Below are 288,358 nucleotides of genomic sequence, written 5' to 3' on the forward strand. Positions count from 1 at the left end.
CCTTGCACCCTTTCATTAAATTCCCCCTTCGTTTTTCACCTCTTCTTCTCTCTCGATCCTACCGAGAGATAAGATGGCGGCCGCTCCGGACTGTTTAGAATGTTGACAGACACCGGAGAGCCAATCAGCTTTCTGCGCGCAAAGTTCTGTTTCGCGAAAAGTAAGCGAACCGGAGCGCAGCCCGGAGCGCTGTTACAGATATATATCTTGTTTTGAACGTTAATTTCTCAAAAACTACTGGAGCACATATATTGAGACCTAGCAAAGGCACATCGGGCTAACAGTCCCTACAATTTTGCCAAGTTTCATGCAAATCCATTCAGCCGTTCGAGCTAAAAGTGAGTCCAACCGCCCTATGGAAATTAACATGGGAAAAACGCGTTTTGGGACCCCCCTTTTTTCTCGGCCCCCCTCGACAAAACCCCCCCAAATTTTCAAGGGCTGCTCAGAAACAAAATGTGCCATTTTCCTGAAAATTTCAGCCGATTCCGTCCACAAACGCCAAAGTTATTAGACATAGAATTTTCAAAAATCCCATAGGGAATAAATCCTAACTATATATACCTACTGGCGATAGCCAGTAGGTAATATATATATATATATTCACTGAAAAAACCATAGGTATAGACCATATATAGTTAGGAATTAGCATTTACAAAACCTTGAAAATTCACTGAAAAAACCATAGGTTATAGACCATATATAGTTCGGGATTAGCATTTACAAAACCTTAATTTACTCGCACAAAACCATTGAAATTCGCATATATAGTTAGTTGCACTAACTATATATCGCGCACCCGCAATCCACTGCTGATGATGTCACATATTACATCATTCATGACATGGTCAGTGACATTACTGATGACATCACTGTTGACAACTCAAATGACATCACTGACAACATCACTGAAGACATCATTCCAGTGATAATATGATGAACCTCTTCAGACTCTAATATAACCTTAGATACACTCAGTGCAAACAGACACTCACAGATTGTCACTCATCCATGGAGTTACTCATACACCTAGTCAGTCATGCAAAGAATCAATCACACCTCCATTTCCTCAACTACACAGTTATACACACCTTACTTATTCAAACATATTCTAACACATATTTACTCTCTTATACAATCACTGATACACGTTTTCAATGATCCATGCAGCCACTCACACATTCACTAGCTCTTATACACAGTAATGTATATATGTCAACTCTCACATGTACTGTGTTTTACAAATGTACTTAGTTTGACATATAGCACTGAGATATCCATTCACTCACCAATACACTCATGCACACAGTCAACCACCCATACAGCTGTTTCCACATGCAGTTTTGAACCCATACATCTAGTGAATCAACTGTTCACACATCTATGCACAGAGGCATACACCTCCCAGCCACCCACACACACACACTCACTCTCCCATACAAATACTTGGGCAACCAATCAATAACCCATATAGTTACTCATATAGCTACTGATCAACATATGCAGCAGTTTACAGAACAACAGACATAATGATGCACAAATTAAGACAGTTTAGTCACTAACCCATGCACTCAGTGAGACACATCTAATCACTCACTCATACAGTCAGTCATGCACCTACTAAATCCTTCATCCAGACACTTATACATCCACTCATTCTTCAATATGTAAGACATATTTTCACTTTACAGAAACATACAGTCACTGGATGTTGTCATCAGTGATGTCATCAGTGATGTCACTGACCATGTCATGAATGATGTAATATGTGACATCATCAGCAGTGGATTGCAGGTGCGCGATATATAGTTAGTGCAACTAACTATATATGCGAATTTCAATGGTTTTGTGCGAGTAAATTAAGGTTTTGTAAATGCTAATCCCTAACTATATATGGTCTATAACCTATGGTTTTTTCAGTGAATATATATATATATATATATATATGGGTCTGACATTGGCAGCATGGTATGTGGATTGTGAATGGAGGTAAGTGAAGAAATGAGGTCACACTTGTTAGGGCCTATATCATGAGCTTTTTTAAGTATGTCTAAGGGTCCCTATATGTATGTTTCTGTGTGTATATGTGTACGTGAGAACTAATATGTGAATGTGTGAGTGGTTTGAGGAAGAGGAGTTTATTGTAAGGGTCCAAGACTACAGAGGTAGAGACAAGGGATAATGTCTAGTGGTTTGAATGAGTTTCTAGGGCCTTGGTGGTTGATTGAATTGTCAAATAGCAGCTGCCTAAAGAGAGTAAATTGGGGTGTGTCTGTAATCTGATGTTGAAGACACTGTGGATAATGAGAGAGTAAAGGGAGGTACAGAGTCTTGAAAAAGCTGCATTCGACTCAGGGGTTGGGGGTGGTGTATAATTGTGTGTACAAGTAGAATCTTTATGACTGCGGAGTAACCAAGCGAGTGGCAGAGACTCTGTAAAAAGAAAGTACAGCCTATGTGCAAAGTCTCAACCACAAATCCGGAGATTCTGCAGTCGTAAAGATTGAAAATGGTAAACTTACACAAAAGTGTGAGTTTATCTCTATGAAACAGGCCCAGAGTGCCGCACAATGCTAGGTTCAAGTATATACAATTTATCATCTTTCACATATTCTATCTCATGCCCAGTAAATGCAATAAAATATTTTCCAGTGCCGGCGGTCTTGAAAGCCCCAGTGACTAAACGGTAATTCCAGAGATTCAAAATATGCTACGGTATTGTGCTTGTTTCTCTGACTACTGTCCAGGGGTTATGGATAGCTTGGTGGCCATCATGGAAAGGGATGAGCTACACACCAAGGAGAGTTGAATACAGAGCCTTGGCAGTATTCCCAGAGCTTATAGGGAAAAAAAATCAAGTTTCTAGACTTAACACCGATTGTTGCAACAAGAACCATTCACTAAGAAGTGGAATGTTGCTGCCTGTCTGATACTGTTGACCTGCAGGCTATCAGCTCTTCGATGGATTGAGGCAGATAGTACAGAGCTACACAGGGAGGAAGCAAAAGGCATTGCAAAGTCCCCCATAAAGCCCCAATGTGAAGAGATGGTGCAGTCTTTGAAAGATCAGGCCAGTGAGGACATCAGACCGCCCTGAATATATATACACATGCAACTCCACATGCTGGGACCCTCAGACAAACAGAGTTCAAATGGCTCTTATTTCAACAGAGAAAAAGCTTAGACAGTGGAACCCCATAGAACACAGCACCTCACCCACTATCCTTAATTTAATATGTCTATCTATTGGGGATACCCAGAGATCTGTGTGCAGACTCTCAATGCACCCACTGCCACAATGCGATCCAATACAGGAACATCACAATTAAAACAAAAGCAAAGGTGCACTACAAAACAAGGAAAAGTATTCAATCCATGTCCAAAATATATTCTTCAAAAGTTCTACTTTTATTTAAACAGAGTTAAAACAATGAACTCTGTTTAAATAAAAGAATAATTTTTTGAAGAATATATGTTGGACACAGATTGAATACTTTCCCTTGTTTTGTAGTGCACCTTTGCTGTTGTTTTAATTAAAATGGCTCTTAGTCTCTTCTGATCTGTCATTCACAGCCACTCACAGCCAAGTATTTTTTTGTTAAAATCTGTTTATTGAATATAAATTTAACAGAGAGAAAATAAAGGAAGATACATTACAAATAGCACATTACATTGGTGGGGACTTGCAAATATTATGCTTTAGAGCAAAAACCAGGGAAGGATGGGGGTATGACAAAAATATAGCAACATACTTCACAATTAACTTAATACACTGGTAAGGACTTGCTAATATTACACTTTGCACCTAAAACCAGGAAGGGACAAGGGTACAAATAAATGTGAAGGTCTATTAAACATCTTTATTAGAAGAAGCTCACTCCAGGTGACCAAATGTATGGGGATCTTGAATATGCAGACCCGTAGCATGTGTTATGTAAAAAAAAATTGTGCATGCCAGTGTGGCAAGATTAATATGTGTTAGGAATTGTGAGATGTCGCTAATGGGAGTTGATGTTAATAAACACTTAACCCAACCAGATATCGGGGGGAGGAGAAAAACCCGGGTAGTGGTGTCACGTAGAAGAAGATGCACTCAGAGTGTCAATGGGGGGGGAATTGTTGAAACATATTAGGAGCGGGAGGAGATCCCATCAGAATGTTGTGGTGAAGGACAGTGTTGGCAAGTTCCTCTTGAATAAGGTAAGAGGGAGTCCTCAAAGAGCTGCAGAACTCGAAGGCACAGGGCTGCAAAGCGAGAGTTCTCTATCTGAGCTAGGTGTTGAATAAGTGGCTGCCAGGTGTAAATATGTTGTTTGTATGTTTTTATTTATTTATTTATTTATTTAATGCGATTTTCTATAGCGTGAACATTGCCCGAAGGGGTCAGAGCACTTTCCATAATAACCAGTTGTGATACATAAGGATTTAGGATTACATGAGTTACATAAAAGATACAAACAGAAAAATTGCAAATGCACAAGTTGTAAAGTCACACAGGGAAGAGATAGAAACAGGAAAAAATTGCAAATGTACAAGTTGTAAAGTCACACATGGAAGAGATACAAATGAATAAACTCTAAGAATCACATAGGAATGGTAGTGAGTACAAGGGTCTACTGCATATACTAGTGGTTAGAGTTATCTCTATATTCACTGAAAAAACCATAGGTTTCACACCAGTTATAGTTAGGAATTAGCATTTAAAAAACCTATTAAATTCACTGAAAAAACCATAGGTTTCACACCAGTTATAGTTAGCTGGAAATTTTACTGATATAAAACCATTGAAATTCCCACGTTATAGTTAGTCGGACTCACTATAACTTGCGCGTGCAATGCACTGCTGATGACATCACATATTACATCACTCATGACATGGTCAGTGACATCAGTCATGACATCACTGATGACACCATCCAGTGAATATGTGTCTTAATGAAAAATAAATATTAGTGAGTTATGTTTAAATATTTAAATTCATTTATTAGTGTTTCACTTTGTGTATAAGTGGCTACATGTGTTGGTAAGTAGCTACATGCGTATGTATATGGGTTATTAGATGTTTCTCTTAGTATCAGTATGAGTGTCTATATGGTTTGGTGGGGGTATTACTTAGCACATAGATGCATGAGTGACTGACTCGCTGTTTGTATGTGTTTTGAAGACAGCATATGTGCAGGACTGTATGGATGGATGAGTGTGTATATGTGTTTGTTAGTGAGTGAATGACTGTCTCACTAGTGTCTTTATCAGTAACTACATATGTTTTAATCTAGTATATGTGAATATTGATGTATATAAGTGAGTATATGTGAGAGTAAGAGATTGTAAGAGTTCCTGTTTAAATAAGTATGTGTTTCTATAAGTGATTGTTTAAGTGAATAAATATGTGTAATTTTCAATACAAGTAAGGTGGAAGTGTGTGTATAACTCTATATTCAAATAAATGGATGTTCAATAGTTTATTTGCACGTGTGAGTATGTGTGTGAGTAACTTTTGGATGACTGTCGGTGTGTAACAGGATGTATAGGTGTATCACTTCATATGATAAGTGAGTATATGTATGAGTGACTATATAGAACTGTTGGTGAATGACTGGATGTGCATATAGATGGTGGAAGTACAGAATTGCTTGTTGTAACTGATATAGGTATATCCACTTTTTGGAAAATATTAGTTTCTATTTTTGAATATGTGTTTCAAGGGTTACATTATAGTGAAAGAAGGTCTGTCACTGTGTCACAAGGATGGTGTCATCAGTGATGTCATGACTGATGTCACTGACCATGTCATGAGTGATGTAATATGTGATGTCATCAGCAGTGCATTGCACGCGCAAGTTATAGTGAGTCCGACTAACTATAACGTGGGAATTTCAATGGTTTTATATCAGTAAAATTTCCAGCTAACTATAACTGGTGTGAAACCTATGGTTTTTTCAGTGAATTTAATAGGTTTTTTAAATGCTAATTCCTAACTATAACTGGTGTGAAACCTATGGTTTTTTCAGTGAATTTCATAGGTTTTTTAAATGCTAATTCCTTACTTTTTATTCATACTCATACCTATGTGTTTTTTAGTGAATTGCTAAAGTATGTTTTTGTAAAAATGAACACTAAATGTATATTGAGATAATATTTTTAATTTACAATATTTTTTTTATATTTCGCTTTCGGTGCGCGCACGGGTGCGCGTACCGTCAGCGCACTCACAAAAAAAAAGAAAAAAAAAATGAAGGAGGGACTGTGTAATAGATAGTAAGACAGATAAAAAGTGTAAAAGGAAGTAACTGAGAAAAGAAAAATGAATAAGGGAGCAAAAGAAAGAAGAAATAGGAAGAAGACTAAAGCAGAGGTTAAGGGAGATTGTAAATGGATGTTGAAAGTAAAAAGAAGGACAGTTAAGTATGGGAATGACAGGTAGTGACGGAATCAGAGGAAAAGAATAGTAGTGATTGAGGGAAAGTAAATATCAGTGTATATAAGTAAAGAGGGGTGAAAGAGGGTACATGTAAGTGAATAAGGGTAAGACATGGGGAGTAATAGAGACAAATAAGAGAGAGAGTAAAAGTAGGACTGTCACAAAGGGACTAAGTGAACCAGTAAAAAAGGTAAGTGAAGGAGTGTGCATAGGCAGAAGTACTGAAAGAAATTGAATGTGGTCGGAAGTGAACATGGAACAAAAGAATAAGTGAGGGAAGCAAAGTAAGGAAATAGAGGTGCGGTAGGGTGACAGAAAAATAGTGAAAATAAAACAAAAGGTGATAACAAAAAAGATTTTGAAAACACACTTACCATATAATCAATGCAAACTTGTATCTATGAAAGATAAAAGAAAAAACACGTTATAATTTCTTAAAAATATATAATAAAATAGAAGCAACAGTTCATGAGGTTTAAAAATCTACAAAAGTTTACTAAGAAATGATGCAATAGTGAAGGATACAAAAACAGAAAGAAAGTAATGTAGAAAGAGAAAAAAAAGGAAAAAGAAATAGAAAGAGAACAAATTCCTAAAGGTAAATAAGATACTAAAAGAATGTAAGATATCAAATCAAAATCAGTAAAGATAAGAAAATAAAAGAAAAATGAGTGAAAAGGAGAGAAGTCTGATTGAGAAACTATAAATAAAAAAGAGGAATAGAAGATGATTGAGAGTGAGTGAAGTAAAGTAACAGAGTGAAGGGATGAAAGGAATGAAGTTAGTATAGAACGATGGATAAAACAGGAGTGAGAGAGTAAGTACACAGAAAGACAAAAGGAAGAACTAAGTGAACTACAGTACAATGGATGCAAAAGAAAAAAAAAGGAGAAAAAGAAAGAGAGGGTTAGGAAACTAAAGCAGTGGTACTGTGAGAATATGAAAAAGATAAAAAGTGGTGGAAGGAACAGAGGAAATGCAGACAGTTCCTATTAGATTAAGAAGTTGTGAATGAAGTGCATTAAAGAAACAGCGATGAAAAAAGAGTGTAAATTAGTAAAGAGAGGTAAATAAGGTTGAAAAAGAAAATGAGTATAAGACAATGTGAACACAATATAAATTACACAATTCAAACTACACAATAACTTCTACAATATGTTACATTATTTATTTTTGCTGTTCTCAGAATATATTGAATTTCACTTAAATTAGTGAGATCAAAGTCTTCATCAGATAACAGCGGGGAAAAAAAAACACAATCTAAAAGATTGTGTTTAAAAAAACCCATTCAAACATACATCTCATATAAGTACACTAATCTTTGATTCACTTACTTTTCCGTGAGACCAAATTGCAGATAGTGAAGGTCCTTTTGGTGGAAAAAAGTCTGCTGTGCTCTATAACTTCCATTTCATCGACTTCCTATGAAAAAAGATCTAACAACATCATATGTTACACTTTCCTCACGGCCAATTTGTGTCAGATATATCAGTATTTTTTACTTTGAGATCCACTTAAAGTATCTACATGAGATTGCAGATAGTGAAGGTCCTTTTGGTGAAAAAAGTCTGCTGTGCTCTATAACTTCGATTTCATCAACTTCCTATGAAAAAAGATCTAACAACATCATATCTTACATTTTCCTCACGGCCAATTTCTGTCAGATATATCAGTATTTTTTACTTTGAGATCCACTTAAAGTATCTACATGAGATAAATAATTTCAAATATTAGATTAACTAACTAACTAACTTTTATTAACTATTCCCGTCTTCAAAGGCCAATTCCCTTTACTAAAACTTTGGTTTTAAAAACACTAGATAAGAATTTGTAGAGTCATAAGGCAAACGTTGTTTATAAGTTAAATGAGAATCATTGCAGTAACTCCATCCATTTTCAGATTTTAAGTAGCATGTATAATGTCCTGAGGTGGTCGAAGGTCCATCATGATAAATAATAGCTTCAGTTGTAAAGGTCCTTCCAGAAATTGATAACTGAGAAGCCACAAAATTTTTGATAGAAGTTGTCAATTTAGTTCCATCAGGTCTACATCGTTGGAAAACTAAAATGATATACTGCCCATACCTTTGTATAAATAATGTGGACAGCATTGTACAGTTACATTGGGTACACACCATATTATGATCTGCTGCTTTAACTAGATTTTTAAAAGACACTGATTTACAGTCTGGTAAAGTCAAATATATAAATCTTTCAGTGTCTATTGTAGTAGTACTTGATAAACTACAATTGTGGCAGTCATGCTGCCATTGATAAGAAAGACTGAAAAGATTATCTACATCTACACCTTCATCTTCCAAAACACCAAACATATACATTAAAAATTCCTGACAATCCTGCTGAATGTTCTGTGAAAATTTATCTTGACCAGAACACAAATCTAAAATATTTCGAATTTCTGTTACACTTTCTATTTGTGCTGTAACACTGCTACATTTCTGAAACACAGAATTCAATAAACCACACAATCTTTGATCCCGATTTTCAACAATCTGTTCTTGTAAACTTTTAAGAAAAAAAACAACATTAACCACTACATTAGCATAGCAGTTGACACCAGAACTGTTTTCAAACTGAAATCCAACAACATTTTCTCCACAATTCTTTTTCTTCCTGTTTTCAATTACAGTTTTCTCTACTTTTTGTCTTTTTGCAACTACCTCACTACAATTATCCTCATTTCTTCTTTTTCGGCCTACCACACGTTTTTCAAACAGAGGATATTGAGGCAAATGTGGAGCATACTCTCTTCTTAACCTATTGTATTCTTTAACACAATCTAGATCTGCAGAAATCTTTGTCTCATCACACGCAATCAAATACAATCCTGATAAAGTTCTGACTCGAGATAATGCCACATATGCCATACCCTCTTTAAACACAGATCTTCCAATGTTCACCAATGCACTATCTACACTTAAACCTTGAGATTTATGAATTGTCACTGCATACGCCAAACAAACAGGAAACTGTTTTCGGCGAACATATAAGTCTTTTACAAGTAAAAATCTAGCAGAACAACGACTTATTTGTTGTACTTGTTCAATGCCATCAAATTTTATTTTTAAAAATTCAATTTCATCTCTATTTCTGTAATTCACAAAATCAACAACATAACCCATTGCTCCATTTACCAGACCGCTTTCAACATTTAAATTCCTTCTCAAAATGATACGACAATTTAAACACACATTCAGAGTCTTTTCAAAACCAGCTGTTTTTGAAATACTTTTCTCCAATGAATGCAATTTAATTTTCAAATTTTCTGACAAAACAATTGTTGCACCCATATGCTCTATTTTATCTATTGCTTCTAGTTTCACAATCTCTTCATTTTCTAAGTCTAACATTTTTTGGTTGAAGATGGAACATTCTTGCAGAGTTGGCATCAAACATATCCCAGATTTCTTCTCAGTCATTTTTTTAAAAATATTCTCTGGAAGAATGTTTTCATTTGGATACAAATTTGAAATTAATCGACTATGCAAAGCTTTTTTCCCTTTCTCAGTCATTTTTCCAATTCTTACATCTTGTAGAATATTTTTATAATCTTCATCCTTGGCCTGTCGCATATTTTGAAGCAGTTCAGCATATTTAAAATTTAGCCATATATTAACATTTCCAATGCTTCCAAGGGACTTCCTGGTATCTTCATGCGTGAGCATTTTAAACACTGGTTGTCCTTTTACTGGAGTCAACTGCAATAGATCTCCAAAAACAATAATGTGTTTTCCTCCAAATAACACATCATAGTCTGTTTTAAGAATTTCTTGCATTCTCAAATGCACAAAAGCAAGCATTAGATTTGAGACCATGCTTACTTCATCTATGATAAGAAGTTTCATTTTCTTCAAGACTCTTGAAACTTCAGAACACGCATCTCCAGATAGCTTGTTGTAATGCAATTTATTATCATGTTCAACTGGCAGCATCAATAAACGATGTAGAGTAATCCCTTTAATGTTATGTGCTGCCAGACCAGTTGGAGCAGTTACAACACAAGACAGTGGTGAATCAGTCCTTTTCTGCAGATAACTTGCAACGGCTTTAATTAGAAAACTTTTTCCTGTCCCCGCTTCTCCACTTACATACAGTCGGACAGGGTCAAATAATATACATGAGCACTCTTTTTTGTCATGTCTGAATCCATGTTCAATCTGCTCTGTGACTTCATCATATATCTTTTTCTGCTCAATGTTTAGTTGCCTTACCAAATCTTCTAAGTTAACTCCATCCTCTTGAGCTTGTTCCATAGCTCTTTCCACCTCATCCATGGCAGTGGCAGCTTCATTTTGGATAATTGGTCCTCCTAGTGGATCCTGGCTCAATGAAGTAGAACTCTGACTATCTTGAGAACTGTTTCTAGCTATCTCTTCAGCAATTGTGGTTTCTTGCTCCATTTCTTCATTCAACATTTGCAGATAATTTAGAAAAATAGGACATTCTATGGTATCCTTAGTTGCATTAAAAGAGTCTTCATAACAGAGAAAATCTCCAAGTAGTTCCTCTTCTGTACGCCATGGCTTAAAGAGTTGCAAAAGAGCTAAGTAGTAAAATTCTCTTTTGTCTGGAACTTCACAACTCAATTTTCGATGATTAATCAAATGGCTTTTTTTCTGCTTCACTAGACATCCTTCGTAGCCAATGAGTGCATATTTTCCATTATTGATATCTTCTGTGATGTTCCTCTTATAACTGTAGTTTTGAAGAACTTCATACAAACATGTGTTCTCAAGGTGAGTACTTCTATTTGGATAGTATGTATCCAACATATTTGTCTTCAAAATATCTGTACTGTTTGGTTCTTTTTCCGCCAAATATTCAATTTCTTGTACAGATTTCAAAACTCGGTTTCGTGTAGCAGCAAGACCAAGACTCACCCAAATGATTGTTCTTGATTTGGCATAGAGACTTGCTGATGATAACCGATCAGAACATTCATATGCTCCAATTTCTCGATGCGACAACATCTTCAGACTGAAACTGTATAATTTCTTGCTTAGACTCTTTTCATGTGAAATGTCCTCCCACATTTCCTTCAGTTCTGTCTTTTCTTTTTTGGTGATGTAAGATGTCACATATCGAGCCACAGCAATAGAGTTGTCAGCAACGAACTGAATATCCATGTTAGCATTCCACATGGACAAAATCACTGGGTTGTAATCGTTGATGTACTTAGATTCTTCATTTCTTTTCAAATTATATGTGTTTTTGGGAGATTTTCTCGTCACAGTATGTCGTAGAGATGACATCAAATTATTTACTCTTCCCTTAGAAATCACTGGTCGAGGAAATGCAAAACGACATTTCGTGTAGTACTTTTCCTTGTTTTTAAATTTTCGACGACAGTACTTTCCACAACGATGAGATTGAAAACGTAAAACTTGTTGCCTTAAATTGTTTTCTTCAGTAGATTTTGGAACAGCACATGTTGAATATTCTTCAATGAAACTCATCACTGTTTCATCTGAATCTGTTCCAAATTTGGGTGCATCTTTAATCCACAACAACATATGTATATGAGGAGCACCTCTCGCTTGATATTCCTTCCTCCAAAAGAAATCCAAAACCTCTCCAAGGGGAGGATTTTTTTTGTTGGTAATAAAAGACATCATAGCTTCAAATCTATGATTAAAATATCTGCAAACATTCACTGGATCTAAAGAACACAGTTCTCCTGGTGTTTTCAATTCTATATTTGGTATGTTTTCATTTGCCTCTCGTAGAAATTGAAGTAAATCGTCCCATGCATACTCAGCACAGCTAAGAGTGAGGAACCATGTAGGAGTTCCTAAGTTTCTTAGCATACATTTCAATTCTCCATGACGACGAAACCAATACTCATTGGTTCCACGTTGACATGCCATGAGATTGATTAGCTGAGATTCCAAAATACTGTCTTGCAGATTAACTTTCTCCATAAAGTCCCTTGCACATACATTTTGCAAATGAGGTCCACTTTTTAATATATGATTAACTGCATAAGAAAGCCCAGACAAATCACTTTCAAACAGTAGATGAAATAAATATGGAATGCATTGACGAAACCTTGGATCTTCTGCATATAATCTTAGAGTCCGGTATTCAGCTGCAGGAATTTGAACTGGTCGATCATCATATCGTCCACCACAACCTGTTGGAAATAATTGTGGAAAACAACGAGCTTCCAAACTTTCTTCCCATACACTAATGGGACTTCCTTTTGCTGCCTTCATTTGAAACAAGTCAATTGCATTTCCCATTACTTCTTTGGAATGCAAAGGATGAACAGTATAATGTTCATATATTTCTTCAGTTCTAGACACATCAACTTTTTCAATTTGACCAACTGAAGAATCACTATCTTCTTCTGTACCTGTTTCCTCAACTCCAACACTTACATGTTTGTAGTACTCATTGTTTTTAACTAAATACAACGTTGCCTTCTTGACTTTTTTAACATCCACTAAATCTTGCCAAATTTTCTTACTCTTTGTTGGAACCCCATTAACTAGAATAACTAAAGGATCTTCTTCTACTCTTTCTACACCAATTGTATTAATATTTTTCTTTACATCTAGAGGCAAATAAACAACTCTTCCCTTTAATCCTCTCACTAAATCTGATGGAGGCAATTTCCCTGTCTTAGGCTCCATGCGTACAATAGCCTGAAAAGGATGGACACATTGAATCAAAATAGATTCATAAGTATTTAGATCCATCAATTCAGAAGGAATATCTATCAACTGAAGATTATTATAAATTGCTCTTGCAGGCATTCTATTTTCATTTAATTTTTTCAAACAATAAGTGCAAATACGCTGATCCAAACTCAAATCAAAAGAATTCTCCACCAACAAATAACTTACAAAATCCTCCCATTCACTATTATTTTCCAATTCACTTTTTGCATATAAATCAACTAACCTAGTCTGAATTTTATAATGAGTCCGTCGACAACACACACAAGTTACATTAGGCCTCTCACTTGATTTCACCTTAAACTTGATAATTTCCTCATCAAACTTTTCAATACTTGAAATTTGTCCATTATCTTCTGCATTACCATCCATTACTATATCTATTTCTACACTGTCCTCTTTGTTCCCAAAATAACAAAACTCAATTTCTTCACAAATAGTCTTCACATCCACTTCAGATCCATGCAAAAGAGCACTATTTAACTGTTTAAGCTTAAGTGCAGGACTTTTTGCATAATACAACTTCCTCACTAATTTCCTTACGTTATTATGATGCACTGCTAACATCCTAAAATGATGAAAAACACTCCGACAAACTTTTCTAGAAAGACATGCTAGTGAATGCCCTTGCAAACCTGTGCTTTCTCTCACTCTGCAAGGATCTAACTCTTGCAGGATCTTCATTTTTTGTTTGAGACTTTTTTTACTATATGTACGTAAGAAATTTCGAAGCAAATCAATTGATTCCTGTCGCACACTACAAATACTACTGCATTTCCATGTGTACACTGGACCCTTAGTACGTCTCCCTAAAACTTCATCAGCTAACACCTCTTCTGCATCTCTAGGTACAAGTTTCTCTTTTTCCATCACACAACTATCTTTCACCTCATAGGCACGACCACTGGTGTCAACCGCATGCACCAAATCATTTTCCTGAAAGTAACTCTCCTCATTAAAAAAAGGCTCAGAACTTGAACTATGCATCCATTCACCAGAAAATACTTCACAAAAATTACTCCGATTAATAATTCTTTTCCATCTACTGTTCGATTTGAAAACATCCATTGCCTTATTAAGTATCCTAATTCTATTGATTATTAAAATAAATAATTTTTTCTTAACTTCAAAAGCCTGATCAACAATCTTTTCTACACTTTTCTTTTTCTTGTAAAAAGCAGCTTTTAGTTTACTTTTCTTTTCATTTTTTAGCAAATTTAAAACTACCCTATTGCGAAACATTCGCCTACGAATGTCCCTAAAAACATTTACCCTTCTATTGCTAACCATTCTCTTCTCTCCTGGTCCAATGGAAACATTTTTTGTGGGCTTCTCTTTCCTTTTTAGATTTGTTGACTTTTTCTGTATATTCACATTAGCAATTTCATTTTTTTTCCTACGACATATGTTACGAAGAAAAGACTTAATTGGCTTACCAGAAACTTTTCTGGTGTTTTTTGAAGTAGTTGTTGAAGAGGATTCCATAAACTCTGTTGTTGATGTTCTCCTTTTCCGTATGGTATTTTTAATATTTCTTTGCCTTGAAGGCATTTTTGCTTGCTTTTCAGAAGTTGATTTGAATCTGTTGTTCTGTTAAAAAAACACATGAAAGACCACTATTAGCAAACAACAAAGTAATGTTAAAAAGCAAACAATATAAACAATAAATTGCAACATATTTAAGTTTATACAATAGCAAATCATGGCTTTATTTTTAAAGGCCTTGCGCCACCAATGCGTCACGTATTACCCATGTTTAAAGTCAAGCATCAGCTGCACATGGCATTCATAAATAAGGGCCAAATACATATACCAATCAATTGCACCCAAAAATCGATTTTTCAATAACATGTAAGGAACACTGCGCAGAACCTATGTACAACCAATCAATATCATCAAACAAAGTCAGGGCCTTATTTATGAAAGCCTTGCGCCACCAGTGCGTCACTTATTACCCATGTTTAAAGTCATGCATCAGCTGCACATGGCAATCATAAATAAGGGCCAAATACATATACCAATCAATTGCACCCAAAAATCGATTTTTGAATAACATGTAAGGAACACTGCACAGAACCTAAGTACAACCAATCAATATCATCAAACAAAGTCAGGGCCTTATTTATGAAAGCCTTGCGCCACCAGTGCGTCACTTATTACCCATGTTGAAAGTCATGCATCGGCTGCACATGGCAATCATAAATAAGGGCCAAATACATATACCAATCAATTGCACCCAAAAATCGATTTTTCAATAACATGTAAGGAACACTGCGCAGAACCTATGTACAACCAATCAATATCATCAAACAAAGTCAGGGCCTTATTTATGAAAGCCTTGCGCCACCAGTGCGTCACTTATTACCCATGTTTAAAGTCATGCATCAGCTGCACATGGCATTCATAAATAAGGGCCAAATACATATACCAATCAATTGCACCCAAAAATCGATTTTTATTTAACATGTAAAGAACACTGCACAGAACCTATGTACAACCAATCAATATCATCAAACAAAGTCAGAGCCTTATTTATGAAAGCCTTGCACCACCAGTGCGTCACTTATTACCCATGTTTAAAGTCATGCATCAGTTGCACATGGCAATCATAAATTAGGGCAAAATACATATACCAATCAATTGCACCCAAAAATCGATTTTTCAATAACATGTAAGAAACACGGCGCAGAACCTAAGTACAACCAATCAATATCATCAAACAAAGTCAGGGCCTTATTTATGAAAGCCTTGCGCCACCAGTGCGTCACGTATTACCCATGTTGAAAGTCATGCATCGGCTGCACATGGCAATCATAAATAAGGGCCAAATACATATACCAATCAATTGCACCCAAAAATCGATTTTTATTTAACATGTAAGGAACACTGCACAGAACCTAAGTACAACCACTCAATATCATCAAACAAAGTCAGGGCCTTATTTATGAAAGCCTTGCGCCACCAGTGCGTCACTTATTACCCATGTTTAAAGTCATGCATCAGCTGCACATGGCATTCATAAATAAGGGCCAAATACATATACCAATCAATTGCACCCAAAAATCGATTTTTATTTAACATGTAAGGAACACTGCACAGAACCTATGTACAACCAATCAATATCATCAAACAAAGTCAGAGCCTTATTTATGAAAGCCTTGCGCCACCAGTGCGTCACTTATTACCCATGTTTAAAGTCATGCATCGGCTGCACATGGCAATCATAAATTAGGGCCAAATACATATACTAATCAATTGCACCCAAAAATCGATTTTTGAATAACATGTAAGGAACACTGCACAGAACCTAAGTACAACCAATCAATATCATCAAACAAAGTCAGGGCCTTATTTATGAAAGCCTTGCGCCACCAGTGCGTCACTTATTACCCATGTTTAAAGTCATGCATCAGCTGCACATGGCATTCATAAATAAGGGCCAAATACATATACCAATCAATTGCACCCAAAAATCGATTTTTATTTAACATGTAAGGAACACTGCACAGAACCTATGTACAACCAATCAATATCATCAAACAAAGTCAGAGCCTTATTTATGAAAGCCTTGCGCCACCAGTGCGTCACTTATTACCCATGTTTAAAGTCATGCATCAGCTGCACATGGCAATCATAAATAAGGGCCAAATACATATACCAATCAATTGCACCCAAAAATCGATTTTTGAATAACATGTAAGGAACACTGCACAGAACCTAAGTACAACCACTCAATATCATCAAACAAAGTCAGGCCTTATTTATGAAAGCCTTGCGCCACCAGTGCGTCACTTATTACCCATGTTTAAAGTCATGCATCAGCTGCACATGGCATTCATAAATAAGGGCCAAATACATATACCAATCAATTGCACCCAAAAATCGATTTTTGTTTAACATGTAAGAAGCACTGTGCAGAACCTATGTACAACCAATCAATATCATCAAACAAAGTCAGAGCCTTATTTATGAACCCTTGCACCACCAGTGCGTCACTTATTACCCATGTTTAAAGTCATGCATCAGCTGCACATGGCATTCATAAATAAGGGCCAAATACATATACCAATCAATTGCACCCAAAAATCGATTTTTGAATAACATGTAAGGAACACTGCACAGAACCTAAGTACAACCAATCAATATCATCAAACAAAGTCAGGGCCTTATTTATGAAAGCCTTGCGCCACCAGTGCGTCACTTATTACCCATGTTTAAAGTCATGCATCAGCTGCACATGGCATTCATAAATAAGGGCCAAATACATATACCAATCAATTGCACCCAAAAATCGATTTTTATTTAACATGTAAGGAACACTGCACAGAACCTATGTACAACCAATCAATATCATCAAACAAAGTCAGAGCCTTATTTATGAAAGCCTTGCGCCACCAGTGCGTCACTTATTACCCATGTTTAAAGTCATGCATCAGTTGCACATGGCAATCATAAATTAGGGCAAAATACATATACTAATCAATTGCACCCAAAAATCGATTTTTCAATAACATATAAGAAACACGGCACAGAACCTAAGTACAACCAATCAATATCATCAAACAAAGTCAGGGCCTTATTTATGAAAGCCTTGCGCCACCAGTGCGTCACTTATTACCCATGTTTAAAGTCATGCATCAGCTGCACATGGCATTCATAAATAAGGGCCAAATACATATACCAATCAATTGCACCCAAAAATCGATTTTTGTTTAACATGTAAGAAGCACTGTGCAGAACCTATGTACAACCAATCAATATCATCAAACAAAGTCAGAGCCTTATTTATGAAAGCCTTGCACCACCAGTGCGTAACTTATTACCCATGTTTAAAGTCATGCATCAGCTGCACATGGCATTCATAAATAAGGGCCAAATACATATACCAATCAATTGCACCCAAAAATCGATTTTTCAATAACATGTAAGAAACACTGCACAGAACCTAACTACAACCACTCAATATCATCAAACAAAGTCAGGGCCTCATTTATAAAAGCCTGGCGCCACCAGTGCATCACTTATTACCCATGTTTAAAGTCATGCATCAACTGCACATGGCAATCATAAAAAAGGCCAAATAAAAATACCATTCATTTGTACCCAAAATCGATTTTTAAATAACATGTAAAAAACACTGCGCAGGACTTATATACTAACATACAATTTCACTTCTAAAACATAACTATCTGCTTCCAAATATTCTCCATAGAGAAAATAAATCTCTATCTAAATTAAATGAATCATTACTTACCTTTAGAAATGCTTTTGGAGATTGAAAACAGTGTCAGACACACACACCAATTTTTCTTTAGCAGAGGAAAAGGTGTGCTCTCAATACACTGAAACCAAGACTGGCATAGAAAATCTCTATCTTTGTACACATATGCCTTAATTCAACCAATGAAAACTCTTCCCTCACTATTTTCAAACCAACACCCATCCCCCTCTCAAACCTTTCTATCTGTTACCATAGCAACTCCCTCCTAACTGAACTCTAAGGTTCAAAAGTTTATCTTACAATGTTGCAAATTAACTCAGCAAGGATGTTTGACCTGTCAATACAGCAGCCTATACAGGGTATTTTTGCTTTTGGTGACTTTTTTTAAACCATTCAAATTGCTTCTTTCACACAACATAACCATACACCCTAACTTTCAGTTTTCAACTATCTGAATCCACCAATCATTGCTAGTGATTCAAGAGCACAGAAACTCCACAATTATTTTTTTGTGAACTCCTACTGTTCCAACTGCCATTTCATTCCCACACTTCATCTGACTGGACCAGAACCAACACACATCATGTACTCTGTTTGGATTATTGGACATAGCTACATCCACTGGGCTCAAAGGTATGCAGCTAGCAGAAATTTTCATAACCTTGATTTATCAAATGTGGAAATCAAGTGGATTGGCCACAGAGGATTAAAATGTCACCAATTGATACCATTGGTGAAAACCTTTTTGCATCTGCCAGAACCTGACCTTATAATTGTGCACTGTGGTGGAAACGATCTAGGCACATTAACTGGGGTAGGTCTGGAAATGCTATTAAAGGACACCTTTCATCAATTGATGATACTTTTTCCCCACACTGCCTTGGTATATTCCAATATATGCCAAAGACAGAAATGGAACTGGTCCAACCAATTTGGTCCACAATTTGAGAAAGCACGGAAACATGTAAATAAATCTGTTTCTGCTTACATGAGAGACTATGGAATGGGTTCATTATACAATAATAACTTGCGTTACAACATGCAAGACATCTACAGAGGAGATGGAGTGCACTTCTCAGATGAGGGGAATAGAATATTCCTCCTGAATTTAAGAATGTGTATTGGAACCTACTTGTAGGTACCTAAATCAACCACAGAACCCAAAAGCTCTTTTCAGAGCTACCCTAACTCTGATCATTCAAAGCGTTTATTTTTTTCTAACTTTTTTCACTATTTTTCACCAAAGTACGCGTACGAGTACGCTTAAAAGTGCGCGCACCAGGCGCTTCCCCCGCGAAAAATTAATTTTTTTTTTTTTTTTTTTTTACGTTTATGAGCCTCCTAAGCCCCCCTCAGAAAACCTAGAGGGTCAAGAACTCTCTACAGTTCCCCCTTCTATCCATTCCGAACATTGTTTACCCTCCATCTTGTGTCTCGATTGTTCCGAAACACAAAATGGATGACTCCCGTTACGCTGCCCGTGCGCGTACTAGAGCGCGCACTAGTAAGCGCAAAATAAAAAAAGGTGGGAAAATAATTTACGGAAAACCCAATGGAGACACTTTCATCAAATATAGAATACGCCCTACTACATAGCAGTCCCTACCATTTGCCCAAATTTGGTGAAATTCCATTGAGACATTTAGGCTACAGGCCTGTCTAAATATCCTGAGGTAAATTACATGACAAAAACACACTTGTAATGTTAGAATTTACAACCAATTAAAAAGTATCTCTCATTTTCTACGATTTTTTCCTGTCGTTTGATTGGTTAAGTACAACAATATATATAAAAGAAGAGAGGGAAACACAGCCATTTTGACTACTGCTTCCTGAAGTACACTTGAAAACAAATTTCACTGTCAACTTCAACTAATTTCTCTAAGGTAACTTCTAATTATGGAAGTATATTGTACACGTTAAGTTTATTTCTTAAAAAATATTCTGTTAGTGATATGCTATCCCTCTTTAATAGTTAGAGATAGACATAGACTTCTCTGTAATAGTTATGGATTGAGTTAGGCTTCTCTGGTATACTAGCTCTACTAATATAGTTAATTTATATGCAATTTTCAGAAAGAAAATGGAAGGAGAAAATAAGGCAAATGATACTTCTATCAAAGTAAAGGTGGAAAAACCAGAAGATGAAAAAAAAGAAGTTGATTTCATGGATGACTCTTTGGATGAACAGTTTATAGGATGTTTGGAAGAAATTGAATCATGTACATATAATTATGAGGAAATTCCGGACAATATTATGTTAGAAATTTTATTAAATTATGAAAAAGAATCAGAGGAATAAATTTATCTTTAATAATTTCAATTGTTTCAGACAATATTCTTTTTTATATGTAATTCATGAAGTATTACCAAAAATGTTTAAAATATAAAGTGAGACTTATAGTATACTGTTCAACTATTTTTCTGTTACATAGTAAGTTTACTCATACTTACTACCTTTCTCCCACTATATTATCTCATATGAATATTTTACACCTCATTTTCATAAGTGAACAGGACAGACTACTCATGATCCCCTAGAAATTCTCAGGGAGTGCTTAAAAGATCTTTTTCACCAAAGTACGCGTACGAGTACGCTTAAAAGTGCGCGCACCAGGCGCTTCCCCAGCGAAAATCGAAAAAAAAAAAAATTTTTTTGAGGCCCCGCGGGGCCCTTTAATGACCCCCATATCAAACCTAGGGGGTCAGGGGGGGTCTACCCTGCCCCCTTATGGTCAATTCCACCCTTTGTTTTTGCCACCTCTTATGACTAGATTTTACCGATAGACAAGATGGCGGCCGCTCCGGACTGTTTAGAATGTTTACAGACAACTGAGAGCCAATCAGCTTTCTACGCGCAAGTCGCGTGTCGCGCCGGGAGCGCTCACGGGTGCGCGCACGGGAGAGCGCCTATAGATATATATATTTTTTTGAACCTAAATTACTCAAAATCCACTGGAGCACATATCTTGAGACATAGCAAAGGCACATCGGGCTACCAGTCCCTACAATTTTGCCAAGTTTCGTGCAAATCCATTCAGCCGTTCGGGCTAAAAGTGAAATCGACCGCCCTATGGAAATTAACATGGGGAAAACGCGTTTTGGGACCCCCCTTTTATCTCGGCCCCCGCTTGACGAATCCCCCCCAAACTTTCTGGGAAGGACCGGACCGCCATGAGACCATTTTCCTGAAAATTTCAGGCAGATTCGACAACCGGCGCCAAAGTTATTCAAAATAGAATGTTGAGATTTAACATTGAAAATTATCCTAACTATAACTACCTACTGGCGACCGCCAGTAGGTAATACATATATATATATTCACTGAAAAAACCATAGGTTAGAGACCATATATAGTTAGCTGGACATTTTATTGACATAAAACCAATGAAATTCCATATATAGTTAGTTGCACTAACTATATATCGCGCACCCGCAATCCACTGCTGATGATGTCACATATTACATCATTCATGACATGGTCAGTGACATCACTGATGACATCACTGATGACATCTCAAATGACATCACTGATGACATCACTGATGACATCTCAAATGACATCACTGATGACATCTAGTGTCTGTGTGTTTTTGTAAAGTTTAAATATGTTTTACATATTGAAGAATGAGTGGATGTATGGAAGACTGAGTGTGTGTGTGGCTGGCTGGGAGGTGTGTGACTCTGTGCATATCAATGTGTACTTGTATCAGTGATTGTATAAGAGAGTAAGTATGTGTTAGTATATGTGTGAAAAGTATGGTGTTCTGTGTTTAACTGTATAGATGAGGAAATCGAAGTGTGATTGATTCTTCACAGGACTGACTAGGTGTATGAGTGCATATGATAGTGTTGTAATAATGAGTGACTGTATGTATGAGTGATTGTATGGGTGAATGAGTGAATGTGTGTGTAGACGTAGGAATCAGTGAGTGCGTATGTAGTAACTGGTATTGGTGTGTCATGATGTCATCAGTGATGTCATTTGAGATGTCATCAGTGATGTCATTTGAGATGTCATCAGTGATGTCACTGAAGTATGGTGTTCTGTGTTTAACTGTATAGATGAGGAAATGGAAGTGTGATTGATTCTTTACAGGACTGACTAGGTGTGTGAGTAACTCCATGGATGAGTGGCAGTGTGTGAGTGTCTGCATAGGTGTATGAGTGCATATGATAGTGTTGTAATAATGAGTGACTGTATGTATGAGTGATTGTATGGGTGAAAGAGTGAATGTGTGTGTAGACGTAGGAATCAGTGAGTGCGTATGTAGTAACTGGTATTGGTGTGTCATGATGTCATCACTGATGTCATTTGAGATGTCATCAGTGATGTCATCAGTGATGTCATTTGAGATGTCATCAGTGATGTCATCAGTGATGTCACTGACCATGTCATGAATGATGTAATATGTGACATCATCAGCAGTGGATTGCGGGTGCGCGATATATAGTTAGTGCAACTAACTATATATGGAATTTCATTGGTTTTATGTCAATAAAATGTCCAGCTAACTATATATGGTCTCTAACCTATGGTTTTTTCAGTGAATTTTCAAGGTTTTGTAAATGCAAATTCCTAACTATATATGGTCTATAACCTATGGTTTTTTCAGTGAATTTCATTGGTTTTTTAAAAGCTAATATCTATAGCTGTAAAATATATTCTTTATTACGTGACGTATCACGTAGCCGCGTGAGATGCCTCATGACGCGTCGCATAACCGTGACGTATCGGTTCTGCAGCGCAAACAAAACCCGTAACGTAAGCGTGCCGGAGCACGCTTACAGATATATATATTTTTTTTAACCTTAATTAGACAAAATCCACACGTGCACATATCTTGAGGCCTTGCAAAGGCACATCAAACAAACAGTCCCTACAATTTTGCCAAGTTTGCTGGAAATCTATTCCCTTAATTTTTTTTTTACTGTTTCTCTTGGTTTTCCCCTTGTTACGCTTACCGGGACGCTACCCGGTACGCGAACCGGACGCTCCAAAAACACAAGATGGCGGACTCCCGTTACGCTGCCGGTTAGCTGCCCGGTTCGCGTACCGGGAAGCGCCTCTACCGCGAAAAATCGCGGGGGACTTTAATATCCCCCTCATCAATCCTAGGGGGTCAGGAGGGGTTTACCTTGCCCCCTTTCCTTCATTTCCCCCTTCTTTTTTCACCACATCTTGTCTCTCGAACCTACCGAGAGACAAGATGGCGGCCGCTCCGGACTGTTTACAATGTTGACAGCTACGCTGCCGGTTAGCTGCCCGGTTAGCTGCCCGGTTAGCTGCCCGGTGAGCTGCCCGGTTCGCGTACCGGGACGCGCCTCTACAGCGTAAAATTGCAAAATTTTTTGCCCCGCGTGGCACTTTATTATCCCCCTCATCAATCCTAGGGGGTCAGGAGTGGTCTACCTTGCCCCCTTTCCTTCATTTCCCCCTTCGTTTTTCACCACATCTTGCCTCTCGATCGTACCGAGAGACAAGATGGCGGCCGCTCCGGTTTGTTTAGAATGTTGACAGACACCGGAGAGCCAATCAGATTCGCTTTGCGAAGTTCCGTTACGCGTCAGGTATGCGAACCGGGGCGCTAACCGGAGCGCTGTCACAGATATATATATTTTTTTAAACGTTAATTTCTCAAAATCCACTGGAGCACATATATTGAGACATAGCAAAGGCACGTCGGGCAAACCATATCTACAATTTTGCCAAGTTTCATGAAAATCTATTCAGCCGTTCGAGCTAAAAGTGAGTCCAACCGCCCTATGGAAAAATGAATGGGAAAACGCGTTTTGGGACCCCCTTTGTTCTCGGCCCCCCCTTGACGAAACCCCACCAAATTTTCAGGGGCTGCTCAGAAGAAAAATGTGCCATTTTCCTGAAAGTTTCAGCCAATTCCGTCCACAAACGCCAAAGTTATTAGACATAGAATTTTCAGAAATCCCATAGAGAAAAAACTCCTAACTATATATACCCACTGGCTATCGCCAGTAGGTAATATACATATATAAACATATGTAATCTGCATATCTATATAAATATAAATGCATGCATACATATACATATATGCATACATATGCATGTTATTTACATGAAAGTTTTAAAAACACTAATAAAAGCAAAGCTAAAAAGCCACCTCATTACAAACAGAATGGCTTTAACTTAAACGAGGGCGAGATCTATTGCATTTTCAATGCTTGTTTACTTTGGTTCTATCAAGAAGGCATTCAGATGTGTCACACATTTGCCATAAATTTTGAATGTTAGCACTCTAGTTGCTCATTAGATCACTGTAGTAAAGCTAGTGCTCACCAGGGAAGTCTGCTGCTAATCATGGTTTGCAGCCATTTTCCCGCATTTTTTATCCCGCAGACTTTCAGTCCGCATACCATTATCCCGCAAGGTCATTGAGCTCGCATACCATTATCCCGCATTTTTTCAAAACGCATGTGCATTTATCGCGCATGCCTTTACAAAGAATTACGTTTTAAAGGCATGTATGGTAAATGCATTTGCGTTGTGAAAACCAGGATGACGAGAGAGGTAAGTGGGTTTGTGTTAATTTTTTCGTGGGTTAGTGATTGTGTAGTGTAGTGTAGTGTTGTGTAGTGTAGTGTTGTGTTAGTGTAGTGTAGAGTTGTGGTGGTTGTTTAGTGTAGGGTCATGCTGGGGGTAGTGTTTTAGGGTTTAGGGTTGTGTTGTAGTGTTTGCGTAGTGTAGGGTCATGCTGGGGCTAGTGTTTTAGGGTTTAGGGTAGTGTTGTAGTGTTTGCGTAGTGTAGGGTCATGCTGGGCGTAGTGTTTTAGGGTTTAGGGTAGTGTTGTAGTGTTTGCGTAGTGTAGGGTCATGCTGGGGGTAGTGTTTTAGGGTTTTGGGTAGTGTTGTAGTGTTTGCGTAGTGTAGGGTCATGCTGGGGTGTAGTATTTTAGGGTTTAGGGTAGTGTTGTAGTGTTTGAGTAGTGTAGGGTCATGCTGGGGGTAGTGTTTTAGGGTTTTGGGTAGTGTTGTAGTGTTTGCGTAGTATAGGGTCATGCTGGGGGTAGTGTTTTAGGGTTTTGGGTAGTGTTGTAGTGTTTGCGTAGTGTAGGGTCATGCTGGGGTGTAGTGTTTTAGGGTTTTGGGTAGTGTTGTAGTGTTTGCGTAGTGTAGGGTCATGCTGGGGGTAGTGTTTTATGGTTTTGGGTAGTGTTGTAGTGTTGGCGTAGTGTAGGGTCATGCTGGGGGTAGTGTTTTAGGGTTTTGGGTAGTGTTGTAGTGTTTGCGTAGTGTAGGGTCATGCTGGGGGGTAGTGTTTTAGGGTTTTGGGTAGTGTTGTAGTGTTGGCGTAGTGTAGGGTCATGCTGGGGGTAGTGTTTTAGGGTTTTGGGTAGTGTTGTAGTGTTGGCGTAGTGTAGGGTCATGCTGGGGGGTAGTGTTTTAGGGTTTTGGGTAGTGTTGTAGTGTTTGCTTAGTGTAGGGTCATGCTGGGGGTAGTGTTTTAGGGTTTAGGGTAGTGTTGTAGTGTTTGCGTAGTGTAGGGTCATGCTGGGGGGTAGTGTTTTAGGGTTTTGGGTAGTGTTGTAGTGTTTGCTTAGTGTAGGGTCATGCTGGGGGTAGTGTTTTAGGGTTTTGGGTAGTGTTGTAGTGTTTGCGTAGTGTAGGGTCATGCTGGGGGGTAGTGTTTTAGGGTTTTGGGTAGTGTTGTAGTGTTTGCGTAGTGTAGGATCATGCTGGGGGTAGTGTTTTAGGGTTTTGGGTAGTGTTGTAGTGTTTGCATAGTGTAGGGTCATGCTGAGGGTAGTGTTTTAGGGTTTAGGGTAGTGTTGTAGTGTTTGCGTAGTGTAGGGTCATGCTGGGGGTAGTGTTTTAGGGTTTAGGGTAGTGTTGTAGTGTTTGCGTAGTGTAGGGTCATGCTGGGGGTAGTGTTTTAGGGTTTAGGGTAGTGTTGTAGTGTTTGCGTAGTGTAGGGTCATGCTGGGGTGTAGTGTTTTAGGGTTTTGGGTAGTGTTGTAGTGTTTGCGTAGTGTAGGGTCATGCTGGGGGTAGTGTTTTAGGATTTAGGTTAGTGTTGTAGTGTTTGCGTAGTGTAGGGTCATGCTGGGGGTAGTGTTTTAGGGTTTAGGGTAGTGTTGTAGTGTTTGCGTAGTGTAGGGTCATGCTGGGGGTAGTGTTTTAGGGTTTAGGGTAGTGTTGTAGTGTTTGCGTAGTGTAGGGTCATGCTGGGGGTAGTGTTTTAGGGTTTAGGGTAGTGTTGTAGTGTTTGCGTAGTGTAGAGTCATGCTGGGGGTAGTGTTTTAGGGTTTAGGGTAGTGTTGTAGTGTTTGCGTAGTGTAGGGTCATGCTGGGGTGTAGTGTTTTAGGGTTTTGGGTAGTGTTGTAGTGTTTGCGTAGTGTAGGGTCATGCTGGGGGTAGTGTTTTAGGATTTAGGTTAGTGTTGTAGTGTTTGCGTAGTGTAGGGTCATGCTGGGGGTAGTGTTTTAGGGTTTAGGGTTGTGTTGTAGTGTTTGCGTAGTGTAGGGTCATGCTGGGGGTAGTGTTTTAGGGTTTAGGGTTGTGTTGTAGTGTTTGCGTAGTGTAGGGTCATGCTGGGGGTAGTGTTTTAGGGTTTAGGGTAGTGTTGTAGTGTTTGCGTAGTGTAGGGTCATGCTGGGGTGTAGTGTTTTAGGGTTTTGGGTAGTGTTGTAGTGTTTGCGTAGTGTAGGGTCATGCTGGGGGTAGTGTTTTAGGGTTTAGGGTAGTGTTGTAGTAATTGCGTAGTGTAGGGTCATGCTGGGGTGTAGTGTTTTAGGGTTTTGGGTAGTGTTGTAGTGTTTGCGTAGTGTAGGGTCATGCTTGGGGTAGTGTTTTAGGATTTAGGTTAGTGTTGTAGTGTTTGCGTAGTGTAGGGTCATGCTGGGGGTAGTGTTTTAGGGTTTAGGGTAGTGTTGTAGTGTTTGCGTAGTGTAGGGTCATGCTGGGGGTAGTGTTTTAGGGTTTAGGGTAGTGTTGTAGTGTTTGCGTAGTGTAGGGTCATGCTGGGGGTAGTGTTTTAGGGTTTAGGGTAGTGTTGTAGTGTTTGCGTAGTGTAGGGTCATGCTGGGGTGTAGTGTTTTAGGGTTTTGGGTAGTGTTGTAGTGTTTGCGTAGTGTAGGGTCATGCTGGGGGTAGTGTTTTAGGATTTAGGTTAGTGTTGTAGTGTTTGCGTAGTGTAGGGTCATGCTGGGGGTAGTGTTTTAGGGTTTAGGGTTGTGTTGTAGTGTTTGCGTAGTGTAGGGTCATGCTGGGGGTAGTGTTTTAGGGTTTAGGGTTGTGTTGTAGTGTTTGCGTAGTGTAGGGTCATGCTGGGGGTAGTGTTTTAGGGTTTAGGGTAGTGTTGTAGTGTTTGCGTAGTGTAGGGTCATGCTGGGGTGTAGTGTTTTAGGGTTTTGGGTAGTGTTGTAGTGTTTGCGTAGTGTAGGGTCATGCTGGGGGTAGTGTTTTAGGGTTTAGGGTAGTGTTGTAGTGTTTGCGTAGTGTAGGGTCATGCTGGGGGTAGTGTTTTAGGGTTTAGGGTAGTGTTGTAGTGTTTGTGTAGTGTAGGGTCATGCTGGGGGTAGTGTTTTAGGGTTTAGGGTAGTGTTGTAGTGTTTGTGTAGTGTAGGGTCATGCTGGGGGTAGTGTTTTAGGGTTTAGGGTAGTTTAGTTGTTTAGTGTATGCTAAAGGCATATTCGTTCTAAAAGTTTTCGTTATTTTAATTTGCGGCCTAATAGTACATGCGGGATTTTTTTTGCGGACTGATGGTATGCGGGATTTCGTCATATATTCACTAATCATACTTTCTATGGCAAAATGAACCCCCTCATTTTGTTCCTTTTTAAATTAAATGTTTTAAGAGTTACCACTTTATTCCAATCAAGATGGCTTCAGGTGTGCCATACCTTTGTAATAAGTAGGACTGTTAGCACTCTAGTTGTTCTTTAGAACACTCTGGGACAATCTGTCATTGGGCTATAGTTGGGCTACATCTGGCTGATATTTGGGCTACATTTGTTTTTTTTTGTCTCTGGTGGCCATCTTTGGGCTACATTGGGCTACATTGGGCTACATTGGGCTACATTTGGGCTCCAACATATATATAGCCCAATGTTGCCCAATATATATTTTTCAAAGTTAATTTTATTTTCGTAAAAACCACTGGAGCCTATATCTTGAGACATAGCAAAGGCACATCGGGCTACCAGTCCCTACAATTTTGCCAAGTTTGGTGTAAATCCATTAAAGCCGTTCAGGCTAAAAGTGAGGCCAACCGCCCTATGGAAAATTGCATGGGAAAAACACGTTTTGGGACCCCCTTTTTTCTCGGCCCCCCCTTGACGAAACCCCCCCAAATTTTCAGGGGCTGCTCAGAAACAAAATGTTCCATTTTCCTGAAAATTTCAGCCAATTCTGTCCTCATAAGCCAAAGTTATTCGACATAGAATTTTCAAAAATCCCATAGGAAAAAAATCCTAACTATATATACCTACTGGCTATCGCCAGTAGGTAATACAAATAGATTTGCTTAGGATTACATTTTACCAGCGATTTGTCTTGGACAAGTATATATCACATATTTACAGAGTGAAAAGAGAAATAAAAAGAAGAAAAAAATATCAAAAGAGGTAGAGAGCGGTAGGTGGGGGAGAAGAGTTGGAGGCTGAGATTGGTGAGAGGAGAGAGGGAGACCTGAGGGGTAGAAAGAGATAAGGCAGTCCAGCAAAAGAGAAATGTCTGAAGGTCAGCAGGATGGAATCCAAGGGACCAAAGGAAAGCACAAGAATCAACAAGATGGCGGACCCTCTGGCTCCAAATCAAATCCTGCTAATATCCTGTTCCTCCTTGCTTCTTCATACCTGTGCCGATGATCGGAAGGCGTGAGTAAGCTGTGGTGTGCCTGGTGGGGAGTCCAGAGGTGTTTTTCTGGACGAGACTGAGACTTTTCCGGTGCGGCGGTCGGCGCGCGGTCTCCCAAGATGGCAGCCGGGGCGGACTGATCAAAGCTGAGGGCCAGAGCTGCGGAACCTCTGTCTAGCGTGCCGGCTGTGGGTCCGGGTAGGCGCCCATTGCGGTGATGATTGAGGCGGGAGGAGAGTAACCCCAGGGCCAGAACATGTCATTGGTGAAAAAAACATGTCGCGATAGGTGGAAGTCCAGTAGGAGGCTATGGACTGTGGTGCTGCCTCTAGCATTTGTGCAATTAAAAGGCAAACTGAGTGAGTCATGACTGCTAATTGTGTGGGTCTAGTACTTAACAGGGTCCTTATTGGAGAGCTGGGTATGAGGAGTCCCACTTTGGGGAGAGGAGTTGGCCTAACGGCTTGGGCGTTCGACCTCAAATCTTGTGAACTGGGTTTTGAGTCTCTGCAATGAATCTGAACATCCTGTGATTCTCGGCAAATCACTTAATCTCCCCGTGCCTAACAAATATGAAGGTGTCCTCATGTAACGCAACTGGTGCTATGTAAAGTGCTCTAATACCTTCAGGTCAAGTTTGCGCTATATAAAACTCCATAAAAAAAATCTATATATATGGCTAAGTACCTCCTTCCAGAAGAGTGTCAGATTTGGGCAGGACCACCTGATATGGATAAATCCAGGTACCATTTTCTGGATACGAGCGGGAGTGAAGTGCCACTGCATCATGAGTTTGTAGTCTGACTCGCATTGGGAAATGCTTTGATAGATATCTGACCAAAGCCCATCCCAGCTCTCTGGGGGAACGTCCCTGTCAGTATCTATATTCCATTGGTTTTGGTATGTGTGGGGTTGAAGCTGCTGTGAGTGTTGTAACACTTTATATGTGTGAGAGATCAAACCTCTCAAACCCTCAAAAGCCCGGACCAGGGACTCAAAGGGGGTAAGCGACCTAGTCGCTCCCTGCATGTATGTGGGGAGAGCAGCCAGTGCCGAAGTTGATAGTATTGAATCCTTGAAGTGTCTGTGAAGTGAAATTACTTTTTGCACTGTTCAAAAGTAATGAATGTGTCCCCATTAAATAAGTCTTGGATAGTGTGACAGACAACCCCTGTCCAGGGCGTGAAGGTGTGAGGCTGCAGTGCAGGTGAAAAAAATGGGATTATCTACTATAGGGGTATTGGGGGATGGGAAGGAGGTCAGGCCATGAGAAGTTTGTCCCATTTGTCCAGGACCGTTTTTGTGGGGGTGGCTATGTATGCACTATGGGAGCGGGCCACTCGGGGAAGCCAAGCTAAGTCCCATTAGGGCCTACATGAGACTGCATGGTCCATTTGGAACCAGTGTTTTTCACTTTCACAGACCACCCATTTCGAGATGTGGTGGAGATGACAAGACCAATAGTATTCAAAGAGATTATGGCACGCTAATCCCTCGAGGCCGCATCAGGACTTTATTGGAAAAGCGCAGGCGGCCCTTACCCCATATGAAGGTGGTTAAATCTTGTTGGAGAGATTGAATATCTCCTTGAGGGATTGGGCTAGGTAGGGTTTGAAATAAATATAGGACTTTTGGGAGGAGAGACATCTTAACTGTGTTAATTCACCCAAGCCAGTAGAAAGGGAGATTTCTCCAACTACGAATATCCTCCCGTATGATGGCATTTGGTTTTGGTCTAGGAAGATAGGGAGAGAGTCTGGTCAAGTTCTAAATATCTTATCTAACTCTCAGACCATCTCAAAGGGATCAGATTCTTTAATTCTTGAGTCTCTGAGGGTGGAAGGGTGATTCAGGTAGTAGAATTTGGCTATGTTGATTTTAAAACCAGAGGCTCTCTTTGAAAGAGTGCAGAAGTGAAGCTAGTGCTGGTAGAAATGAGGTCAGGGTGGTGAGAGAAAGTAGAAGGTCATCTGCAAATAAGGAGATCTTATGCTCGTACCCCCTAAAAGGATTACTAGAGATGGTGGGTGATCGGCGTACTGCAATCGCTAGAGGTTCCATCACCACTGTGAATAGGAGCGGGGATAGCAGACACCCTTGCCAAGTTCCCCGAGTATAGGATTGTGGGGGTGAGACGGCCATTGACACGGATACTCGTGGTCAGTCGCATGTAAGGGGCCATCACTCTGGAGATCATAGTAGTGCCTAAGTCTATTCGATGTAGGACCTCCCGTAGAAAGCACCAAGCCACCTGATCAAACACCTTCTCTGAGTCTAATGATACCAGGCAGGCAGGTATAGCTCTATGCCATACTTTTATTGTCTGCACCCTGATGATGACAAATAAATCCGACTTGGCCCGGGTCGATAATACTGGGTAAATAAGGCTCCAGACGGTTCACAAGGTTCTTTGTATAAATCTTTGTGTAGGTGTTTAAGATGGCAATGGGCAGATAAGATGTGCAGAGAGAGGGGTATTTTCCTGGCTTTGGGACGAGCACCACTTCTGCTTCTAACATGGTGGGGGTGAGGCCTGTAATGTCAGTAAAATTACAAAAAAGATGTAGGAGGTGGTTCTGAAGCTAAGGGAAAAAAGGTACGATAGAAGACAACAAAAAGTTCATCTCGCCCAGGAGTTTTCCCTATCGGGAGCTGTTTTAGTGCTTTCACTAACTCTTCCAGTGATATTGGCTCATTTAAAAGGCCCGGATGATGGGAACTGATAGATTCCCTGGGGCAGGAATTAAGGAAGGAGGTGATGTTCTCTGAGGCATGGGGTTCATCCCCGTAGAGATCTTTATAGAAGTTTGAGAGAGTTAGGCCCTTGTTGAGTTCCAATGTGGCCCAGGAGCCATCCGCCGGCTTCAGCTTAGAAATGTGAGCTTGCCTAGCTTGGGCCCGCAGGCGCAGCGCAAGGCACGTGCCCATGTGATCCTCTTCCATGTAAAAAAAAATTCAAGCGCTAGCAGGTAGCATTCTGCTTTTTTGGTGCGGTGTAGGTGCAACTGGCCCTGCAGTGCAGCAAGATGCTTTTTGATTTGTGGTGGGAGTTGTTGGTGATCTTTACGTTCTAGTCCCTTAATGTCAGCAGAAAGAGTCGATTCAAGGAGGTGAGCCTCCCAGGAGTGGGCTATAGCAATGGAGGAGATACCTCCCTCATAATCGCCTTGAAAGCATACAATGTGATAAATTTGGAAATTTCGGATGTATCATTTGCGATGAAGAAGGCCTCAATCTCCCTACGCATATCTACCATATGGACTGGGTTATGCAGGATATGGGGACGGAGACGTCATCGAGGGTGGGCAATACGCTGTAGGTTGGGAGGCTGAAGAGAAATCGATACATGGCCATGATCAGAGATTGAGAAGTCAGACGTCTTAGCAGCTGTTAAAAGGTGGACCAGGGAGAGGAAGAAAAAGCAGTAATCAATTTGTGAGTATGAACGATGGACAGTGGAGAAGAAGGAGTAGTCCTTGATGTTAGGTGTAGGTATCTCCATGCATCCGATAGACCTAAGTCAGTGATGACATCCTGGAGGGACACCAACATGGCACCAGTGCCCTGATATGCTTGCATGCTACGGTCCCATTCTGGGTCCCAAACCAGATTAAAGTTGCCCCGAGAACAGTTGCTTCTTCTGAAGGGTTTAGTAGATCTTTTAGGTGGGATCACAGGAACATGTCCTGGGCTTGATTAGGTGCATACAGATTTAGGAGAGTCAAAGACTGTGTGCCCCATTGTATTTGGAGTTTATGATAGTGACCCTCTGTGTTCTGAAAATACCCTGGAGTTTTCCCACCCAGTCCAACCTTCAGTTATATGGCCACTTCAGCGGTTTTAGAAGAGGAACAGGCCCAACATTGCATTCGATATTTAGGGTGTGTCATAAGGCGAGTGTCTGCAGAGATAAGGTGAGTTTCCTGGAGGAATATAAATCAGGGTCCTGTAGGAGTAGGTAGCACCAAATCTGGTGTCTCTTGTTAAGGGAGTTAAGTCCTTTAACATTAAGCAAAAGAAACTTAAAGGGAGATATCGTTGTCATCCTGTTTGGGCCATACTCACGAGGCAAGTTTGGCAAGGTCGCATATGCAAACACTAGAGCATATTTGGGGTCTGCCTGATGTGGGGATATGTGTAAGAGTGTATTGTATGTGGCTTAAATAACAGGGGTACCTCAAGATACCTACTAGGCTAGAAAAATCAAGCTGTGTCCCCCACTCTAAAGAAGCATCTAGAGAATAGTGAGGGGGGAAGAAAGGGAGGAATAAGGATAATATTATCAATAGCAAACGGCCAACAGGGCCACCAAAGTTCAATGTCTAAGAGGAATATCCCATAGTTTACAGAACGGGCCATTCTGAAGAAGTCACTCCTCTATTAGACACTGTAGTTGTGGGGGGAAGTGGCAGGTGAAAGCATTTATCCAAGTCTCCACTTCCGCAGCCCTACGCTCAGAACACAGCAGGAGCCGCCAGCCGCCGATACATCTCATAAAGATGAGACAGAATGGATCTCATCTTTTCTGTCCACCCGGTCCCAGGCAGTGTTCACTCCCCCATTTACCTCAGAAAGTTGTCCGCTTCGGTGGGGAGTCCCTCAGGGCTCCTCGCTGAGTCCCCTTCTATTTAATGTTTATTTCTCCCCCTTTTTGATATCATCGCTCAAACTGGCATAAAGGTTACCTCCTATGCTAATGATATCCAGCTTTTGTTTTCATTTAATAGTATTTCCCCCACAACCTTTGATCCCCTAAAAAAACTGCCTCCGCACAATTGCCCTGTGGATGGATAATAATTTCCTAAGACTGAACGCAGGAAAAACTGAGGTTCTCTTTTTCCATCAGCCGACCCCACTTGACCCTAACAGTTGGTGGCCTCTTGACTTGAGTGCCACCCCTCTCCCTAAAGAATCTGTGAAAAATGTAGGAGTTAGATGGGATTCCAACCTCACACTTCACCATCAAGTTCAGACAGTCTCCGCTGCATGTCTAACTAAGATTAGAATGGTAAAAAAGTTCATCCACTTTCTGCCCATTAATACCAGGAAGATCGTAGTCCAGGCGCTAATTACTTCACACCTGGACTACGCCAACGGTCTTTATACTGGCCTGTCTGTGGGTCTTTGTCATCGCCTCCAGACAGTCCAGAATGCTGCGGTCCGACTGGTTAGAGGTATTCCTTTACGTGAGCACATCTCTCCACACCGTCGTGAACTTCACTGGCTGCCGATACACAAAAGGGCAGAATTCAAAGCTCTGGTATTGGCTCATCGAGCGTTGAGAGGCAAGGGCTCTGCTTATCTCTCCACCTGCTTGATTCCCTATAATAACATCAGGACCTTACGCTCTTCCTCCAAAAATCTCCTTACCGTTCCCAGATTCAGGAAAACTCGCTCAGGCGGGGAAAATTTTACTGTACTGACTTCGGCCGTCTGGAATAAACTACCAAATGCCATCCGGCTGATCCAGGATGAACAACCCTTCCGGAGAGCCCTAAAAACCTACCTGCTCTGCTGATCCTTTCTCTTTTGTAAATAAACATCTCAGCCAGCATGTATTCACGCAGGAGCGCCGGGACACCCCGTTGGGGTAGCTGTGCGCAATACCAAAAATACACTAAATAAATAAATCTCTGCAGATCATAGAGGCAGGTGTTGAAGTAGTCGACTGTGAGGCTGGAAGTCCCATTTCACAAATATATTTATCCGTGATTCCACAGTAGCGAAGACATAACCAGACAGTGCCTCAGGGTATCTGATTATGTAGTGTATATTTAGACGTCAAAGTTCAAAAATCAATGTACCCTTTGGAGACACTCTAGGTAATATTGGAATGCACAATTTATGCAACCGCATTCATACTACACACAGATATTATTCCACTCAGGATGTTTAAGGCACTTATGTACAAATGTAATCAAATTTTAAAATCACAAATAAAGATAAAAAATACACAATATTCAATTCGAATCAATTAAATATACAATAGATCCTGATAGGAATTCATTCACATTAAAAAAGGAGAATTTATCAAGACATCTGTATTAGTCATACAATTTCTTAGTTTGGAAAAATAGACAGCACTATGCACGGACATCAGTTCCCTGTCTAATTCTGACTGCTGACTTTGTACTTTGTATGAGTCTGTCCAAAAGTTTCCGTGCCTGAAGTAGTTTGAGGTGGGTAGCGTCCATGTGCCAGGCAGGGTCAGGGGGAGCCCACAGGAGTAACTCAGAGAGCTGGGGACCCCCACCACTCAATCCTTGCTGCTTGCCAATTACCTCTCGCCTAGCCTCATGTGGCACAGAGCTTGCTGGACTCGCGGCAGGCCCCTCTTTCCACACAGGTCCTCTTCTGTCCGCCCGGGTCGCCAGGTGATCTCGCAGCCGGTCGGCCCAGCAGGGGGGGTAGAAGACACATAGGTGATATCAAGGGCTCTCCCAAGCACAGGGGGGCCTCCATCAAGGTTGCCCCAGTCAGCAGCATCCGGGAAGGCCAGGCTTCCAAGCCATAGCCCCTCAGGCGTGGGGAGCAGCAACGCCGGGAATCCATTCGATTCTCCTGTCTGACTCAGTCGCAAGCCTGACAGTCGGCTAGTTAGCTTTAGAATGTCGCTACAGTGAGGAGACCCAGCGAATCATGTCTCATTCCATTTGCGGCCTGACCACCACCCCACAACCAAGTTTTAAAATATTTTCTATGATGAGGAGGGGCTTCATGCCAGACAATAAACACCATATGCAGGGGCCCAAAGTATTTGTTTTAGCTGCAATATGTTATGACCAATCTCAAACACATAGCCATAGAAGATGACCTGAACCACCTGAGTTTGACAGTTATTGTGCATTATTGTTCCTCATTTTACTTTTTTTTCTTACACTAAGACATTAACTGCCTATAGAGTGCAGCTTTGCTTTGTAATGTGCTTTGTTACATGAATAAAAAAAGGAATGAAAACTTACCTACAGTCAGTATCTCCTAAAACTGCTAATAAATATGATTCTTTTTTATTGGGGGAGTAGTAGATGAATTTATAAGGGAAGTAAATGCTCAGTAAAAAATTATTGTTTTCCCAATCCAGGTCAAAAGGTACTTTCTGAACATAATAGGTATGGTTAATAGCATACATGCAGTGTTACACTCAGGACAGCAACCGAAAATTGAGAGAACTACCAAAGAGTGGTTTTGAATACTAAGTGAGTAGCCTGTTACCATAGGGGTGTCGATATTGGATTTGGGTAACTGGAGAATATCAAGAGTTCAGTGATCCTAAGGAAGGACAAGCAGATGATGTGCACCGTAGTTAGGGGAAAGCATGATGGCAGATGTTAGAGAATTTACACACGAGTGTCCAGAACAATGTAGTATTAAAGGGCACTTGGTTGCAGATTGTTCACTAAGCAAGCAGGTACAGAGCAATACAATGTCGGGACATCAATACTCAACAATTGTGATGGGGGTATAAATTGATGTTAGCCACAAGGGGCGTCCCCCACTCAATTGCTCAGGATACAGTTGTAGGCATTGCCTCACAGTTCAATGGGAATGGCGAGCCTATAGAGTTCTCAGCTCAGTTTCAATACAGAAGCCACTTTGCCTCAAAGTTGTGTGTGTTTGTCATTTCCATTTGTCATCATTGTCATCTTGCCTTTTTCTCCTGGAGCAGATTGGTCTGAAAGGGTTAGAGTACTGTTTAAACTCATCAAGCTGTCCTTGGGAAACACAGGTCTTCTTTTGTGGCAGATGAATATCAGGATCAGGTGAACCAGGCAGAAGACAATTGTCAAACTCAAAAGGAAGGCTGCAGGAGACACAACATAAAGCTAGCAGTTAGTTAATGTTCAAGAGATTTCCTCATTTCTTTTTTCTCAAAATCATGTTAAAATCACTTATGATGGACTTCTAGACATGCTATATTTCATATTGTCTAACCAGCCCAGAATCAAATTAGTGCTTTTGTTAAACTGAACTATTACTGTATTCATCTTGAAGGTCTATTTCTTTTTCATAAATGCAAAGTAGATAAGAAAACAACTAGTAAGGGTAGATTCTGTGCTTAGTCAACAATGTTTTGTTGATCTCTATTGGATTTGCTTTTTTTTTTTAAATAAAACGTACGTGATCTACGGAAACTGGGAAGTTGGCTGTGCTATGTTTTTATGCCATGCGATTCAGTAGGCTATTTCTAAACACAGTATTATGATGTACGAGAACCATCACATAAATTCTGTAAGGCATAATCATTGCTAAAAGCCTGGCCTGTGCCTTACAAATCTTGTATCGTTTGGGATCAATAACTTTTAAACCAACTGAGTAAATGTAAACCATGCTAAAAAAAGCTCCACTTAGTCCTAACAAGAGCATCTGACATTGATCTCCCCACCCTGTTATTCACTAAAGTTAGAAACAGTGCTATGACTAACATAGCCAAGAGCTGGTTCTCAAACTACTGTTAAAGTTTTGAGTATCATCTTGAAGGATAATGTGGGATAATTTAAATTCTCCATTTTTTAATGTTCATCCTTCCAACTAACCTAACATATTTAAATGATTTATAGATGTAATTAGCTCTTATGTATCCCTTTGTGTCTGCAGAATTCACTAAAATACATTGTATTGCTTTTAAATCAAATCTAGCAACTCACACAAAAATCTACCAAGATATCCTCTTGAAATCACAACTAAAAATCCCTGAGTAGAGCCCTGTATCCGTGGGTTGATTTCTTATTCGCATGTCAGAGATCAAATATATATTTATCATTAAAAGAAAGTAGACCAAAGGCCTAGCAGTTTTTTTAACTGAAACCTACATTATTTTATGTATAACATCTTCTTTAGATCTACAAATGTGCCATGGAAACCTTTGAATTCACGTTCTTTATCGGCCATACACCGTTCTTAATACACAATGTGCCTGAGGACATTGCAGCCATTTTCATGACAAGGATCTCCTATAGTTAAAGGATTCTATTGACAACACACTTTCCTCTGTGCATCACTAAGAGTTGTTCTTTTAACATAAACACTGCTTTCAGAAGGCAGAGGAGTTAATTCCTGTGTAGGAAAGCCTATGCAATTGGCATATAGCAATTTCTATCTCGCTATTTTATTAATAGGCCTTGATAATGACCTCGACTGCCTATATCAAGAGGCTCAGCCAACTTATATATCAAGACTTGGTACTCTCCCAACCAATGTTTATTTGACTAAATGGAACAGCAAGGTGGGGAATAATGATTTTTGCAATTCTGGCTTTGGTGTTTACAATTTTACGTTATCCTTGTTTTGCGAAATAACATTAGTTGCTCGCCGTACATGGCTTATTCCTTCCTTATTATTTAAATCTTGCTCTATACCATCTTGTGCTGAAGGTAAGGTATTCACTAATGGAAGGCAAAGAGCCCCAGACATCCACATAAATACTATATATTATTAAATTCCACAATTCTGTTAGTCATTGTTTCAGCAGTAATTTTCAAGAAACAAATTAGCAGTTTCTTTGAGTGCCCTCATAATGTTCTTGAGGTCTCCATTGCCTTACTCGACATGCTTCATTTTCGTATTTCTTTGGGTAGCAGGGCACCTTAGAGGTACTTTTCAGCGGCCAACTATCTCTCACTAGCTGACATTCAATCATTAAGCTTTATTAGGTTTTACAAAGAAAAAACATAAAAGAACATAGTTTAAAAACATTACATAAATAAAACATGATAGTAAATTCATCTTTAAATGACTGACGTAAAATCAGCATTACCAATAAAAATATTTAAATCTATTCAAAAATACATAAAGTTCAGCCCATTTCAAAATCATTCAGACCTCCTGACTGCCTAATGTTTACGTAGCAGTATGGCAGACCATAAAAACTTGGACATGACACAGCAAATTTCCAAAGTGCATACCTGTTGGAAGAAGATCATTGCTGGTCCACATTGTCTAAAATTATATTTTCACAGCACAGGTATTAACAGTTGTTTTCGGGGTTCCAAGTAACAGTTACAAAAAAGAACAAAGTGCAATGTGCAATGTTATTGTACAGAGACTCCATCACATAGTCATCTTCATGTGTAGGAGACCAGTCGTTCTCGTTGGGGAAGGTCACAAGACAATGAACTATATTGCTCCTGAAACAAGATAATGCAAATCTACATTGCGTATTGTGCATGTGCTCCTGATAAAACTGTATGCCTCCAGTAGTTAGAAGAGTCTTGTGAGATAAAACACTTGCCTTCCCACATTCATTATCTAATCTCTCTCTTTCTACCAAGTTAATAGGGATTAGTTTAATTTCTATATTGGATACTCCTTGCAGAGTATCCAAGGTAAATCAGGATGTTCTAATCAAATACAAAAAGTTTTAATGTATTTGTCAGCATACTAAGCAGTGTAAAATAATGTTCCTGCTTAAGCCACTCTCCAATTGTGACCATATTCCCTGCTAAATCAAAAAACTGGCAAATTCAAATTAGTTCTTCTAAAAAGGGAAGACCCAATCCCTTATGACCAACATTTGTAGAAACAGATTGTGGTAATTACAAAAATTTCCTCAAGCAGGAAGTTTTGGTTAACTGGAGTTTTTCTAAATTAGTGTAGCCCCAGACGCCCGCTCCATATGTGACCAGAGAAACACACTGCACTCTATATATTGTGCATCTCCCTTTCATAGGTCTCTTCCCCAATTTTGCTGTGAAAATGTTAATCGCAGCAATTTTATTATTGAGTTACAGTGTTCTAGGTGTAACCATGTAAGAGGACCTTTCTTAGCCAGAGTGTATTTACCAATAATAAAGACTTAAGATGAGGCACTGTAAACTGATCCAATGCTCTTTTTAAAGTTGAACTGAAACTCCAAAAGCACTTTATTCTCCTCGGCCCAATTCTCCAATCTGGGTAAGTAGTATTCTACTTGCTACTTAAGTAGAGAGTCTAAAAGTGAGATCAGGCGGTGGCATTTATGATCTTTATGATTTCTTTTTTAGGTCTTGCTGAGTCAGCGCGCATGCGCTGTTCGGAGAGACATTTAGTAGGCTTTTGGAAGTGTTCCCAAAACAGCGACCAGCTTGCTAGAACGCGCACAAGCACATGCGCTTGCGCGCGCATCCCTTGCGTGTTTTAGCACGTCATCGCGATCACTTTTGCTGTCTCAGCGATCGTGATCGCGATTGCGATGACTTTCGTGGCAATGCTTGTTTTTCTTTGTCTAATAGCCATTCATATAAGCGAGTGCGCTGTGTTTTCACTTGATCCGAGCTTTTATATAAACTGCTGTAATTATTATCACGTTGCATCTGCTGTTTGTCAGGAAACACACCATTGCCTCAGTCCAGCACCTTCATATGCATAAACCACAACAAAAGACACACGTGATTGTTAAACCCAATATGGTTAATCTTTGGTATTATATGAAGTAGGGTTTTACACACCTAAGATGGCCGCCGCTATGGCAGTAATTGTTGTAGAGAGAACGCAAACACACTGCCTAGTGGATCTACGAAGTGCGCGAGATTCTATCTGCGCTCTTCAACTGAAGTTCGTTTGAGGCAACAGCTTAGTCCGTAACTCTGCATCTATTCTCATGACGGGAGATACGATAAATTTGGGTATTTGCAGCATAGCGGTATTTACAGTTTAGAGTAGAGATTCTGAGGAGGTATCTATCGCCAGAGTCATATGAAAAGAACTTGAGGAGTATTTTAAAATAAGACCTCTTCAGGCAGCAGAACGGAAGAAATTCATTGCGCCATAGCAAAGAGGTATTTGCTTACTGGGCAGTAGTCTTCACTACCGAGCAGTGGAAAACACGAAGCTGGCAGAAGTCTTCACTATAGAGCAGCGGAAACCACGAAGCTTGAATTGGTACTGTAAAATAACTACAGAGCGTTTTCTAAAGGCAATTCTATTCAATCCAGTCCCTATCCTTTTACCTCGCAGCGCTTCTCCTTATGTTTCCCTTTCCCTCTTTTTCCTACCTTGTTCCTTTTTGCGTGTTTCATACAAGGATAATAAACTGGTTAAACACTATTCATCTGTAAATATTTAGTGCGCCTTCACAAGGAATTGACGGAAATATTCAACTCAGAATTGAGGAGATAACAGGTATTAGTTGTTAGGGTTACCTGCTTAGAATAATAAGCGACTAGAGAGGTTCCTTGCTAAATATTATTTCCTTTGTTGTAGAAAGCTGACTTCTCTTCATGTAACCACATTATACATACATATATAGAAGAGGGGCGAATACTTCGAACACAGCTGGTAGGATTATTCCTAATAAGAGTTATTGTAGAGAGTGTTGGAAATTGCTTATGTCCCTTTCCTCTGTGCATTAGGCATCTGTTAAGCAGTAGAAGTACAGATACAGAAGTATCCTGCAACACTGCCTGGTGGTAGCTGTGGACGGAGTGTCTCTTCTCTCTCTCCCATTCCCCTTTTCCCCCCTAATGTTTACGTTGCTTTCATAGCGGCGGCACAGGTGGGCGGGCATAGGGAAGAGCGTTGATTCTGCTCCTGCAAAGAACATTGGGACTGAGAGAGCGCAAAACCGAGTTAAAAATTGTAGGGGTGCAACATATTCACAAGTAGTCAGCACCCACATATGTAGAGGACTTACTAACTGTGTTCAAATATAATGTAGGGTTGAGAACTAATGTAGATGGTATTAGAATTACACTAAGGGCTAATGTAATGTGCTTTAAAAATCAATAATGCTGTTTTAACATAGAGATGCCGTTTGCTGTGGAGAATTTCACTAATAAGAGTGTGTTTAATAATTCACCATTTTGCCTTTAGCCTTGCTTATTAAACTCACAGTTGTAATGATAAATGTGATTAAATGGCTTAGGTAGAGATTTGTATTTTGCATTAAAGATTGGTGTTAACCCCTTCCACGCTGATGACGAGCTGGGCTCGTCATGGAGTAGCCTCCTCCCAGGCTGATGACGAGCCCAGCTTGTCACGTAAAGTGCGGTTTTCGAAATCTCAGCACAGGAGCGGAATTCCGCTAGCGCGCATGCGGTTAAGGAACGTAAATGTATTGCTTATGTTAGCCTGTTGGTGCACATAAACGTGCAGAGGCCCATTTCATGGAAATTGTGTAGGCCTGATTTGAAATGCCTTTCAGCATTAAAATCGTAGAAATGTTTTTGGAGAAAGCTGCCTCAGCTAAAGTCATTTGCAACATTCAGAATTTGTGAGCCGATTCACATGCGTTCCCTTGCAGGTGCAGAACCAAGTAGATAAGGTAGTAGAAGGGCCCATTGTGTATGAGAGTCAGGATCCTAGGCTCAGACGTGGAGGAGTAACTGAGGAATTCAAGAAAGCAACGTGAAGCGAAGAAGAGCCTGGGATCCAAGGACGTTTTAACGGACAAGGATGGAGAGGTGCCATAGTGGAAAATTCTGGAAACCAACACCTTCTCGAGGGGCGTACCTGAAGGCGTGTCGAGCACATTGTGGGGTTTTGTATTAGGGACAGCACCCCGAGGGTGGAGGTAGAGCAGATGGGCCGAGGAGTCAGAGAGAGAGGTTGGTCAGGCAGAGAGTTTAGCTATGACTGAGTAGCCTGAAGATTGAGCTTGGAGGAAAGTGAGTGAACTCTTTAAGAGTCACCACTGCTGACACCTTTTTCTGAATGGGACATTGTTGAGTAGAGATGTCACCAAGAATAGTGTAGGGACAGACTAACCTGAATTTTATTCCTTTTATAAAGGCTTACTAAAACTCAGGTTTTTGCAATTCTTGTTAGCCTGATGATTCTTGAATTGATCTTGTTATTATTTCTGAGTTGTCTGAGATTCTTCCGTAGAATTATGTTTGTATTAGTTCCTGTTTATCTTTTGAACCTTTTGCTGAGATCTTTATACATTCAGTTGTTTTTGGCTTTATAATAAATCTTTGAACTTAGTTCCTAGTCAGTGGTTCTTTGGGGATTCAGGGTGATTGATTGAAATTGATTAACCATTGTTCAAATAGATTTCCCAATTCGCTCTATGACAGGTAAAAAGGTCTAGTCAACCTGTGTCTGGGATTCTGGAGAATAGTAAACCAACTCTAGAAATAAAATCCCGCCCCAGCAGTTGGTAGCAGAGTAGGATGGTTTCCTTCTAGAGTGAGGGTAATCTAGATTAGGTTGAGATTTCCCCAAGGTCCATAGAGATCTAGTGATGAGCGTCCAGAGAATCGCGGACGGAGGACGGCGTTCCATGGAAACTGACGGAGAGTGACGGTGCGGCGGAAAGCAGCAGGTCATAAGAGAGTGAGTATGAAAAGGGTCATGCGTTGTTAGATTGCGGTTACATTGAATTGTTGTGTTGTGTTGTATTGTCTTGCGGAGTTGAGTGCCTGTAGTGTGAAAGGAGATCAGGTTGTGAGCGCGCGCAACCGGTGAAAATCTTAGGCTCAAGGAGAGTTTAAGTGGTTCGGGTGTATCGAACACTCATAGTAATTGTCGACCATTGTAAGGGGGTCATGAGGTACCATTGATCGCCTGCAGGACCGAGATAGGGGGAATGTATGTGTGAGTGTGTGGGTAACGGATGCTGGTCGGAAGTTGCCATGTGTTTGTAACCTATCAGTTGAGGGGATTGTCCGGTCGTTTCGTGGACAGACATTTGCCAGTTCGGTGACAATTACAGTCAGACTGTGGACGTACAGTCAAGGAAGTGGTTGCTTGGTCGGAAGTGATCATTTCAAGTGTATGATTGGGACGCATGCGTGACCGGGAGACGAGCTGAGAGAGGATGGGAACTGCTGCGAAGCGGAGTCGAGTGACGTCAGAAAGAGCCGCGCTGGGATAGGGTGGTTAGTGTGAAGCCGCGCTGGGATAGGTGGAGTGACGTCTGAAAGAGCCGCGCTGGGATAGGGAGGTTAGTGTGAAGCCGCGCTGGGATTGGTGGATTGTCATCGAGAAGTAAAGGAGCGCTGTAAACAAAGAAACGTTGTGGTTTTCATCATGAAATGTTTAAAAGTGTTGCAGAATTGTTTCAAAGATGAAAAGAAGTTAGAACCTCGGGGTGGGGAAGAGGCTCCCCCCGAGGATACTCCAGCCCATTACATGGCTATGAATGTTGGGTTGCACACCATATTGTGGCTTGAGAACTGGTGTAAGATGACTGACGGAAGCGAGGAATTGACCTTTCCTAGATACGGAACGTTTAAATTGAAAGTGCTGTATCAGTTAAAAGCGACTATGGCCTCTTTGCGGCCTTTGCCCAGACCAACACAGTTTGAAGCGTTGAATGCGTTGATCAGGGCAGCCCATGAAAAGAACAGAGATAGGAGACAAGAAAGAGTGAAAAAATCAGTTAGGGCGGTCCAGGATGCACGGTGGGATGCACTGGCTAAGAGGTGGAGAGTGCAGACCATCGAGGGGGACAGGTTGTACCCGTTGTTGGTCAATGCAGGGGATGCGCAGAGAAGGAGTACCGAGGATGACGACAGTGAGACAGATGATAGCCTGATAGAAAGGCTGTTGTCGGAGAGACCACCTCCATATAATCCTGAGATAGAGGGAAGACCCGCATCAGCAATGGACAGGGAAGCTTCTGTCGTGGACGGTGGCATCCCACTGGCGAGCGGTTTGGGCCCCTTAGGGAACAGGTCCGGCTCGTGGAGGGAGAAAGGGCACCTCAAATTTCCCCAGAGGCGAGAGTAGTGGGAAGATTTACTGTACCAAATGTACAAAACGAAGAGGGTGTCGATTCTCAGAGATTGCCAGATGCTCTTACGGTACCCGTTACAATAGGTCCCATAGTATCAGTGTACAATCCAGAACAGAGACAAGGCGAGGGTCTGCCACAGACCGACAGGGAAAGAAGTGTCAGCGAAGGGAGGAGTAATGTGGCGGACGAATGGAGCCAATTACCAAGGCCTGTGGAAAGGAGCACCCCTTTGGCAGCATCGGCAGACTCATCTAGAGAGCTGGGGGGTTTGAGAGGACCGATGGATCTTAGAGGACCACGGCCAAGGTCGCTTAGGGAATTAAGGCCTGATTTGAGAACTTGGGAGACGGTTGTGGATACCCAGAGCGACAGGTCGAGGGATGATTTTGGCCACGGAAGTCAGGGAAATAGGGGGTTGTCTCACTGCACGACTAGCGGAAACAGGCAGGGATGGGATCGCGGGAGTGTGGAAAGTAGGGTAGTGTCCAACCACGCACCTAGCGATAACAGGTCGGATTGGGACCGCGAAGGTTGGGAAAACCGAAGGCTTCCCCATAACACACCTGAAGAGGAGAGACAAGTGAGTCAGGACTGTGGCAGAGGGGACTCTAATGGAACCTCGAGTCAGGGTACATTGAGGGCAGCAATAAAGGCAAGAAGGATTGATGTGCTGAGACTCAAATCGGAAGTGGAGGAAATAGTGGAAGGCACATTACCACTACAAAGGATCGAACTTTACGAACCAGATGAACTGTTGTTTGTGGCGAAAGGTGTTACTCGAAGGGCTAGGACAGCTCATGAGAAATTGTCTGAATTAGCGAACAAGTATGCTGTGGATTTGACAAGGACTAAAGCATTACAGGGTGGCCATAGATTGCAGTACTTGGACCATGATCTAGAGGAAAAGAGGGTGATTGGATTAAAAACCCACATCAGGGAACTGATTGTGGGACTCCGAACATGGGTCCAATTGGACAAATGGGAAGAAAGGTGGTCAAAGAAAAAGAATGTTAGGCGGAGCGCTGTTGAGACATCTCCGGGAGGAGGGTTGATGCATATGGAGGCGTACCCCTTGCGGGAGGTGGCTCACGGGGGATATGTACATGTACCCTGGAGTAGGGGAGATTTGGCTGCCTTTACAAACTCATTTCCGAAGTTGCGTGAGAGTCCGGTGGAATGGTACAAACAGGTATAGAGGTTCGTTAAGATCTCAAAGGTATTGTGGATTGATCTGAATACTCTGTTTGACATTGTGGTTCCAGGAGACCTGTGGATAGCATGTAAGGTCAGTGTTGAGTGGCCCACAGTGGAGCCAGAACGAGACCCCGCCACAAATGGACCCTCACCCAGGGTGATGGTAAAGTATGAGCAAGTGATCACGTGGTTGAAAACTAAGGTGCCACCACAGGACATCGACTGGGTGAAGATAGATCAAACTAGGCAGAAACCAAAGGAGACAGTTCACGAGTACTATGAGCGATTATTGCAGATATTTAAGCAGTTCAGCGGATTGGATGTGATGGATCCAAAGGACATGGGACAGTTTGTATCTAAGTTTGTTCTAGGACTGAGACCCGATATTTGTCTCATGATACAACAACATTTGATCTGTTGACAGAACAAGCCCCTAGATGAGATCTTGAGGTACGCCAGGTACTGCAGTGACGAGATAGACTCTAAGTCCAAGAAGCTCAAAGATAAGCTGATGCTAGTTCAAATGCAATCGGGAGGACAGGGTCAGTCAGGGGGTGGAACATTAGGGAGAAAATCAGGTGGTCAGAAAAGAGACAATGAGGACGGTACGAGACCGAGGATAGATCCGGCGACTCTGAAGAAGACGACTAAGTGAGATTAGACATTGGATACGCGAGTGTCCCCATAACCCAGAAAATCAAGTACAAGAAGAGGAAGAGGAGGAGGTTCAGGCCCCTACAGTGCAGAAGGTAGCAATAGCGAAAGTTAAGACGGCTAAAGGGGGGACTTCAGCTCCTAAAGTTCCGGTTCCCCAGCCACCGAAGATTTCGGCAGGGAACAAGGTTTACAAGCAGATACCTTTCATGGTCGAAGGGGACGAGTGTTATTACTTTGACCCAGTGACAGGAAGACGCCTGAGTGGGGGGGAGGATTGTACCCTCGGGGCAGTTCTGCAGGTAGATCAGAGAGGAACATTCGTAGAGGCGGATGTGGATGGCCGCCCTCCACCTTTCTGGTTGATACTGGTGCTACCCGGTCTACTGTACGATCTGCAGTGGTCCCCAACCTACCCCTTTCAGGACAGACCATCCAATTTGGATGCGTTGCAAACAGGAGAATGACGAATCCACTGACTGAGCCAGTCCCCGTGAAGATAGGAAGTTTTAGGGATAAACACCAATTTGTAGTGTGTGATTCCAGTCCTGTGTGCCTGTTAGGGAGGGATCTCCTGTGCAAACTCAATTGTACTATCTACTGTACCCCCAAGGGAGTGGAGTTGCAGACAAACAATGATGATGCTGCCTTTAAGGTTGCAAATGCGCATGTGTGTATAGAACTGTATCCAGCTTTGACTGTGGAGGAACTCCCTTGGGATTTGCGAGACACAGTCTCAAAGGAAGTGTGGGACTTTACAGGAAAGGAGGTTGGTCTGATCAAAGGAGTAGAGCCAGTTAAGATTCACGTGAAACCGAATGCTGAGTTCCCAAGAACACCCCAATACAATCTGACTCCGGAAACGATTGCAGGGATAAAACCTGTAATCGAATCCATGATTAAACAGGGAATTCTGAAGGAAGTTATGGGCAGTCCATGCAACTCCCCGATCATGGGTTTGCAGAAGCCTAGCAGGAAGTTCAGGATTGTGCAGGATTTAGGAAAAGTGAACAACATAGTTGTTCCATGCTGTCCAGTGGTACCGAATCCATCAGTGATACTGTTTCAGATACCGTTCCAAGCTGAGTGGTTTACTGTGATTGACCTTTGTCAGGCTTTCTTCTCGATTCCATTGCACGAGGAGAGCCAATATATTTTTGCATTTAAGCTGGAAAATTGTGTATTAACGTGGTGTCGTATCCCTCAGGGGTATACAGAGAGCCCATCGATCTTCAATCAGCTGCTTAAAAAGAATCTTGAGAATCTAGTACTGCCGCAGAACTCCGTTCTTGTACAGTACATAGACGATCTCCTTGTTGGATCAGAGACAGAAGTTGCTTGTAGGATTGACACCATTGCCTTGTTGAACCATTTAGCAGAAAATGGACACAAGGTGTCCCCCAGCAAGTTACAGTACTGTTTGCCTGAAGTACAGTATCTGGGTCACAGGCTGGAGAAGGGAAAGAGGAAAGTGTCGCCTGACAGGATTGAGGCGATCATGAAAATGATGGTGCCTTCGACCCAGAGAGAGGTTAGGATGTTCTTGGGGATGGTTGGCTACTGTCGCCAGTGGATTGTCAACTTTTCCCTGAAGGCGAAGCCATTGCAGAAACTGACGCACAAGGATGTAAGTGATCCGGTACCATGGGACAAAGACTGTATGATGGCTTTTCTTAAGCTGCGAGAGGACTGGTGTTGCGCTCCGGCTCTGGGAATGCCTGATTACACCAAATCATTTTCATTGTTTTGTTGTGAGCGAGAGGGATGTGCTTTGGCAGTTTTAGCACAAGATCATGGAGGTGTCCGTAGACCAGTTGCTTATTTCTCGGCTACCTTAGACCCAGTAGCCGCAGCATTGCCCGGATGTCTCAAATCCGTTGCCGCAACAGGTCTCAGCATTGAAAGGTGAGAAAGCATTGTGATGGGTCATCCACTGATGGTACATGTTCCTCACTCAGTAGAATTGTTGATGACCAGGACCAAGACACAGCACTTGACAAATAATAGGCTCACACGCTACGAGCAGGTTATACTTGCTGTGGAGAATGTGACCCTTAAGAGGTGCTCGGTTTTAAATCCTGCTACCTTAATGCCATTACCAAATGCTTTAGACGATGATTGTGAAGACCATGATTGCCTTGATGTGACTGAATTGTGTACCAAACCCAGACCGTATATTGTCGATGAGCCAGTGGTAGACCCCGATGAAATTTTCTTTGTTGATGGTTCATGTGTAAGAGACAATACTGGTCAGTTAAGAGAAGCTTTTGCTGTTTGTACGATTTCTGGAATTGTGGAAGCGGCTTGCCTGGAAGGAGTACACTCCGCTCAGTTGCCTGAGATAATTGCGTTGACGCGTGCCTGTTTGGCAGCCAACAAGATTCGGATTACCATATACACTGACAGCCAATATGGGTTCGGTGTGGTTCATGACTTCAGGTAGTTATGGTCTCAAAGGGGTTACATGACATCATCAGGTTCCCCTATCAGGAATGGAGAATTTGTCAGATTACTGCTGGAAGCTTTGCAGGGTCCAGCAGAGATAGCCATTGTGACATTCACTGCACACAGCAAGGGTACTGACTTTGTGTCCCTGGGAAATCGTTATGCTGATGAAGTTGCACGTTACTGTGCCGAGCAAGGATACTCGTTTAGTGAACACACTGTTGAAGGGACGCAGGGAAGGACCGAGTTAAACATGATACTGGAAGGTGGCCGATACTTGGGATGAGATGAGGTGCATGCAAGAGCAGGCGTCGGACTATGAGAAAAAGGTGTGGGAGACAGCTGGTTGTGTCAAAGGAGAGTTGGATTTGTCGGTTTCGGCTGATGGGAGAGCTGTGTTGCCGAATGAGCTGGTGAGTCCGATGGCACAACAGATACATGGTCCTGCACATATGGGAAGGGATGCGATGATGCGAGTATTCAGACAAACGTGGTATAACCCAAAATTTAGAACGGCTACGGAAGCGGTATGTCAGAGGTGTGTTACATGTCCACAATTGAATGTTGGGAAAAGAACACCAGTCACCCTGAGTCATATTGGGAGGTCCGGCGGACCCTTTAATAGGATGCAACTGGACTTCATTGAGATGCTGAGGTGTAATCGCCTCAGGTATGTCTTGGTGATCGCGTGTGTGTTTTCCAGGTGGGTTGAGGCATACCCAACACGTAGGTGCGATACGCTCACAGTAGCAAAGTTATTGTTGAGGGAGCTAGTGCCACATTTCGGGGTTCTGACCTCTTTGGAATCAGACAGAGGGATGCATTTTAATAGTGAGATCTTGAAAATGCTCTGCTCTGCACTGAACATTGACCAGAGACTGCATTGTAGCTATCGACCAGAGGCTTCTGGCATAGTGGAGCAAGTAAATGGAACACTCATGGCCCGAATGGCGAAAGTGTGCTCATCTACGTCCCTGAAATGGCCAAATGCTTTGCCGTTGGTGCTACTGAGTATGCGCAGTACACCAGACAGGAGAACAGGTCTCTCACCTCACGAGATATTGATGGGGAGGGCTATGAGGCTACCCTCTGTTCCTTCAACAGCCTTGCTGAATATCACAGATGATTTGATTCTTGACTACTGCAAGGGACTTTCTGATGTCATCCATTCTGTGTCTCTTCAGGTGCAGACTGCTGAAATCCCGGCTTCTAGAGACCTTTGGCACGACCTGTGTCCAGGTGACTGGGTCCTGGTGCGGAAGCACGTGAGGAAAAGCTGCCTGGATGTGCGCTGGCGAGGTCCGTTTCAGGTTATCCTGGTGACGAACACTGCTGTGAAGTGTGGAGGATTGCCGAACTGGATCCATGCTTCTCACACCCGACGAGTTCCAGCACCTATGGAAGAAACAGTTCCTCTCTTAGATGAAAATCCAGCTGTGGAGGAAGATCCACTAGAGGGGACAAGTCAAGCTGTGAGGGTGTCTGAAGAAGCTGGTAGCTCATCCGATCGAGCTTAAGGAAATCACGACGACAGCGACTCTGAGTCTACCACTGAATGGGGAAGTTGCTGGGAAGGTGATTCGAACACAGAGCAAACTGAAAGTAGTGATGAGCAGGGTGTGCGAACGAGAAGCAGAAGAGTGAAAAGCGCAGAGACACGTTGGCCTGAGAGGCGGAAGTGGTTGAACCTAAGACTGGCTTCCGAAAGAGATCTTGCCCCTGTTTCTGAAGATTCTGACCAAGAGGAAGGTAAACAGGAAATAGAGCAAGGAGGCCCAAGAAGATCAAGGAGGGTGAGAGCACCTTGTCGAAGATACGCCACTCCTGAGTGGACCTACCCAGTGGCAGATGCCCGGTGTACTGATATCAGGGAGGGCGAGGGCTGTGACAGTGACTAGTACGAACCCAAATGTTAAGTTGGATGTGGTGTTGCTGGTACCAGGACTTGAGATCGAAGGAATACTAACACTCACCGTTCCTAATCCACCTTATCTAAGCAAGATACGTGATTTAATCCTGAATAGACTGATTTTTCCTACATTTGGCCCAGAGATACCAACTCACAAATCGATTGTGCTTCGCATGGAACTTTTGGAATACGTGCTAAGTGCAGTTGGAGCAAGTGTGATCATCGATTATTAAAGACTTTTGTAAATAGCTGTTGAACTAACCTAGAGCCGAGTGGAAGAAGAAGAAATTTAGGGACTTTCCACAGAGGACGGAGAAGGGTCAGGGTTGTCTGATGTTGATGTAAATAACAAAAAAATAAAAAAAATAATAATAATAAAATAAAGACTACAAGTGGATTTCTGCTTCCAGGTGTGGTTCGAGAACTTTCAAAAGCCAAGAAAGAGACTTTGTGTTGTTGCTGAGGACGAACTACACTGTTCTGAGACCATGGAGGCTGGAAATACAACTCGTAGAGCAAAGTGCATTGTAGGCACACTTGTAGGAGGAGTGATACTTTTTATTTTCTTAGTAGTTATAGTTTCATATTTAGTGCCACACGAGCAGGCAGTGGAGGAGTAGGGAACACCGACACCTACCACTCCTAGCAAGAAAGAGGTTAACGTAGGAGCTGAGAAAGCTTTGCTATTAGAAGAGAGCCGTAGGTTACATGTAGATCTGTCTAAAGGCAATTATAAGCAGAATGCGTATGCAAAATTGTTGTATGAGTACATTGATGCGATGGATGCGAAAGACTGTTATGTGTGTATGCAGTTGCCGGCTTCAGTAGAAGAGGGTATTAAATACCATCACCTTCCATTAACATATGGAATTTCATGTAGTTTGCTGCTTAGCATATTTTATGGGCGAAATCATTTTGAGTATTTCTTTTTCGAATTATGACGCTGTGCTTCCAGAAGTCCCTGCTTATAAGCACCTGAATAAGTTTGATTATTATAAGTCAGAGGACAGACTTGGATATTTTTTCATTCCAACACAAGAGTTAGACACCACATATGCTCACCAACACAATTTGACATGTTTGCTATCAGAGACAGAGAAAAGGTTCATAGAACAAGTAGAGGATGGATACACGAAGCAAAAGCAGTTGCGAGATTCAGGACAAGGTAAAGTCGATTGGACGGATGAGGAGAAGTTGCAGAAGATAAAAGGGAGTTATGGTCCGATAGCTCTAGATGCGGTACAGAAAGGGAAGTTGTGCCTTCACAGACCACAGACGTATTATGAGAATGTGTATGTGGGTCATACTACATGTGAGCACACTTTCACATTGGAGTATTACACAAAGGATTTCTTGCAGAGCGTGGTGCAGGTGATTCCTACTGTGTATTTTGCCTGCGGAAAGAATGCGTATGTGCGATTGCCAGAGAAATGGTATGGGACTTGTTATCTAGCGATTATTTTTCCCAAGATATACCATACTGAGGATTTTGCTCTCTTGGAGGGAGGACACCAGACGAGAGTAAAGCGAGGAGAAAGTGCTGGTGCGATAATTGGAGATGTGTTTGGAGCAGCGATACCCATGTTGGGAGTGATTCTGAATGACGTGAAGCTACGGAGGTTGGCAACTGTGGTGGATGAACTGTCAATGTATACAGCTAAGTCATTAGTGCTGGTTGAGGGTGAGATGTTGTCGATAAGGACGATGGTTTTACAAACTGTCTTGCCTTAGATGTCCTGGCAAAAGAGGGAGGAGTCTGTAAACTTTTGAAGGTCCAGGAATGTTGCACATATATTCCAGACCATTCTAAGGATCTGGAGAAATATATAAGTAACATTACTGCCATTCATTATGAAATTGAGGATTTGACGCAAGAGAATGTGTGGGAGAAGGTTAGCAAAGGATTTGGAAAAGTTGGAAACTGGTTTGCAAACCTGGGAAAGAGTTTCCTTGGATTTGTACTGAAACCCCTCATCATAGTTGTGGCATGTGTGATCGGGTTGTGGGGTTTGGTAAGAGTGTGCAAGTGGTATAGATCAACTAGGTTGAAGAGATCGATGAGAGCGCAAGAGCAAAGAATGGAGAGACTGCAGGACAGTCAATATCAGAGCTTGAGAGCGATGGAGATGTTCAAGCGAGGGAAAGTGGCGACAGGCTCTGTATAACTCGGTTCTTACCTTTAGGGATGGTGTGGTGATGGTGATGACACAGGTCATCAAAGGGGGGAACTGAGAGAGTGCAAAAACGAGTTAAAAATTGTAGGGGTGCATCATGTTCACAAGTAGTCAGCACCCACATATGTAGAGGACTTACTAACTGTGTTCAAATATAATGTAGGGTTGAGAACTAATGTAGGTGGTATTAGAATTACACTAAGGGCTAATGTAATGTGCTTTAAAAATCAATAATGCTGTTTTAACATAGAGATGCCGTTTGCTGTGGAGAATTTCACTAATAAGAGTGTGTTTAATAATTTACCATTTTGCCTTTAGCCTTGCTTATTAAACTCACAGTTGTAACGATAAATGTGATTGAATGGCTTAGGTAGAGAATTGTATTTTGCATTAAAGATTGGTGTTAAGGAACGTAAATGTATTGCTTATGTTAGCCTGTTGGTGCACATAAACATGCAGAGGCCCATTTCATGGAAATTGTTTAGGCCTGATTTGAAATTCCTTTCAGCATTAAAATTGTAGAAATGTTTTTGGAGAAAGCTGCCTCAGCTAAAGTCATTTGCAACATTCAGAATTTGTGAGCCGATTCACATGCATTCCTTTGCAGGTGCAGAACCAAGTAGATAAGGTAGTAGAAGGGCCCATTGTGTATGAGAGTCAGGATCCTAGGCTCAGACGTGGAGGAGTAACTGAGGAATTCAAGAAAGCAACGTGAAGCGAAGAAGAGCCTGGGATCCAAGGACGTTTTAACGGACAAGGATGGAGAGGTGCCATGGTGGAAAATTCTGGGGCCCGATTCACAGAATGAACTTAAGACTCAATCCTAAATTTACTACTATTTTGGTATTCACAGAATGCACTTACTACTTTTGGCATCCACAGAATGCACTTACTACTTTTGGCATTCACAGAATGAACTTACTACTTTTGGTATTCACAGAAGTTACGATTTTGTCTTAAGACAGACTTAAGACAGACTTAAGACAAACTTAAGACAGACTTAAGACAGACTTAAGACAAAATCCTAACTTCTGTGAATACCAAAAGTAGTAAGTTCATTCTGTGAATACCAAAAGTAGTAAGTGCATTCTGTGAATGCCAAAAGTAGTAAGTGCATTCTGTGAATACCAAAATAGTAGTAAGTTTAGGATTGAGTCTTAAGTTCATTCTGTGAATCGGGCCCCTGGAAACCAACACCTTCTCGAGGGGCGTACCTGAAGGCGTGTTGAGCGCATTGTGGGGTTTTGTATTAGGGACAGCACCCGGAGGGCGGAGGTAGAGCAGATGGGCCGAGGAGTCAGAGAGAGAGGTTGGTCAGGCAGAGAGTTTAGCTATGACTGAGTAGCCTGAAGATTGAGCTTGGAGGAAAGTGAGTGAACTCTTTAAGAGTCACCACTGCTGACACCTTTTTCTGAATGGGACATTGTTGAGTAGAGATGTCACCAAGAATAGTGTAGGGACAGACTAACCTGAATTTTATTCCTTTTATAAATGCTTACTAAAACTCAGGTTATTGCAATTCTTGTTAACCTGATGATTCTTGAATTGATCTTGGTATTATTTCTGAGTCGTCTGAGATTCTTCCGTAGAATTATGTTTGTATTAGTTCCTGTTTATCTTTTGAACCTTTTGCTGAGATGTTTATACATTCAGTTGTTTTTGGCTTTATAATAAATCTTTGAACATAGGGGCATATTACCAACAACTAGCGATAATTTTTGTCTCTAACTTGTTTAGAGACAAAAATTATCGCCGCACATCGGCGATTTTTATCGCAGATAAACCTTGCTAGCGCAAATATCTCCAAAAGTTGGTAATAGGAGATAGCGATGTTAGGGACTGTTTCCAGTCTCTAACATCTTGGCACGCCCACTTTGCATGTCATTAGTGATAAATATCACTGACATGCAAAGCGGAGCCCAAGATGGTCGCTATCTCCTTTTAGCTGTCACTAACTGGTGTTAGCGACAGCTTGGTAATAGGGAGATAATTTTATCTCCGCTTTCTTGGCTTTTAAAGCCAAAAAAGCGGAGATAAACCCCCTTGATAATATGCCCCTAAGTTCCTAGTCAGTGGTTCTTTCAGGATTCAGGGGGATTGATTGAAATTGATTAACCATTGTTCAAATAGATTTCCCAATTGGCTCTATGACAGGTAAAAAGGTCTAGTCGACCTGTGTCCGGGATTCTGGAGAATAGTAAACCAACTCTAGAAATAAAATCCCGCCCCAGCAGGACCCTGACACTGTTCATGCAAAGACTACCCCTTTAATAATCCTGTGCTCCGCTTCACCTTTAACTCTGCCCTCTTTAATTTCCTCAAGAGCGGTTGTGCTTTGATCAGAGCTGCTGTAACAGGGGTGCTCTGCACCTCGGCTCGATCCCACTTGCCGCTGGGTTACAAAGAGAAGGGTTTTGGTGCTTCACTGTAAACCGCACTTGCAGGTCCCGCTCCTCCGACTACAAATGTTTTAAATGTTATGCTTGATAAAACGGACCACTCTGAAACAGCTGCATGTAATCTATGCCCCTTAAGTAGGAAGTGGAGCAGAGAAGTCAAGTTGTGCCGTTTCCTCCTTGTTTACAGCTCCAAGCGGCTCCTCTGCCATAAATCTTGCTTCTGGCCCACAGAGATTCGGTTTGCACTATCTCTTTACTATCAGAGTGTGCGGGCTGTTTGTTTGGGAGTACGGGATTTCTATCTCTTTTGTATTTATGACTCACATAGCTGGTACATTTTCAGGATGCTTAAACATAGCCTACTAATTCAGAAAGTTATGGGCTTTTTGTCATAATCAGTTTCATCAGTTAATGGAGTCCGATCACAATAATGTTGTAATCAAGGACTACTAATCCCAGAATGCACTAGGGTGTCATTCACCTTTCACGTTAATATCCAGAATGGATATTGCAGTGTTGGCACATGGCGAGTCACTGTAAGCTTCACCTGACCTTCCTGCTATGCCTTTTAAATTCATAAAGATAGAATGCGCTTTAAGCAAGCATCTGTTCGCTACAGAGCCCATTCCTTCCTACGAGGCCTCTCTCTAGCTTTCAATCCAGTGCTCTCCATCCCCATTGTTTAATCGCTCCTTCTTCTGGAGTCCTCGCAGAAGAACCTTCACTTCAGGATTGTACTCTACCTTTCTCCATTCACACATTCCTGGGCTACTTCTGCGCCACATGCCGCCTTTTTTTTTTAATCACAAAAACAAAACAACTGCCAGTACTGGAAGTAATTTTTCCTTTATTTTTCAAAGATCAGCTATGAATAAAGCATAGACTGCTATGCTTTATTCATAGCTGATCTTCGAAAAATAAAGGAAAAAGTACTTCCAGTACTGGCAGTTGTTTTGTTTTTGTGATTTAAATAGGCTTAGCCTTACTGTGGAGGAGCCTAGACCCTGTTCTGTGCCTTTTTTTTTTAAAGAGCTTCAGAGAGAATGCGGGGTTGGGATGACGCCAGCATCCTAAAAACAGACCCTAAAATGATAGCTTTCTGTTTTGTGGCCAAGGCCTACTGGTTTGCATGAAAAAGCCTTGTGGCCTTTAATGAGTGGCTGGGCTCGCTGGGATGCAGCAGCCATTCATTGGTAGGCTGTTGAACCCCCATTGAGCACATACATCTTGTGGGGGTTAGTGGGGTGGGGGTCGAGGGCTGTTCTCTTCTCTGTGGAGAGGATACAAATGAACTCTCCAAACCAGAACGTGTGTTTGAGACATCTTATCTTCCTATATAGCGCCTTGTCATCGTCACATGATACGTTGCGAGTAATTTCACAGAGGATTCAATTACATTAATAACATTTTGAATGTTGCAATGCGGCTTTAAGCCCTATATCTTTTCCGAGGGCCATTTCAGAGCAGTGCTTCCTGAGTGGGTACTACTGTACATGCCACTTGTGGTCACCCAGCAGTGATGTGTGTACTCCCTGTTTCGACCATGACAGCCCGAGTCAACCTGTACTGTAGAATTTCTATAGTGCTTGATTTAATGCACACAAGAGCGGCAGAGCACTTACATTCCCATCATAGTGCAGTGAATGGATACCTGCATCGAAGCATGAGGTGCGGCAGAACATGTGAATAGGGGTAGGGGGTGCCTACCTGGAGCTGACCCTACAATATGAATGCTGGTTATACATGCATCTTTGCAGCAGGTAGATTATCAGATAAGCTGTCTTATGTCCTCATGGAGGTAAAGATGTTCATATTTTTCAGACGAAACTGTAACTTATTGTAAAGTGGTTTAGTTCTCGAGGTGAGGAGGCCACAATTACCTCACCATCCCAGTGCACACCTGCCCCTCATTTGCTACATACATATACAGCCCAGGCTATTTCTACAAGACTCATGTGTATTTACTTCATCAGCCTCTAAAGGATGAAAGGCTGCGCTGGCCTTGTTAAGAATCAGACCTGTGACCTTGGGCTCCACATGAATAGCTGAGCAGTCATGGTGTTTCCTTTTACTGTTTGTATGAAAAATAGAGTTGGTGTGATGTTCTTATAGCAGTTCTAGTTTGTTGAGGTCTCTGTCGAAAACAAGCAACATGTAGAGAGGTGATACATAGTATTCAGCAATAAATTATTTGTGGAATGATGTTAAAACCGTTTTTCACTCGTAACAGCAGGAAAAGTATTGTAAAAATATGATTAGACGAAACACGTGTTGGCAAGGACTGTGGCTGTTGGTTGTATCATTGAAGAACTGAAGTGTGTTTTGAGATCAAAAAAAGTCTTCCCAAGATACAAGTTACAGAATAAAGATCAAGGACAAAGACTTGGAAAAAAAATACTGCATTGACTTATGCTTTGGATTTTATATAATTTACTCAGAAAATTGAATTTGTGTTTATACTTATAAATATGTCCAATTACCATCTCCTGATTGCTAAAATTGGAAGGCCTTAAATTGACAGACCAGCCGTGTAATACCTTTCCCTCATTCATTCATTGATGAATGACCTGTTAAAGCAGTGAATTAATTAATATTGGAAAGATCCAAATTACCCAAAACATTACCCCATAGACAATGAAACTATTGGTCTGCCATCAATATCCTAAGCCACCTGTCAATCATTCTCATCAATTGTTTGCAGTGGGGCGAAACAATTCATGGTAGGAATGTTATACTCATGAATCAACCTTTTCCACTTTCCCTCAAAAACCAACTGGACTGATCCTTTACATCCTTCAGGCTTAAAGAAATAGCCCAGTTGCCAAACTGAAATCGTGGAGGCCAAAGGACTAACAACATTCGTGCAATTCAGAATTGTTCTTACCAATTTAAGTGTCCTAAAATGTATAACAATACAATCTCCAGGATCATCCTTGAGACTCTTGCCCACCCAACTTGTTCTACCTGGTTAGCCCTGTTTTTTGCCCTATCCAATGAACGGATTTGGTGTTAACAGTCTCCCATGTCTCTGTCTGCCCTGCTAATAAGGGGGAACATGCTTTAATACAAATACATTAGATGTGGCCTGCAGATGGTGTTCCAAATTGTGCTGAGGACCTGTAGGGCTTGTGGGTTGCTGCTTATCCTAGAGTGGAACAATAGAGAGATTACACTTATAAGTAGTGATTCTTCTTACTCCACTATGCCTATTGAGTTCTGTATTAGGACCACCAACTGTGAGAGAATTTCTCCTCACATCCTAAAGGATGTCCATAGATGTTAACAATAAGTTTCTTGATAAATACTTGTCTTTTGAAATATAAGCCTCTTCCGCCCAACGGCAAGCTGATTTTTTTACATCCTTCTTTCATTCAAGGTAGTTGGTCGCAATACTTTTGACTGGCTGTAGTCTGATTACCATAGGATCTAGTACATTTTTAAGTAATGGCTCTAGTCCCTTTAAATTGTCTGTTGATCTACCTCCTGTACCTGGATCGGGCCAATTTATAGCTGAAATAGGATCCCTTCTGACTGCACAATTTGCCATGTTCTTGTCAGACAATAAGGCCCCCGTCTCTTATTACCTTTGGAGCTTTATCTGTGATTTTGGTCACTGTTTTACTTTTTAGGTCTCGGCCAGGCAGCGGATGCATGCGCTGTCTCTTCCAGACATCAAGTAATTAGTACATGTGGTGAAACTCCACCTACTCCACCTAGTGGCTTTTTATTGGTTTGTGTGCTTGTCTGCTTCAATCTCTTCCTCTTCACAGGCTAATGTGGTTTTTAGTTCCTCCTTTATTTGTTTGGTAACGCCTATGCAGCACAGCCGAACTACTGTAAACATGCTGCTAGTGGTATTAAGTGTTTGTCTTGTAACTCTTTCGTTTTTCGTTGTTTGGTATTCCTCCCTCAGTCCGATTGCTGTGCTCGGCTCTGCTTTCTGTGCCGATGGGCCCCGCCCCCAAGGACATAATACCTAGCCTCAGTCACTTTACCAGCCTTGTTTTGTGTGAGCAGTGGTGACACACACTCAGTTTGGAGCAAAACACCAAATCTGCCAAAAATTATGTGTCCGGATTAATTCCGCTCCAGAGTCCAGCGCAGTACATAGCCTGAGACATTGCAACCCATCCCACTCCTCCGTCTGCCTGGTGCTCCCGTCCCTCACCCCTCCCACCATGTTACTTGTGTCATTAAGCGGTCGCTTCGGGAGCCCCCAAATCGGCACGCCTTAAAAGAGGAATGCAAAACATTCTCGGCTGACATCAGGGCAGCATTCCTCCTCCTATCTACCAGAAGTCTGGAAACTTCATGCGCTCCCATTCCAGGCAGATAAGGGAAGTGACTTATGGAATCACAGAACATGCCCAAGCGGCGGAGCCAGGATTCCCTGCATAAACATGGCTATAAATAATACTTAGAAGCAAGCACTCACAGCGCGTTGAAACTGCGCAACTAGTAGAAACCACGTTTTTTTACAACAGTAAGTAGGATATGAATTTGGATACAAGATGTCTCATACACTGATTTCAAAACCTCTGTCAAAATGCACACCCTATAATACAAACAGCGCTAGCTATCACAGTTTGACCTTTCTTAGCACCCGAAAACACTGGCAATATTACCTAATTTAACTGCATTGATTTTATCGAGCTCTGAAGTATGAATGGTTCATATGGTCTTCTGAGCTGTAGGTCTCTTCAGCACATCTGTAAACTGGAGACATCCACAGCCAGGCCTGGGAGACATCCAAAGGGACAGTTCCTGATATCTGGCAGGACTCAGATTTAGTGGGCAGCAGTGTGCGGGTGGTGTGCTTTCTGAACAGCAGAATAAGATTTAAGTGTCCAGGTCGTGGAACCAAAAACATGTTGAGTATCTGCCAGGAATGATGCTCCTCTGAACCAGAGGACACACAGGTTGGTGGCACACATAAAGCTATGCCTCATGAAGAGTATCCCAGCTGCAAGCCCCCCTTGCCCATGGGAAGTGTTTTATCAAGCACGTATGTTCTAAACCACAAAAACATGTTCAATCCCAAAGACACGTTCACGACCACGTGAGGCACACACATTGCTTTATCGAGTCAGGTGCTTTGTAAAATGCCTATTGCCACTGTAGATAACTGCGGACCTACGTGTAACAAAAAGTCGAATTTTCAAAGGAAACCTTAACTTCAATAAGATAACAAACAACCAAGTGCTGTTTCGCTTACAAGCTTTAAGCGTGTTCTAGTGCACTACAAAAGTGATGTTTTTTCATTGCATTTACCACCCCCAGCAGCTGATGTTATCATGGTTGGTAATCCCTGTCCTGCATGGGTGGATGAGGGGATTTGTAGTTAGTGCCACCAGGCTGCATGAAGATTACTACAGCATGCACATGAACCCACCCAGCCATCCAACCAGAAAAAAGCGTGGTACCTGCCAATGGGAGTGTTGTGGGTGTACATATTTTGAACATTTTAGTAGAATTCAGTGTCTATTCATAAACCCTTCGGAGCCTTTCTAACAATCCATATATTTTACAAATAGTTTTAACTACGGGTTTTAAAATACATATGAGTATACGTGACTGCGTGCAAGTCATAATTATCGTGCATTTCTTAACCTTCCCAAAAAAAGTCTAGTATCACTGCAGCCCCCCACCCTCCGATCCAAGTGCTGATCCTCGCTGTCTTCAATTAAACATGGACTTTTAAGTGACATCAATTTGTTGAGAAAGTGTTGGGTGTTCCTTTCTGCCTCTCGTTTTTGGAAGTCAAACCGCACAGCAGCAGGTGCCCGCGTCTCAGTGTTGAGGCATATGTAACCAGCAAATAGGCAAGGTTGGGTTGCAAAAAAATTCTTGCTTTCCGGCAATAGCGAGGCCCTACAGAAGCTTTAGAAGGCCTCATGTTTATAAAACAAAAAATTATTTCCAGAGAAAAGGAAGGAACTTTACCAGCAATGTAGTCTTTAGTGCCACTTTTTCTATTTTCTTTTTCAGTTGCCTCCCCAGATTGTTCTGAAGACTTGGCCTCTTTGCATAGTGCAAAAACCACAGGTTATGGACAGAATGCAGAACAATGTCATACATTCACCCCAGTACAGAGATCTGGGCCCAAATTCATCGTTTTTTTGCACTCCACACCACCCCAGTTCAGACATGGCCATATGCAAATCAGTCTGACCCTGTGCCTTATGGGAACAGTCCAGCCCGAACTGCCAAGCCATGCCTTCCCTGGAACGGAAACAAGCTTCCGAGGACCGGTTTCTGGCATTCCAGCCGTCTTCAGCCCGGCTTGCTTGAATCCAGTGGTGTGGAGAGCATGGGACTCACGTCTGAGCATACCCATCCCACTCGGGGTGACAAATGCAAAAAACACAGTTGATGGACAGAATGCAGTACAATGTCATACATTCACCCCAGTACAGAGATCTGGGCCCAAATCCATCGTTTTTTTGCACTCCACACCACCCCAGTTCAGACATGGCCATATGCAAATCAGTCTGACCCTGTGCCTCATGGGAACAGTCCAGCCCGAACTGCCAAGCCATACCTTCCCTGGACCGGAAACAAACTTCCGAGGACCGGTTTCTGGCATTCCAGCCGTCTTCAGCCCGGCTTGCTTGAATCCATTGGTGTGGAGAGCATGGGACTCACGTCTGAGCATACCCATCCCACTCGGGGTGACAAATGCAAAAACCACAGTTGATGGACAGAATGCAGAACAATGTCATACATTCACCCCAGTACAGAGATCTGGGCCCAAATCCATCGTTTTTTTGCACTCCACACCACCCCAGTTCAGACATGGCCATATGCAAATCAGTCTGACCCTGTGCCTCATGGGAACAGTCCAGCCCGAACTGCCAAGCCATGCCTTCCCTGGACCGGAAACAAAATTCCGAGGACCAGTTTCTGGCATTCCAGCCGTCTTCAGCCCGGCTTGCTTGAATCCAGTGGTGTGGAGAGCATGGGACTCACGTCTGAGCATACCCATCCCACTCGGGGTGACAAATGCAAAAAACACAGTTGATGGACAGAATGCAGAACAATGTCATACATTCACCCCTGTACAGAGATCTGGGCCCAAATTCATAGTTTTTTTGCACTCCACACCACCCCAGTTCAGACAAGGCCATATGCAAATGAGTCTGACCCTGTGCCTCAGATCAGTTGACTGGGGGTGAGTGTTTGATTTGCTCAAACGCTCCGTCCATCATCCCCTTTTGTATCGCTTTCTTCGCCCTAAGTTTGCAGGGTATGCTCAGACGTGAGTCACTTGCTCACTCTGCCATTGGATTCAAGATAGCCTGGCTGATGAGGATTATGAATCCGAAACCAGTCCCAGGATGCTTGTTTCCGGTCCAAGGAAGACATGGCTTGACAGTTCAGGCTGGACTGTTCCCATGAGGCACAGGGTCAGACTGATTTGCATATCGCCATGTCTGAACTGGGGTGGCGGAGTGAGCTAAAGAATGGTGATGGATTAAACCCAGATCAGTTGACTAGGGGTGAGTGTTTGATTTGCTCAAACGCTCCGTCCATCATCCCCTCTTGTATCGCTTTGTTCGCCCTAAGTTGGCAGGGTATGCTCAGACGTGAGTCCCTTGCTCACTCTGCCACTGGATTCAAGATAGCCTGGCTGATGAGGATTATGAATCAGAAACCGGTCCCAGGATGCTTGTTTCCGGTCCAGGGAAGACATGGCTTGGCAGTTCGGGCTGGACTGTTCCAATGAGGCGCAGGGTCAGACTGATTTGCATATGGCCATGTCTGAACTGGGGTGGCGGAGTGAGCTAAAGAATGGTGATGGATTAAACCCAGATCAGTTGACTGGGGGTGAGTGTTTTATTTGCTCAAACGCTCCGTCCATCGTCCCCTTTTGTATCGCTTTGTTCGCCCTAAGTTGGCAGGGTATGCTCAGACGTGAGTCCCTTGCTCACTCTGCCACTGGATTCAAGATAGCCTGGCTGATGAGGATTATGAATCCGAAACCGGTCCCAGGATGCTTGTTTCCGGTCCAGGGAAGACATGGCTTGGCAGTTCGGGCTGGACTGTTCCCATGAGGCACAGGGTCAGACTGATTTGCATATGGCCATGTGTGAACTGGGGTGGCGGATTGAGCTAAAGAATGGTGATGGATTAAACCCAGATCAGTTGACTGGGGGTGAGTGTTTGATTTGCTCAAACGCTCCATCCATCATCCCCTTTTGTATCTCTTTGCAGAGTGACAGTCCTCTCAGCAGGGTAGTCTCCAGCCTGGATTTCCCATAACAGAGACCCAAAGAGGTGTCAACTGTCCACACTTGGGTGCAAACAGTGACACAGATAGTGATCAGGAAAAGAAACAAAAGGTTGCCCTCACCTAAAAGACCCTTCTCACTCTTGTGAATAAAGATTGCAGTCCCACCCTTCACTCCAACCATCTAAGAAGTGTCTGCGTTTGTGTGCTATGAAAGGCAGTACTCAACAGCAAACAACATCATTAAACTCCACTACATACCACTCCAAAATACAATCCAACTCCACATAATTCCAGTTTACTCAATACCACATAATTACTATCCACATATTTCCACAGCATATCATGCAACATAATGCCAATTCACAAATCCACACCACAAAACTCCATGCCACACAATTAGACAACTAACTAATCCAATCCAACCTACATACTTCCACAACGCACCACATACATACACATAAGTAAAAAACATTGCCATTTCCAATGCTAATAGCTCCAACTCTTACAAATGTGAGACCTATTGCATTTCCAATGCTTGTTGGTATTGTAGGTTGTCAGTGAGTATGTGGCTAGTTGGGATCTGCATGGTGACCAGCAGTTTATTACAGATCTCTTTGATCCAGGCAGGCCTGTCTGGTTTTTATTAGGCCTGGGCTGAGTTGAACTCCACAAAGTGACCAAAAAACGTTCGTGGGGTTCCGCAAGTGGCATAGTGTCTTACGTCGCGACGTGCGTGCTGATTTGTTTGCCCGGGTGTTTGTACCGAACCATAAAATCAGTATGTACAGCACCATGCACAGCACAAGAGGGCGCTGCTTCACTCTGCCGCTCAAATTAGATTTTCTACACGAGGGGAGCTTCCTTAACGCGAACGGAAGGTTTCTCAATGTGGGAGGTATCAACAATCCGCGACCGCCCGCGTTGAGAAATATCGCTGATAGATGGTCTGGAGTAAGATTTTCCTCGCTCTCCAACTTGTCATTGGGGAGCATGGGCGGAGTTTTTTGGAAACCTAGTTTGTATTGAGCATTTATTTGAGTGTTCTGAAATAACCCGTGTCTGTGCCGTTCATTTGCCTCCAAGATTCACCAGGATCTGTCATACATTATACACCTGTTCCAGTGATGATGATGGATCAGGTACCAAATGTGCATATCATATGGTGACATGGATTTGATCAAATTGACACTGTGAGGACTGTCAAAGTCTAGAAGAAGCCTTCTTCATCTTATGGTTAGAGGTAGAAGGTAGGATAGACATAGTTTACTATGCCTGGGAAGTCTTGAGGGGGTGTGAGATATAGTTAGAGTCCCATATGGTATTAGGCAGGTTGCAGGTCTTCATGGGCAGGATGGCAGTGGGTACTTCTGGTGTTGATTTGAGAGGCATAGTTACTATATAGCATCCATATTTTGAGGTTGTTGGGTGGGCTTCCCAGTTTGGGTTGAGTGTCTGTTCTCTTGATATGGAGTGCTGGCAGGGGCGTAGCTTGGTTAGGCAGATTAGGGCAGTGTTGGCTTCATATTTTCTGACAATCAAGCTGCCACATCATATCAATCCTTATATGAGAAGTAACGCATACGCATATTTTAAGGAGCAGGGAAAAGGAGTGAAGACTTTGAGGGGTACTTAAAACACACTAAATAGGCATGTTTTAAGACCTTCCAAACAGAGACAAGGGTGTATTGTGTGTGTGGGTGTGTTTTTGACTGAGTGATATTTAAAAATCACAGGTTAAATCCAACAGACACCTTATTGTTCCCGTCTGAAAGCTACTTTATCCCAGCTACCTAATAAATAATACATTTATTGGGAGGGTGTAACACCCAGCCCCCCCCCTCCCACAAAGCTAGCCCTCTATGTGCTGGTCTGTGCTGTCAACAGCTCTCAACTATGCTTATATTTGTAGAAGGATAATAGTTCTGGGTTGTATCCAAATACGGAGGCAAGGAAGAATGAATTTGGAAGGAAGATCAAGAGGCAGGGTTATGCATCTCTTCTGAATATAGAGGGCAAGCCCTTGAATTCTCTGTTGATCTCTCTTCCAGGCGCAAAACTATTCCTTCTACAGGTCATGCTGTACTGTTATTAATAGTCAGAAAAACGTTCTATACATTAACATACAACAAGTGAAATTTGAATTGGTAGTCCATTGGGGGAACTTTGGGGCATATTACCAAGGGCCTTATCGCCGGTTTAGCGGGAATTTTTCCCGCTAAAGCGGCGATAATTTTATCGCCCTATTACCTGCCTGTCGCTAACACCAGTTAGCGACAGCTCTAAGGAGATAGCGATCATCTTGGTGCCCACTTTGCATGTCAGCGATAATTATCGCTAATGACATGCAAAGTGGGCGTGCCAAGATGTTAGCGACTGGAAACAGTCGCTAACATTGCTATCTCCTATTATCTACTTTCGGAAATATTCGCGCTAAGCGCGAATATCTCCAAAGAGCTAACGCCTGCCAAAAGCAGTTCTTAGCCATGTTATCCAATGGTAGGTGGATAACATGGCTAAGAGCATTGTCACGATAATACATGAATATCGCTGATTTTCCAGCGATATTCATGCATTTCGCAGGATTTTTACCGCTTTTGAGATAAACCTTGATAAAATCAAGGTATCTCAGCGGTAAAAATCGTCGGTGTGCGGCGATATAATTTTCCCGCTAACCAAGCAATAGCGATAATTATCGCTATTGCTTGGTAATATGTCCCTTTGTTCATCATTCCTCAGGATGTCTTTACTAGATGTTTGATGGGCATTCTATCCAATTTACAAAGCGTTCTTCATTTAAAGAGAGCTATAAGTATGTCGTTGAGGAGTGTCAGCTGTGGGAGTCTGTAGTGGGTGACACTGGAACTTAATCCTTATGTGGCCTTTCTGGGCCTCTGAGAAAGTCTCTGGGCGAGCTCCTCAAAGGAGTGTCGTTGTGAGGGATTTAGATAGGGACTTTCAGGATTTCCAGAAAAAAGAAGGTGATTTTAGGCAATATTTGTGGCAAGCGTTGGATCGGTCCTTGGAACCGCAGGAGTCAGGTACTACTGCAAACTCACCAAATAAGTACTTCCACATTGGGTGATAATGTTCTCTAATCCCCTAGGATGGAATAGCTCCGTTATTGAAGCTCAACATTTGAAAACTATGGGAATAAGCACAACAATTAACAGTATTGATGCTAAAGAAAGCAAAGTCTAATTTAAAGAATCTTTGGTACTGAAGTATAGTTAGTACCTCAACTGAAGCAGGTGGGAGGGAATGACATATTCACTTCAGGAAAGAGGTAGCCATCGGTTCTTACCTTGTGTGGCTGAAATCACATTTTAAGACCCAGTCTAAAATGAAGAAGCTCTCTACTGGAAACTTATAAGGATAAATGTTAAGCGCTTTATTAACAACACCCCCAGCAGGGTCCAAGAAGAGCTACAACTGAATTGTTAATCATATCATAATATTCTAGAGCACAAAGATATTCCTTACAGCACATGGCCAGGAACTACTAAGAGTCTCTAATACACCTATGAAATAAGAAAAGAGGCACCACACCTCTCCCTCTGTACACTAAGCAACCTAGAAGAAAACAATTGAAGCACAAAGGCTGCATACTGCTACTTAGTTATATACAAAGACACATAGCATTGAAATAGTGATTGATTTGAAACTTCACATCTCACTTCTTGGCAAAAATATTCAGATAGCTTGGCTGCTTGCGTATTCAAAGACTCTTTCGTTTACCAACATTATTGTCTTGTGCATTAGCACATTAAGTAAATGAACCATTTTTATTATTATTATCATCACCTGTTGTACAACTATTTATTTATTTATTTATTTAAGGTTTTGTAAAGCGCGTAGTAACGGTAAGCATCCCAGCGCTGAGATCAGGACAGTCAAGAGGATGAACGTACGGGAGGAGATTAGGGGAACAGGTGAGTTTTCAGAAGTTTTCTGAACCGGAGGTAGTCTGGTTCCATCCTAAGATTACGGGGGAGGGCGTTCCACAGGCGGGCTGGGTTCACATAAAAGCGCCGTCCGCCAGTGCGTGCCCTCTTCACTCTGAAAGTAGTGATAAGGTGTTCGTGGTCAGAGCGAAGGGATCTTGTGGCTTTGTATGGCCTGATGAATTTCTTGAGGATGGGGGGCCTTTGTCCTGCAGGATTTTGTGGGACAGGCAGAGAGCCTTAAATTTGACTCGCTCTCTCACTGGGAGCCAGTGAAGATACTTCAGAGCTGGTTTGACCGATGATCTGGCCGGAGTGTTGGTAAGGATCCGGGCCGCGGCGTTCTGGATCCTTTGCAATTTGTTGAGGGTTGCTTCAGGGGCACCCAGATAGATGGCATTGCTATAGTCCAGCCTTGAGAGGATGAGGCCTTGGATGAGCAATTTCTGGGATACAGGAGGGAGCAGGGGCAGAATTTTCCTGATAGATTTAAGGAGCTCGAAGCAAGTCCCAGCGATTTTTTTGGCTTGGGTCTTGAAGGACAGGTCTTTTTCTATCCAGATTCCCAGGCTCTTAATCTCGGTTTTGGGGACTGGAGGTTCACCCAAACAGGGGTTTGGGTGAATGTGACTGTGGTTTGACAGCTACAACATGATTCAAAATCCAAACCCTTTCATCCTCTGTTTCTATTGTATTCCTGAAGAACTTAATAACTTTATGTACATTAGTGAACTTGGACCACTGTGAGCTACCAACAGGTGCTCTAATTTTGACTGTCACCTACTTGAACCAAGATAATTTTCACTCCTTTTGTGTTTGTCTAATGATACTTTCCCCTCTCTTGATGATCAATTTCCTTTTATTATCATTCATTTGGGCCATTTAACTTCACACCTTTATCCAGACCATCCAACTTGGACAAAGTAAGGTATTGCATGATCTACCCATAGCAAGTTCAGAAAGTGTTTTCCCAGAAGAAGTGTGAGGAGTCATTCTATACACTGTAAATATTTCTTGTAATGCACATCTCCAATCTATTCTGCTAGTTCTAGCAACTTGTATACTTTCTTGTAAGGTTGTATTCAACCTCTGTAGTTTGTGGGTGATAAATAGAGCTTTTCTTGTGGAAGGTACCACGTTCTTTAATGAACTGTTCAAATTCCCTCGGGCAAAATTGAGGTCCATTATCAGACAGAAGTGACTGAGGGAAACACTCACTCTTGAAAACTTCTCTTAAAAATCTCATAACACTTGATGATAAATTATTACATACACATGTCACTTCAACCCTCCTGGAATAGAGATCCAGCAAAGCTATGAGAAAATGTGTGTGATGTTCATCTTCAAAGGTCCAACTATATCTGTAGCACCTTCATCCCATGGATGACTTGGAGGTTCCCTAGACACCATTGGTGTGTGTTTTGTAATTAAAATCTTGCCAGTATCTATGCACTCACAGACTGTATGTTCTGCCTCAATGCTCGTTCCGAGCCAGCAAAATTTGAATCTCAACCTTTCTTTTGTTCTTACTATGGCCATGTGACCTTCATGAGCAAGCAAAAGCAATTTATTCTTGGGGACTGGAGAAATGAGTCTGGTGCCCCTCAACACTATCAACAGCAGATTAATCTTTCACCAGAGACCACAACTTATTTAGGGCGTAAATATTTCTTGTTCTAGCTAAATCAGCCACCTTCCTCAACATGTTATCCTTTAACAATTCTGTCTGCATTTCTTCCACTGTTAGTGTGTCATATGTTACTTTGCACACATGTAGTTTCTCTTCAACCAAGTCCTTTTGATCACATCCAAATAATACATTCTCACCCATGGTTTCAACTAAATGGGACAAATAATCAGCAGGCTTATTAATTTATTTTTTAGTCCTAGGTAAGTATTCCCCTGTGAAATTAAAATCCTGTAAAGAGATTATCCACCACCTTATTTTTTAGGGCATTGCGTCTAATCCTTTGTTCATGAAAACCTCTTTCAGAGGTCTGTGATCTAGTCATCCCCTGTATCAAATTCCAAAACTCTCTCTCGATCACTGAGTAATTCACTTCCACACCCTACAGACAATTAGAAGCACATGTAATCAACTATTCTTCACCTCTCCTCTTTTGTAGTAGAACAGCACCCAGACTTTTTGAGCTGGCATCAGTGACAACAATGATCTCATTACCAGGAATGGACGCTAGTAAATTAGGGACAGTCTTAAGCTCATCCTTAATGGCAACAAACTCTTCTATAGACTGTTAAGTCCACTGAAATTCATCCTTCTTGTTCAGCAGTTTCCTTAATCAGTCATACCTCTCAGCATACCCATTAATAACATTATTATACATTTCACCATTCTCAAGAAAGTAAGCAACTCTTCTTTATTAGTTGGTTCTTTCAAATTAATGATCGCATCAACCAGATCCTTCTTAGGTGATGCTCCTGATCCAGAAATGTGATGACCAGGATAGTAGATCTCAGTGACCCCAAACTTGTGTTTGTCTTTTCTCATAGTTAGACCGTGTTCAGTTAGCCTCTGTAGCATGGAACAAACCCTAAAATAATGCTCTTCCCTACTTTCACCAAAGATTAGGAGATCATCTTGATAGCAGTGAACAACATGCAACGCTGCAACACTTTTGGCATCACCCTGTGAAAAACAGAGGTAGCAGATATGAGTCCAAAAGGCATCCTTTAACATGTAACTGCTCTCACCTTCGTTATGTAAGCCGTTAGCTCCTGTGAATCACAATCTAGTTCAATGTGATGATATACGTAGGCTAGATCAGGTGCCATGAAATACTTAGAACTCGTGTGTCATAATAATCTAGGGGCATATTATCAAGGGGGTTTATCTCCGCTTTTTTGGCTTTAAAAGCCAAGAAAGCAGAGATAAAATTATCTCCCTATCACCTATCTGTCGCTAACACCAGTTAGCGACAGCTAGTAGGAGATAGCGACCTTCTTGGGCCCCACTTTGCATGTAAGTGATATTTATCACTAATGACATGCAAAGTGGGCGTGCCAAGATGTTAGCGACTGAAAACAGTTGCTAACATCGCTATCTCCTATTACCAACTTTTGGAGATATTCGCGCTAAGCGCGAATATCTCCAAAAGCTAACACCTGCCCTGAGCAGTTCTTAGCCATGTTATCCAATGGGAGGTGGATAACATGGCTAAGAGCATTAGCTCGGTAATGCATGAATATCGCTGACTTTTCAGCGATATTCATGCATTGCGGCAATTTTTATCGCATTTGCGATAAACCTTGGTAATACCAAGGTTTATTTGCGGTAAAAATCGCCGCAGCTCAGCGGTAACTTTTTCACGCTAACCAAGCAATAGCGATAATTATCGCTATTGCTTGGTAATATGCCCCCTAATCTGTATTGGGCAGTGGAAACCTATCTACTACAGCTTTGCGATTAAGAGCTCTTAAATCAGTGCACAATAGTGGATGTATGACGTTACCACGCATACCATTACCACGCATACCATTACAACGCGGTATTTACAACGCATACCGTTACAACGCATAGCGCTTTGAGGTGCTGGATAGTGGTAAGTATAATTTTATATTCCAACTCCAGTCCCCGTGGATACTAGGGAAGGTGTTGGATATAAAATTAAACTTATTCCCTATCCTAGAGCGCCCCCAGCGCAATGCGTTGTAATGGTATGCGTGGTAATGCCTGCGTTGTAAGTGTAGTGCGCGGTAAAAAATGCGTGGTAAACGTTGTATACCCACAATAGTATATCTCTATACCTGATTGCTTGCAGGTTTTCAAAACATATAAATAAAAGGCATTGTCATTTACAATGCCAATAGCTCAAACTCTCACAAATGCGAGACCGATTGCATTGCAAATGCTTGTTCTTTTTGGCAGTGGAGTAGACCCCGAAATGCTGTAAGTAAAAGTTCCAATTATAAAGGAATCATCGCACACACATGGATTTGGTTTAGCAGGTTTGGGATTTCCCCTCCCGACTCCACCTGTTTTAATGGTATATTCTGTGGAAGAGGCAGTGGCGAGATTCCACAGCGAGGGTACATGTCATGGGTATGGGGCCTCCCACGCCCTTCAATCGTTGTGTGCACCCAGAGGTCCCCCTGCCTATTGGGCCATTTAAACCACGCTGCCCAATCAGCACCTGGTGATTTCCCGGGCTTACCGGCTGCCCACTTAGTGTCCTTCCCCCCAGTAGGGGTTTGTCGCTGGCCCCTCACCGGTCCAGCTTTGCCTCCCCGACCCGCGCACTAATCGTTTCATGAACATTTACCGTTCTTTACTCTGTGTTACATATCTCCCTTTGTATAACACCCATCCAGCTTGTTAGAAAAGTGGTAATTTAATTTGACAAATTACCTCTTGGACTATTCGGGTGTACGGTTTTCTTCCTTTTACTCATATTTCAAAGCCAGTTGTATATAGCTTATCACAAAGATGCCAGAACTAAGAGAGGTGGCGTGCGCATGTTCTGGCACGTGGAAATCTTCAGTGATTTTAATGCACCCACTCAGTGCAGGAAATAATGTCTCCACTTCATTGCTTGAAATGGAAAAATAGAAGTGCAGGGACTCTGTACCAGAGTACCTGCTTGTTTCTGAGAAGTGCCAGTAATCTCTGTAACTAAAAGTAATACATCTCTCTTGAGAAGTGCCTGTACTCTCCCTCTCAAAATAAAAAAGTGCCGGAACTCCGTACCGATTAGTACCAGCCCATTTAAAGCACTGCTCCACTTCCAAACAGCAAAGAGGTCTGGGGCAGATAGTCTGGGCCCCCAGTGGGGCCATACCATGAAGCATTCCATGCCATGGAAATCAGCAGCAATTTTAATGCAGCGACTTGGTACAGGAAATTGCGTCTCCACCTCCATACAGCAAGGAGGTCTAGAACGGGTAGTACGGTCCTCAATTTGTCTAAAAACTGAAGGATCCCATCACTTATCAGTCTTCAACAATGGATTTAATCAAACAGCAGTTAACAGTGGACTGAGGAAAACAAAGCTCTCAAAATGTAATTCTGATAGTTCTGATCTGCTTCTGCTCTGACCTTGATCCTTCAGTGTTAATAAAAACAGCATCAAGGTCTTTGTCTTCTTGAAATAACTGCTTTAGAGAAAAAAGCAATTGTCTGAGTTCTGGGAAGGTGGAGTTACTGAGTTTTTCAAGGACAGTGGAGTGTGCAGGATGTGACGGCTTCCTTCCTCTGCTGAGAGGATGGAGGAAGGCTTCAAGCTCATCTCACTGCTCACGGTGGGGTGGCAAAGTCCAGGTGGCTGCTGTTGCTCGCCAGTTGCAGGGTGCAGCCTTCCAACTTTAGTGGAGTTTCTAAAAGCTGGAGCTGTCCTGGGTTCGGTTCACTCAGGAAGGGGGGGGGGGGGGCGCTCAGTAAGAGGTTTTGCACCAGTGGCCACCGCAGCTCCAGGAAATTGGTGGTCCCAAGTTTGTCAATGCAATTTTAATTCACTGTGAACTGCAGAACGCATCCAAAGATGCTTCCATCTCAACAGTCATTCCGCACAATCTTGTAATATCTTCTTATCCACAATGTACAGCGTGTTGGCGATCACAGCTAGATTAGCTAGGTGAATATAAATGTCATGACAAGAGATAGGAGTCAAAATGAGTGTTTCAACCCAACTTATGACACAATGAGAATCCCACCAATTCAAATGCTATATCTAGAGCACATAAGAGGCATATTATTAAGGGCCTTATCGCCGCTTTAGCGGGACTTTTTCCCGCTATAGCGGCGATAATTTCATCGCCCTATTAGCAAGCTGTCGCTAACAGCAGTTAGCGACAGTTTGTAGGCGATAGCGAGCGGTTTGGGGCCCGCTTTGCATGTCAGCGATACTTATCGCTAATGACATGCAAAGTGGGTGTACCCAACCTGTTAGCGACTGAAAGCAGTCGCTAACATCGCTATCACCTATTATCAACATAGGCACAGCGATAAAAAAATTTGCGCAAAGCGCGAATATCGGCAAAAACTAATGCCTGCTCAGACCACTTCTTAACCTGTATATCCAATGGGAGTTGGATATTCAGGTTAAGACCCTATTGGCGTTAATGCCTGAATATTGCTAGATTTCCAGCGATATTCACGCATTGGGCCACTATCGCCGTATATTTTATCGCATTTGAGATAAACGTTGCTAATAGCATGTTATCTCTGTGATAAAATCCAGTGATGCCCAGCATTAAACAAAATATCGCTAAGCTCATTTAGCGATAAATATCACTAGTTGTTGATAATATGCCCCTAAATTCTTCCAAAAGCCGCTCCAAGTTTCTTCTCTTGTTTATAACACAAAAGACAGGTATAAGAAAGCAGTCCTGAAAAGAGCTTTCTCCCTCCGAGGGTCTTCTCGGAACACAGCTCCAGTCTGTTCAAATCAAGCCGCTGGCACTTGGAAAATGGCCAGCTTCACACTACAAGCTGGCACCAGATCTGCCCAAACGTGCTTCCATCGTGCGTCTTCCTCAGCCATCTGACAGTGCCAGGGACACCACTTGCATGGATTCTCTTCTCTGGCTCTCCTGCTAATTTCTGCCAGTGATTTTTGCCTCACTAGGTCCAGGGCTCCAGAAAGAATGTTCCCAGAAGGTAGCTCTCGATTATTTGGTCTTGACCTAGATGACCGTCATTGGCTTTTAGTGTCACAATTTCGGAGTCAGGTTCACACCAAGTCTGGGTGGACTTCCTTTGTGAATCCATACATCTGCAATCACAGACTTTTGTAAGTGTCCCTCACAGCTCCACCCACAAATGATCTATGTTAACAACAGATTATTTTCCAAGATCATCCCTGCCAATGGTTGGTGGGGAAATGGCTATGGCTTCTGACCGGCACAGCAATTTGATGCATATGAGCAGGCAAAGTAGAAAACAGGGGCGCCGTTGCTCAGCAGACATCCACAAAGCAATAAAACAGGGGGCACCAAATAACCTGGTGCAGGTGAAAGAATGCAGAGACACCACCTCTAGCATGACACATTTTACGAGTAAAGCGGTAGAAATTGCAGCTAATGCAAAAATATTCTGGATGTGAATTCTTACCACTTTAACATACTTGCATAAAGCTATGCAATAGAGCTTACCTGTTAGTATTCCAGTTGTACTTAGCCCCTGAGAGATGTCTTTGCTGGTCAAAACTCCAAATAAAGCCACAATTCCTACTGGGTAGATAGTGAATGTGTAGCGTACATATTTCTCAAAGATGAATGTTTCCAGAATAAACCTAAGTAAAGATAAGGGCAAAAAAAAAAACGGCAGTTGTTTCACCGGCTTAATTTGTTACTAAAACAAGGAATTGAAAAGTAGCATCGAGTAAAGAGGTGGTACGAGTCACATACTACATAAAAACACCACAAACAATATATCCAATATAACTAGGTCTAAGTCAAATTTAAAACGTGCATTCTTTATAGAGACGATAACTCCTCAATCGATGTAATAATTTGTTCTTGTTTTGAATGAACATTCCGTGGCTTTGATATCAAGCTTTAACTTTCCAGCACCATCTGTGTTTTCGTTTCTACAAAACCAATAAAAAATGTTTACAATAAGAAAATGGTTGATAATATGACCATAAATATTTTAGCTTGATGAGGGAGGGTGGGTGGTGGTGGGGGGTGCATTAAGCAAGTAAGTAAGGAAGGAAACAGAGCCGGAGAGTTGGAGACTTATACTGTTGGGTAGAAAAGAAATTGAGATAAGGAGGGCGCCAGGAAGGTCTGTGCAATACCTCTTGTGCATGGTGTTCTGTATCCCTTCCTCAAACAGCACGTCTCTGATTGTGAGTGGGTCGGTGTTTTCTGATTCCTGCAGAAACCCTTACTTGTGCAGGGGTCGGAATTATAATTTGGGTTGAAATTACAGTATCTGTGAATACCTCACCTTTCATCAATTTCGGCCGATCCAACCTGCCGGAATTTAACTGGGGAAATGAACACATGATTTACTGTACAGTGCAGTTTCTGGTGCAGTGCAATAAATAGTTTGCACCAGAATAGACTCCACCTCTTTTCAGTGGCAACATGTTTGGGTTAATAAATCATCTACTCCAAGAGTTGATGAATGCGTGCAAGTATGCTTAATATGTAACAGAAAGGGACATTTGGGGAGCGGAGCTGTGCCGCGAGCGAAGATGGCAGCTCCCATGTGAAGCTCAAGAGATTCACAGTCCCGATGGCAACCTACCTTGTCCCAGGGGAAGGTGTCCCTACCTACCTCCCAATTCTGGTGTGTTTGCCCACTCACCTAATCTCCGCAGCCACCTGAGGGCTCCTCCAGGATGTGGAGGGATCTATGCGGCATACAGGGCCTAAGCCGCATCGCACTCCTGCAAAGTGACAGACCATGCCCTCCTACCTATGCCTCTCACCGTCTGACGGCCCCGGTGGTGCTGGTGCTGCCAAATGACTCCTCTTGGCAAGCCGCCAACCAGGCGCAATATCCGACTGTCATCTAGCCCTTGGTGGAGCAAATCTGGTGCTGCCGAATTTCCTATCTGACTAACCACCACTCCTAAGCGTCTTCCATCGTCTTTCTGCCTCCTTCTGCGGTGATGGGGTGAGACCTCTGGAGGCGATAAGGACCTTGGCCTGTATCTGTGTGCCCAAGACCCTGGGCAGCCCATTTGGTGACTTTCATATAGGCTGCACAGCCCCGGGCACTTCTCTTCCATTCTCACCTCCTCCATTGCAGTGATGCTGATTCTGCCTGGCAAGCTGCCTCTTATAGAATCTACATCTGAACCCTGCTGTGCAGGTGCTGCGGGGTGTGATTCCCGGTAAGCTGCTGCCTGGCACCTTTGGAGCCTCAACTGCCTTGAGCTACTGGGATCTTTGAACCACCTTCTGTTCCTTGGGACCCCTTCTCCTGCTGCGCCCAGCCGCCTTCTGGATGCTACCTGCGACAACCCAGATTGGGAGTCCATTATGGGTGCTGGTGCTGTCAGTGTGCTTAGCAATGGCAAGCCGACCCTTGGGTGTCTCTTTCAGGTCCCCTCTTCTCTGGACTTACCAAGCCAATATTCTCAGCATTTTTTCCTGTTTTCAGAAGGCTTCCTCCTGGGGTTTTCCTGCACTTCCACCACCCGGGAGTCCAGCTGTGAAGCATCCTGGTGAGGATACCAGTGAGCTTTGGCATTCTAGCACTTCTTTCGCCTCCCACCATCTCAGGTCACTCATGGATTCTTGAAAAGCAGCATGTCAATTGACATTCGGGGAGGCTACTCAGGCCCCCAAATCTTCTCCGATCCTATTGGACGTTTCCCTAGAGTCTATCATGAGCACCTTGAAAGCTATACAGGCCTCCATTGCCATGGTTGACTCTGCCATTATGGAAACAAATGTCAAACACAAACTCTTGTAAGGTAATTTGACACAATTGTTACACTGCATAGATACTACAGAACATAAGGTTGATGACCTTGACCTACAGGTGGCAGAGACCATGACCTGGAACCACGACCTCTGAACACCCAGAAGAAGCTGACGGACCTGGAGGATCACAGTTGTAACAATAATGTTTGTATTTTTGGAGTCCCTGATTTGGCTGATCCGCAGGGTGTCCCCCTCTTCCTCCATTCTTTCGTCCCGCAGCTAATGGACTTCCAGCTAGAGTTTGAACAGGCTCATTGAACTGCTTCTTATTACACCTCTTCCCACCTGGGGCACGCCTGATTATAGCCTGTTTTCTCCACCATCAACAGGTGTGGGTGGTCCTTTCAGAAACCTGCACACATGGCTCATATTCTTGCAATGGCAAACAGATCATTTTCTCAACTGGCTTCTCCTACGAGACTCACATTTTACAGAAGGATCTTTGGCCCTGCGGCCGATGCTCCAGAAACTGAACCTATGATTTGGTCTGCTGGAGCCGGCCCTCACGTTGGTGACAGTTAGTGGTAAGGTCCAGGAATTCCGGAAATTGGATATTTGGATGGAGGATATGGACACCCAACAACACCAATTTCATTTCTTTCTCTTTGATCATAGGTATCGCAGAAGGAGGTGGCTACCAGGGCCAGAGACTTGGACATAGATTCTTGGTTGTATCGTTGCCATGATAGCGATAAATCCAGGTCCCCTCACAACCCATGACACTTACCCATATCTGCATCGATACTGAAGGTTATCTTGCCCCCCCCATCCCCTTCTTTCCCACTTGTGGTGACCTAGCACCTCTACCAAAAGTCAGGTTGACCTTTCTTTTTGTACTCATTCATTCTTTGCCTTCTACTGTTTATTTCCCTGTGCCTCATCATAGTGTTGCTCACCTATATCTTTGGTCGCTAAATGTGAATGTCATGAGCTATTTAACCAAACATAAAAATACTCTGTTCTTCTTAGGTTCTAAACATCTGGCTATTGTCTTTATGCTGGATATGCATCTTATGGCAGATTATTGACTTATTTATTTATTTATTTATTTTTAACATTTCTAAAGCGCGAACAAATGCCCGCAGGCGTCTCGGCGCTGTAATGTCAACAATCTCCTGAGATAAGAAGCGGGGACTAAAGGTTAAACAGCCATGTTTTCAATTTCTTTCTGAAAACAAGAAGGTTAGGACTGGATCTGATGGATTGAGGGAGTGTGTTCCATAGTCTTGGAGCCGCAACCAGGAAACGTCTGTCTCCCCAGTTGACTCGCTTGGTCCGTGGAACAATCAGATCATTCTGTTTAGCTGAACGGAGTGGGCGAGAAGGAACGTATGGAACCAGATGATTTCTCAGAAATTGAGGTGCTTGGTGATGTAGGGATTTGTAGACAATACACAAGGTTTTGAATTTAATTCGATTTCTGATGGGCAGCCAATGATAGCTTCTCAAGACTTCAGTTATTGGTTCAAATTTGGGAACGTTAGCAAGCAGTCTTGCTGCAGCGTTCTGAACTGTCTGCATTTTCTTGATAACTCTAATTTGAGTATTAGCGAACAGGCCATTGCAATAGTCCAATGCTGACAGAACAAGAGCGCTGACTAACGTCTTGCCTACATTTTTAGGGAGGAAAGGCAGAACTTTCTTTACCAAGCGTAATTTATAAAATGCTGTTGCAGCTATTTGGTTGGCATGTGTCATGAAGTTCAGATTATCATCAAACATGACGCCCAAATTTCTCACCTTCATAGAGGGTTTCGGCAAGGTTCCAAAAGATGACGGCCACCATACCTGGGACCAGGTGGGGCTGAGTTGGCCGAAAGTGACCACCTCGGTTTTATCGGAATTCAATTTTAAGCAGTTTGCCTACATCCACTGTCCGATAGCCAACATACCTGCCCTAAAATTCTCCGCTACTCTGTCCCCATCGTCTCTGACAGCCAGGACCAGCTGAGTGTCATCCGCATATGAGGTAAGGTTCATCCCATGTGCTTTGATGGACTTAGATGTGACTGGGTGGGCACAGTCCTCTTCGCCACAGCATCCAATAAGGACCTGCCTGCAACTTGCACTGACAGGTCCCCTTCCCCAAGAAAAATGGAGTTGCACTCCAGTTCCACAAAAAGCTCCCAGTTCAAGTCCTGAAATCATGGTCAGATGACCGCGTCGCTACATTTTTGCAAGAATCAAAATTGTGGACCAAATCCAATTGTCGGCTCCGTATATGTCCCTGTAGAAGGTGAAGCACCCTTGGCTGTCTAATCTTCATAACATTCTTGTGGACTTTGACTCCCATGAGTTTATGGGAGTCAAAGTCCGCATGAATCTTAAATGCATCATTGCAGGTAACCAGAATTTGTTTCTGGATTCTCTCCTGGATAAGTCAGGGATGCCTGACCGGCAACATGACAATGACCAGGCCATGCTCCATGATGTAATGGATTACCACTCCTTACATGAGGTGTGGCGCCTCTTCCATCCCACAGACCGAGACTGTGGGCCTGATTTAGATCGCGGCGGACAGGTTACTCACTCACTACGTGACGAGTATTCCGTCTGCCAGAATATAAATCCCTTAGAATATAATGGGATTTATATGTTGGTTGACCATTCTGATGCGGTCACCGTTCTGTTGCTGTAACCAATCCGCCGAGATCTAAATTAGGCCCTATATTTACCTTTCTCCAGCCCACGGTTCAGAATTGTGGCTAGACTTTTATTTGATGACACCTGCAGCCTTATCACTAACCTCATGTGCCATATTGATGTTAGTGTTGTTTCAGATCAAGCCCTCGTTGTCCTCACTTTGAATCTACAGTCGATGCTGCCTGTGTCCCGCACCTGGTGCTTGAATATCCTGCAGCTCATATTGTCAGCGGATAAGTGACGGTTACAGACTTTACTCCAGGACTAACTCAAGCGTATTGTGCTGATAGGCATTCCTAAACAGCTCCTCTGGTTGGCAGGGAAGGTGTGCCTGAATGGCATGTTAACAAGGGAAGCTGGTATAGCACGCTCCGAAGCTACTGCTAAGAGGACTACATTGGAAAAGGACACTCAAACCCTTCTGGAGGAGTACTGAGCCTGCCCCACTCGCTCGGGTCTGCAAACCCTCATGACAAACAGGCTTGAACTCAATAGCATGTACACTTTGACAGTGGAAAATACACTGTCCCGCATATGACAGACCATCTACAAACATGGTGAGAAATCAGGGTGCCTATTAGCAATGCAATTGAGACAGCAGGAGGGGCAGCAGGTGGTCGCAATCCTCTGGTCGGATGTTGGCACTCTCTTTACTCATCTGCTGGAGATCCTGCAGGAATTTCCTATTTTTTATAAGGCACTTTACACAACAGACTGTTCGGCTGATACCACATGGGAACAGGCTTTCATGTAGACTCTACGACTTCCTGTCCTCCGTGAGAGTGACTGGGAGGCCCTGGACTCGCCCATATCACAGGAGGAAGCTGCATAGGCTATCCATCATATACTTGAACAAAGCCGAAGCAACCAAGGAGGATGGTTTCCCCCTGGAATTCTACAGGGCTACTTGTGGCCTGACCGTCTCCCCCCTTACAGCCATGTTTTAGGAAGCTACGTCTGTGGGCTTGCTTCATCCTAAATTCAATAGAGCCCTTATCTTCCTCATTCCAAATCCGGGAAAGACCACCTCCATTGCATAAATGGCCACCTCATTTCACTTCTTAATTGTGATGTGAGAATATTGGCCAAGGTCTTGGCCACCAATTTGGGATGGGTGATCACATTACTGATATATGACAATCAGGTGGGTTTTGTCCCATATCCATCACCTGCGTATGATGGTACGTGTAATATGGTCAACCAAGTCAGCCCGGGAGGAGAATCTGCTGCTCTCCCTTGATGCAGGGAAGGCCTTTGACCAGGTCGAATGGCCCTACCTCATCCGCACTATGGCTAAATTCAGAATTGGCCCAAGTTTATAAAAATGGTTTGTTGTCTGTATCAATCCCCTGTGGCAAAGATCAACTGTAACAGCATCCTTTCTGACCCGGTCTCCACCACCTAGGCACCAGGCAGAGATGCCCACTGTCACTGTTCCTCTTCCTTCTAGCACTGGATCCCCTGGCAGTGGCCTTTAGATCTTCACGCACATTTTGGTGATCCAGACAAGAGCAGGAGAATTAAAACTCCTGCAAAATGCAGATTATGTACTCTTGGCATTGGCCAATTTGGGAGAGTCAATTCCAGCTCTTATAGATTTTGTAGACTCCTTTGCCCACTTTTCCAGCTTTAAGTTCAACTAGGCCAAGATGGAGGCCATGCCATTGACCCCCGTAGACCTCAGAACACTCTGTGGCTCAACTTCCAGAGATCTGGCTCCACAACGGACTCCGATACCTAAGCATTTTCCTACACAGGACTTTCGTGCAGTTGTGCAGAATAATTTCTGCCTGCTACTGGACTAGAAGAAACTGGACTTTTCCTAGTGGTCAGCCCTCCGGCTGTCTCTCTGGGGCAGAGTCCAGGCAGTTAGAAATGGTGTCGGCCCAAGATACAATTATCTGTTTGAAATGCTTCCTTTCGACGTACCAGCTGGACTTCTCCTGCAGATTGACTCTATGGTCCATAATATGCTTGAGGCTGTCTGTCCCGAGACTTGCTCCTGCCAAGCTCTATGTCACCACGTCCTCTGGAGGACTCAGAGTTCCCCACTTTCAGTCCTTTTATATGGCCCAACATCTATCTCAGATGGCGTACCACCTTCTATCACACAGCAAACATTTCCTTGTGGATCAAGATTGAACTGAGCCTTCTTGATGACACCCCGGCCTGTGGGCCTCTACGTGGACCACAGACATCATACGACCCGTGCAACCCCATGTTGCTAGAAATGCATGCGGTCTGGAAATCCGCTAACGCTCTTCTGAAGGAAGATAGCTTCTTACATCTGAAAGCACCTGTGTGGCACAACGGATGATCGACCGTCTACCGTTGTGTGGGCCTGATTGGTCCTAAGAGGGAGTAGCTCTATCACCCCTTGACTGACGATAAATACCCATGTCTTTTGAGAGCCCTGTAGCGGATTACCATATCTCGTATTCCCATTTCTAATGATCCCTCCAGCTTCAACATTGCTTTCACTCACAAGAGCGCGAAAAGAGCTGCCCTCCCTCTTCCCTCCACACTTACTTGGTTCGCTGGGGCTCCAACAAAAAAAAGGTCCCTGGACTTTATGGACTGTTGGTGTTTAAATTGTTCTTTGTATCGCTGGAACACCTCCTCCTAACTCAATGGCAGACTCGTTTTCAAATTGGCTGTTCTCCAGAGCGATGGTCACTCCTCTTGGCCTCCCATGGTAGTAGATTGCGAGAGCTCGCAACAGGCCGAGAGGGCTGGGGGTCTTGCAGGGACATCATGGCGGAGGGAATACAGAGGAGTAATAGATGGCTCACGTGTGAAGGGCAGCAGGGGCAGCGAATGGAAGGATGGTGAGGAATGAATGTTTGAATGATGGCTTGGAGACTGTTCTTGTTAGGGGGAGGTTTAAGGGTGCAAGGGTCAGGAAAAAAGACTATTGGTGAGGTTTTGATCAATTGTTATAATGTTAATACATTTCCAATCTGCGTGCCTGTCCTAATAAAGTAATAATGAACAATATAATTGCCTATGTCGCTATTTCTGATAAAGACAATGTTTTGTCAAAACATCCGGGTGAGACAGTATGTTTTGTTGATTGAATCTTTATTCTTTATATTCTTTTTTAAATTTTAGTTGATCACTTCTATTTTGGGTGATTTAACTTATTTGTACTAATTTTTAAAATCTGATGTACACAACAAAAGTTGATTTGTATCAAAATCCACAACAAGTATTTACAAACAATTACATTTGTGTGACCATTCAAAACACATTCATTCGTGACTCAAACAATTACACACAACCACAACAAAACAAATAATGCACAAAATATTGGAATTGCAATATTCACAACCACAAGCCTAATATTTTTCGCACCAATATATATATACAATTTATATTTCTCTTACTTTTAACTTATTAAATTTGGCTTGAAAATTAAACAGGTCTACGCGTTTCGAACTCTCATAATTTTGGAGTTCTCATCAGGACCAATATCTGAAATGAAAGAACAAAGGTTGTTTTAATTTTTAAATTTTTAAATTTTTGGATGGCTGCTGGTATGCTGCCTAACCCCTAAACTGCAAGTCTCCTCACCTGCCTCGTGCTCATCAGAGCATGGTTGGAGTATTCTTGGGATTACGTCTGCAAAACATGCAGGCAACCAAAATCAGAAAACGGATCACACTATTGAACACTAATTCAACACCACATTTGTCAACATTCATGCCCACTTACTTGTGAGTATCTCTAATCGGTTATATATGTGCCTGGCTCACCATTTCTAGAAGAAAAGGGGGGAATGGCAAGGTTTTATTACTGTGTTGGTGCTCTGGGGTAAAGTTTTTAACTGTGCGTAAGGGGCTTGCTAGCGCTTACCTCTAAAGGCGGGTCAGGCGCATTGTATCGCATGTGCTCAATTATTTCGAGTTGTGCTCTGTGAACAAACAGGGAGGTGTATATTAGATCAGAGCCTGTATTAGACTTTTCCATAACAGTTTGCGAGTTGTTCATAGAGGCGTGTGCTGGCGCTTACCTCTGAGGGCGGATCGTTAAATCCCCTGTTCTCCTTTTCTCTCTCGTTGCGTTCTGTAGACAAACGGGGAGGTCTGGGTTAAATCGGTGCCTATTTTAGAATGTCCGTACAGGTCTACGAATTATATGGCCGTTGCGTTTCTGTTTAGAGCAAGAGCACTCTTCTTACTTGTGTCGAGCGGTGTCCTCGTCTCTCGGCGCCGAATGCTAGGTTAGTTGTATTCACTTCCTGGTCCGCATAGGATCATGGGAAGTGTGGTTCTGGCGATATTTGTAGTCCACGAACCATTTTTAAAGGGATTCTTTCAACTTTAAAAAGTGAAGTGTTGAGGATTCCCCTCGTTGATAATAATTTGTTGCTCCCATTAATATTGATAATTGCCACGGACACTCGCCGCATGTTCCGTCCTCCGAGTACTCTGCAATCATGGCACCTCGCAATCTAAACATTTTAATGTATATATCTCTCCTCTTGAAGGGGGAACTTCTCTTAATTACAATGAGTTGCTCTGCCAAGGCCGATGGTATGGCTCCCAATGCACTTGTGTTAAGTGGTGGATTTGTGTTGCTACCCCTGGCGCCAGTAGTGATATGAGCCAGTCATATAACACGGTGGTTCTGAATGCGAGGGGTTGAATGAATACAAGCTAGGTGGTCATGTTGTTTATAGTTTGAACATTTCTGACAGTTCGTTCAAACCTGTGAATGCCGTATTAAACTTAACTATGAGCATTGCTTCTCTCTTGGTAAGTTTGGCATCTAGATCTCCACCTCTTATATCATTGTCGACCTTTGAGATGACTGTCCAGGTCGGGTGACGCAGAAAATCTCACTGTCAATCTAAAACAACGTGGATACCCTAAAAAACTGCTCAAAAAATCAATGAAAAGAGCGTGGTGGACACATGATTTTTTGAGCAGTTTTTTAGGGTATCCACGTTGTTTTAGATTGACAGTGAGATTTTCTGCGTCACCCGCGTAGCTTGAGGGAAAACCTGCCCTATGGGCAGTACCTTCGCATTCGGCGCAATTGTACAGACAAGGAAGAATATTTTCGACACGCAGAAAATCTCACTGTCAATCTAAAACAACATGGATACCCTAAAAAACTGCTCAAAAAATCAATGAAAAGAGCGTGGTGGACACCCAGAGAATGTTTACTGGAGAGAAGATCTAAAAAGGTAAGTTTAGCATCTAGATCTCCACCTCTTATATCATTGTCGACCTTTGAGATGACTGTCCAGGTCAAGTCAGTATCTTTGTGATTTTTTTCTTTCCAATGGTTTAACAGTGGTGCACTGATGACGTTATTTTTTATTCTTGATCTGTGTTGTTGTATCCTCACACGTACCTCTTGGTTGGTTTTGCCAATATACAGTAAGTTGCATGGACACAAAATTCCGTACACTACATACCGAGTTTTGCAGTTGGAAAAAGTTTCATGTTTCCAATTCATTTGGTTGTATGTGAAAACTTTCCCTTTTTGTGTAGAATCACAGCAGGAACACGTGCCACATTTATGGTGACCTTGGACTGGAGGTAAACGTAGCATAGTACGTAAATCCGGATTTTTGACTTCTGGTAAAGCCGCCCTTACTAGATAGTTTGAAATACTGTGGGGTTTTTTAAACGCAAACAGTGGTTCACTATGGAAGGATGGATCCAAATTTTTCAACAAATGCCAATTTTGCTTAACCACTTTTTTAAGAGCATTGGAATCAGGACAAAAGGTTGATACAAATACCATTCTCTCAATTTCCTTTTTAGATCTTCTCTCCAGTAAACATTCTCTGGGTGTCCACCACGCTCTTTTCATTGATTTTTTGAGCAGTTTTTTAGGGTATCCATGTTGTTTTAGATTGACAGTGAGATTTTCTGCGTGTCGAAAATATTCTTCCTTGTCTGTACAATTGCGCCGAATGCGAAGGTACTGCCCATAGGGCAGGTTTTCCCTCAAGCTACGCGGGTGACGCAGAAAATCTCACTGTCAATCTAAAACAACGTGGATACCCTAAAAAACTGCTCAAAAAATCATGTGTCCACCACGCTCTTTTCATTGATTTTTTGAGCAGTTTTTTAGGGTATCCACGTTGTTTTGGATTGACAGTGAGAGTTTCTGCGTCACCCGACCTGGACAGTCATCTCAAAGGTCGACAATGATATAAGAGGTGGAGATCTAGATGCCAAACTTACCAAGAGAGAAGCAATGCTCATAGTTAAGTTTAATACGGCATTCACAGGTTTGAACGAACTGTCAGAAATGTTCAAACTATAAACAACATGACCACCTAGCTTGTATTCATTCAACCCCTCGCATTTAGAACCACCGTGTTATATGACTGGCTCATATCACTACTGGCGCCAGGGGTAGCAACACAAATCCACCACTTAACACAAGTGCATTGGGAGCCATACCATCGGCCTTGGCAGAGCAACTCATTGTAATTAAGAGAAGTTCCCCCTTCAAGAGGAGAGATATATACATTAAAATGTTTAGATTGCGAGGTGCCATGATTGCAGAGGACTCGGAGGACGGAACATGCGGCGAGTGTCCGTGGCAATTATCAATATTAATGGGAGCAACAAATTATTATCAACGAGGGGAATCCTCAACACTTCACTTTTTAAAGTTGAAAGAATCCCTTTAAAAATGGTTCGTGGACTACAAATATCGCCAGAACCACACTTCCCATGATCCTATGCGGACCAGGAAGTGAATGCAACTAACCTAGCATTCGGACGCCGAGAGACGAGGACACCGCTCGACACAAGTAAGAAGAGTGCTCTTGCTCTAAACAGAAACGCAACGGCCATATAATTCGTAGACCTGTACGGACATTCTAAAATAGGCACCGATTTAACCCAGACCTCCCCGTTTGTCTACAGAACGCAACGAGAGAGAAAAGGAGAACAGGGGATTTAACGATCCGCCCTCAGAGGTAAGCGCCAGCACACGCCTCTATGAACAACTCACAGACTGTTATGGTAAAGTCTAATACAGGCTCTGATCTAATATACACCTCCCTGTTTGTTCACAGAGCACAACTCGAAATAATTGAGCACATGCGATACAATGCGCCTGACCCGCCTTTAGAGGTAAGCGCTAGCAAGCCCCTTACGCACAGTTAAAAACTTTACCCCAGAGCACCAACACAGTAATAAAACCTTGCCATTCCCCCCTTTTCCTCTAGAAATGGTGAGCCAGGCACATATATAACCGATTAGAGATACTCACAAGTAAGTGGGCATGAATGTTGAAAAATGTGGTGTTGAATTAGTGTTCAATAGTGTGATCCGTTTTCTGATTTTGGTTTCCTGCATGTTTTGCAGACGTAATCCCAAGAATACTCCAACCATGCTCTGATGAGCACGAGGCAGGTGAGGAGACTTGTAGTTTAGGGGTTAGGCAGCATAACAGCAGCCATCCAAAAATTTAAAAATTTAAAAATTAAAACAACCTTTGTTCTTTCATTTCAGATATTGGTCCTGATGAGAACTCCAAAATTATGAGAGTTCGAAACGCGTAGACCTGTTTAATTTTCAAGCCAAATTTAATAAGTTAAAATTAAGAGAAATATAAATTGTATATATATATTGGTGCGAAAAATATTAGGCTTGTGGTTGTGAATATTGCAATTCCAACATTTTGTTCATTATTTGTTTTGTTGTGGTTGTGTGTAATTGTTTGAGTCACGAATGAATGTGTTTGAATGGTCACACAAATGTAATTATTTGTAAATACTTGTTGTGGATTTTGATACAAATCAACTTTTGTTGTGTACATCAGATTTTAAAAATTTGTACAAATAAGTTAAATCACCCAAAATAGAAATGATCAACTAAAATTTAAAAAAGAATATAAAGAATAAAGATTCAATCAACAAAACATACTGTCTCACCCGGATGTTTTGACAAAACATTGTCTTTATCAGAAATAGCGACATAGGCAATTATATTGTTCATTATTAGCTTGTGGCAAGCTGTGTCGTTGGGAGCCCAGACCCAGTGGTATTGTTCGAAATGTCCTAATAAAGTGGCAATTTGCTCTTGCTTTGGACTGGTTACTCTGCACCATCTTGCCCGATGTGTGGTTGCAGGCTGGGAACTCTTGTGCCCAATCTGTCGCCTGAAGAATCTTTTCCCCGGCCTGTATAAACAAAGCAAGCAGTCCACCAGCCTGTTGCTGACATCATACATCCCACGTTGGGTTGGTAAATAATGTTGGCGGGCTGTACTGTCAGTCCCATTACGATATTCCAGTCTGACCCACTCCAATTCCCTAACTAAGGATGCCACAGGGGGAGCCAACTTTTACTGTTTTTCTCGCAAACAACCATCCTTTTTTTGTGTGGTGGAACATATTTTATTACTTATCCAATGCTGCCTCCCTGTGGCATTTATATGGAAATGCTAGGAAAAAGTTCCTTAGTCGCAGATTACTTTTGTATGATGATAAAGGAGTGTATGATCGCATAAATCCTGCTTACTGAATGTTACCTGTTGAATGTAATTTTACTGTGTCTTCCAGCATACACTTTTTCACTTACCTTTCATCCATGGGAAGCTGGTTAGAGCAGAAAATGCGTCAGAGGTACCGTGAAACTGGACGTGTGCTATGGCCACATGCTCTGATCTAACCAAGTTCACCATGTTACTGTAGAAACTTATGGGAAATACAACGAGCAGTTATTTTATGTGGTTTTCGCAAGCAGGAGCATATCTTACATACAATTTTCATCCAGAAGACCACTTAAGCGCATTTAGAGCCATATGTCTAATTTTCATGAAAATTACCAGTGTTAATAATGGGGAAACCTGCAAAATCACCCTCCCCAGATTTACATTAAATGTTACTTTAGTTAGCTCTGAAGGGCAACCGAAGCTGCGAATGGGAAAAATGGCAATTTCACCCACCCCAATGAATATTAAATGTTACTTTATCGCTGGAGGACAACCAAGCAATACCTTGCAATCCAATGGGAATTGGAAAAAGCGTCCATTAGTTTCAATCATTTCCTACTGTTTTATGTTAAATAATAAACCGCCTTAAATCAGATTTGATCGTACATTATTATAGCTATGTGAAGTTCAAGGTATTTAAAAAACCTGCTGTAATAGCAATGTTTTTTATTATTATTTATATAGCTTTATATACATTTTAATTGCAGGTTGAAGTCCTACACTGACACTACGGATGGCATGTTTACTGCAAAAATGACACACACGTGATGAAAATGTTTTAGATAATTGGCACGAATTTCACAAGAAGAAACTGTTCAGGACGGTGCTGTTACAATGTCATCAGCCCCTCCATATAGTGCCCTTTTTTAGGTCCAAATAGAAACAGGTTTTACAACAATTGTCATCAACAGAATATAATATAGACAGAATGGCGCAACGGCTCACTGAATATACTTCGGTTGGTCTAGAGAGAATGTTCACGGTTGAGGAGATAATGGCATCAACACAAAATAAATGCAGAGGGAGGGGCAATGGACTGTCATTCAAATTTTGGAACAACCCACACACCCGCCAGGTGAAAGTGCCAATACATGATGTATGGAATACTGCCTCCTTGTGAAGGCTCACCATTGGCATTTGTTTGGCAGTGGTTGCATAATAGTGAATAGGGATGGTTCTTCTATTTTTTAACATGCTGCATTACATCTTAGGCATTGACATTGAAGCCTCCATGTATTTTAAAACAGGCAGACCATCTTTAAAACACAGCAAACATGGTGGGTGAGGAGACACCAGAAGATGGTGGCGTTGGCTTCCCAGTTATCCACTGGCCTATGCTCACATCTAGGGCCTTATTTATGAAGCACTTGCGCCGCCGGTGCGTCACTTTTAACATGGGAAAAAGTGACCCACCGGCAGTGCAAGGTCTTCATAAATAAGGCCCCTAGAGTTTAGATTTAGAATAGTAGTTATAGGTCGTCGCTAGTTGTAAGAGAAGCCACACAGGAGTAAGAAGAGAAGCTGAGTGGAAGCATTCTGAACAGCACCAAGAAACTCCCTCCTCGTTGAGCTGCCACAGTGCAGGATGGACACCGGGGCAGGGGACAGCAAGCTAGGTGTTTCTGTTTATCTATTTATCTATTGAATGGGTCTGAAGAAAGTGGTTGGTGGTGGAAAGCACTGAGTTGCAATTGAAAGGGCAGAAGCAGAGGCCGGAAGTAGCTGGCCTGAGTGAAGCCCATCAATTCAAAGTTAAGGATCCTGCCTATGTTCTACCATAAGTTACCCCTCCTTGGCTAAGGAGGCTTGCAAAATGTTTTGTTTCCTAACATTCATCTTCCTGCAAAAAGTCATAAGGAACAGACTGCTCTGGAATGGATTTCTCACTTCAGCAGTGTATGCATCAGGCCAGCAGCAATATAGTCTGAGTGTTCTGTGCAGCCTCACTCATATTGGTGCTGCCCCACTTCAAGCTTGACACCACCGCCTCAGTAGTGTATGCTCCCTAGAATGGTGCACTAATTCCAGAGCCTTCTGATAAGGTCTGTCCAGGCTGAGCTCATTAGCAGCCATCGTGTTTCAATGGCAGTTCATCGCTTCTTTATGGTAGAGAGTTTGCAACCCAATCAGAAACCGTCGGCCCAGGTACACTAGCGAATCCAATGTTGGTAGCTATCTCCTCATTTTGAAGGCAGCAGGTTCCAGCTCTCCGGTGCCTGCAGACATTGCTTCCTTTTTAGGTTGCTGTGACAGGTCGGGCATGGCTGACACTGGGTGGGACCCCCAGGGGCACTGAGGAAATGCGCCCCCTCCTCTATTGCAGCAGGCTCTGGGGCTTGCGGAACAAGGGCAGGATGTATGTGATCCGGAAGGAAGACTGAGGTACCATTGTGATGTGAGGACGTAGATGAGGAACGAGTTGGACAGGGACATGGAGAAGAGCAACCGGAAGTAGCTGAGTTAGAGACCGTGGCCAGCGTGGCTAGGACCCCAGGGTCAGATGCATCAGGTGGAGGCTAGGAGAAGCGATTCCTATGAACCGACGATATCTTCAGGTACCCGGGGAAAGGCGAGAAGGACGATGCAGCCGAGAACCTGCAAAAGAGTTGCGGCTTCAGGCAAGTGACCCATGAGGGGGCACGCTCTTTTGCATGGTGGTTGAAAACACGGACACACTTGGTAGCAGTATAACAATCTCTTGGCATGCACTGCAGCCAAGTCTGAGAGATCTTTCAGGACCGTTTTATTTTCTACATTTTGACTGACGTAATTAGACTTTCCCTTTTGGGCACAAAGTTGTTTAAAAATCCTCATCCGTGAGGGAAACTGCTATGAACATCACAGGCCTGAGGTATGTGGGTCACTGCTGAACGGAGCAGGTGCACCATCCATCTCTGCCGCCCCTCCCACCCCGACCCGCCATCCAGAGAGGTGAGCTACCCACAAGCTCAGCCTCCTCACAACCCCCCACCCTCGGTCCAACTGAGACGAGACCCTCAGCCCGAGCCTATACTCCCCCTACCCAGGAGCCCCCCCAGAAACAATCTGGGCAGCCCCTCCCCCATTAACCATCCTGACCGGACCCCACTCCTCCCCTCTCCAGGTATTGATACCCCCGCCTCTCTCCCTCCACCCTCGGATAACTTAACGCATCACCTCAACCTACTGGAATCCCAGCTCGAAATCTTAACACGAGGCTTGAACGAACCCCTTTCCACCCTGGCCACAATCCGAAAACCCACTCAACACTCTGCCACCCCGCCAATCACCTCCCAGCCAAGAAGGAGTAAGATAACACCCCCATGGGGACAACATACCCCCCTCAGTTCTCGACCCTTGACCAACATTTCGGGGAATGAGACCCATTCAGACAGACCCAGAAGGGCAAAACTATCAGTCTCCTCCCAGGAGGCGACACTTCTAGCCGCATCCGATGTCCCACAAGGGAACTCCTCCACCAAATCCTTACTTCCCGTCTCAACCTATGATCCACCTTGGAACTCCTCCCCCAAAGCTAAGATCCAAGTAATCACGGGAGTCAGAAGGGAATATCCCCTGCCAAGAGCCCCAAGAGCCCCAGCTCACCTAACCTCCCTACCCAGAGCCCAACCCTCAAAGATCAAGAACGAAGAAGGTCCTCCCATCCAATGCATGCTCATAAACTGTAGATCGGCCCATAAGCATGCATCAGAACTAGCAGAAGCCATCCTCACCCATGACTTAGACATAGCCTTCATCACGGAGACCTGGGTAAACAATCTCTCCTACCCTATTATGGACATGTTGATACCTCCCGGATTCAATTTGATCAACAAAGATAGACAAGCTCATAAGGGCGGGGGCATAGCAATTATTCACAAGAGTAACATCTCCATCACGGAAATGACCTCTTGCGAGTACAGCTCCTTTGAATGCCTCTCAGTCAACATCAAGACAGAAGCCAAAAGACCATTACTCTGACACCTCCTATACCACCCACCAGGCAACTCCAAGGATTTGGGGGAATACCTTTCCGACCTGATTGCCCACTGTGCACTAAGCAACTCTAACAACATAATTCTTGGCGACCTCAATCGCAGATGGAATGAAAGTCAAAACCCGCTCATTCAATCCTTAAATAGCCTCCTGCTGGAAAACAATCTAACCCAACACTGCTCAGAAGAAACACACCATAGAGGAGCAACCCTGGATGCAATCATTTTCGAAAACAAAGCAATCTCCATTGACCACATCATTCCCGTCGACTGGTCAGACCTCCACATCATTCTCTTTCACATCGACCAAATGGTCCAAACTCAACCCCCTACTCAGGTCCCCCCCAAATGGGTCAGGAACACAGCTCAGATCCCCCGGTCTGACCCTGAAGAACGAAGTAGCTCGCTCCTTCCCAGCACGACTGATCACCTCTCAACTACTGAACTCACCTCCCTCTACAACATCAATTTGACGCTCACCCTGCCCCCCTGAAACAAAAAAAAAACAAGACCATCCCTTCCAGATCATGATTCTCCACTGACATTAATGAAGAAAGAAGGCAGCTCAGAGCCTTAGAAAGAACCTGGAGGAACAATTCCTCCTCCCTCCATCGCGACCAACTTAATGAAGCCTGCAGGAATTACAAAAAGCACATTAAGAACAAAAAGTCAGGTTTCTTCTGTTCCGTGCTAAACACCACAAAAAACCGTCCTAAAGAACTCTTCAATATCATCAGGAATCAAACATCCAAGCCTTCGACTTCCTCAATACTGGCATCCAAAGAACAATGCGACAACTTCGCCGTCTTCTTCAATGACAAAATCGACAAGATTGACCTCTCACTTGGCGTGGATCTCCCCCCCGCCACAGAGAGCAAGGCGTATGAAACTAAGGATGGTGCAGCCGTGAACTCTTCAAAACAATGGTCCTCCTTCATCCCTATTCAGGAAGCGTAAATAGTCTATCTAATCTCCACGGCTAACCCGTCTTCCCATGCTCAAGACCAACTGCCCCCACGTATGGTCAAGGACCTGAAGCACACCCTAGCCCCGAATTGCCGCAAAATCATTAACAGCTCTCTGAGCTCTGGAATTGTACCAGACTGTCCCAAAGTTGGCCAAGTCACACCTCTACTGAAAAAACCAGGACTGGACACAGAAGATATGAACAACTTTAGACCTGTATCGAACTTACCCCTTCTGTCCAAAATCCTGGAAAGATGTGTACTCCCTCAGCTGACTCATCACCTGGATAACATCAATCTCCTAGATTCCCATCAATCTGGCTTCAGAAAAGGCTGCAGCACAGAAACAGCAATCATCAATGTCCTAGACAATCTCCACAAGTCACTGGATTCGGATCAATGCTGCCTTCTCATCCTCCTAGACTTATCGGCCGCGTTCGATACAGTCGATCACTCTCTGCTCCTTAAGGTCCTCCAAGAAAGAGCCGGTCTTGAAGAGACAGTCCTCCACTGGTTCTCCGTCCTTCACAACCGCTCACAAAGAATAAAAATCTAAAACTTTGAGTCCGACCTCCAGCCAGTTAATGGAGGTGTCCCCCAAGGGTCAGTGCTCTCCCCCCAGCTTTTCAATATCTAAATGGAACAACTCACCACACTGCTCAGGAACTCCAACATACCTTTCAACCTATTTACAGATGATACGCAACTTTATCTGTAAACCACCTCCGTCAACGACATCCGAAGATTAAATACCATGCTCAGGGATGTGCAACACTGGCTCACAATCAACCACCTGAAACTCAACCAAGAGAAAACTGAAGTACTCCTCATCTCCAACAGACGAAAACCCCCAAATTGAAGAATGGCTGAAAGCCATCGATGTCCTCAATGGTACCCTCACCCCAGCAGACTCAGTAAGGTTTTACCCTAGACCCTAAACTGAACTTGAAAAAACACATTTTGAGATCCGCCAAAGTGCCTTTCTCAACCTGAAACTACTATATAAAATAAAACACTTCCTTCCTCCTAAAGATCTCCAACAAGCCACCAAAGCATTGGTACTCTCCAGAATCGACTATGGGATCGCAGCTCTGACCGGAACAGCAAAATCTCACCCAGCACCCCTAAAAACAAGCTTCAATGCTGCAGCAAGAATGGTTACAGGAACTAAGAAATTCGACCACATCTCTCCTGCACTCTGGGAACTTAAATGGCTTCCAGCGGATCTTCGAACCAGCTTTAGAACAGTTTACCTCACGCATAAAGCCCTACACACTGGCAAACCGGAATACTTAGCCACTAAACTCAAAGGAGCTGGCCAGTCCAGGAACCTTAGGAGATCCAACACTCTATTGCTCATCCCCCTGAAAACTCGCAAGCAAAAACCCGCAGCCAAATCTTTCGCTGGTAACGCCCCTAAAATCTGGAACTCCACCCCCCCCCCCCCATCAGAACGATCCCTTCATTCCCTAAATTCAAGAACCTGCTCAAAGTCCTCTTCCTTGACCACTCTTGAGCGAAACGATAAATTTCAAGGTTGCTCCTGTCACGGCTCTCCATCTTTCCATATTCTCTTGACGGTAAACTTTGAATTGGACCCAGAAAACCTCTCGGTCTCTCCGACTTGGCTAAGTATAGAATCGGGTTAGACGCTCGTCCAGAAGGATCGTCACCCTACCCACTCCACGCTTGCCCGCGCTCCTATCTGAACTATACACGGCTCGATCCTCCATGGACTATCATAATATCTGTACCGCATAACTGCATCTGACTCTACATGTTGTTAAGCGCTCTGATACCCTCGGGTCCAGCTAGCGCTATATAAAACTCCTAAAATAAAAATAAAATACAAAAATACTTTCCCCACCATTGATGCAAAGGCGAGTTATGAGATGTATCAGAGTTGCCTTCAAGAGGTGAAGTTGTAGCAGTGACAAACACTTTGTGGTGACATTGGTGAAGTTTTTTTACTGTGTCTGTCAGATATCCATAGCATCAACTTCTTTTTGCCTGAGGGCGCTATTCAACCATTAAGAGAGGACCAAGGAGAAGACCTCAAGAAATCTCGGTCAACAGAGGAAGGTTCGGACGGAGGATTGGGCAAACACAGCTTGCCCACTTTCATTTGTCAAGTATTTGTTAATAAAAAACCTAAAAATCAACCGTTTGGTGTGGGTCGTGTCTTGGCGTCCTGTAACAGCTGCAATACAGATTAAGTTACCATTAATACACAAATGTGATGGTACTTATACTGCTTGAAAAATTATTTACTTCCCCTTCCAAGTAAATCTACTATTAATGCACACTTTCCTTGCAGACTTGATGAGAGGATCTCAAAGGACGTCCATGTTGAATGTGTAGATAAACAATCTTTGCCTGGTGCAGTGTCCTTACAATGTTGTCCTCTTATTTTAGGATAGCCACACTTTTTGAATGAAGTTTATATGATTTTTTACAATGAACAAGTTAAGCTACTGCAAATTATTTGTATAGGATGTAAATCAATAAACTGTCCCGTACAAGTGTTGCCGCACTCTCAGTTTTTCAAAATGTGTACACTGACAAAGCATTGTTGTACGAAACAAAAAATACCATACCATGTCAGGAACCCAAAGAGCACTGAGCACAGCACTATTATGCTTGCAATAAAGTCATCCACTTTGCCTTCATATTTTAGCACTAGGCCGAAGTTAATGAAGCTGGCGATGAAGGTCCACGTTGCATAAGTTGCCAGTCCATTATGCACCTAAGGAGAAAAATATGCATGTGATTATCATATCTCAGACAGTTTACAAAACTTCAACCGATCTGGTGTTATTCTACCCAAGGGCAATTTATCGAGAGCCAGCAGAGGAATTCCTTTAGTTGTGAATCCACCTATATGCCAGCTTAGTGGAAGTGCCATAACTTACCTTGTGACCAACGGGTTTCACCTACTGTCCCACTCAAATCCTCTCAGCAGCCTCATATATGATGTTTGGGCGTTAGGGGCCCTGAAACGGATAGAAACTCGAGGAAGCAAACATGGCTTTTAACAGCCATTTATTTTCATTCCTGCTTCAGCCTTCATACCCCAGACTCTAAATCTACCCAGGGAAGTGCCAGGGACACTAAAGGGCAAACCAGGCGTGGGTGTTGCTGCCCCTGGCAACCCCTGTATTGATATCCATACAATATCACCCACAGTGCCTCAGAATCAGAAAGCAACCGCAAACAAGACTAAATTATCAGGTTCAGTGTGCATTGGTCACGGAGACAGTCGCGTAGAAGTAGAAGAACTTGGCTGAATTTGGAAGTAATAACCCCACTCCCAGCTACCCTCTCCCACACGGACTAGTAAGTGGGATCATAATTTCATCCCTGCGAGTGTCAGTCAATCAACTGTTTCACAAGACGCTAATTTCCAAATGTTTCTTTCTGCTCTTGTTGTCATGACGATTTTCTAATATTATCACCTTGTCCACCTGTCAGACATAGGCACATTGGGGCAGATTTATGAGGCCCTTGCGCCACGTTTACGCCGCTGTTGCGTCACGCAAGGCGGCGTAAACGTAGCGCATCCCTATGAACGATTTACAACGTGACGCATCTAGGCAGATGCGTCACGTTGTAAAGCCCTGCGCCGCTTGTGGGCGTTCCGGCGCAGGGTGGGCGTTCCGGGGCAGGTGCGCCTCGCAAAAGTGGCTGAGTGAAATCTATGAGATTTCACTCAGTCACTTTTCAGCCAATGCTGCATCAAAAGCCTGCGCCTGCTTGAAGCAGGCGTAGGTCTTGACGCAGCATTGTTAAAATGGGGCACCCCCGAGCCTTGCTGGAGCTGCGTCGCGCTTGCGACGCAACTCCAGCAATGCGACACATTTCCGGCACAGATGCGTCACGCATCTGTGCCGTTTTTGCACCATGGTGCGCCGCATTATAAATGCGGCGCACCATGGCTGGCGGAGCTGTGGCGCACTGTGGCGCATGTTAACTGGTGCATCCCTGGGGATGTGCCAGTTAACATAAATCTGCCCCATTATATTTAGAGTAGGCTTAGAAAGTGGCGACAGTACACTGGTAGGTAAAAATGAGTCTTTATTCAGCTCTCTACTATCTCCTTCTGAAGTTAAGGCTCATCACACAAAGCTACATTCTAATATATCAATGGAAATGGAAACAAGGGACAGGTTGGAGTGTACAAAGGTATGATAGGAAACCCCAAAGGGAAGGACAAAGAAAATAAACAGGGAGAATGGATATGCAATAACAAGGAAGCTAAAGATATGAAATATTCATTAGTGAATGGTCAAAGTTGGAACAGCTTGATAGTGTGTCAAGTGGGCCGAGATGCCTAAACTACTGGAGACACCATTGAAGGTCTCACTGACGCCACAACCTCAGTTGCTCTAAATGATCCCAGCATGGAGGCATCAGTGCCGTCATGGATTTTCCAAAAAGGGTCATTAAAGCGCCTCTAAGGGAATATTGGCCCCCACCAAAAGCAGTGTTTCTTTTAAGGGGATAAATACTTTTTCTGATGAGTAACTTCATCAAGGACATTCGTCATCTCAGAAATAAAGTCTCCTGTAATGTTCTTGGACAGCAGAGCTCTTGGAATCCCCCCAAAAAGAACCAGATAACTACCATTTTGAACAAAGGCTACAAAAACCTCTTTCAGACCCAGATAGATGGCCCACCTGCCAAATCAGCGTGGATCATGGCCTTCGACCCCTGGAGGAAGACCGCCTGACAAATTTAGAGATCACTGCCAGAATAGCTGAGCTTCACAGAGCTGGCACCATTTTTCAAGTGCCCACTCAGCAAAGTTTTTTCTTCAATGGAACTAACAATGAGAGCCCTGTGCGGGAAGCTTTCTCCATGCAACTGGGGCCATTGCATGATATTCAATACCCAGTACCACCATGTAATGTGTGGTGGTCCTTGCCTAGAAGCTCCAGTGATAGTCACCCCACCTTAATTTGAACTGCATGACTATCGCTGTAGCCTGATAGGCCTGTGGTAGATGGGCCATCAGGTCAGAGGTTTCAGACAGCAAAGCCTGGTGAAGTTCTGCTGTTGGAAACCCTGTGTTTTCTTGGACTCTGAGCTGTGCTGGGAAACTGTGAATTTGGCAGGTCAAAAATGACACTGCTTTAGAACGGTGCTCCGGCAAACTCTATATGACCCACAAAGGATAGACAAAGTTATTCTCTGCTTGAGTCTCAGTTTCCATATAGCAGTGATTCACAAGAATGGAAAACACACTAAGTAAAGCATCAACAATTGGTTATATCAATGTGCAGGCCTGGAGAAATTAAAGCAGGTTTGGTGGGCTCCCTGGCTGCACGTTTACCTCGGTCCATCATTTGTTCACACATAATGTTTCCCCCTAAGTAGGATGGGTATGCCCAGACGTGAGTCCCTTGGTTGCAGTGCCACTGGATTCAAGCTAGCCTGACTGATGAGAGGTGATACCGTGAAACCGGTCCCAGAAAGCTTGTTTCCGGTCTAGGAAGATCCTTGCTTGGCAGTTCGGGCTGGACTGTTCCCATGAGGCACAGGGTCAAGACTGATTGCATATGACTGGGTCTGAACTGGGGTGGCTAAGTGAGCTAAAGAATGATGGATTTAATCCAGGACTGTGACTGGGGTGAATGTTTTTTTTGTTCAGCATTCCGTCCATCCTTTGTTTATGCTGTAGATTTCACCTGGAAAGCACCAATCTCTGGATGCTATTCCCCCTTTTCAGGGCAAAATTCTGAATAACTGCTATTTATCATACTCAATGAATTCAGAAATTCGTTGTGTCAAATTTTATCGGATATGATAAATATTTCACCACATGCCAATTGTGCAATTAAGGCCACAAAACGAAACTTCGACAGATGCCATGATTTTAGAGAAGAGCGCAATTATACTTTTAATTAAATCATAATTAAAAATAAAGTTTGGTCAAGTAGTTTACCTTTGCAGTTTCGAAGAGTAGTGATTTGAGGAAAAAAAAATAATAATTTATATATATGTTCCTACAAGCTTTATTACTGACAGAAGATTATCCTGTTAAAAGTGAACTTAGTTCTATCAGGAGGTTTCACCTAAAAAAAAATACCGTTCTGGGACTTCCGCCTTCACAATTTTATTTTTCGAATCTTCACAAATTTTCCTGATCTTCATGACACTTACGAAGCTTTTGAAATCACTTTATGAACTTTTTGGAAGAAAGCCTTTGCAACTACGCACAACCCTCTCATAAATATGATATCAGGGGTAAGCTCTCAATTGACAAAAGAATAACAGATTTGCCGTGATATAGTGTTTCTTTTCAACAAAGGTCGCCTTTGAGCATCTCACAGCATCTGCCTTGTAATTGTGGGTGACAGCTAAGTGGAAGGCATTGTTGGGATGAAAGACACCTGCAGGTCTTTGTGACTCGGTACTCTAATGCCATTGAATATTGTTGGACATCTGAGCATCCTAAGTACAGCCATATTGATGTGGGTGGCTAGCGTCAACTCATCCCAGACTATTTATGGACTGGCAATGGCAACAGTATAATCAATAATTGGGAAAAGGCCTTTTCAGCTCTACCACTATGTAGGAAAGGCCTACTAGCTCCCTATAACTAGGATATCTGGCCTTCATCAATTCTGAAATTTGAGTGGAGTTCGAATACATATATATCCATGTTGATGGGTGTGTGTCATTTATATCTTTATCCCTGGTGTGCCACAAGTTGGTGGACTGCAAATGTAAGGCTTCTCAGGGTCCACGAAGGACAACAGAGCCTGTGCATACACAATCTCTTGAACCCGTCCCCGAAACAACTGTCTCAGAGGGTGGTGGATGGAAATCTACATGCCCCTTGAAGTATCTGCTGATCCCCTGCAAAGGTGAAAAGGTCGTATCCCTCATTTCCTGCTTGAGATCAACATTTCTGTAACTGGTTGTCATTCTTCTAGAACCAAATCAGACTCAGGATAGACAGCCAAGCTGAAGGGCCTGTGCGGAAGCTAATGTCAAGCCCATGCCTGCCCAGAATTGAAGGGGACCCTCAAGACTGAAAATTGAAGATCACCTGACTTGGCCAGGTCTGTCCATCAGGGAATCATAAGTACTGAGTGCAGCACCCAGTAGAGGCTTTAATTGATCCGCTTAACATCCAAGGATGCACAGTAGTGTAGGAGAGAAGGACATGGAAGATCCAGGATTAGAGCCTCTATGATTATAACTGTCCCTCTTCATACTGACGAGAATTGTCAACTCCGTAGTACCTTTATTCTGTGCCTGTTATGAGTGTCTCCATACCTGTAGGTGGGTCAGTTCCGAAACAAACACGCTTCCTTTATTGTCTTTCTGTTTTTTCATCTATCGTAGTTGCCTTCTTGTTTTTTCAGCTTAGTTCTGTCTTGCTTTACTATTCTCCACAGGTCCCCTCTGAATTTAGTGTGGTTTTTTTTCTTCTTAGAGTGTATATTTGGGGGGTTTCTTTATAATGGGCTCAATTCATGCATGCTGTGAGTAAGGCAGGTGGCCTTAGGTGATGATTTGTGGAACCTTCACAATGCAACTTATTGCGCCCATCACCTTTTTATCTGTACAAATTGGGATCTGTGCACAAAGGCATTTTGGAGTATGTCGAAATGTATTGCTGTAGAACTCTTTTAAGTACTATTACATACATTTGTGATTTGTCCTGGAAACTTCCACCTCCTTATTAATAAAACTGCAAACAGGGAACGGTCTATTCTATTTGCACTAATTCAGAGGTCTTCAATCTGTGGGGCGCGACCCCCAGGGGGGTCGTGGAGTCCTGGGAAGGGGGTCGCAGATTCTGTTGGAGCGTGCAGCAGTTCCTGGCGTCAGGCTGATTGAGGCCGGGTGATCACGGTGGAGGCCTAATTCACGCCTCATTAACAAGTAAAGGTCTTCTGAAGACCTGTGAAGTACTCGGGTGTGCCTTTCTGTGTGTCCCGAAGCTGTTTCAGCCGGGCTCACTTACACGTGCTGGGGAGGGGGGGGGGGTGTCTGGGGGAGGAGGCTGTAGCCCTTTGAGTTCAATCAATGGACTTAGCTGTGGGGTTTATTTTTATTTTTAACGTTTTATATAGCGCTAGCTTAACCCGTAGGTATCAGAGCGCTTTACAAACACACATAGCAAACAGCAGAAGGACATTACAGTCATTGGTTCAAGTCCCACATACCTGGCGCCTGTGCAGGAGAAATGTGCCTGAAACTGTTCTTCACCGTGAGGTGTTTATACAGCCTGTCTGCCCCCCCCCTTCCCCCCCAAGCAGGGAAGCACAGAGATGCCCTCCCATGAGAGAGGAAGAAGGAAGAAGACACAGAGAGATACTGACCCCACCCCCATGAGAGAGGCACAGAAAAGGTGGGTGGATGAAGGATGAATGTATGTGTGGATGGAAGGATGAAGGGTGGGTGGATGGATGGATGGATGGAAGGAAGGATGAAGGATGGATGGGTGGATGTAAGGATGAATAGATGGATGTGTGAAAAGGTGGGTGGATGAATGATGAGTGGATGGATGTAAAGATGAAAGGGTAGATGGATGGATGAAGGATGAATGGATGGATGTGTGAAAAGGTGGGTGGATGAATGATGAGTGGTTGGATGTAAAGATGAAAGGGTGGATGGATGGATGAAGGATGGATGGATGTGTGAAAAGGTGGGTGGATGGATGGATGAAAGGGTGGGTGGGTGAATGATGAGTGGATGGATGTAAAGATGAAAGGGTGGATGGATGGATGAAGGGTGGATGGATGTGTGAAAAGGTGGGTGGATGGATGGATGAAAGGGTGGGTGGATGAATGATGAGTGGATGGATGTAAATATGAAAGGGTGGGTGGATGGATGGATGAAAGGGTGGATGGATGAAGGATGTATGTATGGATGGGTGTGTGAAAAGGTAGGGGATGAATGATGGGTGGATGGGGGTGGATGGATGGATGGATGGATGAAAGGGTAGGTGGATGGATGAAGGATGGATGGATGAAAGGGTGGGTGGATGAATGATGAGTGGATGGATGTAAAGATGAAAGGGTGGATGGATGGATGAAGGATGGATGGATGTGTGAAAAGGTGGGTGGATGGATGGATGAAAGGGTGGATGGATGAAGGATGTATGTATGGATGGATGTGTGAAAAGGTGGGGGATGAATGATGGGTGGATGGATGGATGGATGGATGAAAGGGTAGGTGGATGGATGAAGGATGGATGGATGGATGAAAGGGTGGATGGATGAAGGATGTATGTATGGATGGAAGGACAAAAAGGTAGATGGATGAAGGATGGATGTATGGGTGGATAAAAGGTTGCATGGATGAATGATGGATGCATGGATGGATGTGTGAAAAGGTGGGGGGATGAATGATGGGTGGATGGATGAAATGGTGGGTGGATGAAGGATGGATGTATGGATGAAAGGGTGGATGGATGTATGGATGGAGTAATGAAAGGGTGGATGGATGAAGGATGGATAGGTGAAATGGTGGATGTATGGATGGAAGGATGAAAGGGTGGATGGATGAAGGATGGATGTATGGATGGATGGGTAAAAGGTTGCATGGATGAATGATGGATGGATGGATGGATGTGTGAAAAGGTGGGTGGATGAATAGATGGGTGGATAGGTAAAGGATGGACGTATGGATGGAAGGATGAAAGGGTGGATGGATGTGTGAAAGTGTGGGTGGATGAATGATGGATGGATGGATGTGATGAGGTCTAACAGGCGCATTTATGGTTGTCGATAGTTGTTGATGATGAGGAGTACCAGTTTCTAGAATCTTTTGTCGTAAGGGGGTCCTTACGCCTAAAAAGGTTTTACAAGGGGGTCTCGGCATCAAAAAGTTTGAAGACCTCTGCACTAATTGCACATGATTATTACTTGAATATTCCGATTGTAGATTATTTGGAGACTAATTCAAGAATGCATGTGCCAGTATGTAAATTAGTTTTATAGGAGTACTATTTGCATTCTCTAAAATGCCTTTGCGAGCGGCCCCTGTGACTTCAGTTAAGTTATTTATATGCTGATCTGCACATCCCAAAAATGTATTTTCTCTGATGTCAATGTTGTGAGTAAGCTTTATTCTTTCATGCCAATAGCCTTGCTCTTTAACCATAGACATAACTAATTCTACTGTTGTTTTTAACATAAAAAACAGTGAATCTTAAATAATCAATGAGATTTATGTTCCATATACAAAGAATTATTTGTGTTTCTTTACAGATATTCGCAATTTCCAATTTTTTGCAAAAAGGCAGGTGTATTCTTGATATATGACCGTGATCTTCATTCAAACATTTTCAAAGTGATCTACATTATTACCTACTGTTTGGTGCATTGAATCCGATTCAGAAAATCCGCAATTTCTCCTTATGTAGATTTGTTTGAACTATAGGTAACATGTAGACTTTCAGAGAGAGGGTGTCCTGACTAACGTATGTTCAAGTTTCCTCTGTTATCGATTCATTATTAAGCACCTTTATAAGCATTTCATTCAAATTTGCATAGATTTCCAGCATATGTTTTTTGCTCAATTGCAAATAAAGGGCCCGATGTAGGTAAATCTACATTTACCACTTCATAAATACCGAATCATACCGTATCAGTATTTATGAAGTGGTAAATTAGAGGGGGGAGATGTAGGTATTTCAGATTCGGTAAATACCGAATCTGTAAGATTCGGTATTTACCGATTCTGTAAATACCGATTCGGTATCCCCCATTGCTTCCTATGGGCCTTGAAGCCCATAGGAATCAATGGGCATTACCGAATCGGTAATTACCGATTCGGTAATTACCGATTTGTGCAAGGGTACAGGGGGTGTCACTTTGACACCCTCCAGCACCCCAAAAAAAGGCATGTGAGCCATGTGGCACACAGACATGCCCTAAGGGCATGTCTGTCTGTCACATGGCATAGGTGGGCATGCACACATGTGCATGCACACCTGGATTCGGTATTTTAACACCCAATTGGATTGGGTGTTAAAATACCGAATCTGAAGGGCCTGTGGGACTGAAAGTAGTCCCACCTACATCCCAAATGTAAAAAATCGGTAAAATTACCGATTCGGTATTTTTGCGATTCGGTAATTTTACCGAATCGGTAAAATACCGATTCGGACAAAAAAAGGTCCCCTACATCCCAGTAGGCCAAATACCGGTCGGAAACGGCCGAAATCGGCCGTTTCCGACCGGTATTTGGTACCTACATCGGGCCCAAAATCTTTTGGGCCACATGTCTGACTGTTTTTAGCGATTGCAACCAGAGATTCAGGCCGTTTGCCATTGCTAAAAAGTGTTGTAGCATGTATCGACCCTATTTTGCGAATCAGTAAACTGCTACTCACTTGCAAAATAGGGTTTGCGAGTCACTATTAGGAAAAGGCGTGCCAAGGGCGTCTCTTTCTAATAGAAAGTCGCAGAAGTATGTGTGAGAAGTTGGCCTGGAATATGATGTTGACTATTCTAGTGAACACCTTGCACCAGTCCAAACAACCCTTATGGTGATGGTTGTAAAGTCAACCTTATAGACCAGCTATCCTAGAGGTAGCGTGGACAGAACAGTCCTAGGCTAAAAGACTCTTGAGGGCATGTAAAGCCAGCTGATTTACCATATGTAACCCCTTGAATATCAAATGAAAGGACACCACACAGGATATATATAAAATATATATGTATTTATTCACTAACACACTCCTCTGAACTCTTTATGAGATCAGAGGCAAAAGCACATAACAAGTTACACTTAGAAATACTTTAAATAACACAATTTACAGTTAGGCCCTAGGGGCACGTAAAACCATATACTAAGTAAGTGGTATAGGAACCACGACTTGGGAAAGGAAGAGGCCTTGGGCCTAGAGAATCACTGCGGCTACACTAGCTGACCCTTAGGTTAGGAGTAGGAGGCCCACAGGCGGCGCGTGCAGTGTCAGTACACTCACGCGAGAGTCAATAGAAAGTCAATGGGAACTTAGAAGGTAATTAAATGAAGATTTAGGACACTTCCGGTCTAGCTAGAAGGAAACAACTAAAAACCTAGACACTTGGATAGTCAAAACCCTTGAGAGCACCAAAGTACTCGTGTTACCTCACCCACAGGAAGCAAGTGCATAGGTGTGAAGATGTGTCGGGTATCACCGTTGAAGTCTATGGAGCCTGTGAAGAAAGATGCTGCAGGCGACCAGGAGGAAGATGTCCGGGTGGATCCAAGGGTGGATCGGAGTTGAAGAAGACCTGAAAGCAGAGGGGACAGAGTCTAGGTCACTAGCCAGTGACCGGGTGGAACCAGGAAGGAACCAGACGTCGTCGAGGAGCAATCAAGTGCTGGGGTGAAGCTTGTCGTTGCAGCCACGCGGACCAGGAGGCGTTGAGGACAACCAGGTGCTGGAGAGGAGCTGTCCCACAAAGGTTCTCGCAGATGGAGGGATCGGCTTCAAGATCAGAGTCAACAAGCCTAAGCAAACTTAACCCACGCAGCATACACAAAAAGGCTTCTGGTGCAGACCAGGAGGGTCTGAGGTACTTCACCTTTTCAGGAAAGCAAGGGCCAGTCTGGAGTCTGGAGCAACCAGACCAGCGATAGAGTTTCAAAAGGATCGTCACCAGCGGGCTACTAGCCAACCGGCCAGCAACTGGACAACGCATCGAGCAGAACACAAGCAGAAGGGCCCCACGCAGATCTCGTGGAGTGTGGAGGGCTGGTCTTCGGTGCAGGTGGAGCTCGGTGTCGGGGTGTCTCAGTCCCCAGTGCACAGCTTCGAGGAGGCCTCAGGAGCTGCGCTGTTAGCAAGTTGAAGACTTTCCAAGTTGCCTGCTTCCACGGGTTCTGACGCCTTCCACGGGGCTCAGCTGTGCTGGAGTCGTGCAGTGGGGTCAGAGAGGTCCGGGAGTTGAGGTCTTGTCAGGCTCTGTGCTCGAGTTCCGACGGGAACGGGGACAAAGCAAGCCGTCGAGTTGCTGGATGGTGCCTGGTTGCTCAGGGTGGTCAGTCCTTGGTCGCAAGCGAGATTCTTCAGTCTTCAGCTCAGGTGAATGTCAAAGGTTCCAGAGTTTTGGTTCAAATCGATTCCAGGATTAATCTAAAGTCTCCTGGGTCAGCTCCTACCTTTATACAACTAAAGGGGGCTGGTTTGGTCACTAGGTCCCTCCTATGGGTGGGACCAGGAAGGGGGGTGGTTACACCCCCTTTCATTTGTGCAGTTTCGCGCCAGAACTGGGGCTGGAGTGCCCCAGCAACCGGTTTGAACTGCGGTATGCATGGAGCACCTAGAGGGCTCCAGGCAGTGTCTAATTCAATTCAGCCCTCCCTGTCCCAATACACATCCTCCTGTCTGGGGTGGTGCTCGCACCTCCCCAAGCAGGAAACCTATTGTCCAAACATCCGTGACTGGAAGGACTCCCAGCGGATGTATGTTGTTACTACGCATGCTTTTACAATGCATGCCTTTACCACGCAGGTTTTACAACGAAAGTCGTTACAACGACTTGCGTTGGGGGGCGCTGGATAGTGAATAGTTTAATTTACTATTCCAACTCCAGTCACCGTGGATAGTAGGAAAGGTTTTGGATAGTAAATTAAACTATTCCCTATCCTACAGCGCCCCCCAGCGCAAGTTGTTGTAATGACTTGCGTTGTAAAAGTTGCGTGGTAAAGGTACTGCGTGGTAAAAGTTGCATTGTAAATGCTGTTCCCCCTCCCAGCAGCAGGAGGTCAGACTTGTTTCTGTGGCAGCAGCATCCATTTTGTGATGCTGGGGCTCTGGTTAACTTTAACCAGGTACAGTAGTTTCAACATGTCTTCTCCCTCTAGAAGGGTGGAATGCTACCCCCGTCACCAGAATTGGCGAGGGAGTAGTATTCCAAAGAGTATGACACCTTACACAACATGTTTTGATAAAGCCAAACCAAAGTTAGCATTAACCGCAAGGATTATAATGCACTTAAGAGTATATGGTATGGCAATATCATAGACAGCTACAAGGACATGGTTCCGAAAGCTGCAGACAGGCTCAGCTCATGCTAGAGCACCATCTCACACATAACCAAGAACTCTGCCTCCAGGATTGTTAAGGCCTGCCATAGGAGTGACTTATAAGTTACTATGTGTCTATATATAAGGAAGGTATAGGAATACTATACCTAAGCAAGGGGTGGTTACACAACCTTGCCCCAGCTGAGTGATCAGCCAGTTGTGTCAATTTAGGTGGCCAGCCAGGGGTGGCATAATATATGCTGCAGCCCCTGTTAGGCCTTGGGTGCACCTATGCCCTGGGTACCTATGGTACACTATACAGGGACTCGCAAGGGTGACCCAATATCTAATTTGGTATGTACCTACAGTACATGGAGTCCATTTTACAGAGAGAGCAGATAGCCTGGGGTCCTGAATAGCAGGCTCCCAGGCCAACTAAGTCGGAAACCAGCTAAACACTAGGCAAAAAGTTGGGGGCAACCATAGTCAGGTATCCACCTACCTACATTATGTACGATTGTTTTGTGACCAGAATGCGATCGCAAAACAATCACAGTTTACCGCCTACTTCAAGTAGGTGGTAAGACAGTTGCATATGGGAAGGAGTTCCCAGTGGACGCCTTTCCCTATGTTATTGGCCGCAAAAGCATTTTTTGAGAGCAGGCAGTGTTCCCATGGACCACTGACTTCTCTTAAAATAATGAAACTGAAACGTTTCATTTTTGTTCTTGAAATGCATTCCGTTTTCCTTTAAGGAGAATGTGCTGAATTTAAAAAAAATGTTGTTTATTTAAAAAGCAAACACAGACATGGGGGTCTGCTGTCCCCGGAAGACCCCATCCCTCTGTTATTGCCCATTCCCAATGGTTTGCAAAGTGCAACTTGCCTCATGAATATTAATGAAGCAGGTCATTAGCGACCCCCTTGGGAATCGCGAAATGTGTCTGAGACACATTAGTATATTTCCTTTTGGGACTTGAAAGGAAAGGAAATGGTCGTACATGTGGCCCTGAGTTTGGTAAATGATTATTCACTACCTTGTAAAATTCCATGCCCTTAACGTTCACATAGGCATTGGAATAATTTTCTATTTTGTAGTAAGCTCCTGTTCCTTACACGGAGCATATGTTTCACTCCTTTCATTAGTAATGATTCAGATGCATCCAGAATGGTATGACTTACTGATGCTATGAAATTTGAAATGTATTTTGAAAACTATATATTTTTTGTTTCTTTATTTGTAACTACATTTTTTTTTACGAGTTCCAGTGTCCAGGGAATTTCTGTCTCAAGATGTTTGGTTGTGTAAGTTCGCACAAACCAAATTCTCATTTGTAAAAAACCCTCTTTTCCAGTCTTTCTGGAAATATTTGTGAAGAGCCTCTTATCTGGCTCAGCAGTGTTCTTGTTAGTCCCTGCAACGTGCCTCTTACATACCATGGGGCAGATTTATGTTAACTGGCGCATCCCCAGGGATGCGCCAGTTAACGTGCGCCACAGTGCACCACAGCTTCGCTACCCATGGTGCGCCGCATTTATGATGCGGCGCACCATGGTGCAAAAACGGCACAGATGCGTGACGCATCTGTGCCAGAAATGTGGCGCATTGCTGGAGTTGCGTCGCAAGCGCAACGCAGCTCCAGCAAGGCTCGGGGGTACACCATGTGCACAATGCTGCGTCAAGACCTACGCCTGCTTCAAGCAGGCGCAGGGTTGTGACGCAGCATTGCCCTGAAAGTGACTGAGTGAAATCTCATAGATTTCACTCAGCCACTTTCAGGAGGCGTTCCTGCGCAGGAACGCCTCCTTATGGCGCAGTGCTTTACAATGTGACGCATCTCCTAGATGCGTGGCGTTGTAAATAGGGCGCATTGTTTGCGCCGCAGTTGCGTCAAATAAAGTGACGCAATTTCAGCGCAAAGAGGCGCAATGGCCTCATAAATCTGCCCCAATGTGCTTATTAATTGGTCCTATCTGTCTGTAGGAATTGTTACGCCCACCTTTATCAGATGAATATATTTCAATGATTAGGTTTTCTTTAGATGGTTTGCTTGGAAATTTGAAGCTTCCTTTTTTGCCCTTGTTTATACTTCGCCATATTTCTAGTTAATGGTATATCCTTTGTATTTAAACAGGTTTTGATTTTGCATTTCTTTAGTATATCCGCAGTCGGTTTATTAATTTCTCTTGGCAAGTCGTACAATGCTGATTCGTCCATTTTTTAATATAATTTACATTTCATTTCTTTGTTATGTGATGTCCCTTGAAAGGTCATCCACAATTTGGGAAATCATATCTAGAAAATACTTTTTTCAAAATGTTGTACAATTTCTAAAGATTGTTTTTGTTTTCTTTGCAAAGTTTAGGTTTCAAAGCTATTGCAATCCTCTGGCCTTTGTTATATTAAATTAGGCCCTAATTTTGGGGATTTTGGCGTAGAGTAGTGCAGCAAGGCACCTTGCTGACCTGCCCTATGCCAAAGTGAAAGGGTAGGACTGCACTGTATGTGTACAATATGGTGCATTCCTGTCCTTTCTCCGTTTCAGCAGACAAGCCCCAACCTAGGCACCATTGCACCATGGTGCAAGGATGCCTCTGTTGCATGCAGACTTGATTTTGTGCAGGAAGGGGCACCTTCATGAACAAAGACAATCCTAGGAGGTGTTTTCCTCTGTCTATGTGTGCTGCAGAATGCAGCACCCATTGAAGAGGAAAAACGAGGAGAAATAAACACATGTCTGCTCGTTACGCCTCACCTCGGGAGGCATATGCATTTGGCACTTCCCTAGGTTTACATGATTTTGTAAATCTGGGGCAGCATCAAAATCCATGGGTGTTACGTGGTAAAACCCACTTAAAAGCCCATGGTACGCCTCCCAGGCACAGAATAAGGCAACGTAACAATTTGCGCTGCGTTGTCATACTCAAGATTTATGAGGCCACTCAAAGTCACGGAGGGTGGCTTTGTGTGGTTTCATATACTGGATTGAAAGCCATGTGTCATGCATGAGCTACTTTACATGGTGCAAAAGTGACGCAGGGCTCTCATAAATAGGCCACTTAATGTACTGCTGTGAAGTCTTGGATCAATCGCTCTTCCACGTTAACATTCAAGATGTCCCACAATTAATTTAGGATAACAACAAATGTGATTTGTGATTATTTTAATATACACAAATTGGACTAAAAAATAGTGTGAGGGGTTACTGTGTAAGGGAGTTGCTACAGTGCGTAACGTGGCATTCAAATGGATCAATGACTAGCCAGAAATACTCTGGGCATGCCTTTGAGAATGCCACCATCTGTACAAAGGGCCAAAATGGTGTGGCACTAGCCTTAGAGATTTGAGCAAAAGTGCATTCCAGGATCAGACTAAATCTGTTTACCTACTGTGAACTTTCTTCCTTTATATACTGGCAATAAAGCACCACATTTTGATTCTCCATTGGTTCATGGTGGTTCTTCTATGATGCAAAGTGTCATGCACGTTCAATATCAGGGCGGAAAACCCTATACAAACTCCCACAAAGCTACTTATATTGACCCCTATTCATATCCCTTTCACAATCAGTGACATACCTAGACTTTTTGCCGCCTGTGGCAGTCCCTGCATTTGCTTCCCAGCAGCCGCATGTATGAGCAGGGGGTGGTGCTGGTATTTCCCACGACAGTACCACATGTAAGAGCGGGGGGTCTTGGGGATCCTGCAACAGCCACCGCCCTCAAAACTTGTGCCACCCGGGGTGGACAGCACCCCCCTTGCTAGGACACTATTCACATCCTACATCACCCTCTACTTGACGGATCAATCACCTGCAGTGAAGCCAGAGAAGAGGAACTCCTGTTCACTTATTTGCTTTCCCTTCAGCGCCCAACTCTTACTTCATAAGTTTTGGCCGGTAAATCCCAACATGCTTAGTGCTGTTAGCTAAAAAAACAGGGCTGGCTGATTGGCAAGTAGTAGGCATGAAGGGGCAAAGCAAATGCATCACTGGGCTAACTTTGTAAATACGCTGTGTACTACTTCAATGTTGATCTATACATCACTTTCCATAACTCAAATCACTTCACCTTTTATACATCAACAAGCATTGAGACATGATGCAAGGGCACCACTATTTTGTAGAAGGGAAGGAAGTGATAAAGAAGAAAGTTTGGACCGTCACTTCCGAATCCACACGCACTCTCCTTCATACACCAGGGCAACTCATCAGATGTCAAAACATAATAAACGTACTCTTGCTCCACTGTTTGATCAACTTTTTAAAATGCATACTAGACTCACCATAATCCTGGTGCACCATAGATCTACTGGAGAGTTCACGCTCAACCAGGCGCCATGTTTGAAACAGTTGTTGTAGGATATGGCCATCATTGCGAAACAAGTGATTGGAATTAGAGCTATAAAAACCAGTGCTGGTATAAGGAACCTATAAAGGGGAGAAATAAAGAGATAATTATGTTTATGAATTTCAGAATATAATTTTAAATATTCTATGTTTGCCAATGTTGGAGATACATGTTCAGACATTTTTGACAGTGTTTTATCTGCTGCAAGAGCATTTATTGACTGAAGTATGAGTTGAGGTTACAAGTGGTTTTCTTCCGTTTTGTGAAAAAAATAAACCCACCTTCCCTAGGATGGTCCATCATCAACACAGCATACATAATATATAGGTATCACAATGGTCTACCTTGCCACCAAAAACCCATTGAGGAAGACAATTTGACACCCAACAGTGTGTGAACATTTGTGGATTATTTCTGATAATATGTTTAGTTTGGAGGATCATGGTAATGAGACTGTAAAGGTGGACTACTTCCATTAAATGTGTAATAATTATCTATCTATTTCAGATGAAGGGTCAGTAAACCATTCTGGCAAGAGCAATAAGGCTTGATTTAGAAACAATTTTTAATCACTCCTTCCTCTTCCTTCTTACTCATTGAGGTTGCAGAAAGAAGTTGATACTTGGGGCCAGATGTACAACCGTTTTTTGCGGTCGCAAAGGGGAATTCTGCCCGATGCGACCGCAAAAAAGTTCTGCCCAATGTACTAACCCTATTTTGCAAGTCGCTAACCTATTAGCGACTCGCAAAATATGGTTACTGACTCGATATTAGGAAGGGGCATCGCAAGGGCGTCCCTTGCTAATAGTGACATCAAATGGCATGTACCATTGTTTTAAACTCACAGTTTACCACCCTTTTCGAATGGTTGGTAAACCATTCGCAAATGAGACGGGGTCCCCACAGATGCAAAAATCTTTTTTAAGAGTACTGCCTGCCCTTAAAAAATGAAACTGAAAAGTATCATTTTCTTTTAAATGCATCCTGTTTTCCTTTAAGGAAAAAGGGATGCATTTAGAAAAAAACTGCTTTGTTTAAAAAGCAATCCCTGTGAATATGAGCCATTCCCAATGGGCTTGCAAATTGCGACAGCCTCATGAATATTAATGAAACATGAAAGTTGCGACCCCATTGGGAATCGCGAACAGTGTCTGAGACACTGTTGTACATTCATTTTGACGCAATTTGCGACTCGCAGAAATGAATGGTGGTACATCTGGCCCTTGGTTTTGACCTTATGCACAAAGAAAGACCACAGCAGTATATCACTAATAGAACTCAAACTATAACAAGGGACAAATATTATTGGGGTATATGCATATCCCTCCAAAAAGGAAAATTTGAGCCACAGCTAAACTGTTTACAAAGGAAGAGTTTCTACCCTTTGTTTATGCTGCAAGCATACTTGGTAAAACCACATCTTCAACTGGAAACTCCTCATACATAGCTAATAAGTCCTTTTTCTTGCCCGTTGGTGTGATATGGCAGCACCTACAGGGCGATTTGTAAACTTTGGCTGTACTTTTCCTTGTGAAGTGCCAGCTCCAATACCTTTCTTGCTGCATAACGTTTATTAGCAGAGTATCCAAAATCCTGAACTGTTCAATCAGGAGAATGACGAATGAGGTATCCTTCATGATATTGATGCACAATTATCCCTCGATAACGATTAATGACCACTAAGAGGAGTGATACTGTGCTTTAAAAGGAAATTTAGAAGTGCAGGTATTCACTCTTTGAAGAACCTGATAGCTCGGCCTGAAGCGTCCAGGAAAGGCTGAACAGACAGGAAGCGTGGCACTTTCAGAGACACTATTACAGGGTATCCTCAGGAAGTAATCAGCCCTTCCAGTTTAATAAGGGCACTCCTGGAAGATTTGTAGGTAGATGGTATTATCTTCTCATAACTTAAATTCACTTCCCTTTACACTGTCAAGAAGTGCTTAACGTGGGTACCTGTGATCTGAAAAAAACTATTAGAAATGAGTCCTGGAGTATGATTAGTTCACCTGGGAAGACAACTGTAGCAAATGGCTAACTTTTACGTAGCATAGCTCCAGATGTTTGCCCTAAATCTGCTTGCTTACTGTACAACATTTTACACATTCTCCTTGTTAAAAAGGGATAAAGGGCCTGTGCTCCTATTTTCAACATGATGAAATTGGTGTACCCCTAAGTGGCATATTTAACTTACTTATAAGTCCTTAGTATATGGTACAAAGTGTCCCCAGGGCGTCTAAGTTAAATAACACTAGTGAACTGCAGCACCACTTGTGCCAGCCATCAGAGTCACAGTTCAAAATATGGCTTCAGGTCTACCATTGTGGCCTGACTAAAGCAGCTAGTAAGTAAATTTATTTGATCAAAAAAGAAATTGATCATTTACAGAAATAAAAAACATCATAATACAATATAAAAATAGTTGAGTAAAATTGGGTAAAAACATCATATTCAATAGCAGCAATTACAATTAAAAATATGTATCACATACTCTCAGATCAGGGTAAGTTAAAAAAGCAGTAGTAACAGTTCATTTCAATCAATACTACTTTGCATGTGCTAGGGTTAAATTGATAAAAGCTTCAAACTTATTCGCCACTCATACAAGAGATACCTAGTTAGTGCAAATACAAGCCACCTGGTATTATCAGATGTACATATCCTAATGGCATCAGAGGGGCGAATACAAGATAAAATGCGGCACACAGGGAAGATCCATTTTTTCCGATGATCATTATATGCAGGACAGAAATAGAGAAAGTGTTCTATAGTCTCTGATTTATCCAGACACACAGGGCATATAGGTGAAACAAGTGTGTTGTCCCAAGAACTTCTTCTAGTGTGTAATGGTATAGTCCCATATCTGAACTGCAAATATAAAGCTCTAGCCTGAAGCTGCTCAATGTCATCTAAAAACTGTTCAAAGGCAAGCTCGCATTTAAAATTAAGAAATTTATTGTAAGCGAGCCGTTGGTATTTTTTATCAAAAATTCACGGTCCATAAAAGCCCAGAACTTTTTTTTAAAAATCGGAAAAGTCGCCTTCTGGATAGACCCTGGATAGACCCTGGATCATCCCATAAGTAACTCATACTTAGCTTAGTAAACCAGTCCCTCAGTTGTTTGAACCATTTAATGTGCCCCGTTTTTTTGTGTAAATGAAGAAGTTCGCCCTTAGCACATCTTAGTGGTACCTTAGTGCTGCTCACCCAAATTCTTAACCAAAAGGTAAGAGCCCTTAAGATAGCGTAATGTCCTATACATCTTAACCCTAAATCAGATCTGAGGGGTATTTAACAATTGCCCTATCAAACTTATTTTCAGCCCTGGTCAACTCTTACATTGTCCAAACCCCATAACTCTGCCCCATAGAGGGCCGCTCCTAAGCCCTTTGCCTTATGAATTTCTAATATAGGGGGTAATGGTCTATAGGGGGAAGTTCTAACCTTGCACAATAGCGCTCTATCAACATGTTGAAGAGTACTCTTTCTAATCTGATGTACCAGGATACATCATCACTTATCCTGTTTCCCAGATAATCAAAAGCTTTAACCTTCTCCAGAGCCTGGGAGTCCAGAAACAAAGACCCTGTGCTTTTCTTATATGGATTGAAAACCATGTATTTTGTTTTACCACAGTTTATCATTCATCCTCTACTCTGGCATGCCTTTTCAAATCTATTTAATAAATTTTGGATGCCATTAGGAGTTTTTGCAATAAGTAGCGTGTCGTCAGCAAATAATAAACAAGGGATCTGTTGACCTGCCGGTTTTGGGGGGTACCCACCACAATTAAAAAGCTCCCCTTTAATACTATTTATGAAATGGGTGAAAAGAGTGGGTGCCAAGACACACCCCTGACGTACTTCTTTCTGATTAGATATTTTCCCAGAAAGGGAGGCCTCACCGGTCCATCTCTCCTTTGCATAGGTTTCATAGTGCATTCGGATCAAGATGTTAACCAAATAAAGTGGCATCCCCATGTCCCTCAGGGTGGCCCACAACTGTTCCCGATTTATAGAATCAAAAGCGGTCTTCAGGTCCACGAACACAACATACAAGTGGCCCCTGTTGATGGTGACCTCTTTCCAGATCACCATCATGAACCTGAGGACCTGGTCTTTTGTGCTCGTGGATTGCCTAAATCCTGCTTGAAGGTCCGACAGAATGTTTGTGTCATCCATCCAGTCTTGGATTCGGTTTAGGATTACTTTGCCGAAAGTTTTTTGGGGGACATCTATTAAGCTAATCGGCCTATAGTTCTCTGGTAACCTTTTTTCCCCCTTCTTATGGATGGGAATAATTTCTGCGCCCAACCATGTGGGCGGCAGCGTGCCTCCTTTAAGGATAGCATTGAAGACTTCAGTCAGAACAGGGCCCCATACAACCGGCTGTGATCAAAAAAGGTTGCCTGGGAGTCTGTAAAGGCCAGGGGCCTTCCCCTTCTTTAAGGTTTTTAGAACAATAATAGTTTCACCAACATTGATCTCATAAAAATCCTTTTCAGGATCATCTGAGGTAGTTGGGCGTAAAACGGGGCCTACTGTTCCCTCACAGTTTGCAAAAAGCTGCCATTAATAGTCTTCCCATACCTGGGGCTGTAGGTGGGAGTCAGATTGGGCCACCTCCCTGGATGCACCTCTAGCTAAAAGGTGCCAAAAAGCTTTGCTGTTCTTTTGGTGGGAGGCCTCAACCAGGAGCCTCCATTTTTCAATCTCCCAATCTTTCTTGGCCTCCTTTTGAATTTTTTGAAAGCTTTTCCTACACTCTCTTATGATTGAGGAAGAGCTTCCCTTAACTGCTGTGATCAGGGTTGCCCTGGCCATTTTGCAGGTATTGTTGAACCATGGGGCTGTAAATCTATTCAATTGAGAATTACTAAGCGGCTTAAAAAAATATCCCTTAATATCATTTTTCAGGTTCTCAAAGATCCTTAAGGGGTCATTTTTATTACCCTTTTTTGGGTCTAGATTAATGATAACATCTGACACCTTTGCATAGACCTGGGCTAACACATTCTGTTCAGCCAAAATATTTGCCCACTTAACTCTTCTTCCATTGTCGCTGACTATTATGGGGGGGGGGGCATTTATACTTAGAGGGACCAAGCCAATGGATCACGTCGCACATAGAAAGAGCTAGTACGTTATGGTCGCTATTGCTTCTTTCGAGGAACATTCATATCTTTAACGTTTGCCCAGAGATCTAGGTCTACCATGATATAATCTAGTCTTGATTTAAATAGCCCTCTCTTAAAGGTATGGGATGCTTCTCTATCTGATTCTGTTCTACCGTTGCATGCACGCAACGCATAATTAATGGTAAATGATGAAATCTGTTCTACAACCTTAGAGCTTTTTTTTTATACAGGGAATATTTAATCTCGCAATCCCTCTTGCTTCATCTTCAGATGCTGTCAAATCCTGTATATAATTTACAGGTTCAAAGGAGATATTAAAATCACCAGCGATCATCAAATAGTAATCCCATGTGGAAGCATCTAATCGATCTAACAGCGTGGTTATTGTATTTGAGAGTCTATGGGGGCTGCTAAATAGATTAGAAATGTTAAAAATCTTCAGTGGAGTTTTCCCATTAGGGAAACAAACTTCCAGGCCTAATATTTCATCTGATATAATGTTAAGAACCTGAAATCTGCCAACCAAGGAGTTCTTAACCCAAATCAAAAGGCCACCAGCAGCTCAATCTAACTCTCCCTTTTTTGCCTCCACGCTATAAGTAGTACAACCTACTCTATGAACTTTTTCCACCACCCAAGTTTCATGTAGAATGCATATATGAAATTTCTCCATGAAGGTACACCAGTCCAAATCTTTTACTTTGGACTGGATACCTGCCACATTCCATGAGAGAATTTCCAAAGTTTGCATAGGAAATACCACCTCCTTAATAATATCCCTCGCCTTTGGATCCTCTCTGTCGCTAGCATGAACTGCCTGATATTCATCTGGAGAAATAGTGTCAGTTAAAAACAAGGAAAAATCGACAGGTGGCACTGCACCCCCAAGTAGAACCACACCATTTGATGCCCCAGGGGGGTCTAAGATCATACCAGGTACAGATGAGAGTCAATCCTGGGCGTCCAAGCCTGATAGCGAGTATGGGCTGCCAGCCCCTGCTAACGATGATTCAACTCCCCAAGTAGCAGACCTCCAGCTCCAAGTCCCACCTCTATTGGTACTTTCATGATTTATATCTAAATGCTTGTAGAAATCACCAAGTGGTAGAATACTAATCCCACCTGCCCCACACTGGTTATTCGAGAATCTTCCTCCCTCTATCAGTCTTTTTGCAAGTAAGTAGGATCTACAGTTGACTACAACACAATCGCCTCCCACCTGTTTCACAGAGGGATCAACTCACTTAACTCTTCTCACAAAGAAAATATCCGCGATATAACTAGGAGAGAAATGTATAGATTTAGAAAGCCAATGGCATACCTTATTCTGAGCCCAGGGTATGACTCTTTTCGATGAGTATCTAAAGATGGAACATTTTTAAGGATCACCACATACGGTGAGGATTCTGGTGGAAGGTAAAGAGTTATTGCTTTGTCCTTAATAGTAGCCCCTGGACTTTGTGGATTGAATTTGTTCCTCATGGAAGAGCCTGTGGGCACTCCTGCAGAGGCAGTTTTACATGCAGGAGAGCTGTTTGTCAAGCCAGGCCCTGGGTCAATACGCCCTTGTGCCCGATTTTTCGAAGGATGATGCATCCGTGGCTCAATTTGGAAATTTTGGGCTGTTGGGAGAAGGCCCAAAAAAGTAGGGGCTTTTGCTAGTATTTGGATCAGCCCCCGATGAAACAAGGGACTACCTTCATGTGCAGATTTAATTTTAGTACAGGAAACCAATTGACCACCTACATTTAAAGTTGGTAAAGGAACCTCTGGTTTGTTGGAAGGGGTACTAGGCACTGTTTTTTCAATTACAACCGCTAAATCTAATATCATCCTTTTTAATTCTGCGATTTCTAAACAAAGAGAACCTACCACCTGTACCACATCTCTAAGGGTCATAGGAGCAATTTCACATGGTTCTACGGAAATCTCAATGACATGGGCCTCCAGAGTGAAGATGTTCTGCAGCCCCGCTTGGTGTATCTGTCAGCTCGGCAAGGGCGGCGATGCGGTTTGAACACACAACCACTGAAGGCTCCAGGTGACCCACTTCTACCCCCTGGGAAATATCAACAGGACTCCTCATCCTTATTCCCCTTTCACCCGGCTGAACAGGGTCTGCAGGAGACACAGAACCCGAGGTCTGTGAATTAGGAAGTCTCCGGAACATTTGGGGTATAGATGGAGTGTAAACTAGGCCTCTATTCTTGGTTGCAGGAGATTTAACAATAGTTGACAAGGTAGATTCATCGGGTGAAAGAATTCCCTCACACTCAGCAATAATATTGTCAATTCTATCCATGACACAGTTATTTAGGGGAATCTTGGTAACTTTTCTCACCTTCTTTCCCTTCCGGGCCCCCACCCCTGAGTCTAAAGCCCCTCCCGCACCAATCACAGCCTTTCTTTTCCCTATGATTAAACTCCAGGCCAAGGAATTTCCCAGCACACTGTACTCGCCCACTGTCTCTAAGAGGGGACCGCAGGTCCTAAGAGAAGTCACTTATCGCAGATTCCCCAATGCGTACTGTACCTGCCGGATACAAAGTCTGGATCACAGGGGAAGTGTCCCAGCCCAGCCTCTTCCGGCCACTGACGGGCAAGGACGGGCCCGCCCTTGGCCCGGGCTTCGAACGCGCACGTCCCGCGCGCATTCCGCGCCGCGGGGAACCAGCTGTGCATAAATGCATCCCTGGCACAGCCTGATGACGCTAGTTGCAGGAGTCTGGGCTGGGGCTGCTGGGAGATGTAGTTCGCTGGCTGTTCCCCTCACGGCGGGCAGTCATGGCGGATTCCACCCCTTGCAGGATTTGGCAGGGTTGAAACAAGAAGAAGTGCGTCCCGCACTGCGGGGCACCAACTGTGTTTAAATGCAGCCCTGGCGCAGCCTGATGACGCTAGTAGCAGGCGTCTGGGCTGGGGCTGCTGGGAGATGTAGTTCGAGGGCCGTTCCCCTCACGGCGGGCAGTCAGGGCAGATTCGACCCCTTGCAGGATTTGGCGGGGTTGAAACAAGAAGAAGTGCGTCCCGCGCTGCGGGGCACCGGCTGTGCTTAAATACAGACCTGGCGCAGCCTGATGACGCTAGTGGCACGCGTCTGGGCTGGGGCTGCTGGGAGATGTAGTTAGCTGGCCGTTCCCCTCACGGCGGGCAGTCGGGGCGGATTCCACCCCTTGCAGGATTTGGCGGGGTTGAAACAAGAAGAAGTGCGCCCCCCGCTGCAGGGCACCGGCTGTGCTTAAATGCAGCCCTGGCACAGCCTGATGACGCTAGTGGCAGGCGTCTGGGCTGGGGCTGCTGGGAGATGTAGTTCGCTGGCCGTTCCCCTCACAGCGGGCAGTCAGGGCGGATTCCACCCCTTGCAGGATTTGGCAGGGTTGAAACAAGAAGAATTGCAGCTTTTAAACTGTACTTTGATCAGTCAAAATAAACTCTTAGGCAGGACTAAACTTTCCTTTTAAATATGAAAAGGGTCACTCCTAAGTAGGCCCTTGCTGGGTGGATGGTGTTTAAAAGTAGGACATGTAGAAATGCAATGTTAAATATGTCCTTGCTGTGAGAAAGCACCAAGACACAGTTTTCACTATACCTAGGCTGTGTGTATTATAGGATAACACTGGGATGTAATATTAAATTTGATGATGCTATCTCCTACTAGGTAACACCTACGTCTTTCATTCTTGGACTCTTTGTGATATTTATAAAAAGCCAAATTCAGTGGTGAAGTTAGGGTTTTAATAAATATTATGGAAATATATTTTTCAAAAGCTACCTTTTCCTTGTCTAAATCCTACAGAAGCTAATTTACACTATCCTCCAGCTTCAGCCCTCTGAGTGGCTAACCCTGAATGAGGTATGAAAACTGCTGCAAGAAGAGGAAACAAAAACTTAATTACCTTCAAACTGACCTCCCTTGTCATAGGCAGATGTCAGATAAATTCTGCACCAGTCCCTTCTTTGTTTTCCCAGTCAGCCAGGTTCCAATCACAGTGGAAATGGAGCTTCCTTCAAAACTCACCACAGGCAAGGGCTGGCTTATTTCCCAGGACACATCTCCAGGGTGGGCACACATGCTCTGCACAAGTATAAAATGGTTTCCCCATCTTAGATTTAGACAGAGATGGGCGTTGTAGGATTGTTTACAATAAGGCAGACAGAAAATGTTGCAAAAGTGGTTAGCGTTACCCCCTGGGAACTTTCACGTTTTTGTTTAGGGATGTACAGGAGTCAGCCACAAGCTGGTGCTAGATATAAATGTGGCACCACAGAACTCTCCTCAAGACACCACTGGACCTGTGGAAGATCAAAGAGGACTTACCCTGCTGTCTGAGATCTGAAAAGAGCCCTGACGAAATGGACCTGCTCTCTCTCTCTTTGCACAGGACAAAGATGTGAACAGGGAGTCCTAAGGCTGACTCCCTGTTCATGTTACAGAGACAAAACAAGCTGTAAGTGGCCTTTCCTACAAATTCCCAGATGACAAGCTCCAACTAGACTGCCCTAGACCTTGCTGGCTGCCGCTCGTTGTGAGAGTTTCCTGTCATTGCAGCCTGACCCTTTGCTACAGGAGTAGCCCTGAACTTTCCTGCCAACGGATTGCCTCGACAGCGTGAGGGAAGGACCATCTGTGTGGCCGCAGCGGAGGTGAGAGGCGCCGCTCCGGGACTGCGAGGACCAGCATTCACCAACAACAGCTGGTCCTCTTCCCGCGTGAGCCGCTCCCCCTCCCAGTGCCACGCCCCCACCTGTGCGTAGAAAACCTCTTGCGGCCCCCGCTTCGCGGGAGCCACTCGTTGTGAGAGTTTCCTGTCATTGCAGCCTGACCCTTTGCTACAGGAGTAGCCCTGAACTTTCCTGCCAACGGATTGCCTCGACAGCGTGAGGGAAGGACCATCTGTGTGGCCGCAGCGGAGGTGAGAGGCGCTGCTCCGGGACTGCGAGGACCAGCATTCACCAACAACAGCTGGTCCTCTTCCCGCGTGAGCCGCGCCCCCTCCCAGTGCCACGCCCCCACCTGTGCGTAGAAAACCTCTCGCTGCCCCCGCTTCGCGGGCCGCTCGTTGTGAGAGTTTCCTGTCATTGCAGCCTGACACTTTGCTACAGGAGTAGCCCTGAACTTTCCTGCCAACGGATTGCCTCGACAGCGTGAGGGAAGGACCATCTGTGTGGCCGCAGCGGAGGTGAGAGGCGCGGCTCCGGGACTGCGAGGACCAGCATTCACCAACAACAGCTGGTCCTCTTCCCGCGTGAGCCGCTCCCCCTCCCAGTGCCACGCCCCCACCTGTGCGTAGAAAACCTCTTGCGGCCCCCGCTTCGCGGGAGCCACTCGTTGTGAGAGTTTCCTGTCATTGCAGCCTGACCCTTTGCTACAGGAGTAGCCCTGAACTTTCCTGCCAACGGATTGCCTCGACAGCGTGAGGGAAGGACCATCTGTGTGGCCGCAGCGGAGGTGAGAGGCGCTGCTCCGGGACTGCGAGGACCAGCATTCACCAACAACAGCTGGTCCTCTTCCCGCGTGAGCCGCGCCCCCTCCCAGTGCCACGCCCCCACCTGTGCGTAGAAAACCTCTCGCTGCCCCCGCTTCGCGGGCCGCTCGTTGTGAGAGTTTCCTGTCATTGCAGCCTGACACTTTGCTACAGGAGTAGCCCTGAACTTTCCTGCCAACGGATTGCCTCGACAGCGTGAGGGAAGGACCATCTGTGTGGCCGCAGCGGAGGTGAGAGGCGCCGCTCCGGGACTGCGAGGACCAGCATTCACCAACAACAGCTGGTCCTCTTCCCGCATGAGCCGCGCCCCCTCCCAGTGCCACGCCCCCTCTCCGCCCAAGTGAATATCAGCAAGACCAGTGACGCGCACAGCGGGACACGCGCGGGTCGCAGCCGGGGCGAAGACCGGGCAAAGAGCGGGCCGTTTGAGGCCGTTCGAGACCGCGAGGAGCCCTCCCTCTAAGTCCTACCATTTACGCATTCCTACATTATTCTTCTGCATATCAACGAGACAAATTTCTCCTAATCTATCTCACTGAAAATGAATACCAGGAGCAACAAACTGAAGAAACTAAAAAAGGGAGGGATTGGAGAACAGCTTTTAGGTCCAATGGACGATTTTCTTACTAAGGCTAATACTTTTATTGACCAAAGTATTAGTTTGATAGAGGGAAGAGTATCTACAGACCTCGCGATCGCGAGGCGATCCTCAATGGGACCACTGGCTACAGCAAGAACTCCAGAGGTAGAGAGTGCCTTAGCTGAATCACTACAAGGCAACAAAAGGCTTAGTCTCCCGAATAACGTAGACCTCTCAGCCTCTCAACTTTCCCTTTCTCTTACCAACTCCGATTTAGAAAAAACACCTGAACTCTTACGCGAGCATACGCCAGAAGAAGTAAGACAAGCAAGAGGGACGAGGGAGGGGGCTGTCAAGAAAAGGAAGGATAAGGGGAAAGCAGATCTAGCCAATGGAATTGAAACAGCTGACACAACTGATCTAACTACCCCCCTAAACCTGGCTTGCTCGCCACCAAGAGTGGCTGATACTACCAATCATCAGGTTTTAGTACACAGTTCCTCACCTAATAATAACATGAACACTACTGTTATAGGCTCACCCGTTATTATTCCCCACAGCAACGAACCAGGCCCTCTCGATCTGGTAAACAAAATTACCTCAGTACTAAAATCTTTATTTCAACCCCTCGAAATGAGATTAATCAACCCGTACCTTCCCTACAAAGTAAAAAAGCTACACAAACCTGTCCCGTAACAAAACCACAACCAGTTGCAAAAGATCCTGCAGTAGGAAAACCGCTCCCGGTAACAACAATACCAACTCCTAACTCCAACACACTCCCAAAAGCCCCTGTCACAAAAACAAAACAACAAAAGTAACCACGCCAGCCCCTAAAACGCCAGTTGCTACAAATATTCCCCAGAGCAAACCAAACACTACGATAAATAAAGGTACCACGAGAGGAGCTTTTGATGGCAGATCTTACATGCATCTACCACCTGAAGCATCGCCATTCGTGGTCGTAATGACGGGAGTGCCAGAACTAACAGGGGAGACAACAGAGCCCGATTGGTCCTTAAAGAATAAGGTCCAATACTGGCTAAACACAAATCGCCCTTCTCCCCCTAACTGGACAAGCAGGATAGCAACAGTCAGTAGGACCCCATGGGTGGGACATACAAAAAAAGTAATACAGGGTGATTGCATCGTGATCACTTTTGAGGACCCCAAAGTTGTCGAGTACATATGCTCTTGGGAACAACACAACCCAAATGGGGGAATAGACACAACGAGTCTTTCCTTTTTCTATCCCAAAAAGCATTATAACAGCCATTTCAATGAACAAGACAACTTGTGGCGTAAAGCAGTTCCACAGCCCTGGGATTTTACTAACGCTAGACCCAAAATCCCCCCACAGCAAAATGGCCAAGAGCCCCCCTGGTGGTCGGTCGACCCAAATTACCACCAACAGGACGGCCCGTGGCAGGTAATGGGACCCTGTAATAGAAGAAGAGACTGGGAACAATGGGGTGTTCCACCACAGCGGCACTTTAGACCCAGATATGGAGAAATACTATACTGGGAAAACTGGCCGGGTATACCAACAATGAACCGGTACAGTAGCCTGGAGATGGTCGACTGACCACTACCGGATCCCACCAATGATAAACCAACCATTTCATCTAGGGAACCGGAAAGGAAAATGACTAAAGGACAAGATAACAGGTCACGATCACTGTCTGTCATTTTCTGGAACATAGCGGGACTTCGCCCAAAAATAGACGATGGTTCAGCGGCTCAATTTTTCGAGGATGGCAAAATAATATGCCTCCAGGAAACATGGGCCACAAAAGAGCTACACATCGCAGGTTATAAAACTCTTTTTTCCCCAGCCCTTCCTAGCACTGCGGGTAGGCCCAAGGGGGGTTTGATTACCTATATAGCGAATACAATCCCTAGCTTGAAACTCCTTAAAATTGAAAATACGCCAAATTTCCAATTACTCTCCATTTCAGTTGGCAAAGAAACTACTGTCATCCTAGTAAACCTCTATAATAATCTAGAAGAGGACAATTTCATCAAAACCCTTCAGACAATCCAGGAAAAAATTGCTAGATACACCAAATTAAACAGAAAAAAGGCAACAGTCCATCTACTATGGGGAGGAGACTTTAACATTCATCCCTGCCCATGTTTGAACAACCATAACTGTGGGATAGTGGATGAGCAAGATAATCCCCTTGCCCATTTCATCCATGACGGAAAAGGGGAAGCGTTGAATAATCTCCTTACAGACCTGGAATTGTCAATAATAAACAAGCAAAATCCGGATGATAATACTTTCTGCCCCACATATCTAGGGAGGGGACACGAGACCACCGTCGACTATGTCCTTTTAACGGACGGACTGAGACAGCTAACCACGGACTTTACTTTATTGACAAACAACTTAAGCGACCACTCAGCGCTCAGAGTGGATTTGGACCTCTTAAGTCACCCAACGCAGACAACCATAATCGCACACACTCTTTCCCAAAATCGGCTAGAAGTGGGCAGAGTAAATGGTTTTACGGTGAAATGGGGTAACATAGATCCAGTCCAACTAGGCAATAACATAATAAAGGCTCTATATTCTAACATAATAAAATGCCTAGATTTGGAGTCCGACGATAACACCATCCTGGAAAACTTCAAGATCATTTTGGACAAAATCAAACTTATGCTGACCAGGGAAAAGAAATCAAATAACTTAACAACTCCAGGCTGGTTTAATCATGACTGCACCACCTCCTTAACCAAGCTAAAAGAGGCTCTCAGACAACCAAAAAGAGACAAACATTTGATTAAACACCTAAGACTCCAGTACAAAAAGGTCAGGAAACAGAGAAAACAGGAGTTGAAACAGTCCTTATGGAATGATTTACACAAAAGCACACTCACAAAAAACAGTGAGTCCTTCTGGCGGATTGTGAAAACCCCTTTCCTTTCTGACTCTAGCAGACCTCAGATCGACGTAGCGATAGAAGAGGAAACCTAGGTAAATCATTTCTCCCACATATTTAAACTAACATCACCAAATGAAGAAACAACGTATTCCCATCCTCCTGTCGACTTTCCAATAAATATCCAATTTGATATCCTTGAGGTACTGCAAGCACTGAATCTAAGCAAAGGGGGCAAAGCCCCAGGACCAGACGGGGTCCCTGTGGATCTCTCCAAACAACATCTGGATCTATGGGCCCCTATACTCACTAGAGTATGCACTGCAACAGCAAGTTTGGGCTTAATGGAGTCTTGGTCCAACTCCATTATGGTTCCTATTTTCAAAAAGGGGGACCGCCAAGATGTCAAATGTTATCGACCGATTTCTTTATTAGATTCCGTAGGAAAAGTAGTTGGCAGAGTAATTCTGGAACAACTTCAACAATGGGCTGACAACAGAAAGATCTTATCGGACCTACAATTTGGTTTCAGAGAAGGGTTTGGAACCGTTGAACAGGCTCTCAACTTAAGTCTAATCGTGTCCGAGTACATCCACGCAAAGCAGGGGACTATGTACATGGTGTACGTGGACTTGTCCTCTGCTTTCGACTGCGTCTCTCATTCAAAGCTATGGACTCTTCTGCGAAACATGGGGGTGGATCCCCCACTACTGGACTTCCTAAGGGAACTATATACGGACGCTTCTGCGAGAGTGCGCTACGGGACAAAGGGAGAGCTCACTGTGTCATTCAAGGTAGAGCGAGGAGTCAGGCAGGGGTGTGTCCTAGCCCCCTTCCTCTTCTCCCTCTATACAAACGGGCTGGAAGAGAAGATGTTGAGAGGGGGGCAGGACCTCCCAAGACTAAAACAACGCATGATCCCGGCACTGCTCTACGCGGATGACGCGGTAATCTTGGCTCGCATTCCAATAGAACTTCAGAAATCCTTAAACAAATACGCTGATTTCATGGGTGCACTAGACCTGCACATTAATGTGAAAAAAACGTTTGTAATGGTGGCTGGTGGAGGGAGAAAACGAATAAAGAACATCACTCTAAATAATCAAAATCTTGACAGAACCCCACAGTACCCCTATTTGGGCATAATGATTGACGAGAAACTAAATTGGAAAGGAGCTGTTGAGTCGAGGAGACACCTCTTCAGGAGAGCCAACACTGCCCTGATTAGCTTCTCACAAAGACTTGGTAGGAGATCACCAGTGGAGATGCTACAAATCTACTCTGCTAAATGCCTAGCCATTGCCCTATATGGGGCTGGCGTTTGGGGACATGTTGACACCGGATCTCTTCAAACAGCTGAGAACTCGTTCACTAGATTCCTCTTATCTGCCCCCAAGTGCTCATCTACATATGCATGCCATATGGAACTGGGAACCCCCTACATAGAGGACCTAATAAAAGTCCAGCCACTGCTACTCTGGAGGCGCATATGGTTATCCGATAAGAACATGCTGACCAAGGCCATTTTAGAGGACTCAATGGCTCTGGATAATGCGCACAGAATAGTCAGACTTACCTACGTCAAACGATTCTTCACGGACATGGGTCTAGAAAGATTGTATTCTAGTCCACCATCTCTGACTGAGATCAGCAAGAAAGAGCTGAAACAGAAAGCAATGAGCCACCTAGAGTCACTCAGAATTACCTTGCTTTCAAATAAACAATCTGTACAACACGCAAACATGGTACAGCTAACGCCACAAATTCAGCCTTATCTTGCACTAGAAATTAACTCATACGAAAGGATGCTTCTGACCAGATTTAGACTCAATCTGTTTCACAGACTAGTCGCTTTCCCGCAAACGAACACTTGGGAATCAAAATTGACTTTATGCCCCTGTGATGAGACTTCCGCACAAACATGCATGCACACGATACTGTTTTGCAAATACTTCCTCCCTCACAGGAAAATCTGGCTATTTCCATTACTAAAAGCCTGGGGTTTTAGACAATGTCGTCCGGCCATGATTTTTTTACAGATGTTAGACTCTGAGCGCACCTGCTACCATATATTGAACTTTTTAAAATGTATTATCAGGCACCAAAGGAATCTTTAAAAATCTTTTGTGTGATTTATTTTATGCTGTAAATTTCATACTGTTGCTTTTATGGTTTTATGATGACGAAAACCGAATAAAGAAATTTATATATATTGCTGGCTGCATCTGCTGGAGTGAGTCTTGATACCCAAGTGCTTTTACTTGAGGTCACCGAACCCAGGGTTATGTCAAAGTGCACTCATCATTACATCCTGAGGACCTGGAACTTGGAAACATTTTGGCTCTTAAAGACCTTCAGAAGACCAGGAAAAACTGGCCAAGCTGATCAGATGAACATGCATTTCACTGGGCTGAAGATTCAAATTTCCCCTGCCGTTACCTTTTCTGCAAAGAGCAAATCTGATTCAGCAGGAACATGTGGAGAAAGTACCTGACTTTGCGGAGCCCTCTTCAATTACAGCCTGCACCATTGCCCCAGTGGAGAAATCTGAGCTCCAAAAAAGTGCATAAGTGCGAATGTAGAAATCTTCAACTGGTGGAGGCCCCAACGGTGTCTTGCTGGTGAGGGAGCTCTCCTGGATGGAAAATTAGAATCTCTCCCACTTGGAGCTTCCCAGCCCAAAGTCAACAGGTTCACTGGTACCTCTTTTGATGACTATATGATCTTGTGGAGCCCTTCTTGAACACAGCCTGCTACCTTGCCCCATTAAAGATTTTGGACTTCCATTTCAGGTACTAAAGGGGTCCATCGGGATTTTGGGCGGAAAGCCACCGCCCACATGGCGGTGGCGATCCGCCCGAGATCCTTCCCCACCTGCCACCCATTTCGCCCCTCTGGCATATTAGTATGGCGGGGGGGACCGCGGCGGAGGGAAAGATCGTCCGCCGCTGTTCTGCCTGGTCAACAAGTTGACTGGGCGGAAAAGAATTTAATATTGTGGCGGTGTCTGTCAGACACCGCCAGCCATATTAGGACGGGGCGGAAACATGCCTTTCCGTGGTGGCATTGCCGCCACGGAAACGCATGCGGGGATTGCTTGTGGGGGCCCGGTAAGGGCCCCCAGGGACCCTGGAGGGCCCCCAGGGACTCTGGGGGTGCCTCTGGGGGGCACCATGGTGGTGCCTGCCATGTTAGGTATGGAAGTGCACAACATGCCTTCCTGGCATTGTGGCGGGCGGTGCTGAATGCACCGCCCGCCACAATGACAGGAATGCAGGAATGCAGGATGCGCCCGCCACTGTGGCGGGTGCATCCTAATGGCCCCCACGAGACCCCCGCCCTTATGGTGGGCGGTCCCATTTCACGATAGGATTGTCTGCCCGCCATTCTAATGGGCCCCCAAGTTTGAACGTAAAACTTCCTACCAGATTATATTTGATTTCAGTAGCCCACCTGAGTGCCTCACAGTCAAACTCAACCGCGCCGAGGTCTCAGTCTACAGCAACCAGTTGCCTACATACAGATGGTGCTTAATGGAAATATTTTTATTGGTAATTACAAAAAATCATATTTAAAGTCCTCTTTGTAGGATTTTTGTCACTTTGGTGTCATTGTATTTATAAAAATTGACTCTATTTTTCTAAATTGGTTTTGGAATGTTTTCATGTGTTGTGTTTTAACTTTATTACTGTTTTGGTCCTGCATAAATACTTTACACATTGCCTGAAAGATAATCATGTCTGGTCTGTGCTGTAGCTACCTGGGGGGTTATGTTCAGGTCTGCTTAGTGACTTTAGTGGTTCACCCTGACAAGGCTTGTGATTATTTCTTGAGCGGGCAGTTACCTCCCTCACCTAATTTGAGGGATTTTGGCTAGATTTGTCAGGAACTCACAGGTTCCATTTCTCTGGGATCTCGCATTGATCCTATCCCTCTGAGAATATGGCAGCCTGTTGCCTGTGATCTGTTAGATGTTTTGTCTACTAATTGTATTGTCTCCTTGACACTGTACCCTCTGAGTGGAAGAAATTCAGGGATGGGCCAGTATCAAAAAAACCTATGGTCAATCCTACCATTCTTAGCAATTTTTATCACATTTCTCTGCCTCTTTTCCCAGAAAATATATTGGAAATGCACGTAAATTTGACAATCTCTACTTATCTTGAGAGGAACAATTTGCTGCAGCTAGCTCATTCAGGCTTTTAACTTACTCATGGAACTGAAAAGTCTTTGGTTTCAGTTCTAGATGATCTCAGGATGGCAGCTGACAAGGGAAAATGTGTTGCCCTATTATTACTAAATCTTTTGTAAGCCTTTGCCACCATCGCCCAAGAGATCCTGTTATCCAGACTGGCCAAAATAGGTGTCAGGGACACAGCATTGAAATGGTGCGGGTCTTATCTCAGTGACAGTGCCGGAGTGATTCATCTTCTGCCCTTCCGCTCGGAGTTTAGATCCATCAATCAGGGAGTCCCACACAGCCCAGCACTAAACCCTACTCTTGCTACAACTATATTAGGCCACAAAGTCAGCTGATGCGTGATTAAGGCGTTGCCTTCATGAATCATGCAGACAACAACCAGCTTATTATTTAAATGGATTCTGCTGTGCCTGCTCTATATGAGAAATGGCATCTATGTATGCCTAACATTACCACCTGGCTGTCCTAAAACACTCTAAAGTTTAACAGGGACAAAATGTATGTAATCTGTTGCACCCGGAATAAGATTACTCACACACTTCCTGTTCAAGTTTGGCCCTCTCAGCCCGAATTTCAATCCTCTACATCTTTAACTGTCAGAAACCTAGGGTTCCATTTTGATAGCAATTTATCTTTGACTGTCCTAATGAACATGTTAGCCTCTACCTGCTTCCCACTTCTGGAAATGCTTTGGAAGATGTTACCTTTACTTCCCATAACATACTGACCGCTGATTGTTCAAGCCACTACAAGACTATGGAAGCTCTTTATTTCTTGGTGCTTCCGAATTATATTCTCAAGTGCTTGTATCACATCCAGACTGCGGCTGCCAATCATCTCTCCCTTCCATGATCCACTTTGGACCCCGCCACTCTTAATAAACTGCATCGGCTTTTTTTGTAGAAAAAGATCCTTTTCAAGTCTCTGTGCTTTCTCCATAGGGCTGTTCAGCCTGTCAGCCATATTTAGCCTCAGCATATATTTTGGTGTTATCTTCCTGTTCTATGTCTGTGCTCTTCAGAAGCGAATATTCTAATGCAGTCAAAATTCAAGAAATCGGAGTAGGAGGCATAGAGTTTATGGTACAGGTATCCTGCCTCTGGAATAGCATCCTTACATCTCTCTGTTTGATATTGGTTGCAAGTCATTTTATGAAGTTGCTTAAGACCTGCTGTATTCATTGTAATGTAGTGTAAGACATTGGGTTATTCGTTCTGTAGTCTATGGGCCCTGTTCAAGAAATAGAGCCACAATTTCCATTTAGAGGGAACTAAGCACCCCATTGTAGCACATGACTCTCTCAGGGTAGCGAAGCAGAGCTGTCTAAGACCTACTCGGGGGGGGATGGTGTGGGCTAGCGATCACCATTCTCTGTCACGCAATAATAAAAGCCAATAAGTGATTGTCCAGCAAGTGGTTTTTCTTTAGAAAAAAGAAAAGGACCATTATTACACACACACTACTAAATACTGCACTTGCTGGACAATCATGTATTGAGTGTTATCATTGCATGCCAGTGAATTGTGATTACTAGACCACACCACCTTCCCTAAGCAGGCCTTGGACTACTCTGCCCAAAATCTTCAAAATCACAAAGCCCCCTGCCTAACCAGATAGCACATTACAATATAGAGGGGTATCACTTTAGATAAAACAAAACCCATTGGCTTTATCCAGGGTTCAGGCCACATATTAAAAACGCCATCCTTTTGTGGGTAAGCGCAATATTCAATAATACCCATATGTAAATGCAATTGTTAATGTCAATAAAGCAAATCAACCTTGATTAGAAGTCATTGTCAACATCATTATATTAAAGAAAACATTTTTGAAATAACATAACATGTTTGGGTGATTCTTATATACTTGCAGACCATATAAAATGCAATTATAAAAACAGACCCTAGAGACCACCACTTTCAGGCCACATAAAATCCAGCCATAGATCCAGCCCCTAGAGAGCACTACACTCTATCTTCTTTTCATACACCTTCAAGCCACATAAAGTACATCCACTGAACTAGCCCGTAAAGGGTGCTGCACTCCCAGCTGTACAGTAAAAACTCCAGCCCTGGAGTGTTTAGAAAAATCATGTGAAAATCATGGAAGGCTGTGGATTTCTTGGTCTTGAAATCCTAGCGTCAGTTTTACAAACAATACTTTTGGGGGTTGCTGTAACTTCTACAACCCTCCCAATGCTTTCAAGGTTTGATGGTGGAACCCCTGTCCTCCTTGGGTGCCACAAGGTAAGACAAATATGCACATTAACCAGCCTAGCAAGGCATTATGAGGTGCTCCAGCCTAAAGTAGTGAATATTTTATGAGTGGCTGTCCCATGGTGGTGGTGAGAGCCACATAGCTTTTTCATTTGTATTTTATCTATTGGGGGAGATGGACGTCCCATCTGGGTACCCCACATGCCTCCATATGTTGGGGCAGCTCTAGGAGCCCACACCTGGCTGCTCCTGCCAGCTTCCTACCCAGTCGGCACTCCTTGTTGTTGGCAAAGGGGCCAGTAGCTGTGTTTTCCCTTGCCCGCTCTCCCCAGGCACGGAGTTGGATCTGTGGTGGCCGCTTGTTACCCCAAAGACATGGGCACCGAGAGCAGGGAGAGGCCACCGCCATTTGGGGGTTTGATAGTGCTATCTCATTGTCTTTTGATGTACTGGGGCCCAGAGCTGGGATCCCGGGCCCCTTGTTTAAGTTGCCCCAGGAAGATGGGCGTCCAACAAAAAGGTGAGGGCCCCACATGCAACATCTCTGCCCAAATAAATAAATGAAGGAGCTTGCACTGACCCTCAGGCTCTGACGCACCCTGGGGATATTTGTTGAAGATGGGGCAGGGCACCATGAGCTGCGTTTCTTGAAAAGGGGTCAAAGGTGGGAAACCTTGAAAACACCATATCACAGGCCCTGTTGGGCCGGTTTGGACGAAGTTGGGCTCATTTTAAACCAGATTGTGAGCTCTCACAACCAGGAGCAATTTGAAAACATTCTCACTTCCAAAGTGGTGTAAATTCACAGGGGCGGGTTCCACAGGCTCCCTGCTCGAGCTCTCCGCCTGCTGTTTGTCTCTGGAGTCCAGAGTCGTTGAGGGCTTTTCCCTACTGTTCTTCAGGGGATGCACAAGAGCCAGCCTCCCGGGTTCTTAAAGAGACCCATTGGTCCTGGGGTTAACTGGGTAAAATGCTTGGTCCTCCTTGTCATCATGGGGTTTCTCCTTCCAGTTGTCCATGTCTGTCATGGTCCCAGGTTCCAGCAGCAAACAGCAGAAAAGCACAACAGCCCTTTATCTCACTTGTGCAAGAGTTTTTAAATGGGGATGGAAGATACTAGAAGCCTGGTACCCCTGGCCAATCCTAGGGTGCCATATCACCTCTCCACTCCTGTCCCAACCCTCCTACTCAGCATGCTGTGACACTTCAAGATGGTGTCATCCATGAGTCACTGACCACATCTGCTCTTGAGGTCTGAGCTCCTCCCCTCACTGACATCTCTTCCAGGGCATTGTCCACCAAATCGTCAAGGAAGAGCTCACTCCTGTGTTAACTCCAGTTGTCTGGGTTTCTGCCTTGGTGCATTGAACAATGAGACAGGTAATTAACAGATGCAGATTTTTTTTGCCCACCCTTTTCCCCCTATGAGTGGAGGGAAGCACTATTAATTACTCCTTTAGTTTGGGGTGGCACTTTGTTCCCTCTGCTGGGGAGAGATGTGATTGCCTTGATGAGCTGAGCCAGAGACATATGACAATGCTGGATGACCCATAAAGTGTATAGATACCTTCTTGGAACTTGATTTTGGCGCACACTTTCCACCTAATTTTAATATGACACTGAACTTTGTAGGCCAATGGGAAGTGAAACTGCACACTAAGGAAGTTTTCCCCTATGTGTATAATAAAGTGTCACTGCAGACAAGACAGAGAATCACACTGACGTTTCCTATGAGAGTACACTAACCAGTGTACTCACACAAGGTTGGTCAGATCCATTCCTGATTTCAAGGGCTCATCTCTGATATTAAGACTCTCTCCAGGTCTTCAGGAGATGCTTTCATGATATCAAGAGACTGTCAGTGACATCAAGAGACCGGACATGACTTCAAGGGATCCTCCATGATTCTGAGGACTTCAGCTACGGTGTTGAGGACACTCAGGGCATTGAGTGCTCTTCTATAGCATTGAGGGCCTCTCAATAATATCAAGAAGCTAAGGTAATTCAGAGAAGGGTTGGAAGAACCTTGCATGGAACCTATACTGAGGTATCATAAGATGCCTGAGAAAAGCTTACATGAGGTTCATCACCTCAGCGACCGCCTCACAACACTGACTCTAATGCAGTACGGGTACAGACCTCAACAAAGCGATGTGTTTTTTACATTTTTCTTTCAAAATCTCACATCTGAGGAGAAAAACCCCTTTTTGTCTGCAGCAAAAGGGCAGGGAGGCGGAAACATAATTTGGCAAAGCCAATATGTCTCACCTTTAGAACTGATTGGCTTTGTCAGTGACCTTTGGCAATGTTGTACGCATTGGGGAAAAAGAAAAATGCTTTTTCTTGATGCTGTGCAGAATCAGCAAAAAAAAGAAAAACGTGCCATGGCGAGACGGCTGGTGGTGGTCACTTTTTTCCACTGGGCAGCCGTGTCTAATGATATATGAATCCACAATTATCACAGCATGTGCACATTTGCGCCATTTCCTTTAGTTTCATATTTACGGATCCAAAATGGTGAGCAACACTTGATTGGTAGATTAAAATATTAGGAATCCTTTAGTACAAAAGCACATAATTTAGACCACTTGAGAGAGAGTAATTGAAAAGCATTTAAGGAAAACAGGTAAGAGGAAGGAGGGGGAAAGCAGTGCATGAGGGAGACAGCAGCACCAGTGCAAGAAGCACACAATGGTGTAATGTAGCTGGTGCTCATGTGAGCACTCCAATACCTTTGAGTTGGGTTCGAGCTATATAAAACTGCAAAACAAATTAAGAAAAGATTGCAGTAGTCGAGGAAGCACAAGCAAGAGACAGTGAGCACATCAGAATGGTAGAAAGGCAATCAAACATGAGATCAACACAGGTGGAGAAGCAACACTGTGTGCAGAAGGTGGAGAAAAGGACATAAGAGAGCAGCATACATGGGAGAGTAGCATGGGGAAGCACACAAGGAAGAGAGCATAAAGCAATACCCTCTCGTGGGGTACCTCACCAACAATAAAACAAAGTTCCCTAAAAGTGAGCACTGGAAGGATACAAGTCAGCCACTCAACGAGACTGTAATGAGGCCATGCTCCAGGGAAGGAAAAAACAAAATATGGAGGAGCTGAGACGTGAGATGAGAATTTAAAAAATAAGAAAACAATAAATGTTATTAATTTTAAGAACATCTATTATGAGATTATGTTTTTAAATTCAACTTAGGTTATTGAATATATTGTATAATTAAATAATAAATATGTACATTTTTTTCTATATTTTTAAAGTACAAATATATATTTATCTATATTTGTAAATATTCTAAATAATGTAACATTGTTTCCCAGGAGTTGCTAAGTTCTTACCTCCATTATTGTTTGTGGGAGGGCTTGCAGTACCAGTGGTCGACCATGTGTAGTACAGGCCATGCTAAAAAGTGTTACCACAAAAGCGTAGTTTGTGAATCAGGCCCAAAATGAAAAATTACACCAGTTGTAAGCTTTCATAGCTGGAGAAAGTTTTCACGTTAATGTTAGTAAGGTAGTGTGGCTCACTGGTTAGAGGCGGCAGACCCGAGAGCAGAGGACGGCCCGGGACCAGGGTTCAATTCCCGGCGCGGCAGGTTTCTGGACCAGGGTCAGCGGACTCGATAATTCTCTCGCCTCGGTGCCCACTCTGATCAGCGATCACACTCGGCAACTCTGGGCATTAGCTTGCCTCATCTTCACTAACGGCCCCACCAGACCGCCGGGGATGCCTGGTCTCACCCTGGAGATACCCATTAAGGGACCATCTCTCAGGGAAGCCAGGAAGGGTTTCGCAGCGGTCGAAGCGCGGAGATACTCCCCCGGGAGTGATTCTAGCGCTATATAAACACGCAAATTAAATTAAATGTTAATTGTGAGAAGTGGGTAGTTCGTTTGACATAATATAAATAATATCAGAAGACTGGAATATTGAAAACTCCACTGAAGACAATAGAGCATTAGTGACCTACATAATGTACACGGATTGGGCATGGGAAAATGAAACGTGGAGTCTCTGAAGCATTGCACATAGGAGCCTACTTGTATTGCATACATTAGCATATTGACGTCAGTCATATTGGCCTTGGTAGTTTTTTATATTCGGTTTTTAAAAGACGAAACATGTAATGCAAATATTTCCGGTACACGAGCGCTTTTTCAATTCACTTTCTTTGTCCGCTTTGAAAAGTGCTCTCGGGTCCTGCACATGGGCGGGACTATTCATTATTTAAGAATCTTAATTATGATGCCTCGACTGAGAAGGTTTCTTCACCCAAGTCTTAGATATCTATGCAGAAACAATGGTTAGCTACAGCTGCAAAAGTCACGAAAAACATATTACTGAAGTACTGGAAATCTTCGGATTCTGTCCCTATAGACAACTGCATCAACAACTTGTCACTTCTGGTTCTCTTGGAAAGGATTTCAGTTTGTATTAAGAACCAAGAGGGACTTTTCAGCATCATTTGCTGACAGTATTTGGGAGTTTAGGATTGCTACTCTGTGTCTTAGTTATTCGTTGCTTTGTTTTTGTTCTCTCCTATCTTTTCACTGGCCTGGATCTTTCTTCTGTTTGTCACTTGCTTTGGGTACCGTCATAGCCACGCCTTCTTGCAGTTAACAATAGGCTTACGCTAGCTTGTACTTATCTTACCCTTATCTATTGGCACTATTGCATTAATTGTATCCTATTCGTTCTTGATACTCTGGCGGTTGGATTTGTACTTACATATGTTTGAATTTGACTTGATCAGTAATAAACAGCTGATTAACCCAATTATTTCATACAGTAGTTACAACATTTGTTTGGATATCTAGGTTTTTTTGGTGAAATTGTTATGGCAAATTATAGAACATAACAGAACAACGTTTTTCAAATTGGACAGTACTTACTCTCGGTCCCAGAGAAACAGCCAGCCAATGTTGCACAGGTTGTTGAAGATCCAAATAAGGAAGAACGATGGGGGATGAACTCTTGGTGCAAAATACACATAATCCAGCTGATTTCTAAAAATAAAACAAGATATATTGGGATTTACAACATGGAACCTCGATTGAGGCAGTTTAGTTTTATTGATTTATTGTTATTTTTTGACCCAGTTAGTCATTTATTTTACATAATAGAGACAGTGCACAAACATTTCCTGGCAAGCGAACGCATTGTGTGGTAATGTGTAATAGTATTAAAGAATAGTGGGGCCTGGGGCTTTGAAGACGTGCTTTGGAGTAGCCCAGCCCTTTTTTGCAAGAATAATACAGCATAGACCTAAATTATTGAGCTCTATGTATCATATATATTGATGTTTTCTTTATGCTGAGTGTGTGATTTTAACTCACAGGAGACATGGTACGGGGAAAATGTCCTTTGTGAACTCTGAACTGCATTATCAACATGCATCGTGTGACTTTATAAACTGTATGGACAATGGTTGTCTAGCTTGTAGCCGGAAGAGGTTCATTAGAGCTACCATGGGAAAAAAGTTGCAATGCAGTGTAGGTATTAAGTAATAGAAGAAATTGTTCATGAACTCGAGCAGCGGTTCTTAACCTGCGGTCTTGGTACCCCTAGGGGGCCACAACGAATCCTTGTACTTGGCACTCCACTATAACCTACCAGCCGTAAGTGTCTGATAGGCATTTTTTCACTGTTATCGCATTTCCTTGAGTGAGTATCGCAACTCCCCGGGTCCTAGTCTCTTGTGAGGTACATGCTATCAATCAAAACTCCAGCTGCTCCAAGAGAAACTTACGAGACCCCTCAATATGCGTCTCCTATAAGCAGACAATATCCACCCGCAGGGATTTAAGATATTCTTTCACCATCCTTCGCTTAGCAGCATTATTTAGCCCACATACATTAATGGTTGCTATCGCATCCTATGTGTGGTTTGCCTAATTTGTCAACATACTTGTAGCCTAGCACTAGCTGCTTCATTCCAGTTTCCATTATTTTTGATACATGTATCCCGGAACTGTTTTCCTTATCAGATGGTGATTTTATTTTCCCCATTTTCCCCAGCCCCCCCCTCTTAATCCCCCCGCCCTCCCTGTCCCCAAGCGCAGCCCCACCCTCCTCCCCCCACCTATAAAGTGAAGCAAGCAGACTTAAGGTCTCTGTGATGGAGCCTGAAAGTCGACCATCATTTGTTACCTTCCCATCTATCTCACTGGATGCACCATTATTCATCACTGTTTATCCTCCCCTTTTGCCCTTCCCTGTGCCTACATCATATAAAACACCACATTAAGCCTTTCTTTAAGATCTTAGGGAGTCCATATGCGCCTTAGCCTGAATTTCTGAAGTGAAGACTCTTGGAGTGTTCTTGTATATGATCTTTAGCCTCGCCGGGTTCATCAAATATACTTGAAGGCCCATAGCTTGTGAAGGCTGGATCAGCTCCCTTAAACACCAACGTCTTTCCACAGTAGCATGACAATATTCTGGCTTTGTAAAAAAAGACTGATTCTCAAAGGTCCATTTAGCATTCAGTCGAGCCTTAGAATAAACTGCTTTGCGGAGCAAAAAGTTTCCAAAATAAACTTAAATTGCTCTTGTCATTGCAGATCCATCTCAGGCCAGTTGGGGAGTCTTTTTTAGCATGACAATAATCTGGCTTCGTAAAAAAAGACTGATTCTCAAAGGTCCGTTTAGCATTCGGTCAAGCCTTAGAATGAACTGCTTCGCGGAGCAAAAAGTTTCCAAAATAAACTAAAATTGCTCTTGTCATTGCTGATCCATCTCAGCCCAGTTGGGGAGTCTTTTTTAGCATCATAGGAAAGCGCTGGACGTGTTGTATCTCTGCCTCCCAGTTCCATTGAAGAGGCTCTGGAAAGGCTCCCCTTCATCAGCCTCAGAATATAGGCCCGCACGTCTTACCCTTCGATGCCTTCTTCGATGCCAAAGATCCGGAGGTTATTGCGCCTTTGTCAATTTTCGAACTCCTTCATTTTCCACTGTACATCTATAAACTGTTTATGGTATGTCTCTGTCTGAACTTGGGCTCTCGCTTGGTTGTCTTCTAAGGTACTTGTGCGGTCTTCCACCTGAGTCAGTCTGACGTTCGTATCTGTACATGCCTTAGCCATTTTTCTGACTGCACCCTGGAGTTTCTTTGTCGCCAGTCTATTCTTCTTCCCGTTCATTCGGGTTTCCTCTTGAAGTTGTTTAATTGAGTCAAATATCATTTTCAAGTAGGGTGCAGCCTCCTTCTCCTCTACACCCCCTGACCCATATGATCTGGATAAACACTCCTGGTAGCTGAATATTCCCATTTGAGGATGGGGTCCACGTGGCCTTTACTTCCCTCGCGGTGCCCCTCTCCGCTTTTCTCCAAAGAATGGGTATCTCTTTGCTTCCTCAAGAGTTTTTTCCTGACAACAGTGTCGTTCTGTGGCGTACCAGGGCTAGAAGTGGAGCTAGAAAGCTGGAAACTGCTACTATCCTCTGCTCCAGAAGGGCTAAATTTGGATCCATCCATCACTGAAAAAAACTTGTCCCCCAAATCTAGAGTGTCCTCCAGGCAGCTGTTAACTACAAGCCCCTGTATTAGAATACTCGTGTTCAACTGCTCAGTACTTTTTGGGTCTTCCAGTGATAGGGATACACTGGAGATTATACCCTGTTGCGTTTCTCCTGCTACCAATACCTGGCTCAGGGCTAGGTTTTCTTTTGGGCTACAACCCCAACTGTTTTGACCAGCGTTATCTATATGTTCATCTTGGGGCTCAATCTCGAGGGCAGTTGCAGGCTGTATATCGCAGGTAAGATCTGCCTGGTCTGCCGGGCGAGGCTGTGTCTGCACTTGCTTCAACTTTTGAATCTCCTTCTGCCCTCATTTCGCTTTTATAGAAGAATAATTTTTCCCTAAAATAGATAAGTCAGTTTTAGAGACTGGTGGTGTAGAGGGAAAAAAATCTACTATGCTGTGGCGTCTCCTCGGGTCTATTAGTCCGGATTTTGGTCCTTTGCCCCGCATACCATTGTTTGCACCTTCAACCCTCTTCAGCGTTTCAGTGTGCTCACCTTTTTTTGTGCCATCATGGGTCCCTGTGCTGTATATCTGTGTATTATTGCTTGAGCTTCCAGGAGCCACCGATCTGCTCCCCTTCGATAGCGCTATCTGGGTGTTATCTCCATGCTCTTCAATTGCCTGTGGTTCGGGAGCCTTTCCCCGCCCGCCTCGAGTCACCTTTGGAGGCATTCTGACAGCTTCTACTGATTTGGTGCACCGCACCGTTGTGAGCCGCTCGGCCTCAGCGGGTTTCTTGGCCTCGGCTTCCCTGGTCCCTCCTCTGTGTCTGTTTTCGAGCGCTATGCTCTGTAACTCCCTCAGCCCAGCTCGGGCTGCAGTCAACACCACGGAAAAGAGCTCCTTGGCCACCGTGGGGGAGGGGGGGTCGAAATCATCCAACTGCAATCGGTGAGTTATAAGGGAGGAGGGTTTAGTCCAGTAACAGTTCATATAGCCAGCATCCGATTTTCAGCCATAAAGTCTTACGGCAGCAAGGAGTGATCAAAGCGGCCGTCAGACAGGTGCAATCTTGCTTACGGGCGGGTAGTCTTTTCTTCTATCTCAATCTAGTGTTTCCTTATCTATAGGCCATCTCTTTTATCCTGATGTCCCTTTTCAAACATGAACTAATGGAAAGAAATTCAACCAGAACTGGTAAGAAAAGAGAGAGGAAAAAAAACCAAGGAAAGCAAAGGTGTGGTCCCAAAACAAATTACTGGGCAGGCTTGCTTTTCCCAGATTCCCCATTCTAGCACGTAGAACAGTGCCGTAATATGGCATCTCATTTCCCAACCGTCTCAATATGTCCCCTTTCTCCTTTCCCCAAACTGCTCCCTAGGTCTCTCCCTCCCTGTACCTGCACGTACCAGGGAAACCGCAACTCTCCTGAGTTGCGGCGGGGAGTCACGCTTCCCAGGATGACAGCCACTCTTCACTCCAGACTTCTGGCATGTTGTCGTCTTCAGGAGTTGGTCTTCTTTCATCCTTTTTTGGCTCTGAACCTTTGTTGTCCTCTGTAAATCTGGGCTGCTTTCTCTCTCTCTCTCAAAGCTGTTTGGCTCCATGCTGCTCTTCTCTGCATCTTCTGGGTTCCTCCCCCTTTTCTCCTCTGCCAATCCATTTGTCCTCAAAGGGCTCCTCGCCCTTCTCTGTGATTGGTCCTCGGTGCCCGAAGCCCCACCCTCTTCTTTCGTCAGCAGCGTCTCGCTGAAGACGTTAACCCTTTCTTCTTCTTTTTTTTCCACAGGGAAGGAGTTACTGACATTGTTTGTCATGCTGGGGTGAAAGAGGTAGGTAAGGATTGATTCGGGGTGTAGGGTTAGGGCTTCCTAGGGACAAAGGGTTGGGTTCAGGGGCGGGAGAGGGACCTTGTCTGTCTCATAGAGGATAAAAATAAAGTTGGTATCCTCAGATTGATTTGTGGGAGAAGAGCAAATGCATCAACAGAATACAGCATGGACGAGACAATGGATGGCTTCAGTTGAATTTAAAAAAGCTCCATTCTTCGCATTAAAATGTGAATTTTAATTTTCATTTTTGATTGTGAATTAAATAAAACTGTTAATTGTGTGTGCTTTTTTTTTGATGAATGGATGTTTTTGTATTTTTGTGTATTGTTTTAAGGTTCAAATCATCGCAAAAAATTGAGACATTGCCCCACGCTTCCAGTAATGTCTCAATGGTGTTCCCAGGATTCCAATAATTATTATGTGGGGATCGCCACATACCAGTACTGATTAAGTGGGGATCGACAGAAGTCAAAATGTTAAGAACCACTGAAGTAGAGCGCTTATCATTCAAATGACCCTGTCAGTGAAACTCTCAGCTGCAATAACTTGTAGAATTGTTGCATGTAGAAACGAAAAAAAGAATGGTTCTGTGTGGACAACATACTGTTGGATGGATTCATGAGGGAAGATGCATAGCTGCTGTTTGCATGTTTTCATTAATTAGAAACATAATACCTATAAATAATGCCTGCATTCAGATGAGTTTAAGTGAGTAAGCCGTAGCCAGATGCATTGATATCTATCTATATTTACAGAGAAAACTGTGCACTTATATTTTATGTAAACAACCTTTCTCTGTGCGCTTTTCCATTTCAGAAAATCAGCAAAATAGGTGGTCTCTGTAATAATACATTGTACCAATTGTGTGTGCCTTTCGAAGAAATCATGCCCAGGATGTTCCTGTTTTTGTAACTTTCAAGGCCATTTGCATGAATCTTTCCTAGGGACCATTCATTAGCTGAATCCATATATTGTGTTCTGTGTTATTTCCGTCATTTGCTATGCGGTCCTCATTCGTTAATATTCAGTAGAAGTATCAGTTTCTAGATGTTCCGAATTGAATATATCATATATATTAGAACATTAATCGATTTACAAGAATTATACATTGGTGGTTCTATCCTAAAATGTAATCTCACTACTGAATGACCGTATAAAAGATGATGATTTGGGATATGGCCCAGACTTTCTTTGACTTTCATGACTTTCTTTGCCTTTCTAACTTGCTGAACTATACTTACTTATGACTCATTGCTTTCTTTGGAGGTAGACCTTATGTTGTTCTTCTCACATTATTGTATTGTTATATACTATTGAGACATTGACTGCAATTGATTAACTAACCACTTTTAACCTACTGTAACAATCTCGATTTTGAATAAACCTATGAGGTGTTAATTGCAACTCTGTCTCACATAAGCTTATTTGAATCGCTTGGACACAGTATTATGAAGACTTAGATGGTCCTAACCCTACTCCTCGACCCTCTTCTCTAATTTAAATATAGTGTCAACTGATTTTTAGAGGAAAATGTGAGCAAAGAACTAATTAATATAATTTACATAACTAACACTAATTAATAGGGTTCATAAATAAAAATATGTAACACGGAAGCTGGTTACGGAGGTGTGACGAAACGTATGGCGTCCGCGATGGAACTTATCATGGCTCCTGGATTATAAAATACGAAGATTATTGCTTATATTACCTGTGCGCATATAGATTGTTCTCCCTGTCCTCAGGTATCACCAATTGGTGCGTCCATGATGTGGACACTGGAAATAGTTTACCTTTGAAACAGAAATTTTACAGGGTAGCTGACAAGGTCAGGGCCAGCATCAAGGAAGAGGTTCCAAGATGTTGGCGCTAGGGGTGATTGAGCCCTCCAGCAGCCCATGGGCTGTGTCCCCTTGCTTGAAGGGATCTCCAAGGGCCTGAGGAGAGCTGGCTCCCTGTTTAGAAGTCCCAGGAACAAAAGGACTTCACCCCCAGCTTCCCCTGAGCCCTACCAAGAGAGTTCTGTCCTTCCTAGAGTGCGTGGCCCATGTGTGGTGCATCTGGAAGTTTTACCTGTGCTGGGAAGCTGGAAACCAAGATTTAAAGACTTTGCTACAGAAAAGTTATCGCACCGCTTGCTTACGGACCGCCTCACGCCGCTGCGAACATCATCGCAGATCATCACATCGAGGAGCTGACAGAGAGAGATCACCGCTGGATCGCTCATTGTCGCCCCGGAGATCGTCACAGCCCCCACAAGATCATTGCATCGTGCCTTTGCGAGACCAAACTTCCTACAGAACCTACGCACCGGAATCCATACAAGTGGCCTTCCTCCCCATACAGACCGGATTCGTCGCAACACGCATGCTGCTGCAGCGGGGCTGTCGCAAACGCCTCCCCAAGGTCTCAGGAGCAACGCATCGCTTGTTTTCCACCACATCAGCTTCTGCTTGTGGAACTTTGTTGCAACTAAAGGTACTGTCGACTAAAGCGTGACACAACTGTGAACTTTTCACGCAACTGTGGATTATTTTTATCGCAACCTAAAGAACTCTTTTGCAACCATATTCTTGAACTGTGTATGTTGGATTTTTGTAGTTTTGGTCTTGTGTAGTTTAGATTAAATACCTTTATTTTTCTAAACTGTTGTGGAGTCAGTTTGTGGTGTTTTCACTGTGTTACTGTGAGTGTTGGTACAAATACTTTACACATTGCCTTCTGATTAGCCTTGACTGCTTGTGCCAAGCTACCTAGAGGGTGAGCAGGGGTTATCTCAGAGGGTTTCCTCCTTACCCTGACTAGAAGCAAGGGTCCCTATTTGGACAGTGGTACCTTCCTCTGCCAACTAGAGACCCTAAGTTCTAACAATGCCACGAACATTACCTCGGCCACTGGAGAGATGGGAAGGGACGCTAAATAGACATCTGACCGAAAAGGAATGGCAGGCGGTTCTGGATGGTCCGAAAAAGGTATTGAGGAATACAGCTTTTAAGCTTATATAATTCAATATACTCCATAGGACGTACCTCACCCCGCATCGACTGAATGTGGTGTATAGCAGGGGTGACCAAGTCTGTGCCAGATGCTTGCTGAGACAGGCAGAATTCGACCATAAGGTTTTGTCTTGTCAACGTCTCACAGATTACTGGACCAAGATTGTGGACATAGTCAATGGAGTGTTGTCTCGCGACTTGCCGTGCTCACCGGAGGTTTGTCTTCTGGGTCTATTTCCGAGGCCCAAATCTCAAAGACTGGGGCATAGGTTTACAGATCTAGCTTTTATTTTGGCTAGGAGGAGGATAGCCCTGAGTTGGAAGTCGAAACACTCACCACTGTTGGTTACCTGGGAGACGGATGTCACTTGCTGGATTAGGGCAGAGGAACGGGCATTGCTTAAAGAAGATAGGATCACTGACCGTCCCAAATCGCTAGCAGAACAATGGGCGGACATTGCACAGACATGGGAAACATGACATACACCAGACCAAACCCTGCATACTGAATTGACAGATTCTAACGAATAGAGAGAAACAATTGTACATACTTCATTGCTCTCTTCCGCTCCCCCCTCTGATACCCCCACCTTAAAATAGCGTCGATTTACAGCTTATCATTGCTTACGCAAAAGGCAGACCCCTACCAGTTTGTATTTAGTTCTTGTAGCATGTTTATTTTCTGTTATTATATATATACATTATTTCTAGTTCCTTTCTTTTTTCTTTTATTTATGTTTCTTTGCTTACCTTTCCTTTTAAAAAGGCCTATTTCATTCTTATTGCATTGAGTGAATATTGCATAATACAGCGAGACTGAATCCAATGGACATACACACAACTATGCCAGGCAATGATGTATAAGGGCCTGATCACTCCCGTATTGTCGATAAGACTACAGCGAGAAACTATATATCAGTACATCATTATATTTGGTAGGGATAGCTGTCCGGGGAAACACTAAATGTGGGCAACAGATCGGATGAATATTGAAGTCCCTTGTTCTGATTGTGGATGATTGTTATAGTTGGCTGAACAACTAAATGCAAAGAAAGTGGTGCTCCTCTAGAGATGATACTATCACTATGTCGAAAATATTCATGTAATGTATATAAATGCCAATAAAACGATATTTGAAAAAAAAATACATAAACACAAACCAACATTATTCTCTCTGAAACACCAAATCCACACACACATAAACACATATGAATTGCATTTAACAATCCACTGCACATCTGTCCTGTCCTCTACTTAGACCCCAGCACCATAGCTGTTGAATAAAGCCCTGTGTTGAATGACAGCTTAAAAAGAAGACAACGCAACACCTTACCACACACAATAATATATCCAAGTACATTTCACTGCAAAGCAACAGTTCTTTGAGTCAATATGTAAGCATACATGTTTGCTTAAGACATTTAAGAATGGCTTTTAATGTATTCGAGTTTAATAGTGATATAAGCATGTGTGCTCACATATGCTTCATAATTGTCCATTGTAGATCGACCGCACAAGTTTCATCTGGGGCCCATAATATGCCCACCTAAAACATTTTTTTAAATCACTTCAAGAGACACCATAATTTAATAAGAGTTATTGTTTGGACAAAGATTAAGATTAATCAGATTACCACATGAATCATGAAGTCATGTGCAGCTGCAGTGTTTAACACCCGTCCTTCTCAATCTTTCCTACCTTCTGCAGAGTGTAGTGAGAGCATAAACGAGCCAGAGTCCATTCCAAATGTAGATGACGGACCAAATTGAAAAAGTCCAGCCTGCGGGAGTGATCTCTAGATTGTATCTGCTCGACACATTAGCTGCACTTGATAGATACAAACCTACAAATAAAAATTCAAAGGGGTCACCATTTCAGAGTGAACTTTAATGTAGCAATGAGATCTTGAAACTGACATTTCCCTGTTGTTTGCTATGACAGCCTCCACATTACTTTCCTTGTTGAAAAAATCATAAATCTTAGGAGGTATAATGATGAAATAATTTAGTTGTGTGCATGAAATCAGACATTTGCCTGTCAAAGGTGAAGACATTATATATCGGTTTCAGTCATGTAAAAAATAATGTACCACGACATAAATTATGTTCTTAATAATGATCCCATGATTTATGCAATGTTACAAAGGAAGGGAAATCTTGTTGGATGAAAATAGCGGTTGCCACAGTGTAATATTCCTTACTGTCGTTCTGGCTGTGCTAGCTCCTTTGCGGAACCAGAAGGACAGTAAGGAGTCTAGGGCTAGATGTAGGTAAATTAGATTTACCGATTCATAAATACCGAATTTTACCGATTCTGTATTCATGAATCGGTAAATCTAATGTAGATAATCATTCGGTATCTAATACCGAATCGGTAGGATTCGGTATTTACCGATTCGGTAATTACCAAATCGGTATTTGCCATTGATTCCTATGGGCCTTGAAGCCCATAGGAATCAATGGCAAATACTGATTCGGTAATTACCGAATCGGTAAAAATACCGAATTGCCAAGGGGGACAGGGTGTCACTTTGACACCCTGTAGCACCCCTGTTTCTGGCTTGTGTGCCATGTGACACACATACATGCCCTTAGGGCATGTATGTGTGCCACATGGCACAGGTGTACATGCACAGATGTGCATGTACACAGGAATTAGTTATTTACCACCCAATAGTATTGGGTGATAAGTAACAAATTCTTAAGGGCCTGTGGCACTGTTTACTGTGCCACCTACATCTGCATTTACAGAATTGGTAAATTAACTGATTCGGTATTTTACCGATTCGGTAAATTTACCAATTCGGTAAATTTACTGATTCTGTAAATCTCAAGCCCCCTACATGCAAAACACCAAATACCGGTCAGTAACGGCCGAATTAGGCCGTTACCGACCGGTATTTGGTCTCCTACATCTGGCCCTTAGAGTGTTGCTGGGTGTTCTATGACAGGGGAGGTTTGGCAGTTGGAAATTATTGTACGAGGAGGCTGTGCATTGTGATGGGCAGGTCTGCATTACAAATATTCATGAAATAAATTCTGCAGTACCTCAACGTTTCGCCTCTTCGAAATACCACATTATAGTTAGGTCAGAATTTTCATAGGAAGAGCGTTTTTGGTTCCCTAATAACTTGGCCTAGCTTGCTGAATCTTTGAGAAACATTCCCCCCAAAAAATCACTCACATGGTGTCCTTCCTGGAAGAGTTTGAGTTGGTAAGTAGGTGTGTGTGGAAATTACACAAAATTTGGCAGAAAGCTAGATCTGTACACGAAAGCACGATTTATGTGATTTAAGTGTAACTCCTTTCAGTCGTTTTTGAGTATTTAAGGTTACAAATGTGTAGAGATATAAACTGTTGGGCAGAAATGTAAAAATATAAGCTCTCTGATTGACTGAGTGAGCTATTTCAGAAAGAGTGCTCTGCTTGGGTGAAAAGAAATGTAGTGGCTGACACTACAGAACTCGGGGACTTTGACCACTGGCCTGAAAACATTTTTACAAAGGACATACATGGGCAGGGTAGGGATAGAGTGAACCCATAGTCCTTGTGGAGGGGGTCCTAGAAAATCCCCTAGGGGGTAACATTTGAAATCAAATCCATTTCAGTGTCCATTGGGCGTCCCAAAGGACTTCCCAATATTTTTTTAAACCAAGTGTTCTTATTTTTCCCTAGGACGGGGTGCACTTTTTCAATTTCAATTTTAATTTTTTTAACTGAGGGGTGGGGGCTACGTGACTTCCCTCCCTGAATCAAATGTTGTCTGCAAAGATCCCGTCTACAGGGCCCAATGCAAATTTCATATACCTATTAAGCACATCTCCTCGTCCAGAAAGCACAATAACTATCTTTTAAATATTCCCTGTCTGTGCTTGTCAAGGTTAGAGGGACAACAGCGCTCCTGCCCGTGGCAAGTGGAAAAAAGTAAGTGCTCCATTCACCCTGTAGCTAGGGTATGGCAGACAGATCATTCTCACATTAAACTCTGCTACCCACAGCCTTTGCCCTACACAGAGGTATTTGTGGATGGGCCAGTCCCCTACCAAACCCTACTACGCACAGCCTTCATCATATACAGAGGTCAATCCCTAACTAAACCCTACCACACAGTCTGCACCCAGTGTACACAGTGTATGTACAACTCACTCCCTCCAGACACATAAGCCTCATTTGGTGGAAAACTCCTACTGCACACAGTCAGCACTTTCTGTGCAGCTTTTTATGGAGAGCCTACTCCCTCCACACACTCAAGCTTTGTACATAGCCAACATCTTAGTACGTACAGTTAGATATGGTGGTAATATCTTAATTCAAACTAAACAAAAAATCCATAGAAATTCACTGGAAAAAAATAACTTTAAAGTCAGGTTATAATTATGTATTGTACAATTTCTTTTTATTTAGATGACAATGTCAGTGATAATGTAAAATTTCAAACCTAAAGAACACTGAAATTCAACCAGTTATAGTTTAGCAGGCTAAATATAACTTCCACTCGCCATGCAAAGCTTATGACCTTATTATATTCCCTCACTCATGACATGTTCAATGATATATATGAAATATGGTTACTGGGACATTATAGTTTTACCCACACAAAACATATACATTTGGCAGTTATAGTTATACTTGTGTTAAGAAACTATAACTCGCGGCCTAAAGTTACTTAAGGGCTCAAGTTAAAGTATCTTCAGATAAGTATAGCTGTAAGTATAACTATAACTGCAGAATTTCTGTGGTTTTGAGTGGGTAAAGCATGACCCTATTCCTAAAATCCCTGTATCCTTTGATTTTTTTCAGTTAATTTCAATGTTTAACCATAAAGTAATAAGTAATTATTGTGCATTAACACAACCACCGCCACGCACAGGGGTTGGCCGCAGAGCACCCAAAAGCACAATGTTTCGATCCCTAAGGGCTCATAGTACAATGGGACCCATTGTACTATGAGCCCTTAGGGATCGAAACGTCGACGCAATAAGCAGTGTAGCATATTATTTAATATGGTCATATGAAATGTTTGGCACTGCATGGTGAATTTGTTGTATTTGTATTTACTTTAACTACAAGTCACCAATTGGCTCAAAAACTTTTTGTTTTGCCTGAAAAGTGTTTTCCTTTTTCTATCTCCCTCTTCCTGGTTTATCTTCTCTTAAACCTCTCGGGATAGGTACAGGACTGTACCCTATCTTGCCATTATATATATATTTTTTTTTGGCCTCCTTTTGGGCCAACAACTTCATGTTATCTTTTGAATAAACTTACGCCCGGCTGGACGTGTTTCAAAAATATAGTACTGATTGTAGTCTGTATTGCCAATTTAATTTGTAGGGCACAACAGCTACTAAAAAAAGGTATCCCGGTGCCGGTCAGAAAGAATAAAAAGGAGAAGGAAATTATTGGTTAAAAAACCAGGTTTTTAAGGATCTACGAAAGTTAATGTTGATCGTTTCATTGCGGAGCAGCACAGGGAGTGAATTCCATAAGGAGGGGCCCAAACAGGCTAAAGATCGACCGCCCATGCACGACAATCTAACAGAACAGAGAATTTTGCCTGAGTGGCTGAACGGAGGGGGCTTGGGGGCAAGTAAGGGTGAACCAGGGCCTGCAGGTATTGGGGAGCCATTCCAGCTTCAATTTGACACATATAGCTCAGGGCTTTGAACTTAATTTGGTTCTCTACCCTGAGCCAATGTAGGCCCCGCAGAGTGCTAGAGATCTCCACAGAACAAAACTTTCCCACTTACTGCGTTCGAGTTTAAAAGTAAAGTTAAAAATAGCAGCAATTTCAATTTTAAAAGATAGCATTAATGTAAGTTTAAAAAAAATCAGGCTATTCAAATCAAACAGTCAGTAACCAACACTTCCTTCCCCCCGACAGCGCAACCGCGAGCAAGAAGTAGCTGGGGGCTCAACAGGCTTCTCCCAGGTATGCCTCTTATTGGCTAAGCTGGACCAATTCGATCGCGGATCCACAGAACAAACCTTTCCCACTTCCCGTGTTCGAATTTGAAAGTCAAGTTAAAAATAGCAGCGATTTCAGTTATAACAGATAGCAGTAATGTAAGTTTTTTAAAAAATCAGGCTATTCAAATCGAACAGTCAGTAACCAACACTTCCTTCCCCCCGACAGCGCGACCGCGAGCAAGAAGTAGCTGGGGGCTCAACAGGCTTTTCCCAGGTACGCCTCTTATTTGCTAAGCTGGACCAATTCGATCGCGGATCCACAGAACAAACCTTTCCCACTTCCCGTGTTCGAATTTGAAAGTCAAGTTAAAAATAGCAGCAATTTAAGTTATAACAGATAGCAGTAATGTAAGTTTTTAAAAAAATCAGGCTATTCAACTCGAACAGTCAGTAACCAACACTTTCTTCCCCCCGACAGCGTGACCGCGCTGCTGCGAGCAAGAAGTAGCTGGGGGCAGAACAGGCTCCTCCCAGGTACGCCTCTGATTTGCAAAGCTGGACCAATCAGAGCACGGCTCCACAGAACTAAACTTTCCCACTTCCTGTGTTCGAGTTTGAAAGTCAAGTTAAAACTAGCAGCAATTTCAATGTTAAAAGATATCAGCAATGTAGGTTTTACAAAAAATCAGGCTATTCAAATCAAACAGTCAGTAACCAACACTTCTTTCGCCCCCAACAGCACGACAGGGAGCAAGAAGTAGCTGGGGGCACAACAGGCTCCTCCCAGGTATGCCTCTTATTGACTACGCTGGAACAATCAGAGCGCGGCTCCACAAAACAAAACTTTTTCCCTTCCTGCGTTCGAGTTTGAAAGTCAAGTTAAAAATAGCAGCAATTTCAATTATAAAAGATAGCAGCAGTGTAAGTTTTTAAAAAATCAGGATATTCAGATCAAACAGTCAGTAACCAACACTTTCTTCCCCCCAACAGCGCGACCACGCTGCTGCAAGCATGAAGTAGCTAAGGGCACAAGAAGCTCCTTCCAGGTACGCCTCTGATTGGCTAAGCTGGACCAATCAGAGCTCGGCTCCACAGAACAAAACTTTCCCACTTCCCGCGTTCGAGTTTGAAAGTCAAGTTAAAAATAGCAGCAATTTCAGTTTTAAAAGATAGCAGCAATGTAAGTTTTTAAAAAATCACGCTTTCCAAATCAAACAGTCAGTAACCAACACTTTACTCCCCCGACCATATCTTAAATTTCTATCTGCAATGACTCCCAAAGTACTGAACAGATCTGCACCAAATCTAGCTTTCTGCCGACTTTAGTGTTATTCCGTTAAGCGATTCAGGTCTGTAGCCTAGTCTAAAAACTACAAAACACACATAGACATTGCATCGGGAAAAAGTTTTTGGACACCCCCTTTTTTTCGTCCCTGCTTCACGGATCACCACAATGCTATCTATGCAAGGATAGCCAAATAGGGCACTATTCTTGAAAAAGTTTTTGAAGATTTGTCAAACTGCACCAAAGTTAATCGCAAAAAAAAACAAAAAACGCTTTGTCTGTGGGAAAAGTTGGTCCTAACTATAACTACCTACTGAAGACTAACAGTAGGTAATTACCTACTGGCTATCGCCAGTAGGTATATATAGTTAGGATTAATTCCCTATGGGATTTCTGAAAATTCTATGTCTAATAACTTTGGCGTTTGTGGACGGAATCGGCTGAAATTTTCAGGAAAATGGCGCATTTTGTTTCTGAGCAGCCCCTGAAAATTTGGTGGGGTTTCGTCAAGGGGGGGCTGAGAAAAAAGGGGGGTCCCAAAACGCGTTTTTTACATTGAGTTTTCCATAGGGCGGTTGGACTCACTTTTAGCTCGAACGGCTGAATGGATTTGCACGAAACTTGGCAAAATTGTAGGGACTGTTAGCCCGATGTGCCTTTGCTAGGTCTCAATATATGTGCTTCAGTGGATTTTGAGAAATTAACGTTTAAATCAAGATATATATCTGTAACAGCGCTCCGGGCAGCGATCCGGTCCGCTTACTTTTCGCGTTTCGGAACTTTGCGCGCAGAAAGCTGATTGGCTCTCCGGTGTCTGTCAACATTCTAAACAGTCCGGAGCGGCCGCCATCTTGTCTCTCGGTAGGATCGAGAGAGAAGAAGAGGTGAAAAACGAAAGGGGAATTTAATGAAAGGGGGCAAGGTATCCCCCTCTTGACCCCCTAGGAATGTTGTTGGGGTTATTAAAGGGTCCCGTGGGGAAAAGAAAAAAAAAATGATTTTTCACGGTAGAATCGCTTCACGGGCCGCGAACTGGGCCGCAAACTGGTAGCGAAACGGGAATTCGCCATTTTGTGCTTCGTTAATTAAATTACTAGGTATAAGGGGGTGCGGGAGACGTATCCTAATCCCCTATGTTTCCTGAGGGTGGCTGAGGAGGCTGATATATGTTGATACATCTCTTCCAGCGGCTGTGCGTGAGCTTTTTTTTTTTTAGCTGCGTGACAGTCCGGAGCGGCCGCCATCTTGTCTCTCGGTAGGATCGAGAGAGAAGAAGAGGTGAAAAACGAAAGGGGAATTTAATGAAAGGGGGCAAGGTATCCCCCTCTTGACCCCCTAGGAATGTTGTTGGGGTTATTAAAGGGTCCCGTGGGGAAAAGAAAAAAAAAATGATTTTTCACGGTAGAAGCGCTTCACGGGCCGCGAACTGGGCCGCAAACTGGTAGCGAAACGGGAATTCGCCATTTTGTGCTTCGTTTTAATTGTTTAGAGACAAAAATTATCGCCGCACATCGGCCACAATGCATGAATATCGTTGAAAAGTCAGCGATATTCATGCATTATCCAGCAAATGCTCTTAGCCGTGTTATCCACCTTCCATTGGATAACATGGTTAAAAACTGCTCTGTGCATGAGCTTTTTTTTTTTTTTTTTTTTTTGCTGCGTAACGTTTGTTAACGTTCGATTCGATGGAAATCAGGAAGTGTTGACCACCATTTTGTCACTGCGAGTAAATATTTTGTTATAAATGAATCCTTATTGATAAACATTGTCTGCGCCATCTTGCGTTTTGTCCAATGCCACAATTTTGTCGTGCACGGCAGCCATTTTAGATGGCTTGACCAGGTCCACTCTCTGCACGCCGCCGATTCTCAGCATGGCTCCCCACCCTCGCACGCATCTCCCCCACGCAATGGTCACCCCCGCTCTCTCTCTCATGCATGGGCCATATACTTCCCCCATCTGCGCTGCTCTTCTCTGAGAATCACACCCTGTACCCGCTCGACACCTCCCTTTCACCCTATTCACTACCGCACCCTCTGACACTCCTCTTCCTCTGTGTCCGATTGTCCAGGCCGGACCTAGGCTATCACCTAGCCCTGCGGATGTAGTTTATGGCCCCAGCTGTAGAGTATCCAGACATGCCAACCCTCCCGATTCAGGCGTGAGACTACTGATTTCAGTGCTAGTCTTTCGCTTCCCGATTCCTGCAAGGAAAAACCCGGGGGCATATTACCAACAACTAGCGGTAATTTTTGTCTCTAACTTGTTTAGAGACAAAAATTATCGCCGCACATCGGCGAATTTTATCGCACATAAACCTTGCTATTAGCAAGGTTTATCGCAAATGCGATAAAAAACGGCCGCAATGCATGAATATCGTTGAAAAGTCAGCGATATTCATGCATTATCCAGCAAATGCTCTTAGCCATGTTATCCACTTCCCATTGAACAAGCGCATGGTCTTTTAAAGATTTGTGAAGTACTCGGGGCGGCGGTGTGTGTGTGCCCTCTTTCAGGAGCGGGCGGGGGGGCACTGCCAGCAATTTGCAGGCCAGGCAGTGTTCAACACGTGCATCACCCTTTCTCTGCCTGCTATTGCGCTCCATGCTTCGGAAAGGTAAGAAAAAGAACGTGCATTTGAGTTTGAAATGTCCGATCTTGTAGCAGTACACTTGCAAAGCCCACACATGACAATAACCCGATTCAAGGCCCCATTCACCCGATTTTTAAAAAAAATATAGTACTCCAAGACAGTTACATTTTAAAACTTTATTAACATTTAAATATAACGAACGCAACAAAAACTGTAAATATATTTAACCATTTTTTGAAATTAACCAGAACTATAACGATAACAACAACATCAACAATAATATAACTTTTATGCCTAAATTACGCAAACATTTAGCTAATCTGCTAAAGGGGGGAGTCGCAATTTCTTTACAATAATCAATAATGAAAAATCCACATCAATAGGGTTGCCCGTTTTCTCGATGCAGCACTATAGTGCAATATACACAGCACCTGGGGTGTCAAGAGTGAACAGGTCTTTCTTTGTTCCTTAAGATGTTATCTCCGAGAATGCTGATGCATTGGTGTCTGTACACTTCTTTGTCAATTCTGTCAAGATGATAACTGCTTTATAAACAGACGATATCTTTGTTTAGTCATTAGTGTTAAGTGTGTCTGAAACTACAGTGCCCTTCTGTTTTTTTTTCTTCAGGCTCTACAGAGTTTTGTGTGTTGTTCTTTTGAGCGACAATTATTCCAGAGGTTTCAGGTTCACTTGTTTTGTCCTGCAGTGAGTTAACAGCTTTAGAGAGTTCATGTTTATTTGCTATGTCCTGCTGTTCGTCAACTGCTTCAGAGACGTCAGCCTCATTTTTTATGTTTCAGTAGATCCTGGACCTGCCCGGCCGCGCCCAAAATGGCGCCGGTGTAAATGGGACTCGTAACTGCTTGTTCTGTACTGGTTGCCCAACCTTGATATCACGAGATACATATGCAGTTTTGAAGCACATGGCGGAGGCTTGTCTGCTGTAGTGGGGCGCCCCTTTATCGTTTCAGTCGCCATTCCGCCCGCTTTTGCTACACTGTGCCTTTTCCGCCATTCAGCTGTTTAGCGCCCGCTCTTACGGCTACAGCGTCTCGCTCACCATGTAGTTGAGTTGCTCCCACTCTTGCGGTGCAGCGATAGGCGGCTGCCACAGGACTCTTAAAATGGCGGCCGGCTCTTCGGATTTGGGCCTGGTCCAGTAAAATGGCCCTGGGACACCTTGGAACTCGGACGCTTGTCTGCCAGGGCTTGGGTTCCATTCTCGAAAGCGTCCCCTCAGCCTTGAAGATTGTACAAAAGTCTTGGGGGCCCTCGACTCCCGCAGGCTTCCGGTGGGGAGCGGCTGCCATGATTGCTTGCGGAATGGCCACGACGGAGCTACGAGATGGTGGTGCTCTCATGGTGACGCCAGCTTCAGTCTGAAACATCCAGAAACAAGGTGGGGCTTTCATCGTTTGGGGAAAAAAAAATGTTTTAATCCAATGAAAAGTGTTATTTTTAGGTCACATTACCTAGTCTTACATAATTAGGAAAAGAAAAGTAAAATGAACCAATGAAAAGTTTTATTAACAAGTCACATGACCTGTTATGCTTACGTTACGCGCTGCGCGGCGCGCTCTGGATCGTTTCCGGGAAGCTGCGCCTTGCGCACCAGAGCACTTCCGGGTGCGCTAACGCGTCGCGTCATATGACGCATTACGCGACAATGCAGGTGCAGAATTTAGTCAAAATGTCTCCACCAACCAGCGGTCGGAATACAACCGCTTTCAGCAGTCCAAAAAGTTCGGTCAAATCTTAAGAGCGGGAGCAACTCAACTACATGGTGAGCGAGACGTTGTAGTCGCAAGAGCGAGCGGTAAACAGCTGAATGGCGGAAGAGGCACAGAGTACCAAAAGCGGGCGGAATGGCAACTAAAACGGTAAAGGGGCGCCCTACGACAGCGTGTCTTCAGGTGAAACGGATTGTGGGACAAGGTCCAGAATGAAAGATTCTTCAAAAGGGAAAAAATTCCGCTGGACCCCGGGAGCCGGCCACCTATGCCGGAGGCGATCTCAGGCCTCACCAGGGCAACACGACTTGGGGAGGGGGAGGGAGCCAAGCGCCCCCTCTCAGTCCGCGCCATCTCACCGCCCCTCGGGGGCCTCCGTCAAGCGGTTTAGGGAGGCACCGTATCACATTGTTTTCCAATGCAGTCAGGTCCACAAATGGACCCCACTTACTTTGAATAGTGAAGCTGCAGCAGGTGCAAATAAGGTTTAAACAGTGTTACAAGAGCTGCTTAGAACTCTGAAGTATGGCACTCTACAACCAGGACTTATGCCATTTATGTAAGGCAGTGACATGGAAGCAAGTCAGGGACAAAAAGCATGAACGAACATTCACGTATGAAAATCTTATTTGGAGAAGGGGTAGAATCCAAACGCCCCCTGCCAGTTCGCGCCACTACACCGTATGTGGAAAATCTGAAGCCATCATTCTACAAACTCTCAACGCTTGTTATCAGTGCATGAGTTTCATGCTCGATCGATTGAGCTAGCCGGATCGGGCAATAAAAAGTATAAAATAGTTATGTAAATAGTTATTTAATAAAATGTTTTACTCTGTTTCTTTGCTGGTGTGTTGTGTATATTTATAATATTTGCATAGGGTTTGCCGTTATTTTGGGCGGTGTGGGTGGCGGAGTCGAGCTGTTTTGCAGCCCTCATGGTGTGGAGCTCAGTTCATTTCACTATTTTCGTATTTCTCATGAAGGGTTATTCCTAATGTTTGTATTTTACCGAGATCAAAAAGAGATCGAATTAGTGGTCTACTGATTTTGCTCGATTACTTTTATTTTTTTACACGATTTTTCACTATCTGCAAAGACTAAACAGAGTATTGCGACTTTGTGCTTGTTTGTAAATAGAGAATGATCCAAAGAGAACAAATTGTAAAACAGTAAATGCTTGGATAATAATCAATCAAATGGAGAGACAAGCAGGTACGACGGATTACAACAGGGGTAAAGGTCTGAGTTAACTACCGTTCACTATCTGCAAAGAGAGAGTACTACTAAGAGAAAAGAGGGGAGTGGGGGGGGGGGCAGCGTTCAAAGCACATCAGCGTGCATAAACACGAAAACGTTTTTACCTATCACGTACTTGACATTTGACAGCTTTTGATATTTGCTATTAAAAAACCATTGAAATTCACAGAAAAAACCATAGGTTATACTCCATATTTAGTTAGGAATTTGCATTTACAAAACCTTGAAAATTCAATGAAAAAACCATTGGTTGTAGGCCATATATAGTTAGGGATTTGCATTTAGAAAACCTTATTTTACTCGCATAAAACCATTGAAATTCCATATATAGTTATAAGCGCTAACTATATATCGCGCACCCGCAATCCACTGCTGATGATGTCACATATTACATCATTCATGACATGGTTAGTGACATCACTGATGACATCACTGATGACATCTCAAATGACATCACTGATGACATCACTGATAACATCTCATTTGACATGACTGATCACATCACTGATGATATCATTCATGTGATAATACCATGAACCTCTTCAGACTCTAATATAACCTTAGATACAATCAGTGTAAACAGACAGTCACTCATCCATGGAGTTACTCACACACCTAGTCAGTTATGCCAAAAATTAATCACACCTCCATTTTCTCAACTATACAGTTATACACACCTTACTTATTCAAACATATACTAACAAATATTTACTTTACTCTCTTATACAATCTCTGATACATGTTCACAATGATCCATACAGCCACTCACACATTCACTAGCTCTTATGCACAGTTATTTATAGATGTCAACTCTCACATGTACTGTGTTTTACATATGTACTTAATTTGACATGTAGCACTGAGATATCCATTCACTCACTAATACACTCATGCACAGTCAACCGCCCATACAGCTATTCCACATGCAGTTTTGAATCTATACATATAGTGAATCAACTACTCACACATCTATGTACAGAGTCACACACCTCCCAGCCACCCATACACACACACTCAGTTTCCCATACAAATACTTGGACAACCAATCAATAACCCATACAGTTACTCATATAGCTACTGATCAACATATGCAGCAGTTTGTAGAACAACAGATATAATGATGCACAAATTAAAACAGTTTAGTCACTAACCCATGCACTCAGTGAGACACATTTAATCACTCACTCAATCAGTCAGTCATGCACCTAGTAAATCCTTCATCCAGACACTTATACATGCACTCATTCTTCAATATGTAAAACATGTTTTAACTTTACAGAAACATACAGTCACTGGATGTTGTAATCAGTGATGTCATCAGTGATGTCATTTGAGATGTCATCAGTGATGTCATCAGTGATGTCACTAACCATGTCATGAATGATGTAATATGTGACATCATCAGCAGTGGATTGCGGGTGCGCGATATATAGTTAGCGCTTATAACTATATATGGAATTTCAATGGTTTTATGCGAGTAAAATAAGGTTTTCTAAATGCAAATCCCTAACTATATATGGCCTACAACCAATGGTTTTTTCATTGAATTTTCAAGGTTTTGTAAATGCAAATTCCTAACTATATATGGAGTATAACCTATGGTTTTTTCTGTGAATATATATATATATATATCTATATATATATATATATATATCAAAACAGCACTCCTGACCGCTATCGAAGCGGTAACACAGCAGGCGCAGACCTCTTCTCAATTACGTTGATTAGGCTCAGAAGTAAAACGCCATCAGATATAAGCAGTGGAAAATGTATTGCAGCAAGTGCAGAGCAAATGCTCTCCTCGACGCATTTCGCTCCGCAGGAGGAGCTTGGTCACATGACGCGCCCAAAGTAGGTGTAACAATATATAGTGAAGAAAAGGCTCTATCACCCATAAAAAAGGGTTAAAAGTACAAAACAATTGATGGGCATAAAATCAATTCATGAATACATAGTCACTTTGTGTTTGTGTTCAATAAAACACATATACACAAAACAAATACAAGCATAGTGCTCAAATCATTATAAAATGAAGACAATCATCATTTTTAAAGAATGTACAATTTGGAAACAAGGTAAAAAACACCGAAAGGCAATCAGAGCATAGTGCTCATGTGCAAAGGTTTAAGGTTTGAACAAGTAGACTGTAATTCATGATGGTAGTTTCAAAATCGAGTAGGGTGATGTGGCAAGTTTAACAATTTCTAATTTCAAGAATCAGATTGTTAAACAAAGCTTGATACTATATAAAGTGAAATGTTGATCAAATAAATATCATGTATCTCAATCTCCATACATTTATCAAAAATTGCCACTAGATCACCTAGCAACCCAACCATAATGTTCAAAAAAGTGTATCTCCTTGTAATCAGTGTTCCCAAATGACATGAAACATGATCTTTAGTATGCCAACTAAAACAACAAGTGCTCGTGTAAATTGGGTGAAAAACTCAAATTATAAACAATGTGTAATAATAAACGGTCACAGCTGAAGCACATGATATGAAAATCATCCTAATTCATTTAGTGTAAAACTAAAACCATAAAGCCTAATAAATGTCTAATCAGAATGTGCACAATTAGACTAGCTTTAGACACTAATTCTAGAAAAACCTCAACAATGAGTTCGAAATTTCAATTATAGAAAGTTATGAAGTTCATAAATTGCATTTAAACCATTTGGTGCCTTAGAATCGAGCAGTAGAATAAAATAAGTCTCCCTTTGTCTAAGGAGTTTCTCTCTGTCTCCCCCCTGTCCGGGGTTGGGAACTGACCTCAAAAGTGTATACTGCAAATCTTTCAATTTGTTGCCGTGGACAGCTTTAAAGTGGCGAGCCACCGGGTAATTACTGTCCGAATTTACAATTGCACGTATATGCTGTAAAATACGTTGATTGGCTGGTAGTTTAGTACTGCCAATATAAGACAAATTGCATGTACAGGTAAGTTGGTAAATTACAAAGTCACTATGGCATGTCAAATATTCTGTGATGGCGATCGGTTTATCATTAAATGCAGATTTGTAATGCATGCCATTCATCGCGAACGTACACACGCGGCAAGATGTGCATTTAAAGAAGCCTGTTTTGGACAGCCAGGTTCGTTTAGGTGTAAATTCAGGTTGTGGCTTATCCAAAACATCTTTCATGGAGGGGGCCCTCTTGAAAGTGATCGCCGGTGTTTTAGGTAGGATGGGACCTAAAATGACATCCGTCAAAATGGTTGGCCATTCCGTCTCAGTTTGTGTTCTTGTGAGCAGTAAGTGGTAATGAGACGAACTGAACTGATACAACTGTCCTCAGAAATAGTCAACATTTTGGGAGCCAGTAATTTATCCCTCGAAAGTAGAGACGCTTTCGAGAGGGCGCGTTGTAATAGTTCAGATTTATAACCGCACTCGAGAAATCTCTTAGTTGATTCACTTAGGCATTGATCCGCTGCAATTGGATCACTACATATTCTTTTTATATGGACAAATTCACCAAAAGGAATACTGTTAATTGTGTGGGATGGATGAGCACTCCGGGCATGCAGAATGGCATTGCCTGCCTTTGTTTTCCTATGTAGCCTGGTGTGGAGCCTACCCTGCTCAATATAAATCTGGACATCAAGAAACTCAGCCGAGTCTGATGAAATGGTGGCAGTAAATTTCAGATTACGAGTATTGATCTTAATCTCGTCTACAAATTTTTGAGCCTGAGCTTGCGAACCATTCCATATGATACAGATATCATCAATGAAACGCCAGTAATGGGCTAGATGTGAAAGCCACTGGCTGTGATTTTTGCCTAGCACGTGCTCCTCCCACCAGTCAACATGTAAACATGAATAGCTGGGGGAGAAGCACGAGCCCATGGCAACACCCCGTTCCTGATGGTAAAAATCATTTTCAAACTGGAAATAATTGTTGGTTAAACATATGTTAATCATTTCTACCAACATATTGTTATGATCTCGCAGGATAGCATTGCGTGTGTCCAAATAATGTTTGGCCGCCTCCAAACCTTGGGAATGATTAATGCTAGTATGAAGTGACTCAATGTCCGTCACCAAAAAACAAAAATCAGAACACCAATTAACATGTTGGATCTTAACCAAAAAGTCGTAGTGTCTTTGAGGTAGGATGGGAGTGAAGTCATGTGAGGTTGGAGAAAATAATCAATGTATTTGGATAAGTTTTCATTCATACTCCCTCGTGCCGAAATATTAGGACGACCAGGAACAGGAGTGATTCGTTTGTGTACTTTGGGGAGAAGATAGATAACAGGAGTGATTGGATGCGTGACGCTCAAAAATGTGGCCTCTTCCTTGGTAATGAGACCTGTTCTTTGCCATTGATGGATCTTTTTTCTAGTCACTTCATTGCTTTTCAGCATGGCAAATTTGGTAGTTTGAGTGTAACACAGGGGATCCCCCAATTGTCTTTTTGCTTCAAGGAGGTAATCCACTTTAGCCCATAGTACCGTGTTACCACCCCGTTCTTAACAATCACAGATTGATCACTTTGAATTTGTTTCATTAGTAGCCAATATTGTTCATTGTTATAGTTATGTTGTTTTTTCTTGCCCAAAGTAATCCTGTTCAGTTGTTTCAATTCAGCTACAACTCGATTGCTAAAAACATCAACTGCGTCTTTCGGCATGAGAGGTAAAAAAGTTGATTTACTTCTAAAGGGACTTGAAGATGGTTTATTTACTGAGACAACTTGACTGACAGTAGGTGTTCCTTCCTCGTTATCTTCATGGGCTAAAGAGAGAAGTGTTTAAAGGCCTTCAAGATTTCTCACTTGCAAGGGAGCTGGTGTTGAATCTGTTTGTACACTACCACTTGCTTTATTTTCAGGCATGGTATGCAGTTGGAAATATTTCATCAATTTGATCTTCCGGATGAATTTAAAAACGTCTATGCGTGCCTGAGTGTAAGAAAAATTATTTGTTGGACAAAATGAAATGCCTAGGGGCAATAGTTGCTCCTCTGCCTTGGACAGGACAAGGTCTGTCAAATTAATCACAGTGTTCTGTTGTCTCATTGTGGTTTGTTCCAGTTCCTGCGAGAGTTGCCCCTTGCTGCGCCTCGCTTTGGAATTGCGCCTCCTGATGCAGCGTTTTTGACTGCTGCTCTGCTCTGTTGTTGTTGAGGGTTGCGGAGGCGCAGAGAGTACCTCCGGTCCTCGCTGACAAAATTCAGTTCATCCACCACGGAAAAGTCTGTAAGATCGCTGGCATCCGCAGAGACCACTGACCGATTATCCTCAGAACCACTGTTGGAGGTGAGAGATGCATTGTCAAAGTCTGTAGCATCGCTGTTGGTAGTAGTAGATTGGCCCGTTGCTTGCCCGTTTTTTTGCTGTCCAGACATAGCTTTTTGTTTATAGGAATCGTATTTGCGAGCAAAAGTGAATATGCGACCTGTCGCATAGTCGCGTTGATCCCGCGCAAATTTCTGTATTTTACATTCCTGAATGGATTCCTCATATTTCTTCAAATGAGCTTCAATCTCCTTCCTGGCTTTAGTAATCAGGTCAGTTTCTCCTGTGGCTTCCAACAAACCATTTATGCGTTCTTTTTCTACAAGCAGAGCCTCTCTTTCAGATTGGGCGTATTTAGTCAAGATGTGTAGCATGTTTCTTAAAGCCTATAAATTATTATCGGCCCATTATTGTAACATCTTGGGGTCCGGATTATCATAGGTGGGGAAAATTAATACTCTCAGACCCCGTGTTACGATATTGGCGTCGCAGTATCTCTCCAGGGACTTTTTTTCCAACCATTTGGACAACTCGTTACGAAGTAACTTCTCCAAAGTCCTCAACAAGTCTTTCACATTACTGTTCGTGGAAGCACCCTGATTGGTGGTGGGCAGAACATCGTTAACCGCCGGAAGATTTTCATACAGCGCTTCAGCCGCCGTTTCTCTACTTTTCAGCGCGTCGCTGGAAATCATAGCTGCACAATAATTATTGGCTCTAGAATGATGTTGCCACTTCACTGCTATATGGCGGTGATATATATTTTTTATCTCGTGATGTGATAATTATCCCAAAGGAGCCCGCTTTCAATCACAATGCTGCAAGCACATTAGCAACGGGCGTCTTACCGGAATCGGCGTTCCAGGCTTGCAGAGGTCAGCCGACCTCGCTGACTCCCCGAACACCACGCCAAGTAGCAACCCAATGCCGTTTCAATGCAGACAGTCTCTGGAAAGCAGGGGGCCCAGCACAAAACTCGTCCGAGTTCAAATCATAATACTCCGAAGATTAGCTGGCTGGAAGAAACGCCGAGCCTCTTTGAACACTGGGCAGGTCTTGCGAAACCGGAAACAGCCAAAGTCCGGTGATAGATATCAAAACAGCACTCCTGACCGCTATCGAAGCGGTAACACAGCAGGCGCAGAACTCTTCTCAATTACGTTGATTAGGCTCAGAAGTAAAACCAAACGCCATCACACCATCAGATATAGGCAGTGGAAAATGTATTGCAGCAAGTGCAGAGAAAATGCTCTCCTCGACGCGTTTCGCTCCGCAGGCGGAGCTTGGTCACATGACGCGCCCAAAGTAGGTGTAACAATATATAGTGAAGAAAAGGCTCTATCACCCATAAAAAAAGGGTTAAAAGCACAAAACAATCGATGGGCATAAAATCAATTCATGAATACATAGTCACTTTGTGTTTGTGTTCAATAAAACACATATACACAACAAAGGTCGCCAGTAGGTATATATAGTTAGGACCTACTTACTGTAGGAAATCCCCAACATTCTATTGGGAATAACTTTAGCGCCGATTGAGAAATCTGCGTGTAATTTTCCTTAAAATTGCTTCACTTGGCTCCGCTCCTTCCCTGAAAGTTTCGGGGGGATTCGTCAAGCGGGGGCCGAGAAAAAAGGGGGGTCCCAAAACATGTTTTCCCCATGTTAATTTCTATAGGGACCTTTAGACACGGCTAAAGCCCGAATGGCTGAATGGAATCACACCAAACTTGGCAAAATGGTAGGGCCTGGTATGCAGATGTGCCTTTGCTATGTTTGGTGAAAATCCCTCCAGTAGTTCTTGAGAAAATTGAATTTGAAATTTTTCAAATGGCATTTTCTATGGGACCTTTAGACACGGCTACAGCCCGAACGGCTTAACGGAATTACACCAAACTTGGCAAAATGGTAGGGACGGGTATGCAGTAGTGCCTTTTCTGTACTTGGTGAAAATCCCTCCAGTAGTTGTTCAGAAAATTGAATCTGAGCAAATTATATATCTGTATGCGCTCAACATTCTATTGGGAATAACTTTGTCGCCGATCGAGGAATCTGTGTGTAATTCTCCAGATGTTTGGCCAGCTCCACTCTGCTCCTTTCCTGAAAGTTTCGGGGGGATTCGTCAAGCGGGGGACGAAGGGGGGGTCCCAAAACGTGTTTTCCCATGTTAATTTCCATAGGGACCTTTAACACGGCTACAGCCCGAACGGCGGAATGGAATTACACCAAACTTGGCAAAATGGTAGGGCCTGGTATGCAGATGTGCCTTTGCTATGTTTGGTGAAAATCCCTTCAGTAGTTCTTGAGAAAATTGAATTTGAAATTTTTCAAATGGCATTTTCTATGGGACCTTTAGACACGGCTAAAGCCTGAACGGCTGAACGGAATTACACCAAACTTGGCAAAATGGTAGGGACAGGTATGCAGTAGTGCCTTTTCTATATTTGGTGAAAATCCCTCCAGTTGCTGTTGAGAATATTGAATTTGAGAAAATGATATATCTATATGCGCTCATTGTACGAGCACCTGAGATGCACGCTGGGAATTGTGGTTTGAAAACCACTTCTTGCCTCCAGTGGCTGTGTGTAGACAATGTTTTTAAAACAGACTGCTTTTTACCCTCCAGTGGGCCTCGGGGTTGGACTCCTGTCTTTTAATACGGGAACAGCTGCGCCGTCAATTCCTGCACATTTATAGGTAAGCCGAGCCCCGTGGAAACATTGTCTGCACACAGCCACTGGAGGCAAGAAGTGGTTACCAAACCACAATTCCCAGCGTGCATCTCAGGAAAAGGCACACCTGAGGCCCATTTAAATTGATGCAGCAATGCGGGAACCTTTATTGATGTGAGGACAATCTGCCTCTGACGAAGGAGCGTGAATGCTCCGAAATGCATTATGTGAACAGAGAAATGACATCGGAGTTGCACTCCTGCTTTGGAAAATAAAGGATTGTATCTGACAGCTAGAGGAGTGCGTGTCTCATTGCAGAGCACCCTTGAAAGAGATATGATGTGGCAGGCTCAGCCGCGGAGATGATCGCACCGCCCCCCCACTTCCAAGGGGCATTGCTTACCTGTGAATGTGCACAAGTACATTGCAGAGCACCCTTGAAAGATATTTTTTATATATATATATATATTACCTACTGGCGGTCGCCAGTAGGTAGTTATAGTTAGGATAATTTTCAATGTTAAATCTCAACATTCTATTTTGAATAACTTTGGCGCCGGTTGACGAATCTGCCTGAAATTTTCAGGAAAATGGTCTCATGGCGGTCCGGTCCTTCCCTGAAAGTTTGGGGGGGATTCGTCAAGCGGGGGCCGAGATAAAAGGGGGGTCCCAAAACGCGTTTTCCCCATGTTAATTTCCATAGGGCGGTCGATTTCACTTTTAGCCCGAACGGCTGAATGGATTTCCACCAAACTTGGCAAAATTGTAGGGACTGGTAGCCCGATGTGCCTTTGCTATGTCTCAAGATATGTGCTCCAGTGGATTTTGAGTAATTTAGGTTCAAAAAAATATATATATCTATAGCCGCGCTCCCGTGCGCGCACGGGAGTGCGCTCCAGGCGCGACACGCGACTTGCGCGCAGGAAGCTGATTGGATCTCAGTTGTCTGTAAACATTCTAAACAGTGCGGAGCGGCCGCCATCTTGTGTCTCGGTAAAATCGAGACACAAGGGGTTTGAAAAAAAAAGGGGCAAATGACCATAAGGGGGAAGAGTAGACCCCCTCTGACCCCCTAGGTTTGATGTAGGGACTAAAATAGGGTCCTGCAGGGCATTAAAAAAATTTTTTCGTTTTGCGCGGGGATATGCGCTCTCCCGTGCGCGCACGGGAGTGCGCTCCAGGCGCGACACGCGAATTGCGCGCAGGAAGCTGATTGGATCATAAGGGGGAAGAGTAGACCCCCTGTGACCCCCTAAATCCAGGACTATATTTATGAAGGCCTTGCGCTGTTAGTTTTGCGCTTCCTGTGCGTCAATTTTTGTGACGCACCAGCGGTGTAAAAAAATGCGCATTGTTATGCAATATTTAAAAAGTGACGCATCTATCTAGATGCGTCACTTTTTAAATATAGTGCAACGAGGTACATTTTATTACACTGCTGGTGTTATGCGTCACTTTTCTGTGCGCACTCCTTATGACGTTCCAGATGTGTCATATTTAATGTATGACGAATCATGTTGCAGATACAATATGGCGCAGAGTTTTAAAAAGTGACCCATGTACCTAGATGCGTCACTTTTTAAAAATAGCGTCAGGTATAATGTATGCAGAGGGGGTGTTCTCCCGCAAAAAGCTTTGTAATAGCGACGCAGTGAAATCTTTGAGATTTCACTGCGTCAGTTTTAGGATGCTGTTGCGTCAAAATCTTGTGCCTGCTTTACAGCAGGTGTTAGACTGAGGCAAGACCTTTCATATGCTGCTTTCCCCATTTGAAAGGACACATTACTGGAGTTGCGTCACTTTTGTGACGCACTCCAGCAATGCGTTACTTGGAATGTCATAAGGAGTGCGCACAGAAAAGTGACGCATTGCACCAGTAGTGTAAAAAAATGTGTTGCGTTGCGTTATATTTAAAAAGTGAGGTATCTAGGTAGATGGGTCACTTTTTAAAATCAAGCGCCACATTATATTTGCGTGAGGTATAATGCATGCAGAGGGGGTGTTCCCCCACAAAAAGCTTTGTAATAGCGACGCAGTGAAATGTTTGAGATTTCACTGCGTCACTTTTAGGATGCTGTTGCATCCTTTAAATATAGTGCAACGAGGCACATTTTATTACACTGCTGGTGTGATGCGTCACTTTTCTGTACACAGTCCTTATGACATTCCAGATGTGTCATATTTAATGTATGACGAATCATGTTGCAAGGAGTTACAGATACGTCAGTATTTCTGACATATGTGTAAACATAAAAGTGATGCGAGGCCGGCGCAAAATTTTGACGCAATAGCATCCTAAAAGTGACGCAGGGAAATCTCATAGATTTCAGTACGTTGTTATTACCAAGCTTTTTGCGAGGGATTGCCCCCTCTGCATACATTATACCTGATGCAGATACAATATGGCGCAGAGTTTTAAAAAGTGACCCATGTACCTAGATGCGTCACTTTTTAAAAAATAGTGTCAGGTATAATGCATGCAGAGGGGGTGTTCCTTGCAAAAAGCTTGGTAATAATGACGCAGTGCGTCACTTTTAGGATGCAGTTGCGCCAAAATCTTGCGCCTGCTTCACAGCAAACCTTTCACATGGTGCTTTTTCCATGTGAAAGGACACATTACTGGAGTTGCGTCACTTTTGTGACGCACTCCTGCAATGCGTTACTTTTGTGTTTAGAGATATGTCAGAAATACTGACATATCTGTAACTCCTTGCGAATTGATTAGTCATATATTAAATATGACATATGTGGAATGTCATAAGGAGTGCGTCCAGATAAGTGACGCATCGCTATTTTCACGTAGCGATGCGTCACTTTTCAGAAATGAGGCCTCCAGTTTATTCACTGTGTCATAAATTTCTTTTCTAACACTCACCTTCTTTCAGTCCTCCTACTTCACTTCCTTTCACCTCTCATACCTTTCTGTTCTTTCTTACTCATTCTCCTTTCAATTATCAATGCACTATATTTCACTTACTCTTCATTTTTTAAGATTATAGCTCTTTGATGAGAATTGGAGGTAGTTCTGAAAAGAACTTTTGGTTTTCTTCTTTTAACTGAAGAGGAACAAAAACAGGGAATAGAAACTGCTCAACAGGAGCAAAAAGAAAAGAAAAAAATTAGGGGTGGGAAGGGCAGTGATGGTTCTCTAATGCCCGAACCATGAGCAGGACACTTTGCTCCCCATAGGTGAGGAGTTGATTGCAGTATCTGCATCTGACGACCCCATGGTTGAATGCAGGTTGGATGTTTGCCACCTGCCCCTGAGATTGTTCTCTTCCAGAAGAAGTTGCTCCTCCTGTTGATGTAGAGGCCCCACCTCTGGGAACCTCCTGTGCCAGAGCCCTGACACTTTCTCGGGCAAAATTCTGGGGGTGCCTGGTCTCCACATGGCGAATCATAGTGAAGTTGCCAAAAGAGTATTTTTTTTGGGGGTTACCCCGTGACAGGACCTTTTTGCAGATCCTGCACTCTACTTTTGGTGCATTCACCTTCTTCTGGTCTGCTGGGAATTTAAAGAATTTCCAAATGAAATGTCCCTTCACCTTTGGGGTAGGTGGCTCTTCATCAATGAAGTCATCTTCACTGCTGGATGATCTGGCAGCCATGATGAATCCAGGAATATGGAGCAGCAAAAAAGGCAGGTCTTTCAGTCACAAAAGTGAAAGAAGAAGTGAAGGAAATGGGTGGGGATTTCATTCATTGTAAAAAAAAACTGTTAGCAACCAATGAAAAGTGTTATTTTAGGGTCACATGACCTGACGCGCTTACGATGCGCGCTCGGGTGCACTTCCGGGTGCGTTTACGCAGCGCGATCGTAGGCGCTTCCGGGGCGCACACGTGGCGCGATCGTAGGCGCTTTTGCGTGCGTTTAGGCGCCGCGCACGTATGCGCTTCCGAGGGCACGTACGTTGCGCGCCGAAGTGACGTCATCAATCTTTAATAGAAATGCATAATCATTTTCCATATTAAAAAAAACAAATTTTATTTGTATGGTACGAAATGTTTTGCATTATTATTAACTTTTCATTCATATTTTTTTTTGACGAACGACAGTTGCGCTCTGGGTGCGCTTTCAGATGAGCGCACGGAGAAGCTTACAGGAGAGCTTAGCTGAAAGCTTCCCCGAGCGCGCACCCAGAGCGCAAAAAAAAAAAATTATAAAAAAATGAATACTTAAAAAAAACAGCAAATTGTAAAAAAAAAAAAGGTTAGAAACTCGATATACAAAGGAATTAGCATTTAAAAAACCTATGAAATACACTGAAAAAACCATAGGTTTCACACCAGTTATAGTTAGGAATTAGCATTTAAAAAACCTTTGAAATTCACTGAAAAAACCATAGGTTTCACACCAGTTATAGTTAGGAATTAGCATTTAAAAAACCTATGAAATTCACTGAAAAAACCATAGGTTTCACACCAGTTATAGTTAGGAATTAGCATTTAAAAAACCTATTAAATTCACTGAAAAAACCATAGGTTTCACACCAGTTATAGTTAGCTGGAAATTTTACTGATATAAAACCATTGAAATTCCCACGTTATAGTTAGTCGGACTCACTATAACTTGCGCGTGCAATGCACTGCTGATGACGTCACATATTACATCACTCATGACATGGTCAGTGACATCACTCATGACATCACTGATGACACCATCCTTGTGACATAGTGACAGACCTCCTCTCAGTGTAAAGTAACCCTTGAGACACATATTCAAAAATAGAAACTGAAATTTTTAAAAAATGGACATACCTATATCAGTTACAACAAGCAATTCTGTACTTCCACTATCTATATACTCATCCACTCATTCACCAACAGTTCTATATAGTCACTCATACATATACTCACTCATCATATGAAGAGATACACCTATACATTCTGTTACACACCGACATTCATCCAAAAGTTACTCACACACATATTCACACGTGCAAATAAACTATTGAACAACCATTTATTTGAAAATAGAGTTATACACACACTTCCACCTTACTTCTATTGAAAATTACACATATTTATTCTCTTAAACAATCACTTATAGAAACACATACTTATTTAAACAGGAAATCTTACAATCTCTTACTCTCACATATACTCAGTTATATACATCAATATTCATATATACTAGATTAAAACATATGTAGTTACTGATAAAGACACTAGTGAGACAGTCATTCACTCACTAACAAACACATATAGACACTCATCCACCCATACAGTCCTGTACATATGCTGTCTTCAAAACACATACAAACAAAGAGTCAGTCACTCATGCATCTATGTGCTAAGTAATACCTCCACCAAACCATATAGACACTCATACTAATACTAATAAAAATATCAAATAACCCATATACATACGCATGTAGCTACTTATCAACACATGTAGCCACTTATACACAAAGTGAAACACTAATATATGTATTTAAATATTTAAACATAACTCACTAATATTTATTTTTCAGAAAGACACATATTCACTGGATGGTGTCATCAGTGATGTCATGAGTGATGTCACTGACCATGTCATGAGTGATGTAATATGTGACGTCATCAGCAGTGCATTGCACGCGCAAGTTATAGTGAGTCCGACTAACTATAACGTGGGAATTTCAATGGTTTTATATCAGTAAAATTTCCAGCTAACTATAACTGGTGTGAAACCTATGGTTTTTTCAGTGAATTTAATAGGTTTTTTAAATGCTAATTCCTAACTATAACTGGTGTGAAACCTATGGTTTTTTCAGTGAATATATATATAAATATATATATATTACCTACTGGCGATAGCCAGTAGGTATATATAGTTAGGATTTTTTTCCTATGGGATTTTTGAAAATTCTATGTCGAATAACTTTGGCTTATGAGGACAGGATTGGCTGAAATTTTCAGGAAAATGGAACATTTTGTTTCTGAGCAGCCCCTGAAAATTTGGGGGGGTTTCGTCAAGGGGGGGCCGAGAAAAAAGGGGGGTCCCAAAACGTGTTTTTCCCATGCAATTTTCCATAGGGCGGTTGGCCTCACTTTTAGCCTGAACGGCTGAATGGATTTACACCAAACTTGGCAAAATTGTAGGGACTGGTAGCCCGATGTGCCTTTGCTATGTCTCAAGATATAGGCTCCAGTGGTTTTTACGAAAATTAACTTTGAAAAATATAAATTGGGCTACATTGGGCTATATATATGTTGGAGCCCAAATGTAGCCCAATGTAGCCCAATGTAGCCCAATGTAGCCCAAAGATGGCCACCAGAGACAAAACAAACAAATGTAGCCCAAATATCAGCCAGATGTAGCCCAACTATAGCCCAATGACAGATTGTCCCAGAGTGTTCTAAAGAACAACTAGAGTGCTAACAGTCCTACTTATTACAAAGGTATGGCACACCTGAAGCCATCTTGATTGGAATAAAGTGGTAACTCTTAAAACATTTAATTTAAAAAGGAACAAAATGAGGGGGTTCATTTTGCCATAGAAAGTATGATTAGCGAATATATGACGAAATCCCGCATACCATCAGTCCGCAAAAAAAATCCCGCATGTACTATTAGGCCGCAAATTAAAATAACGAAAACTTTTAGAACAAATATGCCTTTAGCATACACTAAACAACTAAACTACCCTAAACCCTAAAACACTACCCCCAGCATGACCCTACACTATACAAACAGTACAACACTACCCTAAACCCTAAAACACTACCCCCAGCATGACCCTACACTACACAAACACTACAACACTACCCTAAACCCTAAAACACTACCCCCAGCATGACCCTACACTACACAAACACTACAACACTACCCTAAACCCTAAAACACTACCCCCAGCATGACCCTACACTACACAAACACTACGACACTACCCTAAACCCTAAAACACTACCCCCAGCATGACCCTACACTACGCAAACACTACCCAAAACCCTAAAACACTACCCCCCAGCATGACCCTACACTACGCAAACACTACAACACTACCCAAAACCCTAAAACACTACCCCCAGCATGACCCTACACTACGCAAACACTACAACACTACCCTAAATCCTAAAACACTACCCCCAGCATGACCCTACACTACGCAAACACTACAACACTACCCAAAACCCTAAAACACTACACCCCAGCATGACCCTACACTACGCAAACACTACAACACTACCCTAAACCCTAAAACACTACCCCCAGCATGACCCTACACTACGCAAACACTACAACACTACCCTAAACCCTAAAACACTACCCTCAGCATGACCCTACACTACGCAAACACTACAACACTACCCAAAACCCTAAAACACTACCCCCAGCATGACCCTACACTACGCAAACACTACAACACTACCCAAAACCCTAAAACACTACCCCCCAGCATGACCCTACACTACGCCAACACTACAACACTACCCAAAACCCTAAAACACTACCCCCAGCATGACCCTACACTACGCCAACACTACAACACTACCCAAAACCCTAAAACACTACCCCCCAGCATGACCCTACACTACGCCAACACTACAACACTACCCAAAACCCTAAAACACTACACCCCAGCATGACCCTACACTACGCAAACACTACAACACTACCCAAAACCCTAAAACACTACACCCCAGCATGACCCTACACTACGCAAACACTACAACACTACCCAAAACCCTAAAACACTACCCCCAGCATGACCCTACACTACGCAAACACTACAACACTACCCAAAACCCTAAAATACTACACCCCAGCATGACCCTACACTACGCAAACACTACAACACTACCCAAAACCCTAAAACACTACCCCCAGCATGACCCTACACTACGCAAACACTACAACACTATCCTAAACCCTAAAACACTACGCCCAGCATGACCCTACACTACGCAAACACTACAACACTACCCTAAACCCTAAAACACTAGCCCCAGCATGACCCTACACTACGCAAACACTACAACACAACCCTAAACCCTAAAACACTACCCCCAGCATGACCCTACACTACGCAAACACTACAACACTACCCTGAACCCTAAAACACTACCCCCAGCATGACCCTACACTACGCAAACACTACAACACAACCCTAAACCCTAAAACACTACCCCCAGCATGACCCTACACTAAACAACCACCACAACTCTACACTACACTAACACAACACTACACTACACAACACTACACTACACTACACAATCACTAACCCACGAAAAAATTAACACAAACCCACTTACTTAAAAATGCGGGATAATGGTATGCGAGCTCAATGACCTTGCGGGATAATGGTATGCGGACTGAAAGTCTGCGGGATAAAAAATGCGGGAAAATGGCTGCAAACCATGATTAGCAGCAGACTTCCCTGGTGAGCACTAGCTTTACTACAGTGATCTAATGAGCAACTAGAGTGCTAACATTCAGAATTTATGGCAAATGTGTGACACATCTGAATGCCTTCTTGATAGAACCAAAGTAAAAAAGCATTGAAAATGCAATAGATCTCGCCCTCGTTTAAGTTAAAGCCATTCTGTTTGTAATGAGGTGGCTTTTTAGCTTTGCTTTTATTAGTGTTTTTAAAACTTTCATGTAAATAACGGGCATATGTATGCATATATGTATATGTATGCATGCATTTATATTTATATAGATATCCAGATTACATATGTTTATATATGTATATTACCTACTGGCGATAGCCAGTGGGTATATATAGTTAGGATTTTTTCTCTATGGGATTTCTGAAAATTCTATGTCTAATAACTTTGGCGTTTGTGGACGGAATTGGCTGAAATTTTCAGGAAAATGGCACATTTGTTTTCTGAGAAGCCCCTGAAAATTTGGTGGGGTTTCGTCAAGGGGGGGCCGAGAACAAAGGGGCGTCCCAAAACGCGTTTTTCCCATTCATTTTTCCATAGGGCGGTTGGACTCACTTTTAGCTCGAACGGCTGAATAGATTTACATGAAACTTGGCAAAATTGTAGATATGGTTTGCCCGACGTGCCTTTGCTATGTCTCAATATATGTGCTCCAGTGGATTTTGAGAAATTAACGTTTAAAAAAATATATATATCTGTGACAGCGCTCCGGTTAGCGCCCCGGTTCGCGTACCTGACGCGTAACGGAACTTCGCGAAGCGAATCTGATTGGCTCTCCGGTGTCTGTCAACATTCTAAACAAACCGGAGCGGCCGCCATCTTGTCTCTCGGTACGATCGTGAGACAAGATGTGGTGAAAAACGAAGGGGGAAATGAAGTAAAGGGGGCAAGGTAGACCACTCCTGACCCCCTAGGATTGATGAGGGGGATATTAAAGTGCCCCGCGGGGCAAAATATTTTGCGATTTTACGCCGTAGAGGCGCGTCCCGGTACACGAACCGGGCAGCTCACCGGGCAGCTCACCGGGCAGCTAACCGGGCAGCTAACCGGCAGCGTAGCTGTCAACATTGTAAACAGTCCGGAGCGGCCGCCATCTTGTCTCTCGGTAGGTTCGAGAGACAAGATGTGGTGAAAAAAGAAGGGGGAAATGAAGGAAAGGGGGCAAGGTAAACCCCTCCTGACCCCCTAGGATTGATGAGGGGGATATTAAAGTCCCCCGCGATTTTTCGCGGTAGAGGCGCTTCCCGGTACGCGAACCGGGCAGCTAACCGGCAGCGTAACGGGAGTCCGCCATCTTGTGTTTTTGGAGCGTCCGGTTCGCGTACCGGGTAGCGTCCCGGTAAGCGTAACAAGGGGAAAACCAAGAGAAACAGTAAAAAAAAAATTAAGGGAATAGATTTCCAGCAAACTTGGCAAAATTGTAGGGACTGTTTTGTTTGATGTGCCTTTGCAAGGCCTCAAGATATGTGCACGTGTGGATTTTGTCTAATTAAGGTTAAAAAAAATATATATATCTGTAAGCGTGCTCCGGCATGCTTACGTTACGGGTTTTGTTTGCGCTGCAGAACCGATACGTCACGGTTATGCGACGCGTCATGAGGCGTCTCACGTGGCTACGTGATACGTCACGTAATAAAGAATATATTTTACAGCTATAGATATTAGCTTTTAAAAAACCAATGAAATTCACTGAAAAAACCATAGGTTATAGACCATATATAGTTAGGAATTTGCATTTACAAAACCTTGAAAATTCACTGAAAAAACCATAGGTTAGAGACCATATATAGTTAGCTGGACATTTTATTGACATAAAACCAATGAAATTCCATATATAGTTAGTTGCACTAACTATATATCGCGCACCCGCAATCCACTGCTGATGATGTCACATATTACATCATTCATGACATGGTCAGTGACATCACTGATGACATCACTGATGACATCTCAAATGACATCACTGATGACATCACTGATGACATCTCAAATGACATCAGTGATGACATCATGACACACCAATACCAGTTACTACATACGCACCCACTGATTCCTACGTCTACACACACATTCACTCATTCACCCATACAATCACTCATACATACAGTCACTCATTATTACAACACTATCATATGCACTCATACACCTATGCAGACACTCACACACTGCCACTCATCCATGGAGTTACTCACACACCTAGTCAGTCCTGTAAAGAATCAATCACACTTCCATTTCCTCATCTATACAGTTAAACACAGAACACCATACTTCAGTGACATCACTGATGACATCACTGATGACATCTCAAATGACATCACTGATGACATCTCAAATGACATCACTGATGACATCATGACACACCAATACCAGTTACTACATACGCACTCACTGATTCCTACGTCTACACACACATTCACTCATTCACCCATACAATCACTCATACATACAGTCACTCATTATTACAACACTATCATATGCACTCATACACCTAGTCAGTCCTGTGAAGAATCAATCACACTTCGATTTCCTCATCTATACAGTTAAACACAGAACACCATACTTTTCACACATATACTAACACATACTTACTCTCTTATACAATCACTGATACAAGTACACATTGATATGCACAGAGTCACACACCTCCCAGCCAGCCACACACACACTCAGTCTTCCATACATCCACTCATTCTTCAATATGTAAAACATATTTAAACTTTACAAAAACACACAGACACTAGATGATGTCATCAGTGATGTCATTTGAGATGTCATCAGTGATGTCATCAGTGATGTCATTTGAGATGTCATCAGTGATGTCATCAGTGATGTCACTGACCATGTCATGAATGATGTAATATGTGACATCATCAGCAGTGGATTGCGGGTGCGCGATATATAGTTAGTGCAACTAACTATATATGGAATTTCATTGGTTTTATGTCAATAAAATGTCCAGCTAACTATATATGGTCTCTAACCTATGGTTTTTTCAGTGAATATATATATATATATATATATATATATATATATATATATATATATATATATATATATATATATATATATATATATATATTACCTACTGGCGGTCGCCAGTAGGTAGTTATAGTTAGGACCTAGTTTCCATAGGAAATCCTCAACATTCTATTTGGAATAACTTTGGCCCTGGTTGAAGAATCTTAGCGAATTTCTCAAAGAAGATGGCTCAGTCCGCTGCGCTCCTTCCCTAAAAGTTTGGGGGGGATTGGTCAAGTGGGGGCTGAGATAAAAGGGGGGTCCCAAAACGTGTTTTCTCCATGTTATTTTCCATAGGACCTTTAGACTCGGCTACAGGTCGAACGGGTGAATGGATTTAAAAGAAATTTGGCAAAACTGTACAGTCCGGCTCGCAGATTACGCTTTTTTTGGAATGGTGTAAATCCGTTCAGTAGTTGTTGAGAAAATTAAAGTTAAAGTCAATTATATATCTATAGGCGCGCATACGTGCGCGCACCCAAGTGGCTGCGCGTGAGCGGTATTTTTTTTGGCTGCGTGACGTCTGTTAACGTTCGATTCGAAGGAAATCAAGAAGTTTTGTCCGCCATTTTGTCACTGCGAGTAAATATATTGTTCATTTCAAAGCGTTGAAACATGGAAAGGGGAGAAGGTAGAGATTGTCTTCCTGCGTAGGTTTTCTCAGGGTGTGCAGTAAGGCCCTTAAACGCGAAAAGATATAATTTTTCCCCGAAAAAAAAATACGGGGTGCGCGCACTCGGTCGCGCACACCTATTTACAAGAGTGTGAAAATGGAGGTAAATCAGAAGTTTGAGTGCTTAGATATAAGGTGGCTCTGAAAAGAGCCCTTGTGTTAATTGAGTGTTTTCTGCATTTATAAGTAAGTACCGATGCAGAGCCTTATGTTGCAGAGGAAGATTCTGTTTCCCTCATTCGTGAAATGAACACCGTCTCTCCTATAGACGTCTTGCATGTGGTAGCGCAAGTTGTTGTGGTAAATAGAACCCATGCTATAATCTCTGAGGAACGCAGAAACAGATTTATTTACATGTCTCCTTGCTTTCTCAAATTGTGCACAATGGTGATTGGACCAATTCCATTTCTGTCTTTGGCATATATTGGAATATACCAAGGCAGATCGAGGAAAAAGTGTCATCAATTGTCGAAAGGTGTCTTTAGAAGCATTTCCAGACCTACCCCAGTGATTGTGCCTAGATCGTTCCCACCACAGTGCACAATTATAAGGTCTGGTTCTGGGAGATGCATAAAAGTTTTCACCAATGGAATCAATTGGTGACATTTCAATCCTCTTTTGGAAATCCATGTTATGTGTACATTTGGTAAGCTGAGGTTGCAAATTCGTCTGCTTACTGCATATTTTTCACTCCAGTGAATATAACTGTGTCCTATTAGCGATACCTTCATTTTCAAGGGATTTGTAGTCGTCCTCCGATCGGTTCTGGAAGTGGAATGGTAGTTAGAAGTTGAAATTCTAAATAAAGAAAAAGGAAGAGGCTGGGTGTGGTTTAAAAAATAAAAATGATTGGTTGATTGTAAGAAGTGGAGATTGAACAGTACGTTGCATGTTAATGTTTATGTTAAACGAAAAGTACTATTGGGTGTGAAAAAACAAGACATGTAACAGAGTTGTGGATTGGCAGGTGTTTCTGGAGGGAAAATAGTGTTATTAGTTAGCTGTAGAATGTTGAGACATGAACTTTTGACCTGTGCCTTCAGCAAGGTGCAGAATGAGGTGTTACCATGGAAACAGCCGGAGATGGCAGTTGGTGATGGGTTCACTCTTTGGTGCCTCTGCATCTGAGTCTGTTCTCTGGTGGCTGGAGGACAACTGTTTGTTATTGTGGAGATGAAAGGGTGATAAGGAGAGAAATACGACATAGCGTCTGGCCTGTAGAAGCGTGGGAGCAGTGATTAACTCTGAGTAAAGCGGAACTGTGTCGGTGCTTAGTAACAGTAAAAAAAAAAATGTTAACAGTGGTATAACTGTGTTTACGGTGCGCGACCTACTAAGAAAGAGTTCACGGGCCGTAATTGGCTTGGAGGTTCTAGTATCAGTAAGTGAGTTCAAGAAAAGAAAACATTCAGGACTTTATTTATGAAGGCGTTGCGCCACCGGTGCGTTACTTTTTCCCATTTTAAAAAATGAGGCCCCGGCGGCGGAAGGTCTTCATAAATAAGGTCCTCAGTGTCTACAGTTAAGGTTATGTGGAACCCATGAATAGTTTTTCAATATGAAATCATTTCAGTTGAGATTATGGATTAAAAGAGAAACCGTGAATATTTGAAATGTTTATTTAGAAATGTACTATTTTAAAGGCAAATCATTATGTAATCTGAGTACAGAAATTGCAAAAAACACAGTAATTGGTATTGTCAGTAGTACATGGAATACAAACGCTATAGTTGAAGAAAAATGAATATAGTTGGAAAAAAACATTGTACAGTCTTATAAGGAAGTATATTATATTTTAATAAATGGAAGAAGGTTTGTGGCCTTTCAGTTTAGGAACGATATATGAAAATGCAAGTGGTTATACATCATTACTTTATGAATCAGCTGTCAAACAACACGAAATCATAATGTCCACTGTTAGTAAAGCAAATAGGTCTGTTCTTCAAAAGAAAATATGGAAAATAACGTGAAGAACATAGAAAACCAAAAGGAAATGAGGACGTCAATGGGTTGTTTGAAAGTTATTGAAGCATTGTTTAGGCAAAATAGGTAGTTTCTGCTTGTAACAGGAAATCAGTTTTATCATTTGAAATTATGTCAGCTATCCAATGGAAAAGAGTAAAGCAGTACTGATAATCTCTTATAATCGGAGCCTCTTTTACCTATCAGAGTGCAGGTCGGTGGGTTTTCGATGTAGCTCGCTGTTAGGAAAGAGTTAATTGTCCATTGTGTAGGCAAAGTATGCAGCAAGTGCCTCTAACATGAAATCACTGTTATCATCTGAAAACATGTCAGCCATCCAATTGAGAAGATCAAAGGAGCATTCATGATCTGTCACTATTGGAGCGTCTTTTACCATCATTGGGCAGCTCAGTGGGTTTTCGATGTAGCTCTCTGTTAGGAAATCTTGCGCCGCTGCGAATATATTCCAATGACCCAGAACTCCTTGTATCGCTGCAAAGGCCATAAACCCTCCGTTGTAACAAAGCTGTTCATGATCAAGTAACGGATTCATGAGGTGATTGTAATTCGGTTCAGGAGGTACCAAATTGCAGAGACATAAATCCAGGGCCCACGTGAAATGACAGCTCAGGCAATGAAATACAGGCTGCACACAGGTGAAATACGAATATCGAAATGATAATCGATATGATGCATTCAAAGTCGAGAGTGGTAAGATGCCGTAGTAGTCAAGCATCCTCTGGCGAAATAGTTCTAAGTGGCCCGGCTCATTTGCGAAGGCAGGAGGGACATCCATTTTGAATTTCCCAAGATGGTAAAGGAAACGGCGCAGCACCGCTAGTTGTATAGCAACTCCACAGAATTAGGTCGCCGGCTATGCAGTGGAGAGAAGCAGAATGACTTGATACATTTTCTAAGAGTTTAGTCACTTATATATTGCTTAGTGGTTATTAAAAAAGTAGCTTTTTTTGAACTGGAGGATGCGTTAAAAAATAAGGGAGTGATTTGAGGGAGTTGTAAAGCAAGGTCAATTTTTTTTTACATCAATGCTGTTTTCCGTGAATGTTAGCTTAGTGAAAGATATGTGTGTGAGCAGATGCAACGTTCAGTTTTAAATGTGACAATGGCGGTCTTGTTCATGTCTTCCGATTCAAGGTCGGTATTCGCTGCCAAATAAAAAGATTAAGAAACGCATGCGTGGGGTACATAGTGTGCATTCTTAAAGGAAAGCAAATGAAGGGTTATTTTTACCGCGTTAGCATTGTCGTTTAAAAAGTTACAGTGATTTCTATTATATGTGAAGAAAGTGTCACTGATGAAGACTGAAAATAAATCCTTATAAATGATACGGACTGGTGTATTTTAGAAAAGGTTTGTAACATTACATGAATTGTGTAAAAAAAATAATGTAATTGAAAGTGTATGGTTTGAAAATGAAAAGTAGAGGTTTATAGTTCATGTTTTGAAAGCAGTTCTAGAGGGTCAGAAAAAAGTGTATGGTTTGAAAATGAAAAGTAGAGGTTTATAGTTCACGTTTTGAAAGCAGTTCTAGAGGGTCAGATGCATGATAGATTTATTAAAAATAGAACATGTTTTTAAATAGTATTTTGGAAAAAATATGTGCCTTTATGTACTATTTACATTATGTGCCTGTTGCGTATTCTTTGAGTTTTAGTAATCCTGTGTCTTATAAGTTTTCTAGGGGCGGTTTGAGGTTCATGGTGGGTTTGGGCAGGGAGGGTAGGTTGGGGGTTTGTAATAGGGGGTTCGGCTGGGGTGGAGTGCGGAGTTTAGTGAAAAGTGAGGGGGGCGGGGAGTTACGGTGTTTGGTAATGGAGCAGAGTCAGAGGACGCCACATTTGTGTTATGGGCTGCCACGGAAATATGTATTTATTCTCAGAGGTTTATTATATTAAGTATATATATTAGCATGGTGGCTCTTGTCGTTTTGTGGTTCTGTGTATGTTTATAATGCTGGCTCTGTAGTTTTTGTTTATGGACCTTATTGCGACACACAGGGGACCTACGTTGCACAGTTGGAGATCAGAGACTTAGGAAATAAAACTTTATAATTGTAAGGGCTGTAAGCGATAGAAATCGCCCGTTCTCGGTGTAAAAAATATCACCGCTATTGGTGGTATTTTCTACGGTGTTAGTACTCGAAGGAGACTAGTAACATATATGTGAAAAAAAATTATGTAATAGGCTCAGCATTTTACATTATCTTGGAAAACAAAAGTTGCTTTTACATAGCAATACGTCTCTTAAATTAAGGGACGGAGTGTATATAGTGCTATTTAGTACTCTGCTATGTGATTGATGTCGAATATTTCATAAGAGGAGGCTTTAAAAGTTTTACGATAAACTGGTTTTCTAGGGAAGTGGGTGGAGTGTTCTGTGTAAATTGCAGAATAGAAACTAGTAAGAACCAATTGGAAGTGTTGTTTTCAAGTCACATGACTGCACATGCGTGTCTCAACGCGATAGGTGGGTGCGCGCACCCGGTCGCGCACTATAAGAAAGCGGCGAGAAAATATCAGCTACTATGCTCTTCAAGCTTGTTTTGGTACAAAGAGTTAGTTCTGAAAAGAACTTTTTTTTTTTTTTTTTTTTTTTGGAAACAAGTGTTATGATGCTTTTGATTTCTTAAAGTTGCGACGACATTTTTCAGTATGTCATACTATCCAAATAAAGTGAAGAAATTTTACTTTTCTTGGAGCATTTATGACTCTCAATTATTTGTTTAATTAGAGTAAAGCTTTGCTCTCCGTATACAAGAAGTTCTCCACAGTTCGTGCATTTCATGTGCACGTTCGCCAGATATGGTCTCAAGTCCATCTCAGCACTCGATGGAGATACAGGTCGTCCACCGGAAGATGTGTTGATTACTTCTGATGGTAATAGCGTGGCCTCCGTTTTTCTTGTCAAAGGTGGTCGCTCATTTTCATCAGATTCGGAAGATGAATGCGGAACGGTAGCCATTGTACCGAAGTCTTCGGGAAGATGTTCGAGGTTGTTGTCTCTTGAGAGTAGAAAAGAAAGTGATGGTAGTGGGTGGAGTGCTGCGTGTAAATTGCAGAATAGAAACTACCAAGAACCAATTAGAAGTGTTGTTTAGAAGTCACATGACTTCACATGGGAGTGTCAGGTCCTGTACGCGATAGGAGGGTGCGCGCACCCGGTCGCGCACTAAAATAAAGCGGCGAAAAAATATCTCATAATATGCTCTTGGAGCACGTTTTGGTAGAAAGAGTTAGTTCTGAAAAGAACTTTTTTTTTTTTTTTTTTTTGGGGAAAGAAGTCTTATAATGCTTTCGATTTCTTAAAGTTGCTACTACATTTTTCAGTCTGTAATAGTATGAAAATGAAGTAAAGAAATTTATCTTTTCTTGGGGCATTTATGACTTTCAATTTTGAGTTGAATAAGAACGAGGCTCTGCTCTCCGTACAAAAGAATTTCTCCACACTCGTTGCATTTCATGTGCACCTTCGCAAGATATGGTCTCAAGTCCATCTCAGCACTCGATGGAGATACAGGTCGTCCACCAGAAGATGTGCTGGGCACCTCTGATGGTAATAGCGTGGCGAGGGCTCTTGTCGATGCTTTTGCATAATGCTCAGGGTGCCTTTGTTTAACATGCCGCAGCATGGTGTGTATAGAAAAGGAATATTTTCTATTTGGATTTCCCCTTGAGAGCTCCGAATTGCATATCGTGCAGGTTACTTTTGGCGCATTCACTTTCTTTTGATCTTCAGGATAAGTGAAAAATTGCCAAATGAAAGATTCCTTTTTTCTTCTTAACGGTGGTCGCTCATTTCCTTCAGATTCGGAAGATGAATCTGGTAGGGCAGCCATTTCAGCAAAGTCTTCCGGAAGATGCTCGACGTTGTTGTCTCTTGAGAGTAGAAAAGATTGTGAGGAAAGTGGGTGGAGTGCTGCATGTAAATTCCAGAACAGAAACTACTAAGAACCAATTGGAAGTCTTGTTTTCAAGTCACATGACTTTACATGCGCTTCTCAGGACGTGTAGGCGGTGATACTATCTAGTTACGAACGTGATTACATACTTAGGAACTAGCATTCAAAAAAACTATGAAATTCACTGAAAAAACCATAGGTTTTACACACGTTATAGTTAGGAAGTAGCGTTTGAAAAACCTATGAAATTCACTGAAAAAACCATAGGTTTGACACCAGTTATAGTTAGCTGGAAATTTTACTGACATAAAACCAATGAAATTCCACGTTATAGTTAGTTGGACTCACTATAACTTGCGCGTGTAATGCACTGCTGATGACATTACATATTACATCACTCATGACATGGTCAGTGACATCACTTATGACACCATCCAGTGAATGTGTGTCTTTCTAAAAAATAAATATGTTTTATACATGTATATGTAAAGGTCGAGGGAAGAATAAATGTTTAAATTATTGTCTTAATGAATGTTTTTTTCAAAAAGAAATGATTGGATAACTGGCTTATTAAGTGTATCTTAGTGAATACATATATTAGCGAGTAATGTTTAAATATTTGATTATATGTATCAGTGTTTCACTTTGTGAATAACTGGTTGCATGGATTGATGAGTACCTACATGTGTAGGTATTTGGGTTCTTAGATGTTTTTTTAGTATCAGTATGAGTGTTTCTATGGTTTTATGGGGGTATTACTAATCACATAGATGCATGAATGACTAACTCTCTTTTTGTATGTGTTTAGAAGACACCATATGTGCAGGACTGTATGGGTGGTTGAGTGTGTATAGTTTTATATGCAAATAAATGGATGTTCAATAGTTTATTTGCATGTGTGAGTATGTGTGTGAGTTACTTTTGGATGATTGTCGGTGTGTTACAGGATGTATAGGTGTATCACTACATATGATGAGTGAGTATATGTATGAGTGACTATATAGAACTGTTGGTAAATGAGAGAATGTGTACATAGATGGTGGAATTACTGAATTGGTTGTTGTAACTGGTATGGGTATCTCCATTTTCTGAAAATGTTAATTTCTATTTTCCAATATGTGTTTTAAGGGTTACCTTACACTGAAAGGAGGTCTGTCACTCTGTCACAAAGATGGTGTCATCAGTGATGTCATGAGTGATGTAATATGTAATGTCATCAGCAGTGCATTACACGCGCAAGTTATAGTGAGTCTAACTAACTATAACGTGGAATATATATATATATATATTGCCTACTGACGGTCGCCAGTAGGTAGTTATAGTTAGGACCAGGTTTCCATTACAAAAGCTTTTTTTTACTTGACTATTTCTTTGGCATAGATTGATGAATCAAAAACAATTGAGCGACAGAATGCAGAATAATGTCATACATTCACCCCAGTACGTGGGTCCCGTGCTCACTAAGCCAATGGAGTCAAGCTATCCTGGCTGAAGACGGCTGATAGTCAGAAACCGGTCCTAGGATGCTTGATTCAGGTCCAGGGAAGACATGGCTTGGCAGTTCGGGCAGGACTGTTCCCATGAGGCACAGGGTCAAGACTGATTTGCATATGGCCATGTCTGAACTGGGGTGGCTTGGTGAGCAAAATAACGAATGATTAAACGCAGATCTGTGACTGGGGGTGAATGTTTTGCCATTGTGCAACATTCCGTCCATCATCTTGTTTGTTTTATAGTTTGATGAATCTTCATGAAGTTTTCTCAGAAATGTTCCTCGGTGAATCTTGTTGTTCATGGAATGTTTTGAGGTGATCCGTTAAGTGGGGGTGCGAGAATAAAGGGGGGTCTAAAAAAAAAGTGTGTTTCTCATGTTAATTCCCATAGACTCTTTAGACACGGCTGCAGCCCGAACCACTGAATGGAATTTTATTGAATTTGACAGAAAGGTAGCTTTTGGTTTGCAGATCACGCTTACAGTTATTTGGTGTAAATCCGTTCAGTAGCTGTGGAGAAACCTTAGGGAAATCCAAATTTGTATAGCTGAGATCGTGGCTAATCCACAAATAATAACAAGCTGGTGCAGAGAACTGCAGAGCTCTGTTTGGCTGCCAACATTTCAAACAGGAAGTATTGGCAGTCATCTTGTGATGCAGCTTCAGCTGAGTTCCAAACAAAGGGGCTTATTATGATTGCGGTTTTCCCGCATCCTCCTGGCCGGCGGAAGCCACCGCCGGCCAGGAGGATTCGGGAAATCTGCTGCGGAGCCTCCACAGACCCACCGCCAAATTAGGATGGCTGGTGGGTCTGGTATTCTGTCCGCAGCTTTTCCGCCGCAGTCGCCTTCCGACCACGGTGGAAAAGCACTAACATGTCTGGCCGTGTCTATTAGACACCGCCAGGCATATTAGGATGTCTGCACTTCTATGCTTTTCCACGGCGGCTTTTCCGCTGTGGAAAAGCATACGGATCTTCACTTCGGGGGCCCGTTGCGGGCCCCCTGGGTGAAGGGGTGGTGGGGGGTACACATGGGGGGTACCTATGGTACCCCCCTGCATTTGCGTGCACAAAGCAGCAGGCACCGCGCGGTGCCTGCCGCTTTGTGCACGCAAATGCCGTGCATGCATTTTTAAAATTGCGGCGGGTGCAGCTTGAAGCTGCACCCGACGCAATGTTAAAGATAGAGGATGTGACCGCCACCCTGACGATCACATCCTAATCGGCACAGAGGGAACGCCGCAGCCCATGCGGACGTTCATTCCTACTCTGGGGTCGCGGACGGACTGTACGCATTGTACGCTAACTTCACTGTGCTCGCATATAATTTGAAACGCTCGCACTGGTACAATTTAAAAGTACTATTTCAGTCTGGTTGCGCTGGTACCTCCGCCCATAGCGCCATCCATCTGTGTGCCCCAATCTCGCCCTGCTGCAGGTCTGCTTGTTTTTGCAGCCATTTTGTTTGTTGTGCCTCATTGACAGCCTCCCCGCCCCGCTAACGCCTCCCAGCTGCTCCTCCCTCCCACGGACTGACCAGGCTCATTCGTTGCCTTCCAACGCTGTGACCTCCTTGACTTCGTGCGACGAGGTCGCTCCCCCACACTCTCTGCCTGATCCTTGCAGCGCTTGGGTGCTACTGCTTGCCTGTCCAATTTTAAGTGCTTGGGTATCGTAACTCCGTCTGTCTAGAATCTGAATTAGTTATAGCGCCTGTTGCTTTGTACGCTGTATTGCCAGATAATTAATTGTTAATAGTGCTTGTTGCATTGCACGCTGTATTGCCAGATAATTAATTGTTAATAGCGCTTGTTGCATTGCACGCTGTATTGCCAGTTAATTAATTGTTAATAGCGCTGGTTGCATTGTACGCTAACTTCACTGTGCTCGCATATAATTTGAAACGCTCGCACTGGTACAGTTTAGAAGTACTATTTCAGTCTGGTTGCGCTGGTACCTCCTCCCATAGCGCCATCCATCTGTGTGCCCCAATCTCGCCCTGCTGCAGGTCTGCTTGTTTTCGCAGCCATTTTGTTTGTTGTGCCTCATGGACAGCCTCCCCGCCCCGCTAACGCCTCCCAGCTGCTCCTCCCTCCCACGGACTGACCAGGCTCGTTCATTGCCTTCCAACGCTGTGACCTCCTTGACGTTGTGCGAAGAGGTCGCTCCCCCACGCTCTCTGCCTGATCCTCGCAGCGCTTGGGTGCTACTGCTTGCCTGTCCAATTTTAAGTGCTTGGGTATCGTAACTCCGTCTGTCTAGAATCTGAATTAGTTATAGCGCCTGTTGCTTTGTACGCTGTATTGCCAGATAATTAATTGTTAATAGCGCTTGTTGCATTGCACGCTGTATTGCCAGTTAATTAATTGTTAATAGCGCTGGTTGCATTGTACGCTAACTTCACTGTGCTCGCATATAATTTGAAATGCTCGCACTGGTACAGTTTAAAAGTACTATTTCAGTCTGGTTGCACTGGTACCTCCGCCCATAGCGCCATCCATCTGTGTGCCCTAATCTCGCCCTGCTGCAGGTCTGCTTGTTTTTGCAGCCATTTTGTTTGTTGTGCCTCGTGGACAGCCTCCCCGCCCCGCTAACGCCTCCCAGCTGCTCCTCCCTTGCCCCCGCCCCCCCCCCACCATCCACATATGACAGATACTTTCCCGCGCAGCGGTCACGCGCAGTGGTCGCTCCCCAGTTGCGCCGAAGGTGCGCCAAAGGTAAGCCCGTCTACGCCCGTCCGTGCCTGTACCACGTCCAGCGCAAGACCCCCTGCCCCCCGTAAACCGCTTCCCTCCCGCATAACGTACGACGCCACCGCCCTCCTAGCCCTTAACCCCGGATACACATCACACTGCTTCGAAGCTGCCCCAGGACGTACCCATGGACCCTTCGCCTGCCGCTCCTGCAAGTTCAACTGCACCAAGATCAACACCAAACCAACCAACTCCAAACACAGTTCCAACTCTAACCACCTGAAGTGCATCCTGCTGAACACCCGTTCGATCCACAGACACGCCACTGAACTCTGGGACCTACTCAACACTGCCTCACCGGACATCGCCTTCCTTACAGAAACCTGGATGAACGCATCATCAGCACCCGACATCGCCATTGCCATTCCCGACAATTACAAGATCATCCGGAAAGACCGCACCGTCCAAACAGGAGGAGGCATCGCCATCATCCATAAGAACACCATCAAAATCACGACCAGCTCCGACGATAACCTCGCGACCGCCGAACACCTTCACTTCCAGATCCACACCGACCCCAGGACCACACTTAGAGGCACCCTCATCTACAGACCACCAGGAACCCGCACACAATTCAGCGAAGACATCACTGACTTCATCAGCCCACATGCCCTCGCCTCCGAGAACTACATTCTACTGGGAGACCTCAACTTCCACCTGGAAAAGAAAAACTACAGCAACACCACCACCCTTCTTGACAACCTGACCAATCTCAGCCTCAAACAACTTGTTGACACCCCCACCCATGTGGAAGGACATACGCTCGACCTAATCTTCACCTCCAGCAAACACATCTCCTTCGATCACACCACAGCTCTCCACTGGACGGACCACTGTTGTGTTCACTTCAGCTACAAAACCACCTCGACCCACAACCCCACACAACCTATCCCCAGGAGAAAATGGAACAAAATTACCACCGACCAACTCCTCACTTCGCTCAACCAGAACCCGCCCGCCCCCTCATCGGACCCAAACCAAGCGGCCATCAATTTCAAAAAATGGATCACTCACAGCACTGACGAATTAGCACCCTTGAAAAACCATCACACCAAACAAGACAACAAAAAAGCCCCCTGGTTCAACGATGACCTTAAGAAATCCAAGAAGCTATGCCGTACCCTCGAGAAAACATGAAGAAAAAACCCAACCACCGACAACATGACCACCTTCAAATCAGCCACCCGCAAACACCACCAGCTGATTCGATCCACCAAGAAATCAGCATTCAAGAATCAACTCGATAACAACGCCCATAACAGCAAAGAACTTTTCAACATCGTCAAAGAATTCACCAACCCCACCGCAGCCTCCAACGACATCACTCCCTCCCAAGACCTCTGCGACTCATTATCCTCCTTCTTCTACAACAAAATTGCCGACATACATAACAGCTTTGAAAACAATTCCAACGAACAATCCTCACCACCCCCCTCAGAACCTAAACCGCCCTCCAACTACCTCAATGCCTGGAACCCAATCACCACTGAAGACTCCATCCGCCTAATGAATTCCATCCACTCTGGCTCGCCATCTGACCCATGTCCCCACCACATCTACAACAAAGCAGACTCCATCATCGCACCCCATCTCCGGGATATCATCAACTGCTCCTTCAACTCTGCTACCTTCCCAGATAGTTGGAAACATGCCGAAGTCAGCGCCCTCCTGAAGAAACCCACAGCAGACCCCTATGAACTTAAAAACTACAGACCCATATCCCTCCTCCCCTTCCCGGCCAAAGTCATTGAGAAAGCCGTCAATAGCCAACTCGCCGCCTTCCTGGAATCCAACAACTCCCTCGATCCCTCACAATCCGGCTCCTGAGCCAAACATAGCACCAAAACCGCCCTCATCGCAGCAACAGATGACATCCGAACACTTCTGGACAACGGAGAAACAGTGGCCCTCATTCTACTCGACCTCTCCGCCACCTTCGACACTGTCTGTCACAGCACCCTCATACAACGCCTCAGCAACATCGGCATAAAAGGAAAAGCCTTGGACTGGATCATCTCGTTCCTAGCTGGGAGAACTCAGAAAGTCCAACTTCCCCTATTCAAATCAGTGGCCACCGAAGTCATCTGCGGTGTACCACACGGATCATCACTCAGTCCCACCCTCTTCAACGTATACATGAGTCCACTCACTTCCATCGCGCGCCAACACAACCTCAACATCATCTCCTACGCGGACGACACCCAGCTGATCCTTTCACTCACTAATGACCCCAACACCGCAAAAACCAATCTCCACAAAGGCATGAAAGAAGTAGCCATATGGATGAAAAACAGCCGCCTGAAACTTAACTCAGATAAAACGGAAGTACTCATCCTAGGGTCATCCCCCTCTGCCTGGGACGACTCATGGTGGCCTTCGGATCTGGGCTCTGCACCCATACCCACAGACCACGCACGTAACCTAGGCTTCATATTAGACTCCTCCCTATCGATGACCAGACAAGTCAACGCCGTCTCATCCTCCTGCTTCAACGTACTTCGTATGCTCAAAAAATTCTTCCATTGGATCCCCACCGAGACAAGAAAGACTGTCACCCACGCACTGGTTACGAGCCGTCTAGACTACGGAAACACCCTCTACGCCGGAATTTCAGCCAAACTACAGAAAAAACTCCAACGCATCCAAAACGCATCGGCGAGACTCATTCTGGACATCCCTCGCCATGATCACATTTCCAGCCACCTGAAAGACCTCCACTGGCTTCCCGTCAACAAGAGAATAACATTCCGTCTCCTCACCCACGCACACAAGGCCCTATACAAACTAGGACCCGAAATGCCTCAACACTCGACTATCCTTCTACACACCCACCCGCCAACTAAGATCCTCCAATCAAGGTCTCGCCGCAGTCCCGCGTATCCAAAGATCCACCATGGGAGGCAGATCCTTCTCCTACTTAGCGGCCAAGACCTGGAACTCTCTCCCCACTCACCTCCGCCTCACACATAACCATATCTCCTTCAGAAAAGAACTTAAAACCTGGCTATTCGATAAATAACGAACCCCCTCCCCAAGCGCCTTGAGACCCTCTGGGTGAGTAGTGCGCTATACAAATTCTCGAACTTGAACTTGAACTTGAAGTCCGTCCGCGATCCTAAAGACCCCATAAATGTGGAAAAAAAGAAAAGGGGTAGGGTAGGAATACCCTGACCCCCAAGCCTTGGGGTCAAAGAAGACCCTGGCAGGGTAAAGAAGCATTTGAAAAAACAAATTTGCAGTAATTTATTTTTATAAAAACAAGCATGGGCTCCAACTCTTGTTATCAAAAAGGATCCCAGGTGACTCAGGTCCTGGGCATTTTATAAGCAAATTGGAAGGGGTGCATGGGTCTTCCCTCCTGAGACCCTTTGAGACCCAGGGACTACCACCTCCCCAGGACTTTATTATTCAATAGTAGGTGGGTGCAAGGCCCCCCTCCTGAGGCTTCATAGGCCCCAGGGGCCATCATCTCTCAGGCCAAATACTTAAAATAAAACAGGCCACATAGGGCCCCAGGGACAGCCACCTCCTCAGAGTGGTCAGTGAACTAGAAAGGAGGGGTCCATCCCTACTGGAGAATAACATGGCCCTGTGGACCACTACCACCCAGGGCCAGTTCCTGCTATGTCCTGGGGTGCCCACCCCTGGGACATAGCTGTTTGCTTTTGCTTGGCAGGAGCTTTGACAGCTGGCTGGGACTCTGGGGGTCTTGAGGCTCCCCCCTCAGTCCCTTTGTATTCTGGGTGCCCTAAGTAGGCTCCAGGGGACCCAGGGAATCATGGCTAGGCCCAGGGGATCGGGTCCCCAGTGCCAAAATTAACCAGGGGATAAGGCCGTGTTCCCCCTTCCCCCATTGGTTTAAGGCCGGGCCCTGGGGACTAGGGTCCCTAGGGCCAAAATCAGCCCAGGGAGAGGAGGTGTGTAGCTTCCTCCCCTATTCAATGAAGGGTTGGCCTCAGGGGATGGGGTCCCTTGGGTTGAATTTGGCTTGGGGGGAAGCATGGTCCCCCACTTCAATTCAATTGATGAGGCCACTCACACACCCACTCAGACACTCATGCACCCACTCAGAGACTCGTGCACTCACTCACAGACCCACTCAGACACTCGCAGACCCAATTAGACCCTCACACATCCACTTACAGACCCAATCAAAGACTCATGCACTCACTCATAGACCACTAACAAAACGTATGCACTCTCTCACAGACCCACTCAGGCTCATGGACCTACTAACAGACTGATTCATAGACTTATGGAGTTACTCACCAACCCACTGAGACACTCTCACACCTACTCAGGGGCCCACTGAGACACTCACTCAGACAACCATTCAACCACTCAAACATCAAATCAGAGACTCACACACCTACTCACAGACCCACTCAAACCCTCATGCACCCACTCACATACTGACTCACATACAAATGGAGGCACTGGCAAACTCACTCAGACACTCTCAAACCCACTCACAGACCCACGCAGACACCCACCTGGAGACTCACACCCCCATTCATAGACCTACTCAGATACTTATTCACCCACTCACACCCTCAGTGAGACACTTATGCTGCCACTCTCAGGCCCACTCAGACACACACACCAGCTAAGAAACTCATGCACTCACACTCTCACTCTAAAAGGCTATAGGTTACAGTTAGGAATTAAAATTTAAGAAAACTTAGAAATTCACTGAAAAAAAACAAAGGTTACAGGGACATTATAGATAGGAAATAGAATTTTTTTTAAACATAAATTCACTGAAAAAACAGGTTAAAGGGACATTTAGTTAGGCTCAGACCTCTTACTTACAAAATTAGTGAAATTCAGCAGTTTTAGTTACCTGAGAGAAATGTAACTTACACCCCTGCAATGCACTGCTTATGACTTCACATATTACATCACTTATGACATGGTCAGTGACATCACTGATGACATCTCAAATGACATCAGTGATGACATCACCCACAGAGCCACTCACACCCCATAGAACCTCTCATATTCTCACTCACACACCGACATAGCCACTAACATACCCATTCACAAAACCCATACAAATACTCATGCACCCACTGACTTATGCATTCAGTCACTCACACACTCAATCACTCACTCGCACCGCCACTTACCCAACTACTCACTCCCCATACATATACTCTCACTCCCACATACTCATCCATAAAGCCACTCACACTGCCACTCAATCATCAATACAGCTACTAACACACCCACTCACCTATACAGCCACTGGGTCACCCATACAACCACCCACACATCCACTCACACACCCACTAACATACCTATTCACACATCCATACAGCTCACACATGTTAAAAATATAGGGCCCGATTCACAGAACTAACTTAAAACAAAATCCTAAACTTACTACTTTTGGTATTCACAGAAGTTAGGATTTTGCCTTAAGACAGATTTAAGACAGACTTAAGACAGACTTAAGTTAGGATTCTGTCTTAAGTGTGTCTTAAGTCGGTCTTAAGACAAAATCCTAACTTCTGTGAATACCAAAAGTAGTAAGTTTAGGATTTTGTCTTAAGTTAGTTCTGTGAATCGGGCCCAGTATGACTAATTACTGGTACAGAAAGAATAGCAATTTAACTTATGCTGTAGCTTAGTATATATCTTTAAGTCTCAGAAATGTTTACGAAACACTTACAGTCACAGGATAATGTCATCAATGATTAAATTCTAAATGCGAACTTGAACAAACAACTTAGGGCCTGATTATGAATCTGGCGGTCTATGTACCACCAGACTCATGGTGCCGCGGTGGTGGTCTAGCCAATGCCGAACTGGTGGTGGTATCTGCCCCATTATGAGTTGGGCAGTCAGACTACCATTGCACTGCTGAAAAAGCCAGGGATCAGGGATCCCTGGCAGTGGCGCTGCAGTCTTGAGGACGCAATATGCTTGTTGGGACCTCCGTGGTCCTGCCAAGCATATTACGAGTTTCCTCTCCACCATGGTTTTCATGACAGTTCCTCCTCCATGAAAACCATAGCAGAAAGAAAAGAAAGGGAGCCCTACAGGGCTAAGGGGTGCATGCAGGGGGGCACATGTTGTTGCCCTCTGTGTGCATGCACCCCAATATCTGCACGGTATGGAGTTCAACAGTCCATGCCATGCAGGTACTGCTTTTGATGTTCCCATTGCAGTGCCTATTTCATAGGCACCGCAGTGGGAATGCCAAACAACTGCCTGCCAGTGACTGAAAATGTAATAATCTGGCAGCCAGTGCGCACAAGGGTTTTGCCATCCTGAAGCGGGGTGGTGGCGTGGTGGCCCGGTCAAGGATCGCCAAACTCGCAATCGGGCCCTTAATTGGAAAAGTAAAGAAAATAGTGAAAAAACAATGTCTTACTGAATTAATAAGGGGGGTGGGAATTGTCCTTGATATCTTTTACAAAAGTCACACAAAGAAGGTAGATGTCATTATGCCATTTAACAACATTCCATCTGTCTTTGTTTATTTCCTTTAGGAAACTCATTTTATTTACCCGTTTTGAGGCCTGATGTGTGCTGAACAGACTCCACAGTCTTTTTTAAAGCTAAGTTGGATCAATGTACTTTGGTTTTGTGATGAAAACCCCATGTAACATTTTCTTTGTAGATAGATACCGCCTCATTGTTCTTTTTTTGCCAATCACAATTCCTTTCAACTTGAAAAACCACAGATAACATTCTCCTGAAATACTCGATAGTAGTGTCTTTAAATTTTAACTTTTGAAAGGCAGCAGATTAAAGCTTTAATTTTGCATACAAGGTTGGCTTTGGAATAAAAAATTTAAATGTAAGAAGAGAATTCATTACAATCAATTGGAAATATATATTGTGGGGGGCAACGATTTTATATTTGATTCAGTCACTGCTTGGGAGGTGAATGACATAAATATTGTTTCAAAGATATAGAGTTACAACAATATCACATAAATATATAGTCAAATCAAAAATATTGAGAAACATAATATAGAAGGTAAGACTACTGTTTATTTATTCATATATTATCTTTTTAATATTGTTCTTTATAATATGGTGTACTTTAATATAGTAGTACATTTTTTTTAAATTAATGTAATATATGCTATGTATTACATTAATTTGGGTATGATTATTGTTATAACAATTGGTTTATATTTTCTTACTATAGTATGTCATTTTAAATGGGTAAATAGTTTTTTTTAATATAGTTCGTAATTTATAATTTAGTAGCGGGTTGCTGGTTTTGAAAGGGCATAGGTTGTGAAGTTACTTAAATAAAATTATGAATTATTGTTTTTTACTTTACATTTTTTAAAGTTAATTATATATTTAATTTGTTTAAGTAAATGATTTAATTGATAAATTATATATTGTTAAGAGTGAGCTTCCGACCGACATCCTTGGTTTGAATTTCGACAGCCGTATAAGGATTATGGCCATCGGAATTCAAACCGGCAGGTCATTCCGGCTGGCTCCCAATGGGCTCATGGAGCCCGTCGGATATCAAACACAATCCTGTGCAGACAGTGTTTCCACCATCGGGATTATGATGTTGGTTTCTGACATGCTTTTCATGTTGGGCTTTCCGACACGGAAAACCTATCGGAAATTGACTTTGAGGGCCCATAGCAGGGCCATTTTTCCTCCGTGGCCTCCAGCTGTGACGGGGGCAGCTGTAGTGCCCCCTATAAATCCCTGCACCTTGTGGCAGGCACCATGAGGTGCCTTCCACACGGTGCAGGGATTTACACAAACTTCCATTTCTCTATGGGAGGTTGTGATGCTGACGGAAACAGAGAAATGGGAAGAGATAGGAGTTAGCAACTGCACCATGTGAGGTTGCATCATAATATAGTGTACAGAACTGCCGACCTATGGTGGAAACGGTGTTGGGTGGACTTCGTAATGGGGCCCTTTATGTGCAATCTTAATGTTCTCTAGTTTAATTACTCATTTTTAATTTAGTATTGAGTTGTTGGGTTTGTAGGGAAATAGGGTGGGGAGCTTTATAAATTATAATGTTTGTTTTTTAAGAAATTATGTTTTATGTTAATTAAATAATTAATCGGTACTAAATTATGTAAATTAATAAATTGATTATTTTTTACCGCAATTTGTTGTATTTTAATTAGCTCATTTATATAAGTATACCTAATAATGACATTTTTAGAATTAATGTTATATCAATATTTGTTTTAAATGTATTTCTTTTATTTAATTACCATTTTAATGGAATATTGTTTTACTTATATTTTAATATTAAGGATTTTGATTAATATGGAAACAAGTACATTTGTTTTACATTTATTATTTTATATATGTCAAATTATTTTTGTATCAAATGTTGTTTTTAATTACATTTAATTTGAATTATTTATAATGCCTATATTTTATATTTTAAATATAGTGTAATATTTTGTGTTGTTGGGTATTTAAATGCCTGCTTTTACAAATGAATATGGACTGGAATGGTATCTGAAACCCTTTCTTTGTCCAACACTTCACTTGATTTTGATCACGTTGGAGTGAGAATAGTAAACCTAATCCATTCGAAGTCCAAACCTTTCCCTACTATTCCTTAGATTGGAAGGGAAATAGTAAAGCTAACCCCTCAAACACTTTCCCTTCTGTGTTGGAGTAGCATTAGTTAACCTAACCCCTTCAAAGTCCAGCACTTTCCCTACTGTTATGTAGATTGAAGTGGAAATTGTAATTCAAGTCTGAAAGCCCAGTATGAGCTTCCGTTGGCACAATAACACCTTGCGGAATTATGCTCCGATTCACCATTTCAGGAGGAATTGAAAATGAGAGAGAGACGGTCCTAGGAAAGGTATCAGCATTATCCAACAATCTTGCACCCTACGCTGGACCTCAAAAATATATTTTGCTAATGTAAACCTTTGATTTCAATGTGTCTCTCATCACTAGGGCTCCTTCTCCGTGCATCAAGAGCCATGGAAGTTTTGTCAGATGCAGCCTAATCTTATGGCACTGATTTTCTCTCTTTACTGAAGACTAAATTCAAAGGTAAAATCTGTTAATGACCTCCTTTACTTGTGGCCCCACAATTTATGACTAGGGACCTTAGGGTCTGATTTATATATTGGCAAACAGAGTAATTACCATTGCCTTGAAGGAGTACTTTTTTCCCGCCATGGCAACGGTACTCTCCCTGCCATATTTAGAGATGTCCACTGCTCACTTTCTTGCATTTTCAGCAACTATCATTACAGTAGTTCCTAGAAATATGTTGTATGTTAGATGGTTGGCTCTGTCAACTTGACGGAGCTGTATGTCAATCATGCAACATATTTTTATTTTCAAAAAGAAATTTCCAAAGTGGGATTTTCTTTTTTAAAATAAAAAAAATAATGCACCAATTGGGCATTGAGAACCTTTCAATGCACCTTACTGTCAGGTTTTTCTTGGTGGCGACGATAATTAAAAATCAGCTGTATGTCCACAAATCTATATTAGGTGGGCGGACATATAGCCAAACCTCCAAAAACCCTTACTCTGTCAGAGGGGTGTGACCATTGCGAATATAGATTAGTTTCCACTGCAGTCAAACCTATGCCGTTGCGACAGGGTTCCCTCTCTGCCAACATTTAAATCAGATCCTTCATTATTTTTATAAGATTCTCACCTTCAACAATGACTTTCTAGCAAACAGTTGACCCTTGTGAGTATTTTTCTGAATGCTTGAATAATTTTCATGAATGTTGGCTTTTATTTTTTGGCTTATTTCCAATGTTTATGAAACCTTGACTTAGATTGTCAAGCTACTTTTAGGGAAGAAGGGCTTTGCTTCTATAATGTTCTCTCATCCACATGTGTGGGGGTTTAGCCAAAGTACAAATCAAGTCTTTGGCTTCTCTCACACTTAACCTGCCAGCTGGGTTCATTCTATCCCAGTGCACAATTTTGCACACAGTTTGTAATGCTAGCCTACATTTCCCAATTCACACACTAGGCTATTCCCAATTAAATACTGATGAGGAAAGTTGTGTCTTGGTCTGAAGCACAAAAATGATACTTTTCTTGAAACTAGCACATATTTTACAGACTGCTGAATCCTTGAGCTTTTCAATGAAAAGAATGATCGTAAACTTGTTTGAGGAGTGCGGTAAGATCTTCATTAGGTTTTGTGATAACTGATGCATCTAAGACACGGGGTCTTTCCTGTAGACAAAGACTTCTCAGCAGTCTGGAAAAGGGATTTCAAGTGGTAAAAAATTATTGGACTTTTAGTTATGTTTCTTACCGACACTCTCATCGGTCACTGTTACTAAGATGCCAGATACAAGAATCAGGTTATGGTTCCCTAGAAATAAAAAATAGGCTGCATTCCATTCTAATGCAAGCACCTCGTTTGTGCTGACCGCTGATACACTGTTTTAAAGTAAATCTTTCTGATCTACAGACATAGTGGAGTACACTTGGCTTCCCAAACAAAACAAAAAAACGTTTTTGTTTTACGAAAACAAACTCCTAAAGTAGAAGTTTATTTCTGTAAAACAAAAAGCTATTGTTTTTTACTCACTGGGGCCATATGTAGGTAGCTTAATAGCGGTAACGGCCAAAAATCGGTAAATTTCCCGTTACCGACCGGTATTTTGCTTTTTCTAATGTAGGTGGCTGGATATAAGGATTCGGTAATTTACCGAATCGTAATTTAAGGAATCAGTAAATCACTGATTCCTTAAAATACTGAATCGGTAAATTACCGAATCCATAAATCCTATGTAGGGAGCACTCAAATGAGTGCATTTTTTATTTAAGAATTCGTTACTAATAAATATTGAATACCTTTAAAAAAGCAATTTTGTGCTTTTTTAAAAGTGCCATGTGGCAGACATACATGCCCTTAGGGCATGTATGTGCACCACATGTGCACTCATGCACGATTCAGGGGTGCAACAGGGTGTCAATGTGACACCCTGCCACCCTTGAAAATGCTCCCCCTATTACCGATTCAGTATTTACCGAATCGGTAATAGTGAATGGCTTCCCATTCATTCCTATGGGCCTCCAGGCCCACAGGAATGAATGAGAATTACCAAATCTGTAAATACCGAATCGGCAATAACAAATATTACCGATTCAGTAAAATTTACCACATTTTAACCAACATTCAATTTGCCGATTCCTAAATACCGAAATGGTAAAATTTGTTATTTAGGAATCTGTCAAATTAAATTACCTACATATGGCCCTAGGTGATTTATTCAAGGGGGTGGGGCCAACTTTCTTTTGTTCTCTTTGAGACCGCCAAGAGGGCGGACAGTTTGACATACTTACACTGATGCCTAAAAGTCCATTAGGGTATTGGTGTAATATTTCTGCTGGTGTAGTCAGTGGTTGGACAGCCGACGGCACACGAAACTCTAAATAAAGTGGGCGGGTCATCCATTTTGCATCTGTGGAAGAGTAGCATGTCCTCCAAACTCTAAATCCGGACCATAGTCTCTAACAACAACTTATTCATAAATAACCCTTAATGCTAAAGATCTGGTGTATCCAAGTATCACTATTGCCTAACTTAACGGTACTCATTTGATTGACCACAGAGAACAGAAAGAATTAATTGGTCATGCTTGGAATCAAACTTGTAAACTGCAGGGGACATAAAGATGTCACTGGTGATCGTCTAATCTACCTTAAAGTCTTCTGCTTTGATATAGTACACGTTCCTTTGAGGTACCATGCTAGCTAGGATCAATATATTAAGAACGGTAAACTTGTAAGGATAATTCCACTAAGGCAAGGTTTTGGACACAAGACCCTCAGATGGAACCTTGATTGCTAATGTATTACATTAATCTTGAATGATATGATTCCTGCACATATATTTCATCGTGTAACATAGGTTGTGTGAAAGATTCCAGCACTCTTATCCAGAGGTCCAAAGTATTAAGGATGCATATATGGTCAGTGTTTACATATTCGTAGTTTGCACAATGGAACAACAGACCTACCGCCAGTTCACAGACTTTAGCTGATGAGTTGCAAGTAGTTAGAAAACACTCCTTCACATGCCACTGCATAGCCAAGGCAGGTGATCCCAGTGATTAGAGGGGCACAGGTGGCCTTTCCTCCAATCTCTACGAACACTTTATTGTAGCAGCCTTGAGTTATAGGACTGGAGTTTTCTTCTTATCTTACTTGCCAATTTCTGCAACAATTCCAAGCACTTCAGGTGGAGAGGTATCTTGCTGGAAGCTCGAGTGAACGTACACCACTGACCCCACTTGTTGGACCTGGGCCTTTTGCAGGGGTTATCCCCAAACTTGTTTTGCCTTCCTCCTGTATTTTTTCTGGCCTATTCTTGTTGGCTTTAGGACTCTGGGCACTTTACCACTGCTATTCAGTGCATGTGCTCTCCTTTAAACTTGGTATAATTGGCTTACACCTGTTTGGCATATTTATTTTACCTGTTAGTCCCTTGTACAGTGGTATCTCATATACCCAGGGTCTGCAAATTAAATGCTACTTGTGGACCTGCTGCGCTGCATGTGCCACCAACAGAAGTAGCCTTTCAGACCTGTCTCAGGTCTTTGCCACTGCAGGGCCTGTGTGTGCAGCTTACTGCCACAGGTGGCTTGGATTTATAGTTACTTGCCAAGTCTGAAACTCCCCTTTTACTGCATATAGGTCACCCCTATGGAAGACCCTACATAGCCCTATGAGCAGAGTGCTGTGTAGACAAAAGGTTGGATATGTACCTTCATTGCGTGGCATTACCAGGTAGTGAAAAACATCCTATTTGGTTCCTCACTACCGTGAGGCCTGCTCCTCCACGGGTTTGCATTGGGAATTCCCTGATATATGTTTCAGTAGTAATTTCTTATCTGAAAGGAGTAGCATTGCCATATTTGGAATGTTTATACTAGTGCTGATAAACAGAGCCAACAGCTAAAAAATAAAACAATATTTGATGTTCGTTTTATTTTTAGGCAGCTGGCTTAGCCAGCATGTGCAGGGAGGGGTGGAGGCAGGGAATGGGAGGAGGTAAGATGAGTGCTTTGTACACATCCATATTTGTCTGGCCATCTCAGGCTGACCAAAACACACATGCGCACTTAGGTTTCTTCAGCCCAGCTGCTTTGAGCAGCTGAACTGGAGAAACCCCACAGACTCCCTGGTCTGAGCAGTGGGTCTTTCTAGCCTGCTCAGGCCAATCCCAGCGCAAGGATTGGACAGGTAGTCTGATGCAGCCCCGGTGCCTGCTGGTACATGGAAGAAGAAGCACCCGGCATGACGAGGGACCCAGCCGTCAAACTAAGGTAAGCTTTTAAAAAAATTATATTCCCCACGCGCACCCCCTCCCCCGCCCCACTAACATTTGTATGTGGCGGCCGCCCCTGGTGATAAATCCTGCTTATTGGTGAAGGTGGATTTTTCATTGCTATTTTAGAAATGCCACTTTTAGAAAGTGGGCATTTCTATGTGCTTAAGACTCTTTGTCCTTTGCAGCTTGACTCTAATCAACATCTGACTTAGACTGACAGGGGCTGTTTGTGCATTCACTATATACAGTCATACAAAGGTAGCTGAGGTGTGTCCTGCATATCCTGATGGCCCATCACTAGCTGATGGGTCTTCCTGGGCTAGAGTGGTGGGAAGAATTGTCACTGACACCTGAATGGGGTGTGCCTGACCTCTGACAATGCTGTCTCCTACCCCCTGTAGTGTGTCTGGAGTCAGAGCTGGGATTGAATGGGGGGTGTTGTGCAATTCTAAAGTTTTTTTGAAGTTACCTCCACATCAAAGACATTTTGAGTACAGGAGTTCTGACCGCATGATTTTAGACTCTGCGTGGTACCTGTAACCAGATGCTACTGGCTCTACATATTGCGCCAGAGTACCTGCTGTGCTGCCAGGAAAACCACCAATTGGACTTTGCTTTGTTGTGCTGACCTGCTGGAAGAACTGCCTCTTTGCCTACAAGGACCCTGTGTGCTTTCCTGCTGCTGCCTACAGTCCTGCTTGTGTGCCCCCCCCCCCCCCCCAGTGATCTTGCAGGGCTTGGTGGTCTGCCCTGTGTTTATAAAAAACAAGTTTGTGGTGAGCACTTTATTCTTCTGGTTCTGGTCCCTGAAAATGAGTCTGCTGGGCGCTCCAGTCTTTGCTGCTGCAGAATTAGTCCTCTTGATTTATGTGGGCTGGCGCAATAGTACCGAAGGAGGTACCTCACTCCAGCTGCTTAAACTGGTGCTTCTGTGCCGACTACAGCGTGCTTGGTTCCAATTCCCCAAGACACACTCTGGAGGGCGGGGCCAGCTGTGTGTGCGAGCAAGGCCTTAGGGTAGATATTGCGCTGCACTTAGGCAGCTGAGGAGCCCTCAGCTGCATGAGAGGCTGGGCCCGATCAATGAGTCCCAGGAAGCTGACAAGGCTTACTCCATTTGCCCTCGAGGAAGGAGCAGGCCAGGATCCGTGGTCATGTGTGGCCGTGGAAGAGGTGATGATCTCTGGATTCGAACCCGAGATGTCCCAGCATGGGTGCCTGGCGCTCCTTGCCTTGGGAGCATTTTTGGGGTTCTGGTCATATGCAAGTAGCTGTACTTTGTTCAGTTTGCAAGCGAGGGGACCCAGAGAGGTCTCCCATGCTGGAATCTACAGCAGGAGCCACTTCCCATGTGTTGTCATACCTTGGGGCCACTAGCTCTTCAATAAAGACCATTCAGGAAGAACCATCAATGGAGGCCCCCACTTCATTGAAAACCACTGAAAATGCAGTAAACTACGCCGTAGATGTGCAGGTGTTCTGTAACCTACATTGCGGCTCTTATTACTTCATAAAAAAGTTGGGGTACCTGAATTTAGGTCATCCACCCAATGTGCTGATGGTGGTAATTATTCCTGAAGTATTGGTGTGTTTGGATGATAGTTTTTTGGTGAGCCATGCAGCTCTTGTGATCTATGATGCTTCATGTATGTTGTTTCCAAACCAAGACTCAGTACTTGCCATACTGTGGTGATTTGTGTGGTTTTCTTTTTCATTACATGCTTCATATCATGTTCATGGTGAGATGTGGTTAATGCCTTGCACTGCCAGGATAACGAGTAACATGGCATGTGACTGTATCAGATGCACAGTAATGATGTTTTGCTGACATGTGCAACTTAGGAACCTTTTTCTCATTGCACTGATTGTAATGCTATGACAGTTGCCTAGTTGGCAAAGTAATTATTGGTTTATGCTGTCTTGGTCTATGTTGACATGCGATACAGCTATGCATTTTGATATACTACTGTGTGATCTCTTTTGTGGTGTGTTTGTGTGTGTTGTGCAAACGCTTTAAATATTGCCTTTGGGATAAGCCTGACTGCTCCTGCCAAGCTACCAAGGGCGTGAGCAGGCGTTATCTTGGGTGTGTAAGTCCCTTACCCTGACTAGAGTGGTGGGGTCTGCCTGGCTTAGGTGTATACCCTAGCCAACCAGAAACCCCATTTCTAACATCACTCATAACCTACAAGTTGTATGTGAGAGGTACCTTTCGTAAAAGTATCTCTCACTGTCGTCTCACAATGGATTTTCATTGACAACACCAATAGGTCTGGCTTGACAATGTAAGGTCCTCTTCATTCACTGGTGATTTTGTGTGCTTTTGTGCTATATTGAAGGTGACCAAGTGGGGTACACCAATGAGTCAATGGGTGAATAAATAGATATTTCCATCCATGCACTGCATCGCTCATCCTCCAAGCACTTAGTCATTCATACTTGCGCTCATTCATCCATTCATATAACCATAGACTTATTCCTGCACTTAACGATTCACACATCCACAATACCGCACACACACATCTCACCAAATCAAGAGGCTGTTCCAGTGCCAGGCAATTTGGTCCTCATAATGATTGGATCAAGTCTAAACCAAACAATTAAAGTATTAATAATAATCAAATTTGTAAAGCATGTGGTTACGCCTGCCGGGCGTGTCGCGGCGCTCAGAAAGAGAGGTCAGAGGAACTACCTAAACAACCTGACATCAAACCCGACCCATGGACGCTGTATCAATAAAACTCCACCACGACCCATTACAGCCCCTTATAAACATGTCCTTGAGCAGATTGAAATAACCAAGTTTTCGGCCTTTTTCGAAACAGCAGAACACTTTGTCATCTCCCGCTCAATGTCCCTAGTCTACCTACATTTTCCCTAGTCTGGCAACAACCAGTGATTTAAAGCCACACAAAAAGTAGAAAAATGACGGCAAGTAATTATTCTGAAACGTCGATCCACCTCTGTTTATTAACATGCCGTTCCTACTGATTGTCCCTTGGCTCAGCATGGCCCACACTGCGTTAGATTCTTAATCGGAGGAGGTGATCTTTGGCGTTTCGCTACAGCCCTGCACTCATCCGTGTGAATCTATTGCCCACGTTTAATAAAAAATGGGGCAGTACACTGAGGGATTGCAGTAAAGCCGGCAGCGCTATGTTACATTGATGGATTAGACGTATGCAGCGCCTTATTTACAAAGGGTCGCTGATAATGTCTTAAAATGCACTAGGGGCAATTCTAATACAATAGCCATGGCGTAAAAGCGAACTGGTGGTTTCTTGTAAGAGATTTCACTCAAAAGATACTCCCCAGTACAAATTCATAAGCACAGTCGCATCGTGTGTAATTTCACGAAACATACAAGTTACACGTAGGATTATCATGTGATATTCCTTTTGCCTATTTTTTAGACCTCTGATCATTTGGCCTTATGGGTTCATATAACGCCAGTTCAGCTTGCTTAGTAGATCTGGCCTTGGGTTGACGTGTTTGATGTTGCCAGCCTTTTACACCCCTGTGCATATACTATCGGGGAGTTGGCGCTTCACAATAAATAAAATTGATACTTGTATAGCGCACTACTCACCCGCAAGGGTCTCAAGGCGCTTGTACGAATACCGCTGTGGAACCCATCCTGGCTTTCCCTGTGAGGAGTCCACTCATGGGCACCCTCAGGGTGAAGGCCAGGCATCCTTAGCGTTGTGGGGGCCGTTGTGGAGATTAAGCAAGCTATTGCCCAGAGTTGCAGAGTGGGACTCCATGATTGGAATAGGCACCGAGGCGAGAATTCAAACACTAGAAGGGGACCTGCCCGCACTAATTTTAATCAATGGCCTAGGAAAGGTCCTTAGTATTATAAAAATTGTCAGGCGTCTGTTCCTATTTAGGAACCCATTGAACCAACCTGGACATTTGATCACCGGTCCCTCCTGTCATCTAAAACCATCTCTGCATAGTGCTGTAGGATGTATGATGCGTGAATGTTTTTTGTATGAATGTTAAGGGTATGTTAGTATGAAGTTAGAACCACCATTTAATTGTTGCCATGATGCTTATTTATTTTGATACTAAATTATTTATATCTATATACAATGACAATGAATTCACAGAAATAAATAATAAATTTTGATAAAATCAAACTTGTTATATGATTTGCTTGGGTTCAGGACAATTTTTATAATACTAAGGACCTTTCCTAGGCCATTGATTAAAATTAGTGCGGGCAGGTCCCCTTCTAGTGTTTGATTGCTACTTTCCCCATCGACCTGCCTAAATTGATGTGGGGTCCCCCTCCGATTTGAAAAAACCGAGGCGAGAATTACCAGGTCCGTGGAATTTTGAGCCCAAGAGTGCCAAGACCCGCCGAGACGGGGAATTGAACCCTGGTCCCGGGCCAGATCTCTGGTTCAGGGTCTTCCGCTCTAACCATTGAGCCACCGTCCTTTGAAAAGCATGATTCGTGCTGCCAGCGCATCAACTTTCAGATCAAATTAGTTTTTCGGTAAACATGATCAATAATGACGTGTGCATTCCTTTGTGTCCCGTCATGAAACGTGTCAAATGTCGAGGCATGCTTTGCAATATCTCATCGTGCACGTGAGCCTAGGCATCTCAACACAGCACGACAGACCCATCCTCTGTGTATCACATTTAACAAACCGTGTACTCACCTTCGAAAGAGGTTGCTGACAGGGCGTTGAAGAACACCATGCAAAGGAAGGACAGGAAGGAGAGAACAATGAGCGCCACGAGGAAGACGTTGCCAGCAGCCATAATGTGTGACCTTGAGAAGAAAAAAACCGCGCACTCTTCGAGGCTCCACTCCAGGGGCTTCTGAAAAGGGCATTAACCCAGCGCGTTAGTGCAGCTCGCTTATAAGCAGTCGGACTGCTCCCTGGGTTGTTATCTCGAGACTTTGTCCTCCAAAAGGACCGAGGCCACTGCTTATGAAACTGCACTACAGCGCTACACACGTCGAAACACTGAAGATTATACAAGCAACTTGCATAATTCCGGTTTGAAAAAAAAAACGGGTGTTTTACAACCTGGCCATAATTTAGTGGTCGCAGCTGCGACCCTTGGCTTGCCCCTTACGACCACTGGCTCTGCCTTTGAGGCCGCTGGCCTCAGAGGTGGCACAATCAGTACAAAGAACAAAGGGGCCAGGTGCTGTCCCTTGTTTGCCCGTTTTGAATTATACTAACAGTGAATAGCATTCAATCATTCATTATTAGTGTTATACAAATAGAGCACACTTAGCTGGAACACCACCCTTGGTGGGAGCTGTGGTAACTAAACATGTTTTGAATTGTATGTTGTGTGCATGCTTGAAGGTGAGAGTGTGTTTATGTGAGAGAGGGTGTGGGTATGTGTCTATATGAGTAAGCATGTGTGTGTGTGTGAGAGTGAAAGTGAGGGAGAGTCAGTGACACGAAGTGAGTAAAATTGAGGACCAGAATTGCTATTATATGACACAAGGCAATACTGCACCAAAATTCCTCCCCTGCCTTGCAACAGAGGGAGAGAGAAAAAATGCACCATATCTACAGAGATATGATAACTTTTTTCTCTCCCTGTGCACTTTTGGCACCCATGAGATAATGCACACACCCAATGGAGCGCGTTCTCTGAAGTGCAGACTTTATACTGGAAAGGGCGTAGGTGCTGGAAGTAGCAGTGCGGGGAGGGGGCTGAGGGGGGGAGGTGCAACAGCACCACCAAAATACCCATGCTGAGGTTCAAAAGTTGACTGAGCAGTAAAGACCCGTTTTTATCTTGTCTCATTTCCTGCGCGTTCAAGAAAGAGGTCACATATCAGGCAGTGTTTTCTGACAGAACAAACACTGCTTTTTCCTTCGATATGGAGATTGCTGTTTACTTTTCTCTGGCTGTAAATTCTGAGGCTTTTCTAAACTGAACTATGTGGCAATCTTGCTTGGCAGTGTGAAAGGATATGCTGTTGAGTATCATTTTTATAATACACAATAACATTTCAACTTTTATTAATAAACCATAAATATTTTAAAATATATCATAAATTAGAAATCACAAGTGAAGTACATTTCAGTAATTATGGAGTGTGATGGAACGTTAGATTTTGTTAGGATTAAACAAATAAATGTACTTAACTTTATGATGCTCAGATGATAAACATTCACTGGAACCCAATTTCAACATGTTAACTTGTGTCCCCTATAAGGTTTTATCAGTACAACTGCATGTATGTGCAAATGTAGTGGCCATTTCAACGGAAAATGTGCTGTCCATAAATGACAGTGCGCTACCACACCAGGCTCTAGTAAGATATTTGTGACAGTGTGTTCCAAAATGCTGCACTGACTACATACTATACCATAACTATTCTGCTGCTCAAAGGGCATAGTTCATTTTCTACACTTGTTATTTGTATGGCACTTGGATTGTTAACAATCCCAATGACATTAGGATGTAACATTTATGGCAGCACCCCCGTTCTGAACATTGTTCCAGCACCACTGGGAAGGGGTCCTTTACAGTACAAAGCTATGCTTTAAGGCTTTTTTCCACTTTGTATGTGTGCTGGACAATGCAGCACACATGCAAAGTTGGAAAAAAACTGGAAAAATAAAAAATAAATCAAAATTGAACACTTTGCGCTGGGTTTGTGTCACAAAATTGATGCAAATTCGGTGCCAACCATTAGTAAACCAAGGTCTGAGTGTCAGTCAGTATGTATGAGTTCGTGAGAATGAGTGAGATTAAGAGTGGATGCAAGTGAGAATGAATGAATGTAAAGTAGGTGTAAGAGAGTGGGAGAGAGAACGAATGAATGAGAGAATGTGTGTGAGCGAGTGAATGAGAGTGTGCGCAAGTATTTGATGTCGTGCTTGCAAGTTTGCTTTTGGCCCTGACATAGTGAAGGTACCTATTGTTTTCTAGTGATACCCAGGGCAAAAAAACTGGCACAGGCATACTTGCATAATACACGAAGAACCTTACAGGCGTAAGGTGGGTTAACCTGAGCACTCCTGTGTGCTACAAAAGCAAGTTGATACGAGGGTATTTTGATGTTCAAAGTTTTATTCACTTTGCAACATAATTCATGTCGTTTTTTTAAAACATTTTTTCATGTTGAAGAAATGTTCACGTGACTGAACGAAATTTGGATACAATATTACAACATGATTCCAGAGGTAGAAGAAATCTTTTTCATTGCATCATGATTGTAGTAAAGAGATGGCGTGTGTCAATGTCCCCAATGCATTTCGAGCTGCATGGCTCTTCATCAGGGGGTTAATGTATTTCGAAAAGAGTAAGACGCGGTTAAGCGTTAAGAGGTCCACAGCGCGGTGTACGATAGAACGCCATCCGAGGATACTTGCATAATAGACATGTGAGAAAATACTGCAGTGGCACACTGAGGGGTAATTATCACTTTAACGGGAAATAATGGTAAAATAGTGGCACTGGCATACTTGTGGTAATTCATGGAATATAGGGCACCTGTGGAAAAATACTGGCAAACTTGAGGAAAATCTTGGCAGGTGGACACCAGTCGCAGAATACAGGTACCAGCACATTGGAGTTCATTCTTGACATAAAGGTGGGTAACCTGGCATATGGAAGGGTGGCAACCATGTCAAAATGCTAGCCCTAACATACAGAGGTAATTTGTGACATAAGGTTCACCTACTGCATATTGCAAAATTCTGGCACTGGCATATCTTATGTCATGCCTTCTGTCCACCTGTGTCAGTTTTTTACCCTTGTGCCCCCTTTCTTTTTGTTCCCTCGCCTTCCGTGCCCCCTTCCGTTTTCCCGCCGCTGCGTCCCTGTGCCCCTCCCCCTAGTCTCCCATTGGCCGCCCGCTCCCACTCCCCAGCTGCTCCTCCCTCCCTCTGCCCCTCATATGGAGGTCGTGCAGCGGACGCGCAGCCGACGGGCGCAGCGGGCACGCCACTGGCGTGCCAGAACCCCTGGTCCCAGCCGATGCCAGGAACCCGGACTGAGATACAACACCGCCGCCCTCAACGCACTCAACACCGGACGACCACCCGCCTTCTATCAAGTCACCCCGAAGCGCACCCACAGACCCTTCACCTGCCTAGCCTGCAAATTCACCTGCTTCTGAACATGCACACCGCCCGTCGGACCTAACATCAACAACAACCACCTCAAGTGCATCCTCCTCAACACCCGCTCCGTTCACAAGCATGCCGTCGAACTCTGGGACCTCCTCGACACAAAATCACCGGACGTCGCCTTCCTCACGGAAACCTGGATGAACGCCTCCTCTGCCCCCGACATCGCCATAGCCATCCCGGATGGCTACAAGATCACCCGGAAGGACAGCATCAACCAAACCGGAGGAGGAATCGCCATCATCTACAGGAACACCATCAGCGTCATGACACACTCTCCGCCCATGAACACCTACACTTCCAGATCCACACAGACCCCAAAACCACACTCAGAGAAACCCTCATCTACAGACCCCCGGGCCCGCACACACAATTCAGCGAAACCAACGCCGACTTTGTCAGCCCGCACGCATTAACCTCACCAGAATACATCCTCCTAGGGGACCTGAACTTCCACCTGGAGAACAACAACGACAATAACACCACCACCACCCTGCTCGACAACCTAGCCAACCTCAGACTCAAGCAACTGGTGAACACCCCCACCCACTACGCCGGCCACACGCTCGACCCTATCTTCTCCACCAGCAACCACGTCTCCTTCAGCCACTTGACAGGACTACACTGGACCGACCACAGCTGCATCCAATTCACATTCACGAAGACTACATCCCACCACCGCACACCACTGATCCCCCGCAGATGCTGGAGCAAAGTCACCACAGACCAGTTTACCACATCACTGAGCCAGAACCCACCTGCCGACACCTCTGACACCAATGACGCAGCCCACAATCTCGCACAGTGGATCACCAACTGCGCCGACAACCTTGCTCCACTGAAGAACCCCCCAGGTAAGACCAGCAACAGGTAAACCACATGGTTCACCGACGCCCTCAAAGACTCAAAGAAATCCTGCAGTACTCTCAAAAAAACCTGGCGCCACGAACGGATGACAGAAAACACGACAGCCCACAAGAACGCCACTCACGAACACCACCAGCTGATCCGCACCACCAAAAGGACATCGTTCAAAGAGCGGCTGGACAACATCACCCACAACAGCAAGGAACTCTTCAACATCATAAAAGAGCTCTCCAACCCCAGCGCCAGCAACAACGACATCACACCGTCACAAGACCTCTGCAACTCCCTCGCCATGTTCTTCAACCACAAGATCGCAGATATACACAACAGCTTTGATGCCCAGACTCCGCCTCCAGTCACCAAACCAACGACCCCCACCACCACCCTCAGCGCCTGGAACCCCATCAGCACAGAAGACACCACCCACGTTCTGAACACCATCCACTCTGGCACTCCCTCTTACCCATGCCCCCATCACTTCTACAACAAAGCCGACACCATCATCGCACCCCACCTCCGGAATGTCATAAACAACTCCTTCGCGGCAGCCACCTTCCCAGAGAGCTGGAAGCAAGCAGAGATCAACACCCTTCTGAAAAAACCCACAGCAGACCCTAAAGACCTCAAGAACTTCTGCCCCATCTCTCTTCTTCCCTTCCCGGCAAAAGTCATCGAGAAGACCGTCCATAAACAGCTGACTGCATTCCTCGAGGCAAACAACTCGCTCGACCCATCCCAGTCCAGATTTTGAGCCAACCACAGCACCGAGACCGCCCTCATCGCAGCCACAGACGACATCAGGACCCTGATGGACCAAGGGGAGACCCCCGCTCTCAGCCTCCTAAACCTCTCAGCCGCCTTTGATACTGTCTGCCACCGCACTCTAATAACCCGCCTCTACAACACTGGGATCCAAGGAAAAGTCCTGGACTGGATCACGTCGTTCCTCTCCAACAGAACCCAGAGTCCGCCTCCCATCGTTCCTCTCCACGACCACCAAGATCACCTGCACGTACCCCAAGGCTCCTCGCTCAGCCCAACCCTCTTCAATATCTACATGAGCCCACTCGCCGCCATCATACGCAAACACAACCTCAACATCATCTCCTACGCCGACGACACCCAGATGATACTCTCCCTCACCAAAGACCCAGCCACCACCAAAACCAACCTCCAGGAAGGTCCTCATCCTCGGACAAACCCCATCCGCCTGGGACGACTCCTGGTGGCCCACTGCGCTGGGCACCGCACTGACACCCACTGACCACACACGCAACCCGGGATTCATCTTGGACTCCTCCCTCACGATGACCAAACAAGTCAACGCCATCTCATCCTCATGCTTCAACACCCTGCGCCTGCTCCGAAAGATCTTCTGGTGGATCCCTACCGAAACCAGAAAGACGGTCACCCAGGCCCTCGTCACCAGCCGACTGGACCACGGGAACGCTCTTTACGCAGGAGCCACAGCCAAACTTTAGAAACGCCTTCAGTGCATACAGAACGCCTCCGCACGACTCATCCTCTACATCCTTCGCCACAGCCATATATCTGCCCACCTGAGAAACCTGAACTGGCTCCCCGTCAGCAAGAGGATCACGTTCAGTCTCCTCACCCACTCACACAAAGAACTCCACAACATGGGCCCGAATACCTCAAAAAACACCTCTCGGTCTGCACTCCTACCCTCCAGCTCCGCTCTGCCAGCCTCACCCTCGGCACCGTCCCACGGATTCACAGAACCACCACGGGAGGAAGATCATTCTCCTACCTGGCCACCAAGACATGGAACTCCCTCCCCGCACCCCTACGACTGACCCAGGACCATCTCACCTTCAGGAAAAACACCTCAAGACCTGGCTATTCGAGCAGTAGCGACCAGCCCTCCCTTCAGAGGCTTGAGGCCCTCGCGGGTGAGTAGCGCGGTTTATAAATGTATTGATTGATTGATTGATGCTCTATATGGAATGTAGAGGTACCCATCACAAAATACTGGCCATGGCACACTGGAGGTATGTTTGACATATGGGGCCACCCATACCACATTTGAAAAAAATGGGATCCACTCCTGGGGAACACCAGGTCTCATTGTTTGACACACCATAAAAAGATTTAAATATAGCACGAATGTCCTTTCAGCACCTATGTCATTTTAGCAAACCTATATGACAATTGTGCTTTTCAATAGGCCCCATTCTTTTCAAAATTGTCTTGGAGGCAGAATGCCCCGAGAAGAGGTCTAGTTAGTCACTTGCTAGCTCACTACAGTTCAGGGTAAGGAGTAGGCCCCAGAACTTTCAAAGATCAAGTTGTGGGTCTGTGGTTCTGTGGTTCTGCGGTACTGAGGTTCCGTGATTCCGAACCTGTTCAATGAAGGTCGTCGGATATAGACGATTTTGGTATCAGCAGACCGCAAATGAGTGCGGTATGTACGAGTGTTTTTGTCATAATCGATCAATGAGAACACTACGTATTCAGGGATTTCGTTTGAACCCTCGGGTTCCATTTTGTGTGCGGCAGCCATTTTGTGTGGTTGCCCTCACATAGGCCGATGACTATGGCCGAACGCGTATTTGGGACACGTACACCTTTAGCTGACTTCTGTGTGACCTGGACGAACTGACTCCCTTGCCCGAGGCTGACCTCGTTGAGCCAGTTCCTTGTTAAGCAGCTGGTCAGATAGAGATCAAAGAGCAGGACATTGCTGAGTTTATGGTACATGCACCCACCCTTCTATCTTGCTTCTCATCTGCTTCTGTTCCTTCCTTTGTGGCTTAATTATTAATTTGGGTTGAGGTCTTTATGATGGGTTTGTCCGAACAGGAATGTTGGATTTTGCCTTGTCATTTCTGGTGGGCTGGACAACGGAAAGTGGGATTGTCGACATGCGATATGTTTGAAATGTCACCTTTCTATTGGTCAGTTTGTATGTAATTGATGCTAGCCAGGAATGTGATTTCTAGCATAAAAGATGATGCTCCGCTCCATGAATGTGTGCAGTCTCTAGCGAACCACCCGTGTTGTGCTTCGTAGATCTCTGTTCCTGGTTGCAGCCAATAAAATTTGGTCTTTGACGTCATCAAGAAGTGTCCCGTGTCTCTGTTTGCCGAGGTAGGGGAATCCGAAGACATCGGCTGTTATCCCTGGTGCCGCTGGGTTCTAAAACCCGGTTCTTCAGTTGGCGCCCAACGTAGGGCGACTTCAGCGGTTCCGGTCCAAGCCCGAAGATCGTGAGGAGCTTCGTGTGAAAATTCTGGAGGAAGGCCTGCCACTTCATCGACCCCTGTATGTCGTCGTGTCTGAAAGTCTTTGCTGCGAGGTTCCCCGCTTTCCGACGGCTACTAAGGACTGCTGCCCTGACTGTCGCCCTGTCTTGGAGCCATTAGACGATTTGTAGAGCGAGACAATAGACGGGTCTTCTGGTGACGCCATTGACATTTCAGTTAAGTATGGGTGGAGCGTCTCCCAGTCCTTAGTTTTGTTTGGTATCCCTTCGGGATCGCTTTGATTTGGTACCTGCAGGCCCCAAAGCCGAGGGACTTGTGTATTCACGAGACTATCGTTTTGAGATTTCCCTTGAAGTTTGAAGCTAGACTAGTGAGCGAAGATGCCTGGTCTTAGCAGACTTGGAAAGATATTTGGTTGTGGTTGTACTAGTGATTCCCGGTTGGAGGATTCGTGTCCGGTTCCTCCGATTGGAACTCCGACCTATGAGCTCTACGTAAAACATGGAGTGGGCCCCATCGCGTATAATGAAATATGGGTCAAATATACCAGGAAAGACGGTGTCCGACAGTGGCCCCGTTATGGTAGTTTTGAAACAGATTTTAGACAATCTCGAAGATAAACTGTTCAAGAAGAAAGCCCGGCCGGCAATGTTTGACTCTTTTCGCTTATGGCGAAAAGAAGCCAAACAGAAAGAAATCAAGTTAGCGAAGCGAAATAAACGAGAACGAGGTATGTCAATGGTGCAAGCTGCTATACAGTTTAGGGATAATGAAGAAGAACAAGAAAGCGAACAGATGCTTAGACAGCGTAAACTAGCGGTAGACAAGTGCTATCCAGCTTTGCCACCTCAACAGCAAGAAGAGAAGAAAGATCTTGTGAAAGATCCTTTAATGTCGCATCTATTGAGTTCGCCACCCCCTTATGTGCAGAGTGCTACAGCACCTCCGCCACCTGTAGTTGCGCAACCTCCGGTTGCTTTGCCACCTGCGATTCCTCAACAGCCAGCTCCTCTTCCGTTGGCTCCTATTCCTTTGGCGCAGCCTTCTCAAGGGCCGCTGACTTTGCTACCTCCTTCGTCTGCTACTCCTACACCTGTGTTGTCTGTTCCTTCTGTTACTGTTCCGACTTCGGTTTCTTTTCATTCTGCTCCGTCTCCTGTCCTTTTGTCAACTTCTCCTTCTGCTCGACAGAGAATGACTGATGCTGTTGCTGGTCTCTTTTCTCTTCTGTTGGGTTCATTGGGTATATCTCCTGTTGTAGAGCGTAAGCAATTGCGTAGCCAATTGCCTAGTCCTAATGAACGGACAGTGTTAGATCACTTAGTGCGTAAATGGGTTTCGTATCCTTCGCACTATGATCTTGAGGGTGTTATGGATGTTTTCCATCAATGGGAAGCACCGAAACAAAGATATGTTTTTGACATGATGTGTTCTTTCCTTCGTAACAATGGGAAGATGGTGAGGTAGGACAAACTCGGCCTGAGTTGTACCGTATACGTTCTGAGTTTGCGAAAGGGACTGCTGTGGGTCTTGGGGTTGAGAAAGCAGTTGCGACGTTGTTGTCGTTTAGGAGTGAATCTCCTTCTCAGCGACTGTTTGAGCCTGATCCGTCGGTCAGGAGGAAGGCGCGTCAATATCCCATGCGTGAGGTTCCTCCAGTTTGGAGACCTGGTGATGCAGCTGCTCAACCACCTGTTCTTCCACACTTTCAGCGAGTCTAGGTACATGTTCCATGGAAGCGTGCTGAAGTTTTAGCTCTTAAGCAGACTTTGCCTGATCCGCGTAAAAATCCACCAGGGTTTTATAAGGAGCTATCTCAAACTGCGGATTCATGTATTATGAATCTAGCCGATATAGACATGTTGTTTGGGAGTGTTGTTCCACAGCCTATTTGGGGAAAGATTCGTCACACGGATCATGCGCGTGAATTAGGTGATACATGGGATAATCTTAGAGCTGCAGATACTAGACAAGTGGGTGTCTGAAGATGTAATTGCTGAACTACCTGTAGGATTATTGATTATATGAAGACTTTAATGCCTGCTATGCGTGTTAATTGGGACAAGTTGTCTGCGTGCAAGCAGAAGAAAGACGAAACTGTGTCCGACTTTTTCACTAGATTTGAAAAGACATTTGTAGACCACAGTGGTCAGGACATGAGTATAGAAGGTGGTCAACGGTTGTTCGTTGACAAATTTGTTCATAATTTGCTTCCAGAATTGTGCACTAGGTTGAAGGATTCCGAGAGTGCTTGGGCTGTTTCTACGTCAGCGCAGATTTTGGCTACTGCCCAGTACTATGAAAATAGGAACAAGGATGAGATAGAGAAAGCGGATAAGAAGACTAAGGAATTGAAGACTAAAGTTCTTCTACAGCAAGCTTATCCGCCCCGGAATAATCAGCGCGATTATCAGCAACCTCAGCAATATCAGAGAAACTCGCAAAGGTTCGAGTCTTCTCAACAGCGTTTTCCCGTAGGCCCTAATCATTGTGCGTATTGCAAAGAAGAGTGTCATTTCAAGAGTAGTTGTCCGGTTCTGTTACAGTGCACGAATGGTTCTTCTGGTGTGATAGGTCGAGGTGTTCAACAAGCTCCTAGAGGTAGAGGTCATGGTCAGAATGCGCGATCTTTGCCTCCACAGAATTCTATGAATAGCTTTGATCAGCAGAAAGGTGCGTCTGGTAGAACGGCACAGTACTATGCGGACGATTACTATGTTAAAGGTGAGAATGTGGATGGTAATAATTGCTAGGACAGCCATGGACAAAGAGAGGGAGTTGTTTCAGTTCCAGTAGATCAGAGTGGACCCTATGTTGAAGTGATTGCATCAGGTGTGTCAGAGTCTTTTCTGTTGGATACTGGTGCTGCAAAGAGTTCTATTATGCACTCTAAACTCCCTGGCGCACCTTTGTCTGGCTTAAAGAATGTTTCAGTAGGTTTTTCTGGCGCCCCGGTTACGAATCCGATTTCTAGTCCGTTGTCTATTTCTGTTGGTCCTTGTGAATTCGAAGCACCCATCATTCTGACGACTGGTTGTGGTGAGAACTTCTTGAGATTGGACTTGTTAAAGATATTGTATGCGACGCTATATTGTTATCCGTCAGGAGTACACCTTACATTGGGTAAGAGAGTGATCTCTCCGATATATTTATCTAAAGATCGATTTCCACCTGAATTGTCTTCTCTCCCTGATTCTCTTTGGGCTACTGGTCCGAAAGATGTAGGCCTTTTAGAGATTCCGCCATATGTTGTGACGTTGAAAGCGAATGCTAGATTGGCACGCATTCCGCAATATCGCATTTCCAGTGATGGTGAAAGAGCACTTTTGGCGATCATTTATGATCTGATTAAGAAAGGTGTGATTGAGGAAACGAGAGGTAATGTGTGCAATAGTCCGGTTTTGCCTGTTCTGAAAAGAACTGATTCTTCACAGCCTCTTGTATATAGGTTCGTGATCGATCTCCGCGAGGTGAATAAGATTGTAGTTCCCCAATTTCCTGTTGGGCCTGATATCACCGCTTTGTTGACTTTGATCCCAGCTACAGCCAAGTGGTTTTCGGTGATTGACTTGAAGAGCGCTTTCTTCAGCATCCCGATTGCCGTGGAAAGTAGAGATATCTTTGGCTTCTCTTTAGGAGGACGAAGTTTCCGCTTTAAGCGTGCTCCTCAAGGCTATTGTGAGAGTCCATCGATCTATAGTCAGGCTTTGAAGACACAACTTGATTTGTTGGTTTTACCTGAAGGTGCTGCTCTTATTTAGTATGTTGACGATCTGTTAGTTGCTGCTGACAATGAAGAGATTTGTAGAGAGGCTACTTTGTCGTTGTTACGTCACTTGTCTGATTCCCATCATAAGGTTTCTCTTTCGAAATTGCAATATTGTCGACAAGAAGTTACCTATTTAGGTCACCTCTTATCGAAGGAGGGAAGGAAACTGACCCCAGAAAGAATTCAAGCGATTGTGAAAATGAGTGTGCCTATGACACAGAGAGAAGTATGCGCTTTCTTAGGTATTACATCATACTGTAGACAGTGGATCCCTAATTTTTCGTTGCTTGCGAAGCCTTTGATAGCTCTTACTGTTAAGGATACTCCAAATCCTATTCCTTGGACTGACGAATGTCAGAAGAGCCTTGCAGAATTGCGCGATGCGTTGTGTTCGGCTCCTGTGTTGGGTACCCCCGACTACAGTAAGCCTTTCACATTGTATGTCCATGAGAGAGAAGGATGTGCATTGTCAGTTTTGATTTAACAATTTGGCGATAAGCAGCGTCCATGTGCTTATTTTTCGTCGACTTTGGATCTGGTAGCTAGAGTGTTGCCGAGTTGTCTGAGAGCTACAGCGGCAGCGGCTGTCTTGATCCGACAGTCTGCTGGCTTAGTGATGGACAATATACTGATTGTGATGGTTCCACATGAAGTGGATACCTTGTTGAATCGTACCAAGAAACAGCACTTAGCTAGTGCTCGGTTGTCGGGTTACGAATTGACCTTGTTAGCGAGTCATGTTCATATAAAGAGATGCAACACGTTGAATCCAGCTACATTGTTGCCGATTTCAACTGAGACAGATGGTACTGAACAGCATGATTGCTTCCTTAGGACAGAGGAAGAAACGAAAGGGAGGATAGATCTTAGGGATACTCCTCTTTCAGAGTGTGATGGTACTCTATGGGTTGATGGTTCATGCTTTAAGCTTCCGAATGGTGATACGACTGCGGCATATGCTGTTACGACTTTGCATACGATTGTTGAAGCTGCACGTATCCCACATAATTCAGTGAAAGCAGCAGAGTTGATTGCATTGACAAGAGCATGTGTGTTGGCGAAAGGAAAATGAGTGACTGTGTATACCGATAGCCAGTATGCGTTCGGTGTGGCTCATAGTTTTGGACGTTTGTGGAAAGAGCGTGGGTTCCTGACTTCGCATGGAACCAAGCTCCAGCATGGTGAGTTGGTGAATGAACTTCTTGAATCACTTACTTTGCCGTTGCAAGTAGCGATTGTGAAATGCAGTGCGCATAAGAAAGTTACTGATGATGTTTGTCGTGGTAATGCGTTTGGAGATGAAGTCGCGAAGGAAACTGCGAGAGATGTGATGAGTCGAATGTATGTTGCAGGTCCGGCGAGATGGGTTCCAGATGGAAGTATGTGTGAAGATACAATTGAGAGTGTGAAATCCATCCAAGCTGAAGCTACAGAGAAAGAGGTGAATGAATGGAGAGAGAGCAAGGGTAAATTGGATTTGAATGGTTGTTGGATTGATTTGTCAGAGCATCAGAGATGGTTGTTACCTGATGCGTATGTACTTCCGGTGGTTACAATGGCTCATGGATTGGCTCATATCAGCGTGAAAGGGATTTGTAAGTTGTTAGCTCCAGTATGGCAGAATGCTGGAATTCCTAAGTGTGCAAAGAATCTGGTTAAGAACTGTATGGTGTGTTTGATGTACAATCCTGGTAAGGGAATTCCAACTCCAGTTGATCATTTTGCTCCTCCAACGTATCGGTTTGAGGCTTTGCCGCTAGATTTCATCCACATGGAGAGGTGCAACAACCTAAAGTACATGTTAGTGGTTGTTTGCTCTTTTTCTAGATGGGTGGAAGCCTACCCTTTGAAAGACAACACTGCTTTGTCCACAGCGAAAGCCCTTATTAAGGAATTCTTCCCTAGGTATGGTTTGCCGAGAATGATCTGGAGTGACAATGGGAGTAAATTTGTGGGTCTAGTGATGAAGAGAGTATGTAATGGATTTGGAATTAGGCAGAAGTTTCACACTGCAAATCACCCCCAATCAGATGGTCTAGTCGAGTGCTACAATGGCACTCTTAAACTGAAATTAGCCAAAATTCAAGCGAGCTCTGGTTTGCAATGGCCAGATGCCTTGCCTCTAGCCCTTTTGTCCACTAGAATGACTGTGCATTCACGAATGGGTTTGAGTCTGTACGAGGTAGTTTTTGGTCGCCTGGCGAACATTTGCTGTGTGCCGAGGCCGACAAAGTTTAGCGAAATCGAACATCCTGTGTTGCTTGACTACCTGTATGAATTGACGGCTAAATTGCGTGTTTTGCATCAACAGGTTCATAATACATTGCCACAAGCATCTGAATATCCAGGACACACCATTGAACCTGGATCCTGGGTCCTCGTCAAGAACTTTCAGTGGACCAAGAACGAGCAGCCCCGCTGGACTGGACCATATCTGGTGTTATTATCTACCCATTCTGCAGTTTGAGTGCACGGTAAAAAGAACTGGATCCACGGCGTACATTGTTAGAGGGCTCCTTTGCCTCTGCGGTACGACCGGTGGGTCCAGAAAAGACTTCCTGATTCTGAAACTGAGACCGTGCCTCGTTTTCTGCCTTTCAGCGATGCCCGTTTGATTGGAACGAACACTGAGCAAGAAAGTGATGATCTTCTTCAAGAAGCTGTGCCTCCATTGAACCCTTTGAACATTGTTGAACCTGACTTACTGTTCCGTGAACAGACATATCCTGGCAAAGAGCGTTATAATTTGCGACCGAGAGTCGCGGGACAAATAAAGCTTTAAAGTTTCTTTTTCTGATTTTTGCAGGTTAGCTATCCTCCGAGGAACTACTTTGATTTTTGTTTTTCGAACCGCCAACCGGGTTCAGCTGTAGGGTCGGGGTTGTCAAGTCTTTGGAGTGCAAGCCGAAGACGTTAGGTCAACGGTTCTGGTTGGTCTAAGGGAGTTGCCCTGGACTGACAGAAGCATTCCTTAGCATAGAACACCCTACCACCGCGAGCAGCAATTAGAGAGGATGGAGTTTTTCCGAGATGGAGAGACCTGTTGAAAGAATAAGCTTTAAGAGCAAAATCTGTAAATTGATGAGCCAAAAATGTTTTTTAATATTGTGTTTGCTTATGTTGCTTAGCTTAATGATGTTTTTAATTGGATATGTGATATTCTCTTTGCAAGTGACGTTCATGCCCACTACGCAACCTTTACCTCCTCCTACTGCTTCTTCTCATTCTTTTCACCCTCTGCCCGAACATGAAATCGTTAGAAGACTGGAATTTGCTAACAATTCCTTTGTTCAGCTTCTGCACCAACACCAGCTAGTAATGAACACAACAAATTGTTGGGTTTGTGGCCTTATGCCCCCTACTACCGATAAAGGTATTTGTTACCTGGTTTTGCCTTTCAGCTACAATGGTTCTATTTGGGCATATAGAACGATGTTCATTTATGCTCATGGAGTCTATCCCCAACGTTCCATGAAAGATAGTCCAAAGACTAGTGCTCTGGTCAAGGGTATAGTCGACATGATTAGAGTAATTAGTTCCTATGAGACTATCCCGAGAGATGAGACACAAGCATACATTGGTTGGAAAGTTACAGGATATGGAGTTAGTCTGAGTGTTAACCAGCGAGCGAAAAGTTCTCGACCGATATGGATAGTGCCCCATCAGGGTCACTATTGTCTGCAAGGTAATGGCAAGAATCCGAGAGCTCAGTTAGGGAAGAGTGTCTGTACTGAGACTTATGTATTTGCGTCTCAGACTTCCCCAGCGTTCCTAGCAGCTAAGGGTACCTATTTCATCTGTTATGATAAAGCGTACACATGGTTGCCCCATGACTTCTCGGGCACATGTTTTGTTTCGTTCCTGTTGCCTCCGACTTTTAAAGCTGCAGCAGATTAACACAAGAAGAGTGTTGCTAGAGGTGTCTTCAGTAAGGAAGATACCACAGGGCAAGAATTGGGAGATTTCTTTAAGGGTTTTCTGCCGTTCTGGGGACCTATGGCTAACAGCAGGAACATTCGACAGTTGACGAGAGTGGTTGAGTCCACCATAGTCGAAACTGCCGGTGCCCTTAGTAACTTGACTGCTGAGCTCCAGTCGGATCGACTTATGACACTTCAGAACAGAGTTGCGCTAGATGTCATACTTGCAGATAGAGGTGGGGTGTGTAAACTGATTCAATCGAGCTGCTGCGTTTTCATTCCAGACAACGCTCCAACAGTCTTCCAGGCCATTTCCAAGCTACATAAGATCTCCGAGTCTGTACATATAGACGAGGGAGATTGGTCGTTGATGGGATGGTTTTGGGGATTGTTATCCACGTGGGGATGGAAGATTCTGATTGTCATTGGGATGATCTTAGCTATCCTTTTCCTGTTCTGTCTCTGTGTACAGTGTGCTCCTGCTATATGTGGCCTCTGTGCTACTTCGTGTGCGAGGAGACCTGTCCAGAAAGAGTTGCTAAGTACTAGGATGATGCTACAGCAACATCTTGATGATCTGATGAATATAGACCTGGATTCAGACTGACATGGGTTTGGGTTTATTGCCAATGTAAGGGCAAAAGGAGGGTCTGTGGGTCTGTGGTTCTGTGGTTCTGCAGTACTGAGGTTCCGTGATTCCGAACCTCTTCAATGAAGGTCGTCGGATGTAGACAATTTTGGTATCAGCGGACCGCAAATGACGAGTGCGGTATGTACGAGTGTTTTCGTCATAATCGATCAATGAGAACACTACGTATTCAGGGATTTCGTTTGAACCCTCAGGTTCCATTTTGTGTGCGGCAGCCATTTTGTGTGGTTGCCCTCACATAGGCCAATGACTATGGCCGAACGAATCTTTGGGACACGTAAACCTTTTGCTGACTTCTGTGTGACCTGGACGAACTGACTCCCGAGGCTGACCTCGTTGAGCCAGTTCCTTGTTAAGCAGCTGGTCAGATAGAGATCAAAGAGCAGGACATTGCTGAGTTTATGGTACATGCACACACCCTTCCATCTTGCTTCTCATCTGCTTCTGTTCCTTTCTTTATGGCTTAATTATTAATTTGGGTTGAGGTCTTTATGATGGGTTTGTCCGGCCTGTTCGAACAGGAATGTTGGATTTTGCCTTATCATTTCTGGTGGGCTGGACAAAGGAAAGTGGGATTGCCGTCATGCGATATGTTTGAAATGTCACCTTTCTATGGGTCCCTTTGTATGTAATTGATGCTAGCCAGGAATGTGATTTCTAGCATAAAAGACGATGCTCCACTCCATGAATTTGTGCAGTCTCTAGCGAACCACCTGTGTTGTGCTTCGTAGATCTCTGTTCCTGGTTGTAGCCAATAAAACGTGGTCTTTGACGTCATCAAGAAGTGTCCCGTGTCTCTGTTTGCCGAGGCAGGGGAATCCGAAGACATCGGGCTTTATCCCTGGCGCCGCTGGGTTCTAAAACCCGGTTCTTCAAAGTCAGCATCATAATATACTGGTATCTAAATTAGACATTTGTCTGTGTTATGCTGTTAGACTAATCATGCAGTAATTATGGAACTTCAGCGAAGTCAATTGTTGTGATGTTTGGGTCAGACACATACCTTCCTGGAAAAAACTGGGGCAAGGGTCATAGATGACACTTCCTGTGATATCATTAGTGTCATTTTTTTGGCAAGCTGCTTTGGCGGTCTGGCTGGATACAAAGAGGACAGCTGCTAATCCACACAAACAAGGAAAGCTGAGAGAAAATGTTGCACTTTCAAGGTCAGGTCAATGGCCATCCCCATGATGGTTTGCAATATCTCATCGTACTAATCACTTCAATCTATTGAAGGGGGTTAAATTGGGATGTGCCACAGTTCCATTTGTTCTAGCCCTCTTTGTGCCACATCACATCTACACAGTTGTTGTCTGGTACTACATAAATGGAGAAACACAGGAGGAACACAAACACCAAGCCTTGTATTTGCAAAAGATATTAATATGTCCAACTACCTTTCATGGTAATATGTAATAATGTTGGTTCTGTCGGGTGCAACAATTGAATTAACAGTTCATAAATAATTGTACTCAAAGAAAGGAGAACATACATGTTTTGATTTAATCAAATGCCAATATATTAACAGCTTAATCACTATTTTCTTTTTCCATTTTTCGGTTAGCGTGGTTATAACATAGTATGGCTGTCACAAGCAATCAAAAATTATTGAAAAGCGACACAAGGATAACTTAAGGTGAATAGGTGCTCTAGAAGTGAGACGGTGCTGTAAATGAACTATATACAGTGCTGTACAAGAGGTATCTAAAAATGTTCAATTCAGTCGACATCAGTTCCTGTACAATCCATACTCTACTCTCTCCACTCCACGTGAAAGGCAGATTAAGCCCTAGACGGACTGGAGATTCATGTGCTTTGTGACGGATGCCCACTGAATTGAACATTTTAGATACCTCTTGTACAGCACTGTATATAGTTTACTCACTTATAGCTCCTTGTCACTTCTAGAGTACCCAATCACCATAAAGTTATCCTTGTGTTGTTTTTCAATAATTTTTGACTGCTTTTGACAGCCATACTATGTTATAACCATGCTAACTGAAAAATGAAAAAATAAAAAAGTGATTAAGATGTCAATATATTGGCATTTGATTAATTCAAAACAAGTGTGTTCTCCTTTCTTTGAGTACAATTATTTATGAACTGTTAAAGCAAGTGTTGCACACGACAGAACCAACATTATTACATATTCCACACACCCAGGTTCTGAGGGTCACTGGGTCACCCCATAATACTTGATGTACCTTTCACAGTAAAGTAGTAATTCTTTGAAGTGCTACATGTGGCACTGCATGAGCCTACATATATGTGAATGTGTGTATCTATAGCAGCATTCTTATAGCTACACACATGTATAAGAAAAGTCACCTGTGGCCCAATGTGTGCCCATCCTAAACATCTCTCCTAGAGGCACCACTGTAAACACTGTGGAGTACTGTTTACATAAATAACATAAGAGGAGTTTCACTTGTTCAACACAAAACATTTTGCACTTGACCAGTTAACTCCATGGTTAGGGTTTCATGGGTTCAAAGCCACATAGAATCTGATAAGGATTATATGAATACATATTTTTTTTTATTGCCGAGCCCATAGCACTTGGGCACTGGTTGCACGCAGCAACTAATATGTTTTTGAAGGCTTAAAATCAGGAAGAAAGTTAGTTCATTGCTGGAGGGTCTCTGGAAATTACCTTCATAATCTCCACCTCAAAGGAAAATCATGGGGACATGGTGGCCACAGTTGGCCTGTTTCATCCAGGGCTTTTGAGTCTGCATTCCTGGATTAATAATATAATACACAGGAGGTGATAGAAGAAATGCTAGAATTTACCTCAGTCACTGGTGATTGCTCAGGTCACATGCCAGACTAGTGTTCCCACAGAGAGACATGCCAGGTGTAAATCAGCCTGGTTCTACTCCAATAGGAATGGTCCAGCCTGAAAGGCCAGGCCAGGTCCCCTCCAGACACTAACACAAGAAACCCACAACAGTTTTGACCTACGTAATTCTCCTCAGTGAAGTATATCTTGAGTCCGGAGGCAACAGACACCCATGAGAACATGATGGGTACATCTGGCCAATCCTTCTCGGGCTTCTGGGCCTGTATTCCTTGATTGATAATATAGCACAGTTACACAAGGACATCCTCTCATTTCCATGTGGCTACGCCTGAAAGCATGTAATCAAAGGCAAACTTTTCACTGTGCGAGAGCTAATGTTTATACCCAGGTAACGTTTATTGGAGTTGGGGCCTTGCAAAAACCTTTTCCCCCTTTTCTACTATAAAACTGTGCCTGGTATTAAGGCCGACTGGCCGTACTTGTAGTCTGGCATTTCACGGGGAGGCTGGAAGTGTGGGGGCAGGTTTTACAGCTGTGGGGGCCTGGTTTCTTACTGGGGGCCGATTTTGCAGAGTTGCCACAATATCGGCCCCTAATAATAATAAAACCAAACAGGTGTTTCCAGCCTCCCAGGGCCAGGCGGTGCTTCCCAAAGGGTTGTTCCGAGAAAATTGGGAGGGCAGCTTTGGGTACCTAGTCTGGCCCTGCCTGGAATGAAAAAATAGATTAAAGAGATGCTATGCTTCAACAGCAGCAGTTTCTGTCATCATGTACTAGGCATGTTTATTTAAACTACCTTCCCCTCAGAACTCCTTTCAGGCCTCTCATTTTTCCCTTAGCCCCTCTCCCACGGTGTCCTTTATGGACATTCTAATTTACAGACCCCCTGGCCCCAGGCCGGCCTTTACCGCTGGTCTCCTAGAAATTCTCGAACCATTCATCGATAAACCCAATTTCACCATTTTTGGCGATTTCAATTTTCATCTGGAAAATTTTAATTCGCCCGACACTACATCCCTGGTGGATTCTTTGGCCTCCTGTGGGCTTTTACAAAAAGTGGGAAGCTCCACCCACTCCGCGGGCAATACACTAGATGGGGTCTTTACCAATGATCGCAGATTGGAATTAGGCCTCCCCTCCCCCTTTCATGCTCTGATCATAAGGCAGTCCCCATTGAATTCACATCTGGACTACGGGATCTGCCCGCAAAGGACAATAACATCTGGACTTTGAAAAGGAACTACAGAGGACTGAACAATGAGGCCCTTAGCCCCTTCATCGCTAATCTCAAGTCCTCTCCTAAAACTGATACGGATACTGCCGCTCGGGAGCTTGTCAACACCATCTCGGAGGCAGTTAACATCCTTGCCCCCGCCAAACCACACTATTGCGCCAGGAAACGTCCGTCGGCCCCGTGGTTTTCTGAATGCCTTAGAATACGTAGGCAGGAGTGCAGGAGGCAAGAAAAATTCTGGAGAGCCCACCCTGACCCAGATGAAAGGACCAAACACAAAAACCTCATTATAAGATACAAGGCCGCAATCTTAGCCGCCAAATAGTCATACTTCACCAATCTGACCACCTCCCTCAGTTCCCCTAGAGATCTTTATAATATTGTGGATACTCTGTCTCTTGTTCAGCATCCAGATCCCATTGTCGCATCTCAAAAACTTTGCGATCAGATCTCCACGTTCTTTCACTCCAAAATCGTGGACCTCTATACCACCCTAGAAGCCCTCAACTCTATTCAGGAACCCGTCCTGCCATCTGTCCCTCCTTCTCGGCTAGCCCGCTTTCGGCCCCCCGAGGACACTTGTCTAATTTTCCTCTACTGACCAATGAAGTCTTAAATGAGCTTCTCGACAAACTCAAATCGGGAACCCCTTTGGACCCCTGCCCTCTCAAAATTTTGAAAAACTGCAGAGAGGTCCTGCTCCCCCCCTATCTTGATGTAATGAATCTGGCAATTTCAAATGGCGTCTCCCCCGCAACCTGGAAGTTGGCCATTGTCAAGCCTCTACTAAAAAAGCCAACTTTGGATCCCGGAATCCTAAACAACTTCCGTCCCATATCACTTCTCCCTGCCCCCGCCAAGATGCTCGAGGCCCACCTCAATCACCATCTCAGCGCCTTCCTGGACAACGCTAGCCTGCTAGACCCCTCTCAGCATGGCTTTCGGAAGGCGCACAGCACAGAGTCAGCCCTTACAGTGGTGGTCAACAGCATCCGCGCCAAGGTCAACAGTGGTCAGACTACCCTTCTGATCCTGCTCGACCTCACAGCCGCCTTTGACACCCTGTCTCCCTCCATCCTGGCCACGCGTCTCGGCGAGATGGGAGTGGAAGGACCGGCTCTGGGTCTCATGACATCCTTCCTCAACCAGCAGACTAGTGTTCCCACAGAGAGACATGCCAGGTGTAAATCAGCCTGGTTCTACTCCAATAGGAATGGTCCAGCCTGAAAGGCCAGGCCAGGTCCCCTCCAGACACTAACACAAGAAACCCACAACAGTTTTGACCTACGTAATTCTCCTCAGTGAAGTATATCTTGAGTCCGGAGGCAACAGACACCCATGAGAACATGATGGGTACATCTGGCCAATCCTTCTCGGGCTTCTGGGCCTGTATTCCTTGATTGATAATATAGCACAGTTACACAAGGACATCCTCTCATTTCCATGTGGCTACGCCTGAAAGCATGTAATCAAAGGCAAACTTTTCACTGTGCGAGTGCTAATGTTTATACCCAGGTAACGTTTATTGGAGTTGGGGCCTTGCAAAAACCTTTTCCCCCTTTTCTACTATAAAACTGTGCCTGGTATTAAGGCCGACTGGCCGTACTTGTAGTCTGGCATTTCACGGGGAGGCTGGAAGTGTGGGGGCAGGTTTTACAGCTGTGGGGGCCTGGTTTCTTACTGGGGGCCGATTTTGCAGAGTTGCCACAATATCGGCCCCTAATAATAATAAAACCAAACAGGCGTTTCCAGCCTCCCAGGGCCAGGCGGTGCTTCCCAAAGGGTTGTTCCGAGAAAATTGGGAGGGCAGCTTTGGGTACCTAGTCTGGCCCTGCCTGGAATGAAAAAATAGATTAAAGAGATGCTATGCTTCAACAGCAGCATTTTCTGTCATCATGTACTAGGCATGTTTATTTAAACTACCTTCCCCTCAGAACTCCTTCCAGGCCGCTCATTTTTCCCTTAGCCCCTCTCCCACGGTGTCCTTTATGGACATTCTAATTTACAGACCCCCTGGCCCCAGGCCGGCCTTTACCGCTGGTCTCCTAGAAATTCTCGAACCATTCATCGATAAACCCAATTTCACCATTTTTGGCGATTTCAATTTTCATCTGGAAAATTTTAATTCGCCCGACACTACATCCCTGGTGGATTCTTTGGCCTCCTGTGGGCTTTTACAAAAAGTGGGAAGCTCCACCCACTCCGCGGGCAATACACTGTATGGGGTCTTTACCAATGATCGCAGATTGGAAGTAGGCCTCCCCTCCCCCTTTCATGCTCTGATCATAAGGCAGTCCCCATTGAATTCACATCTGGACTACGGGATCTGCCCGCAAAGGACAATAACATCTGGACTTTGAAAAGGAACTACAGAGGACTGAACAATGAGGCCCTTAGCCCCTTCATCGCTAATCTCAAGTCCTCTCCTAAAACTGATACGGATACTGCCGCTCGGGAGCTTGTCAACACCATCTCGGAGGCAGTTAACATCCTTGCCCCCGCCAAACCACACTATTGCGCCAGGAAACGTCCGTCGGCCCCGTGGTTTTCTGAATACCTTAGAATACGTAGGCAGGAGTGCAGGAGGCAAGAAAGATTCTGGAGAGCCCACCCTGACCCAGATGAAAGGACCAAACACAAAAACCTCATTATAAGATACAAGGCCGCAATCTTAGCCGCCAAATAGTCATACTTCACCAATCTGACCACCTCCCTCAGTTCCCCTAGAGATCTTTATAATATTGTGGATACTCTGTCTCTTGTTCAGCATCCAGATCCCATTGTCGCATCTCAAAAACTTTGCGATCAGATCTCCACGTTCTTTCACTCCAAAATCGTGGACCTCTATACCACCCTAGAAGCCCTCAACTCTATTCAGGAACCCGTCCTGCCATCTGTCCCTCCTTCTCGGCTAGCCCGCTTTCGGCCCCCCGAGGACACTTGTCTAATTTTCCTCTACTGACCAATGAAGTCTTAAATGAGCTTCTCGACAAACTCAAATCGGGAACCCCTTTGGACCCCTGCCCTCTCAAAATTTTGAAAAACTGCAGAGAGGTCCTGCTCCCCCCCTATCTTGATGTAATGAATCTGGCAATTTCAAATGGCGTCTCCCCCGCAACCTGGAAGTTGGCCATTGTCAAGCCTCTACTAAAAAAGCCAACTTTGGATCCCGGAATCCTAAACAACTTCCGTCCCATATCACTTCTCCCTACCCCCGCCAAGATGCTCGAGGCCCACCTCAATCACCATCTCAGCGCCTTCCTGGACAACGCTAGCCTGCTAGACCCCTCTCAGCATGGCTTTCGGAAGGCGCACAGCACAGAGTCAGCCCTTACAGTGGTGGTCAACAGCATCCGCGCCAAGGTCAACAGTGGTCAGACTACCCTTCTGATCCTGCTCGCCTTTGACACCCTGTCTCCCTCCATCCTGGCCACGCGTCTCGGCGAGATGGGAGTGGAAGGACCGGCTCTGGGTCTCATGACATCCTTCCTCAACCAGCAGACTAGTGTTCCCACAGAGAGACATGCCAGGTGTAAATCAGCCTGGTTCTACTCCAATAGGAATGGTCCAGCCTGAAAGGCCAGGCCAGGTCCCCTCCAGACACTAACACAAGAAACCCACAACAGTTTTGACCTACGTAATTCTCCTCAGTGAAGTATATCTTGAGTCCGGAGGCAACAGACACCCATGAGAACATGATGGGTACATCTGGCCAATCCTTCTCGGGCTTCTGGGCCTGTATTCCTTGATTGATAATATAGCACAGTTACACAAGGACATCCTCTCATTTCCATGTGGCTACGCCTGAAAGCATGTAATCAAAGGCAAACTTTTCACTGTGCGAGTGCTAATGTTTATACCCAGGTAACGTTTATTGGAGTTGGGGCCTTGCAAAAACCTTTTCCCCCTTTTCTACTATAAAACTGTGCCTGGTATTAAGGCCGACTGGCCGTACTTGTAGTCTGGCATTTCACGGGGAGGCTGGAAGTGTGGGGGCAGGTTTTACAGCTGTGGGGGCCTGGTTTCTTACTGGGGGCCGATTTTGCAGAGTTGCCACAATATCGGCCCCTAATAATAATAAAACCAAACAGGCGTTTCCAGCCTCCCAGGGCCAGGCGGTGCTTCCCAAAGAGTTGTTCCGAGAAAATTGGGAGGGCAGCTTTGGGTACCTAGTCTGGCCCTGCCTGGAATGAAAAAATAGATTAAAGAGATGCTATGCTTCAACAGCAGCAGTTTCTGTCATCATGTACTAGGCATGTTTATTTAAACTACCTTCCCCTCAGAACTCCTTCCAGGCCGCTCATTTTTCCCTTAGCCCCTCTCCCACGGTGTCCTTTATGGACATTCTAATTTACAGACCCCCTGGCCCCAGGCCGGCCTTTACCGCTGGTCTCCTAGAAATTCTCGAACCATTCATCGATAAACCCAATTTCACCATTTTTGGCGATTTCAATTTTCATCTGGAAATTTTTAATTCGCCCGACACTACATCCCTGGTGGATTCTTTGGCCTCCTGAGGGCTTTTACAAAAAGTGGGAAGCTCCACCCACTCCGCGGGCAATACACTAGATGGGGTCTTTACCAATGATCGCAGATTGGAAGTAGGCCTCCCCTCCCCCTTTCATGCTCTGATCATAAGGCAGTCCCCATTGAATTCACATCTGGACTACGGGATCTGCCCGCAAAGGACAATAACATCTGGACTTTGAAAAGGAACTACAGAGGACTGAACAATGAGGCCCTTAGCCCCTTCATCGCTAATCTCAAGTCCTCTCCTAAAACTGATACGGATACTGCCGCTCGGGAGCTTGTCAACACCATCTCGGAGGCAGTTAACATCCTTGCCCCCGCCAAACCACACTATTGCGCCAGGAAACGTCCGTTGGCCCCGTGGTATTCTGAATCCCTTAGAATACGTAGGCAGGAGTGCAGGAGGCAAGAAAGATTCTGGAGAGCCCACCCTGACCCAGATGAAAAGACCAAACACAAAAACCTCATTATAAGATACAAGGCCGCAATCTTAGCCGCCAAATAGTCATACTTCACCAATCTGATCACCTCCCTCAGTTCCCCTAGAGATCTTTATAATATTGTGGATACTCTGTCTCTTGTTCAGCATCCAGATCCCATTGTCGCATCTCAAAAACTTTGCGATCAGATCTCCACGTTCTTTCACTCCAAAATCGTGGACATCTATACCACCCTAGAAGCCCTCAACTCTATTCAGGAACCCGTCCTGCCATCTGTCCCTCCTTCTCGGCTAGCCCGCTTTCGGCCCCCCGAGGACACTTGTCTAATTTTCCTCTACTGACCAATGAAGTCTTAAATGAGCTTCTCGACAAACTCAAATCGGGAACCCCTTTGGACCCTGCCCTCTCAAAACAACTTCCGTCCCATATCACTTCTCCCTGCCCCCGCCAAGATGCTCGAGGCCCACCTCAATCACCATCTCAGCGCCTTCCTGGACAACGCTAGCCTGCTAGACCCCTCTCAGCATGGCTTTCGGAAGGCGCACAGCACAGAGTCAGCCCTTACAGTGGTGGTCAACAGCATCCGCGCCAAGGTCAACAGTGGTCAGACTACCCTTCTGATCCTGCTCGACCTCACAGCCGCCTTTGACACCCTGTCTCCCTCCATCCTGGCCACGCGTCTCGGCGAGATGGGAGTGGAAGGACCGGCTCTGGGTCTCATGACACCCTTCCTAAACCAGCATGCTCAAAAGGTCAAACTGGGCAACTTCCTCTCCTTCGCCAAGCCGCTGCAATGTGGGGTCCCACAGAGCTCATCCCTGAGCCCCATACTCTTTAACATATACGTGGCCCCACTCGCAAAACTTGTCAGATCTTACGGACTGGAAGTTTTGTCGTACGCTGACGACACCCAGATAATGGTCTCCCTATCTCATTCTGTGGAGTCCACGGCCTTAAATTTTAATAACTGCATGGAAGCCGTGGCAGGCTGGATGACCTCAAACTTCCTCAAACTTAATGGGGAAAAGACTGAGGTCCTCATCTTTGGTGGCAAACAAGATCTTTGGTCGGAGGACTAGTTGCCGCCTGCCCTTGGAACATGCCCCAAGCCGTCCCCAGTTGCCCGGAATCTGGGGGTCATCATCAACACCACACTTGCTTTTGACAAACAAGTCAATAAGACTGTCTCCACCTGCTGTGGTGTACTGAGGATAATTAGAAAACTCGCACACTATTTCTCCCCTGACGCCCGGAAACAGGTTTCGGTGGCTCTCATCTCTCCTCGCCTGGACTACTGCAATGCCCTGTACCTTGGCATAAGCAAAAAGCTCATCCATCGCCTCCAAGTTGTCCAAAACGCAGCAGCTAGGTTTGTAGTTGATGACCCCCGAACGTGCCTCTGACTCTGGGATTAGAAAAAACCTTCACTGGCTGCCTGTGCAGGCCAGGATTAATTTTAAGGTTCTTGTTCTTTCATACCGTGCTCTACATGGCCTGGGTGCTGAGGACATTGGGTCTCTTGTGTCCTCCTATACCCCGGGCAGGGCCCTGCGATCAGCCCACAAAAACCTTCTGTCTATCCCCCGAACCTTCAAGGCTAGGTGGGGAGGGAAGGCCTTTTTCTCCCTTGCCCCTAAACTGTGGAACACGCGTCCAGCTGACCTTAAGGGCCAACCGTCCCTAGCCCTTTTTCGTAAAGGTCTAAAAACCTGGCTTTTCGCAGAATCCTACCTGTAATTCCCCTCTGTCGGGTGTCACTGGTCACTCAGCTGTTTCCATCAGATGCGCCTTGATGCCTCCAGGGTAAGTCGCGCAATACAAATCCCAAATTCATTCATTCATTCAAACTCACCTGTAGCCATAGTGGTGGCTTCATCCCTCTAGACTGCCCCCATCTCTTTACTGTTGAGGGGAGAAAGGGCAGGTGCTGCAGAATAAAAGGCATGGAAAGACAACCTCATGACTGGTATCGAAGAGGTAGCCCAACGGTTTGAGGCAGCTCTAGGGTACACCGGTTGGGGGAGGAGAGACTCTGGCAGAAATATTGAATTTTCTTGACTCTGGTTCCCTAGCTGCCTGATCAGTGTGGCAGAGAAAGACACTAAAACCAACCTGAGAGTGGTATAAATGAAGTGAGTGATTGGTGGGATAAAGCTCATTCTTTGGGACTGAATGCTGCCAACCAAACCAATACAAAGATGTTGAAGATAGTGAATCAATGAGAACCCTAATGGGACCCACATCAGTTAGTGGAGGGTATGCTGAGATAGAGAAAGAAATGGAGGATTGCATGGGGATACTACATAGGTATGGTGGGAGGTGGAGGATGCCTGAAACTCGCCTTTACCCTTCTTGTGGGTTGCTCTCTAAGGAGACTAGCCTTTTAGATTGTTGGCACAGAGTGCCACCTGAGTGCATGTAGTCATCTCCTTTGGAGTATAAGAAGATGTAGATAAACAGAGGTATTTGATACATTTTAGGACATAATACCTGGCCAGAAAAGTGCAGTGACACCCATTTGGAAGTCTAAAAAGCCTACATAGCTAAGGACAAGATGAGCCAAATTCCCGTTTTGGTGGGAATTCACAAAGTATTGATAAGTATATGAAGCAGGATTTGGCAGGGTTCATGCCCAGTGGAACATCAACTAGGCCAAATGATGATTGGCAAATGGAGCCATGCACCGCTATGACAACAATCTTGCAGGCAAAACAGACCTCCTATGAAGCACTACTAAGTAAAAAGAGGAGGTAGCATTCAATATTGCCCTGTTCCAAAAAGACCTCAGGAATATGTTAGACAGAGTTACAGAGGCAGTAAGCCACATTTTCAAACTAGAAGACAGTCCAACAAATACAGAAGTACCGGCTTGTGCTGAGTCCTGAGTGAGAAGGCAGGCAAGGCAAGGCGAGCCCCGGTGCGGTGAGCTGAGAGAGAGCCGAGAGAGAGCTAAGAGAGTGGCAGACTACGCTTTACGCCTCTTTGCTGCTAGCCGGGCCGGTCCTTGTCCTTGTCCCTAAGGCTTCCCTCTCCTCTCACAGCTTTTGCAGCCTCTTTTCCCCTGCTTCCTCTGAGCCGCAGTGCTGCAGAGTGCCAAGGAGGATCAGTGAAGTGTAGTGTGGTGCACAAGTTCTGGCGCTGTCATCAGAGGGCGGAGAGGAACAACGCCAACCCTAATCTGATCTGCGAGGGAGTTCACGGCTGAAGCAGAGGTAGATCCCGCAGCTGGCGTGGGGGCGTAGGGCTGGTTTGCAAGGTGAGGGGCTTACACAATCTGCGGGGTTGTCAAAATCCCTCAACACTGCACGAAGGGAAACTAGTGAAGTCAAGGAGCCTACAGGCACGCCCGAAGGGCAAAAGGCAAAGGGTGGTCGGAAGAGCAAAGAAAGGAATATCCACGGCACAGCTACTGGTAAATCTTAGTATATCATCTTCTCAGCTATCAACATTTGCCAGCGGACATTAGACCCTTTTCTGTCGCCTCCGAGCTCTATCCAGACCTCCTGAGATGAGATCTGGTCGGGTAAGGTTATCAGGGCCACAAAAGAAAAAGAAAAGTAGAGGGAAAACTGCAAAGACAACCTCGGACTCCGTCCAGACTTCAAACCTGCTGCTGAGTGACTCCGAAAATACAACAGACAGCAGCACCCAACACTCCTTGAAAGGTCCCAACAGGTTGGCCTGTAAACTTCTAAGTAACCAACCTAAGATAACATCAAAATTTGCCTTCCTGAAAGACGCCGGGTCAGCAGTCTTTTCAAGCAACATGAATATTGCGGGCCTTCCAACTCCCTTGAGCCCCATGGTGACCATCATCAAGGGGAGTATTGGTGCTCATGGTACAAATGGGGTGATTCGCATTCCCCAAAGCAGCCATTCGACATCTACTATTTCAACTGAACTTACTGTGTCTGTAGGGACAGACTCAATTGAAGCCACAGGAAATCCGCCAACCAAGTCCATCTCATTTCAGCGAGTGCGTAGGCATAACTCTGCTCCAAACTCTGTCGCCTGCTCCAATGCTGAATACAACAAATTGGATCTCCAAACTGAACCAAATGGAGCAAAAATCGGTAATTTAGATGATTCCAACCAAATTCTACACGAAGCTAGCAGCAGCACTCCGTGTAGTCAAAATGGTAAATCTCCGAACTGTATCATAAAGGACAACCCCAGGGACTCGAACATGGAAGGAGTGGTCACCTCTTTTGGGGATTGTGAAATAGTCTCGGTCCAACATAAACAACACAGAATGAGTGTTCCCGCCTCCGCTGAAAACATAGAGGTTTCAGAGCATGTCGAGAAAGAACTCTCATATCTCGACTCAGAGGAATGGAAAAAAATGTTGCACTCCTACGGGAACACCATCCCTGGACACCCACAGTTATCATCTCCACAAAGGCAGGAGAAAAGTGAGGACCCCCCACAAGAGAAGGCATGGGCCATCGCCCTTGATATTCTTCAGAGGTCAGCGGACGCAATGTCCTATCAAGCAAATAAAATGGACATCCAAATTAGTCTCCTGAACACACTTGCTGTGTATGTAGTCAAAATTGACGACAAGATCTCAAATTTAAACAGCTTAATTAAACGGGCTCAAGAAGCAGCTGACCGCCCGCAACAAGCATGTGACTGTACACCAATAGTGGAGAAACTTAGCACTCTCCCAGGGATAATGGAAAAGCTTGTTGCAGACCTAAAAGGAGTTGCAAATGTAAAGTCCTCCCTTGAGAACAGCAGGGATGTCGAACTAGGAGACCCAAGTGGAAACTCCCAAGTAAATACAGCCACTAAATCAAGTTCAATAGCGGCTGAAGGGTCGAACATCCAAGAATCCCACGATCCGTCTGTGCAAGCTAGCCAAATGAGTGAACAGCAAACATCACCGACCACCAGTAGAGCCAACACTACCCTCCCTTCCTCAATTGAGCAACAGCTGGGTGATTCTGTGGGAAAGGGGAAAAGACAAAGGAAGCGGAAAGGACGTAATAAAATGAGAAGGAGCCAACAAGATCTAAGACTCTATCCGTTGTTCAACATTGCTAGAGGCCCTGCAATTACAGAAGGTTACGAGTCAACAAATCCCCCTGAGTCAAGATCCATAACGGAAAAAAATCAAATCATGCAGGAAAGCCATAAAAGGAAGAGCGGCACTCCCAAATCCGAAAAGAATTCAGCAATGGTACCTCCTGGAAAAAAGACGCACAGTGGGACAAAAGTCCAGATTACCACTACTCACACGGTTCCTTCAAAAACACCCATCACGCAGAAGGAAAATGTACAGTGTCAAACTTTAAGCAACCCGAAAAATCAACAAAATGGCATCATGACCGCAGATCAGGTAACCACTGTAAGCCCTGGCAACAACCAACAGGGCGTAATTCCAGCAAGTGATAAAGGCGCCGAGGACCATGGAAAATATGAAAGGCCCAAAAGTGAGCAGAATGAGGTACATTTCACTGGTCCTTTGACAAAAGCAGCTCATATGCCTTGTGCGCAAACATCGGAGGCAAAACCAGTTCACACGCCTTGCGCGCAAACACCAGAGGCAACCTTAATGCCGCTTAGAACATCAACGAGTGGCGATCTACTTTCCACTTTTCTCTATCCAGAATACAAGTACAAAGGTCGACATGATGTCCTCAATCGCGGGAACATCCTAAAGTTGATTCGTGCAACAGGACTGTCAAATGTTATCACTTCTCGAGACATTATTTCGATAGAATTTGTTACACCGTGTCAAGGACACTCAAATGAAACTACAAAGGTCACCTGGAGTTCAGTTGAGGTAACAAACATCATTTTAGGGCAAGCTGACACCTTTAAGCAATGGGGCATACTGATACAACCCGGCAGGGAGGTGGGCTACCCCCACGTTCTACAGGCAAACAATAGTGAGGATAACAGATGTGTGAGGAGCGGAGCAGTGTACTCAGTACTTAGGGGTGCATGCAACAAAACGCCCACCATCAACCTAAAACCAAGGATAACAAGAGACGACGGGACCTCACCATCTAGGGATCGGGAAGAGGTCAGCACATGGTCATGGTTGTCAGGCACTTTGAACTCAACTCAAATTCTACGATGACAACCCCACATGGAACATGGTCAAGAAACGCCTCCTCTAAAGATTTGTTCATGGAACATTAACGGTTTGACAAACAAACTGGAGGATAATTCTATAATCTCCTATTTTAGGGAATTTTATATATTGTTATTACAGGAGACATGGCTCTCTGAACCGCAGCAAATAGAAGGCTTTAAAACTCACCACATTCCTGCACAAAAACTGAACCGCTCAGGAAGAGGGAGCGGGGGCCTAGCTATTTACAGATCAACAAAGAATGCAATCGCATCCTGGGACCTTGCAGGTTCGTCACACTGCCTTCAGTGTGTGGGAATTTCTTTTACTTCTAGAAAAGGCCAGCATTGGTCTCTGATTCTAATGAATGCCTACGTTCGCCCAAACCCAGTATCAAGACAATCATTTGCAGAAGAAGTGACTGCGACAGTACTAAGAGTGAAAACATGTCCGCTAAACCAAGAAATACTCTTATCTGGCGATTTTAATATGTGGCTAATGTCAGATCTACAAAAAAACGAGGTCACTCAATCACATGACAGTATCTGGGAGATACCACCGCAGGTACGGCCAGGATGGCATAAGGACGACTCAAAGGGTCGTTCCTTGCAAGGCAACCTAGAAAATCTGGGACTAAGAGCCCTCAATGGGCGCTATTCCTTAGACAAGCCTCCTTGCTTCTCTTACTTATCGAAAAATGGTGCTTCAGTAATTGACAACACCTTCGCTAGCCTTCCACTCTTTCATCTAATAACAGGCTATCATCTTGGGAGCAGAACAGAAAGCGACCATTGCCCCCAAGAAATAACACTGAGGACCAGTCTAATTCAACATGAAGAAGAAAGGGGATTGCCATCTGAGAGCTATACAATCAGCCTAAAACGAATCAAATACTCTCTGAGCAATTTTCACCAAGTAGCAATAGAGGCCAAACAAATCATCGAGCGTTACAGTAAGTGCGCGGATGATAAAATAGTCAACTGGGCATCATTTGCAATCGAACTCATCGACAGATATGCAAAACCGGTAAAGTATGCAATCTTGACTGGGCAAAAGCCGAAGCCCCACTCAAATCTAGCGATACAATCTGCAACAAGATCTATGAATCGTGCATGGCGGGCATTAAAAATAGATCCAATGGACTCTACAAAAATAACAAAATTGAGAGAGGCCCGCAGCTACCTTAGAAAAGCTAAAAGAGAGCAACGTAGAACACAATGGAATTCGTTCTGGGCTAGACTTCAGCGGGATATTAAATCAAATAATTCTGCCAGGTTTTGGCGAACAATCAACAGCATATCAGGGCAAGTACCAAAAGTAGCTTTTTCTTGCATATTGGAGTCGGAGTGGGTCGACTTCCTCAATCTTCACTTTAATGATTATAAAACAAAAGCCTTTCATCAGAATTCCACTCTTGAGGACTATGAAGACCGGAACAATATCAATCCCTCTATGAAGATATCCCTCAACGACGGTCAAAAAAATAGTATCACCAAATGAGTGCTCTTCGATTGGGAGTAGCAAAGATCTTGTAAAAGTGCAGGAGCAAGATATTGGAAAATTGATTAAAAAGGGTCGGACGGACGGGGCTCCAGGTCCAGGTGGAGTCCCTCAAGCTTTGTTTAAGGAGGATGTACCCTTCTGGGCTGGGAAACTATGCACTTTATTCAATTCCATTCTGCAGAAAAACACCACACCGCCCTCCTGGCGTGGATCAGTCCTCGCACCAATCTTTAAAGGTGGGGACAAAAAATCCCCTGGGAACTACCGTCTCATTGCCCTAATCGACAATGAAGCAAAGTACTTTGCAGGAGTTTTGCTGAACTCACTTAGGGCCTGGGCGGAGGACAACGCTATCATTCCTCCAAATCAAACTGGCTTTACAAGCAACACCGGAACCTCGGTCAACCTCATGACCCTCTCCTGCCTGATTGATCAGGCTGAATTCAGCTCCTGTCCACTCTACATGGGATTCATTGACTTTCAAGCGGCCTTCGACAACGTGAATAGAGCTAAGCTCTGGCAGAAGTTGTCTAGTTTCAACATTCCAAGTGACCTCCTAAGAGCCATACAACTTCTACATCAGGACACATGGGTCAGGATCAAGATCGGGGACGGCTCACGTTTGTCACGCCCAATTCCAACGACAAAAGGTCTAAAACAGGGCTGCGTCCTGGCCCCGACACTTTTTAACTTATTTCTATCCGACCTTCCTGGTGCTCTTAACAAGGTCAATTCACATGCTCCCAAGGTAACTGGTCTCTTGCTGTCAAACATACTATACGCCGACGATGTTGTTCTTCTTAGTAAAACTAAGATCGGCATGCAAAGGCTTCTGGACGCCACCTCCGACTATTCTAATAAGAATAACCTACAGATCAATAATAAGAAGACAAAAATATTGGCGGTCCGTTCAGGTAAAGCTAAGAATCTGTCTTGGACCCTTAATAAGGAAAGCATTGTCGAATCTAAATGCCATAAGTACCTTGGAGTCATCTTTAACAACAACAATAGATATAAATCTCAGTTGGAAGAACAAAAAAGGAAGGGTGCAGCACTTGCCTTCGCCATTGGATCCGTTCACAAGAAACTACAAGGCCCAACTTTTGCACCTACTTTACAGGCCGCTCAGGCAAAAATCATTCCCACACTAACCTACGGTAGCGAAGTCCTAAAAGGACTGGACAGTGGCCAATTGGACAAAATAATTACAAAGATTTATAGAACAGTGTTCAAACTACCAATTCAAACATCTCCGGCACAAATCAGGTTGGAACTGGGAATCTGCCATCAACCATACGCCAGAGCCATGACCTTTCTTGTGTGCTGTCACAAACTGAGATCATCTAAGGAAGGCAGTCTAGCACACCATCTCTGGGTTAGTCTCGATACGAACTCATGGCGCGCAGGGAACGACTATTGGAAAAAAGGCCTAACAACCTTATGCTTAAATGAACTTTGGAGCATGCATGTAAGCCAAATGGAATTTAAATGGCTAGCGAAACTAAGCACAAAAAAGTTGTCAACTGTGGAAGATAAGGCACGGCTGGCAAAAAGAAGTCATGGGTGGTTGACTCTGCATTCCTATGCCCTGTTGATTCCACAACAGTATCTAACCGTATCTTTTACTGCACGAACTAAATCAAAATTCCTAAAATTGAGACTGGGAGTTATCAACCTGTTGGCCCATTTCCCAAAATGGAAAAGAGATCATGGACGAGAACTTTGTCGACTTTGTGGGAATCACAAAGAAGACATCACGCACATTTTATGTCTTTGTCCAAAACTGCTGAATGAAAGACGGTTCCTTTTGAAGCACCTTTGGAACACAAACAAGATTAGATCGTGCAGAGCAGCAGTTCTGGCCTGCTTTGACCCCAGGAACATCAAATTAAACTGTGCCCTGGTAAGGTTCATGGACCTCGCAGAAAAAAACTCTGCGAGGGGCCAAATGCCAGTGATTCATCGATGGCTTAAAGTTCTGGCAGGCTCCATCGGCTGTCCCTATCCACCTTGGATCCCAATCAGTCGCCATTTTTTATATGTATTTTAAATGTATCTTTTACATATTTTAAAGATTCTGTATTTGCAATGATTTTTCTTTTAATCACGCAATAAAGCTCTTATATTATATAGTGAAAAATACAGAAGTAAGTGTCTTGCTTGGGCATAACAATCCCGGGTTACCATGCAGGAGACGCAGAAGCTTGGGCAAGCCAAGATAACCCATGGTTTGTGGGTTTTCCTGACAGGAATGGAAGGAGAGAAGCCAGAACACTTCATGGAAACTTGGCTGAGGAGCATTGTTCCAGCTGAAACCCTGTTGACATGCTTTGTCAAGGAAAGCGGATACCAAGCACTTTTTCTTCCAAAATGGCCACAGTGAGACGTGGGTGTGCAGTCTTAGAACTGATAGCCAGACATAGGGTTTCCATAAATGTTTTTTTTTTTATCATGCTTCTTCTCTGATAAGTCAAGATTTTTAGTTGTCAGGGCAATAATTGTCGTAAGTCTTTAACACATATGATTTTGCTTGTTAATAGGGCTCCTCTTTCCCATAATTCTGGCTCTTGATCTGTTCTTTTCCAGTTGTTCAGTATCTGGACTTCCAATGGACCACCTCTTCTCAAACCTATGAGAGGACAAACAGTAGGCATGAGTGATGATGAGGAGATGAGCAGAAAGGAGAAAAAATCCAAAAGAAAGAATAAAATCCTTGCTTTTCTTCACTTTTGATTCCTTACTGTAGTCTTTCTCTGCAGATTTTTTTGTTTCTTGTTTGCGTTTCCTTTCTATCCCTATATTTACTTCTTTTTAGAATAGGGGTCTGGATATCCTGTTTAAGTATCCTCATCTTATCTGCCCCATCTTGTGATTTTCTTTTTCCTTGTATTCATTTTTCTCTGCTATAGTGTTCCTTTTGTTACTATTCTCCTACTAGAATGTAGTACCTGGTACACTGAAGTAAATGGCATGGAAGGGGAAATATAACTATAAAAATAAGAGTGTGTGCGTTTAAATTCACCCATTTAGAAAATACACTCATCGGTCGTCTGTAAGGGTTTAATTCTGCCAATTCTCTCAGTTTCCGGGCCACGTCCCACTAACTTGTCCAGTCTGTATCCCCCTCACCTCCCCAGAGAAGCCCTTAACGTGAAAGAGGGAAGCAGGAAAACAGAAAACTAAGGTGTCACCACCCTGACACCCACCTGGGAAGCTTTGGACCATCCCTGGGTTGTGGTGGGTCCAGTACATAGGAGCTGGGCCTGTCTGTCCTGCCTCCTCATTTCAGATGAGTGCATTGTGTCTGGTTTTTAATTACCGCTTCAGATTAGGCCCTCCTCTCAAACTGACATCTTTGGTGGTGTCCTCTCCCTCTTATCATCTCATTTCTTAAGCTCTCTGCTTTGCTCCCCAAACACAACATCTGATTTGTGGGACCTGTTTTTAAAAACACTGCGCCTGCATGACTCCTGTACCTAATAGTGCTGGCTACTTTGTTAAGGGTGAAAATGTGAGGCTCTTTGCAGTGCTAATAGAGTGGGCAGAAGCCTGACTAACTACAGAAAAGCTAAGAACTCTAGATTAGATATTCAAGACTTAAGAAAACAACAGAATAAATACTGAAGATGCAGAAATAAAGATATCCTCAGGCCTATCTATTGTGAAATTAAGATTGTTTAGACTTGTCTTGATGATCTTGATAAGGAAAAAATGAATGCAACGATTGATAGTTATTTTAAAAGCTTTTAACAAATTCCATAAGGGAATGCACCAGGCCCTCATGGCCTAACTACTTCTGCCTGGCTGCGGGCATCTCGTCAGCCAACCAGAGAGTGCCAGGTCCAGCCTTTGGCGGTCAAGGGGTGGGATAGGACTTGCATTTGCAAAGCAGGGCATGGTGAATAATTGCGCCAAGACTTCACGAAGGCAAAAGTGGTCTTTGGTTTCCTAAGGTGTCCCTTAAATGAGGTAGCCTGGAGAGAGGGTGTGGTGAGGTTGAAGCATGAGTACTTGTGTCTTCATTAATGTCTCTATCTGCTTCTACTAGTTCATCAACATGTCTGTGCCTGAGGACCTACCTGAGGTAGAGTTTGAGCTGGCAGAGTTGGAACCCAATATAATGGCAAAGCTCATGTAGGCCTGCCGGGTGAAGAGGGTAACTTGCCAGGCTAATGCAAGAAGGCTGAGTTACAGGAAGCCTTGAGGGCCTAGGCAGGAGCTCATTCCTATGGGGAGGTGACCAGTAGAGGAGAATCTGAGCATGAGGGAGAGTTAGAGCTGATCACTGACGTGCAACTTATAGAGAAGGAGGACCCTCTTCACCCAAATTCGGGGTACCACTCTTGAACCGGCAGCAGTATGTCCTCAAGGAGTTTGTCCTCCTGTGGAACTTAAGGATAGGAGGGGAGAAATGAAATTGAAGTTTAAACTTGCCAGGCAGGACAAGGAGCAGGCCCCAGCCCTTGCCAAATTAGAGAAAGAGCAGGTTCTTGCTGAGAAGAGGCTAGCCTTGGAAGAGAAAAAGATGGCCGATGAGCCTAGCTTTGGAGAGTTGGAACTTCTAGCCCCACAATTAAATTCCAAATGCAGCAATGGTGGCACAGCCCATGCAGTGTCTAAAAGTGAGAATAGTGGTTGAGTCCCAAAAGATATGGTACAAGATTACCAGGTGGGGGATGACATTGGTAAATGGATGGCAGCCTTTTTTTTAATGTTTATTGAGTTTGCAGATCTTAAAACGTTACAGTACAACACCCCCCTCCCCCCCGGTCTGACTCTGATTACAAGTATTAGGTGAGCAACAATGCGACACTCCTCTGTCTGGTAAGTACACAGCCATTTAGCCAACAACCCTTAGCTGGGCAGGCGGCAGTCACACTGTATTCGTATGTATACGCGCTAACAAAATGCACAGCTTTCTTCTCCACCAGGGTGCCCCTCCTCACTATCATCATCTCAAATGCCGGGCCACGATCCAGTATCACAATTTCCTCCCCATCGTTACGTGCTATTGTCTCTGGTCCTCCTCTTCGGTGGGCGTGGCTCTGTTGCTATTGAGGTATGTTAGGTACGGTCCCCAGAAGTTTTTCGGTCGGTTAGTGGGAGGTAACAGCTCACTATAGTTCTCAGACTGTGTACAGCAGTATACCAGGTTGCGTGCCCAGCGCCTGAGAGTAGGCACGGGGCCTCTCATCCAGCAGCAGGCCACCACTCTTCTAGCTATGAGGAGTCCCATATCTATCAATCTCCGTATGGCCCTGGGGAGCTTCCCGGTATATCCCAGGAGCGCAAGCGCAGGATCCGGGGTAAGTTCTGTGTCAACTATTTTGTTTATCTCCGTAAAATTCTTGTCCCAGAATTGCCATGCTAGGTGCAAGAAGTGTGCTTCCGGGGCATGGCACCTCTCACAGTCTGCGGTGTCCCGAAGGCCGTATCTGTGTAGTCGCGCCGGTGTGTAGTACACCCTGTTCAGGAACTTGAGTGGACTAGCCTGTGTCTGCCATTAAGGGATAGCTTTCTAGTGTTAGTACAAAAATATCGCCACATGTCATTGTCAAATACTACCATGCCAAGCGTGCCTTTGTGTATGAGTGCGCCCTGTGCATCTGTGAGATCTTATATAGATTAGACAGTAGCTTCCGAGGTGTCTCAGCTTTAATGACATACGTGAGCTCCGGCACCTCAGGTGGCTCAGCCATATCAGGACCTAACAAGTCTGAAAGGGCGCGTCGCACCCTGTGAAACCGGAAGCGGGTCAGCAGAGAGGCATCCACTTTATTAGTTGAAGCTTGCTCCCACTTTTTGGCCACTCCATCCTGAAATAAGTCTCCCATAACGCTGATGTCAATATTGTTTAAAGCGAGGACCACACCCTTCTCTGTTATTGGAGACAGCCATCGGGCCCAGTCTATCGGCATTGTTGGGGCGTACAGCAAGGCACCTCCCTGCAGCTGCAGAAGACTGTGCCATGCAATGTTGGTGGCAGCGATTGAGTCCAAGGTCCCAGTTCTACGACCCACCTGCTGGCATATCGTGGAAGGGAGAGAGATAGGGCTGGCAAAGAGTGTTTCCATTCGGACGTGCGGAATTTTGCCATCGCCGTGCAGCCAAGTATGTAGGTGCGCGGCCTGTGCCACTTTATAATAAAGCTCCAGGTCCGGGGCACTGAGCCCCTCCATACTATAAGGTAATGTGAGGAGTGTCCACTTGACCGGGGGTTGCTTCCCAGCCCAGGCTAGTTTTATCATGAGATGCGTCAGCCGCTTAAAGAAGGATTTGGGAAGTACTATCGGGAGGGAAGCAAATAGGAAGAGGAATCTAGGCAGCACAACCATTTTCATAATGGATATTCTTTCCAGTAGAGAGAGTGGGAGCCTACACCAAGCCCGACGTCGTCCTCCAGTCTGCTGAAGGCCATGCCAAAGTTTGCCCTGAATAATATCTCCAGGTCAGTGTGTAGTTATATACCTAGGTACCTGACCGTATCAGTAGTCCATTGTAGTGGGAATTCCATTTCAATGTTCTGTGTGATAGGGGTTAGGGGGAATGCCAATGACTTCGACCAGTTTACCTTCAGGCCCGACAGGGCTCCAAAGCGGACCACCTCTCTTAGCACCGAGTTTAAATTATTTTCGGGGTCTCGAACATACAGCAAGGTATCATCGGCATACATGGACACCACTATCTTGTAGGTGCGGAAGCCTATTCCCTCATTGCCATGGTACTCTCGGAGTGTGCACGCTAGTGGCTCGGCGACCAGTGCATACAGCAGGGGCGATAGCGGGAATCCCTGTCTGGTGCCCCTATTGATGGGGAAGTCATCCGTAACCAAGTTGCCCAGTCTGAGTCTGGCTCGCAGGCAATTGTATAGTGCACCTATCATCTGAAGAAAAGGCATCCCTAGACCCATCCGTTGCAGGACGGAGCGCATAAATGACCATTCCACGGAATCAAAAGCTTTTTCCATGTCTAAAAATACAGCTAGTTCTTTCCTATCTGGTCGAACATGTTGCATTGTGCCAAGGACTGAGCGGATGTTGTACGTCAGGTTCCTGCCAGGAATAAAGCCGGCCTGTTCAGAAGCCACCAGGTGAGGCGCCAGCAGCGCCAGTCGGTTAGCAAGTATTTTAGCGAACAATTTAGTGTCAACATTCAATAGGGAGAGAGGCCTATATGAGCTGCACTCGTCTCGTGGCTTGCCTGGCTTTGGTTTTGCAACCAGCAGCGCCTCCCTCATGGATGGCGGCATACTGCCCTCCATGCATATGTCATCGAAAAGCGTAGACAGGTGGGGGAGTAGCTTGTCCTGAAAGGCCTTGTAGAATCCCACAGTAAGGCCATCTGCCCCAAGTGCACTACCAGATCGCATACCCACCAGTACTTCAGTGATTTCATCCTTCTCTATCGGGAGCATCAGGAATTCCTTGTGTGTGTTAGTCAGCATAGGTAGCTTGATGTGTTCTAGGTAGTCAGTAATGTCGTCCTCAAGGTTTCCACTTCTGGATCTATATAGATCAGCATAGAAGGCCTGACAGACACTCGCTATGTCTGCTTCCTCAGTCAGTGCCTCCCCCTCGACTGATTTTATTTCAGTGATTTGTTGTTGCCTTCTCCTCCCGCCTATTACCCTGGCCGGGACTTAGCTAGGTCTGTCACTCTCACCATACGTTCTCGCTGTTGCGTACTTTCCCATATGTGTCACCTCTCTGTCGGCTTCCTCATGATACTCAGCGAGGGGTGACTTGATTTCGTCGTCAACCGTGCAGTTTGTCTGCCTGCTCTGTCTATCCTCTTGGGCGCCTAGACGTCGTTCCAGGTCGGTAAGTCTCTGCCTGATGGACTTAAGCACTACTGAGTGCTTGGACATTGCTATGCCTCTGATATATACTTTGAACGTTTCCCAGATAATCTGGAAGCTGTCCACTGAGCCCAAGTTGGACTCAAAGAACACGTCTATGGCTTCCGCGAGCTCGCCTCTGAATACAGGGTCCAGGAGGAAATACGGAGGAAATCTCCGTGTGAAAGGTGGGATGGTTTTACATGTGGTGTCTAGAACTAATAGCACCGTTGAGTGATCAGAGAGGGTCCTTGGGAGAACTTTGCAGTCCCTAATTTGCCCTAGCAGAGAGGCAGATGCCTGCCAGTAATCTGTTCTGGTGTAGATGTCATGGTACACGGAGTAGTGAGTGTACCCCCCTTTTTCAGGGTGCCTGCATCGCCACACGTCCTTGTGGCCCATACTCGTATTGATGCTCCGCAGCGCTAGAGCTGCCATCGATGGACGGTGAGGGGGGCCTGCCGATCTGTCCAGTGCAGGACCAGGTTGAAGTCCCCACTCCATAGAATACGGTCATTGTCATATTGTTTGGCAACGTCAGCTAGAGTTTGGAAAAAATCTGGGGAGTCATAGTTGGGACCATAGGAGTTAACAACCACTACATCTAATTTAGGCCCTGTACATCTAGAGATGACAAATCTGCCCTCGGTGTCTGCATGCAGAGAGTGTAAAGCAAGGCCAGATTTCGGGTTTACCCAGGTTATCACCCCCCTGGCATGCCATGTGAAGCCCACTGTTGATATGTTACCCTCCAGACCCCTGCAGTGCAGCATTTTGCTGGTCATGGGAAGGTGGGTCTCCTGTAGTAGAGCAACGTCAATGTGGTGGCGCTGTAGATAGCTGATGACCTTCCTAACTTTACGGTGGTCATTAAGACCTCACACATTCCAAGTGAGGGCCCTGAGTGTGGGTGTGCATGTAGCGCTACTAGAATTAACCGTGTCAGTCATTGTGGTGAGTCAAGTACGTGTTAAGAGAGAGTGTCTTTCTTGCGCTCCGATTGCATAACGAGTCTAGAGTCAGAAAAAGTGTCTCCCCATCATCCCTCAAACAAACCCCTCCCAAAGTCCCAACATCCCCCCTCCCACAGCAGACCAACCCCAACAAGGCCTCGCATGAATGTCCCCCTCGCCCCTCATTTCTAACTGCATCCCAAACTGTTAAGTCCCCTTTCGGACCTTCAAGGTGCTTTACGCGCGGGGCCGAGGTTGCCTGGCAGTCAACGATTGTGGAGGCTTCAGTCCCTACCAGCAACCTCTGCTCCGGATCCCCGCTGAACCCAGCTAGTACAAAAGCCTGCAAACAGGTACCAGCATAGATTAGTTCCCAAATGGGGAACGCAGCGACCCAGGCTGTGCAGACTACTCGCCTCCTTTTATCAAATACTGTTGAGCTGATTAATAGCTTTTAAAGCGGTTTTCCCGCATTCTTTGCATTTAGCGCTGTGTGATTTTAACTGTGACAGTAATTTTCTTACTCTCTGGAGTTTTATTATTTTCGCGCTTAGCGAGTGTTTTCTACCTGCCTCCTCACGCTCCAGACCCCGGTCCGCCCCGGCTGAGTGCCGTTTGCGCGGAGGGTCGCCTGCAGAGCGCCATTCACCCGCCTCCTTTCCCCACTTCCGCCCTGCCTCACACAGTGCAGGTCAGCGTGCTAGTGGTTAAACGCCCCCTCCACATAAAATGGTGGATTGGCGGAAGCGCAGCGGACGAGCGCAGCGGGAGCGCCGACGTCGCGCCAAAGTCAAGCCAAAGTCCTGCCCGTCTGCGCCCGTCCGCGCCGGGCCGCGCCTAGCTGCCGTCCACCCTGCCCCCATGCTCCGCTACTCTTCAGTGGACCTATGCTCTCTACATCGCCCGGTTCCGCTGCCCCCTGAGGCCTTCAGGAGGGCTCAGGATTGCGGTATTTCCAACTTCCCTTGCACGGCGTTCCCCTCCTCGCTTGACCCTGTTCCTTCTCCCGCCCCCGTTGACTCCCCTTCCCCCACTCCTACCATTGCTACCCTTAAGATCCTCTACCTCAATACGCGCTCCATGGTGAGACATCAACTTGAGATCTTCCACCTATTAGATGACACTAACGCAGACATTCTCTTTCTGTCAGAGACCTGGCTGACAGAGGACTCTGTACCCGATATCCTAGCCGCTCTTCCCAACGGCTACTATATCCTGCATGTAAATCGGCCTGGAGGGCAAGTTGGCGGTGGGGTCGCAGCCATTATCCGCAAAGAACACGCCTTCTCCATCCTAGATTGCACCCCTATCCCTCACTCTCAAACCCTTGTTATTCTGCTTCGCTCACCCTCCACTTCCCTTGTCTGTGTCCTCATGTACAGACCCCCTACCTATATGCCCTCCTTTGCTCTTTCAGTCGGGGAACTCCTTTCCCAGCTTCTTATAAATCACTCCAGAATTCTTTTTCTGGGTGATTTTAATTATTGGCCTTCTGATCCCCAAGAGAGCCGACTGTCAGAACTGTTTCCGGAAACTCTTACCAGCCTGAATTATCAGCAGTTGATCTCCACTCCCACTCATTGCAAGGGCCATATACTCGACCAGGTCTGGCTGGCCAATCTTGACTCTTCGCCTCCACTGATCACCCCTTGTACCTGGTCCGACCATTATCTTGTCTCCTTTTCTGTCAACCTGCCCAGTTTTCACCGTCCTCCGCGCCCTGTTGGCATTATGGCCCGTAACTGGAAAAACGCCAATATGACTTCTTTCCATTCTCTCTTGGCAGCCTCAACTCCCCCTGCTCTTGAATCTGTATCCCACCAAGCCTCCACTCTTGAGCTCTGGCTGAAGGCAGCTGCCGATGTTGTAGCCCCTCTAAAGTCCGTTAAAATCTCTCGCCCCCATGATGCCCAGCGATGGTTCACGGACCAGCTTAAACTTGATAAACTCTCCCTTCACCAGGCTGAACGTCGCTGGCGCCAGAAGTACGACCCTGTACTCAAGACTGAATTTACTACTTTACTAAGTAAATATAAATCTTCTATTCTTGAGGCTAAGACTTCTTACTTTTCATGCAAGATTCTGGAGTCGGCTTCAAAAGCTAAGGACATCTTTTCAATCGTTAATGAGCTCTCCCTCCCTGATCGCATCACCCTCCCGCCTGTTCCCACCCAGGCTCTGTGTGATGAGCTCAACTCCTTTTTCCAAGACAAGATTTCCACAATCAAAAACAACATCTCCCCACCCTCTCCCTCCAATTCTTTCCCTCTCCCTTCTGAAAATGCCCAGAACTTCCACACCTTCCCTCCTATCTCTATCACTGAATTTCACAGTCTTCTCCATAAAGTTAGCTCTGGCTCCCCTAGGGACTGCTGCCCTCCTCACATCTTTAAAGAAATCTTTAGGCTCTGCCCCGATCCTGCCCTGGCCCTTCTCAACTCCTCGTTGACATCAGGGGTTGTTCCTGAGGCTTTTAAGCAGGCCATTGTGTTACCCATCCTGAAGAAGCCTAGCGCAGACCCTCTTGTGATGAGTAATTATAGACCCATCTCTCTCCTCCCCTTTCTGGGAAAGATCTTGGAGACACATGTAACCAAGTGCCTCAGCTCCTTTATGGAAACTTCTTCTTTCCTGGACCCTCATCAGGCTGGCTTTCGCCCACTACATTCCACAGAGACGGTGATTGCGGCAGTAATGGACACTCTCAGAACTGGTGCCGACAATAACATCCCCCAGGCTCTTGTCTTGTTAGATCTGTCGGCGGCTTTTGACACGGTCGATCACACCATCTTGATCGACCGTGTCAACAACGCCGGGATCCGTGGGATCGCCCTTGATTGGGTTCGATCCTTCTTACAAGGCCGCTCTCAGGCTGTCCACCTCTCCACTTTCTCCGCCCCTTTCTCCCCCCTCACCTGTGGTGTTCCCCAAGGCTCAGCCCTTTCCCCGCTTCTCTTCAATTTATATATGCAACCACTCCTGGCATCCCTTCGTCACTCCCCAGCCACCATATATAACTATGCAGATGATCTGCAATTGATTTTTCCCCTGGTCACTTCCCCCACCTCTCGTCTTAACATCCAAACCACAATGCTACTTATTTCAGACTGGATGGCTCATAGCCAACTCAAGTTGAATCCGTCCAAAACGGAACTCGTCCTGGTGGGCGGCCCCACCAACCCTTGGGATGACAACTTCTGGCCATCTTTCCTTGGCGCCCCCCTCGCCCAGTCAGTACCGTGAAAAGCTTAGGAGTGATCATCTCGGAGGATCTATCTATGAAACCTCAGATCTCTGCAGTCACATCATCCTGCTTTTTCCAGCTGCGCAGGATTCGCAAGATCTGTAGAGTCTTAACCAGAGAGGCACTCATTCTAACCATCTTGGCCTTGGTCATCTCCAGGGTTGACTTCTCTAACATCCTGTATGCGGGGATTCCCGCCTACCAGCTTCAAAAACTCCAGCTAATTCAGAACCAGGCTGCTCGCCTGGTGTTTCGTCAACCCAAACATCAGCATGTTTCCCCCCTCCTGAAGAGCCTTCATTGGCTCCCTGTGGCCAAACGGTGCTCCTTTAAACTCGGTTGCACCTTATTCAAATCCCTTCACAACCACGCCCCTGAGTTCATTTCTTCCAAACTCAAGCGATACCTCCCATCCCGCAACCTTCGATCTTCTGCCGATAATCTTCTCTGCATTCCACTGATCCGTCGAAAAAAACACGGCGGCCTCCGGTTTTCTTTTCTAGGTTCCACTTTTTGGAACTCCCTCCCTGCTTCCTTTCGTCACTGCCCCACCTACGAATTGTTCCGAAAAACCCTGAAAACTCACCTTTTTAAGTTGGCCTTTGAGTAATGCTCCCTGCCTTAGTTTGTTATGTCTGTTATGAGCGCCAAGAAACCGTCTCGGTGTACGTGCGCGGTATACATTTTTTAACATAACATAACATAACAATGGCACTGCCCAGCAAATGTGCACGCCTTCAGCGCGGTTTTAGCTGCTGCCTGAGCCAACGAGCAAATAACAGCCCCCTGGGCTCTCCCCCTTCGGACTCACAGTTCAATTGGGTCTCACCCATACTCAGGGAAATCAGGGAATCAAGACTTCTTCAAAGGTGCCTCGCAGCCCCTAGGGAGTGAGTCTATTTTGGAGCCGATCAACGTCATACTGTCTTGTAGGCCTTTTTCCATGGCCAGCAGCATAGTTTTGATGTCCGAGTAATCAGTAGTCGCTCCCCCGCTCGCTGAGTTGGTTATATCTGTCTCCGGAAGGTCCGTGGATTTAGCGCGCCGCTGCTCGAATAGGAGTTTGGTCTGGGTTTTATCACCTTTCCCCATGTTGATGCTCTGCTGTGCAGTCTGCTCGTAGTGGTCAGGTCACAAAGTAGTACAGATGTGAATTAACTGCAGAAGAACAGCTCTGTCACAGTGCCCTACAAGGCGCCAGGCGTAGGGTTCCCTCCGGAGTGTTCGCTGATGTCCCGCTTATCCGGAGCTCCTCAACCAAAGCGCTGTATTGCGGGCGCCCATCCAGAAGGTCCGGTCGCGACGCCGCGGACACTGCGTATGCTATGCTGACCTCTCGTCTCACCGTCAGGCTCGCCCGGTGTGGGCTAGTGCTGCTCCTGCCAGTGGCGCTAGGCCGATGACCCCAGGGAAGTAATGCCAATGGCGCCGCCAATTTATACAGTATCCGCCGTTTGGCCCCCAGACTGCCGCCTTAGGCCGCCTATTTCTCCAATGTCATAGACTCGCGTGAGCAGAGGCACCCCCAGGCAGGCCCTGTACGCCCCTCTGTTGCTTCCGTTGTCATGCGTGGGCTCCCTCGTTAGGAATCTCTCACCAGCAGTTTTCCGCAGTTTGTCACTGCATTAGGGGTTCAAGGGACACGCACCGGCGTGCCCCTCCAGCCGCGCCTCAGGAGAGAGCCCGCAGTGCCCAGCAGTCGACTGGGCGTTATCGTCTGTGGGGGGGTGAGGGGGTGGGTGAGGTCCGATGGTGAGTACCTCTTCCCGCCCGATGTACAGGGCTCTGCTCTCCTCTTGTCTGGGTCGCCGGCTCCACTGCCCATGAGCGCTTCGTTGTGCCGCACTTCGCAGCACACAGGCCGGCCACCAGCACACTCGAGGGCGCGGCTCTCGGCCTCCTCCGCTGTAGGATTTCGCTTCTCCACCGGACCGCACAAGAACGTCTTCTAGCGCCGGTATGGACACCGGAGGGTGCCGGGGTGCCGTGGGAGGTAGGGACTGCTTTCTGGAGTTCAGTTACAGGCTGGTGAAGGATTGTGAAGGATTTTATTGTGGCAGCGGCGCGGAGCTAAGAAATTACTCGTCCGCTATTGCGGTCCGGCAAGCTCCTCCCCCCCAAAATGGATGGCAGCCTATGAGGTGGCTGTGAAGGTGCACCAGGTCCCTGAAGAAAGCTGGGGAGGTAGTTTATGGAGGTGCATGCCCCATTGTGGCATGCACTAACAGTGGACTTGGGTGACCAGACTAGCTGCCCTGCTAGGAAGACAGTGTTAGTTAACAAGTTTGGACTGACCCCAGGAAAATACCGCCAGCGGTTTAGGGCCAGACGCAAACTGAACACACAAAGTGGGTAGATTTCTTAGACTACGTGAGTAAGGCACTAAACGGTTGGGTGTTGGACAGCAAGGTCAAGAACTATGAGGGATATGAGGGATTGTACAACTACAAATCCTGCCGAACCCTCAAGAAAACCAGGCGCCGCGAACAGACGACAGAAAACATAACAGCCCTCAAGAACGCCACTCGCAAACACCACCAACTGATCCGTAACACCAAAAAGACATCGTTCAAAGAACGGCTGGAGAACAACACACACAACAGCAAGGAACTCTTCAGCATCATAAAAGAGCTCTCCAACCCCAGCACCAGCAGCAACAACATCACACCATCGCAAGACCTCTGCAACTCCCTCGCAAAGTTCTTTCACCGCAAGATCGCCGATATCCACGACAGCTTCGGCAGCCAGACCCCACCTCCAACCACCAAACCAACGCACCCTCCAACCACCCTCAACGCCTGGACTCCCATCAGCACTGAAGACACCACCCACATCATGAACGCCATCCACTCCGGCTCTCCTTCCGACCCTTGCCCTCACCACATCTTCAACAAAGCAGACTCCATCATCGCACCCTACCTCCGGAATGTCATAAACAACTCCCTCGCATCCCCCACCTTCCCAGAGAGCTAAATGCACACTGAGATCAACGCCATACTGAAGAAACCCACGGCGGACCCTAAAGACCTCAAGAACTTCCGCCCCATCTCCCTTTTTCCCTTCCCGGCAAAAGTCATCGAGAAGACCGTCAATAAACAGCTGACAGCATTCCTCGAGGCAAACGACTCACTTGACCCATCTCAGTCCGGATTTCGAGCCAACCACAGCGCAGAGACGCCCCTCATCGCAGCCATCGATGACATCAGAACCCTACTCGACAACGGAGAAACCACCACCCTCATCCTCCTAGACCTCTCTGCTGCCTTTGATACAGTCTGCCATCGCACCCTAATCACTCGCCTCCACAACGCCAGGATCCGAGGTAACGCCCTGGATTGGATCACCTCGTTCCTCTCCGACAGAACCCAGAGTGTCCACCTTCCTCACTTCCGCTCAGCTGCCACCGAGATCATCTGCGGTGTACCCCAGGGCTCTTCGCTCAGCTTAACCCTCTTCAACATCTACATGAGCCCCCTCGCTGCCATCGCACACAAGCACAACCTCAACATCATCTCATACGCAGACGACACCCAGCTGATACTGTCCCTCACCAAAGACCCAGCCACAGCCAATTTCAACCTCCAGGAAGGAATGAAAAACGTTGCCGAATGGATGAAACTCAGCCGTCTCATACTGAACTCAGACAAGATGGAGGTCCTCATCCTCGGACCATCCCCAACCGCCTGGGACAACTCCTGGTGGTCCGCAGCCCTAGGCACCGCACCAACACCCACAGACCACACACACAACCAAGGATTCATCCTGGACTCCTCCCTCACGATGACCAAGCAAATCAACGCCATCTCATCCTCATGCTTCAACACCCTGCTCATGCTCCGAAAGATCTTCCGGTGGATCCCCACCGAGACCAGAAAGACCATCACCCAGGCCCGCGTGACCAGGTAACTGGACTACGGGAACGCCCTCTATGCAGGAACCATAGCCAAACTCCAGAAAAGGCTCCAGCGGATACAGAATGCATCCACACGACTCGTCCTCAACATCCCTCGCCACAGCCACATATCTGCCCACCTGAGAGACCTGCACTGGCTTCCCGTCAGCAAAAGGATCACCTTCAGGCTCCTCACCCACGCACACTAAGTGCTCCACAACACAGGCCCCGAATACCTCAACAGCCGCCTCAAGTTCCACACTCCTACCCGCCAGCTCCGCTCCGCCAGCCTCGCCCTCGCCAGCGTACCACGGATATGCATAGCCACCACCGGAGGAAGATCATTCTCCTACCTGGCTGCCAAGACATGGAACTCCCTTCCCACCCACCTACAATTGACCCAGGACCATCTCACCTTCAGGAAACACCTCAAGACCTGGCTCTTCCAGCAGTAGCAGCCCCCCCCCCTTCCCTCAGCGCCTTGAGACCCTCACGGGTGAGTAGTGTGCTTTATAAATGTATTGATTGATTGATTGATTGATTGATGACACTCCCCTGGCATAACATTTGGGCAGAACAAGATGTTTGCATGACTTGATCCTCACTTATATTGACCCAGACTTAAGGTGACCTTGGAGGCATTCTACAAGACCTGTGTGACTTGCCAGGCCGGTGGCAAGACAGGGCAGAATTTAAAGCTCCACTGAACCCCTTACCCATCTATGACACCCCATTGAAGCGGGTGGACATTGGCATAGTAGGGTCTATCGACCAACCAATGTTGGCAGGGCATAGGTACATCCTGGTGTTGATGGATCATGCCACAATGTACCCAGAAGCAATAGCTCTGAGGGCCACAGACACACTGGTGGTGTAAAAGGATCTGATGGGGATTTTTACCCGAGTGTGTTTCCCCAAGGAAGTGGTGTCTGACAGGGGCATTAACTCCATGTCTGCGTACATGCAGGCTATGTTTAGGGAGTGTGGAGTGACGATTCAGGGAAAATGGTTATGTCGGGTAGATCTGACATTGATTCTAAGTACACTAAATGTAATTAAAAATGTATGCTCTCTTAACACACAAAATAGCAACAGCAGTATTCAATGAATCAGTTCTGCACTCAAGTGTTTATCAGTATTACTTCATTTCATTATAGGTAATACAATTATTACAAAAAGGACCGTGAAGTATAATTATGTACAAGAAACTATTACAGTGTTTTATGGGTGACAGTTGTGCATGGTGAGAAAGTAAACAATATGTACAGTGTCAACAAAGTTCTATATACAATCGTTTCTATGGGGAAGGCCAGAGCTTGATTTGGATCCAGAAGTTTCTTCCCTAGTACAGAAACCCGGTCAATCTGGACCTGAAAGTGCGTCGACGTTTCGACCCTTTGGTGCCCCTGTTGGTGGTCACGGCGGGTCTTCCTCAAGACAAGGATGTAGGGATTATATGTACACAGTCCTAGCAGGCGGGGGGATTCGAAGCCTGTGACGTTGAAACACAATGGCCAATTAGTCTGTGTGAAACGGCTGGAATGAGTTACAGCCCAATGCAGATTAGCCAATTGGCTAATAGTCCGCTAGCAGTGGATTGATTCCGGATATTCCAGGCGGGGGCGGATGGAAGGAGTGAAGTCGCAGCCATCAGCAGCAAAAATGCGGAGTGTGGAGTGGCTTATAAGTTCTCTATCCCGTGCCACCCCTACACTAATGGACTTGTAGAAAGATTCAACAAAAGGCATGATCCAAGGCCAACCAGAGAGATGCTCTGAGAAAAAAGTGGGGCATCCTCTTGCCATGCCTGTTGTTTGCCTACCAGGAGAAGTCTCAGAAAGGACTGGGGTTTTGCCCCATGGAACTCTTGTTTGGACAACCGGTCAGAGAACCTTTGAGTTTGTTCAAGGGAATTGAAATTAGGACAGAATGTGTGGGTGATGGAGGCTGCAGAGCAGGAAGCCCTTCAGAACTGATGTGCCAGGCCCTATGAGGGGATTGAGAGGAAGGGGGAGACCACCTATTTGGTGGAACTTAGGACCCCAAAGCAGCCCATCCGGGTACTACACATCAATCGTCTCAAGCCACACTTAAGTTTACCATGCTAATGGTGATGGATAGGGAGGAAGAAGAGGAGAGTGAGCATCTCATCAACCTCCTGGACTCCAAGGAGATGAACAGGTCAGTAGATGGAGGAATCCTATTCCCCACACTACCTCCTGACTAGCAGAGGGACTGTCACAGAGAGTTGTGACAGTTTCCCCCTCTGTTCCGCCTTATCCCAAGGATGACCCACATGTACGCCCATGAAGTAGACACAGGCAACAATCTCCCTGTCAAGAGCAAATCTTACAGATCGTTGGATAAAGTGAGGGCTAGCAGGGGCGCTAGGTGGCGTACGTACAAGATGGCCGTACTGATGTGAGGCTCCTGCCGCCCGGCGATTTTATCCTTCAAATATCCTGCCATATGGTGTCATCTGCGGTGTTTGCTGCCGCTAACTGCGAGAACTAACCTGCCTGATACCCTGTTGGAGGACTTGGGAGAATTGGTCACTTCACTGTTTGCTCCTATTCTGGGGTGTTGAAGCCGAGCCTAGAAGGCGAGACGGAGCTGTGTGTGGGCCCGGGTCGGCCACAGAGAGCAATTTAGCCCGCGGCTGGCCACAAGGCGCCTAGGCCACAGGACGTGACTCGAACAGTGGTGAAGACGTGAAGGCCCTGCTTAAGGATGGCGAAAGTGTCTGGCGGAGGCTGCAGTAGACGGCGCTGAATACTTGGGGGCCGGAATGGAGCGGTGTTGCCGGTATTGCCGACGGAGGCGGACGGTGAGTGGCAAGGGGCCTCCTGAGCGGCGGGTGACCCGGACCCTGATGCAGCATTGAGAAGTGCCAGTTTCCCTGCGCTGTGGTGGAGCTTTGCTGCAGGGACTGCGCTACAAACCTTCTCTCCACCCCGCCGCCCCCCACACTAAATCGCCAGAATGGCGACGCGCCGCCTGACCGGCGGCACCGCTCACGGCACCAGAGGGCGACGCGGTACTGCTAGATTGAGATATTGCTGCCGCTGCACCTCGCATGCCACTGGCAAAAAATGAGCGCACCACTAGTGACTTGGGACTTTAAGGTGGGGGAGACGTACAGGAGCCCCAGGGCAAATTAATCCTTGATGCACACCTGATATCTGCTGGCTGCATATTGTATAGTCCGAGCTCCGAAGAAAAATCTCAGGGCGTCCTTTTGTGGAGGGGGCGACAGGAGAGTGAAGCCGGGGGCGCTGTTGCACACTTCCCTCCTGGGAGATCATGGAGCGCCTGGGCTTGCCCACGAAAGAAGAGGGGTGCCCCCGATTGAATCGGAGACCCTCCTGGAAAGACGCACCAGACCTAATGTGTAGTATGGAGCATGCACTGGGGGAATGGTGGTGAGGCAGCCTAACAGGAGTGTAGTGACCCTGCCGCTAGGTCTATGATCTGTGCACTAAGAGCGACATTGGGCCAATACCAATTGGAACAGATGTACCCTGCTGAATGGGCACTGCTGAACCACTCTATATGTGAATACTGCTGGTAGAGCGCTGCAAGCAGAGAGTAAACGACCGCCCCGTTCTGGGATGCGGAGTGATTGTGTGGAAGGCGCTTGTCTTTGAAATAACGTCCCAGGGGGCTACATGGGCAAACCGGACACCAGACAGCCAAAACTGAATTTCGACGCAGCGAGAAAAGGTACCCGGAACACGCAGGACGACCAGGAACAGGCTGGGAGAAATTAGACCCAGGAAGTGGCCACAGGACATTCTACTAATGTGCAGGATATCCTTCAAGAGGTTCGGCAGGGATTTGCGACCATAGTGGACAAGGTTGATAGAATGTCATCAAGAATGGACGCCATTGCGCATAAACTGGATGGCCATGAGGACTGAATCAAAGAAACTGAGAGGCGCATCTCGGACTCTGAAGACGTGACCTCAGGTCATAAAACACAACTTGCCCGCGTGGATAACCTTTTGAGGATCATTGCCGCAAAGAATTAGGACTTAGAAGCACGCAGTAGGCGCAACAATATACACATCTTAGGTATACCGGTGTCGACTAATGCAGGAAAGATGGAAGAGTATATGGACAAAATGTTGTTAACAGCCATTGGTACAGAGTCCTTCTCCAACCAATTCATTGTAGAGCCAGCCCACAGATCGCTGTGACCACGGCCTCTGCCTGGCAACACTCCGAGGCCCATAATAGCGAGACTTTTGAATTATAGGGACCGTGATGTGGCCCTGCGAGCTGCTAGGAGCAAGAAGACCCTAACATTTGACAGAAACTCATTCTCCATCTATCCAGACTTCACACCTATGGTCCAGGAAGAAAGGCGAAAATTCTTGGATGTCAAGAATAAGTTGTGGAAGGCTCAAATTGACTATGTGCTTCTATATCCTGCTCGCCTAAGGGTTACACACCAGGGCAAACAGAGGTTCTTCACCAAACCACAGCAGGTGGATGACTTCCTCAAACAGGTGAAAAAATTAATCGCTTGGATGGTGGCAGAGCGGACTCTCAGCGGCCCCTGTCAGAAGGAGCGGCTGGCGGCTCCCAATGAGACTATCTGAACTGGTTATGGACACCATACCTATGTATTGAGACACATGAGTCATTGCAGTGCTGCAAGGGAACGTTTATGTTACCTGAATAATGACCCATACTGTGCTATCATAACAGCTCACCGGGCACCCTTTTCCCAGAAGGGCCTGGCGGTCTTGGCTGTGATGTGCTCTCTGGGCGCAGGGCGGCTGTGTTGCAACCTAGAATTGGTCCTCATAGGGAACAACCCCGGGATTATTCGCTGCATACTGATTGCAGGGACTGCAATGGTTTTCTTGTTAAGGGGGGTTTGGGGAGGGGTGGGTGGGCACACACTACTGGCAAGTTGAGGCTGCTTCAATGGGGGGGTGGGGGTACATGGGGTATGTCTTGTTCTTTGTATGCCAGAATTTCAGAAACATGCTATTTTCTTTGATGTAGGAAGATTGACATACGAGTTGGTAGTTGAGCAACCTAAGAACGTGATAGAAGCATTAGAGACTGGGACATGTGGAGTAGCCTGCATTTGGGGGAAAGTGTGCGCATTGATGGCAGACATCCAGTAGTGTGGCTGACTTAGATACAGGGGGATTGAATATCCTTACATGGAATGTCAGAGGCTTAGGCGATGCGAGGAAACAGAGGCATATTCTGGCTTTTTTGGAGAGACATAGGACGCACATAGCTATGCTACAGGAAACACACTTCACCCTTCGAAGAACCAATACTTTTGCGAGTAAGTGGGTGTCGCACAGAATTTTCTCCTCATATTCCTCTTATACGAGGGCGACAGCGATACTCATAAAAAAGCAGGTGCCATTTCACTTAGCGGGGCATCATGGGACACACAGGGCCGTTATTGCCTGGCCTGGGGAAGACTGGGGTCTGTATCCGTAACACCGGCCTGCGGCTACGGGCCCAATATAGACAACCCGCATTTCTACAGAACACTTTGGGCCAAGATATTTGAAGTAGGCTTCAATCATATTATTTACGGTGGCGATTTCAATGTAACATTCAACCCAGGACTGGATAGGTCGCACCCGGCCCGCATCATTACACTAAAGCACGTGCGACCCAGTGTGATACAATTATCGCCTTTCAACTGATTGATGCCTGGCGACACACCCATCCTCACACGCGGGAAAGAAGGCATTATACGGCACAAGCTGCATCATGGGCGAGGTTTGACTATTGATTACTATCCCGTGGGTTGGGTCTGGCAATAGATCAAGTACAACACCTAGCCAGAACTTATACGGACCATGCCCCAGTTAAGCTTACTCTGTTCTCTTCAGACTTTAGCATGCCACGCAGTTCCTGGCGACTGCATGCTCCTAGCTTGCTGGATGCAGTATTTCAGGAAGAACTGCGGGAAGAAATACAAGATTTCTGTTCACGCAACAAGGGGTCAGGGAATAGCGCAGAAACCATCTGGGAGGCATTTAAGGTCACGCTCCGTGGCTCCTGCATAGCAAAAGGGTTGGGAGTGCTTAAAGACATCACCAACCAATACGAAAGCTAGAGGCAGACCTTAAATTGCTGCAAGCTGATCTGGCTATGGGGAGGTGACCACGTCTGCCCAAGCTAAGTTCAAAGAGACGCTCACAGAATATATGGATGCAGCCCAGAGGGAAACGTGATTTCGGGGTAAACACTGGGTGGCCCAGTGCTATGGTGAAGGGGAGCGGCAAGGTAAAACGTTGGCACATATGGTCAGGAACCCTCGATACACTAACATTGTACTGGAGATAGAAGATTTGGAAGGAACGGTGTATCGGGACACAGCCAACATACTCAACACCTCAACACAGCACTACCAACGCCTGTACACAATGAAAAGGGAGGACGAATTAGACTTAGAAGGCTACCTAGGGGATGTGGCACTGGGATGGCTCAGTGATGTGCAGCGAACATTCCTATGTGCCCCATTTGAGATGGATGAGGTCAGGGAAGCCATTATGAGCATGCAATCAGGAAAGGCCAAGGGAATGGATGGAATCCCGATAGAACTCTACAAAAGATATATTGACCTCATGGCCCCCATTTTGCGTGAGGTGTATGAGGAATCCCTAGAGGTTGGCTGCTTCCCTGCCTCTATGAGGGAGGCTCTGATTATTTCATTATTGAAGCCAGGGGAATTGCCCCAGCACTGTGACTCCTATAGACCCCTCTCTCTTCTAAATTGTGATGCCAAAATTTGGCTAAGCTGGTTGCTACCCGGTTGAGCCTACTGATGGAGAACCTGATTCTTCCTGATCAGTCGGGCTTTGTGCCCGGCAGAGCCACATCCCACAATCTGAGGACACTTTTTACTGCTCTCAATAATGTTTCACCCAACCTGCCCATGGCTGCTATTTTTTTAGATGCCACTAAGGCTTTTGATTCCATTGAATGGGATTATATATTTGGGGAGATGCTGAGAATGAGCTTTCTGTCATGGATTAGGTTGCTATATAATATGCCAGTGGCCAAAGTGTTTGTTAATGGACGGACGCCCCAGACATTCTCTATTACTCGGGGTTCTCAACAGGGGTGCCCTCTCTCCCCCCTGCTTTTTGCAGTGGCGGTCGAACCCCAAGCTGCGAGGCTACGGCAACGGCACAATGACAAGGCCCTACAATGTAACATGTGGCAGGTTCTCGTGTCCCTCTATGCAGATGACATCACGCTCTATATCCGGAATCCGCAGGAAAATTTGAATCCGATCATTCGGGAGTTTATAATATTTGGGCAACTATTGGGAATCCAAATTAATTGGGGAAAGTCCTGCATTTTCCCACTGACGGCATCCACAGTTCGATTCCCGTTGGATTATCCTTCGAAGTGGTGCGAGGAGGGGCTGCGTTACTTAGGGATGCAAGTGACCAGGGACAGGGAGGAACTCATGCATTTGAATTATGGCACTGCAATGACTCGAATAACGGACTTTGTGACCCGCTGGATTGCATTGCCCTTATCCATGGCGGGTAGGGCCTCATTGAATAAAATGGTGGTCCTCCCACAACTACTCTATTTGTTTTTAAATATCAATTATTACCCTGAAAAATTATGTTTCACAACACTCAGGTCAGAAAGGACGCACCTTGTCTGGGGAGGGAAACAACCGAGGTTGCAATGGAATATCCTTACCAGGTCATATGCCCAGGGCGGGTTTGGCATACCTAATTTAGAATTATACTACGTCAGTGCACAAGCACATTACACCTGGTTCTCGGTGAAGCAGCCAAGGTATATGCCACAGGTTGCGGCAGGGCACTGGCTTGCACACCCTCTTCCCTTACATGGAGTGATTCACGAGCCAATTAGCCCTAGGGAGAAAATGCCGACCACCATTACATGCACAGTAGTGATGATGCATCATATAGGGCGCATTCTGCGATCGCCCCTGCTATATTCTTCATCCCTGCCTCTCACATATCACCCGAGCATGCCCCTTTTACAGGAAACACTGTTCCACGATTTCATTTCAGGAATTGCACCCATATTCACATGTGGGGGAGACCTATATCATGAGGGCCAGTCCCGCACAGTTGAACATATATTTCAGGGACTGGGACAGACCTCTCTTGACGTCTTTTTGTATATCCGGCTTAGGCAGGGTATCAAATCACTCACCAAGAACTTCCCAGATGAACCACACGAATTAACCCCACTACAATTGTTGCTTAAGAATTCGACGGCTAGGCGTCTTGTCTTGTCTGCTCTATCGGTCTGTCCACGCGCAAAGAGAGTTGGCGGCTGCGCCTGCTCGTACACGATGGGGGGAGGAACTATGTTTTGACCTGACGGACGATCAGTGGGAATATTGTTTCCTACAAACTGAGAGGGTGTCGTCCAGTAGTAGGCTTCGTATAATACATTATAAATTCCTGCACAGGCTATATTACACGTCAGCTAAGATGCACAGGTACCACTTGAGAGACTCGGACAGTTGTGACAGGTGTCAGGCGCCAGGGTCAGATTTTCTACATCTGGCCTGGGACTGTCCGGGAGTGGGCTAATATTGGGCGCAGGTATTCGAAGCGCTGACACTAATGACAAATACGCGCTTAGAACCCACACCAATGATGGCTTTATTTAGCTATGTCCAGCTGGTGCAGGCGGCACACCGCAAGTATGTCGCCCTTGCTTTGCTCATTGCTAAGAGACGGATAGCCTGTCGCTGGGGCAGAGGAAGGGCGCCCAAGTTCAAGTACTGGATTTCTGATCTAGTGATGTGCCAGGAACACCTCAATGCATACGCAGAACTGCTACCTAGCGCATTCAGACCTAGAGACATTTGGGCCCGATAACATGCTACCCACTAGCCCACCCACAGGAGACGAGGACAGATAGCACGGAGGTAGCCATGCAATAACAGAATCAAGACTCACATATCAGGAATTGGATGCCCTTTTAGGAGTGTGAGGGAGATGTGAGGGGGAAATCTAGAATTGCAGTTTGCAGTATGATCCCTGTGATATTCTCCTGTTACTAGAGATGCCAGAAATTACTACAGAAAAGATGACGTAGAAGGCTCTTCTCGCTGTATAATTATTTACTGAGCATGAAAAATTAATGGATTTTATACATATATACTATTTTTTGCCTCCTGCTGTCAAACACCTAGGCAACACTACTTGGATGTAATGCGGGATGAACATAATTGTAACAACTACCAAGAAAGTAAGATTGATTTCTATGTACTGATTATGGATGTAACGAAACTATGGAAAATGTTTTGTTTGTTTGAAAAACTAATAAACAGAATTAAAAACAAAAGTGAGGGCTAGCATCAAGGCAGAAGTGTCTAAGATGCTAGACTTGGGGTTCATAGAGATGTCAGAAAGCTCTCACCCAAATCCGCACAGGAGCAGAATGACAGTAGTCCCAATGCCCCTCTCAGAACTTCACTGCCAATCAAATAAACTCTCAACTGATAGACCAGCCCAAAGGGGGGGAAGGGTAATGAGAGAGAGAAGAGACAGTCACGTCTGGTTGAATTCCTTTCCAGTAAAACACCTCCGCCTTCTTCCTTCTGTGTCCTCCTGTACTATTCTGCTGTTCTTCTCTGAAGAGGAATCTGCTTTTAAGAGATACAAACAGACACAATACAAAGTTATCTTCTACAACTATTCTATCTGCTAACTAATTCTTAATCCTGACTTGTTAATTACCCAATATTTCTTTGACTGTTGCCCCTCTTCTTTTGACTTAACTTTCTGTCTTATTCAATTCTTTTCTTGTCTTTTCTTAAACTATCTATGTTCATATGATTGTACTTTCTTCTAAACACATGTAGACCTTTTAACCTTAGACCGTTAATTTTTAATGTCTATATAATTGTAAGCTTTTGTATTTTTTCTCTAAGGTACTTGCGTGTCTTATAGACTCGTAGATCGAAGAAGTGATTTGAAATTTCTCCTAATCCTTAAGGAAAGAGTCTTGCTTTCTTTTCTCTCTTTCTATGAGTTCTAAATGTTTAGTTCAGCTTTGGAATTGGGAAACCTGAACGCCTAGCCTTCGGGCTGGTTCGGAAAGGCTTCTGAGACTTCCTGCAGAATGTAATTTCAACTCTACCAGCGAAAATTATTAAAAAACTGTGAGGTTAATAAATGTCTGACTGAACTTCGGAGAATGCATTCATACTCCGTGAGAAATGCAATAATAATCATAAAGGTTAGCAACCTCACTCCGCTTATGGTTCAGTCAATGGGTGTAGCAGGGTTAACAACAATGCGACAAACTAAACGGAGTTACTCACTGCGATGCCCCTAGCCTGACTAGACTTTCGAGGAGCAAAGAAAATTTCACCGGACTCAGCAGGATTCTTTCGTGAAGCGAGCTGCTCTGAGGCAGTGAGTGCAAGACATTCCAATCAAGTCTTCAGAGTGGCAACCCTAGAATGTAAAGATGACTGTGGTCTTCCAGTGGCTATCTTGGAGTTTCTGACCTTTTTTCTAAAATTCCTACAGTTGCTGTTTGGCAAGTATACTGATTTCTTTCTTATTTCACTCAGTAACTGTGGGGTTCTGACAAGAGCCCTCAAGCAGCCCTTGGGACAGTCCAGGGGTTCTGGTCCAAAAAGCTACTCGTCGGGCACCACACTGGAACTAAGGTTCCGTGTGGACTATAGGGGGCTGAACTCTGTAACCTGGCTGGTTTCCCATCCAATCCCACCGGCCGATTAGTAAATCGATAGATTGGACATGGTGCAGCCAAGGAGAAAACTGCCTTCTCCACTCTGAAAGGGCATTACCAATTCAAGGTCACGCCCTTCTGGCTCAAGAATGCCTACGCCACCTTCCAGGGGTCCTTGCTGGGATGAGACCTTCTCAGTTGCATATCTAGATGACATTGCCATCTTTAGTAGCAGTTGGGAGGTTTATCTTTTTCACCTTCAGGAAGTACTTAACCCCTTAGCTGCTAGGCATTCCCCCTGCCCCCCCCCTGTGCTAAGCCTTTTTTTGGCTATTTGGAATAGTGCGCGCTTAGGCCCCTGTAACATTTTGACCACATAAGGTATCCACGCCAAATTTGTGTCCTATTCTTTCAACATCTTGAGGATTCTAAAGGTACCCAGGGTTTTGGATTACCTTGGAGGGGTCCCAGAAATTAGCAAAATACAGCAACGTTTTTTTTTTTTAAATGGAAAAATTGGAAAAACGGGCTACAAATGAAGAGTCTGGGTTTTTCCCTGCAAATGTTATCAAAAAAGCATTTGTGGGGCTGAAATCACCATTTCCCCAGATTTTAGGGAATGATAGACTTTTGTCAGAAAACCAACATTTGTTACACAGTGTTGTCATTTTTCTGGGACGTAGCCTATTTTTGCTATTTTTTGTCCTTTCAACCTCTTTACAGTTAATGTGAGGAATGGGTGTGGAAGCAATAATGGATCCTAGAAATCTCTACATTTTAGAAAAGTAGACAAAATTACAAATTTAGCAAGGGGTCATTTGTGTAGATCCATCAAGGTTTCTTTATATAAACTAACAGTTAAATATAGGAGAAATTGAAAATGAATTGAAAAAACAGCCTTTTGTGTCAACGTTTTCACCTGTAACTTCTTGTAATTATGACAGCTCTTTAAAAGCAACATATTGCGACATCTGTTGGACCTTCCTGGTTGTGGGGATATATAGGACTTGTAGTTTCACTATGCACCAGACGAACCCAGACTCAAAAACTGAGCAGCAATTTGCAATGGCTTTTTATTATGTACCGGATATATAGAAATTATTGTGGGAAAATGTATACATGGAAAAATCGGTATGAAAGACACCTATGTATTTCTGAAATGGAAACAAATTATAGAGTTTAGAAACAGTACATCTTTTCACATTTTCGAAACTGGGAATACTCATACTAGCATGAGAATTATCGGTCATTTTCCAAAATGACTTTTTTTTTACACAATGTCTTTCATTTGGAAGGCAGAAATGATACAAAAATGAATTGATAACAGTTGCTTCACAAATCTGAATTACCCTAAATATCCCGATAAAAATAATGCCTCACTTGTGTGGGTAGGCCTAGGGCCCACGACAGGAAACGGCTCAAAACCCAACGTGAAGACACCATATTTTCACAATGAAAATGTACCCTTTTTTTGCTAAGTGTTTAGCTGTAGTTTTTGAACACTAGCTCTGCCGGCACCTAGGGAAACCTAGAAAACCTATATATTTTTGGAAACTAGACACCCAGGGGAATCCAGGATGGGGTGACGTGACTGCCTCCCACCAGGTTCTGTTACCCAGAATCCCTTGCAAAGCTAAAACATTATTTAAAAAAACACATTTTCCCCACATTTCTTTGGTGAAAAGTCCTGGAATCTGCATGGATCCACAAATTTCCACCCAACCTGCATTCCCCAAAGTCTTAAAAGAAAAATGGTACCTCACATGTGTGGCTCAGCCTAGAGCCTGTGACAGGAAACGGCGCAAAACGCAACTTGGTCACAGCTCAATTTTGCAGTTAAAAATTGCCCTTTTTTGGCAAAGTGCCTAGCTGTAGTTTCTGAACCCTACCTCTGCCGGCACCTAGGGAAACCTAGCAAATCTATACATTTTTGAAAACTAAACATCTGGGGGAATCCAGGATGGGTGACTTGACTGCCTCCCACCAGGTTCTGTTACCCAGAATCCCTTGTAAACCTAAACAATTGTAAAAAAACACATTTCCCCACATTTCTGTGGTGGAAAGTTCGGGAATCTGCATGGATCCACAAATTCCTACCCACCTCGCGTTTCCCAAAGTCTTCTGAGAAAAACGGTACCTCACTTGTGTGGGTCGGCCTAGTGCCTTCGACAGAAAATGGTGCAAAACGCAACTTGGTCACACCTCAATTTCGTAGTGAGAAATTACCCTTTTGTGGCCTATAGTTTCTGAACCCTACCTCTGCCGGACCTAGGGAAATCTAGCAAACCTATACATTTTTCAAAACTAGACACCCAGGGAAATCCAGGATGGGGTGACTTGACTGCCTCCCACCAGGTTCTCTTACCCAGAATACCTTGCAAACCTAAAAAATTGTAAAATAAAAACATTTTGCCCACATTTCTGTTGTGGAAAGTTCTGGAGTCTTCCTCAGTGACTGCTGTTTCCAGGTCTTTCAGGGAAATGTGGTATCCGCTAGGCTCCCCTTGAGCTGCGGGGTCCCGCAGGGCTCAGCCTTGAGCCCGACGCTCTTTAATATTTACATGAGGCCGCTAGCAGGGGTTGTCCAGCAATTTGGCATAAAGATTGTCAGCTCTGCGGATGACACCCAGTTAGTGGTGTCTTTACACCACGATGAGGGTTCATCTAACACCTTGTTGCCCTGCCTAGAGGCAGTGGCCAGATTTATGGAGCTTTCCTATCTTCGTCTTACATGAGATTAAACAGAGATTATGCTGTTGGGTAACGCTTCACCTGGTACCTCCATCTCTCTGTGGCCGTCATGTCTGGGCTCTGCACCCCTCCTGAAGTCACAGATAAAGAGTCTCGGTATGTGGCATGATAGCACCCTTAATTTTGCGTACCAAGTAACAGCGCTCTCTTCAGTCTGTTATGGACTGATGAGAATGCTTCGCAAAATAGTTCTGCTCCTTCCATTTCAGGCGAGAAGGATTATGGTTCAGGCGCAAATACTGTCTCGCCTGGATTATGGAAATATTATATAACTCGGAGCTCCAAAGACCACAACCAACAAGTTGCAAGTGATTCAGAATTGTGCCGCACGGATGCTCCTTCAGATTCCAAGGTGGCAGTCAGCAAGACCAGCACTGAGACAGCTGCACTGGTTGCCGATTTTAGCCAGGTTACAATTCAAGGCTATGTGTCTGGCACACAAGGCCATTTGGAGGATGGGTCCTCCTATCCTACATTCATTAATAACTTCCTACCTTCCGCCAAGAACTTTACGTTCTAGCTCCTTATATCTGGCTACTACCAAGAAAATAAGGAAGGCAAGATGGGGAGGTCGTTCCTTTTCATTCTCTGCTGCAAAACGGTGGAACTCCCTTCCCCAGGCTTTGCAGGGGAACAATAATCTGTTGGCCTTCCGCAAGCTCTTAAAAACCTACTTGTATGGAATGCCTGTGTAGCACCACGGACTGACTCTTCTCTGCCCTTCCTTTTCAGCACTACGAGTGCTTCTGGGTAGTTAGGCGCTATATGAATACTCTTTCATTCAATCAAGATCAATGGTTTTGCAAAATCGACTTGCTCTTGATATATTATTGGCAAAAGAGGGCGGAGTCTGTAGAATGCTGAAGACGCAACATTGTTGCACTTATATTCCAGACAAACGTGTTGAAATTGGGAAATATGCAAGAAACGTTACACTTTGAGAGAAAAATTGAAACCACTTAAGGTTGACAGTGCATGGAAGAGACTAATTAGTGGTCTCTCTTCAATAGGCAGTTGGTTTTCTAACATAGGAAAAAGTTTTGTAGGTAGAATACTGATGCCAATGGTGGGAGTAGCCCTACTGATTTTAGGGATAATAATTTGTTGTAAATGCTGCAGACATAAAAATACATATACAGTAAATAAGAAAGGAAAGAAAAGAAACTTCAATGAAATTGAGCTTTGAAGAATTAAATGGGGATTTATACAAGAAAATGAAAAACTTTCACATGAATAATGGGGAAAACCTAAAAGAGTGTTTGAAGAAATAGAGCTGAGTAAATGTTGAAAGTTGGCATCTGTTTCTGTAATTTGTGATGATATAAAATATCATCAAAGAGGAGATTGATGGAGCAAGGTTTCGCACCTAAAGAGAATTGCTCGGATTCAATCCTCTCGAATAACATATAATGTATTAATAAACATGTTTCATATTACTAATAATTGCACCACACAACATTTCTAGTATCTAGAGGAAGCTTATCTATGTGCTTTTACTAACAGTAACTCGAGTGACCTAATATGGCCTCTGCAATGTGGAAACTCTACCGCGCATGCATCTGTCACACTCACGTGACATGACGTACTCTCTGCTTTGGTGGGAAAACTTTACTTCTGCGCACTAACATTAAAGATGGCTGCTCTATGTTTCACATGCTAGTGCTTGCACTTCTGCTTGTACTAAACCCTGTTCGTTCCGCCTAATCACTACCGCTATAGTTAAAATAAAGTAATGGGAATAGAGTAGAGATAGGTGGTATACAGTGCATTCATGTATTCTTTGTTCTAAAACTGTTTCTCTTTCACTTTGCTATTGGCTCGGATTTGGGCCTAATGTGTCATTGCTGAACTCCATATTGAAAATCTTATCACGCATGTGCTGAATTCTCCCGAGTCCACAAGCCATGGCATTGAATCCGTGCCAGCGACAGTCTTGCCTGCGATGTGCCTGAGAAAATGAACTCTTGACCCTCAGAAAGGAAGACAACTTACAAATCTTCTTTTACATTGTATTTATTATTGAAACATCCATTGTTGGGTGGAATTAAAATGCATGGGAAAATGAGATTATGGGAGAGAACATTGATTTTAATATTTGAATAAAATGATCTCATAACTAGTATGGTGTGATGACCTCTCCTTGCTTTTGACCAATCAAATTGAGGGAATACATGAACTTGCAACATTGGGGGGTGGTACATTGCCCTGAAAAATGGTATATCTAAGGTAAGCTTAGCTAGTTAGATTGTCCGACTTGTCCGAATACCTGACCTGTCACTGACCCAACGCACTCAATGGGCGATCGAGAGCAGAGGTGCTGGAGGAGCACTCTGTCAGAAGAATCGATAACCCAATCAGGGTTTTGGGAAGGAATTTGATAACCCAATCGGGGTCTGACTGTTAGCCGCAGAGAGGGGTGTGACGCTGGCGTTGCACTTTAGCTGTGGGTGCCGGTCCTGACCTGCGTTGGATCTGTCTTGATCCAATTTGGTCCGTACTTGTCCTGATTCTGGTCTGCACCTGTCCTGTCAGCACCTGAACTATTGGAGTCCTGTCCTTTATCCCAGCCTGTGGCCAGGGTTGGTTTTCACACCATTCTAGGTCAATATAAATTTGTGTGGGTATGTCCTTGTACTGCTTCCCTTTTCTTACCCTTCCTATGTTTAAATGCTCGAAGAAAGTCTTGTGATATTTTCATATTATCCTGCTTTGAATATTTTCTTCCTAATTAACCGTGATTTAATTGAATTGGTATGGACTCTGACATTTAAGAATTTAAATCGATAAAGTACCTTTCCCGAGTCAGTGGTTATTTTATGAATACAAATGTTTATTTACTGCCTATTATGCTAACTCCCCTGATCCCTTAGGACTCTAGGTACCGGTGACGAGGATTGGTAAGTCAATGGTACAGGACCTAAAAGGTTAATTAAAATCCTGATTAGCGAAGGTTTACCTGTTCAAAGTGTGTATGTTTATAGGCCCAGGTGAGTATGGTAAAACAAGCAGGTGAGCCCGCGCTCTATCACCATCTCACCCATAATATTTCTGAGGCCAGTAGTCTTTTTGGACAATGTTTCTATTATCCGGGCAGGGCATTTCTTCTTAGTATTTTTACCCATACCAAGTGGATGTATTATTACTTATGAACTTCTTTTTCCAGGTAGTCGTTCTTTTTTTTTTTTTTTAAACAATTTTTATTATTAAGATAATCAATGCATTTCCATAAAAACATAATTGGCATGACGTGCAAATAGATCACAGTAGTATATATACACTTTTCCCCCCATTTCCCATAGTTCCACATTTCCAGGACAACATAATTTGCATGACGTGTAAATAGGTCACAGTAGTTAGACATACAGCTTTCCCCACAGTTCTTATAGTCCCACATGCGAGTATCAGTCTTTCGCACCCTCCCCACATATGCATGATCATTGTCTAAGAGTTTGCTTCATTTAGTGTATTCAAGTACTCGCATCCGAATCAGAGTCCTCAGGAGGCAGCGGTTCACATATATTTCCCCGATAAGAGTTCCAGCCCCCCCCAAATCTTTTCCCACTTTTTCGGACAGCCACGGGGAATAAAAACTGACCTTTCTGCTACCATTGCCAGATCCATATCCTTGCACCACTGGGCGAGAGTGGGCCCCATCCTAGACCCCCAATGTTGGGCAATATTTTGTTTCGTTACTGTAACTCCAAGGGTCACCTATCCCTGAGCTGTCGTGTTTAAGTCCATTGGCTCCCATATATTGAGCAGACAGCACCGCGGTTCTGACAATACGGTGACTCCTGTGACCTGGGTGAGTGTCCTCATCACTGCCCTCCAGTATCCCACTATCCTGGGGCAGCTCCAAATGGAATGGAAGAATGCCCCTAGCTCCCCGCACTCCCTGAGACAGCTCGGCATGTCTGACCGCCCGATTCTATGGAGGAGCACCCTCGTATAGTATGTACGGTGGAGAATTTTAAGTTGAACAAGCTGTAGCCTTGATGGAATAGCCGCCTCTCGAGGAGAAGCCAGCGCCTCCCTCCAGTCTGCCTCATCAATGTCTCCCACCTCCCTCTCCCATTTGGCCTTGCAGCCATTCTTTTTTGTTTCAATTTAGTCTTTGCTAATTGCAGGGAGGGTGTGCCCGATTAGGCTTGTGCCTGCAACAGGGTGTCTTGCAGGACCTATTGTGACCCATTTCAAGCCAATGTGCAACACCAATTCCAATCTGGTTGCACATTGGCTTGAAATGGGTCACAATATTTCTCAGGTTCGTTTCATCATCATAGAAAAAGTCCATATTAAAGAAGAGCTAAAAAACTTTCTCAAAGAGAGGTATTCTGGACGCATAAATTACAAACAATGATGCCGGATGGCTTGAATGATAAAATTGACCTCAGTTGTTTTCATTAGACACTTTGGGCCCGATGTAGGTGGCCGTTTCCGACCGGTAAATGGCCAATCGGTATGTAGGGGCCTAAATCCAAGGCCACATGTAGGTAAATCTACATTTACAGAATCGGTAAAATTACCGATTCTGTAAAATACCGAATCGGTAATTTTACCGATTCTGTAAATTCCATATGTAGGTGGGACTCTTCTGAGTCCCAAAGGCCTTAACAAATCGGTATTTTACCATGAAATCCAACTTCATGGTAAAATACCGATTCCTGTGTGCATGCACATGTGTGCATGCACACCTATGCCATGTGGCAGGCAGACCTGCCCCTAGGGCTTGTATGCCTGCCACATGGCACCCATCCTGTTTAGGGGGTGCCAGGGGTGTCAAAGTGACACCCCCTGCACCCTTGTGAAATTCGGTATTTACCGATTCGGTAAATACCGATTCGGTAAAGCCTATTGATTCCTATGAGCTTTGAAGCCCATAGGAATCAATAGGCTTTACCGATTCGGTAAATACCGACTTTTACCGATTCGGTAAAAGGGAACATCTGGATTCCCTACATACCCACCCCTCACATTTACCGATTCTTAATTACTGAATCGGTAAAATTCGGTAATTTTCGGTAATTAAGAATCGGTAAATGTTACTTACCTACATCTGGCCCTTTAACCTGATGTCTATTACACTAACATATTCTCTCAAGTTCACTTTTTAGGTGTTTTGCATATAGGTTTTCACCCCACACACACACTAGTTGTCATTGTTTAGTTTTCATTATGTAGAATGCATTTTTGTCCTGACAGCTAAAGCTCATTATATAAGGGAGTTGGATGATGTTTATTTACAGCAATGACTATTATTATGTTCCTGCATTCTGTGTGGGTCTCAAAGAACAGCACTATAATCTAGCACCTTTCCTTACTTTTTCTTTTGAGCACATGTTTATGTTGTGCGCATCATTATTGGTTTTGTGAAGTCATGTTTGTATTCGTTCATCATTACATTTTGTGTTTCTTTTTGGTGGCCATGTTTTGATAGTCATAGTATTGGTTTTCCATTTTCAAGGCAACTGCACTCAGCTTATTATGCCTTTTTGGTATTTGTAATTCTCAGCATCTTCGTTTTTCTTACAGATGTTCTCGACTGCTCACTTTGTTAGTCCGTTTTCGGTTTTCTTAGTAGTTTGTCACGTGATCGCTTTCAGTGTTTTGCTTATTTTCCAGTTCCCTTAGTGTGTCGAGTTAACTGCGACTACAGGCACGGCGTTTCTGTCTCTCAGTAAGGCTTTTCTGGTGTTTGTCAGCATTTTTAGGTAGTTCTTTTTTAGTGTAGCATTCATATTTAGGCATTTACGTACTAACAGTGAAACGGTGCTTGTTTTGACTTCTCGCTTTGCAGATTCTCTTTACTTCGGTTACCTGTGATTCATTAAATTCAAGGTATGAGACACTCTCAGTCGATTGTGCAGTCGACTCCTTTTTACCACATAGTCATAGTCGCTTGGTTATTACCATTGCAGTGTATTTCATAGATACTTTTTACTCCCTTGCAGCATCATAGCACCTCCTTCCTCTCAAGGTAACGTCTTTGGCTTCGTGATAGATTTAATTGTAATCATTTTTTGGGCGGATTGTCGCCACTCAAGTCAAGTCAAGTCAAAGAATCTTTATTCGGTGATTAAAAAACACCATAAAAGCACACTCATATTTACATGTTTAAAAGTCATTAAACATTTCAGGGTTCTTTGTACAGTGATTAACAAAACATAGATACAACAATGTAGCCATATTTAACACTTAAAAGTTAAAGTAAAAACATTTCAGTCTTCTCCTCTAGTAAGCCTTAAACGAAGTGCTACCTTGATAAAGTTCATAATGCTACACAGTGTTAGGGGTTCCTCAGCTTTTTGTAAGAATACAAGTGCCTCCCTAGCGTGGACCAAATTAGCATTTTTCAAAATATTTACAAGGTATCTGCGTCTGGGCATTGAGTAAAAGGGGCAGAGTAAAACAAAATGAAGGGAGTCCTGCGGAGACCTGTTGTTGCAGCCGCAGGGCCCCTTCTGTTCTATTGATGTAGCAAACCCCGCTGGTGATGCCAACATAAATGGGAGAAGGTTCAATCTGAAACGGCACATCAGGAACCTATCCTGTGCATTGTACATGAGGAACAAGTATGGCTCCATACCTTCCACGCTCTTCACTAGGTGATGGGCCCTCACTGTCTTTTTGCACCCTTCAGCCTCATCTCTGCGTAGGTTTTTCCGCTCTAGAAAAATTCTCCCTACATGCAGTTTATTCTGGGCTACAATAGTTACAGGATGAGTAAAGAGGTTCCCAAAACCTAGCTCCTCCAGGGTATTCTTCACATAAAGGAGCCAGGGGATGCGCATACACTTGTCCCTTTTTAGGCAGTCCGATAAGATTTCTCTACTAAGTGTCGCTTCAGGATTGTACCAGATTTTTAACCAAGCGATAATAGGCCTCAATTTTATCAGATCTTCTATATATGGTCTCCCTAGCTCCCTATGGGCAATCAAACCAGCAGTACTTTGTGGTACCCTCAAGAGTGATTTCAGATATTTATTTTCTTCACGTTGGATACTAGTGGTATTGACAAAGCCCCATACTTCTGCCCCATAAATTACCTTGGAGCATGATACTGAGCTGTACAGATTTATCACCTGTTCCGGGGACCATCTTCCTAGCCACTCACTTAACCTTGTTCCTTTTTTCATTATATTTACGTTAGTTGAAATTGTATACACACATCACACATGCTTCTATCACAGGTAATTCGTGTCCCCTCATGTACAGCCACATGCATCAAACGTTTGCGAAATCGCTAAAATAGCAAATCGCTAAAATAAGGCCATTGCGATCGCAATTGGAAGAGTAGAAATGCATGATCCTTAATTTTGCGAAAATCGCTAAATTTTCGCAAAATTAAGGAATCGCAAATAAATTCTGCGAAAACCATTGCGAATCCCCGTTTGCGAATCGCAATGAAAGAATCGCAAATAAGGAATCGCAATTCAAATGCAGGAAAAATCGCAAATAGCGATTTTGATGAAAATCGCAATTTTGCTATCGCAATTTAAGAAGGGACACAACCAGGAGTTAAAAATGAGTGCAAATCAGAAACAGCTGAACACCAACAGAAACATACATAAACACACCCACAATGAGGCCCCAGTATCCATAATGGCTGCCCTGTACCTGATGGCGAGGAGGATGAGGCTACAAGCGGCTCAACAGAGAGGGAGGCAAATCAATGAGCGCATCTTCAGAATACGCGTCACTCTGCTTGGTCAGGAGGAGGATGAAATATATGACAAGTATAGGCTGAATGGGCAAATGATACTTGATCTGATCCATGAACTGGACCCTATCCTGCAACGACAGACCCATCGGACCAATGCAATCCCAACGCATGTGCAGGTATTATGTTGCCTACATCTGCTGGCGTCAGGCACTTTTCAGGGAGTCATAGCAGTAGCAGGAGGTGTGTCTCAAAGTGCAATGTCACAAATATTGGCTGATTTTCTTGATGCTATGATGGTACGGATACACAACCACATAACTTTTCCTACCACAGCCCATGAAATAGCTAGGACCAAGCAGGAGTTCTATCAAATTGCTGGATTCCCCCAAGTACTGGGTTGTATTGATTGCACCCATGTGGCGATATGTCCCCCAGCAGCTCAAGAATATATGTATCGCAATAGAAAAAGTTACCATTCCCTGAATATTCAGGTGGTGTGCAATGCAAAGAACATTATAACGGACATCGTGTCTGAATTCCCTGGCAGTGCACATGATTCTTATATCTTCAGGCAAAGTGGAATTCAGACCCGTCTAGAAAGGGGAGAGTACGGAGAGGGACATTTGCTAGGTGATTATGTGCAACACATCTTTCCATACCTTGTACACATGTAAAACTCAAACAACCACTGACAGCCTTTCTATTCTCTCATGTAGGTGACAGCGCATACGCCTTGCGAAACTACCTGCTGACACCATACCTAAATCCAGCCACAGCCGCACAAAGGAGATACAATGCCGCACATATATCTACCAGGAACGTGATTGAGCGCACTTTTGGCCTACTCAAGAGCCAATTCAGATGCCTCCATAAGACCGGAGGTGCAATGAAATACAGTCCCGTCAAATGCTGCAAGATAGTGGCAGCATGTGCCATGTTGCTCAACATTGCAACAAAGTGAGGTTTGGAAGTGGAGCTGTCTGACAAGTACCACGCCACCCTGCCCAACAGGGCACAGGCGCAGCAGAAGGCCGCAGGCGCAGATTGGAGATTACACAGAATTACTTCTGAGGTCAGTAATGAAGACACCAACACAATCATTGAAATGCAAAGTATACATTATGTAAATGTATTGTGACCGGTGAACATTGGCAAACAGCCATAAGTGACTTATGTCACTATACTCATTTGAATAGGAAAAGCAAGAGATAAATTAAATGAAATGTACTTGAAAGTCAGTGATATGGTCACATCGTGTCAATGGTTACCTCACCATTTCGCTATAAATGTCAGGATGGGAGACTAGCGTTTTTTACCCCGTACACCCAGACGTCTGTCTTGCGCAGCATCTTCTTGCCTTTCGTCGGCAGTGGATGGGGTAGCGCTGCGAGTAGTGCGTCTCACAGCAATTGCTACAGCCATTGTGCTACTGTTCATGCTTGAGGCACACTCACTGCTGTCATCCTGTGCAGTCATGTGCACTCGCCTACCAGATGCATTCATCAGGCCTACTGCATTGGTCACTTGATGCAGTGCTTGGGCAACATCTCTACTACAGTGACACATTTCCCTATGCCAAGTCACTGATCTACGCGCCAGCTGTGTGGTGGCTGTGGCCAGACTATTGCTGCTCCTCCCTTGCTGTTTGAGTTGCTGCATCAGTTGGCGGTGCTGTCTGTTGCGCGCTGCATCCCACTCCTGCATGGCCTTTGTGAGTTCCTGGACACTACTGGCCAGTAGAGCAATGTTACCTGACATCTGTGCTATTTCCTCCTTCACTAACCGAGTGTTCTTGCTCTGCAGGCGATGTGAGCGGAGCATCTGTCCCTCCAATCCACCCCAGACAGGATTTCTCGCCTCCACCTGCTGTGGTCTGCGTGCCCTGCGTCTTCTCCTTTGCGATCTACACGTGCCTCTCCGGATCGGTGTTGGTGTGGGTGTTGCAATGTCTGTTTGCCGTACACGGACTGCAGGTGCAGCATTGCCCTCATCATCGGAAGCCATGGGACGCAGTGTTGGGACAGGTGCCCTACGGGAATGAGGCACACGTGAATGCGTAGTTGGCAGTGCTTGTGTGTCCTCCTGTTCTGAAGCGCTGCTGTGTTGCATTTCCTGTGCATCAATGTCCTGGCCCTCATTGACTTCTGCATCTGTGAGGTAAAACAGTGCAAAACAGCATCAATGTATGCTTGTAAGGTCATGTCACAGTTCTAATTTAATTAAATTGTACATATTCTGAACATCTGCTACTGCTTTTCTTGTACTTTTGGGCATTACTGTGTGTGTCATTGTCAGTACTTAGCCAGACTATAACTCCCATGATGCACTTCCCTCAGTAATCTAATAGCAAACAGGCTTTACAGTGTGTGCTCATGCTGTTCTCTGCAGACATCCTGACTTGTGTACTTGGGGCTATTGACACATGCATTTCTCTTACCTGCTGAGGTGTGTGCAGCGCCGGAGGTGTCCAGCCGCGTGAGTCCAACAACTGCTTCAGGCTGGATGGAAGACTCCACCTAATCCTCCATGGGAGTGTTCCCTGTGTGTGGCGGTGTGCCCCCTCCTGTCTTCTCTGCCGCCTTCAAACGGTCTGCAATGCTCGCCTTGGCACGACTGCATAAATCATACCATCTCTTTTTAAGTTCTTCTGCAGAACGGTGAGTGACCCCAATGGCATTGACTTGGTTCTGAATCCGGATCCATATTTTGCGCTTTTCCTGCTCTGGAACCTTGAGTGAGGCTTTACCAAACAGCTTGTCATTGCTGTCCACTACTCCCTCTATTAAAGTCTCCAGTTCTTTTTCAGAGAATTTCATTTTTCTCTTCCTTGTACTTTGGCTGTCCTGTGCTTCTTTGTCAGCTTCCATTTTGAAGTTCTTACAAGGTGTAACACAGTCTTTCTCACTCTCACTCTCAATCTCCTCTGCTCCCAGAGCCAGCTCCCTCCTCCTCCCTGTGCCTCTGCTGTGAAAATGAGGCTTGGACAGCAGTGAAAATGAGGCTTGGACAGCACATTTCCTGGTTGTGATGTCATCAACATGCATCAATGCGCGACCTCGCAATTTGCGAAATCGCAAATTGCGATATCGCTATTTTTTCGCAGAATTTTACCGATTCCTTAAAAAATCGCAATTTTTTTGATGCATTTCGTTTTGCGATTCCTTATTAGCGATTCCTTAAAAATCGCTAATAAGGAATCGCTGATTCATTCAATGATGCATGTACCTGGTAGTCTTCTGTGGTGTGACCATGGGTTTGTTTCTTCATGTTTTTTTTAACCTTTTTTACACTCACTGGTTTCTTGTGGTGATGGCTTTCTTCTAGTCCACATGAGAGGTTATGTTAGTATTACCTCTGTGTTGTCCTTGTATTTGGTAGCAATGCTTATCTGTTTAAACAATGCGTAACATAATTGTATGCATTTTGTATTACATGTATATCTTTGTTTTTTTCATTGTAGTGGCCCCCGAAGAAGGGACGTGGTGTCCCAAAATGCATCGGGCCACCCTGGAATTTATGGCTTTGCATCGTGTATAAGATATTCCTGTTCAGTTGTAAATGTTAGTTTATGAAATCATGTTCATCACATCTATGTATGATGTATATTAAGGATACATTACTTCTTGTATTTTGATTCTGAAATGTGCCAATAACAAAATCATGATTTATTGAACAACAACTCTGTTTAAATTTTGTTTTGGTCAAACAAGGAAAAACAATAGGAATAGTATCACATAAACAGCTCATATACTTTGTTTCAAATTGTCGCATTGTAGTGCACACAGTCACTCAACTGAGAGCTCGTGTGATATTTGATTTACATGTGAAAAAATACCTAATACCAGTACTTTCCCAGTTCTGTTGACTGGGCCATATGTGCCCAGTCCAGTCAATGTGTCAATAGTACAAAACATACTTACCAGGATTTCAATGCTTACACAGCCACTTTCTTTGGGGTCAAAATACTACTCAGAAGGGGGGACATGGAGGAAGTAATCCACATCAGAGACTGAAGGGAAGAAAAGGAAATGGGTGAGCATGCACCCCAAATCCTTCGATTCCGCTGACTTGAAGCAAGCAGTCTTCCTGCCATGGTGGGCTCGTCAGAAAGCCAATTTGTAACTCGAATAGCTGTAAACTTCTCTGTACCACTCTATGACATCTGCTTTTCCCCAATCACCATTGAGGGGGTCAGTAAATGGCTGGCAGTGTTAGCGGTGCTCCAGTGGTCTTTCGTTAAGCAAACCTTCGACATTGTAATATGATGGGCAGACTGCCTAGTCGGCAGTGGTGAATCCTACACCAATGCGACAGTGGTCCAAAGATCGCCAAAGTTGTAATCCTGCCCTAAATACTGTAATCTGAAAACAAGAATCACAAAAAAAGAACAGCAAAGAAAAACATCTGTAAATCAACTTTAGCATTTCCTAATTTGTTATTCGTATCACTTGCAATTTAGGAACCAGTAAATTTACTTTTCATACATAAGGACCTTAGTTTTAAAAGGAAATGCAAATGTGAGGAACTTAGCTAAGTAGAAGTATTGACCCACAATACTTCACTAAAAAGTTCAATGGTGATGGAATTGGAAGGTCTTCGTTAACCATAACTTGATAGTCTGACTGATCCTCTGTCACCTACTGCTTCTACAATCATGGCAGAAGGCATTTCCAATGCAAGATCTGCAATAACTTTTGGTAAATGAAGGGAGACAAAGAAGAGCTGCTTTTCATCATAGATACTGAAAAGCACTACCTCCTGAATTTCAGCCAGCAACATGTCTGTCATAAACACATTGTGAGAAAGTGCCTCTTTTGACATGGTTAGCCCCCACCTTTTGCCTGGACACTGATTTGGTTTTGATTGTAGTGCACACAGTCCCTGCCAATCAGAAACCCTGTGCCAGTGCTTCGTCCCTAAAAACTATTCCCCAATTGGCCCTTCAGGCTCCCTGTAAGTCCATAGTAAAAGTTACCTGGGTACCAAGGGCATTGGACTGAAGAGGGTCCCCTAGGGTCCGCTCACTTAGGCCATGCAGATTGCCACTGCAGCATGAATGGCCTAGTGCAGAAAAAATGACAAAGTCGACATGGCACACTCCTTCTGTGCCATGCCATCTAGTACTGCCTAAGATATTGGTAAATCACCTGTCTAGTAGGCCTTACCAGCCCTAAGCAAACACAAGGAGATGATGGATGGAGCGCTGAATCTTTTCAGACCCTGCCACAGATCTGGGTTGACTCCATCATCGTTCTTTAGCTCACTTCGCCAACCCAGTTCAGTTACCAGCCCTAAGGCAGGGTGCACTGCATCCCAGGTGTGGGCATATCTGCATTAGCAGATATGCCCCTACAATATTGGAGTATATTCCTTAATGTTCTAAGTGCCAGGGAAGCCACAGAAAGTACATGGGCTGGAAACTTGACAACTCGAGTTCCACAGCACCATGATGGCTTCGCTGAACACAGGAGTGTTTGGTACCAAACTACTCCACACAATAGGCCCACACTGATGCCAGTGTGGGATTTATTGTAACATGTATTGAGAGGGCACCCCAGAGGTGCCCCCTGAAAACCGACCCACCCTGGTGTGGGCACTGACTGGCTTTAGGTAACCTTCCACACACCGACCTGTTTCTGGACCCCTGGGAGGAGCGCCTCTGCTCTCTGGGACCAGAAGCAATGCACATCCTGGACAGAAGTGTCACACCCACTCCCCCAGGATGGGCCTAGAGCTCAAAGGGGAAGCTTCAAAGCCATGCCGCCTTTTTAATGTTGTACAAAAGGGGTGGTGATGGATGGAGCATCTGAACCAATCAAACACTCACACCCAGTCAACAGATCTGGGTTTAATCCATCACCGTTCTTTAGCCCACTCTGCCACCCAGTTCAGACATGGCCATGTGAAAATCAGTCTGACCCTGTGCCTCATGGGAACAGTCCAGCCCGAACTGCCAAGCTATGCCTTCCCTGGACCGGAAACAAGCTTCATAGGACCAGTTTCTGGCATTCCAGCCGTCTTCAGCCAGGCTTGCTTGAATCCAGTGGCAAAGTGAGCAAGGGACTCATGTCTGAGCATAACGTGCCAACTTATGGCAGGGTATGATCCCCCCAGCCTCTGCTAATAGCAGCAGATGGAAGCCCCTGCTTTACCCCCCACTTTGGGCGGAAAAACTGGTGGGAAAGCTTAGAATGGCTAGGTGTGCCCACCTTCCCACCTTTACCAACTTCACCCCTCAGATGAAGGAGGAGAGGTTAAGCACACTTTTCAGGCCCTCCATCTTGAAGATGAGGGAACTCCTCCAGTCAGTGCTAGGTCTATTCCTACCCCACAGGAGGGTGTCATAATAGCGGGTGTAGTCACCACAGGGAAGGAACCCATTGGCACTACCTACTACTCCTTTAAAACACCCCCTAAATTTAGTATTTAGGTGACTCCCCAGACCTGGAAACTAGTTACCTGCAACCTAAGAAGAAGGACGAAGAAGACTCTGTGCAGCAAAGCCTGAAGTTGACAAATGACTTGGCCCCAGCCCTACCAGCCTCTCTGCAGCTTCCAACACTCTGCAGTATGACAATAACTGCCCTGCAGCCAGCGTCTTCCAGAAACCCCAGGAAAACTGCTTGAACCTTGAAAAAGACCATAACTCCGCAGGACAGCGGTTCTGTCCCCAAGAAACAAACCCAAAGGACACTGGTGCCCTGCGGATCTGCAAGTTCTGCAAACTGTACACCGACTCCTCTGGCCCATGCCCTGGTGGACCACCGACCTAGAATAGATTCCCAAGCGATCCTGACCTCAAGTCCAGCATTGGCTGACCCCTCCTCGATTCCAAGACAATGCCTGCAGCCTAAATCCAGATACCCCTGGCCGCAACCGTCTCTGTTAAGAAGACTCAGACTTTGAAAGGTACCCCTGCACCCAAAGCCACTGGGCCTTAGTAAGCTGAACCAATGGTGCCTGGGCTGATGCAATCCTTGAGTTTTTCAATGAAAGAAAATGCTGAATAATGTTTTGAGGAGTGTAGCAAAATGTTCATTATGTTCGAAAATAACTGATGTCTCTTAGACACAGGGCCCTTGTTCTAGACAAAGCTTGAACAAAACTCAGGAAAAAGGATTCCTTCTGGTAAAAAATGTACTTTTAGTTATATTTATCACCCCCAGTCTTCCGATTCAGTCCCCAAAATGCGCCAGATACTAGAACCAGGTCATGGTTCCCTAGAAGCAAAAATTAGGGTACATTGCTGTTAGACTTATCTTTTTCAGCAGGTTCACGCCCATTGTTCTTTTTGGACTCCTGTTTTTTACCTTGTGTTGGTTGGTTTTAGGACTCTGGGTACTTTACCACTGCTATTCAATGCTATAGTGCATGTGCTCTCCATGTAAATTGGTGTATAGATTAGTGTTTCCATGATTGGCGTATCTGATTTACTACTAAGTCCTTTGTAATGCGCACATTTGTGCCCAGGGCGTGTAAATCAAATGCTGCTCGTGGGCCTGCAGCACTGGTTGTGCCACCCATCCAAGTAGACTTTCAGAGGGTTCTCAGACCTGCCACTGCAGTGTATGAGCACAGTTTTTAGTGCCATGTCGACCTGCCAAGTGCACCCACTTGCCAGGCCCTAACATTCCCTTCTCTTACACGTAAGGCACCCATAAGGTAGACCCAAAGTACTCCCCTGGATAGGATGCAGTGTATGTGAAAGGTAGACATGTACTGGTGTGCGTGGCATGTTCTGATAGTGAAATACTGTGTATTTCGCTTTTCACTATTGAAAGGCCGGCCATCCCATCGGCTTAACATGGGAACTGCCTTGTAACACTAGACAAGGAATAAGATAGAGAAATTGAGTTTAGTATGGCTCAACTCAGAATTTACAAATACATCTTTTAGTGAAGATGATTTTTATGTTGTGTGTTTGGAAATACCACTTTTGAAAGTGGGCATTTCCTTGTCTAACCATCCATGTGCCCCTGCCTGTATTATGTATTCGCTGTCTTGGTTTTAGACTGACGGGCTGGTTTGTGCATTCACACTAGACAGACACAAGACGGGGTTAAGGTGTGTCCCGCCTTTCCTATGTGACCCATACCCAGGCTAAATAGAGCCGGCTGCCTCCTGTTGGTAGTCTCAGGGAAATCAAAGACTTCAATATCTTCTGAGTACTGCCTATGGGACAGTGTGTTTCAGTGGCCACAGAGGGGAAACAGCAGTCCAACGCCATCACAGAGTTCCGTGACCTGAAGGCACCGCATAAGCACCGCTGCACTGCAACCCTGGTCTTACCGACGATAAAGTCTGCCATCGCCACAAAGTTGCTGCTTTCACCGCGCCCAGTGGGCACCCCACTCCGCACCACCTCGCTTCACTCTGCTGCCCTGGCCTGACCGACAAAGCCGCTGCAAGTTGACATTGCCGCACCTGCCTGCATCGTGGTTTGGGAGCACTGTCCGTAGGTTACACGACACACCACCCCATTCCACACCAAAGTCTTGGCCCACTGACGCCAGTTCCAATGACTCCAGATTATAACTGTCACTGTGACTTGCACCGTGACCAGTCAGCACCGCCACTAGTCAGCACCACGACGAGCACCGCTGCACTTTGCACTGCAACTATTGTATCCCCAACGCCACTGGATGACCACTACTGAGTCTCTGCCTCCCACACAACCTAAGGGCACCGCACGCAGCACTGCTCCCCTTCACACCGCAGCCTCGAAGCTTGCCAGAGCAAGCCCGCACCACTGCGGTTGGCCGGAATAAAAAGATACTGTTTTGAGCATCTTCCAACATGGCAGCTGGCCCACACCTCCGCAGTCGGCTGGGACCGCTGGACTTAGAAGTTCACAACACAGGGATAGCCCTAGACGGAGCTATAAACTTCAAGGAACTGTATATAAAGTCTATTTTTACATTATTCACATTTTGATCATTGTATGTTGGATTGCTATCGTTTTGGTCTTGTTTTACATAGATAAATATTAAATATGTTTATGACACTGGCTGGGTGTCCTTTTGTAGTGTTTTCACTGTATTACTGTTTGGTATGTGCAAATGCTTTGCACACTGCCTCTGAGATAAGCCTGACTGCTCGTCCCAAGCTAGCAAGGGGGTGACCAGTGGTTATTTAGACGTGTAATCCCCTTATCCTGACTAGAGTGGTGGACTCTACCTGGCTTAGGTGTATACCCTAGCCAGTCAGAAAACCCATTTCTAACAATTGCATTCTGGTGTAAGCCCTTTATTTGTCTGTCCTAGTTAGACACTGCTCCAACTGTATATTTCTGATCTACAGACATAATGGAGTTTACTTTTTGTTTTACATACAAAAATCAAACTTTTTTTGTTTTACAAAAACCAATTCCCAAAGAGGGATTTAATTTCTGTAAAACAAAAACTAAAGACCCTAACTCCCTGGAAGCTTTTTCTTTTTGTCTCTTCAGGGCTGCAAAGAGGATGAACGGTCTAACCTACTTATAGTGACGGCTCCAAGTCTATTGGGTCATTGGTATAAGGTTCAAGCAGGCATAGCTAGTGGGTACATTGCCCACAGAAAGATGCCAGTCCACCATACTCTAAATAGAGAAGGTGGACAAACCGTTTTGCATTTGTGGTGGGGTACCAAGTCCGTCAAACTCTAGTAAGGGCCAATAACCTCCAATGATAATTTATTTTTAAATCGCTGTTAATGCTGTAGGTTTGCTGCATCTAAGTGTCACTATTACCTAATTTAGGGCTAGATGTAGGTAAATCAGATTTACCGATTCATAAATACCGAATTTTACCGATTCGGTATTTATGAATTGGTAAATCTGATGTAGGTAAAAATTCAGTAATTTTTACCGATTCGGTAGGATTCTGCTTTGAAGCCCATTGGAATCAATAGCAAATACCGAATCGGTAAAATTACTGAATTGACAGGGGGAACAGGGTGTCACTTTGACACCCTGTTGCACCCCTGTTTCATGCTTGTATGCCATGTGACACACATACATGCCTTTAGGGCATGTCTGTGTGCCACATGGCACAGGTGTACATGCACAGATGTGCATGTACACAGGGATTCGTTATTTACCATATAATTGTATTACATAGTAAATACCGAATCCTGAAAGGCCTGTAGCACTGTTAAAAGTGCCACCTACATCTGGAAATACAGATTTGGTAATTTTACTGATCAGTAAAATTACCGATTCGGTAAAATTACCGAATCTGTTTGTATTTTAAGCCCCTACATCTCCATAGCCCAATACCGGTCGGAAACGGCCGGAAATCGGTATTTTCAGCCATTTCGGACCGGTATTGGGCTACCTACATCTGGCCCGAAATTACTAAATTGACCATGGTTAGAAATATTTAGTCATACTGGGAGTCAAACTTATACACTTCAGCTGACACAAAGATGTCACTATATGATGTTACCCCGCATGTCAACACCACGCATACCATCACAACGCATTTGCAACAAAGCAAGTGCTGTTGCAACGCGCTTCTATCACAACACATACTTTTACATTGCATATGCCTTTAACCACACATACCATTACAATGCAAAAGTAGTAATGCCTGCGTTGTAATGGTAGTTTCCCATCTAATCTACCGGACACCCTACTAAAATGATATAGTTCAAGTTTCTTCGAAGTGCTACGTTAACCAGGATAAGGAACATATTTGGACACTATACTTCGGGGAAACTAACTTAGGTTTCGAGATGGGTTACTGAAATGTTGCCCAAAATACGCAGTTGTCTAACCAAGCTAAAACGTTCTCAAATAGAACAGCGATAGATAATGCATTACATCGATCTTTACTACTATGATGCACGTACACAATTGCATCAGGTAGCCGAGGATGTGTGACATTTTCTAGGTTTCTCACCCAGCAGTTCAGAGATTAAGTACACGTATACAGTTTTTGTCCATATATTCTCAGTTTGCACAGTGGAACGACAGACCTTCTACCACCATTTCACAAACTTTACTGAGGAGCTGCGCGGTTGGTTGGAAAACACTACTTGCACTTACCGTTGTAGCAGCCTTGAGTGACGGCGCTGGGGTTTCCCTCTCATCTAACTTGCGAGTGTCTGCTATAATTCTGAGCACTTCCGGTGACGAGGTTTCTGGCTGGAAGCTCGAGCACATGTACAGGTTTGAGAACTCTCTTATTCTACAAGGAAACACATTGTAGTAAGATATTAATCTGAAAATTAGATGGATCCCTGTTTTTTCTGTTTATACGGCTTCCACTGCCTCCACAGACCGTAAGACTTCCAATTATAGGGGCTGATCTTTGACATTTTGCTCCGCGGGTTCTTATCTCGAGACTTTGTCCTCCAAAACAAACTAGGGCACTGCTTATGAAACTGCATTACAACGGTACACACGTCGAAATACTGAAGATTATACAATTAACTTGCATAATTTATGTGTGTAAGAAAACTTGAAACTATTTATGGTTCTATTCCTAGAACAGCAGCCTCGGGAACCACAGAAGGGCAGATAACAGCAACATACACACCCCAGAGCACTGCTTACATGTCGCAAGAGGAATTTACCTGTACAGCGCACATCGTATTGCACTTGACTAGTAAAGTTTATGGCTAGGGTTGCATAGGTTCAAAGTCACATCGATTAAGGAAAGGATTATGTGCGGTTTTTTTTGTCCATTGCTGAGCCCTTAAGCACTTGAGTGTTGGCAGGTTGGGCCATGGGCACATGTTCAATATGGCCGTGATTATGTTTTTGAGGGCTTGAAATAAGGAAAGGGGGTTAGTGGCTGGAAGGTCTCTAGAACCATCACTTTAAATCCCCACCTAATGGATAATCATAGGAAAATATTGGGCACACTGGCATGTTCATTCAGCTTTTTGGAGCCTGAAGGCCTGTATCAATAATATTTACAACAAGCATTGGCGTAGACAATAGGTCTCACCTTTGGGACCTTACAAATGTTTAGCCATGCAACAGTTAATGTTGTTGCAGTAAGGATATTGTGCCGCATAACTCTGCCTTAGCGGGGGAGCCGCCACTGGGCACACCTTTAACAGAGTCTACTGGAAGCACACCTGCATGCTATTACAGTTAGTTTGCCTTCCCTGGACCCGCTACTAAATTCTGCCTGCCCTGGGTTTACTGCATTTAGGCAGAACAGCTGTTTGAAGAAGTTGGTCTGTCTTTCACTTTGTAGGTGGCAGCTCGCCTTTTAAGTAGGGGAGGCCCCTTCTCTAACATCAAAGGGCAACAGCATGCAGAAAGCCCCCGCACATGCCTGTTGCATCCCTAAGGCACTATGGGCCTGATGTAGGTGTCCATTTACCGACCGTTAAATGGTCATTCTAGATGTAGGGGGCCTATTTTACCTATTCGGTAAATATACCGATTCGGTAAATTTACCGAATCAGTATTTTTACCGATTCGGTAACTTCCATATGTAGGTGGGACTCTTCTGAGTCCCAATGGCCAGTCAGATTCTGTATTTTACCACCCAATCCTATTGGGTGGTAAAATACAGAATAAAAGGTGTGCATGCACATCTGTGCATGCACACCAGTGCAATGTGACACACAGACATGCCCTTAGGGCATGTCTGTGTGCCACATGGCACACAAGTCCGGAATTGGGGTGCTAGAGGGTGTCAAAGTGACACCCCTTGCACCCTTGCAAAAATCGGAATTTACCGAATCGGTAAATACCGATTCGGTATTCCACATTGATTCCTATGGGCTTCAAGGCCCATAGGCATCAATGGGGGATACCGATTCAGTATTTACAGAATCGGTAAATACCGAATCTTACCGATTCGGTATTTACCGACTCTGAATTACCTACATTTCCCCCCCTCTAATTTACCACTTCTTAAATACCGAATCTGTATGATTAAATTAGAATTACCTACATCGGGCCCTATGTGTCTTTCAGCCCAAGGTGGGTGGGCCTATTGGCTTTCCTTAAGCATGAGTTACTTCCCTTGCTCCAGCTGCGTGGAGCTGGTCTGCTGTGTAAAAGGCCCAACCTAATTCTTCACTGAGACCGAGGATGTCACTGGGAACTTGCCATCCTATCACCTTGCATAGCAGAAACGGGTAAGACAAGGGTTAATATTTCTTGTTCTTTCACTGCCTGTCCTCAAGGACATGCTGAATTTGTGTAGTCCTTGTTATAAGTGATCACATCCTGGCTTTGGAGAACTTGTCATTTAGTAAATAGGCTGTAACACAATTATCTGTCTGAGACAAACACCAGCTGGGCATTTGTGTGTTTCCACTTTGTCCTCTCTTGTGGCCGGCCTGCAGAATGAGTAATACTTAAGGGCGAGCTCCAGTCAGTTCTCTGTGGAACTCGAAAGTGATTAGAGAGAGAACCAGATTTAATAAATATGGAGCAGTACAGAACAGCGCAACGTGAAAATCTGCAGTCTATGCTGTGCGAATGGGCAAATTACACAGCACCCAATTTACAGAGTCGCATGCTGATGTCATCAATCGCTTGTACAAAAATGTTTTAGCATTGCGCCATGGTGTAAAGGTGAGTACGGGCTGCCTTGGATAGATAGGCACTTAAGGTGCTTCCTCCAGTATAAATTTGTGCACAATGACACCAAAAAAGCCTATGCAGCG

At 44.2% G+C, this 288,358-nt stretch overlaps 1 protein-coding gene across 1 annotated transcript; it reads right to left on the minus strand.

The window, feature by feature from the left end:
- Nucleotides 1-34,932: 34,932 nt before the first annotated feature.
- On the minus strand, nt 34,933-205,457 carry LOC147723071 (uncharacterized). Its single transcript, XM_086965432.1, has 7 exons — nt 205,227-205,457; nt 146,069-146,213; nt 136,970-137,083; nt 111,498-111,642; nt 95,827-95,975; nt 74,888-75,027; nt 34,933-36,977 (listed from the first exon to the last, which is right to left on the minus strand). Exons 1-7 carry the CDS (start codon nt 205,327-205,329, stop codon nt 36,775-36,777), a joined length of 999 nt encoding a protein of 332 aa, XP_086821558.1. The 5' UTR covers nt 205,330-205,457; the 3' UTR covers nt 34,933-36,774.
- Nucleotides 205,458-288,358: the final 82,901 nt, after the last annotated feature.

This window comes from Lissotriton vulgaris, chromosome 4_1 (genome assembly GCF_964263255.1).
Source record: "Lissotriton vulgaris chromosome 4_1, aLisVul1.2, whole genome shotgun sequence".
NCBI classification, from domain to species: domain Eukaryota; kingdom Metazoa; phylum Chordata; class Amphibia; order Caudata; family Salamandridae; genus Lissotriton; species Lissotriton vulgaris.

Excerpts from the sequence above, each read along its gene's own strand:
- LOC147723071 (XM_086965432.1), bottom strand. The coding sequence starts at position 205,329 with ATGGCTGCTGGCAACGTCTTCCTCGTGGCGCTCATTGTTCTCTCCTTC. Across the intron at positions 146,214-205,226 it reads GTCAGCAACCTCTTTCGAAG|GTTTGTATCTATCAAGTGCA; the intron begins GTGAGTACACGG and ends TTTTATTTGTAG. Across the intron at positions 36,978-74,887 it reads TACAACTGGAATACTAACAG|CCTTCCTTTTGAGTTTGACA; the intron begins GTAAGCTCTATT and ends TGTCTCCTGCAG.